The sequence below is a fragment of the Pituophis catenifer genome, unplaced genomic scaffold (assembly GCF_029215685.1).
Source record: "Pituophis catenifer annectens isolate HBS135680 unplaced genomic scaffold, rPitCat1.0.hap2 SCAF_15, whole genome shotgun sequence".
In the NCBI taxonomy this organism is placed as follows: Eukaryota; Metazoa; Chordata; class Lepidosauria; order Squamata; family Colubridae; genus Pituophis; species Pituophis catenifer.
In genome coordinates, this window is record NW_027256895.1 from 13,577,638 (window position 1) to 13,865,995 (window position 288,358).

General features: G+C 45.8%; 4 protein-coding genes and 1 non-coding gene across 7 annotated transcripts; 2 read left to right on the forward strand and 3 right to left on the reverse strand.

Annotated features, from left to right (window-relative positions):
- Positions 1 to 7,580: 7,580 nt before the first annotated feature.
- LOC139324390 (uncharacterized) lies at positions 7,581 to 51,085 on the reverse strand. The gene is made up of 17 exons (XM_070954101.1): positions 50,911 to 51,085; positions 48,737 to 48,864; positions 45,085 to 45,228; positions 43,442 to 43,516; positions 40,500 to 40,670; positions 37,922 to 38,018; positions 35,303 to 35,526; positions 32,700 to 32,853; positions 30,898 to 31,106; positions 29,015 to 29,132; positions 25,776 to 25,981; positions 22,319 to 22,436; positions 18,654 to 18,823; positions 16,497 to 16,594; positions 13,940 to 14,046; positions 11,781 to 11,843; positions 7,581 to 7,687 (listed from the first exon to the last, which is right to left on the reverse strand). The coding sequence occupies exons 1-17, from the start codon at positions 51,083 to 51,085 to the stop codon at positions 7,581 to 7,583; spliced, it is 2,364 nt and encodes a 787-aa protein (XP_070810202.1).
- Positions 51,086 to 59,537: 8,452 nt separating this feature from the next.
- Positions 59,538 to 74,117, forward strand: RANGRF (RAN guanine nucleotide release factor). Of its 3 annotated transcripts, none has more exons than XM_070954304.1 (6): positions 59,538 to 59,586; positions 63,760 to 63,851; positions 66,780 to 66,896; positions 69,430 to 69,577; positions 71,512 to 71,606; positions 72,890 to 74,117. In XM_070954304.1, the coding sequence occupies exons 2-6, from the start codon at positions 63,769 to 63,771 to the stop codon at positions 72,987 to 72,989; spliced, it is 543 nt and encodes a 180-aa protein (XP_070810405.1). In that variant the 5' UTR covers positions 59,538 to 59,586; positions 63,760 to 63,768; the 3' UTR covers positions 72,990 to 74,117. The 3 variants fall into 3 exon arrangements, with proteins under 3 accessions (XP_070810405.1, XP_070810404.1, XP_070810406.1); XM_070954303.1 differs by having other exon boundaries at positions 72,894 to 74,117; XM_070954305.1 differs by lacking the exon at positions 59,538 to 59,586 and adding an exon at positions 61,483 to 61,558 and having other exon boundaries at positions 72,894 to 74,117.
- Positions 68,588 to 68,659, forward strand: TRNAA-UGC (transfer RNA alanine (anticodon UGC)). Its single transcript has one exon. It is a non-coding gene; the product is annotated as a tRNA-Ala (tRNA).
- Positions 74,118 to 77,049: 2,932 nt separating the features above from the next.
- On the reverse strand, positions 77,050 to 99,698 carry SLC25A35 (solute carrier family 25 member 35). The gene is made up of 5 exons (XM_070954417.1): positions 99,321 to 99,698; positions 92,556 to 92,621; positions 84,973 to 85,125; positions 81,238 to 81,372; positions 77,050 to 77,226 (listed from the first exon to the last, which is right to left on the reverse strand). The coding sequence occupies exons 1-5, from the start codon at positions 99,693 to 99,695 to the stop codon at positions 77,050 to 77,052; spliced, it is 906 nt and encodes a 301-aa protein (XP_070810518.1). The 5' UTR covers positions 99,696 to 99,698.
- Positions 99,699 to 112,296: 12,598 nt separating this feature from the next.
- On the reverse strand, positions 112,297 to 224,367 carry LOC139324982 (vigilin-like). The gene is made up of 28 exons (XM_070954768.1): positions 224,175 to 224,367; positions 177,953 to 178,032; positions 176,626 to 176,738; positions 176,223 to 176,371; positions 170,676 to 170,891; positions 168,977 to 169,183; positions 165,452 to 165,667; positions 161,576 to 161,782; positions 158,754 to 158,861; positions 156,645 to 156,749; positions 155,264 to 155,342; positions 149,188 to 149,327; positions 148,385 to 148,489; positions 144,924 to 145,037; positions 142,992 to 143,078; positions 141,814 to 141,945; positions 137,169 to 137,387; positions 136,124 to 136,345; positions 134,264 to 134,482; positions 130,995 to 131,133; positions 130,082 to 130,209; positions 129,767 to 129,871; positions 125,527 to 125,661; positions 124,159 to 124,302; positions 123,722 to 123,901; positions 122,540 to 122,656; positions 117,194 to 117,325; positions 112,297 to 113,993 (listed from the first exon to the last, which is right to left on the reverse strand). Exons 3-28 carry the CDS (start codon positions 176,699 to 176,701, stop codon positions 113,901 to 113,903), a joined length of 3,774 nt encoding a protein of 1,257 aa, XP_070810869.1. The 5' UTR covers positions 176,702 to 176,738; positions 177,953 to 178,032; positions 224,175 to 224,367; the 3' UTR covers positions 112,297 to 113,900.
- Between the last annotated feature and the right edge of the window lie 63,991 nt (positions 224,368 to 288,358).

A 288,358-nucleotide genomic window follows, 5' to 3' on the forward strand; every position in this document is an offset into this window, starting at 1 on the left:
AAACAAAAGGTTGACAAGATTACCTTAGATACACACCTAGGATTTGCATTTCCCCTTGTAGAAAGTTAGCACCCACCCCTCCAAGAAGAATGAAATATTTTAGGAAATATTAAAAAGGCAGAATATTATATTTGCCCCCAAAAGAGAAATAGAAATCTTAAGGGAGACAGAAAGTCAGCTCCCTGCCCCCAGCAGATATTTGGTGCCCATTGAGATGGACTGGGCCAGTCTATCTACCTTCAGCTCCAGGGTGATGGGATTTAAGACAGGACCCTCCAGGACATAATCAAATTAATTTATCTAGCAGCAGGGCTCACTGCTTTGCAAAATCTTCTAAAGACATTACATCAGCCCAGTCTTCAACCAAACGTGTCTCAGACAAACACCTAGGATTTGCACATGGCCCCTATAGCAGCCAATAGCATACATTTCTTGCACAGGAACAGGAAGCTCAAGGGCAAGATCCAAGAGAAGGTATACACCAGTGGTGGGTTCCTCCCGGTTCGGCCTGGTTCGCAAGAGCCGGTAGTGGTGACGATATGACGTCACCGAACCGGTTCTCTGTCTTCAGGAGCTGGGCCCTCCCGCCCACCCGCCCCGGCGTTATGCCAACCTTATATGTCAGTTTTTTCGCCCAGCTGACAGGTGCGGCAGGGCGGATTGCCGCACCTCAGCTGGGCAGATTCGCAACGCGCTTGCACGAAGCACAAGTTTGGTGTCCTGCGAGCGAACCGAGCATGCGCACGGCGATCGCGCGTAAAGCGCGCACACGAAGAGAACCGGAAGTAAAGGTAAGTAGAACCCACCCCTAAACACCACCCTCACTCTTCACTCCATGTGGGCAATTGCACCAGGACCATGTGCCTTGATGGTTCTGCTTCATTAAACCATCTTTCCAATCAGCTTCCATGTTTCCAGTGTCTTTCTCCCCGCTTGGAACTGAACCAGATGGACATTTCTTCCAACACCCTTTTGCCTATAGAGCCAGCCATGACCCCTACATGACCCCATAGGAATCCAGAAGGTATAAAAACCCACCCACTCTCAACTCCCATTTTGTCAGCTGCCCCTGGTGGTTCTGTTCACCAATAAACAGAATCTTTCTTTCCAATCAGCCTCCAGCCTCCATTTTATCTCCAGCTTCTTTCTCCCAGCTTGGAACTGAACCAGATGGATTTTCCTTCCAACCGTCTGAAATGGTGTAAGATATCCCACTTGAGCAGGGGGGTGGACTCACGGGTGGGCTGCTGGGTGTTTGCAGGGGTTCGGGAGAACCTCTAGCTAAGATTCTGTGCAGTTCGGAGAGCCCCCAATTTTCACTCCTGGCTGGCCCCACCCCGCCCCAACCACCCTGCCCCAACCACCCTGCCCCACCCCTCCCAGGAGTCCCCACACTGCCCATTTTGGAGTGCATGGAGGGTCGGGGAGGGCAAAAAACAGGCCTACTGGAAGTTTGGGAATGCCAGAAACAGGGCCTCCAGAGCCTGGGGAGGCCGTTTTCGCCCTCCCGGAGGCTCGAGGAAAGCCTCCGGAGCCTGGGGAGGGCAAAAACACTCTCCCCCCACAGTGCAGGAGGCTGACTAGGCCACACTCACCATGGCCACCTAGCAACCGGGCAGAGGGCCCCTTGCTAAAATTTTTGAAGCCCACTCCTGGTTGGACTAGATCTCCCAGGTCCCTTCCAAGTCTGTTTTTCTGTTTAGAATGAGATAACCAGAGCAAGTCCGTGGGAGTCAGCTGCTGAAGTATCCCTTTCAAAACTCCAGAGTGCGAGAGAGAAAACCGTCATTTTTTTTTTAATATTTTTTTTTTACAGAACAGCTGAAACGTGGCTTAAAACCAAAGCCCTGCAGCTTCTTGGCAAACGGGGAGATATTTTGCTGAGCCACCTCAGCAGAAATTCCTCCAGGACACAATGTGAAATCGCTGCCCGCTTTGGTTACTGGCGTCACTGCCATGAATGCAAAATAAATAAATAAATGTTTGGGTCAAGGCCACATTACTCCATCCCCATGTCATTCGTCGGCTTCTCTCAAATCTGACGAGAAGGCAGGCCAGATTTTGACAGCGTGGGACAGTTGGCATTGGCTGGAAGACATGGTGTTCCGATTACTTTCGGAAGCTGACAAAATAGGCCAGGAGTACCCACAATCTGAGGATACTTCACACACATGTACACCTTGGAGCAAAGGGGGAAAAAAACCATTATTACTGTTTTTGGCATTTTTCTCCCTCTGGTTTTTACAGGGGATTGGGAATATTTATTTATGTATTTATGTATTTATGTATTTATGTATGTATGTATGTATGTATGTATGTATGTATGTATGATGTATTTATTTATTTATTTATTTATTTATTTATTTATTTATTTATTTATTTATTTATTTATTGGTTCTATTTATATGCCTCCCTTTCTCCGGAGACTCAGGGCGGCTTACAATGCAATGCATTGTGCAAACAATGGGAAATTTAGGGCAAAAGAGGAGAGTTTAAGATTTTAAAACACAAAAGAAAAAAAGCTCGATTTAACTAGGGAATTGTAATAATTGAGATACTATTAATTGTATATTGTGTTGAAAGCAGAAATTTATTTATTTATTTATTGGTTCGATTTAAATGCCGCCCTTCTCCGGAGACTCAGGGCGGCTTACTTAATGCGTTAAGCAATAGCCTTCATACTTTTGCATATACCTGCTTAGTAGGGCTTTCGCCCCCCCCCCCCAAAGCGGTGTTCTTTTTTATACAAAGTCAGCTTATTGCCCCCACAATCCGGGTCCTCATTTTACCTACCTCGAAAGGATGGAAGGCTGAGTCAACCTTGAGCCTGGTGAGATTTGAACTGGCAGTAATTGCAGGCAGCTGGTGCTACTTAACAGCACTTTAGCCTGCTGCGCCACCAAGGCTTTTTTCCAGTATTTGAGGGGCTGCCACAAAGAAGAAGTGGGGGGGTCAACCTATTCTCCAAAGCAGTGGTCACCAACTGGTGGTCTGTGGACCACTGGTGGTCCGCGAGAAAATTTTGGTGGTCCGCAGAAATATTATTCGCATTTTTTATATTGCAATAAATCAGGGGTCCTCAAACTAGAGCCTCTGGGCCGGATATGTACAACGAACGCTTGTGTTACTGCAGAGAATTTCCCCCTTCAGGGTCTTTTTGCGCAGGTCGGAAGGGGGCAGAAATTCCGACTTGGGGTCTGCTTCGGCCTCCTGGTGCGGAGCTTTGGGTGAAGGCTAGAGGGAAGCGCCGCTGGTGGCAAAGAGTCAGAGGACCATGTTCCAGTGGGACTGCATCATGGCCTGGAACTGACTGACCATCTCAGCCCGCTGAGCCTCCAGGCGCCAGTACCTGGCTTTGCACTCCCACAGGTCTTCCCTCTGCTTGGAAAGCTTATGCTCCTAGTCCTCAGTGAGGTGCTTCGGCTGAGCCTCCTTCTCGGCCAGATCCAATCTGAACTGAGCCAGCTGTTTTGCCAACTCTTTCTCGTGGTGGCTGCTTAGCTCCAACAACTGCTTTCTGTTGGGGACCCTAGAGGAGAGGGGCGAGTAGAGGCCGGCGAGGCGCCTCTTCGACGTGAGTGACATCAAATTGGCCAAACCCACCCAGTTACATGACCAACTAGCCACGCCCATCCAGCCCGTCATTAGACAGATCATATTAGTGGTCCACGGCAGTGGTGGCTTCCTCCCGGTTCGGTCCGATTCGGCCGAGCCAGTAGCGGTGACGATATGATGTCACCGAACCGGTTCTCCCCCCCCCCGCCCTCCCACCCACCCACGTTATTCTTACCTTTTATTTGGTCCCACCCCCAATCTATTGCTGCCTCCTGAGTCCCAGCTGATGACTAGAGGGAAAAAAAAACTGTTTAAACTCTTGCCGCGGGGCTTCAAAGGGCCGTCCTACAGCTGATCAGTGTTAAAAGCAAACAAATGAGTTGGGTCGTAAGTGCGAGGACTGGTTGCAAGTGCGAGGACCTTCCAGAAATGACTCTGACCAGCTAGCCACGCCCACAAAATAAGCCACGCCCACAGAACCGGTAGTAAAAAAATTTAGAACCCACCCCTGCCTCCAACCTCCCTTCCAGCTCTATTCTGACTGATTGAATTCAGTGCAAGCAGTCAGTCAGCCATTTCTGCAGTTAACCTGGAAGTAGAAGGCTGATGTAGGGAATCGCTCGGCTTCTGCTTCAGTTGGCGTTTGCGTGAAGGCCAACTTTTATAGAAACCTGGATCGGGAAGAAACTGGGGCCTCTAATTGAGTTGGGAAATACACATTTAGGTTTCAAAAAGAGTATTAGGGACAGGGTGGATTTGATTTAAATCACAATGCGCTCCCATGTGGCTCCCCTCCTGCGCGAGCTGCACTGGCTCCCTGTGGTCTTCCGGGTGCGCTTCAAGGTCTTAGTTACCACCTTTAGAGCGCTCCATGGCTTAGGACCGGGGTACTTATGAGACCGCCTTCTGCCACCAATAGCCTCTCACCGCCCAGTACGCTCCCATAGAGAGGGGCTTCTCAGGGTGCCGTCAGCCAAACAATGTCGACTGGCGGCCCCCAGGGGGAGAGCCTTTTCTGTGAGGGCACCCACCATCTGGAACGAGCTCCCCCCAGAGATACAGAAGATTCCGGATCTGCGCACTTTCCGCCGTGCCCTCAAAACATTCCTGTTTCAGCAGGCCGGCCTGGCCTAACTTTCCCTTTATATTGCTTTTTGATTTTATTTTAAACTGGGATGTCTTGAATTATCTAGGACCAGAATGTTTAGTATATTTTAATTGGTTTTTTATTATTAACGTTTGTATTACATGTATTTTTATCGTTCGCTGTTCACCGCCCTGAGTCCCTTAGGAATAGGGCAGTATATAAATTTAATAAATAAATAAATAAATAAATAAATAAATCATGATTTAAATCGCTAGTAAAAAGGCTTGATTTAAATCAACTCGATTTAAATCATAATTTTTAAAGAGCACCTGTCATCTCTGCTACTCCTTTGACCCACTGTTGACTCACCGATAGTCCCAGTGTTGCAGAATATACAGCCTCATGCTACGTAACTAAGCTCCATTTCATGCTGAATAAACTAAATTATTTCTGTATCTTATATAGAAAACTATCTTGCGATAGATTTTTACCCCAAAAGTTTTTTATTAAAATAAATTCGATAAAAATCAAAAAAATCCAATTTAAATCAAAAAAATCTGGGTTTTTTTTATTTTTTTAAAAAAAATCATTGATTTTTATCCACCCTGATTAGGGAATGCTCATCTACGATATATATTTTAGGGTTAGGGTTAGGAAGACAGGAGGAAGGAAAAGAAGAAAGAGAAGGGAGGGAGGAAGGGGAGGGAGGAAGGAAGGAAGGGATGGAGGACTGGATATGTCCTTTTCCTATCCCACACCTCTGTCCTTCTGTGCTGTATCTTTTTAAAAGTACAAACTTACTAGCCAGCCCTTTAAAATCAGGGGTGGGATCAGTGGTGAAATCCAATTTTTTTTACTAAGGGTTCTGTGGGCGTGGCTTGGTGGGCATGGTGTGGCTTGGTGGGCATGGCAGGGGAAGGATAATGCAAAATCTCCATTCCCACCCCATTCCAGGGGAAGGATACTGCAAAATCCCCATTCCCTCCCCATTCCTGGTGAAAGGATATTGCAAAATCTCCATTCCCACCCAACCCCAGAGAAAGGATACTGCAAAATCCCCATTCCCTCCCCACTCCTGGAGAAAGGATATTGCAAAATCTCCATTCCCACCCCACTCTGGGGCCAGCGAGAGGTGGAATAATTCTCTGAATTATTCAAAATTTCCTCTATGGGTTCTCCGAACTGCTCAAAATTTCCACTACCGGTTCTCCAGAACCTGTAGTGAACGCTTGTGTTACTGCAGGTTCTGTGGGCGTGGCCTGGTGGGCATGGTGTGGCTTGGTGGGCATGGCAGGAGAAGGATAATGCAAAATCCCCATTCCCTCTCCACTCCAGGGGAAGAATAATGCAAAATCTCCATTCCCACCCCCCTCCAGGGGAAGGATATTGCAAAATCTCCATTCCCACCCCACTCCTGGTGGAAGGATATTGCAAAATCTCCAATCTCACCACACTCCAGGGGAAGGATACTGCAAAATCCCCATTCCTTCTCCACTCCAGGGGAAGGATACTGCAAAATCTCCATTCCCTTCCCACTCCAGGGGAAGGATACTGCAAAATCCCCATTCCCTCTCCACTCCTGGGGAAAGGATATTGCAAAATCTCCATTCCCACCCCACTCTGGGGTCAGCCAGAGGTGGTATTTGCCGGTTCTCCGAATTACTCAAAATTTCACCCCTGGGTGGGATTCAGCCGGTTCGTACCGATTCGGGTGAACCGGTAGTTGTGACCTGCGGGTAGTCGTGCCCAGTCCGCCCACCCGCCCCGGCGCTATGCTGTCCTATTTAGCTGCGTTTTTTAAGCCACGTGCAAGCACATGCAAAAGCAAAGTGCATGCACAGAAGACCGTGCTCATGTGAGGAAGGTGCGCTCTCACATTTTCGGTGATGGGGCGAACCGGTTGTTAAATTATATGAAGCCCATCTCCATTTCAAATTATTATCTTTGGGAATCTTTCAGGCTGAAGGTAACAAGAGTTAAAAGGAAGGAAGAAGGAGATCGTTGAAATGGATCTTCCTCCCTATCCTCTATTCCCCAGTTTCTGCACACAAAGCTGATGAGGTTCTCGGGAGAATAAAAATTGTGCAACGGTAACATCCCAATCCAGCCTTTTCCAGTTGGTGCTTGCACAACCTTCTCAACCTGGCAACAGAGTTAACTTTCTGTGCTGCAATAGACTTTGCCAATAAAGCTATCAAAGCAGTGGTGAAATGCTCCGAGATCTGCCACTGATTTGTTGTGTGTGCATGCGCAGTACATGCCAAACGGATGCTGTGCATGCACACCAAACAAATGCTTTGCGTGCATGCGCACCGCAGACGATACCGCGCAGCGCTGAAAAAGGAGGCTTAAGAAGGTGAGTAGAACAGCGAGGGAGGGGGAACAGCTGTGCCGCGCGATTTAGATTCGCTAGAAAGCAGGATTTCCTAGGGAATATAAATCGCGCAGCACAGCCAGGGGTGAAATGCTGCCGGCTCTATCCGGCTCGCGGGATTTGATAACGACAGCAGTGAGTAGTTTGGAGAACCAATAGTGGCGGCAGCAAGTTGCTCCGCCTGCCCAAACCGGGACATTGTCACATCCCAGTTTGACCATCTGCGCGGCGGCGTGCACATCAGCGAACCGGTAGGAAAGATAAGTACATTTCACTCCTGGGCACAGCTGATTGTTGGAAATACCAATTCAGACCAACCAGTAGCATTTTTTTTTAGTACCGGTTCGCCAGAACTGGTAGCTTTTATTATTAGCGATTCGTCCGAACCGGTGCGAACCGGTAGCATTTCACCCCTGTATCAAAGAATAAAATTAACCAAGTTTAGGCCTCTGCGGATCGTTGCACCAACGCAGTCATCTTGCTGGAATCCTTCCTCTGACTTATTCAGTATCCAAATGAAAAAGGGAAGTGTAAGATATCCAAGGGTGTCTTTAATCATCATTTTCAATGGCCAAACAATTGAACAGGAAGAAGGGTGTCGATTGTAGTTGCTAGTCCACACAGAGCCACACTGAAAGCTAGAAACCAAAGCCAGGTCTTCCCCTTTGCATCTGTAAGAAATAAACATGTAAAATCAGCACTTGGTGGGTGAGAAGTCTCAATCCTCTCACTAGAAACAGAGCAACACTGTCTTGTACCGATAGAAGAGAACGTTTGTAGCTCAGCATTGAACTGTGGAGTCTTTGGTGCTCTCTGAACTTTGGTGTTTTCTTGCAGACGTTTCCTTACCAAACTTGCAGGGGTGAAATGCTCCTTGTTCGGATCGGATCGCCCGATCTGGTAGAGATGGAGCTGGGTGGCAAAAATCCCTGCCCCCCCCCACCCCATTGCCCAGCTGAGCCGCGCAATCATCAGAGGCTTTTTAAATTATTTTTAAAAGCATTTTTTCTACAACCTCTTTGGCCGAAAAAATGCTTTTAAAAGTTTTTTTTAAAAAGCCTCTGATGATCGCGTGGCTCAGCTGGGATCATCAGAGGCTTTTAAAAGCATTTTTTTCTACAGCCTCTTTGGCCGAAGAGGTTATAGAAAAAATGTTTTTAAAAGGAAAAAAAAGTCTCTGCCGATCAGGCAAGTCAGCTGGGATCGTCAGAAGCTTTTAAAAAAAAAAAAAGCCTCTGCCAATCAGGCAAGTCAGCTGAGATCGTCAGAGGCTTTAAAAGCATTTTGTTACAAGCTCTTCAGCCGAAGAGGTTGTAGAAAAAAATGGTTTTAAAAGTAAAAAAATAAAATAAAGTTGGCCACGCCCACTCAGTCATATTACCCTCCACCACCACCAAGCCACGCCCACAAAACCAGTAGTAACAAATTTTACATTTCACCACTGCAAACTAGGTAACATCATCAGTGTTAGAAGGGAGTGTGGTTTTGCTCTCTGTTAGTATACTAGTGGCTTGCCCTGTCAGGATTGGTGGGAGTTCTACTAGTACCGTGATGGTGAACCTACGGCGCACGTGCCCAAAGTAGCACGTGAAGCCATGTCGCCCGGCATGCGCAGCCTTGCCTGTTTGTCTTCTGGGTTCCTGGCATGCATGCGCGTGTGATGATCAGCTGTTCGCGCGTGGCAGTGCTGAAAACTGGTGTGCGCATGCGCGCCAGCCAGCTGATTGTCGGGTGCACATGCGGGCCAGAACTTGGAAGTTCGGCTTTTCCAGAGCGTGATCCCTTCACATGTGCGGCAGTGCCAAAAACCGGGCTGCACATGCACGCCGGCCAGCTGATTGTTGGGTGCACATGCACACTAGAACTCGGAAGTTCAGCTTTTCTGGAGTGCGACCCTGATGGGCACGCAAGGGCGTGCGCTAAGTTTCCACATGATTTTTTCAGCACTTGGTGCCCAAAAGTTTCGCCATCACTGTACTAGTATATAAAAATAACAACCAGGGGGACCTTTTGTCAGGTTCGCCTGATCCGCCAGTTGCGGCCCTTTCTTGATCGGGATTCCCTGTGCACAGTCACTCATGCCCTCGTCACCTCTCGCCTTGACTACTGCAACGCTCTCTACATGGGGCTCCCCTTGAGGAGCACCCGGAGGCTCCAACTGGTCCAGAACGCAGCAGCGCGGGTAGTGACGGGAGCAGCATGGCGCTCCCATGTAACACCGCTCCTGCGCGAGCTGCACTGGCTCCCAGTGGTCTTCCGGGTGCGCTTCAAGGTGTTGGTTATCACCTTTAAAGCGCTCCATGGCATAGGGCCTAGCTATCTTCGAGACCGCCTGCTGCCACCGACGATCTCCCATCGACCTGTGCGCTCCCACAGAGAGGGCCTCCTCGGGGTGCCATCAGCCAAACAGTGCAGGCTGGTGACCCCCAGGGGGAGGGCCTTCTCTGTGGGGGCACCTACCCTCTGGAATCAGTTGCCTCCAGAGATAAGGAGAATCCAAGACCTCGGTGCCTTCCACCGTGCCCTTAAAACCTTCCTTTTCCAGCAAGCCGGGCTGGCCTAATTTTTTAAGTGGTTTTAAGTGTTTTGTTTATTGTTTTTAATTAATGGGGCCAAATTTATATATATCTATTTTAACTGTATTTTAATATTTGTACTTGATGTTTTTACTTGGCTGTTCACCGCCCTGAGTCCTCAGGGAGAAGGGCGGTATACAAATTCAAAATAAAATAAATAAAAATAAATAAAAAACAAACTCCCCTCCGGTCTAACACTGATGATGTTACCTAGTTTGGTAATGCAAGGTCCCCACACAGTCCTGTTACAATAGTTTTGTCCTGTTTTTAACACACTCAGCCCTTTTCTTGTTACCCACTCTTTTTTCTAGCTGTACATGCCTTTCTAATTCTATTAAACTTTATATTATAAAATTTATTCAATTTATTATAAGATAAAATACAAATACAATTTGAAAAAGAGAGGAAGAAAAAATACAGAAAGAAGTACAAAAAAAAATTAGTGACTTCCAACTTTTTTTTCCAGGGTGGTAGAATACGAAAATAAGGGCCAGCCTCTTGTTTACATTTCTAAATGTAAGTCCCTTGGGAGTTGGGCGGCATAGAAATATGATTAATTAAATTAAATTAAATCTTTCAAGCTATTTCTATAATCACAAAATCCTTCTAATTCTCAAAGCTTAAAATCAGAGTTTCATTTTATTCAGTTTTGAGGACAACGTCCAGAATGGGTTTCCAAAAGGAAACAAAATTAAATGATGTCTTCTTTTGAATTAGCATTTTTCCATTCACCGCCCACTCTTTTTAAGTGGAGACGCCAAGCGTCCATACTTCCAAACAATCACTTTCTGGGGAGGTAGGGAAGGGGAGATTCCAGTGGTGAAATCCAATTTTTTTTTACTACCGGTTCTGTGGGTGTGGCTTGGTGGGCGTGGTGTGGCTTGGTGGGTGTGGCAGGGGAAGGATACTGCATAATCTCCATTTCCACCCCAGTCCAGGGGAAGGATACTGCATAATCTCCATTCCCACCCCACTCTGGGGCCAGCCAGAGGGGGCATTTGCCAGTTCTCCGAACTGCTCAAAATTTCCGCTACCGGTTCTCCAGAACCTGCCAGAACCTGCTGGATTTCACACCCCTGGGAGATTCCCACTTTATCAATCTGAAGTTTCTTTATCTTAATAGTACAGCCTATTTCTGATGATGGATGTGCTTCTTCTGTTGAGTGACAGAAGTGGTTTTCGGTGAGTGGGTTATTTTATACCTGAAAAGGCATGTTTTTAAACAGGAGGAAAAGAAGAAGGAAAGAATTTGTGGATAGCAAAAAAAAATAAAAATAAAAATGCAATGATTAAAGTTAGCACCCACTCCTTTCCTAGAAGAATGAAATATGTTGGGAAATATTAAAAAAAAGGCAGAATATTATATTTCCTTAAAGGAGAAACATGCTCTTGGAAAGCAGCCGTCCAGCTTTCTTAATAGCCCCAGCAGGACTGGGCCAGCCTATCTACAAGACAAAAAACCTTCAGCTCCAGGGTGATGGGATTAAGACATGATCCCTCAGGACATAATAGGATTAGCCCTCTACTATCTAGCAGCAGAGCTCACTACATGGCACAACAAACCCCTTCACTGCATCACCTAGCAAGCGTCAACCAAGCCTGGGACTCAGACAGCCTACAAAGTTAGCAGTGACCTCTACAACAACCAACAGAATACATTTCTTGCACAGGAACAGGAAGCTCAAGGGCAAGGGCCAAGAGAGAATACAAATAACCCTCACTCTCCACTCCATGTGTTCAGCTGCACCAGGACCTCAAACCCATGTGGTCCTGTTCATTAATAAACCATTTTTCCAATCAGCCTCCATGTTTCCAGTGTTTTTCTCCTCACTTGGAACTGAACCAGATGGCTATTTCGTCCAACAGAGATTGTGTTAGATTTGGAAGGAGTACGAGACTATTGATATAAAAAGTGGACATTTTGTGTCGTTTCAAATCAACTTAGCACTATTGAGCTCCGGGCACAAAGAAGTTACAGAAATCTCCTAGTGTTACCTTGCATTAAGATGGATGGTTAATAAATTTAATAATAAATCAATAAATCTCACCCATGCAGCTCCCGTTCTCCTCCATATTCACCTAGGAAATTCTGAAAATCTTATATTGCACAACTGCAAAGAAGAAAAACTGATGCCTCCAGAGTCATTGAATTTATTTATTTTTTTCATAATAAGCAACAAAACTTCACCTGTTGAAGCGCCGCCTGCTAAGTGGGAGACATGTCCATTTGCCGCTCTTTTCTTCTGGTAAGCTGCAAGAGGCAAGTCATAAATAAATTTCAGCAGGATTTTTTTTTTAAAAAAAAACACAGTTACTATATTTTGCCTGCAGTCATTGATATAGAAAAGGGTTTGGTTTGGACTGCTTAGAAATGGGGTTCGGCCAGTGGTGGGATTCAAATAATTTAACAACTGGTTCTCTGCCCTAACGACCAGCTGGGTAGGCGTGGCCCGGTGGTCATGTGACTGTGTGGGCGTGGCCAACTCAACATCACTCATGTCGATGGGCGCTTCGCCTTATCTGTTACAATGTAATAAGGGTTCACCAGAGAGGCAGTTTCTGTAAACAGGGCGATAAAGATTAGGCTAGAAACAACACGAGAATGTTTCAGTTCCTTACAGGATTAGCCCTGTAAAGCGGAAAAGAAACAAGATAAGATTTCTTCCAACAACCGGTTCTCTGAACTGCTTAGAAAGTTAACAACTGTTTTTTCCTGTCCCCAGCCTCCAGAGACTCCTAGAGAGGCTCCTAGAGACTCCTAGAAAGGCTCCAAAAACTCCTAGAGAGGTTCTGGAGGCTGGGGACAACAAAAGTCACTTCCTGTCCCACCGAGAGTTGGGAAATGGGCCCTTTCAGCCTCCGCAGGGCCTCCAAGGGAGTGGGAAAGGCTGTTTTCGCCCTTCCCAGATACACAGAGAGGATCTGGAACCAGGTAAGAAAGAAAAACGGGCCTACCAGGCCATCATGTGCCAGGAGCGGGAGGGGGGAGGGGGTTACGCACGCATGCGCGTGGGCATGTGCGCGCGCAACCCTCCCCTGCCCCCCCTCTCCTGGCACGCGATGGCAAAAAGGTTAGCCATCACTGCACTAGAAGGTTGACCAAATTAGCTCAGACAAGCACCTAGGATTTGCATTTCCCCTTTTGCCTGTAGAGCCAGATATGACCCCTACATAACCCCTCCATGACTCCATAGGAATCTGACAGCAACCAATAGAATACATCAGGGGTGAAATCTAAAATTTGTTACTACCGGCTCTGTGCACGTGACTTGGTGTGTGTGTGGGTAATGTGACTGTGTGTGCGTGGCCAACTTTTTTTTTTTTTACTTTTAAAAGCATTTTTTCCACAACCTTAAGAGATTGCAGAAAAAAATGCTTTTAGAAGCCTCTGACGATGAGTCAACTCAGCTGGGATTGCCAGAGGCTTTTAAAGGCATTTTTTCCTCCCTGCAACCTCTTTGGCCGAAGAGGTTGTAGAAAAAATGTTTTTAAAAGCCTCTGATGATCCCAGCTGAGTTGCCTCATCATTAGAGTTTTTTTTTTTTACTTTTAAAAGCATTTTTTCTACAACCTTAAGAGGTTGCAGAAAAAAATGCTTTTAGAAGCCTCTGACGATGAGGCAACTCAGCTGGGATTGCCAGAGGCTTTTAAAGGCATTTCCCCCCCCCCAACCTCCTTGGCCGAAGAGGTTGTAGAAAAAATGTTTTTAAAAGCCTCTGATGATCCCAGCTGAGTTGCCTCATCATCAGAGGCTTTTTTTTTTTTACTTTTAAAAGCATTTTTTTGGCTGAAGAGGTTGTAGAAAAAATGCTTTTAAAAGAAAAGGAAAAAAAAAAACCCAGCCTCTGATGATCGCGCAGCTCAACTGGGCATGGGGGCAGGGATTTTTGCTACCAGTTCTCTGAACCACCCGCTGCCATCGCTACTGGATCAGGCGATCCGGTCCAAACCGGGAGCATTTCACCCCTGGAATACATGTTCTTGCACAGGAACAGGAAGCTCAAGTGCACAGCCCAAAGAAGGTATAAAAAAACCTCAACTCTCAACTCCATTTTGTCAGCTGCCCAGAATCACATGTTGTTCTGCTTCATCGTTAAACCATCTTTCCAATTGGCTTCTATATTTCCAGTGTCTTTCTCCCAGCTTGGAACTGAACCAAATGGATATTTCTTCCAACAGCACTAAGCAGGGGCCCTTCTCTAAGCCTTTTCTTGCGACAAGGCTTAAAACATTTTAGGGACTCTAAGCACCCGTGTCTTGTCTCGACAGCACTGTTCTTCAAGCCACATCAGCCCACCCTTAGGATCGATCTAATTTAGGATCTCCGGCAGGGGAAGACATTCTTACCTTTGAGATGAAAGGGGTGGAGTCCGGCAGCCACCCCCTCTTTCAGTAATCGCTGTGCCCATACTCGGAGGGTCTCATCGAGCCGGTAACGGCAGCGCAGAGTCAATCTAGCCATCCAAGGGAAAAGAAGCAGTGCCATGACATCTCCCATCACAATCAGAGGTGTGATTCAGCCGGTTCGGATCAGTTCGGGTGAACCGAATGCTAATTTTACATCCGGTTCGCCGAACCGGTAGTTGCAAGGATTGGCTGGTCACGCCCATCCCAGCCCTCCCCTCCCAGGAGTCTCTACACGGCACCTTTTGGATGCCAGGTAAGTGCGGAGGCTTTGGGAGGGCAAAAAATGGCCCTCCTGGAAGTACCAAAAGTCTGGAAAGAGGCCCGTTTCTGGCTTCTGGAGCCCAGGGGATGCCATTTTCACCCTCCCGGAGGCTCGAAAAAAGCCTCCAGAGCCTGGGGAGGGCGAAAACGCCTCCCACCACCCATGGTGCAGGAGGTTGAGTAGGCCACACCCCCATGGCCACGCCCACCCAGCAACCGGGCCGAGAACCGGTTGCTAAAATTTTTCAGTCCCACCCCCTGATCACAATATTGTACAATTTGACATTTTACGTCCTGACGGTTGCAATGCGCTCTTCGTGGGGCTGCCCTTGAAGCTCCAATGGGTTCAAAATGCAGCAGCCCGCAAGGTTTTGTGAAGACCCGGGTGTGCACATGTGTTGCCTCTCCAGTTGCATTGCAATTTGCTTTCCAGGTGCAATTCAAGGTGCTGGTTGTCACCTTTAAAGGCCTACAATGTGGCTTGGAACCAGCTTATCTGAAGGATAGTCTCTTTCTGGTTACATCCAGCTGACCCACTGTTCTGCCCCAGCTACGGACCACAAAGAATGCAGCACACACGAAGTCTGTACAAACCTTAGTTTACTAAATTAAATCAGTCTTTTTTAAACAAAGGCTGTTAATTAACTTTCTTAACAGCCTACAAGAATCCAAATAATAAATAATCGTAATCATACTATGGTTGGCAGAAAGCCCAGAAGCAATTTGCAGAGAACTAAGATCAAGACGCGAAGGAGAGTGAACGAAGTTGTTCCCTGCAAATTGCCTCAGTCGTCGTCCTTCCTTAAATAGGCTAAGGGAGTGGCCAATTAGCCCCAAGCCTTCTTCTCAAGGAGACCTCCTCCTGAGAAGCCACTCCAGCCTTTTGGCAGCTCTGCCCGCCCATGCATCGAGAAGAGGCTCCTCCTCTTCTTCCTCTTCACTAATGGGAGCTTCTGAAGGTTCTGAAGGCCCTGGCTGAATCCCTGCCTCTGGCACCACATCTTCTCCAGCCTCCTCATTGTCCGATTCAAGTGCCAGCTGCACAGGCTGCTGGCGCAGCACCATACCAGCCTCCTCACTGTCTGAATCAGCTACTAGCTGCACAGGCCGCTGACGGGCCACAACACCCATTAGGGTGGGGAGAGGCAGGGAATGCTGTGGGCCCCCTCTCCTAAGGAGTCCCAAAAGTGCTTTTCCAAGAGGCAACTGGACTTCCTTTGTTTTTCCTTAAAGAGATTTCACTTCTTGTCTAAGAAGCTTCTTCGGTTCTATCAGAAGACATTCTGTCTTCTGATAGAACAAGGAAGGAAAAACAAAGAAAAGACCAATCGCCTCTTGAGAAAGCACCTTTGGGACAACTATGACCTGGATGACTGAGAATCTGCATGGACCCTCTCCTAAGGAGGTACATCTGGCGGGACCCAGAAGAAGGACCTTCTGTGTGGTGGCTCTCACCCTCTGGAAAATAATCCCTGCATTGATTAGACTGGCCAACATTTTGATACACTTTCGCAAGACCCCAAAGACCTGGTTTTGCCAACGGGCCTGTGGAACCCAGAATGGGATGGAGCCCCTCAAGTGGCTTGTTTGATTGTTGTTGTTGCTGGGTGTGTTGCTGGGTGTGGGCTTCTGGGGGTTTGCAGGGATTCAGGAGAACCTCTAGCTAAGATTCTGTGCAGTTCGGAGAACCCCCAAATCCCACTCCTGGCTGGCCCAGCCCACCCCGCCCCTCCCAGGAGTCCCCACGTGGCCCGTTTTGGATGCAGGTAGGTGCAGGGCACATATGGAGGCTCGGGGAGGGTGAAAAACGGGCCTCACCCACCCGTTTCCCGCCTCCAGAGGGCCTCCAGAGCCTGGGGAGGCCATTTTCACCCTCCTGGGGGCTCGAGGGAAGCCTCGGGAACCCAGGGAGGACATAAACGCCCCTCCCCTCGCCGTGGTGCAGGAGGCTGACTAGGCCACACCCACCATGGCCACACCCACCTAGCAATGGGGCAGAGAACCCCTTGCTAAAATTTTTGAAGCCCACCCCTGGATGTGTGCGTGGAGAGTTATTGTTTTTACTGTTTCCATATTCTGTTTTTATTTTTTGTAAGCTGCCCCGAGTCACTGCGACATTTATATGGGCGGCCATATAAATGGTCTAAATAACTAAATATCCAGTAATTGATTCAGGTGGAACATCATTCTCTAGGAGAGTCCTTTTTTTCCCTTTTATTTATTTTTTGCTTTTTACCTATACTGAGGGTCCCTGGTTATGACGGGTTTTTCTTCCGGAATCATCTCTCTCTCGAAGATCACTTCGTTTTCATACACCAAGTAGTTTTCTTCAAACTGAAAGAGGAGAGGCAAAAAAGACGATGCAAAATATTTAACTTTCACCGGAAGTGTTGGCCGAACACCTCTCAGAACTTAACCACCAAGGGCCAATCCTGCTGCACGAGACAAGTAGTCCTCGATTTACAACCGAAATCTTTTATTTTTAGGCCTGCTACTTCCCCTTATCCTTCCAGCACTTCCATCAGCCTAACACCAGATTGTACTGGCTCTTCGATAATAAAGACAAGATCGTCCGCAAATGCCTGTACTTTAAAATTTTCTTTCCTTATTTTTAAACCTTTGATCTGTTCGCCTTCTCGAATTATTCTAATTAAGATCTCTAATGATAAAATCAACAATAATGGTGATAGCGGACAACCTTGTCTTGTTCCTTTTTGGATTGGAAAGTTCTTTGTCGTTTCCCCATTGATTACCACTTTGGCCTCCTGCCTAGAATAGATTGCTTTATACATCCTTATAAATTTTTCCCCAAAATCCATATAAGTTATTTGTTCTAATATAAAGTCCCATTTAACATTGTCAAAAGCTTTTTGCGCATCGATAAATATCAATGCCCTCTGTTTTTCATTATGGACTTCATAATATTCTATGGTATCTAAAATAGTCCTGATGTTGTTCCTTATATGCGACAGAGGTGGGTTTCAGCAGGTTCTGACCAGTTCTGGAGAACCGGTAGTGGAAATTTTGAGTAGTTCGGAGAACTGGTAGTAAAAATTCTGACTGGCCCCGCCCCCATCTATTCTCTGCCTCCCGAGTCCCAGCTGATTGGGAGGAAATGGGGATTTTGCAGTAACCTTCCCCTGGATTGGGGAGGGAATGGAGGTTTTACAATATCCTTCCCCTGCCATGCCCACCAAGCCACGCCCACCAAGCAATGCCACGCCCATCAAGACACACCCACAGAACTGGTAGTAAAAATTTTTGAAACCTACCACTGCACTGCGACCGTCATAAATATGAACCAGTTGCCAAGCCAGTTTTGAATTTTGATGGTGGGACTCCATGAAGGGCATCACATTTTCTTCTGGAGAGACCCCAGCCCCTTTCTTCCCCCACACACCCAAAATACTAGGATCTCCCAACCTGGAATATGTTTTCACACCTCCATTTGGCACTGGGCATTTGGCACCTATTTTTTTTTTTTAATTGTCAAGTACTTGAATAAATATGAGGATGGGTGGGTGAAACCTATTAAGTTCATGCTGCATTTTCAGCATTTAAAGATCAGCTGTCCTGAAAAATCCATGTGATTATTTCTAAATTGTTTCACAAGGTTTGAAGTGGTGATGGAAATAGTGAAGCTGAAGAAATTCGTTCTTGACATGGAGATTCAGTCAAAAAAGCCAACAGTGAAAATCTACAGATCTTGAAATCCTCCTGTTTTGAAACCTCACAGAACAAATATTTATTCTTTGACTAGCTTTAGGCTTTGTGGGAAATATTTTATATGAAATATGGCAGAGAGGGGGGGAGGGAGGGAGAGAGATTAGATTAGATTAGATTAGATTAGATTAGAGATAGATAGATAGATAGATAGGGTTAGATTAGATAGATAAAATAGATTAGATAGATTAGATAGATAGATTAGATTAGATTAGATTAGATTAGATTAGATTAGATTAGATTAGATTAGATTAGATTAGATACGTTGATTCAGTGGCTAAGACGTTGAGTTTGTTGATCGAAAGGTCAGCAGTTCAGAGGTTCGAATCCCTAGTACCGTGTAACAGGGTGAGCTCCTGTTACTTGTCCCAGCTTCTGCCAACCTAGCAGTTCGAAAGCACGTAAAAAATGCAAGTAGAAAAACAGGGACCACCTTTGGTGGGAAGGTAACAGCGTTCCGTGCGCCTTTGGCATTTAGTCATGCCGGCCACATGACCACGGAGACGTCTTCAGACAGCGCTGACTCTTCGGCTTTGAAACGGAGATGAGCACCGCCCCCTAGAGTCGGGAACGACTAACACATATGTGCAAGAGGAACCTTTACCTTTACTCTAGACTCAAGTTCCTGGTTATCCTGGCTCCCATCCACATTCCGACAACTCTTACTTACCCTTCTGATGGTACCACAGGTGGTCACAGAGAAGGTGAAGAGGGCCTTGGTGTCATCAACACCTACTGGTCTACAGTTCTTATCCCGTAGATGAGTTCTCCGAGGATTTAACTCTGGTTTGGTATCTAAGCTCAGCATGGTGGCAATCATAGTTCCATTGGGAAAGCATACTGCAGAATAACGACAATGAAATCATTAAATTAACATGCCCCCAAAGTTCTTTTTTTTTTGTATATATTTTTTATTATTTTTCAAACATAAGCATAAAATTTAACTTTCAAGAGCAAAAACTCGATCCGGTCATAGATGGTTACCATGCTTACATTTCTTTAACAGACTCCATTCACAATTTCCCATTGCATCTTTAAAAGGTAAAAATTCAAAACATAAGAAGAATAAATTTTAACATAGATTCTAACATCCTTATCTATATATATCTATTGTATCAATACAATTTTAACTTCATATTTACTTTAGCTCATTTGTGTCTAAGTATCAATCTTGCTTATATCTGGTTCTTCTCCACATTATCTTTATCATCTCTTTTACCATCAGTTGCAAAATACTTTTTAACAATATTCTAATCTCTTATTCTAATTATTAACCACAATTTTATCACCTCAAATCTTAATTTCAAACTCAATACATCTCCATTTTTCTTACCATTTATACAACAAAATTGTAACTACATTTCTTAGACCCTTGACCCATTCCATCAAATCTTGATATCTTAAATTTTATCATTGCTTTTACACATTTCAAATTACACAGATTCATCCCAAAAATTTTATTTAAACTAATTACTAGCATGTTCTCCTCCATACCTCCTTCTATTGTTTGGCTAATTTCCAGCATGTTTGGCTGATTTCCAGCCTAATCTCCTCCAGAGCGCCCACTATTTTGGCTAATTTTCAACATATTCTCCTCTAACTCTCCTACCATTGTTTAGCTGATTTCCAGCATTTTAACTAGTTTCCAACATATTTCTTCCAAGTCTCAAACTCTTAACTAGTTGGTGCCCATCACCTCTTCTTTTAATTCCCTTGCAATATAATTATCTATTTCATGTGTTTCCCAACATACTTTTTCAAATTAGTTCTCAATATGTTTCATAATAATCATTTCCAGCATATTTTAGATTAGATCGCACTTTGTTACTAAGATCTGTGTATCTTCTTGTTTCATTCAATAAAACCATAATTAAACATATTTACCAATCTAACATTGCTTACAAGTTAAAGTCAAAACATATTACATCAAACATTTATTTTTCTTAAAGTTATCTCTTTTGTATATACTCTTCTTTAATATTTTTAGCCACCTTTATCTCAATCCTCTATTTTGATTACCATCTCTTATTTTCTATTTTTATTACTCTATTTTTATTACCCCTCTTTGGGGGCCAGTTTTTCTATGGCCCCCAAAGTTCTATGGCTGACATTTTGCTACCAACAGAAGAATTTCAGGCAGCTTTCAACAAAAGGCCGACTCAACAAACCATGGAAATCTACGTTCATCAACACATACACGCTTCACAGAAGAAGGCTCATGATGAAGAAATCCCGCATTGCAGGCTGTTGTAAAGCATGCTGAAAAGAAACATCCCAAATTGAGTGAAATATTTTTTTTTATCTTCCATTCTACCATCACCCAAGACAGGACGAAAGCCAATAAGCCACAATAGGAATTGCCCCAAACCCTTTCAGAACACAAGTCCCTTCATCTCAGTCCAAACTTCAGAGTCACAGAAACCTGGGAGCTCAGATAAACAATAAGACAGAGGCTGACCAGATTAGCTCAGAAAAACACTTAGGATTTGCATTTCCTCTTTTGCCTATAGAGCCAGCTGTGACCTCTACATGACCAAATAGGAATCTGACAACAGCCAATAGAATATGAAATGACATGTTCTTGCACAGGAACAGGAAGCTCAAATGCAAAGCCCCAAAAAGGCATAAAACCCACCCACTCTCAACTCCATTTTGTCAGCTGCCCAGTACCACATGTGATTCTGCTTCATCAATAAACCATCTTTCCAATCAGCCTCCATGTTGTTTCCAGTGTCTTTCTCCCAGCTTGGAACTGAACCAGATGGCTAGTTCTTCCAACAATATTAAAAAAGGCGGAAATCTTGCAAGGCTGTCCAATATCATGAGCTTTGGTACTGCCAAAACTTTCCAGAAAATCACCCAGGAGTCCAGATGGGATTTGGGAAGATCTATACTGTTGTAGTCTTCTAGCAGCCTGTGGAGCTGGCAACAGAGTTGGACAGTGAGGAGTCTGGGGAGGAACATGGGCCAGTCCTGGAGTCTGGGGAAGGCCCGGACGAGGGCTCTGCGTCACTAGGAACAGGCTCCTCCTGTTCCTCTGCCACTATGCTGTCCGAATCTGGAGGCTCCAGAGTCCGCGCATAACTCCCAGATGGCCCTGGCCCCATCTCTGCCTCCGACGCAGAGCTCTTGTCCGAGCCTTCCCCAGACTTCAGGACTGGCCCATGTTCCTCCCCAGCCTCCTCATTGTCTGACTCTGCTGCCAGCTCTGCAGGCTGCTGGCGGACCACAACAGAAATCGGAAGAGCTGGTCTTCCATTTTCTGGCGTGAGCATGCACGCCGGCCAGCTGATCGGCACATGCACATGGACGCCAGAAACCTGGAAGACTTGCTGGCCAGCGCCCATGCTCATGCTGGAAACCGGAAGTACTTTATCTGGTGCACACATGCGCCCCAGGCAGCTCCTCTTCCTGGTTGCTGCCCTAACAAGCAGGCGCACGCATGCAAAGCAAGCGTGTATGTGCGAAGCGCACAAGCGCACATGAAGTGCTCCCTTTTTGGCACTTGCTGCTGCGTGCATGCGCAGGTGCTCCCTTTTCAGCACTCGGTGCCGAAAAGGTTCACCATCACTGACCTAGCAGGATCACTCAATAGATGCTCCAGCTGTTGTGACCCAGGCCCAAGTAGGTAGTAATCGGTGCAAACAGTTCCAAAACAAACAGACTTTATTAGAACAGCTGAGAATTAACTCATTCTCAGCGTAGTCCAAACTAAATTAAAGCAAATTCTTCATAACACAAATTCTTCAGTCTAATCACCAACCTTGGTATAATTAGGCAAACTGCCAAAGGCTTCTCTTGGCAAATGTTCAAAAGCAGAAGACGCCGACAAGAGATAAATGCAGCAAAGCTATCAACGTTGTTTTCCGACAAAGAGCCCAAGAGCCATTGCTGGTCTTTTAAGCCTTATGGGAGGGGCCAATCATCTCTTGGCCCTACTCCCGAGTCGTCCTCTTTGTTTTAGCTGCTCTTGCCTTCTGGAAGCTCTTCTCATACGTGCACTAGGAACAGGCTCCTCCTGTTCCTCTGCCTCTCTACTGTCAGCCTCTGGAGGCTCCTAAGTCCGCACATCATTCCCTGATGGCCCTGGCCCCATCTCTGCCTCCGACGCAGAGCCCTCATCCAGGCCTTCCCCAGTCTCCAGGACTGGCCCATGTTCTTCCTCAGCCTCATCGCTGTCCAACTCAGCTGCCAGCTCCACAGGCTGCTGACAAACCACAACACTAGCCACTGTTAGACTAGATCATTTTATTTGGCCACATGTGATTAGGCAGACAAAGCATTTGTCTCCTTCCTTGCATAAGCTCTCAGTGTATGTTATACATCTTGACTCACCCAGTAATTTTCCAGTAGGGAAGACACAAGATCTGGAGAACTCCACCATGGTCAGCAGTGTCTTGTTATCCCGCAGGCCAAAATCTAGCCGGACAGTAACTCCGTTGAGGGAGATATCCTGGGCCATGGAGGAAAGACAGAGGTTGGAGAGGGTTCTGTAGAAAGTTAGCACCCACCCCTCTCCTAGAAGAATGAAATATTTTGAGAAATATTTAAAAAGGCAGAATATTACATTTCCCTGGATGAGAACTGGAGAAACGTGCTTTTGGAAAGCAGCCCCCACTTTCCCTAATAGCCCTCAGCAGATGTCAGCACTTAAAAGAGATAGCTAGTTCTAGTCATAAGCAAATACCCTCACCCAAGATCCAACAAAGGTAGGATTAGCCCTCAGCCACAATAGGAATTGCCCCTTCATTGCATCAGCCCAAACTTCAACCAAACTTAGCTCAGACAAACTCCTAGGATTTGTACATGGGCCCATGGGAGTCTGACGACAGCCAATAGAATACATGTTCTTGCACAGGAACAGGAAGCTCAAGTGCAAAGCCCAAGAGATGGTATAAATAGTCCCCACTCTCAAGTCCATGGGGTCAGCTGTCCAGAATAACATGTGCTTGGTGGTTCTGCTTCATCAATAAATGGACTCTCTTTCCAATCAGCCTCCAGCCTCCATTTTGTTTCATCAATAAATGGACCCTCTTTCCAATCAGCCTCCAGCCTCCATTTTGTTTCCAGTGCCTTTCTCCCGGCTTGGAACTGGACCTGGATATTTCTTCCAACAGTTCGATGCCAGCATCCCAACACAGCATGCTCACCTTGGAAGGTGCACCATCATCTCTTTGCCCCTTTGACCGGGACAAATGATGAGAAACAGTGAAGGAGGAAGATCTTCACACGCTTGTCATTTGTTTCTTTTTCCATCTATAATGAGTTAAATAGCTCTCTGGGTTTAAGACATAAAAGGGACTGTGACTTTCCTTTAAGTTTCCTTCTCATAGACTCTTAGGATTGGAAGAGATGTTCTCCAAAGTCTTTTAGTCCAACCTCCTGCCCAAAGCAGAGATCTTCAGATCATCCCACCATTTATGGGGCTGTCCAACCTTTGCTTGGAAACCTTTAGTGACAGAACTTCATCATTCCAGGAGGGAGGTTGATCCATTGCTTCAAGATCAGGAAATGTCTCCTTATTTCAGCTTTGGATCTCCCTGATGGTAAGCTTCTTCCCATTTGTCCTGCCCTACAGAAAGATGAATCCATACCCTCTTCCTTCTAATAGCCCTTCAAGTATAGAACGTAGTTCAGATAGAAATAGGACTTTGGGGGTTTTTTATAATGATTATAGACCAGCATAAAGAATGTAGGCTACAATTAGATTAGATACATACATACATACATACATAGATTAGATAGATTAGCTAGATAGCTGATAGATAGATGGTAGCTAGAAGATAGATAGATAGATAGATAGATAGATAGATAGATAGATAGATAGATAGAGATAGATAGATAGATAGATAGATAGTAGCTAGAAGATAGATAGATAGATAGATAGATAGATAGATAGATAGATAGATAGATAGATAGATAGATGGTAGATAGATAGATGGTAGCTAGATGATAGCTAGAAGATAGATGAGATAGATAGATAGATAGATAGATAGATAGATAGATAGATAGATAGATGATAGCTAGAAGATAGATAGATGAGATAGATAGCTAGATAGCTAGTTGATAGCTAGAAGATACATAGCGATGAGATAGATGAGATAGACAACTAGATAGCTAGGTGGTAGCTAGAAGATAGATAGATAGATAGATAGATAGATAGATAGATAGATAGATAGATAGATAGTAGCTAGTAGATAGATAGATAGCTAGATAGATAGATAGATAGATAGATAGATAGATAGATAGATAGATAGATAGTAGATAGCTAGATGGTAGCTAGATGATAGCTAGAAGATAGATAGATGAGATAGATAGATAGATAGATAGATAGATAGATAGATAGATAGATGGTAGCTAGAAGATAGATAGATAGATAGATAGATAGATAGATAGATAGATAGATAGGTGGTAGCTAGAAGATAGATAGATAGATAGATAGATAGATAGATAGGTGGTAGCTAGAAGATAGATAGATAGATAGATAGATAGATAGATAGATAGATAGATAGATGGTAGCTAGATGGTAGATAGCTAGATGGTAGCTAGATGATAGCTAGAAGATAGCTAGAGATGAGATAGATAGATAGATAGATGGTAGCTAGAAGATAGATGATAGATAGATGATAGATAGATAGATAGATAGATAGATAGATAGATAGGAGAGAGAGAGAGAGACTTAAAATCTACAAAAATCTATAGGGAAAGGTAAAACGTTAGATAAATGTAAGAAAACATAAACATTAATATGTGGATCACAAAATCTACTACAATATAAAATGTTTTCCTGTCCTCATGAAAGATTAAGAAATAGTGTACGTTTATCTTTTATTTCATATACAGTGAAGGATTGGTTAGCACTAATAGGTGGCTACGGTCATATTCCCCATCCAAGATAATTATATTAGAAGGATTTTTATACCTTTCTCATTGGATGTTGTGCACCATCAATCAACTAATCCAGGGCCTAGATGTGTGTTGGACAGTCTTCAACCTATAGTTACGTTTAATTGCTCTCTAATATGAGCTACGTAGGCTGATACTCCCAGTCTCTTTCCTTTGCAAACTGTCATCTACAGGACCCGAGGAGACAAACGTCTTTGCTGTAGCCTTCCTTCACAATCTACTTCCCTCACAATCTACTTCCTTCACAATCTATTTGATTAGGGCAGGGATGGGCAACTGTGGTCCTTTTACAACCTGTGGACTTCAACTCCCAGAATTCCTGAGCCATCTTGGCTGTATTAGGAATTCTGGGAGTTGAAGTCCACAGGTTGTAAAAGGGCCACAGTTGCCCACCCCTGGATTAAGGGACTGGAGGCTAAAACATATGAAGAACAGTTGCAGGAACTGGGTATGTCTAGTTTAATGAAAAGAAGGACTAGGGGAGACATGATAGGAGTCATCCAATATCTCAGGGGCTGCCACAAAGAAGAGGGAGTCAAGCTGTTCTCCAAAGCACCTGAGGGCAGGACAAGAAGCAACGGGTGGAAACTAATCAAGGAGAGAAGCAACTTAGAACTAAGGAGAAATTTCCCGGCAGTTAGAAAAATTAATCAGTGGAGCAACTTGCCTCTAGAAGTTGTGAAGGCTCCAACACTGGAAGTTTTTAAGAAGAAGTTGGATAACCATTTGTCTGAAGTGGTGTAGGGTTTCCTTTCTAAGCAGGGGGTTGGACTAGAAGACCTCCAAGATCCCTTCCAACTCTGTTATTCTATATTCTATACTTCTGCTCAAGGCAACTTCCTTTAACCAGAATTCCTGCCCCCAAAAGTGTCTATTTCCAACACACCTCGTACATCAAGCCAGTAGCCAAAAATGGCACCGACAGGTAGAAGTAGCTGCCATCATCTTGAACGGTGTAATTCTGCGATGCTGCGAGTTCGTTTGTCAGCTGAAGGCTACCCACATAAGGAACCCAGTAGTGATCCAGATTCCCACGCGTCATCCTCACACCTATCTGCCCTTCTTCGCAGAAGCCTTCGAACAGTGGAAGAACTGGACAACGGGAGCAATCAGACACAAGAAGGAAAATAGAAATGTTGAAGATTTTATTTGATTTCAGGATTGACTGACTGACTGACTGACTGACTGACTGATGACTGATTTTTGGCTTTGATGAACAGGGCAGGGTGGTCTGGTTCCCATAAGACAGGGATCCTCAAATTTGGCAACTTTAAGACTTGTGGACTTCAACTCCCAGAATTCCCCAGCCAGCATGGCCCTTCAGGACTTGCGGACTTCAACTCCCAGAATTCCTGGGCCAGCATGGCCCCTTCAGGACTTGCGGACTTCAACTCCCAGAATTCCTGGGCCACCATGGCCCCTTTATGACTTGTGGACTTCAACTCCCAGAATTTCTGAGCCACCATGGCCCCTTCAGGTCTTGCGGACTTCAACTCCCAGAATTCCTGGCCCCCATGGTCCCTTTATGACTTACGGACTTCAACTCCCAGAATTCCTGGGCCACCATGGCCCCTTTATGACTTGTGGACTTCAACTCCCAGAATTTCTGAGCCACCATGGCCCCTTCAGGTCTTGCGGACTTCAACTCCCAGAATTCCTGGCCCCCATCGTCCCTTTATGACTTACGGACTTCAACTCCCAGAATTCCTGGGCCACCGTGGCCCCTTCAGGACTTGTGGACTTCAACTCCCAGAATTCCTGGGCCACCATGGCCCCTTTATAACTTGCGGACTTCAACTCCCAGAATTCCTGGGCCAGCATGGCCCCTTCAGGACTTGTGGACTTCAACTCCCAGAATTCCTGGGCTACCATGGCCCCTTCATGATTTGCGGACTTCAATTCTGGGAGTTGAAGTCCACAAGTCTTAAAGTTGTTACGTTTGGAGACACCTGACATAAAAAATAGACCAGAATGAATAATGTTTGATGGCCAGAAAATATACAGTGTTTTGAGGCTGAAAGAGAACCACAGTAGGCAATTGGAGTAGCAAGTCAGCACCCACGCACCCTCCTAGAGAATGAAATATTTTGAGGAATATAAAAAGGCAGGATAGAATATTTCCCCCAAAGGAGGAATGGGAAGAAAAAAATCTTAAGGGAGCCAGAAACCAGCCCCAGTCTCCCCGCCCCAAGCAGAAACTAAGGAGGCCAGCTTTTAGAAATGCAGATTTGGTAATCCATTCAGAAAGACTGGGTCAGATGGAAACTCCAGATAAGCAAAAAGACAAAGATTGACAAGATTAGCTCAGAGAAACACATAGGATTTGCATTTCCCCTTGTAGAAAGTTAGCACCCACCCCTCCTAGAAGAATGAAATATTTTAGGAAATATTAAAAAGGCAGAATATTATATTTTCCCCAAAAAGAGAAATAGAAATCTTAAGGGAGACAGAAAGTCAGCTCCCTGCCCCCAGCAGATATTTGGTGCCCATTGAGATGGACTGGGTCAGCCTATCTACAAAACAAAAGACCTTCAGCTCCAGGGTGATAGGATTAAGACAGGACCCTCCAGGACATAATCAGATTAACCCATCTAGCAGCAGGGCTCACTGCATTGCAAAACCTCCTAAGGACATTAGATCAGCCCAGGCTTCAACCAAACTTGTCTCAGACAAACTCCTAGGATTTGCACATGACCCCTATAGCAGCCAATAGGATACATTTCTTGCACAGGAACAGGAAGCTCAAGGGCAAGGCCCAAGAGAAGGTATACACCACCCTCACTCTTCACTCCATGTGGGCAACTGCAGCAGAACCATGTGCCTTGATGGTTCTGCTTCATTAAACTATCTTTCCAATCAGCCTCCATGTTTCCAGTGTCTTTTTCCCCCGCTTGGAACTGAACCAGATGGACATTTCTTCCAACATCCTTTTGCCTATAGAGCCAGCCATGACCCCTACATGACTCCATAGAGATCCAAAAGATACAAAACCCACCCACTCTCAACTCCATTTTGTCAGCTGTCCCAGAACCACACGCTGCTGGTGGTTCTGCTTTATCAATAAACTAACTTTCTTTCCAATCAGCCTCCATTTTATTTCCAGCGTTTTTCTCCCAGCTTGGAACTGGACCTGGATTTTTCTTTCAACATTGGAAGATTGAAATGTATGACCTTCATGTCACACAGATGCAGCTAGGACATCAATTTTTCCCATTTGCAGGTGAAATGGAGTTAATAATATCACCAGTTTACATTGCGAATATTGAAATATCCTTGGTGTCAGAGAAGGAGTTTAAAAAGGTAATTCTCTCATTTTCACTGTTTGTTTCTCTCTCCCAACCTCACAGGTTCCATGACATGATAAAGCCAGGAAGATGAAGGAAGAAACGTTAGAACTGGGAAAACCAGAAGTGTTTCTTCTGAAGCTATAGGATGCCTCCCATTCTTGCCCAAAAAGACCACCAAATTCAAAGGAGAGGAACGATGGTCCTTTTTATGACTTGCAGACCAACTCCCAGAATTCCTGGCCCCCATGGTCCCTTTATGACTTGCGGACTTCAACTCCCAGAATTCCTGAGCCACCATGGCCCCTTCAGGACTTGCGGACTTCAACTCCCAGAATTCCTGAGCCACCATGGCCCCTTCAGGATTGTGGACTTCAACTCCCAGAATTCCTGAGCCACCATGGCCCCTTCATGACTTGCAGACTTCAACTCCCAGAATTCCTGGGCCAGCCATGCCCCTTCATGACTTGCAGACTTCAACTCCCAGAATTCCTGGGCCAGCATGGCCCCTTCAGGACTTGTGGACTTCAACTCCCAGAATTCCTGGGCCAGCATGGCCCCTTCATGACTTGCGGACTTCAACTCCCAGAATTCCTGAGCCACCATGCCCCTTCATGACTTGCAGACTTCAACTCCCAGAATTCCTGGGCCAGCATGGCCCCTTCAGGACTTGCAGACTTCAACTCCCAGAATTCCTGGGCCAGCCATGCTGGCCCAGGAATTCTGGGACTTGAAGTCCACAACTCATAAAAGGACCATTGTTCCCCAACCCTGATCTAATTGGATGTTGATGACTTTTAAGCACTTCCGAATCCGGATCAGTTTGGCCAAGCAGACTCACCTACATCAGCGACTTCACATTCAATGACTCCAGGATGAGTAAATGACTTGCCCTTCGGGAGCAGGAAAAATGTATATTCTAGGTGCAAAGTGTATTTCCTGAAGTTGCCATATAGATACTACAAGAGAAAAAAAGTTCTTTAGGCACACAAACTCACTGACATATAGGCAGGGGTGAAATCTACTTACCTTCCCTACCGATTCGGAAGTGCACGCACCGCATGTGCGCAAACCCTTCTGCGCATACGCAGAGGGTAAAAAACAGGTTACTTCCTGGTTAAAACCAGGAAGTAACGACAACTGGGTGGGTGGGCGGAGCCTCGCGCTGCCATCGCTACCGGTTCTCCGAACTACCCGCCGCCATCGCTACCAGTTCGGTCGAACCGGTCCGAACCGGTAGCATTTCAACCCTGCATATAGGGATTCCTCTGCTGAAAGCATTTAAATGATCAATTCCTGCTATTCTCAACTTGTGGCAATCCTCAAAGAAACCCGTCTACTTTGGCTGAAGGAGTATAGGAAGTCCTCAACTTACAGCCACAATCAAGCCCAACATTTCCATTGCTATGGGGGGGGGGACAGTTGTTAAGTGAGTTCTGCCCCATTTTACGACCTTTTTTGCCACCGTTGCTAAGCAAATCACTGCCGTAGTAACACAGTTGTTAAGTGAATCCGGGTTCCCCATTGACTCTGCTCATCAGAAGGTCGCAAAAGTTGATCACTTACCTTAAAAAAAAAAAAGAAGTCCAAGGAACATGCTCTTATCTTCCACAAAAGGTGAGCACAATTTAACTTAGTAAGCTTAATGTTATCAACTCATAACTAATGTTATCTGGATGGGGAGGAACAGGCTCAAGCTCAACTCTTCCAAGACTGAGTGGCTGTGGCTCCCGGCATCCCGATATAGTCAGTTGACTCCATCACTGACTATTGGGGGCGAGTCCTTGGCCCCCACAGAGAGGGCTCGCAATCTGGGAGTCCTCCTGGATATGCAGCTGTCCTTGGAGGAACATCTGACGGCTGTAACCAGGGGGACCTTTTGTCAGGTTCGCCTGATTCGCCAGTTGCGGCCCTTTCTTGATCGGGATTCCCTGTGCACAGTCACTCACGCCCTCGTCACCTCTCGCCTTGACTACTGCAACGCTCTCTACATGGGGCTCCCCTTGAAGAGCACCCGGAGGCTCCAACTGGTCCAGAACGCAGCAGCGCGGGTAGTGACGGGAGCAGCATGGCGCTCCCATGTAACACCGCTCCTGCGCGAGCTGCACTGGCTCCTGGTGGTCTTCCGGGTGCGCTTCAAGGTGTTGGTTATCACCTTTAAAGCGCTCCATGGCATAGGGCCTAGCTATCTTCCAGACCGCCTGCTGCTACCGACGACCTCCCATCGACCCGTGCGCTCCCACAGAGAGGGCCCCCTCAGGGTGCCATCAGCCAAACAATGTAGGCTAGTGACCCCCAGGGGGAGGGCCTTCTCTGTGGGGGCACCTACCCTCTGGAATCAGTTGCCCCCAGAGATAAGGAGAATCCAAGACCTCAGTGCCTTCCACCGTGCCCTTAAAACCCACTTTTTCCAGCAAGCCGGGCTGGCTTAAGAAGAAATTTTTAAATGTTTTAATTGGTTTGTGATTTTTAATTTTTGGGCCAAATTTATATATATATTTAATTGTTTTTAATATTTGTATTTCATGTTCTTAATTCTGGCTGTACACCGCCCTGAGTCCTCAGGGAGAAGGGCGGTATATAAATTGGAAATAAAATAAATAAAATAAATAAATCAATTTGAGCAACAGGGACTAGTACCTTGTCACAATCAAAGCTGCAAACATCCGGTACTTCGGCGAAAACTCTCCCCTAACCTTGCCATGCAATTTCCCCCCTTCTTACCTTCTGTTCCACCAGAGAGTTGGAGAAAGGGACCTTGAGAACGAAAACTCGGGTGTGATTGGCGTTGGGGACTTCCTCCAGGGTGCAGCCGTGTCCTTTGATTTCCGGTGGCGATAAGAGTTTGCCGCCTATCGTAATGGCAGTCAGCTCCACATCGGCAAGGAAGTTCCCTATGGTAACATCGAAATAGCCTCTCTCTGGAACCGTGTCTAAGGAGAAACAGAAGTTTCAGAACCGTGGTGGCACAGTGGTTAAAACGCAGTACTGCGGGCAATGTCTGTTGTGATTCGCCAGCAGCCTGCAGAGCTGGCAGCGAAGTCGGACAGCGATGAGGCTGAGGAAAAACATGGGCCAGTCCTGGAGGCTGGGAAAGGCCCAGATGAGGGCTCTGCATCGGAGGCAGAGATAGGGCCAAGGCCATCGGGGAGTGATATGCGGACTCCGGAGCCTCCAGAGGCTGACAGTAGAGAGGCAGAGGAACAGAGGAGCCTGTTCCTAGAGTACGTATGAGAAGAGCTGCCAGAAGGCAAGAGCAGCTAAAGCAAAGAGGACGACTCAGGAGTAGAGCCAAGAGATGATTGGCCCCTCCCATAAGGCTTAAAAGACCAGCAACGGTTGACCAGCCGACCAGCATCGGCTCTTTGTTGGAAAACAACGTTGATAATCTTGCTGCACTTATCTCTTGCTGGTGTCTTCTGCTTTTGAACTTTTGCCAAGAGAAGCCTTTGGCAGTTTGCCTAATTATACCAAGGTTGGTGATTAGACTGAAGAATTTGTCTAATTCTAATTTATGAAGAGTTCGTTTTAATTTAGTTTGGACTACGCTGAGAATGAGTTAATTCTCAGCTGTTCTAATAAAACCTGTTTGTTGTGGAACTGTTTGTGTCGATTACTACCGACTTGGGCCTGGGTCACAACAACGTCTGCCGGCTGCCAGGAGTTCGGCAGTTCGAATCTCACCAGGCTCAAGGTTGACTCAGCCTTCCGTCCTTCCGAGGTGGGTAAAATGAGGGTCCAGATTGTTGGGGGCAATATGCTGACTCTGTAAACCGCTTAGAGAGGGCTGTAAAAGCACTGTGAAGCGGTATATAAGTTTAAGTGCTGTTACTATTTCAACTGGAGGAATCTAAGCCTAGGACAATTTTCCTGATGTAGTTGGGGGTAACAGTATTCCTAAGAGATCTTCTGCGTCTGCAGAGAAATGTAAATACAGGTAATCCTCGATTTACGACCGCAATTGAGCCCAAGATTTCCATTGCTGAGTGTTGTGGCCTGTCGACCACCGGCCCCCCCAGCAGCCGAATCAGAGGAGGAAGAAGAGGAGTGGGAGTTAGGACCAGCATCAAGGCAACCTGAGAGCTCCGAGGGGGAAGAGGGAATGGAACTATTAGAGAGAGAGACAGAGGTGGAGCCTGGGCTGTCCGTCAGCCCTCAGATGGAGAGTCAACAGCCCCCTGGTCTGGAGGTGGCTGATGAGGAAGAGGAACAGCTGGGTCCAGTGCCTGACGCGCGGATGCACAGAAGGCAGAAGAGAGGAGAGCAGTGGAAATCTGTGGGCCGGACCTTGGGACAGAAGAGCCATCACTGCTAGCAAAGTCCCACCCTAGCTCTGGGGATAAAAGGCAGGGGGCAGAGATGAATAGGTGTGGCAGACAACAGACTTGTTATCCTGAGGTGAAAGAGAAACTACAGAGGGTTTGCTGTGTTTGGGGAGCTGGGTGAGAACACTCGTGCTCCACCAGGTGTCTTCCAAAGCCTGCTTGCCTCACCTAGGAAAAGCCGGGTGTGATACAAAAACTTACTATCGGTGAGCAGCGGTATCTGGGGGGCAAAGGGGGTGCGGATAGACTTGAAGATCCGGTGACGGGTCCAGTCACTTTCATCTCCTCGCCATCTGCGGTCCAGAAGGAGTTTGATGGTATATGTGGTGCCGTAACGATTGTCGATCACGTCACTCTGGAAAGAAACAGACCGACCTCATCCATTCTGTGCCTCTTGTCGGAAAGCCTGTGGAGATTCTCGGCCATCCAGATCATGGTTGTCCCCAAGGTGCTTTAATTAAAGGCAACTGGACTTGAAGGTCCAAGACGTTTGCTCCCTTCCTTCCTTCCTCCTCCCTTATCTCTCCCTCCTTTCCTTTCCTTCCCTTCCTTTCCCTTCCCTTTTCCCTTTCCTTTCTTCCTTTGTCTCTCCCTCCCTTCCTTCCCTCCCTCCCTTTCTTTCCCTTCCCTTCTTTCCTTTCCCTTCTTTCCCTTCTTCTTCCCTTCCTCCCTCCCTCCCTGTCTCCCTCCCTCCCTTCTTTCCCTCCCCTCCCCTTCATTTTTCCCTCTTCTTTCCCTTCCCTTTCTTCCTCCTTCCTTCTCTTTCCTTCCTTCCTCCTCCCTCCTTTCCTTCCCTTCCCTTCTTCCTCCTTCCTTCTCTTTCCTTCCTTCCTTCCTTTGTCCGTCTTCCTTCCTTCCCTTCCCTCCCTCCCTTTCTTTCCCTTCCCTTCTTTTTTCCCTTCTTCTTCCCTTCCTTCCTCCCTCCCTCCTTCCCTTCCCTCCCTCCCTTTCTTTCCCTTCCCTTCTTTCCCTTCTTCTTCCCTTCCTTCCTCCCTCCTTCCCTTCTTTCTCTCCCCTCCCCTTTCCTTCATTTTCCCTTTTTTCCCTTCCCTTCTTCCTCCTTCCTTCTCTTTCCTTCCTTCCTTCCTTTGTCCATCTTCCTTCCTTCCCTTCCCTCCCTCCCTTTCTTTCCCTTCCCTTTTTTCCCTTCTTCTTCCCTTCCTTCCTCCCTCCCTCCCTCTCCCTCCCTCCCTTCTTTCTCTCCCCTCCCCTTTCCTTCATTTTCCCTTCTTTCCCTTCCCTTCTTCCTTCCTCCCTTCCTCCCTCCGTTTCTTCCTCCTTCCTTCCCCTTCCTTCCTCCCTCCCTCCCTCCCTCCTCTCCCCTTTCCTTCATTTTCCCTTCTTTCCCTTCCCTTCTTCCTTCCTCCCTCCGTTTCTTCCTCCTTCCTTCCCCTTCCTTCCTCCTTCCCTCCCTCCTCTCCCCTTTCCTTCATTTTCCCTTCTTTCCCTTCACTTCTTCCTTCCTCCCTCCCTCCCTTCTTTCCCTCCCCTCCCCTTTCCTTCATTTTCCCTTTTTTCCCTTCCCTTCTTCCTCCTTCCTTCTCTTTCCTTCCTTCTTTCCTTTGTCCATCTTCCTTCCTTCCCTTCCCTCCCTCCCTTTCTTTCCCTTCCCTTCTTTTTTCCCTTCTTCTTCCCTTCCTTCCTCCCTCCCTCTCTCCCTCCCTCCCTTCTTTCTCTCCCCTCCCCTTTCCTTCATTTTCCCTTCTTTCCCTTCCCTTCTTCCTTCCTCCCTTCCTCCCTCCGTTTCTTCCTCCTTCCTTCCCCTTCCTTCCTCCCTCCCTCCCTCCTCTCCCCTTTCCTTCATTTTCCCTTCTTTCCCTTCCCTTCTTCCTTCCTCCCTCCCTCCCTCCTTCCCTTCCCTCCCTCCCTTCTTTCCCTCCCCTCCCCTTTCCTTCATTTTCCCTTTTTTCCCTTCCCTTCTTCCTCCTTCCTTCTCTTTCCTTCCTTCCTTCCTTTGTCCGTCTTCCTTCCTTCCCTTCCCTCCCTCCCTTTCTTTCCCTTCCCTTCTTTTTTCCCTTCTTCTTCCCTTCCTTCCTCCCTCCCTCTCTCCCTCCCTCCCTCCCTTCTTTCTCTCCCCTCCCCTTTCCTTCATTTTCCCTTCTTTCCCTTCCCTTCTTCCTTCCTCCCTTCCTCCCTCCGTTTCTTCCTCCTTCCTTCCCCTTCCTTCCTCCCTCCCTCCCTCCTTTCCCCTTTCCTTCATTTTCCCTTCTTTCCCTTCCCTTCTTCCTCCTTCCTTCTCTTTCCTTCCTTCCTTCCTTCCTTCCTTCCTTCCTTCCTTCCTTTGTCCCTGTCTTCCTTCCTTCCCTTCCCTCCCTCCCTCTTTCCCTTCCCTTCTTTTTTCCCTTCTTCTTCCCTTCCTTCCTCCCTCCCTCCCTGTCTCCCTCCCTCCCTCCCTTCTTTCCCTCCTCTCCTTTCCTTCATTTTCCCTTCTTTCCCTTCCCTTCTTCCTCCTTCCTTCTCTTTCCTTCCTTCCTTTGTCCCTGTCTTCTTTCCTTCCCTCCCCTCCCTCCCTTTCTTTCCCTTCCTTTCTCTTTTTTCCCTTCCCTTCCTTCCTCCCTCCCTCCCTCCCTGTCTCTCTCCCTCCCTCCCTTCTTTCCCTCCCCTCCCCTTTCCTTCATTTTCCCTTCTTTCCCTTCCCTTCTTCCTTCCTTCCTCCCTCCCTCCCTAAGCTTCTTGGATGAGAAGTGAAACGGCTTCCAGGGGAAACAAAGTCCAGTTGCCTTTTGAAAAAGCGCCTTTGGGACATGTTGTCCGAAAGGGTGACGTCCATCCCCAGGGAAAGGACCTCCGCGCCCAGCACTGACCTCTGTGATTCCTCCCAGAGCTCCAATGGGTACTGTGATGCTGATGAAGTGCATGTCGGTCAGGAAGCTGTAGCCATTCCGTACAATGGTGCTCCTATCAATTCTGCGCCCATCCACGCCCATCTCGATGGTCTCATCTTCAAACTGAAGGGGGAAGGCCACCAGCGCCGGCATGATCCGTGGCGAAGTCCAGCGCAAAGCGCTGGCGGTGAAAGTGGGAGGGTCTGCAGGAGAAGTAAGCTGAATGTGTGTGGGGTCGATAAGAAGACGATCGATCCTTTTGGGGGGGACGACACACCTGTAAAAGAGCCTTCGTGGCGCAGCAGACTAAAGTGCTGTTAAGTAGCACCAGCTGCCTGCAATTACTGCAAGTTCAAATCTCACCAGGCTCAAGGTTGACTCAGCCTTCCATCCTTTCGAGGTAGGTAAAATGAGGACCCGGATTGTTGGGGGCAATAAGCTGACTTTGTATAAAAAAGAACACCGCTTGGGGGGGCCAAAAGCGCTATTAAGCAGGTATATATAAAAGTATGAAGGCTATCGCTTAATGCATTGTAAGCCGTCCTGAGTCTCCGAAGAAGGGCGGCATATAAATCGAACCAATAAATAAATAAATAATTTGGGGTAGGTGTTACAGGTGGTCTCAATAAAACCCTGCCAGGAAGGCCTCGGATTAGAAAGCGGTGTGGACCCTTTGCGTGGTGTTTTGGTTTGTCAGTATTTTGGTTGCTTGTTTCTCTTTTTAGAGTATCTATATCACGGGTGTCAAAACTCAAGGCCCGTGGACCAGATCCGGCTAATGGGGTGCTTAAATCTGGCCTGCAGGGCCGGCTTGGGAATATCAAAGAACTGGCCCACGGTGCCTCGGCCGCTGAGAATGGGCCAAAAACAAACCAAAAATAGGCCGCATGGCCTGTTTTTGGCCTCCAGCAGCACTCTTCCAGCCGAAAACGGGCTGCGCGGTGTGGCCTCAGGAGGCCTGTTTTCGGCCCATTTTCAGCCAGCAGAATGCTGCAGGCAGCCATGGAGGGCGAAAATGAGGTGTGGCATGCAGCCCCTCCCACCGTACCCCATTTTGGTTGGTAAAGTGCTGCAGGAGGCATCGATCCTGTTCTGTACCACCACTCTCCTCCACCGCCAGTCCGCGGCAGAGAAATGCAATGTTGATCCGGTCCTCAAAGAAATCCAGTTTGACACCCCTGATATATCACTTTGTTTTTATATTCTGTTAGCTTGTAAGTCATGACAGATGGATGGATGGATGGATGGATGGATGGATGGATGGATGGATGGAAGGTAGGGAAGAAGGAAGGGAAGGAGGGAGGGTGTCAGGTTTTCAGGCTGTCTTCAAACAAATTGCATCGCAAATAAAGTCTTTTATAAAACAAACTTCCATTTTATTAAGCACAGCACTTTTTACACCGACTCGTTGCAGCCGGCACTGACGTGCCGACCCAAAACCCCTCCTCTTCCTTCCCCCACTCCTCTGCATTCATTGGCCATCTTCCCAATTATTCACCCCTAATCTACTGCTCCAATTCAAAAAATTTTCCCCCTCCCATCCATCTCCTAGGGGACATTATCTCCAGAGGAAATAAGTAGGTGAAAGGCAACCGTCCCGTTGCAGACGCCTGCGTTCTCCTTCTTATGTCAGCACTAGGATAAATACATCTTGACATGCTGACAGAGGGAGAAAAAAAAGGAAAAGTTGGAAGAAGGGTTGAAAAGAGAGAGGAAGGGAAGGGAAAGAAAGAAAGGGAGGGAGGGAAAAAGAGGGAGATGGGAAGAAATAGGAAAGAAGGAAAAGCAGGAGGAAGGTAGGAAAGAAAGACAGAAGGAAGGGTGGAAAGAGGGATGGAGTGAAGGAAGGAAAGAGAGGGAGGGAGATAGGAAGGAAAAGGAAGGAAGGAAAAGAGAGAGAAAGGGAGGAAAGAAGGAAAAGTGGGAAGGAAGGAGGGAGGGAAGGAGGGAGGGAAGGAGGAAGGGAGGGAGGGAGGGAGGGAAAGAGGTGATGGGTGATGGGAAGAAATAGGAAGGAAGGAGAAGAGCCTAATGCTGGGAAAGATTGAGAGCAAAGGAAGAAGAGGACGACAGAGAATGAGATGGCTGGATGAGGTCACCGAAGCAGCTGGTGTGAGCTTAAATGGACTCCAGAGGATGGTAGAGGACAGGAAGGCCTGAAGGAATGTTGTCCATGGGGTCGCAATGGGTCGGACATGACTTCGCGACTAACAACAACAACAAAAGGAAGGAAGGAAGGAAGGAAGGAGGAAGGGAGGGAGGGAGGGAGGAAAAGCAGGAGGAAAGGAGGAAAGAAAGAAGGAAGGTAGGATGGATGGATGGAAAGACAGAGGGATGGTGGGAGGGAAGGAGATAGAAGAAAAAGGAAGGAAGGAAGGAAGGAAGGAAGGAAGGAAGGAAGGAAGGAAGGAAGGAAGGAAGAAGAAGAGAAAGAGATAGGGAGGGATGAGAGAGGATGGAAGAAAGAGTAGAACGAGGAAGGAAAAGAGTAAGGGAAGGAAGGAAGGCTCAATCACAATGCACAATTTAAGGATGAAAGCACCATATTCTCATCTATTAACTACCGTATCAAGTAAACAAGGAAAGCAAGTGACTCACTGATAGGACAAGCCACAGCAGTATCTACTATTAGGATCATCCAGGCCTGTTTATAGAAGATCGTGGCTCGGGCCACTTCCACTTCCAAGCCCTGCACCTACAGTGGAAGGAACAGCCAAGAGGCAGAGTTTATCCCGGTGCTAACACCTCGCAACTCAGATCAGATGAACATTTTATACCTTGGTTGAGGCTTTTGCCCCGTTTTACGACCTTTTCTTTCCACGGTTGTTAAGAGAATCACTGCGGGCGGTTAAGTTAGTCACACCGTCGCTTGGTGACTCGGCTTCCCCATTGACTTTTGCTCATCCGAAGGTCACATGCAACCGTCATGGATACATGCCAGTTGCCAAGCCTCCAAATGTTCATCGCGTGATCACGGGGAATGCCATAAGTGTGAAAAATGGCCGTAAGTCCCTTTTTTCAGTGCCATTATACCTTCGACAGGGATGGACTGCTGGGGGTTCGTAGGGGTTTGGGAGAACCTCTAGCTAAGATTCTGTGCAGTTTGGAGAACCCCCAAATCCCACTCCTGGCTGGCCCCACCCACCCCGCTCCTCCCAGGAGTCCCCTTGCGGCCCGTATTGGATGCAGGTAAGTGCAGGGCACATGCGGGGACTCGGGGAGGCACAAAACGGGCCTACTGGAAGTTCGGATAGGCCTCCGGAGCCTGGGGAGGCCGCTTTCACCCTCCCGGAGGCTTGAGGAAAGCCTCCGGAGCCCGGGGAGGGCAAAAACGCCCCGCCCCCCAACATGATGCAGTAGGCCGACTAGGCTATGCCCACCATGGCCACGCCCACCAAGGCAGTGAACCCCTTGTTAAAATTTTTGAAGCCCACCCCTGACCTTCGAAGGCCACTAAACAAACGGATATAATGCAAGTACTATCTGGACACGACAATCTGTGTGTCACTTCATCGCTGGAAGCCTAACCTATGGTCAACTGAAACATGGTTTGATCACAAAATACCTCGAACCATAAACTAACCATGTCACAGTCATACAGCAAGATGGACCAGCCACCTGTTAACGTTATTTGTTGTGTGAACCAAACCAGGGGTGGGCTGCTGGGGGTTTGCGGGGGTTTGGGATAACCTCTAACTAAGATTCTGTGCAGTTTGGAGAACCCCCAAATCCCACCTCTGGCTGGCCCCACCCGCCCCGCTCCACCTCTCCCAGGACTCTCCAAGCAGACCGTTTTGGATGCAGGTAAGTGCAGGGCGCACACGGAGGCTCAGGGAAGGTGAAAAATGGGCCTACCGGAAGTTCGGGAAGGCCAGAAACTGGCCTGTTTCCGGCCTCCGGAGGGCCTCCGGAGTTTGGGGAGGCCATTTTCACCCTCCTGGAAGCTTGAGGAAAGCCTCCGGAGCCCGGAGAGGACAAATCCCCCCCTCTGCTATGGTGGAGGAGGCCAACTAGGCCACGTCCACCATGGCCACATCCACCCAGCAACCGGGGAGAGAACCCCTTGCTAATTTTTTTTAAAAAAATAATCTTTATTTACATTTCAGTTAAAAAGAAAAGACAACACAACATAAAGTGACACACAAAAAACAATACAACAATAAACATACGTACTTCCATATAGTACCTTAATGAACAAATATTCGGTACTATAATTCTAAATTATATTCCGGAGAAGACAGAACAGCTTATATACCTTAATACATCAATTAGGTCTATCCGACCTCACTTATCCTATATAATAAAAATTTCTCATTAAATACCATTCCTTATCTAATGTGGGTTATAGTTTCCTCTTTTCTAACCATTTATAGAATTTGTCCCAAGCTAAACCTACTTGTGTTTGCTCTCTATCCTTTAATTTTTTAGTTAGCATATCTGCTTCCGCACATTCTAAAATTTTTTTTTTATAATAGCCTCCTCTGTTGGGATATTTTGATTTTTCCAGAGTTGAGCATACGTCAGTCTCGCCGCTGTAATGATATGTAGTGCCAAATACCATAAGTCCCTTTTTATATTTTCCGGCTTAACACCAAGCAGGCATGTCTCTGGTCGCCAATCGATTTTTAACATTAAGATCTCATTGAGCCATTTTTTTATTTCCCCCCAAAATATCACTGCTTTCGGACACATCCACCACTGGTGGCAATAGGTGCCATGTTCCCATCCGCATTTCCAACAATCCGCCAACTGCCCAGAGAACATTTTAGCTAGTCTAGGAGGCAGGTGCCACCTGTATATCATTTTATAGATATTTTCTTTATAGGCCGTGGATACTACTAATTTCATATTATCCCACCAAATCTCTTGCCATTTATCTAAGTGTATTGGATACCCAAAATTTTTCCCCCAAGCGATCATGGAATCTTTGACTATTTCCTCACCTATCTCTATTTTCATGAGCAGTTTATAAGTTTTTGAAATCATGCCTTTTTCTTGGCGCATCAAGATTTTATCTAGCTCTTGTAGGTCGCTCTTGCTAAAATTTTTGAAGCCCACCCATGAACCAAACCAGAGTCAGTTTTGCAATCTCTCAATGCTCAGCTTCTATCTCAGCCACCTCTCTGCCACCAGACCTGAAGTTCTGAACCTTAGCAAAGCTTGGACCTTCTCTTACCGTAGCCACTTCGGTCTGCTGGGTGCCGTAAGGGGTGCGGAAGAGAACACGGGTGGCTGTAGTATTGAAGCCGTAGCCCATGTCGTAAGCTTGGGTAGCCATCATGTCCTGAACGGAACCATTTTGGAAATGGAAAACTACTTGCCAGACTTGGTTCATAGCCCCTTGGGCCTGCAAGGACAAACACAGGTGAGAGTGAGGGAAGAAAAAAAGGAGACATTCAGAGACCCAGGATCCTGCTTGAGGCTTAAAAAGTGCTTATGAAGAAAATGTGGCTCTAGATGTTTTGAAGGTGCAATATTTGCAGAATTGTGTTTCATGCTGCGTTCATCAAATGCAACGCTTGTTCTGTTGAAATAAGGGAGAATTAATGGCGTGCTACATATTATTCTAGGACCGTGATGGCGAACCTATGGCACGTGTGCCACAGGTGGCACGCGGAGCCATATCTGTGGGCACGCAAGCGTTGCCCTAACTCAGCTCCAGCGTGCATGTGTGGGCCGGCCAGCTGATTTTCAGGCCTTCCGGGCCCACCAGAAGTTGGGAAGTGGGCCGTTTCCGGCCTCCGGAGGGCATCCGGGGTGTGTGTGTGTAAGGCTGTTTTTGCCCTCCCCAGGCTCCAAGAAAGCCTCTGGAGCCTGCGGAGAGCAAAAAACGGGCCTACCGGGCTCACCTTTTTGCTGACACGTTGCACATGCATGTGCGGGGGGGCGGGGGTGGGGGCATTGAATTATGGGTGTGTGCACAACCCCCCCAAGCTCCCCCCACTTTTGGCACCCGACGGCGAAAAGGTTAGCCATCGCTGTTCTAGGACAAGGGTTGGCAAACTTAAAACACTCAAAGAGTCATTTAGACTCATTTCCCACAGAAAAGAAAACACCGGGAGTCACAAAACCCTTCCTGTGCCTGACTATTTCCTGAGCGGCCAGAGAATTAGCATATGTAGTTGAATTAAACGTTCTGTTTTCTTCTGAAACTTTTATTTTCTTGGATTTGTTGGCCTACCAGCGATCAAAAAGCGCAATAAATCATGTGCAGGAGGGTATCACACATTGGGGGCTGTGATGCATATTTTGAGCGACAGGGAGCCGCAGCAGAGGGATGAAAGAGCCACATGCAGCTCCAGAGCCGCGGGTTACTGACTTCTGTTCTAGGAGATACAAGTTTTTATGAAGTTTCCGAAGAGCCGCGGTGGCGCAGTGGTTAGAGTGCAGTCCTGCAGGCTACTTCTGCTGACTGCCGGCTGCCTGCAATTTGGCAGATCGACTCTCACCAGGCTCAAGCTTAACTCAGCCTTCCATCCTTCTGAGGTTGGTAAAATGAGGACCCAGATTGTTGGGGGCAAATATCCTGACTCTGTAAATGGCTTAGAGAGTCCTGTAAAGCACTGTGAAGCAGTATATAAGTCTAAGTGCTATTGCTATTCCTGCCAGGAAGTTCATGGATCAGTGAAGCCACCAATATACCAGTAGATGCTGTGGAGCCTGAGACATCTGGAGACAGATGTTGTGAAGCTAAGGCAGCTGCCAGAACCAAAGATGTCTCCTTCTCACTCGTCCACAGCTATTTCTAACTCCAAAGCCAGAATCCTGACACAAGATAACTGTAGTGGTATCTTTCCAGGCAAAGGAAAAATGAGACCTTCTCTAAATCAAGTATCCTAAAGAAGTATAAACGCCATCTTCCCAAATTTCCCACCCACCCCATTGCTGAAAATTCTGGAAGTTGAAGTCCCCACACCTGGAGGATCTTGGTGTCTACTTCAGTGTTCCTCAACTTTGAAAACCTGGAGGTGTGTGGACTTCAATTCCCAGAATTCCCCAGCCAGCATCAATTGCACTAAAGAAGAGTGTTGTGGTCCTCCAGCAGCCTGCAGAGCTGGGAGCAGAATCAGACAGTGAGGAGGCTGGGGAGGAACATGGGCCAGTCCTGAAGTCTGGGGAAGGCTCGGACGAGGGCTCTGCATTGGAGGCAGAGATGGGGCCAGGATCATCTGGGAGTTATGCGCGGACTCCGGAGCCTCCAGAGTCGGACAGCAGAGAGGCAGAGGAACAGGAGGAGCCGGTTCCTAGTGTGCACATGCACAGAGCTGCAGAAAGCAAGAACAGCTAAAACAAAAGGGACGACTCGGGAGTAAGGCCTGGAGATGATTGGCCCCTCCCATAAGGCTTAAAAGAGGAGCAAAGGCACGTGGGCCCTTTGCAGGAAAGCAACGTTGTTAATTCTGTTCCCAGTCGGCATCTCTGTTTGATTCTGGACTCCGTGTGGCTTTGCCAAGTAGGTCTTTGGCAGAGTGTCAAGGGAGAGAAAGGTTGATGATTATCCCGGAGGACTTCTTCCGAAGGACTTTTTGCAACTAATTGGGACTCAGCTGTAAATGAACGTAATTCACAGTTGTTGCAATAAAAGAGGTTTTTGGGATTACTTGTGTGTTTTAATGACTCAGGAAGCCTAGGTCACAACAAAAAGTACCAAATTTTCCCTTTCTATTACCCTGTCAGCTGCCGTCTTATACTTGCTTGTGCTTTGCTGCTATGCAGTAACAGACTGCCATGAACTGTGGGGAGGGGGAACGAAGTGGGGAGATGCTTGGGAAAATGAAAGTAAGTGCCTGTGCCTTCTCGAAATGCTGCCTCAAGGTCACCCAGCTGGAAGAAGGAGGGAGCTGCATACTAAACTGCACTTGCGCTGACCTTTATGAAAACATCATTGGTTACACTGGGCAGTAAGAGACATTTAAGGAAGGGAAAAAGTAGAACTTGGGGATTTTGGTTTGCGATTCTCAGTTCTGACCTCGCAATACTGCAATACACTTAGCTTCTAATAAAACTATAGCTTTCTCAACAAATGGAGCCAAGGGTTGTTTCTAATTAGAGGCTTAAATTGTCGCAGGTCTGATATACCCCAATTTTAATCCAACTCTACACCCCCAGCATCCTTACCACAGGCCACACTGCCATCCAATCGTCGTTCAAGGCATCATTCGCTATTCCTGGGACGGCTCGCCGGACAGAAACCTGGAATGAAAGCAACATTAGCAGCTGAATACCCATCTCTCCATCTCTCTCAGAATACAGAATAACACAGTTGGAAGGGACCTTGGAGGTCTTCTAGTCTGACCCCTCAACCAGGAGACCCTAGGCCATATTCCAGACAAATGGTTGTCCTATCGCTTCTTAAAAACCTCCAGTGATGGAGCACCCACAACTCCTGGAGGCACGCTGTTCCAGTGGTTAATTGTTCTCACTTTCAGGAAATTTCTCCTAGTTCTAGGTTGCTTCTCTGCTTGATTAGTTTCTGTCCTGCCTTCAGGTGCTTTAGAGAATAGCTTGACTCTCTCTTCTTTGTGGCAGCCCCTGAGATATTGTTGTGGCCCACCAGCAGCCTGCGCGGATTGTTGCTGATCCCAACGACGAGAAGGCTGGTGTGGTGCTGCGCCCGCAGCCTGTGCAGCTGGCACTTGAGTCAGACAGCGAAGAGGCTGAAGATGTGATGCCAGAGGCAGGGATTCAGTCAGGGCCTGAAGCCTCCAGAAGCTCCTTTAAGTGAAGAGGACGAAGAGGAGGAGCCTCTTCTCGATGCATGGGCGCGCAAAGCTGCCAAAAGGCAGAAGTGGCTCCTCAGGAGGAGGTCTCCTCGAGAGTAAGGCTTGGGGCTAATTGGCCACTTCCTTAGCCTATTTAAGGAGGAACCTCGACTGAAGCAATTTGTAGGGAACAACTTTAGTTCATTCTATTTCACATCTGGATTCTCTGCAAATTGCTTCTGGGCTTTCTGCCAACCTTAGTAAGATTGTGATTACTTTATCATTGGTTTCTTGTAGGTTGTTAAGAAAGTTTATTAACAACCTTTGTTTTGAAAAAGACTGAGTTATTTTAGTAAATTAAGTTTTGTACAAACTTTGTGTGTGCTATGTTCTTTGGGATCCGTAGCTGGGGCAGAACAATAATGTTAAAATATTCATATTTAGTAGCTGGAACAGGGGGTTATACATTATAGTTGATTGGTTGGAGAGTGATGGCTCCCACGTGAGACAATCTGTGCTGCGACTGGTTGCTGTGGAGGGGGCATTTCCCTCCCCCCCGTCTTTTTCTTCGGCGGTCTTTGTATGTTGTTCTGAGATTGACTTCATGGTGTAGTGATGTGCCTGACTATCTTGTTTGCTGTATATAGAGACTCAAAATATATTTATTCATGTCAAACAGGGGTGAAATCCAGCAGGTTCTGACAGGTTCTAGAGAACCGGTAGCGGAAATTTTGAGCAGTTCAGAAAACTGGCAAATACCACCTCTGGCTGGCCCCACTGGGGTGGGAATGGAGGTTTTGCAGTATCCTTCCCCCTGGAGTGGGGAGGGAATGGGGATTTTGCAGTATCCTTCCCCTGCCGCGCCCACCAAGCCACTCCACCAAGCCACACCACACCATGCCTACCAAGCCACGCCCACAGAACTGGTAGTAAAAGAAATCGGATTTCACCACTGATGTCAAATTACCAGTTCCGGTCAGCTTTTTTGACGCCATTCGGACACCTGCTGCGCAGTTCCCTGATAAATAAATTGATAAATTGCGTTTTGATTTTACTCACCTCCATGTAATTTTCCTCACAAACAATCTCACGAGGGCTCCACGGGGCATCGAGGGGACAATTCATGGACACTTCATAAGCAGCAGTTACGTTATCAAGGCTGGTAATTTCCACCTGGAGCCGGATGCTGAAATCCTTGTCAAACTGAGGAAGGGGATTTAAAAAGTATTTGCTGTCACTAAAAAGTCTCAGTTGTGTTGACGAATCCAGCTTTGGAAGCAACCTTAGGGCTGAACGTCTGGATCTATCACTCTTTCCGACTTAGCACACCCAGCTCCCATTAGCTTGAGAACATTGGGAAAAATGAACTCTGGGTTCCTTGGTGCTTTCTGAGCTTGGTGGTTGTTGCACTGATGATGTTACCTAGTTTGGTAATGAAACATCTGCAAGACGACAACCAAGCTCAAAAAGGATCTCATAGTTTAACACCCCTCTTCTAAAAGGAATTTTCCCATTAGGTCCAAGTTCTAATACTTGGATAAGGGACAAAAAAAATTCAAAAGCTTAAGGATGGATGGGGAATGAAAAAGGACGTCTCGCCAGCGACTTTGGCCAAGATGTATCCAAATTCAAATCCAAAATGTTGGAAATGTAAACAGGGACAAGGTACCTTCTTTCACACATGGTGCTCATGCCCCGAAGTGAAAAGATATTCGACGAAGATACAGGAATGGCTGCAGGATTTAACCAAGTGTCAAATAGAACTTAAACTGGAATTGTTTCTCCTGGGGATATTTAGGGCGAAATATAATAGAAAGATAAAATCAGGGGTGAAATGCTCCCGGATCGGACCGGATCGCCCGATCCAGTAGCAATCTTGGCTGGTGGTTTGGCGACCCAGTAGCAACGGCGGAGCATAGCTCCGCCCACCCGGCCAGGTGTCAAAAGGTCTGCGCACTTTACACTTCCAAACCAGTAAACCAGTACCAATAAACCAGTAAACCAGTAAACAAACTTCCAAAGTGGTGTGTACACTTCCAAACCAGTAAGGAAGGTAAGTAGATTTCACCCTTGGATAAAATATTTGATGTGACATATATTAACGGTGGCAAGGATTGCCTTTGCACAGAATTGGAAGAAAGATAGTATACCACCAGAGGGATTAGTAGTTCAAAAAATATTTGATTGCACGGAAATGGACAAACTCACATTAGAGTTAAAGGGAAAGGATGAGTCGGATTATTGTATGAAATATGAAGGCTATTGCTTAACGCACTGTAAGCCACCCTGAGTTTCCGGAGAAGGGCGGCATATAAATCAAATTAAAAAAAAAATTATTACGCGGTATGGGAGAAATGGTATGAATGGATAGATAATAGAAATAAGGAATAGAAATGCAGATAAAGGAATACAATCAGTGGTGGGTTCCTCCTAGTTCCGCCCAGTTCCGCCGAGCTGGTAGCGGTGACAATATGACATCACCGAACTGGTTCTGCCCCCCCGTCCCCTGCCCCCCCTACATTATTCTTACCTTTTATTTGGCCCCCACCCCCAATCTATTGCTGCCTCCTGAGTCCCAGCTGATCAGCTAGAGGGAAAAAAAAACGGTTTAAACTCTTGCTGCGGGGCTGATCGCTGTTAAAACAAATGAGTAGACCAGTGCCTGCAAAAATAAATGGGTAGACCAGTGCCTCCAAAAACAAATGAGTAGACTGGTACAGCTCTGCAAGCAGTTAAAAGCCTGGTAGACCAGTACCTCTGCTAAATCCTAAAGAATTGTCACATGACCATCAAGCTACGCCCACAAAATAAGCCACGCCCACAGAACCGGTAGTAAAAAATTTTAGAACCCACCCCTGAATAGAATGTTTAGAAATACAGTATAATGTATACATTATATTTCTAAACATTCTTTTACATTATTCTAAATACAATGTATTGAATATTGATTCTAGTTGTATGAATAATGTCACAAATCTGTTAAATAAGTAACAGAGATATATAAAGAATAGAATAGAATAGAATAGAATAGAATAGAATAGAATAGAATAGAATAGAATAGAACAAAACAGAACAAAACAGAACAGAACAACAGAGTTGGAGAAAAAGTGCAATAAAAAATAAATAAAGAAAAGAAAGAAAGAAAGAAAAAGGACATCTTAAGAGGAAGCAAAGAGCTCTCTAAAACTTCTCCAGAACTTCAGAAATGCAATCATCACGAGTCAAGCTTGATCTGAGGGCAACTTTTATTTTTATTGGTTTAGCAGGCTTGTAATGACTTACAGGTAGCCCTCAACGTCTTACAACCATGATGGAGCCCAAAATTCCTGTTGCTAAATGAGACGGTTGTTAAGGGAATATTACCCCATTTTATGACCTTCCTAGCCACTGTGGTTAAGTGAATCGCTGCAGTTAAGTTAGTAACATCGTTGTAAAGTGAACCTAGCTTCCCCTCTTGACTTTGTTTGTCAGAAATTCGCGGGACACCGCAACCGTCATAAATATGAGTCGGTTGCCAAACATCCAAATTTTGATAAACATGACCTATGGAAATTCTGCAACAGTCGTAAGTGGTCATAATAAATCCCTTTTTTCAGTGACGTAATCGTTGAACAGTCACTAAAAATGAACTGTTGTTAAGCCGAGCACTTATCTGTATTTATTTTATTATTTATTTATTTGCAATTTATTTGCTGTCTTGTCTCACTGTGGGGTTACTCTAAGCGCAGTGGTGGGTTGCTCCTGGTCCAGCCCGGTTCGGCCGAGCCGGTAGTGGTGACGCTATTACGTCACCGAACCGGTTCTCTTTCTTCGGGAGCTGGGCCCTCCCGCCCGCCCCCGCGTTATTCCGTCCTTATATTTCTTCTTTTTTCGACCAGCTGAGAGGTGCGGCAGAGCGGATTGCCGCACCTCAGCTGGGCAGATTCACAACACGCTTGCGCGAAGCGCACGACCGAAGAGGCGATCGCACGCGAAGCGCACGCGCTAAGAGAACCGGTAGTAAAGCCGGTTAGAACCCACCACTGTCTAAGCGCCCTGCAATAATGAAAAGGAAGAAAATGAAAGGCGTGTCAACACAACAGACATAAAATAATAGAATAAAATAAACAATGATGGAAGAACACAAGACTAGTGCATCATTAGAGGTAAAGGTTCCCCTCACACATATGTGCTAGTCGTTCCCGATTCTAGGGGGTAGTGCTCATCTCCAGAGTGGGGTGAGAATGGAGATTTTACAATATCCTTCCCCCAGGAGTGGGGAGGGAATGGGGATTTTGCAGTATCCTTCCCCTGCCACGCCCACCAAGCCACACCACGCCCACCAAGCCACGCCCACAGAACCGGTAGTAAAAAAAAATGGATTTCACCACTGGCATAAATGGTAAGGAAAAAGGTTGTTTAGAGTTCACGAAAGAGATAAACCAGAGCCACAATTTATATTAAGAAACTTCCTTTTTTTTTCTTATCTGGAGCTAGTCTCCAACCAGTTTTATCTTTTCAATTTAAGAATGTTAAAAGCTATTCTTCCATTCCAATCTGTAATGAGCCCGGACATCATTTTAAAAGAGAGAAAACAAGTTCAACTTCAAATACAAACAACAATATTAGTTCACAAGTTACAAAATCCATGTCGTGTGCCCCCTCATCCCTACAGAATCTGATTTATAACCTCTCCAGCCCAGCTTCAAGCAGGTCAGGGCATAAGTCTTACCACATTGTGGACGGAACAAGCTAGGAATGAGATACGGATTTCCGGGTTTCCATAGAGGTCGACGCCATGGGTGAATCCGCACTGGGTAGCGATGTAATCAGTCACAGAGATACGCTGGCCAAGTTCATCTAAGGAAAGGCAGAAACAAATTCATTTATCCAAGACAGTTCTGTAGCATCTTCCACTCTTGGGGTTCATCATACTATCACAATAGGTATGGTGCAGGGGTGAAATCTAAATTTTTTCCCTACCGGTTCTGTGGACGTGGCTTGGTGGGGGGAGGTGTCCTGTGACTGAGTGGGCGTGGCCAACTCGATGTCACTCACAGCCACGCCCACTCAGTCACAAGACCCCCTCCCATCAAGCCACGGCCACAGAACCGGTAGGGAAAATTTTTTAAATTTCTATTCTGCCAGCGTGTCCTTACCTTTCTCGCGCGGTTCCGCCCACCCGCCTCATTCCCCGCTGCCTGTTCGCCCTTCGCCATGCAGTGTATCTTACTGCTTACCTTTCTCCCGCAGCTGGCTGTCAGGGAAGGAAAGCGCCCCAAAAATACCGGAGTCGCTCACTCTCCTTCTTGAATGAGCCGCTCTGGTCCACACACATCAAACATGCAAGCGCACATCCAACCTGCCGCTGAATTAAATAAACGGTGTGCGCTTGCGCAGCCGGTGCATGGACCAGAGCAGCTCATTCAAGAAGGAGAGTGAGCGTCTCCAGTAACTTTTGGGCGCTTGCCTTCCCTGACAGCCAGCCGCGGGAGAAAGGTGAGACGTAGGATCCCCCGCGTGGCGAAGGGCGAGCAGGCAGCGGCTCCACAGCAAGGCCAGAGTCAGGGAATGGTGCATTTATTTATTTAATTATTTAATTATTTCAATGTATATACCGCCTTTCTCCAACAGGACTCAGGGCGGCGAACAGCCGGAATAAAAACAAGACATACAAAATTTAAAAGCAATTTAAAATAATTAAATATTTTTGGCCGCGATTTAAGAACAAACCCAATTTAAAATCAATTAAAATTTAACCCAAAAAACTGTGGGATCAAGCCAGCCCGGCTAGTTGAAATAAATAAGTTTTCAGGACCTGACGAAAAATCCGGAGGTCTGATATTGTACATATCTCTGGGGGGAGGTTGTTCCAGAGGGCGGGTGCCGCCACAGAGAAGGCTCTCCCCCTGGGGGTCGCCAGCCGACACTGTCTGGCGGACGGCACCCTGAGGAGGCCCACTCTGTGCGAGCGTATTGGCCGGTGGGAGGCTATTGGTGGCAGAAGGCGGTCTTGTAAATACCCCGGCCCTAAGCCATGGAGCACTTGAAAGGTGGTCACCAACACCTTGAAGCGCACCCGGAAGACCACCGGGAGCCAGTGCAGCTCGCGCAGGAGAGGTGTCACATGGGAGCGCCCCGTTGCTCCCATAATCCCCCGCGCGGCCGCATTCTGGACCAGCTGGAGCCTCCAGGTGCACCCCAGGGGGAGCCCCATGTAGAGAGCGTTGCAGTAGTCCAGGCGGTAGGTGACGAGTGCCTGAGTGACCGTGCGTAGGGAGTCCTGATCTAGAAAGGGATGCAACTGGCGTATCAGGCGAACCTGATAAAAAGCCCCCCTGGCCACGGCCATCACATGGTCTTCTAAAGACAGCCGTGCATCCAGGAGGACGCCCAAGTTGCGAGCCCTCTCCGTGGGGGCGAGTGATGGGGCGAGTGGGTGGAGCCCTCTCCGTGGGGGAAATGGGGCGTGTGGGTGGAGCCTCCAGCTGCCATTGCTACCGGTTCTCCAAACCACCGGCCATCATTGCTACCTACTTGCCCGAGCCAGTCCAAACCGGGAGCATTTCACCCCTGGTATGGTGTATGAAAAGAAGGACCAGGGGGGTGACATGATAGCAGTGTCCCAATATCTCAGGGGCTGCCACAAAGAAGGGGGAATCAAGCTATTCTCGAAAGCACCTGAAGGCAGGACAAGAAGCAACGGGTGGAGACTAATCAAGGAGAGAAGCAACCTAGAACTAAGGAGAAATCTCTTGACAGTGTCTATGGAGATTATCAGTCATCCAGGTCCTTGCTGGCGAACCTATGCTACGTGTGCCACAGGTGGCACTCAGCGCCCTCTCTGTGGGCATGGGAGCCGTCACCCCAGTTCAGCTCCACCACGCATGCGCGCGTGCCTCCCACCAGCCAGCTGGTTGGCGGCTCTCTGCCGTGCATATGCAGGGGGCAGGACGCGTGCAGGATGCATATGAGCATACGCGGGACTTGTGCGGGGGCAGACCACATGCGGGGGGCATTCATTGCATTTTGGAGATTTGGCCGCGCACTTTGGGCACTTGGTCCGGAAAAGGTTAGCCATCATTGATTTAGGTCATGGTTGTCCCATAGGTGATTTTTCAAGAGGCAACTGGACTTCCTGATTTTTCTTTGAAGACGTTTCGCTTCTCATCCCAGTAGCTGAAGAAGCTTCTTGGATGAGAAGCAAAACATATTCAAAGAAAGCCCAGAAAATCCAGTTGTCTCTTGAAAAAGCACTTTTGGGACATCTCTTGACAGTGAGAATAATGAATCAGTGGAACAGGTGGCCTCCAGAAGCTGGGAATGATCCGACATTGGAGAATTTCAAGAAGAGATTGGACAGCCATTTGCCTGAAATGCTCTAGGGCAGAGGTAGTATTCAGCAGGTTCTGACCAGTTCTGGAGAACCGGTAGCGGAAATTTTGAGTAGTTCGGAGAAACCGGCAAATACCACCCCTGGCTGGCCCCGCCCCCATCTATTCTCCGCCTCTCGAGACCAAGCTGATCGGGAGGAAATGGGGATTTTGCAGTAACCTTTCCCCGGAGCGGGGTGGGAATGGAGTTTTTACGGTATCCTTCCCCTGCCATGCCCACCAAGCCATGCCCATAGAACTGATAGTAAAAAAAGTTCGAATCCCACCACTAGATAGGGTCACCTGCTTGAACAGAGGACTGGACCAAAAGACCTCCAAGATCCCGTCCAACTCTGCTATTCTGTTTTTTTTTTTTTTTTATTTGATTTATATGCCGCCCTTCTCCGGAGACTCAGGGCAGCTTACAATGCATTAAGCAATAGCCTTCATACTTTTGTATATTTATACAAAGTCAGCTTATTGCCCCCACAAACTGGGTCCTCAATTTACCCACCTTAGAAAGGATGGAAGGCTGAGTTGACCTTGAGCCTGGGGAGAATTGAACTCGCAATAATTGCAGGCAGCTGGATGTTAAATGCTGCCTTAGGAGGCATTAGCCTCCTACGCCACTCAGGCTCTGTTATTGAGGCTACACTAAGGTTTTAGTACTATATTTATTTATTTATTTATTTATTATTTATTAGTCCAATTTATATACCGCTCTTCACCGTAGACTCAGGGCGGCTTACAATGCATTATAGCAATAGCCTGCATACTTTTATGTATATACGTGCTTGTTAGGGCTTTCGGCCCCTCATAAGCAGTGTTGTTCTATACAAAGCTGGCTTATTGCCCCCACAATCCGGGTCCTCAATTTATTGTGTTTATTTTAGTTGACTCCAACTCAGGAACAAGGAATGTACCTTTGAGCAGGCACTAAATATTTCTGCCGTTGAGAAATAGGTCAGCCTTACCTAAACTCTACCTAAATCCTTACCGGCCCATTTACTTACTGAAGACACTGTAACTCCAAGAATTTTGGCCCAATGCAGTCTTGTCCAGCCATATCCAGAAGTAGCGGTCCCGACATTCAGTCCGTACAGTCCCTTTCAGAAAAGGGAATATTTTTTCCAATAAGCAAGCAAACAAAAATCTAACAAGAGTGCCCCCCTCCACCTCACCAGTTCTTTGTGGCTTCCAGAAAACTCTTTCCTGGCCACCTATACTGATCGCTCCTGGCAATTCTTGAGACTGGCTTCACACATTGTGTTAAACCAGGGGTCGGCAACCTTAAACACTCAAAGAGCCACAAAGGTCCTAACCGGAAGCCCCCCATTCAATTCTGGAGCCAACCGGAAGTCCGGTTCCCCCACCATAGAGTCTCCTCCTAGCGTGGCATCCTTTTTCCTCTACCTGTCCTAACCGAAAGCCCTATCAATTGTGGAGCCGACCGGCGACAGGGAGCCGCAGCAGATTAAAGAGCCACATGCGGCTCCAGAGCCGCGAGTTGCTGAGCCCTGCGTAAAACCATAATAGGATGTGTTAGAAGTCAGGCTAGCTTGTGCCGTGAGCCAATGTCACAGGCAGCCCAGCAAAATTTGATTTCTTATTCTAATGCTCTTGTCTGGATTTTCTTTTTTTGCACTATTACTTAACATTGACAACTGTAAGATGTGTGGATTTAACTCCCAGAATTCCCCAGCTATCCATGCTGGCTGAGGAATTCTGGGACTTAAAGTCCAAATATGCTAAATTTGCCACAGTTGAGAAACACTGGTCTAGATTATTAAGAATAGAATAGAATAGAATAGAATAGAATAGAATAGAATAGAATAGAATAGAATAGAATAGAATAGAACAGAACATTAGTAGAGCAGAGCAGAGCAGAGCAGAGCAGAATAGAATAGAATAGAATAGAATAGAATAGAATAGAATAGAATAGAATAGAACAGAACATTAGTAGAGTAGAGTAGAGTAGAGTAGAATAGAATAGGAGTAGAGTAGAGTGGAGTAGAGTAGAATAGAATAGAATAAAAGAATAGAATAGAATGAAGAATAGAATAGAATAGAATAGAATAGAATAGAATAGAATAGAATAGAATAGAATAGAATAGAATAGAATATAGAACAGAACAGAATAGGCTTTATTGTCACTTTGAATATACACTAATTGGCATGCATTAAAAATGAAATTTCATTGCATACAGCTCTTAAAGGGTCACCACCTCCAATTTTACACTACATAAACAAGACAAGATAAATACAAAATTATGTATATACCCACATAAATTATATGACACAGAGAAGCAACAGAGTCTAGTTTGGATGTATACATATTTATGGCGAGAAAAACGCTGTTAGAAATATTTTATTAGCTTAAGTCTGCACAGAAATTCAATAGCTACTTCCTGCATGTTATTTATATTTTTTGCAAGTAATTTCTATTCCCGTCATTTCTTTGCACATCGATTTTCAGCTGAAGAAAGCAGTGCTAAACTTGAAAAACATGAGGCAATAACCATTACCGATTAGCAGAAGATTAATACAGAAGAGTGAATTGGGTCTATTTGTATTTAAAACATAAAATTAGTAAATGTTCTTCGCTACCCTTGCAGAACCAACACACTTACCTGTGGGGAAAGGTATGGACACCACTGCCTGGCTCCCCAAAATATAGACTAGGATACTATTGGAAAAACAAAGGCAAAAGACAAAAAAAAACAAAATTAGTTTTGCTTTGGATTGATGAGATGGAGAGAAGGATGAGGCTACAGAGAAAAATTGAGGTGGAATTATATCCTGCAACATCTCAAACCAGAGAATAAATTAAGAAACGTAGGCAACCATCATTTGATCTTCTCTGGCAAGGAAGAAACATAAAGCTCCCGCAGAAACAGTAAGAGGGTAAATTGAACGAGCAAATTACTTTAGGCGTCGATCTATGTTTCAGGCAGAACAGAAAGGGGAGCCATCTTTAAATATTCAAGATTCGTGAAGAGATAATAAAGCAGTTTTAAAATCAAAGAGATTCTGTTAGAGCATCTTGGACCATAGGGCTCGCTTGCCAGAGGTTTCAGGTATCTGGGAGTTGCCAAGTTGAAAAAAAAAAAATTCCAAATAAATAATAGTCCAATAATATTATTATTGGGTCTATCAACCCAAAGAGACAAACCAGTTTAGTGTAGCGGTCAAGGCATCAGAGTAGAAAATGGGAAACTGTGAGTTCTAGTCCTGCTTTCGGGCACAAAGCCAGCCTGATAACCTTGGGCCAGCCACAAACTCTCAGCCCTAGAAATGAGGCAATGGCAAACCTACTTCTGAAGAACCTGACTTGTCCAGGCAGTCACTGAGATTCATACAATACATGAGTAAACAGAAGGAAAAAAAACTCAGAGGGGCAAATAATAATAATAACAACAACAACAATCTGTATCAATCCGTATCAATCCATATCAACCATTAGCACCAGTCAATTGTATTTGTGACACAATTTTAAATGTTCAATTGACTTTCATGTTTAATGAATAAATAATAATAATAAAACTAATAATAATAAAACTAATAATAAAACTAATAATAATAATAATAATAATAATAATAATAATAATAATAATAATAATAATAATAGAAAGAACTGGAAAAAATCACGAAATATCGTGACCTGGCCATTGGGGAAGGAATGGAGATTTTACAATATCCTTCCCCTGGAGTGGGGTGGGAATGGAGCAGTGGTGGGTTTCAAATTTTTTTACTACTGGTTCTGTGGGTGTGGCTTGGTGGGCGTGGCATGGCTTGGTGGGCATGGCTTGGTGGGCGTGACAGGGGCAGGATACTGTAAAATCTCCATTCCCACCCCAATCCAGGGGAAGGTTACTGCAAAATCCCCATTTCCTCCCAATCAGCTGGGACTTGGGAGGCAGAGAATAGATGGGGGTGGGGCCAGTCTGAATTTTTACTACCGGTTCTCCAGAACTGGTCAGAACCTGCTGAAACCCACCTTTGGAATGGAGATTATACAGTATCCTTCTCTTGCCACGCCCACCAAGCCACACCCACACCCACAGAACCTGTAGTAAAAAAAATTTGAAACCCACCACTGCTTCGTACTGTCTCCACTTGGTTTACAAAACCTAACCATGAACTGACCCGGTGCCTCTTTTCACAAAGACCCTTTAAAACCCCAAAGTAACCAAAGACAATTTAACCTTGCAGGCTGTGAAAAACCCACCCTACGGTCAACTTGAGGATGTTGGCTTATGCTGCGAACCCAGAATGTTGGCTTAAAGGAACAGAGCTCAGCTGTGAAGCAGACGTCACAATTCTTATATACATGGTTCACCCATTTGGGCCACCTTAAAACAAATACTATAAAATCTACAAAGAGTACTTCTGTCTTTCCCTTTCTCCAAACAAAAACTTCACCAATGTATTTGGGAATTCTATCCAACAAACTAACCTCTTTTTCTCCAAATTACAAACATTGAGGTCTGGTTTTTAATCATACCCCAAGGCGTTTTTTCCTCCACCCTCAGCTTTCCTAATTTTCAAAGGACTTTACACCTTTAGAATCAACTCTTGAGTTTTACTAAACAAAAGTCAGGCACCTCTTTTTCCCCCCAGACAAACCCCCTTTTCTCTGGCTTTTAAAATGAGAAATAAAACAAGGCACATACATACCCTACAAACACGAGAGACTTCATGTTGGAGATGGTGGGGGGGAAAAAAAAAGGGCTGCTTGCCTGTAGCAGCCAGCTAATAATATCTTAAGTTTCAGAAACTTATCACAACCACTTCTCAGCTTCGCTCACAAACTCTGACTTATATAGGTTTCCGGTTCTGGAGTTAACAATGGTTCCAGGTGTTTCCAGTCCTTGGTTAATTTATTATTTAATTCCTCATGATTTCATATCACCTATTTTGGCTAAGGGTCGGATGCTAAATGAATCCTGACTTTCTCCTGGGTGGAGAAAGAGATTGAGGGGGATTCCCTTCAGATTCTGGGTGTGAAATACACATGCTGTAGTTTTATTGTAATTTTCTGCTCATTGTCTCATTTTATTTCTCTCATCACCTCCAGGGGTTGGGAAAAAAAAAAAAACATTTAGGGAAGCCCATTCAAAATAACAAGACTGCTGGCATCCTACGTTTCTTTTCTTGAAATATAAAAATCAATTTCATAAATAGAATAGATTAAGAATAATAACTTTACCGTGACTTTAACTGAACATTAACAACATTAAAATGAGATTTCGTTTGGTTGGTAACCATCTCCAATAACTCCAATTTATTTCTTTTTTTTTTTTTTGAAAAAACTTTATTGAGTTTTTTTAAAAAAAACATAAATATAGTAACATTTCCATTAATATCAGATGTGCAATGGTTTTAACTATATACAAAATATATTTCTGGTGACATTTTAAATTACTTTTTGCTTTTATTTAACACACCTTTTTCTCTTTCTTTCATTTTATCATGCATCCATTCATACCACCTTCCCCACACAGTATAATATTCTGATCTATTTCTTATTCATTCTATTTTTCTTGTGTTATGGATTGCACCAGTAGAGGCTAAACCAATTTCGTCGTATACACAGTGTACAATGACAATAAAGGCCACTGTAGAAAAATACTATTGATTAATTCAATGACTTGAATTATTTAAATTAATCAATTAATTAATTCAAATTAGGGGGCTATAAAATATAGTTGCTTTATCCAAGAAACTCTTAAGAAGTAAATTCAATCAGGGCAAAGAAATACCAAAGATTTCCCCCCCACCCTTCCTTCTAGTAAAATCTTGTGTATATTTCTCAGGTGGCAACTGAGAGGATACACAACAGCTTCACCTTTAAGCTGCCAGTCATTGCACCGTAGAAAGTCCTGATGTGAAACTCAGGCTGGTAGAAATCTGGTCTCCTGTGCCAAAAAGAAGAAGAGGAGGAATTCATAAGAAAAATTATAATTTCTAAGGAAAAAAGTTACCCAGAATCAGTCTCAACTTAGGCACCTACTTTTCAGATCAAAGGGAAAAGGGGAAGGGGAAAGGGATACAATATGTTTCCTTGACTAACAGGTTTCCTGCCTGAGCAGGGGGTTGGACTAGATGACCTCCAAGGTCCCTTCCAACTCTGTTAAGTTTTACTAATTTTGGCATAATTTCATGCCATTTGGGAGCCCAGAAGTTTAATTTATGCTTTTCGGATTGGGAATGATCTCTTGATTTCAGCAAGCACGTGGAGTTATAAAACAATTTGTATGTACGATGGGGGCAATTTTTTTTTCTTTAGATATCATTTTAGAACTTTTGTTTTTCTGGTACAAGAGCCAAACATTCAACAGGTGAAGCCTATTAGCTGTTTTTCCATGATAAAGGAAAGCAATACATGCACTTGGCTTTATATATATATATATATAGAGAGAGAGAGAGAGAGAGGGAATATATGGTAAGATCTATCTATCTATCTATCTATCTATCTATCTATCTATCTATCTATCTATCTATCTATCTTACCATATATTTCCTCCCCATAGAGGCTAAGTATTTGCTTTCTTCTATGAGGAGGGAACATATGGTAAGGGTGTGGTTAACTGATGAGGACCAATCAGTCCGAAATAGATCTATATTAGTCTCCCAACAGGCAGCAAAATGCTTGCTTGCTGTCTGAAGAAGCCTAGGATAGTGGATGTGATTTCACTGAGCTATGGCTGCAAACTTGGTCTATGTAGGAAAAACCTGGCTGAGAGAAAAATACACATAAAAATACACATACACATAATACACTACGAATATATATATATATGCAAAAAATTAAAATCTCTGTAAGGATTTTTAGAAGATTTTAAACTGGGATTTTAACCAGAATTTTAAACATTTTAACCAACTTATTTACAATGATGCGGGAAAACACCCGAGATTTTAACTTTTTGCATATGCACACCCGCGAAAACTTAAGAAGATACACACATACACACATATATATATACATACACACACTGCTCAAAAAAATAAAGGGAACACAAGCAGAAGACGTCCGAGATCTGAATGAATGAAATAGCCTTATTAAATACTTTGTTCGTTACATAGAGTAGTTTTGTGTTCCCTTTAGTTGTTTGAGCAGTGTATAAACTACTGTATGTAAAGAACAAAGTATTTAATAAGGCTATTTCATGCATTCAGATCTCGGATGTCTTCTGCTTGTGTTCCCTTTATTTTTTTGAGCAGTGTATATATATATATATATATGCCATGCGTCGTTTAAATAAAAATTAGGATCATATCTATTGCAAATATATATATATATATATATATATATATATATATATATATATATATATATATATATATATATATATATATATAAAACTTACATAGACAGATATATATCTATATAGATATATATCTATATAGATATATATCTATATAGATATATATATATGTCTTTTTCTTTTTCGTAGGCTTTTATGAAAAGAATATTAGAAAGAATATGCATATATATATATATATATATATATATATATATATATATATATATATATATATATATATATATATATATATATATATTGTTGCAATAGATATGATCCTAATTTTTATTTAAACGATGCACGGCATTCCCAAAACTCCTGTTTAATATAGGCAAAATTGGTTTATCCTGCAAAAGAGTTAGCAAGCAAAACACCTGTCGTTTAAAAAAAAAAATTCCTTTCCATTAAAAATGAGCCATCAGCTGGTGCCAAAAAAAATCAGGACTGCGGAATTTAAAATTAAAGGGGGAGGAAGGAAATAAAGGGGATGGCCAAATTTCCATTCTTTTTGAACCAAAGCGTTACTTTTCACGTTAAGAAACTTCTCATCCTCCGATCGCGCTTTCAGAAACGCGAACAGATTTTTTTTTACATTTAAAAAAAAAAAAAAAAAATTAAGACCTGGCCCTTTAAGGGCCGTCCAGCTCGAAACGCGTTTTGTTGTGTGTGTGTTTTTTTTTTCAAATCTGCCTCGGCGATTGGACGAGGCGCTCGTCCATCACTCTCCCTTCCCCCCCCGTCATCGTCACAATGGAATGCGAGGCGCGGAGGAGTGCCGAAGCGCAATCTCCCGGCTTCTGATTGGCCGCTTTGCTCGCTAAACCTTCCGGGAGGACATTCATTGGAGGACGACGTTTTAAAGGGGAAGTCGCCTCTGGCGTGCAATCGAGCGAGGCTGAAAGGTGAGTCTTTCGAAAAGGTGGCAGGAGCGTCCCGAGGTTTTTTTTTTTTTTTTCCCCTACAGCACTCAATTGGCCGGTTCAAAAACACCTTTAACTTCCCTCCAATGACATTATAGGTTCTTCCCATGTTTCTGGAATTCCCTGGGAGGGAATCCCCTGCCTTTGTGACGCAGTTACAAGGGAACCCCCTTTTCCCAAGGTTCTTTTTTTCAGTTTATTTTTGTGACTTGCAGGGATTTCCATGCCTATTTTCAATTATTTGGGGGGGCAATTATTTTGCCTCCTTTCTTTGCAGCAGAAATGACATAATGCACCCCCCCCCCAAAAAAAAGCTTGGGTGTTAGTGCCAAGCACTCTTCCCAGGGAGATCCCCGTTTCTTGCTTCTTTTCTGAATCATCATCATCATCATCGTCGTTTAACGACCCCCTAAATCCCTTGCGGGGCGGAGTCTGGGCAACTGAATGGAGCTAGCAGAGCAGGGGTGGGTTGTAAATTTTTTTACTACCGATTCTGTGGGCGTGGCTTATCTTGTGGGCGTGGCTTGATGGTCATGTGACAATTATTTAGGATTTAGCAGAGGTACTGGTCTACCAGGCTTTTAAACCACTTGCAGAGCTGTACCCATCTACCCATTTATTTTTGCAGGCACTGGTCTACTCATGTATTTTTGCAGGCACTGATCTACTCATGTATTTTTGCAGGCACTGGTCTACCCATTTATTTTTTGCAGGCACTGGTCTACCCATGTATTTTTGCAGGCACTGATCTACCCATTTATTTTTGCAGGCACTGTTCTACTCATGTATTTTTGCAGGCACTGGTCTACCCATTTATTTTTGCAGGCACAGGTCTACTCATGTATTTTTGCAGGCACTAGTCTACCCATTTATTTTTGCAGGCACTGGTCTACTCATGTATTTTTGCAGGCACTGGTCTACTCATGTATTTTTGCAGGCACTGATTTACTCATGTATTTTTGCAGGCACTAGTCTACCCATGTATTTTTGCAGGCACTGGTCTACTCATGTATTTTTGCAGGCACTGATTTACTCATGTATTTTTGCAGGCACTAGTCTACCCATGTATTTTTGCAGGCACTGGTCTACTCATGTATTTTTGCAGGCACTGATCTACTCATGTATTTTTGCAGGCACTGGTCTACTCGTATTTTTGCAGGCACTGGTCTACCCATGTATTTTTGCAGGCACTGGTCTACTCGTATTTTTGCAGGCACTGGTCTACCCATTTATGTTTGCAGGCACTGATCTACTCATGTATTTTTGCAGGCACTGGTCTACTCATTTGTTTTCTTTTAACACTGATCAGCTGTAGGGCGGCCCTTTGAAGCCCTGGGACAAGAGTTTAAACAGTTTTTTTCCCTGGGACTCAGGAGGCAGCAATAGATTGGGGGTGGGGCCAAATAAAAGGTAAGAATAACGTGGGGGTTGGGAAGGGCACGGGGGGTGGGGATGGCGGGGGGGGCAGAACCAGTTCGGTGACGTCATATCGTCACTGCTACCCGCTCGGGAGAACCAGGCCGAACCGGGAGGAACCCATCACTGTAGCAGAGTGTTTAAATGGTCAAGATGCCTTTCCTATTCACCAGTGCGGAGTTTTGTTCAGCAGATATATTCTCATTGTGCCCAGAGAGAGAGAGAAATATCTGCCTCTACCTAGGATCGAACTCACAGCCTCCTGATGGGGAGCTGATTGCTTCTTTTCTGAATCCCCTGAAGAGAAAAGATGCAAAAGAAATCAGCAATTGGGTCCTTCCGATATCTGGGGTGCAAAACTCTAGACTAGTGGAGAGGGAGACAAATTGTAGCAATAGCATTTAGACTTATATACCGCTTCACAGTGCTTTACAGCCCTCTCTAAGCAGTTTACAGAGTCAGCCTATTGCCGCCAACAATCTGGGTCCTCATTTTACCCACCTCGGAAGGATGGAAGACTGAGTCAACCTTGAACCTGGTGAGATTTGAACTGCCAAATTGCAGGCAGCCGGCAGGCAGCAGAAGTAGTCTGCAGTACTGCACTCTAACCACTGCGCCACCATGGCTCAAATTATCCTCTTCGCTGCCATCTAGTTGAAGTAGCCCTCGACTTCACGTCCCCCAATCGAGCCCAACATTTCTGTCGTTAAACGAGACATTTCTCAACTCTCGCTTAACCACGGTGAGATTAGGGAAGAGTTTGCCTCATTTTACAGCGTTCCTTGCCACCGTGGCTAAATCCATTGCCATGGTCCTCCTTGAGGGGAGTCTGTTCCCTTAACTTGGATGGGGAAGAAGGATAATTTGATTTCCACAAACCTCTAATACAAAATTTAGTTTTTTATTCATTAATGTACAGTATGGAGGTAGCAAAAGAATTGGTGGCCTGTGAACTCCAGAAAAGTTTCTTCACTTTGATCCATCTCACTGTCAAAAAGTGATTGCACCTTAAAAAAAAGGTATTGCTTTGTTATTGATATAACCAATTAATTTCTTGTTAGTTGCGAAGTCATGTCCAACCCATCGCGACCCCATGGACAACGTTCCTCCAGGCCTTCCTGTTCTCTACCATCCTCTGGAGTCCATTTAAACTCACGCTGACTGCTTTAGTGACGCCATCTGGCCACCTCGTTCTCTGCCGTCCCATTCTTCTTTTGCCTCCAATCGTTCCCAGCATTAGGCTCTTCTCCAGGGAGTCCTTCCTTCTCATTAGGTGGCCAAAGTATTTGAGTTCCATCTTCAGGATCTGGCCTTCTAAAGAGCAGTCAGGGTTGATTTCTTCTAGGACTGACCGGTTTGATCGCCTTGCAGTCCAAGGGACTCGCAGGAGTCTTCTCCAGCACCAGAGTTCAAAGGCCTCAATTCCTTGGCGCTCAGCCTTCCTTATGGTCCAACTTTCACCAGCCATACATTGCAACTGGGAAAACCATAGCCTTTTATAACTATTATAATTATTACTATACTATTACTATTACTAATACTAATAAATACTAATACTAATACTCATAAATAGTAATACTAATACAATACAATACGATCAATACAATACAATACAATACAATACAATACAATATAATACAATACAATACAATCAATACAATACAATACAATACAATACAATACAATACAATACAATACAATACAATACAATCATTGCTTATCTTGGAAATAAGCCAGTCTTGGAAACAGATTTGCTTTCTCGAATATTTGCAGGGAAGTCCATTAATTTCTGAATTCATGGCCTCTAATTAACATGACATACAGCTAGTCCTCGATTTACGACCATGGCTGAACCCAAACGTGGAGCCTTCTCCAGCACCAGAGTTCAAAGGCCTCAATTCTTTGGCGCTCAGCCTTCCTTATGGTCCAACTTTCACCAGCCATACATTGCAACTGGGAAAACCATAGCCTTTTATAACTATTATAATTATTACTATACTATTACTATTACTAATACTAATAAATACTAATACTAATACTCATAAATAGTAATACTAATACAATACAATACGATCAATACAATACAATACAATACAATACAATACAATACAATCAATACAATCAATACAATCAATACAATACAATACAATACAATACAATACAACAATACAATACAATACAATACAATACAATACAATAATACAATCATTGCTTATCTTGGAAATAAGCCAGTCTTGGAAACAGATTTGCTTTCTAGAATATTTGCAGGGAAGTCCATTAATTTCTGAATTCATGGCCTCTAATTAACATGACATACAGCTAGTCCTCGATTTACGACCATGGCTGAACCCAAACGTGGAGCCTTCTCCAGCACCAGAGTTCAAAGACCTCAATTCTTTGGCGCTCAGCCTTTCTTATGGTCCAACTTTCACAGCCGTACATTGCAACTGGGAAAACCATCGCCTTGACTATATGCACTAACCGATTAATACAGGAGTGCAAATGTACATATTTGTTATAATAATTGGGTTGCCACAGATTGCTTATGTATTTTATTTTATGCATTTAAGTGTAGGTTCCCGAAAAGACTCTATCCTGTTTTTCCACCTTGCTGCTAAGAAAGGAAGCTATGCAAAAACATTGCAGTTTGCAGCTCAACCTGGCTTGGGAGCCTCCATTTTGTGTGTGTGACTTTGACTGTAGATCTCCAACGCATCTGTCCTTTGGTTTGTCTTGCAGGCAAGGGCCATGACGGACGAGGAGCCCCATGAAAGCTACCTTTTTGGGGGTGCCTTTTCGGCTCGCCTTCCTCCTGGAAGTCTGGATATCAGGTGAGTTGGATTCGTTCCCTGACCAGCATCTCCCCAGATGTGGTCATTCCGGCTTTCCCACCAGCTTCTTGGCTTCCCAGCGCAACTCGTAGGTCAAACAAAAGGCTATGAGACATTCTGGTTTGGAAATAACAAGTCCAGTTCTTTGCATTGATTGATTGCAAGTATTCAGTATGTCTAATGCAGGGGTGAAATGCTCCTGGTTTGGACCGGATCGCCCAATCCGGTAGTGATGGAGGCGGGTGGTTCGGAGAACCGGTAGCAAAAATCCCTGCCCCCCCCCACATTCCCTAGCAATCATCAGAGGCTTTTTTTTAATTTTTAAAAGCATTTTTTCTACAACCTCTTTGGCCGAAAAAATGCTTTTAAAAATAAAAGAAAAAGCCTCTGATGATCGCGCGGCTCAGCTGGGCTCATCGGAGGCTTTTAAAAGCATTTTTTTCTACAACCTCTTCCACCGAAGAGGAAAAAAAGGAAAAAAAGCCTCTGCTCCAAGCCAGCTGGGATCGTCAGAGGCTTTTAAAAGCATTTTTTCTACAACCTCTTTGGCCGAAAAATGCTTTTAAAAATAATTTTAAAAAGCCTCTGATGATCGCGCGGCTCAGCTGGGATCATTGGAGGCTTTTAGAAGCATTTTTTCTACAACCTCTTCCACCGAAGAGGTTATAGATAAAATGTTTTTAAAAGGAAAAAAAGCCTCTGCTGATCAGGCAAGCCAGCTGGGATCGTCAGAGGCTTTTAAAAGCATTTTTTTACAACCTCTTCAGCCGAAGAGGTTGCAGAAAAAATGGTTTTAAAAGTAAAAAAAAAAAAAAAAAAGTTAGCCGCACCCACTCAGTCATATTACCCCCACCCCCACCAAGCCACGCCCACAGAACAGGTAGTAACAAATTGTACATTTCACCACTGGTCTAATGACAAGTCTAATGAAAAGAAAGATTAGGGGAGATGTGATAGCAATGATCCAATGTTTGAGGGGCTGCCACATGGAAGACGGGGTCACCCTATTCTGCAAAGTCTCAGTGGAACAACTTGCCTCCAGAAGTTGTGGGTGCTCCAACACAGGAGGTTTTATAAAGAAGAGATTGGATAACCATTTGTCTGAAATGACATAGGGCCGTGATGGCGAATCTATGCCATGCATGCTACAGGTACCATGTAGAGCCCTCTCTACAGGCACGCGAGCCGTTGCCTCAGCTCAGCTCCACCGTGCATCCGCGGGCGCCTCCTGCTGGCCAGCTGATTTTTGGGTCTCTGCCGTGCATGTTTGGGGGGACAGGGCGCATATGGGAGATGTGCACGCATGTGTAGGGGGCGGGGGGGGTTGCACACACATACACGGCAGTGGTGGGTTCCTCCCGGTTCGGCCTGGTTCTCCCGAACCGGTAGTGGTGACGATATGATGTCACCGAACTGGTTATGCTCCCCCCGCACCCCCCCATCCCCCGCGTTATTCTTACCTTTTATTTGGCTCCACCCCCAATCTATTGCTGCCTCCTGAGTCCCAGCTGATGGCTAGAGGGAAAAAACTGTTTAAACTCTTGCCGCTGGGCTTCAAAGGGCTGCCCTACAGCTGATCAGTGTTAAAAGAAAACAAATAGGTAGACCAGTGCCTGCAAAAATACATGAGTAGATCAGTGCCTGCAAAAAATAAATGGGTAGATCGTACAGCTCTGCAAGCAGTTAAAAGCCTGGTAGACCAGTACCTCTGCTAAATCCTAAAGAATTGTCACATGACCATCAAGCCATGCCCACAAAATAAGCCACGCCCACAGAACCCGTAGTAAAAAAATTTAGAACCCACCCGATGCACGGGGGTGGGTGGAGCATGGGGGGGGGTCACACGTGCATGTGCGGGGGGTGGAGGGAGCGTGTGGGAGTTGCACCAGAGATGGGTTTCAGCAGGTTCTGACCAGTTCTGGAGAACCGGTAGCGGAAATTTTGAGTAGTTCGGAGAACCGGTAAATGCCACTTCTGACTGGCCCCGCCCCCATCTATTCTCTGCCTCCCGAGTCCCAGCTGATCGGGAGGGAATCGGGATTTTGCAGTAACCTTCCCCTGGAGTGGGGTGGGAATGGAGATTTTACAGTATCCTTCCCCTGCCACGCCCACCAAGCCATGCCCGCCAAGCCAAGCCAAGCCACGCCCACCAAATCACACCCACAGAACCGGTAGTAAAAAAATTTGAAATCCACCACTGGGTCGCACGTACATGCGGGGGGTCGCACGCGCATTGCATTTCGGCACGTGATGACAAAAAAGTTGGCCATCACGGGTACAGGGTTTCCTGCCAAGCAGGGGGTTGGACTAGAAGACTTCCAAGGTCCCTTCCAACTCTCTTCTATTCCAGTGATGGTTAACCTTTTTGCCGTTGCGTGCCAAAAGTGGGGGTTGCGCGGGGGGGGCACGCGCATGCGTGCCCACACCCAAAATTCAATGCGCCCTGCCCCTCGCATGCGACCCTCCCGCACTCCCCCGCTTTTTGCACGTGATGGCCCGGTGGGCCCGGTAGGCCCGTTTTTCACCCTCCCCAGGCTCCAGAGGCTTTTTTGGAGCCTGGGGAGGGCAAAAACAACCTTCCCACCCCCCCCAGAGGCCCTCTGGAGGCCAGAAACAGTCCGTTTCCTGGCTTCCGGTGGACCCGGAAGGCCTGAAAATCAGGTGGCCGGCGCGCACAGGCGTGCTAGAGCTGAGCTAGTGCAATGCTCGCGTGCCCACAGATATGGCTCCACGTGCCACCTGTGGCACGTGTGCCATAGATTCGCCATCACGGATCTATTCTATTCTAACCATGACCTGGATGACTGAGTATCTCCATATAGAGAGGATGGCCTGCTTGTTGTGTCTTTAGAAAGTCCACGTGCTCACAAAAACGTAGTCACCGGCTGACCCTAACTTCTTCTCCCCGTCTCTGTCTTTCCCTCGCAGCGAAATGCGTCAGGTTCCTGACAACCAGGAAGCCTTCGTTCACCCCAGCACAGATCAGAGCGTCATCGTGGAGCTGCTGGAATACCAAGCAGGGGTGCCGGATGAAAACGCTGCCAGGTATGCGGTGCAAAATTGGACATTTCATTGCAGGGTAGATTGGTGCTGGAGTTTCAAGCCTGCAGGGAAAAAAACGAGTTCCGGGACAAAATTACACAATTGGGGAAGCCAGATTTACTTAAGATCCGGGTTACTAATTTAACCCCTGCATTGATTCACTTAACAACGGCGGCAGGAAAGCTCGTAGAATGGGGTAAACTCAATTAACAGCGGTCTCGCTTAGCAACAGAACTTTTGGGTTCAGCCGTGGTTGTAAGTCGAGGACCAGCTGTATGTCATGTTATTTTTTTTAAAAAATAAATTTTTATTTGAGTATAAATATTAAAAAAGACATAACATAACATATACACAACAAACATTTATACAACATATAAACAAAAAGATTATGTTTCCTTCTTAAGCATTCTTTCCAAGTGACATTCTACTTATAATATATTTCTTCACCTCTCCTTAATCTAATAAGATTTTTTTAAAATCAGTAATATTTCCCCCTATATTTTTTGTTTATTTCTCATTTTTAACCAATTATACCAATTGTTCCATATTTTGTAATAATCTGAACCAAAGAAATACAAGAAAGAGAAGAATCAGCTGTATGTCATGTTAATTAGAGGCCATGAATTCAGAAATTAATGGACTTCCCTGCAAATTATTCTAGAAAGCAAATCTGTTTCCAAGACTGGCTTATTTCCAAGATAAGCAATGAGCCTTGGTAGTACAGTGGTCTAAAGCACCCTGTTATTAAGACCAGCTGCCTGCAATTACTGCAGGTTCGAATCTCGCCAGGCTCAAGGTTGACTCAGCCTTCCATCTTTTCTAAGGTAGGTAAATTGAGGACCCAGTTTGTGGGGGCAATAAGCTGACTTTGTATAAATATACAAAAGGATGAAGGCTATTGCTTAGCGCATTGTAAGCCACCCTGAGTCTCGGGAGAAGGGCAGCATATAAATCAAATTTTTTTAAAAAAATTGTATTGTATTTATTGTATTGTACTGTACTGTATTAGTATTATTATTATTATTTTTTAATTTGATTTATATGCCGCCCTTCTCCGGAGACTAGTATTTATTAGTATTAGTATTAGTATAGTAATAATTATAATAGTTATAAAAGGCCATGATTTTTCCAGTTGCAATGTATGGCTGGTGAAAGTTGGACCATAAGGAAGGCTGAGGGCCAAAGAATGGAGGCCTTTGAACTCTGGTGCTGGAGAAGACTCCTGCGAGTCCCTTGGACTGCAAGGCGATCAAACCGGTCAGTCCTAGAAGAAATCAACCCTGACTGCTCTTTAGAAGGCCAGATCTTGAAGCTGAAACTCAAATACTTTGGCCACCTAATGAGAAGGAAGGACTCCCTGGAGAAGAGCCTAATGCTGGGAAGGATTGAGGGCAAAAGAAGAAGGGGACGGCAGAGAACGAGGTGGCCGGATGGAGTCACTAAAGCAGTCGGCGTGAGCTTAAATGAACTCCAGAGGATGGTAGAGGACAGGAAGGCCTGGAGGAACGTTGTCCATGGGGTCACGATGAGTCAGACACGACTTTGCAACTAAGAAGAATCTAACTTAATTACATAGCAAAAGCCTAAAATGTTGGCTTTACTGGTGAAACCTGAAAATACAAGCAAGAGGACGTAAGATTCAGAGGCTACCATTGTACTACAGGAGACCAGCTGCTGGAAGGATTGGCATGGAGGGGGATGTAGCTCAGTGGTAGAGCGCATGCTTTGCATGTATGAGGTCCTGGGTTCGATCCCCAGCATCTCCACTTTTACAACTCCCTCGTGCAGGGAGCGGGGGAAGAAATAACAAAATATGACAGCTAGGTGGCAGCACTTAGCTGGGTCTGGCTGATCTTTGGGAAGCCGTAGTCTTTGGGTTGGGCACGAATAGAATTAAATAAAAATAAAAATACTATCCTACCCAGGTATTCCTTGATTTACGACCACAAGTGAGCCCAACGTTTCTGTTGTTAGGTGAGCTTTGTCCCATTTTACAACCTTTTTGCTTCAGTTTGTTATTTATTTATTATTTTATTTTATTAGATTTATATCCCGCCCTTCTCCCTGAAGGGACTCAGGGTGGTGAACAGCCGAAAATTAAAATAACATGCAATATAAAAGTTAAGATAATTAAAAATAAATTAAATAAACGGCCTCCCAATTTAAAACCCCTAGCTATACAATTAAAAAACCCATAAAACCTATTCAGGCCAGGCCGGCTTGCTGAAATAAAAACGTCTTCAGGGCCTTACGGAAAGTGCGGAGATCCGGAATCAGCCGTATTCCGGGAGGTAGCTCGTTCCAGAGGGCGGGTGCTCCCACAGAGAAGGCTCTCTTGTTAAGTGAATCACTACAATTGATAAGTGAACAACTGTGGCAAGGAAGGTCGTACGCACTTAACAAAGGTTAACTTAATTTAACATTTGTTAAGTGAGTTTATCTCCATGTCACGACAGGAGATTCATTGGTGGAAGGATGAATGAGAGATGTCCACCCATCATCATCATCTTTTTTTTTAACCATCCCGTCCCTCCAGGTACCATTTTGAAGACATTGCGGGCAGCGCGGCCAATTCGGAGATTTTGAGCCAAGGACAGTTTGCGCCCGCTCTTCTGGCATTTGAAGGCTGCAGCAGCGCCTGGCAACTCACTGGCCGTCAAGAGGTCGCTAAATTCAACGAGGAGGTGGGTGGCGAGGTTACCTATTTCCGAAGTGTGCCCTGCCAGTTGGTCGGCCTTGGTCCGAACATTTTTCTGCAATGAGGGTGGTTCTGCAGGTTGAACCACCTGGGGAGGAAAAAGGGGCATATAATACACACACACACATAAACGCACAGTCCTCAATTTAGGATCATTGGTTTAGTGACTGTTTTAAGTTAACGACAGCACTGAAAACGACCGTTTTTCTTTTCTTTTTTTAAAATAATTTTTATTGAGTATTTTACATTTTAAAGCCAAACACACAATAGCAAAAGAAATCAACAACAACAAAAAAAAAAAACCACACACGTACACCAGACGTTAAAATACAATACTAACAACAGATATATACAATTTTACAACTTCCTGCATAGACTTTTGTCTTTACTCTTAGCTTTTATCCTCCCGCTCCTTTCTCTTTATTTTTAAATATTCATAATTAACTTTTGTTAGCAGGATCATTATTTACATTTATATCCAGTATGTTAATATCTAATTTCACTTTATATTCTTATTTCTTAATTTGATTTCTGTTTTCCAACCATGTATAAAACCTATTCCACACTTTATAAGAATCCGAGTCTTCTCTTTCTTTGATCTCCATCGTTAATTTATCCATTTCGGCTCATTCGAAGATTTTCTTTATTATTGTTTCTTCCGGTAGTGTATTGGTCGACTTCCACATTTGCGCTAGAGTAATTCTGGCTGCCATTAGAATATGCAATATAATATAATAGAGACTTTTTTCCATTTTTCTATCAATTATTCCCAGGAGGAACATCTCTGGTTTAAAATCCTATCTTTTGGAGTGTAATCTCTTCCAACCACCCTTTAATTTTATACCAAAATTTTCTCACCTTAGGGCACATCCACCACATGTGGTAGTATGTCCCTAGTTTGTGACCACATCTCCAACATTGGGGTGAAAACGACCGTTTTTCATACTTACGACCAGTTATGGCATCCTTATGGTCAAATGTCTATGGAGATGCTCAGTCCTTCAGGTCATGGTTGTCCCAAAGGTCCTTTTTTTCAAAGAGGCAACTGGACTTTTTGGTTTTTTTTCTTTGAAGACATTTCTCTTCTCATTCAAGAAACTTCTTCAGCTCTGACTGGACGGTGGGGAATGGAAGGATTGATACTCCTTGCAGACAGCTGGTTATTTGCGTTCTTTTAGACAGTCGTTGAGGCCACTTGGAGGTTTGTCTGTGTCCTCAGGGTCACCTGAGTAGTGCAAATGGGTGTGTAGCCTTCTTGAAAACTGCTGAAAGGACAGTGTTGTTGACTGTTGACAGAGGGTTGTTCCATTTTGACGTTGATCATCGGTTGAAAGAGGGGTCAAAGAGGCCATTGGTGTCAAAATGGAACAGCCCTCTCCCAACAGAGGGGGAGCGATACGACATCATCTATCTCCAATCTACAACACAGTCCTTTCAATGGTTCCAAGATGGCTTCTGTGGGAAACGGGTCCAAATGGCTCTTTGCGTGTCGAGTGCTGATGCCGGTACTCGCCACCTCCAGAAGAGGCAAATACAGGGCCGCTTCGCTCCTGCTCTGGAATATGGAGTGAGTCTCCATCTGCTGCCATCGCCTTTACCTTCTCAGGCGAGGAGTGACTGGGAGGGCGAGGTGCAAAGCTAGCTGGCTAGCAGGGAGCCACAGCAAGGGGCCCAAAGAGCCGCATGCGGCTCCAGAGCCGCAGGTTGCCAACATCCAGATTAGACAGAAGGGGCCTTGCTTGGCTTATATAAGAGAATCGAACAATGTGGTGAGGTCCCGTTTCAGTGAATATGCCCTTTTTTAAAGAAGAGGTGCTAGCCCTCATGATGTCAAAAGCCGGCTTTCACCCTCCATCAGTATAAAATGGGAAGCTTCACTTAGGCCTGATTGATTTCTTGTTCCTGTTTTCTGGTCCGCAGGCCAAAAACGATGTGTGTGTGCATTTAGTGCTACTCCGCCTCCCCCAGTACAGAACGGATCTGCTTGTCACCTTCAATGACCCCACCTGGATTAAGTGAGTGTGCCTTAATTCTCTCTTCTGCCTGTTGCAAGGTTATAACCACTAACTGTTCTGGGGAAAGGAGAGAAAAGGACGGGATAAATTGGAGGATTGAGAATTAAGAGTGTGTGTGTGTGTCCTTGTGGTGCTTGCCTCCCACTCAAAAAGTTGAAAGTTCAATCCTAGGTAGCGGCAGATATTTTTTCAGGGCACGACGAGAAAAAAATATCTGCTGGGAACCTCGCATGGCATCAGGAAGGGCATCCGGCCAGTAAACGCTCAGCTCCATCCAGTCACCCCAACTCTACCCTGAATTAAAGGATTACACAGCCGTTAAAAAAAAGGAGTGAAAATTAAGAATATTCTTGAGGCGGAGAAATTCTGACTTCTGCCTTTTGAGAGCCATCCCCGTTAAATGCATCCTTGGCTCAATTTGAGGAGAGTTGAGGGTGTTGAAAAGTAGCGCACTCGGTTTCTTAAGATAAACCTTTTGAAATGCCCCTCTCCTCTCCCTCCAAATTGTTCTCAACTTACAACCATTCATTTAGCGATGTCTCGAAGTTACAGCGGCATGGAAAAAAGTGATTTAGGACCGTTTTTCACTTAGAACCGTTGTAGCATCCCTATGGCCACGTTATCAAAATTCGGGTGCATGGCAACTGGTTCATATTTACGACGGTTGCAGTGTCCCCGGGTGGGTCACGTGACCCCCCCTTTACCAACTTGACAAGCAACAGGGATGGGGAAGCCAGTTTCACTTAACAACCGTGCCACTGACTTTAACTATGGCAGTGATTTGCTTAATGACGGTGGCAAGAAAGGTCGTAAAACGGGGCAAAATTCACCCACAGGACAAAAATTTGGGGTTCAATTGTGGTCATTAGTCCAGGATTTAAGTCCAGGGGTGAGATTCAGCCAGTCCGGGAGAACCGGATGCTAATTTTACATCTGGTTTGCCAAACCGGTAATTGCAAGGACTGGCTGGCCCCTCCCACCCCGCCCTGCCCCTCCCAGGAGTCTCCATGCGGCCTGTTTTGGATGCCAGGTTAAGTGCAGCGCCCGCGCGGAGGCTCTGGGAGGGCAAAAAACGGGCCTCCCTGAAGTTCCGGAAGTCTGAAAACAGGGCTGTTTTCGCCCTCACTGAGGCTCGAGAAAAGCCTACGGAGCCTGGGGAGGGCAAAAAACAGGCCCATTTCTGGCCTCCGGAGCCCAGGGGAGGTTTTGGAACACAATTTTGCGATTCTGCCCTGTGATGACCCAATTCTTTTTTTTTTCCTCTTTCTCTTTCTTTCTTTGAGGCAGTCCTCTAAGTACCAGCGCTGTGCAAAATACAGAGGTCCCCTTGGCACTCTCTCGACCGCCCTGGACGGTGGAACATTTCCACGCTTTTGTGTGTAGCTTGCAGCTCCTGGATCCTGGTCTGTTCGGTTAAAACAGTTCTCTTGTCTACATTTGCCAGAAATCCAGCTTCGTTCAGGCGTCGCTGTGATGCCGGAGCCGTTTGGTTTGGAGGCCTTCAAATGAGCACAGCGGCTGTGGTACATGGATCTTTTTCCTTCATCCCCAGATGGCGGAAAGAAGAGATGGGCACTGAATCCAAAGAATGTTCTCTTGGCAAAAAGCAAGCTTGGCAACCTACTTAGCTTTAGGGTTGCATTAGACTAATGTTTTTCAAATTTGGTGACTTTTAAGTTGTGTGGACCAGTGTTTTTCAAAGTTGGCGACTTTTAAGACGTGTGGACTTCAACTCCCAGAATTGAAGTCCACATGTCTTAAAAGTCACCAACTTTGAAAAAATACCGCATTAGACTGTAGGAAGTGTAATTTTACTCACCTCTCCAGCTATTTCCTGATGTCGTTCTACGTGTGATACAAGCAAACTGGGATTACCTACCATTCGCTAGTTTGCGATTTACAACTCAAAAAAATTTTTTTACACCTCTCAGTAATGGAAGAAGCACGAACCCCAGAAATAATTGCACCTCCAGCGAACCGCCAAAGAGATATTTTTTATTTGGAGTAGCCGTTTAAGTTCTAGACACGCACCGGTGACTTCCTCGCCCTTGAACGATTAAGAAAAAAAACGTAAAAAGCAGAAGGAAATTTGCCGCAAGCAAAACTTCTTCCTTCCTTCCTTATTTTTCCTTCCTTCAAATTCCGTCGCTCCCAAAAAGCTTTACGCATTTTGTCGTGAAATTTGGGGTAATTTCCAAGTTGAGTTTCCTCAACCGTGTTCTTGTGCATCAAGTGACACGGAGGCCAACGTGGAGCTGGTTTTTTAAAAAAAGACCAACCTGTGAAAATATAGTGGGGTGGTTTTTTTTCCAAAGGTGTAAAACACTTAAAAATCTCATACGTCATGCTTTGCGTGCATGTATCATCTCTTAGCACCACCAGTGCTACGTCCAATGGAAACAGTTTACTGTGTGGATTGGAGTCCTCAATTACAGTGAATGCCTTTCTCCCTTTTACGTGGATCCTTTGTGCTTCAGGTCTGCTGCTTGATTAAAATAAACGCAAGCTTCAACAAAAGTTTTACCTACCTATCTGACATTAAAATTCTCGTGTCCGTTTGCAATGTTTGGTGCGAAATGTTGGGTGTGTTCAGGGGTGGGATTCAGCCGGTTCCGGCAAACCAGATGCTAATTTTACATCTGGTTTGCTGAACCGGTAGTTGCAAGGATTGACTGGCCCTGCCCCTCCCAGGAGTCTCCATGCAGCCAGTTTTGGATGCCAGGTAAGTGCGGAGACTCTGGGAGGGCAAAAAACGGGCCTCCCAGAAGTTCCGGAAAAGGGCCCATTTCCAGGCTCCGGAGCCCAGGGGAGGCCATTTTTGCCCTCCCGGAGGCTCGAGGAAAGCCTATGGAGCGTGGGGAGGGTGAAAACACCCCCCCCCCAATCGTGGTGCAGGAGGCCGAATAGGTCACGCCCACCATGGCCACCTCCACCCAGCAACCAGGCAGAGAACCGGTTGTTACAATTTTTGAATCCCACCCCTGGGTGCGTCGTAAGGCAAAATTTTTTGAATCGGTGTACCTCAAACAGGGCCGATATACAGAATGTGTCCAAAAACTTGCCCCGTCCCTTATCATTTTCTAGGATGGCCAAATGATGTCCTCTTTGTTAGCAGGACATCATTTTGCAAGGAAATCACAGCCGGATGTTAGATTGAGAGAGGCAAAACCTCTCCGGAAGGAGAGAGTTGGTAGAGATGATTCATGTGACCATGGAGAGGCACTCCTCGTGACCAGACTGTGGAAACTGCCATTTTTTCTGAGTGCCCACTGAGTGGAGTGACTGGGAATTGCGGCGCAGAATTTAACAAATGCTAAACTGAATTGAGCCCCGTTTCTTAAATCGGTTTCTTCCTTTGCATATTGGAAGAGATTTAAGATCCTTCAGACCAGTAAGGTTTTACTGTATTTGTCGGCGAGTTTCTCCTCCTTTAAAGGATGACATCAATTTGAATTTTGTTTTTTTAAAAGAATTAACATTTTGAAAATATATAGGTAGCAAAACCTTAAGTATTTGGATTTGGGGGGAGTTAGCGGAGGATTAAGGAGGCGGAGGGATTTGGAATGATAGCCTTGAATGAATGGGTTTTTTTGTCATGGGAAGATGCGAATTTATTTCCTGTTTTCATGATAAGGAGGCCTTGAAGATTAAACAAGAACAGTTTATGAAGTGCAGACTTAAACTCCCAGAATTCCACAGCTAAAATGGGAGTTAGTCAATATGTTTTCCCTGACTTGCCTGGCAGTTTACCCTCCCTTCCCTTCCTTCTTTCCCTTCCCTTCCTTCCTTTCTTTCCTTTCCCTTCCCTTTCTTCTTGCCTTTTCTTTCCCTTCATTTCCTTTCCTTTCCCTCTTTCCTTTCCTTCTTTCCCTTCCCTTCCTTTCCCTTCCTTCTTTCCTTTCCTTTCCTTTCCCTTCCTTTCTTTCTTTCCCTTTCTTTTCTTTCCTTTCCCTTCCTTCCTTCCCCCTCTCCCTCCCCTCCTTCCTTCCTTCCTGCTGCATCAAGTTTATACTTCCTGGTCCCTTTTCTGTTGAATTAATAAAAATAAAAATATAAATGGACTCCGCACAAGGTGGAGCTAATCACAAGAATTGGGAAGGAGGCGTGAGAGAGGTGCCACATGGTTCAGAACAGCTCAGGAATGTCGTGCAGGGAATGTGCGAGAAGTGCTGTGGAGGTCCAGAAGGGTGCAGGGGTGTGCAAAAAGTCAGATGGGGTGCCCAGGGATGTTGTATGGGTTGGGAAGGCTGAGCAGGGGTGCAGGACACATGCCATGAGATTGATTTCGCATGCAGAATTGCAGCGCGGCTAAGAGTGTGCGGCGGTACATGAGTGGCCAGTGGGGTGGAGCCCAGAGGGACGATGGGTGTTGTGTGAGTTGGGGGAGACTTACCTGAACAACTTGTGACTTACCTTTCTGGCTTTACCGTTGCCGAAGGTGTCAGGGAGTGTTGGAAAGGACAATGACTCGATTGCAGTGGTGCGACTGAAAACGGCCACACAAATTTGTCAAATTTCAATTCCCAGTCCTACGGGGCCTAGGTTTTGGACACAATTCTGTATGTTACCCCATTTCAGGCACGTCGATTCAAAAAATGGTTGACTCCGTAACGCACCATTTTACCCAACTGAAAGTTTACAAACAGATCTGATAACGTTTAATAGCATGTGGATATTGATAAGGGGGGAAACGGGAGCGAGAAATCAAAAAGAGCAGGACGGCACTCTAGTGCCACCTAGAGGCTGGATTAACAAGAGCAGGCGAGCCCTACCTCTAGGCCAGTGGTGGGTTGCTATTGGTTCGGGCGAATTGGTAGTGATGGGATTTGAATCCCATTATTGCTGTAGGCCTATTTGGTTGCCATGGAAAAACAGTTTGAACTCAGGCTGCCCCTCGCCACCTTTACAGAGGCCTTGTAAGTTTGCAAACCGGGTAGAAGTGACCCAATGGAATCCCCCAGAAAGCTTTGTAGGGGGTCCTCCTAGGTAGGTGGGACCCAGAGGCCATTTACCAAGCTGACAGCAGTCCATCTTCTGCAGTGGAAAAAATGGCGCTTCACTATAGAATGGGCGAGGTGTGTTCTGGCACAAGCGTCAAGTTGGGAAGAGCTTCTGCATGATGCGTTGGCTCCTCGATCCAGAAGTTAGGATTACGGTATCATTGTTCCGGGAAGGAGAAAGAGTTGCACGTTAATTTTTCTCCCCCCATCTGTAAGCGAAGTAGGAAAGGGGGACCCAGAGGTGAGAACGGCCAAAAAACAAAGCAACGAGGAATGGGCCGCCAATATCTTTCTCTGCCCAGTAAGAAATCGATGCCGCCTGCTGGCATCGAATCTCTTGAGTCTAGCTTGACTGACAGCGAGGTCCGGGCTGCCCCTGCCCTGAGGTATGTCGTGACGTGCAAATTGGGGCTTGGGCATTCCCCCCCCCCTTACGAGCGGCTTCACTTCTGCAGCCAGCGGAAGTTAACTTGGCGGATCTGATCCCAGAAGAGAAGGCTGAGGATGGTGTGCGGCCCGATGCGGAAGTATGAAGCCCCCACTCCTTTGAAGGCTCCCCAAAAGCCCTCCATGCGGATGGTTTTAGCCAGGCAGTCTAAAAGTCCTTTGTACATCATGCCCTGCGGTATAAAGAAAAGGAAACCATGAAGAGATCAAGCTCACCGACGAATTAAAAGGTAAAGGCTCCCCTCGCACATATGTGCTAGTCGTTCCCAACTCTAAGGGGCGGGGTTCATCTCCGTTTCAAAGCCGAAGAAACCAGCGCTGTCCGAAGACGTCTCCGTGGTCATGTGGCCGGCATGACTACACGTCAAAGGCGCACGGAACACTGTTATCTTCCCACCAAAGGGAAGTTTTCTACTTGCATTTTTTTTTACGTGCTTTCGAACTGCTAGGTTGGCAGAAGCTGGGACAAATCACGGAAGCTCACCCCGTGATGCGGTACTAGGGATTCGAACTGCTGAACTGCCGACCTTTCGATCAACAAGCTCAGCGTCTTAATCACTGAGCCACCACATCCCAGTGAATTAAGAGCACCCCAATTTTCTCGAGTTACCCCTCATTTTCAATGTCCCATTCTCCCAGCCTTAGGTTTTGGAAATCTTGCTTCCTTGTTTTTTTTTTTTTTTTTTTAAATGAACAAATCCATCAGCAGGTTTTTGCAAAAAGATGAGGAGATGAATTCAAGACAGGCACTCCTCGAATTACAACGGTTCATTTAGCGACGTGTTTTGGCAGCGCAGGTAGAGTTTGGAAGATTTAAAACTTTTAAAAAAGGAGGGATCGAGAAAGGGTTGACAGCGAATCTGTGTCTGAAAAAAGGTTAAAATCATGTCAACTGGACCAGAGTTTATTTTTCTGAAGGGTCTGGTTACTCAGCCAAGTAACTTCATCAGTTGAATTTTTTTAAAAAAAATGGGGAGAAACCCCTGCAGTTGGTGTGAGTTGGTACATTCCATTCTGGCCCGGTGATGAAATGCTACCTGTTTGGACCAGTTCACCCGAACTGGTAGTAATAAAAGCTACCGGTTCGAGAGAAACGGTAATAAAAAATGCTAAAATAAATAAGTAAATAAATTTTTAAAAAATTTATTTTGACTGATGAAGTTATTTGGATGAGTAACGAAACGTCTCCAATTAACAAACTTTGGTCTAGTTTTGCCATGATTTCAACCTTTTTAAGGTACTTTTGGCCTGGATGATTGAATTTTCATTGACGTACAGCGAAGCTGTGGAGTTAAGCAACTTGTCTAAGGCAGGGGTCTCCAACGTTAAGACTTGTGGACTTCAACTCCCAGAATTCTTCAGCCAGCTGCCTGAGGAATTCTGGGAGTTGAAATCCACAAGTCTTTTTTTAAAAAATTTTTTTATTAATCATTTAAAATTAAAAACATCGGACATAGATATGACATCACTGGTTCTAAATATCTTTCAACACTTCAAACTAATACAAATTATGTTAAAGTTAATATTATAATATAATTCTTTAACCTTATACGTTATTTATACATAACATCATACTATCTATATCATATTTCTACACAATTATACATACTAGTCTATTAATCTAGACCTGTACCTATTTATGCAATTTACATACATATTTATCTGTCATAATGTATATATTTCTCATCCAATACTACACCCTTGTCTCGACTATCCTCCTTTTGTCTAGCCATTCGTAAAAAATTTTCCAGATTATATATAATACTGTGTTTCATATTTATTCTTGAGCTCCAAGATAAGTCTCTCCATTTCTGCACAGTCAAGAATTTTTAGTAATATTTCCTAAAAAGAGAAAGATACCCCAACTGAAGAGGAAATATTAACACCACAAGTCTTAATGTTGCCAACGTTGGAGACTCCTGGTCTAAGCAACCCCTGAAACTAAGGGGGTGAATGACTCAGGTGGAAGTCAGGAGTTGGGTGTCTGATTTAATGAACCCGAACTCCAGGCAATTTACAGGCAGTCCTCAATTTACGACCATAATCGAGCCCAAATTGTGGGTTGCTAAGCGAGACCGTTGTTAAGTGAGCTTTGCCCCATTTTACGACTTTTCTTACTGCACTTGTTAAGTGACTCACCGCAGTTGTTAAGTGGGCAGCCTGGTTCTTAAGTGAATCTGGCTTCTCCGTTAATTCTGCTTGTCGCAAACGTGACCTTAGGACAAGGGCAACCGTCGTCAATATGAGCCAGTGTCTGAATTTTGATCACGTGACTTTGGAGATATGCTGCAGCGGTCGTACGTATGAAAAAATGGGCCATAAGGCACTTTTTTCTCCCCAGTGCTGTTGTACTTCAAACGGTCACTAAATGAATGGTGGTCTCAAAGGTGCTTTGAGGTGGACTTTCTGGTTTTCCTTTGAAGACGTTTGGCTTCTCATCTAAGAAGCTTCTTCAGTTCTATAATCTTCAGAACTGAAGAAGCTTCTTATTGTGTTTCCCCGAAAATATGACCTACTCTGAAAGTCCTAGCTTGATTTTTACACGTGTGCCCAATATAACATAAATTATTTCAACTTCTACCCTCAAAATGACGCTATAAAGCACTGCACACCAGAACAATTAGACACAAGGAGTTTTTTTCCCGAATGCCATCACTCTACTAAACAAATAATTCCCTCAACACTGTCAAATAATTTACTAAGACTGTATTACTATTCTTCTTCTTTTCCTTACTAGTATCTATCTCTCCACTTATTACTATAACCATGTTTCTTGTATCTTTCAATTTGTATTGTTTTTATTTGTTTCCTAGTATGATTTGATAGCTTATTAGTAACCCTGACCATCCCTAAGTGTTGTATTTTTTGATTCTTGATGAATGTATCTAATTCTCCTTATAAAAAAAGAAATTTAAATTTTGTATGTGATGTTTTTATTCTTGGCTGTTCACCGCCCTGAGTCCAGTAGGAGAAGGGCGGTATAAAAATCTAATAAAAATAAAATAAATAAAATAAATAAATTATGTACACTGAGAGCATACACACCTAAGACAAATTCCTTGTGTGTCCAATCACAGTTGGCCAATAAAGAATTCTATTCTATTCTATTCTATTCTATTCTATTCTATTCTATTCTATTCTATTCTATTCTATTCTATTCTATTCTATTCTATTCTATTCTATACAAATAATTTCCTCAACACTGTCAAATTAGTTACTAAGTCTGCATTACTATTAATCTTCTCATCGTTCCTATCACCCATCTCCTCCCAATTATGACTGTATGACTGTAACTGTGCTGCTGGTATCCTTAAGATTTATATTGACTGTTTCCCTATGACTATCGTTAAGTGTTGTACCTTATGATTCTTGACGAATGTATCTTTTCTTTTATGTACTCCGAGAGCATATGCACCAAGACAAATTCTTGTGTGTCCAATCACACTTGGCCAATAAAGAATTCTGTTCCGTTCCGTTCCGTTCCGTTCCGTTCCATTCCATTCCATTCCATTCCATTCCATTCCATTCCATTCCATTCTATTCTATTCCCTATCCCCCCCCAAAATAAGTCCTAATTAAGACCCCACCCATTCCAGGGTGCACAGATAAAAATTAAGCTAGGGTGGGAATGGAGAGTTGGAGCTGCCCTACTACTTACCTTAGGACAGTTGCAGCCAGGCCTCACACACCCCGACACCTGCCATGTGGGCCCATTTCTTCTGCAGCCGGCAAGGCTTTGCTGATCTGGAGCTCTGTTATCGGCTACAGAGACCTTCAGGAAAACCTTGCCGGCTGCAGAAAAAGTTCCCGAAGGCCTCTGACAGTGAAAAGGAGGCCAGGGGCAACGTACAAGTGAGGTGAATCAGTGGACGACATCCCCCACTCCCTCCAAAAATAAGACCTGGTGCTTTTGGTGGGGGAAAAAAAATACAAGACAGGGTGTTATTTTCGGGGAAACACAGGTAGCTGAGAAGCGAAACGTCTTCAAGGAAAAACAAAGGAAGTCCAGTTGCCTCTTAAAAAAGCACCTTTGGGACAACCATGACGTGGAGGACTGAGAATCTCCACAGACATTTAAATGAATAAGTTGAGGACTGTTCTGTGTTGCCATCTTTTCCTTTCGTCCACCTAACCACAAGGGTTCCGGCTTCCTCCACATCCTCTCCTTTCTTCCTATTTCCTACCTGGCCATCGGGTCCAACCGGTTGGTTGTAAAGGCGGGTGCTGGCCACATCAAAAGGTGTCATGGCGATGGCCACAACGAAGCTGCTCGTCATCCCGGCCGACAAGGCAATCAGCCAGCTGTCTTTGGGGAAGATCTGGAGGAAGAGGAGAGAACAAAAGGCTAGAAGCCACCTGTCAGGGTTCTGAAGGATGTCCTAATTAAATGAGCTTCGAGCCAAGCTTCAAAAGTAATCCAGTTATTTATTAGGAGCTTCATGTCACCACGTTCCAAGTGAAGCCAACTCTGACCCCACATAATTTACGGCTGACACCTGACTCTGTTTCCCTCCCTCGCCCCAGGGTGTGTCATCAGTCACATTCGCCAAGGGTTGTAGAGATCACTCCCCTCTAGCTGCTGTGGGTAACCCTGGGAGACAGCCTTGAGAGAGATATGTCTAGAATGTGCTTCTGTTTTTGGCTGCTGTGGTGCTTCGCCGTTTTCCCATTCCCCTTGCATATGGCAACTCGAGAGCAGGCCAGGGATGCTTTGTGAGTTGACACCAACGAAGTTACGGCCAGCTTGGGTGGAGATCAACAACCTGGATCCAATCAGAGGATCAATCCGCATAAGAAATGCAGGTGGGGTTTTTATTTGTATGAAAATGTAATTCTCCACAGTTTGGGATGTGAAAAGAATGGGAGGGGCACTCTCCCCCTGAAGAAACAGAACGAGGTGGGACATAGAAGCATAAACAACCAATGGGACAAAAAGACACCATTGACCATCGAGTCTGCCCTGAGTTTTTTGTTTTTGTTTTCTTTTTAATGTATTCATTTCTTATTTTTTCATTATTACTTTTTTTCTGTTTCATTATTATTATTTTTGTATTTTTGTTGGATGATAGACATGTGTTTATACCAGGCGTGTTTAAACTCTGTTACTGATGACCAACTGCACTATCTTTGCTGGAAGTCGGTTCCATGATTTCACTACCCTTTTTGTGAAGTAAAAGGGCCCATGCAAAATCACCATTAAGTGAAGCAAAAAACATTCCAGCATTCTGTTCCCACTAGGGAATATGACATATTTACTCATGCTGTACCAAATAAACCATAACTCTTCCATAAACCTACCATGGCTAGCTTCATACCCCACAAGAAAAGAACATTATGCCTTAGGACTGAGGTTATTAAACCTATTTCTATTCCTATTCTGTTCTGTTCTATTCTGTTCTATTCCGTTCCATTTTCTATTCCACTCCACTCCATTCCATTCTATACCTATTCCATTTTCTATTCCATCCCATCCCACTCTACTCCACTGAATTCCATTCCATTCCATTTTCTATTCCATCCCATTCCATCCCATCCCATCCCATCCCATCCCACTCCACTCCACTGCATTCCATTCCTTCTATTCTATTCTATTCTATTCTATTCTATTCTATTCTATTCTATTCTATTCTATTCTATTCCATTTTCTATCCCATCCCATCCCATCCCATCCCATCCCATCCCATCCCATCCCATCCCATCCCACTCCACTGCATTCCATTCCATATTTTCTATTCTATTCTATTCTATTCTATTCTGTTCTGTTCTGTTCTGTTCTGTTCTGTTCTGTTCTATTCTATTCTATTCTAATTATATTCCATTCCGCTCCACTCCACTGCATTCCATTCCATTCTATCTATTCTACTCTACTCTACTCTATTCATCCAATCCCATCCCATTCTCTATTTTATGCTATTCTATATTCTCTGCTCCATTCTGCCTACAAATCCGCAGTTTGGACTAAAGCCCTGTTGCCATTTTGTCTCTTCTGCCATGACCAGCCTGAATTTAAACTTGTAGCTCTCCTTGGAATAAAGAGTAAGTTGATGCCATGCATGCATGCATGCGGGGAAAAAAAATTAACTACAAATCCATCTTCTTAAACTCCGGTGCTGTATTAATAGCCATTGGATTAGAAACACATTTAATACTCAAGAGTTGGAAAGAATAAGGAGGAAGTGACCATAAATTTGGCAAGAAAACAAGAGTATATTGGGATATTGCTCCCACAATTTTATGTATTTTATTTTAGTTTTATCCTGCCTTTATTATTTTTTTTATAAATAAACTTGAGGCAATGAACATACCTAATACTGCTTCCCGGTGGTGGGATTCAAATAATTTAACAACCGGTTTTCTGCTCTAATGACCGGCTGGGTGGGCATGGCCATGGTGGGCGTGGCCAGGCAGCACTCTGCTCCCTGCACCCCCCCACAAATAAAAACAAGTTGCCAGGGGGGGGAAGTTGCACCCCCCGCTCTGTTTTGGGCCTAGTAGGCCTCCCGAGAGCAAAAACGGGCCGCAGGGGTCACACTGCACCCCGCTGCACCTCGTTTTAGGCCTAGTAGGCCTTTCTGCATTTACCTGAGAGCCAAAATGGGGCACAAGGGGACTTCTGGAAGGGGTGGGAGGGGAGGGGAGGAGCCAGCCAGCAATTTAACAATTGGTTTGGCCCAAGTGCTACGAACCGGTTGAATCCCACCACTGCTCCTTCCTCCTCCTATTTTCCCTAATACAACAATTCAGTGAGATGAGCGGTGTTAAGAGAGAGAATGACTGGCTCAAAGTCATTCAGCTGTCTTTCGTCCCTAAAGTGGAACTAGGACTCAGTCTCCTGGTGATTGGCCCAAGGTCACCCAGTCGGCTTTCATTCCTAAGGCCGAACTAGAACTCACCGTATCCTGGTGATTGGCCCGAAGCCAGCTGACTTTCGTGCCTAAAGCGGAACTAGAACTCACGGTCTCCAGCTTTGTGCCTTGACGACTAGACCAAGATCAAATGCATATCCCAATTTTACTTCTCCCTTGGATCACAGATTTATGTCTAAGGTTTACAGAGTTGGAAGAGACCTTGTAGGTTATCTAATCCAACCCTACACCATTTCTGACAGATGGCAGCCCACTCTCTTCTTGAAAGCTTCCAGTGATGAAGCTCCCACAACTTCCGACAGCAAGCTGTTCCATGGGTTGATTGCGCTCACCGTCAGAAAATTTCTCCTCATTTCCAGATTGAATCTCTCCTTGTTTAGTTTCCATCCATTATTCCTTGTCTGGTCCTCAGGTGCTTTGGAAAATAACTTGACCCCTTCCTCTCTGTGGCAGCCCCTCAGATATTGGGAACACTGCTATCATGTCTCCCCTGGTCCTTTTCTTCACTAGACTAGCCATGCCCAGTTCCTGCAAGCATTCTTCATATGTTTTAGCCTCCAGTCCCCTAATCATCTTCGTTGCTCTTCTCTGCACTCTTTCTAGAAGTTTCAACATTTTTTTTTATAGTGTTGTGACCATAACTGGATGCAGTATTCCAAGTGTGGTCTTACTAAGGCTTTATAGAGTGGTATTTGTAATTCACTTTATCTTGATTGTATCCCTCTGTTAATGCAATTTAGGATCGTATTGGCTTTTTTGGCTGCCGCCGCACACTGCTAGCTCATATTTAACTGGTTGTCCACCAAGACTCTAAGATCCCTCTCTCAGTCACTGCTATTAAGCCTGGCTTCACCCAGTCTGTATGTGTACTTTTGGTTTTTCTTGCCTAAGTGTAAGACTTTACTGTTCTCTACATTGAATTTCATTTTGTTAGATATCATCACAACCTATCAGATAGGATCAGACAGATTCTAGACCCATCATCGCAAATGAAGTTTTTTTCTATTGTAACTCCTGTAGCTTTTTCAAAACAAGCAAAGGAAACCATCGTACCTCGAGGTTGTTGAAGAACTGTTTGGAAAAGGAGAAGGTACATAGCTGCGTGGATGAACCGACCATGACTCGGGGCACGGAAGAAATGGCTCCACGCCACAGCCCTAACACACCGTGTTCTTTGTGGATCCCACATAACGCGTGGAACATTCCCTAGGCAGACAACAGAAAAGGACTATTAACGTTTAGGAGCATCCATGTCTATAGTCATCATCTCGTTCAACCGATTGGAAGTCGTCCACTGAAATATTTGGACCGCTTGAAGTCAGGTGCGAACGGGATTTGAACTCTTCTTGACTTGACAAGACCACCCTGCAGATGTCATGGAAGAAATCACTTTGTCTCCAAGACAGAGAACACTAAACACAGAATAATGGAGTTGTAAGGGACCTTGGAGATCTTCTAGTCCAACCCTCTGCTCAACCAGAAGACCCTATCCCATTTCAAAGAAATGTCTATCCAAACTCTTCTTAAAAACCTACAGCAATGGTGCACCCACAACTTTCAGAGGCAAGCCATTTTGCTGATTGACAGTTCTCATTGTCAGGAAATTTCTCCTTAGTTCTAGATTGGATCTCTCTTTCATGATCTTCCAACCCATTGCTTCTTGTCTTGCCCTCAGGTGCTTCGGAGAATAAATAAAGAAAGAAAGAAAGAATAAAGAAACACAAACATCTTCTAAAATCTAATCCCAGTCCTATTTCTGCAAACAAGTCAGTTTCATTGCTATTCATTCCTGGCTAAACTCTACCTCAAAAATTCTACCTAGTTCACGAAAATTATATATATAGGCCCCTTTATGTGTATAAAAATCTTGGTACGTAAAAATCTTAGTTTACGTAGGAAGAACCTGGCTAAAGAGAAATACACATAAAGGCCTACGAAAAGAAAAGAAAACAAATACTGTACCTTTACAGGAGGGATACATGGGATGAGGGTGTGGCTAACTGATGAGGACTAATAAGTCCGAAATAGATCTATCTTAGTCTCCTTAGTCTACCAATGGGCAGTAGAGTGCTTGCTGGCTGCCAGAAAAAAAAGCCTAGAAACTAGTGGATTGTGTTTTCGCTGAACTAGGGCTGTATAAAAATCTTGGTTTACGTAGGAAGAACCTGGCTAAAAAGAAACATCCCATGTTTCTCTTTAGCATTTAGGCTTATATACTGCTTCACAGTGCTTTACAGTCCTCTCTAAGTGGTTTTACAGAGTCAGTCTATTGCCCCCAACAATTTGGGTCCTCATTTTACCCACCTCGGAAGAATGGAAGGCTGAATCAACCTTGAGCCGGTCAGGATCAAACTCCTGACAGTGGGCAGAATTAGCAATAGTGCTTAGACTTATATACCACTTCACAGTGCTTGACAGCCTTCTCAAAGCCGTTTAGTCAGGATATTTGCCCCCAACAATTTAGGTCCTCATTTTACCGACCTTGGAAGGATGGAAGGCTGAGGCAACCTTGAGCCTGGCAAGATTTGAACTGCCAAATTGCAGTCAGCTGGCAGTCAGCAGAAGTAGCCTGCAGTACTGCACTCTAACCACTGCACCACCGTGGCTCAATGGGGAAGCCAAATTCACTCGGTAAACGTGTTACTAAATTAACAACTGAAGAGATTCACTTAACCAATGTGCAAGGAAGGTCATAAAACGGGGCAAAAAAATTCACTTCGCAAATGTTTCGCTTAGCAACAGAAATTTCAGGCTCAATTGTGGTCATAATTTGAAGATTACCCGAATTTGCAAAGGTGCAAAATAGGGACTTGGCCGGGGTGGAAGGCCCAACTTCCGTCCCAGGAGAGAACATTATACACAAATCTTTTTCCCCGAGTAAATCTGCTGTATTTCTTACACCAACCCAGCAACCGGAGATTTCCAGTGTTGAGTTTTGAGAGCAGAGTATTAGTAAGAGATTAGAAGCTGTACATTTTTAAAGATCTGGGAAGCTATTTAGTCCATCTACCTCCCTATTCGTTAGGGCAGACTGGCAGTTTTCCAAGCTCCGGGGCAGGAATAATCAGGGATTGGCCAGAGATGCTGCAGAATCTTCAGACTTAACCTGGTTTGCCTCGGAAATGGTCCCAAATCAGGCTGACGCAGCATGCTTTCTGGCGGAGATTTTTTTTTAAATGGCCATCTCATTTCCTCACTCTACTTCCAATCGAGCAAGGCAATGCAAGAATATTTCGAATAGATTGAAGAATAGTATTACCTAGGACAGTGATGGTGAATCTTTTCGGCACCCAAGTGCCCAAATCGGAACACGCGTGCATATGCACGAATGTGCACATACCAGAGCGCTGGAAACCCGAATACCAGCTCGACGGCGCACGCATGCCTGCTTTTTGGGCGTTTTTTGGGCCGTTTTCAGGTTGTTTTTTGGGCCGTTTTTAGGCCAGTTTTTGGGCAGAGCCCTCTCTGTGGGCATGCGCGCCATCGACAGCTGCTCTTCTGGTTTCCAGAGCGAACATGCGTGCCGGCCAGCTGCTCTTCGTGGATGCCAGAACGCCAGAAAACAGCCAGTTTTTTGGCCGGTTTTTGGCACTCTGGCACCGATAAAGACCATCTGGCCAGCGCTCATGTGTGCCAGAAACTAGCTGGCAACAGCACGCGTGCCCACAGAGAGAGCTCTGCTTGCCACCTCTGGCACGCGTGCCACAGGTTCGCCATCACGGATCTAGGATGATTGCTTACTACTTCCTGAGCAGAGATTTAAGCAACGGATAACCCGGAGGAATATTAAGTTTGCCCAAGACTTTAATTGAGCTGGCACAGTTTTTGTTTTTATTTATTATTTATGTATCTCTCGCCTTTATTACAAATAACTCAAGGTGGCGAACATATCCAACGCACCTTCCCTCCTCCTACTTCCTGCTCAACAACAACCCTGTGAGGTGGGTCAGGCTGATTGGCCTAAAATAGAACAGCTGGCTTTCGTAGCTGAGGCAGAATTAGAACTCACTGTCTCCAGCTTTCTAGCCTATTTCCTGAGCCCAGAGGTGGGGAAACTATGGCCCCTTTATGACTTGTGGACTTCAACTCCCAGAATTCCTGAGGGAACTACGGCCCCTTTATGACTTGTGGACTTCAACTCCCAGAATTCCCGAGGGAACTATCATCCCTTTATGACTTGTGGACTTCAACTCCCAGAATTCCCGAGGGAACTACTGCCCCTTTATGACTTGTGGACTTTAACTCCCAGAATTCCCGAGGGAACTACGGCCCCTTTATGACTTGTGGACTTCAACTCCCAGAATTCCCGAGGGAACTACGGCCCCTTTATGACTTGTGGATTTCAACTCCCAGAATTCCTGAGGGAACTATCATCCCTTTATGACTTGTGGACTTCAACTCCCAGAATTCCCGAGGGAACTACTGCCCCTTTATGACTTGTGGACTTCAACTCCCAGAATTCCCGAGGGAACTACGGCCCCTTTATGACTTGTGGACTTCAACTCCCAGAATTCCCGAGGGAACTACGGCCCCTTTATGACTTGTGGACTTTAACTCCCAGAATTCCCGAGGGAACTACGGCCCCTTTATGACTTGTGGACTTTAACTCCCAGAATTCCCGAGGGAACTACGGCCCCTTTATGACTTGTGGACTTCAACTCCCAGAATTCCTGAGGGAACTACGGCCCCTTTATGACTTGTGGACTTCAACTCCCAGAATTCCTGAGGGAACTACGGCCCCTTTATGACTTGTGGACTTCAACTCCCAGAATTCCTGAGGGAACTACGGCCCCTTTATGACTTGTGGACTTCAACTCCCAGAATTCCTGAGGGAACTACGGCCCCTTTTATGACTTGTGGACTTCAACTCCCAGAATTCCTGAGGGAACTACAGCCCCTTTATGACTTGTGGACTTCAACTCCCAGAATTCCTGAGGGAACTATGACCCCATTGTGACTTGTGGACTTCAACTCCCAGAATTCTTGAGTCAGCATAGCTAGCTCAGGAATTCTGGGAGTTGAAGTCCACAAATCATACAAGGGGCCATAGTTCCCCACCTGGGCATAGACCAAACTGAACTGTTTAATCACTAGACCAAATTTAGATATTTTTTTAAAAGGGGAGGGTGTAGTTTGTAGACAATGCTTTTATTGCTCTTTCATAGACCCAAACAAAAGTGAACAACTGGCCAGGATATCTACAGTAGTTACAAATAGTCCTTGACTTACAACAGCTCATTTAGTGACTGTTCAAAGTTACAACGGCACTGAAAATAAGTGACTTACGGCCGTTTTTCACAGACACAAACTTTGTGGCATCCCCATGATCACGCAATCAAAATTCAGATGCTGGGCAACTGGTTCATACTTACCGTCGCAGCGTCCCAGGGTTGCAACCTTCTGACAAGCAAAGTCAGATTCGCTTAACAACCACATTACTAACTTATCAACGGCGGTGATTCACTTAACAACGATGGCAAGACATGTAAAATGGGGGGAAACTCACTTAACAAATTCTCACGTAGCAACATCAATTTTTGGGCTCAGTTGTGGTCGTAAGACGAGGACTACCTATGTTTTCTTTCTCTACAGATAGACCTCGACTTACAGCCATTTATTTAGTTAAAACCACCCTGAAAAAAGTCACTTATGACCGTTTTACACACCGCAGCATCCCTCCCGTCACGTGATCAAAATCCCGGATGCTTGGCAACCGGTTCATAGTTATGACGGTGGCAGTGTTCATAGGGTCATCTGATCACCTTTTGCGACCTGCTGACAAGCAAAGCCAATGGGGGGAAACCAGCTTCACTTCACAACTGTGTTACTCACTTAACAACCGCGGTGATTCGCTTAACAGTTTTGGCAAGAAAGGTCGTAAAAGGGGACAAAACTCACTTAACCACCATCTCGCTTAGCAACAGATATTTTTGGGCTGTGTGTCTGTGGGTTGTAAGTCAAGGAGTATCTGTATAATAAAATGATTAATCTTTAAGGAGCCATAGATTGCATGTTGTTGTTCTTTGGGTATGCAACTTGGGAGTGCAAACGATGAGATTTTAACAGATTAACAGAGTTGGAAGGGACCTTATAGGTCATCTAGTCTAACCCCCTTCTCAAGGAGGAGACCCTATACTTGTGATGGCGAACCTATGGCACACGTGCCACCTGTGGCATGCGGAACCATATCTGTGGGCACGCGAGCATTGCCCTAGCTCAGCTCCAGCGCCGGCCAGCTGATTTTGGGGCCTTCCCAAGGAAAATCCCCTGGACTTACCCTGGAAGTCGGGAAATGGGCCGTTTCCGGCTTCCAGAGGGCTTCCGGGGGAGGGATGGGGGAGGCCATTTTCGCCTTCCCCAGGCTCCAAGAAAGCCCCTGGAGCCTGGGGAGGGCGAAAAAAAACGGGCCTACTAGGCCCACCGGTAATCTTTTTGCCGTCGCGTGCCAAAAGTGTGTGTGGGGGGGCACTGAATTATGGGTGTGGACACACATGGTCGCGATGCCCCCCACTGCCCCCGCTTTTGGCACGCGACGGCAAAAAGGTTAGCCATCACTGCCCTATACCCTTTCTGACAGGGAAAATAAATAACATCCTTGCCTTGTATTTTCTGAAATCTAGCTATCCTACTGGATCTTGAGGTCATACCACCAATGAATATGCTAAGAATACTTCCTGGAAACCATGCCTACAGAACCGAGTTCTAGGTAACATGACAGCTATAGAAATAATAATGGTTGATGGTGATTTCCATCGCTTGGGAGGCTGCCTCTTCAGCACATGGAAACAGAGGTGGGCCAGATGTTCTTAAAGAGAGCTGGGCGTGCCGGAACAAGCTCCTCCACCAATAATCAAAATTGGGAAAAGATACTATAATTTAGTGGCAGAACAAATCAATAAGTTCAGCCTCTAGCATCTTTGGATAATACTGGGATGCAGGCCAGTGCAGAACTGTGTTCGGTTCTGGATCAGTGATGCAGGAAGGACTATTTCATGGTGAGGTACTTTTCCGTCGTTCCAATTTTGAAAAGGTCTATAGAGCTGTTCCATTGATTAACTGGTCTCACTGTCAAGAAATATCTCCTTAGTTCTAGGTTTGAGCCAGTGGTGAAATCTACATTTTTTTACTACCAGTTCTGTGGGCATGGCCTGGTGGGCGTGGTGTGGCTTGGTGGGATTGGCAGGAGAAGGATATTGCAAAATCTCCATTCCCACCCCACTCTGGGGCCAGCCAGAGGTGGTATTTGCCAGTTCTCCGAACTACTCAAAATTTCCGCTACCGGTTCTCCGAAGTACTCAAAATTTTTGCTACCGGTTCTCCGAACTACTCAAAATTTCTGCTACCGGTTCTCCGAACTATTCAAAATTTCCGCTACCGGTTCTCCGAACTATTCAAAATTTCCGCTACCGGATCTCCGAACTACTCAAAATTTCTGCTACCGGTTCTCCAGAATCTGTCATAACCTGCTGGATTTCACCCCTGGTTTGATCTCTCCTTAATGATCTTTCACCCATTACTTCTTCTTTTTTTTTGTAATAAGTTTTTATTTTATTTTATAGTATATAAAAACTCCAACTTCAATTGAACAGCGTGTTGTCTGGGCACAACTCATTTTAGGAAATTAATATTCAAAAGGTTTACAGCAATATTCATCGCATTTATATCAAGATATATTAATACCAATAATAGTCATACTATTTGTTTACCAAGTGAACATATCTTCCTTGTATCACTGATCCTTTCATATATTTCCCTGCTTCCAGCTCCTGTTTTTGTCAGCTAGCCATTGATAAAATAAATCCCAAGTCAAAAAATATTCGGTTTCTTTCTTTTCCTTAATTGTAAGTGTTAGCTTTCCATTTCTGCACATTCGAATATTTTTCTAATCCCGTCTTCTTCTGTTGGGATCTTTTCACTTTTCCACTGTTGTACAAATACTAGTCTCGCTGCCATCAATACGTGTAAAATCAGATATACCAGGGATGAAATCCAGCAAGTTCTGACAGGTTCTGGAGAACCGGTAGTGGAAATTTTGACTAGTTCGGAGAACCAGCAAATACCACCTCTAGCTGGTCGCACAGTAGGGTAGGAAAGGAGATTTTGCAATATCCTTCCCCCAGGAGTGGGGAGGGAATGGGGATTTTGCAGTATCCTTCTCCTGGAGTGGGGAGGGAATGGAGATTTTGCAATATCCTTCCCCTGCCACGCCCACCAAGCCACACCACACCCATCAAGCCATGCCCACAGAACCAGTAGTAAAATAAAATTGGATTTCACCACTGAGATATACATTCCCTTCTTTCACCCATTACTTCTTGTCCTGCCCTCGTGAGCTTTGAAGAACAGGTCAGCCCCCACTTCTCTATGACAGTATGGGAAGACTGCCATCAAATCACCCTTAGTCCTTCTCTTCGTTACACTTGATTTAGAATCATGAGGACCAGCATCTTCATTTCTCTTTTTTTATATATAATGTTTTTTTTAAAAATAATTCCAGAGATCCCGTAAGAAAGGCTAAGAAAGTTGAAAATCCTGCAAGCTTGCTGACCGGTAATTTACGGTGAGATCCCGAGGAATCAAAAGCTCAGCAAATTACAACTTTCTCACTATTAAGCTACAGGGCAAGATCAGCTTACCTGGTGCTGATACTGGTGTCCTACAGCAATCTCAGACGCTGACTGCGCTTGGAGATGAGTCTTCACCTGGAGAGAGGATTGGAGAAAAGTCATTTTTTCCTAAGGAACAACGTGTCAGGGAGATGCATTCAAAAATAATGTTGATTTGGGTTTCTCCCACCAATGTGTTACCCTCTTCTGAAGCAGCGTTTTTGTTCTATTAATCAGAGCGGTGAAAGGCTCGTGTTCAAAACTGCTTGAATAAAATAATAGAATAGAATAGAATAGAATAGAATAGAATAGAATAGAATAGAATAGAATAGAGTAGAGTAGAGTAGAGTAGAGTAGAGTAGAGTAGAGTAGAGTAGAGTAGAGTAGAATAGAATAGAATAGAATAGAATAAGAACAGAGTAGAATAGAGTAGAGTAGAATAAGAATAGAATAGAATAAGAATAGAGTAGAATAAATAGAGTAGAGTAGAATAAGAATAGAATAGAATAGAATAGGATAGAGTAGAGTAGAGTAGAGTAGAGTAGAGTAGAGTAGAATAGAATAGAATAGAATAGGAGTAGAGTAGAGTAGAGTAGAATAGGAGTAGAGTAGAGTAGAGTAGAGTAGAATAGAATAGGAGTAGAGTAGAGTAGAGTAGAGTAGAGTAGAGTAGAGTAGAGTAGAGTAGAGTAGAATAGAATAGAATAGAATAGAATAGAATAGAATAGAATAGAATAGAATAGAATAGGAGTAGAGTAGAGTAGAATAGGAGTAGAGTAGAGTAGAGTAGAATAAGAATAGAATAGAATAGAATTCTTTATTGGCCAAGTGTGATTGGACACACAAGGAATTTGCATTCTCACACAGCCGGTGAAAACCAGCCCAGTAGCAAATCTGGCCCTCGTAAAAAAAAAAAGTACAGGGACAGGTGGACAAAGGAGCAACCAGGCAGCCCCATTTACCCAGCGGTTAGAAGGCAGCCCTGCAAAGCTAGCTCACTGCTCACTCCAGCGGTTCGATTCTGAGCGGCTCAAGGTTGACTCACCCTTCCAGCTTTCCGAGGTCAGTGAAAATGAGGACATCCACCCTCTCCCCGATTGTTGGGGGCAATAGGCTGACTCTGTAAACCGCTTAGGGAGGGCTCTTAGAGCACCGAGAAGCGGTATATAAGGCCGAGGGCTGTTGCTATAGCTATCGGGAAATATTTTGGGTGACTGCTGCTTTTTTCTTTTTTTAAAAAAAGCCCACATTGGATTTATTTGCAGAATTCATTCTTTATCCCTGGATTCTGAAAGGCAGAATTCCACTTGGCATGGCATCTCATTCCAGGCAGAAATGAGTTGGGGGGGGGGGCAATTTCTCTATTATTCTACTCTATCCCAGTAATTCTCAGCATTCTCTATTATTATATTCTATCCCAGTAATATTCAGTATTCTCTATTATTCTATCCTATCCCAGTAATTCTCAGTATTTTCTATTATTCTACTCTATCCCAGTAATTCTGAGTATTCTCTATTATTCTACTCTATCCCAGTAATTCTCAACATTCTCTATTATTCTATCCTATCCCAGTAATTCTCAGTATTTTCTATTATTCTATCCTATCCCAGTAATTCTCAGCATTCTCTATTATTCTACTCTATCCCAGTAATTCTCAGTATTCTCTATTATTATACTCTATCCCAGTAATTCTCAGCATTCTTTATTATTCTATTCTATCCCAGTAATTCTCAGCATTCTCTATTATTCTATCCTATCCCAGTAATTCTCAGTATTCTCTATTATTCTATCCTATCCCAGTAATTCTCAGCATTCTCTATTATTCTACTCTATCCCAGTAATTCTCAGCATTCTTTATTATTCTATTCTATCCCAGTAATTCTCAGCATTCTCTATTATTCTATCCTATCCCAGTAATTCTCAGCATTTTCTATTATTTTACTCTATCCCAGTAATTCTCAGTATTCTCTATTATTCTACTCTATCCCAGTAATTCTCAGTATTCTCTATTATTCTACTCTATCCCAGTAATTCTCAGAATTCTCTATTATTCTACTCTATCCCAGTAATTCTCAGCATTCTCTATTATTCTATCCTATCCCAGTAATTCTCAGTATTTTCTATTATTCTATCCTATCCCAGTAATTCTCAGCATTCTCTATTATTCTACTCTATCCCAGTAATTCTCAGTATTCTCTATTATTCTACTCTATCCCAGTAATTCTCAGCATTCTCTATTATTCTATCCTATCCCAGTAATTCTCAGCATTCTCTATTATTCTACTCTATCCCAGTAATTCTCAGTATTCTCAGCATTCTCTATTATTCTATCCTATCCCAGTAATTCTCAGTATTCTCAGCATTCTCTATTATTCTATCCTATCCCAGTAATTCTCAGCATTCTCTATTATTCTATCCTATCCCAGTAATTCTCAGCATTCTCTATTATTATACTCTATCCCAGTAATTCTCAGCATTCTCTATTATTCTACTCTATCCCAGTAATTCTCAACATTCTCTATTATTCTATCCTATCCCAGTAATTCTCAGTATTTTCTATTATTCTATCCTATCCCAGTAATTCTCAGCATTCTCTATTATTCTACTCTATCCCAGTAATTCTCAGTATTCTCTATTATTATACTCTATCCCAGTAATTCTCAGCATTCTTTATTATTCTATTCTATCCCAGTAATTCTCAGCATTCTCTATTATTCTATCCTATCCCAGTAATTCTCAGTATTCTCTATTATTCTATCCTATCCCAGTAATTCTCAGCATTCTCTATTATTCTACTCTATCCCAGTAATTCTCAGCATTCTTTATTATTCTATTCTATCCCAGTAATTCTCAGCATTCTCTATTATTCTATCCTATCCCAGTAATTCTCAGCATTTTCTATTATTTTACTCTATCCCAGTAATTCTCAGTATTCTCTATTATTCTACTCTATCCCAGTAATTCTCAGTATTCTCTATTATTCTACTCTATCCCAGTAATTCTCAGAATTCTCTATTATTCTACTCTATCCCAGTAATTCTCAGCATTCTCTATTATTCTATCCTATCCCAGTAATTCTCAGTATTTTCTATTATTCTATCCTATCCCAGTAATTCTCAGCATTCTCTATTATTCTACTCTATCCCAGTAATTCTCAGTATTCTCTATTATTCTACTCTATCCCAGTAATTCTCAGCATTCTCTATTATTCTATCCTATCCCAGTAATTCTCAGCATTCTCTATTATTCTACTCTATCCCAGTAATTCTCAGTATTCTCAGCATTCTCTATTATTCTATCCTATCCCAGTAATTCTCAGTATTCTCAGCATTCTCTATTATTCTATCCTATCCCAGTAATTCTCAGCATTCTCTATTATTCTATCCTATCCCAGTAATTCTCAGCATTCTCTATTATTATACTCTATCCCAGTAATTCTCAGCATTCTCTATTATTCTACTCTATCCCAGTAATTCTCAGCATTCTCTATTATTCTATTCTATCCCAGTAATTCTCAGTATTTTCTATTATTCTACTCTATCCCAGTAATTCTCAGCATTCTCTATTATTCTATTCTATCCCAGTAATTCTCAGCATTCTCTATTATTCTACTCTATCCCAGTAATTCTCAGCATTCACTATTATTCTATTCTATCCCAGTAATTCTCAGCATTCTCTATTATTCTACTCTATCCCAGTAATTCTCAGCATTCTCTATTATTCTATTCTATCCCAGTAATTCTCAGTATTTTCTATTATTCTACTCTATCCCAGTAATTCTCAGCATTCTCTATTATTCTATTCTATCCCAGTAATTCTCAGCATTCTCTATTATTCTACTCTATCCCAGTAATTCTCAGCATTCACTATTATTCTATCCTATCCCAGTAATTCTCAGCATTCCCTATTATTCTATTCTATCCCAGTAATTCTCAGTATTTTCTATTATTCTACTCTATCCTAGTAATTCTCAGCATTCTCTATTATTCTATTCTATCCCAGTAATTCTCAGTATTTTCTATTATTCTACTCTATCCCAGTAATTCTCAGCATTCTCTATTATTCTATTCTATCCCAGTAATTCTCAGCATTCTCTATTATTCTACTCTATCCCAGTAATTCTCAGCATTCACTATTATTCTATTTTCCTGTGCGCTGCTCCCACTATCCATGCATGGGTTAATCCTTCAGTGCTTGGCAAACAACTGAGTGAAAACAAAAGGCTTTTGTTCCCCTTTCCGGCTCCCAAGCCACGCCTCTGGTCCCATGATCCCCCAGTCTTCACTCAGTTGCTGGCAAACACTGTAGTGATTTTTGGAGCTCCACAGATTGCTAAGGTATTGTGTGTCTGTGGGGGTTTCTTCTCCATTCCTTTTAATTCTTTAAAGTTCTTGGCTTTCTCCTTTCCTTGAGCGTTAGGCTTTTACGTTATTTTTGAGTAGCTCCCCTTCGTGTTAATTTTTTTTTTTTTTTCACCTTTTCTATTCTTTGACTACTGTGTGGGGCGAATTTGAGCGGAGGAGGGGGAGTGGAGCAGAGCGATCACACGCTCGCTCGCCAGCACCCTAGCCTCATACAGCTCTCTCCTCTGAAGAAGCTCTTTGCTCATCGCCCCACGCCAGAGGCTTCAGCTGGCCGGCGGAGCCCCTAGCGCCGGCCGCCCACGCGGCAACCTTGAATACCGCCGGCGCGCGCATCAGCTGGCCGGCGGAGCCCCAAGCGCCGGCCGCCCACGCGGCAGCTTCAGTAGCGGCGGCGCGCTCGTCAGCTGGCCGGCGGAGCCCCAAGCGCCGGCCGCCCACGAGGCATCTTTGAAGAGCGCCGGCGCGCGCATCAGCTGGCCGGCGGAGCCGGAAGCGAGCCGCCCACGCGGCGAAGTCACCGAGGCCGCGTTTCAAGCCGACGCCGCAGGGCTGCATCGGGCGAGGGCGCGAGAACAAGCGCCGGAAGAAGGAGGCAGCCCCCCCTGCACTACAGAATAGCCCCTCGTTAAGGGGATTGCGCGGCGTTTGGTCGGACCCTCGGGCCGCCATTATAAGTCCGCTGCCAGGTCTGCCCTCGTGGTGAAGCGCACCACGTGGCAGCGCCATATTGGTGGACCTTCGGGCCGCCATTTTGGGCGAGACTCTCAGGCTTGTGCCTCCCTAACCCACCAGGGAGCCAGCCGCAGACCTGCACTCCCCCCCCCCCACAGCTGGAAGGGGCATCAAACCACCTCTACCACCACCGTCTGAAGAGGTTCGGGGGGGGCCTCGAGGCGCTCACTCAACGCCCACCCGTGAGCGACAGAACAAGGCTCCTACCTCACACAACCGACTCAGCCATGTCTCACTCCCCCCCATCGTCAGACATGGAGCTGGAACTAAGCCCCCCACGCACATGCGATAAAAGGGGGAAGAGGAAATCAAAAAAGAGGCATGCGAGCTCGGCCAGCAGGGCGGCCTCAGAAGGTTCCCTACCCTTCCAGGATAGGGACGCCCTGAGGAGGCACAACGCCCTAGAGCGACAGTGGGAGAGGGCGCACAAGACGGTTTCAGGAACCCCGTCCAGGGATCCTACACCTGGGGAGCCTACTCCCATCTCTCCAAGAGAGGCGGAACGGGGACTTACATCTGTGGCCGACATCACAATCACCCCCAGTACCCCTGAGGGGATTGGGCCCTCGCGCGCAACACCGCGCACCGAGACAGCTTCAAGGCCCGGACGGGAGACTCCTACCTCCCCCGCACCAAACCAGCACCGCCGGGCCAGGGAGGCAAGTGCCACACCCTCACGGGTAGACCCACAGGGTCAGGGCGGACTGGGCTTGGCACCCCCAGTGGACTTCCAGGCCATGTTCTCGGCGGCTCTGTCATCCTTCTTCACGGCATCAATGCAGCAGGCGGCGCAGGTTCCTGTACAAACCGCACCCAGCCAGGCGCGGCCGGTCCACCCTCAGCCCCATCCCCTCCCACAGCGAGGTCAGGACTCTTCATCAGAGGAATCAGACCAAGCGGAGGAGGGCCCAGAGGAGATGGAGCTATCGGAGGACGAAGGACTAGCACCGGACACTCCGGCCTTTACAGGCCTTTTCCGCCCAGCCCTGTTCAAGTCGCTCCTCCACAAGGCACGACTCACGACCAACCTTGGAGTGCCAGGAGATATCGCAGCGCCCTCCACGCCAACGGCGGGTCCGCACGACGCCCTCTTCAAATCCTCAAAGCCGCAGAAGGACTACATCCCTTGTCCACAGCTATTTACAGAGGTGATTCAGAACCCCTGGGTGCAGCCTGCATCCATGGCGACACCCAGCAACCTAGATAAAAAACTCTACTGCTCAGCCCCAGAGTTAGAGGACCTCCTGGTGCTCCCCTCAGTAGACCATCCGGTGGCAACCCTGTTTTCCAGCTCCCTGATCTCTACCAACCCTCTAGACTCGCTCAAGGCAGAGGAAAAGAGGATGGAATGGGCCTTCCGCAAGGCGCACCAGGCCGTTGGCTGGGCAATCAGATCCGCGACAGCCTCGTCCTTCTTCAACAGAGCCTCGCTTATTTGGCTTCGGCACCTGCAAGACAGGCTCCCTCCTGAGGACACTAGACTGCATCAGGATCTGAATAAGATAATAGCTGCCACCGAATACACCGCTGACAGCTCCCTGAATTCAGCCAAGTTCGAGTAATTCTCAGCATTCACTATTATTCTATTCTATCCCAGTAATTCTCAGCATTCTCTATTATTCTACTCTATCCCAGTAATTCTCAGCATTCTCTATTATTCTATCCTATCCCAGTAATGTTTCTGGGCTTAAGACCCACCAGATACAGGGGACTGCTCACAATGGCACTTGCGGCACCAGCCAATGCTCCTGCCAGGGTGGCCCGCAACGGGCTGAGCCGTCCGTCCCGGTTATGGATGTAGCCTTCCGATTCCGCCAACCCGTAGGTGCCCAAGCGGATGCCGTTAAAGCCAAACTGATAGAACAAGGCAGGCGAAAGTCCTCGCTGGAGAGCCGCCAGCCCGTCCACCCGTCCGATGGTGTAGAAGGCGTGGAAGACGTTACGGTAATGGCGGGTGTAGGTGCCAGGCGCCCGGAGTTCCCCCTGGAGCTGCATCCGCGTCTTCACCACTTCCAGGGGGTTGGTAAAGAGGCAGGCCCCACAGGCAGCCACCCCGCTGAGAATGAAGTCCATTACGGGTGTGGTGGTGGGGTGTTTGGTCAAGGGAGCTGCAAGAGAAAAGAGAGAAACCAGAGAGGTAGAGTATAACCCAGGAGAGGAAGCCCCAGAAAGGTGAAGGCCAAGTTGAAGGCCAGGTTATCTTCGAGACCACCTTCTGCCGCATAGCTCCCATCAACCGGTAAGATCCCACAGAGTTGGTCTCCTCCAGGTCCCGTCAGCTAAACAATGCCGGCTGGCAGGCCCACGGGGGAGGGCCTTCTCTGTGGCTGCCCCAGCTCTCTGGAACCAGTTACTTCCTGAGATCCGGACCATCTCCACCCTACTGGCCTTCCGAAAAGTGGTGAAGACCTGGCAGGCTTGGGGCCATTGATCTCGCTCTTGTGATCTGGCGAGATCCGGCCATGAATGGCGTGAATGAGTTTTTAATGTTTTTAATTTTTAAATGTTTTTTTATAATGATTTTTTGGAATGTATTGTGAGTCTTCGGAGAAGGGCGGCATATAAATTGAATTAATTAAATTAAATAATTAAATTAAATAATTAAATTAAATAATTAAATTAAATAATTAAATTAAATTAAATAATTAAATTAAATTAAATTAAATTACATTAAATTAAATAATTAAATTATGATCTAAGGAGGCACGGAAGGAGGACCTACCTACCCCAGGTTCTCGGTTAAGGCCAGGAGAAGCACTTCTGCGAAGGATGGAAAGTCCAAGAAGAAGGCAGGCAGAAGGTCAAGGGGAAGGAAGAAGAAAGGGCAACTAGAACAGAGGAGATCGCTCCATCTCCATCATCATCATCATCATCATCATCATCCAGAAGACCAGAAGAAGGATGAAGGTGAGGAAGAAAGCGGTGCTGTTACCATCAAGGTTCCCTGGGGTGGATCCCTTTCCCTCCCACCACCACCACCACCACCACCACGGGAGAGGAGGATGAGGAGGCAAAACCCAGGGATCCAAAGAAACCCAGGTTATGGCAAAAGCTGGCCAGAAGAAACCAAGGTTGGTGGTGGTGGAGAAGAAGAAGACCTCCTTCCGCAGCAAAGGAACCGGGGACAGTTAAAACCCTCAACGAAGGTTATGGAAGAAGCGCTCCCGGGGCAACGCAGGCTGGGAAATCCGGAGATCGGGGGATCTTGGAAGGAAAGATCCGGTGATCGCGGGGGACGATCCAGACGATCCCGGCTCCTCCAGGCGCCTGGCTAAGGGCGCAAAAGGCGAGGAGGAGGAGGAGGAGGAGGAGGCTGCGCACCCCGCCCCACGCCCCGCACGCGCCGGGACCGACCGGCAACCGCTTGTCTTGTTGTGTGCGCGCCGCTTCCCCCGCCCACCCCCGCCGAGGCCACGCCCTCAACCGGCAGGGGGGAGGGGCTGGCCAACGGCTCCTCCCCCAACCCCCCTCCCCTCTCACGCCGCTTCCCACCGCGTCAGGCCCCCACGCGCGCGCCGTGGAGGGTTGTTGTTTGTTTTTTTTGGGGGTTTTTTTTCGCAACCGGCTGCGGGGTAACCGGCGTGGCTGGCTGGCTTCCCGGTTGGACAGGGGAGAGAGGGTGAGGGAAGACAGGCGGAGGTTCTGGTGATGATGGGCGGATGGAGCCCGAGGGCGGGCGGGGGGGGGAGGGAGACCGTTACGCACCGGCTGGCTCGGCAGAGCGGCTTGAAGCGGCTCAAAGGAAGAAAAGAAAAGAAAAGAAAAGAAAACTCCGGGTTGCGCCGGGGCCCGACGCGTTTAGCGATGACTCGCGTTAATCCGAGGTGGTTCAAAATACTCTTAGGGCTCGAAGCGGGTCGGGCGGTTTAGCCTCGGGGTCTCGCGTTCTCTCTCCCTCCCTCTTTCCTCCCCCTCCTTGCCCCCTGCCTCTCCCCCTCCCCCTTCCTCCCCTCTCCCTCCCTCCTCCTTACTTTCCTCTCCCTTTCCTCCCTCTTCCCCTCCCTCTCCCCTGCTCCTCCCCCTCCTCCTCTCTCCCTCTCCTTCCTCTCCCTCTTTCCTCCCCCTTCCTCTCGTTTCCCTCACCTATCCTCCCCTCCCTCTCTCCCTCCCTCTTGTTTCCTTCTCCCCGCCCTCTCTTTTCTCCCTCTCCCTCCCTCCTTGCCTCCTGCCCTCTCCCTCTCCCCTTCCTTCCCTCTCCCTTTCCTCCCTCTCCCTCTTTCCCTCCCCTCCCTCCTTCTCTCCCCCTTCCTTCCCTCTCCCTTATCTCCCTCTTCCCCTCCCTCTCCCCTGCTCCTCCCCCTCCTCCTCTCTCCCTCTCCTTCCTCCCCATCTCCTCCCCCTCCTCCTCTCCCCTTCCCCTTCCTCTCCCCTCTCCCTTTCCTCCCTCTCCCTCCCTCCTCCTTACTTTCCTCTCCCTTTCCTCCCCCTCCCTCTCCCCTGCTCCTCCCCCTCCTCCTCTCTCCCTCTCCTTCCTCCCCATCTCCTCCCCCTCCTCCTCCCTCTCCCCTGCTCCTCCCCCTCCTCCTCTCCATCTCCTTCCTCCCCATCTCCTCCCCCTCCTCCTCTCCCCTTCCCCTTCCTCTCCCCTCTCCCTTTCCTCCCTCTCCCTCCCTCCTCCTTACTTTCCTCTCCCTTTCCTCCCCCTCCCTCTCCCCTGCTCCTCCCCCTCCTCCTCTCTCCCTCTCCTTCCTCCCCATCTCCTCCCCCTCCTCCTCTCCCCTTCCCCTTCCTCTCCCCTCTCCCTTTCCTCCCTCTCCCTCCCTCCTCCTTACTTTCCTCTCCCTTTCCTCCCCCTCCCTCTCCCCTGCTCCTCCCCCTCCTCCTCTCTCCCTCTCCTTCCTCCCCATCTCCTCCCCCTCCTCCTCCCTCTCCCCTGCTCCTCCCCCTCCTCCTCTCCATCTCCTTCCTCCCCATCTCCTCCCCCTCCTCCTCTCCCCTTCCCCTTCCTCTCCCCTCTCCCTTTCCTCCCTCTCCCTCCCTCCTCCTTACTTTCCTCTCCCTTTCCTCCCCCTCCCTCTCCCCTGCTCCTCCCCCTCCTCCTCTCTCCCTCTCCTTCCTCCCCATCTCCTCCCCCTCCTCCTCTCCCCTTCCCCTTCCTCTCCCTCTTCCCTCTCCCTTTCCTTCCTCTCCCTCCCTCCTCCTTACTTTCCCTTTCCTCCCTCTCCCCCTCCCTCTCCCCTGCTCCTCCCCCTCCTCCTCTCCCCTTCCCCTTCCTCTCCCCTCTCCCTTTCCTCCCTCTCCCTCCCTCCTCCTTACTTTCCCTTTCCTCCCTCTCCCCCTCCCTCTCCCCTGCTCCTCCCCCTCCTCCTCTCCATCTCCTTCCTCCCCATCTCCTCCCCCTCCTCCTCTCCCCTTCCCCTTCCTCTCCCTCTTCCCTCTCCCTTTCCTTCCTCTCCCTCCCTCCTCCTTACTTTCCCTTTCCACCCTCTCCCCCTCCCTCTCCCCTGCTCCTCCCCCTCCTCCTCTCCATCTCCTTCCTCCCCATCTCCTCCCCTCCTTCTCTCCCCTTCCCCTTCCTCTCCCTCTTTCCTCCCCCTTCCTCCCTCCTGTTTCCCTCACCTATCCTCCCCTCCCTCTCTCCCTCCCCCTTGTTTCCTTCTTCCCGCCCTCTTTTCTCCCTCTCCCTCCCTCCTTGCCTCCTGCCCTCTCCCCCTCCCCCTTCCTTCCCTCTCCCTTTCCTCTGTCTCCCTCTTTCCCTCCCCTCCCTCCTTCCCTCCTTCTCTCCCCCTTCCTTCCCTCTCCCTTTCCTTCCTCGTACCCTCCCTCCTCCCCTCCCTCCCCTCTCCTCCTCCTTCTCTCCCCCTCCCCTTGCTCTCCCTCTTTCCTCCCTCTCTTACACCCCCTCCCCTCTCCCTCTCTCCCTCCCTCCCCCCTCCTTCCCTCCCTCTGTCCCTTTCCCTTCTTCCCTCCCTCTTTCCTCCCTCTCCCTCCCTCCTTGCCTCCTGCCCTCTCCCTCCCCCTTCCTTCCCTCTCCCTTTCCTCCCTCCCTCCCCTCCTTCCCTCCCTCTCTCCCTACCCCTATCTTCCCTCCCTCCTTCTCTTTTCTCCTTGCCTTCTGCCCTCTCCCTCTCTCCCTCTCCCTTTCCTCCCTCTCCCTCCACCTTTCCTCCCTCCTTCCCTCCCTCTGTCCCTTTCCCTTCTTCCCTCCCTCTTTCCTCCCTCTCCCTCCCTCCTTGCCTCCTGCCCTCTCCCTCCCCCTTCCTTCCCTCTCCCTTTCCTCCCTCCCTCTCTCCCCTCCTTCCCTCCCTCTCTCCTTACCCCTATCTTCCCTCCCTCCTTCTCTTTTCTCCTTGCCTTCTGCCCTCTCCCTCTCTCCCTTTCCTCCCTCTCCCTCCACCTTTCCTCCCTCCTTCCCCCTCCTTCCCTCCCTCTCTCCCTCCCCTTCTTTCCCTCCCTCCTTTTCTCCCTCTCCCTCCTTGCCTCCTGCCCTCTCCCCCTTCCTTCCCTCTCCCTTTCCTCCCTCTTCCCCTCCCCCACCTTCCCTCCCTCCCCCTCCCTCTCTCTATCTCTCTGGGTTTAAGAAGAGACTAGAAGAGTCACTTATCTGAAATGGTATAGGTTCTCCCTGCTTGAGGGGGAGGGCTGGACTAGAAGACCTTCAGTAATCACAGTAACAGAGTTGGAAGGGACCTTGGAGGTCATCTAGTCCAACCCCCTGCTCAGGCAGGAGACCTGTACTAGGGATTGGAACCACCGAACTGCCAACCTTTCTGATCAACAAGCACAGTGTCTTAGCCACTGAGCCACCGTCTGGTGGGAATGCACGCAGTGGGGTTTGGCTGAGCGGGCGCGTCACTCGGCTTTCCGGACAATGGGCATCTGACCAGAGTAGAGAAGGGGGGTAGAAGTAATCCTCGATTTACAACCACAATCGAGCCCAGAATTTACGTTGCTAAAAGGAGAAATGGGTGAAGTGAATTTTGTCCCGTTTTACGGCTTGTCTTGCCATGTTTCTTAAGCGAATCGCAAGTTAGTAACTCGGTTGTTAAGCGAATCGGGCTTCCCCATTGACTTTGTTTGTCAGAAGGTCGCTAAAGATGGGTCACGACGCTACAATCGTCGATACGAACCAGTTGTCTCAAGCATCTGACTGTAAATCACACGACCATGGGGAATGCTGCAACGGTCGTTAAGTGTGAACAATGGTCACAAGTCACTTTTTTCAGGGCCATTGTAACTTCAAACGGTCACTAAATGAACTGTGGATTACCTGTATTCTCCCCCAGGGTTATTAACCCACTAGCAAACCACCAAGGGGTTTTTGCAAACAAGCCATGGTTTAACTTTTATCAGAGCTAGTCTTTTTTAATCACTATCCTTTTGCTTGGTAAGCCATGGTTAGAATCAGCAGTTGGCCAACGCCTGCTTTGACGCTTATCACAAGAAGCTAAAGAGGCTGACCACAAACCCTCCACTTATAGAAAGCGTTGGCGCAATTGTGGATGCGTAACTGCAAAAAAAGAATTTTGCAAGTCCACCTAAACAGGTCCCAGCAAAAATCGGGAGGTAAAAAAGTTAAAGTCCTGAGGTAAAAAGTTTGTTAAAAACACAAACCTACGCAATTTCGCTTAGTAAATGCATCCCCCACGCTTATTATGAGATAAATTGTCTGTTTGATAGTGGGAACAAGCGATGAAATATCAGGACATTCTCACGTATATATGTAGTTTATGGTATACAGGTACTATAGTTCTCAACAACCGTTTGTTTAGTGACTGTTCAAAATTACAATGGCACTGGGGGGAAAAAAATGACTTGTGAGCATTTTTTACTTATGACCGTTGCAGCATCCTCATGGACACATGATCAAAATCCAGACGCTTGGCATCTGTCTCATATTTATGATGGTTGCAGTGTCCCCGGGGTCATGTGATCATCGCCTTTTGTGACCTTCTGACAAGCAAGTCACTGGAGAAGCCAGATTCATCTAAGAATCGTGTTACTAAGTTAACGTCTGCAACGATTCCTTTCTCAACGGTGGCAAGGAAGGTCGAAAAACGAGTCAAAATTCCCGTAACCATCTTGTTTAACCACAAGAAATTTGGGTCTCAGTATATCCGCAGGCCTGTTTTGATTTGGACTCGGCTCCGAAACGTATCTCAATTCTGAAATGTCTTTGAATGCCTCAATTCCGCACAGAAATCAGACTAACAAAAGAGTTGGAAGGGACCTTGTAGGTCATCTAGTCCAACCACCCGCCCAAGCAGACCCTATACCATTTCTAACAAATGGCAGTCTAACCTCTTCTTGAAAGCCTCCAGTGATGAAGCTCCCACAACTTCCGAAGGCAACTTCTGTTCCATGGGTTGATTGTTCTCACTGTCAGAAAATTTCTCCTTATTTCCCATTTGAATCTCTCCTTGATCAGTTTCCATCCTTTATTCCTTGTCTGGCCTTCAGGTGCCTTGGAAAATAGGTTGACCCCTTCCTCTCTGTAGCAGCCCCTCAAGTATTGGAAGACTGCTATCATGTCTCCCCTGGTCCTTCTCTTCAGTAGACTAGCCATGCCCAGTTCCTGTAACCGTTCATCTTATGTTTTAGTCTCCAGTCCCCTAATCATCCTGGTTGCTCTTCTCTGCACTTTTACTAAAGTCTCAACATCTTTTTTATAGTGTGGTGACCAAAACTGGATGCAGTACTCTAGGTGTGATCTTACTAGGGCTTTATAGAGTGGTATTAGTACCTCCCTCGATCTTGATTGTATCCCTCTATTAATGCAGTTTAGGATTGAGTTGGCTTTTTTGGCTGCCGCTGCACACTGCTAGCTCATATTTAGCTGGTTGTCCACGAAGACTCCAAGTTCCCTCTTACAGTTACTGCTATTAAACCTGGTTTCACCCAATCTATATGTATACTCTGGGTTTTTCTTGCCCAAGTGTAAGACTTTACTATTCTCTACATTGAATTTCATTTTGTTAGAGAGGGCCCAGTGTTCAAGTCTGTCAAGATCCATCTGGATCTTGAGCCTATCATCTAGGGCGTTGGCTATTCCTGCCAGCTTAGCATCATCTGCAAATTTGGTAAGTTCCCCTTCTATTCCCTCATCTAAGTCGTTCATGAAGATATTGAAATCAATTATTGAATCCTGATTTCTTCTCCCTGGGTGATTATTGGCTTGAATGGGGCACCTGGCAAAATGAATAAGGTGTTGTGGTCTGCCAGCAGCCTGTGGAGCTAGCAGCAGAGTCGGACAGTGAGGAGGCTGGGGAGGACCATGGGCCAGTCCTGGAGTCTGGGGAAGGCCCAGACGAGGGCTCTGCATCGGAGTCAGAGATGGGGCCAGGGCCATCTGAGAGTGATGCACAGACTCTGGAGCCCCCAGAGTCGGACAGCAGAGGCAGAGGAACAGGAGCCTGTTCCTAGTGCACACATGCGCAGAGCTGCCAGAAGGCAAGAGCAGCTAAAGCAAAAGGGACGACTTGGGAGTAAGGCCAGATGATTGGCCCCTCCCATAAGGCTTAAAAGAGAAACAAAGGCACTTGGGGCCTTTTGAAAGAAAGCAACGTTGCCAACTTTGTTTCCAGTTGGCATCTCTTGTTTGAATTTTGTGGGGCTTTGCCAAGTAAGGCCTTTGACAGGGTGTCAAAAAAGATAAAGGTTGGTGATTATCCCAAAGGACTTCTTCCAAAGGACTTGTTTCGCAACTAATTGGGACTCCGCTGGGAATGAAAGTAATTCTCAGCTGTTACTTTGGGACTAATTGTGTCTTGTAATGACTCAGTAAGCCTAGGTCACAACATACTGTGCTGGGCCAGGCCGAGGGTGCAATAGGACTCCTATTTCATTATGTTTGCATTATGTCCCTTTCAGCAATTCCTGTGGTAGATAAAGCCGTTTGCGTTCAAAATAAAAAACAAATTGGGAATGAAAAGAACATGCTTGGCGGAAATAGTTATTTGTGTACGAAACGGCAGGTGGATATCTGGGTTGACATAGTGCCAGAAAATTACTGTGGGTATCACAGCTTCCTTGTTCCTGCTTGGTGGGCTGCACAATGCAAATTTGTCAGACTCATCTTCACCTTGCGTGTTTGTATGTGCTACCTTTAACATCCTACACAAACTGCTGGCTTGGCTTGTATAGGGAGTCAGTTTCCATAACCATAGTTTGCTGGATAATGACGAACGAGGGGCCCCCATTCAACATGCTAAGGCAGTGATGGCTAACCTTTTTGTCATTGCGTGCCGAAAGCGGCATGTGCACGCACCCATAATGCAATCTGCCTGCAATCCCCCTGCACGTCCTTCCCCCATGCATGTGCATATTGCCCCCCACGCTCACACGTGCAACCCTCCTTGCCCCCCGCACATGTCCACATGATCCCGTGTCCCCCCAGCATGCGCGCACCCCTCTGCATGTGGCCTGACCCCCACACATGCACGAGAGACCTAAAAACCAGCTGGCCGGCGGGAGGCACACGTGCATGCACAGTGAAACTGAGCTGCGGCGACACCTTGCATGCATGCAGAGAGGGCTCTGCGTGTCACCTGTGGCATACATGCCATAGGTTCACCATCACAGTGCTAAGCCATAAATAGCAGGGGCCGAGTTCCCTAACACACTAAGCAAAAGATTATTATGGATTTTTTTGGGGTGTGTGAATGTGTCTATGAGTTAGTGTTGACTCCTTGTAGCTGCCTGGATTTGATCCGACAGCAAGGTTTTTCAGAAGAGGTTTGCCGTTGCTACCTTCCCAGGGCTGAGAGCAAGCGACTGGCCCAGGGTCGCCCAGCTGGCTTTGGGCTTAAGGCAGGACTAGAACTCACAGTCTCCTGGTTGCTAGCCTGACACCTTAACCCCTACACCCGTGAGGGTGAACCTATGGCATGCGTTGTCCTTGCATGTCGCCTGGCACGCACGGCCATGCCTGTCTTCCGGGTCTCTGATGCACATGCGTGTAACTATCAGCTGTCCGTGTGTGCGGCAGTTCTGAAAACCGGTGTGCGCATGTGCGTTGGCCAGCTGATCGTCGGCTGCACATGCATGCTGGAACCCAGAAGTTCAGCTTTTCCAGAGCGCGAACCCTTCACACGCGCGGCAGTCCTGAAAACTGCCCTGCACATGCGTGCTGGCCAGCTGATCATCGGGCGCGCATGTGTCCTAGAACCTGAAAATTTGGCCTTTCCTGATGAGGGTGTGCACATACGTGTGACATGTCTGCACGACCTCTTTTAGGGGGCACTTGGTGCCGAAAAGGTTCGCCATCACTGCCCTACACCAAACTGGCTTTCCTTCTTTCTCCTCTTTCTTTCTTTCCTTCTCTATCTCTTTTCTTTCTTTTTTCTTTCCTTCTCTTTCTCTTTCTTATTTATTTAATTTCTACGCCTAAGTAACTCAGCAATTTATATATTTGACCACGGCCTGACAATTTCTGGTCGCGGGGATTTACGCTGTGGCAAAGGGGCAGATTGTTCGAGCAGGTGCAACTTTTGCTAAAGGATCACCTGAATTGTGGGGTTTTTTTGCCCCTCACAAATTTTAAGCGTTTGGTGGACTTTTGGTGAGATGAAAGACACCCTAACTCCGCCCGTAACTGTGGTGCTGGTGGGTCCTCTCCAGTTTCGTAGTAATTATACTGGATGAAAAAAGGAAGGAATAAAGCAGAAAGCGAATAACGGCTTGAGTTACCCTAGCTGATCTCCTCCTGCAGAAGATCAGACCTGAGCAGAGGCCCACAAACTGATTTCCGTGTCCCAACCTCGACCGGCTGCTTTGACCCCGTAAGGATTAACGAGTCAAATCTGTCAACCGAAACGGCAGTTCTTAAGCAGATTGGATTGCATTTCCAAACGGACCGGAAAGACCTCATCGGGAAGGTTGAGAAGAACACAAGAAATACAGTCTGAGGGCTGGGTTACATGAGGTGATTTGCCTCAGCTTTGTTTCTTGTAGGCCCGAATGGCAACCACAGCTAGTCCTCGACTTAAAAAGCCATTCGCTTAGCGACCGCTTGAAGCTACAGCAGCACTGGCTGGGGGTGGGTGGGTCGGTGGGTGGGACTTAAGACCAGTTCAGACTTTGGGACTGTCGCAGAATCCTCGGGTCAGGTGATCAAAAGATCAGGCTCTTGGCAACTGGCGTGTGTTGACGACAGTTGCGCTGTGACGGGGACGTGGGATCACCATTCGTCACCTTCCCGGCGGATTTCTGAGAAGCGAAGTCAATGGGGGAAGTTGGATTTCAACTTCAACGGCAGCACGGTTCACTTAACGACAAGTGATTCGATTAACAATCGTGGGGGGGGGGAGAAAGATTATAATATCAAATGCGTAAAATCGGATGAAGCACGCATCATTAGGAAACGGGGCTAAAACATACGAAGAACGGTTGCTGGAATTGGCGTACGTCTGGTTTAATGAAAAGGACTGGGGGGGGTGACATGTTAGCAGCGTTCCAATGCTTGAGGGTCTGCCACAAAGAAGAGGGAGTCAAACTATTCTCCAAGGCACCTGAGGGCAGGACAAGAAGCAATGGAGGGAAAGTAATCAAGGACAGAAGCAACCTAGAACTAAGGAGAAATATCCTGACAGTGAGAACAATTAGTCAGGGGAACAACTTGCCTCCAGAATTTGTGGGTGCTCCAACACTGGAGGTTTTAAAGAGATTGGATAACCATTTGTCTGAAATGATACAGAGTTTCCTACCTGTGTACTGGGTTGGCCTAGAAGTTCTATTCTATTCTATTCTATTCTATTCTATTCTATTCTATTCTATTCTATTCTATTCTATTCTATTCTATTCTATTCTATTCTATTCTATTCTATTCTACTCTACTCCTCTAACCCTATTCCTACTCCTACTCCTCTTCTGTTCTGTATTCTATTTTATATTCCATTCCATTCCATTTACTAAAGATGTGGAGACTCTAGAAAGAGTGCAGAGAAGAGCAACAAAGATGATTAGGGGGACTGGAGGCTAAAACATATGAAGAACGGTTGCAGGAACTGGGTATGTCTCGTTTAATGAAGAGAAGGACTAGGGGCGTCATGATAGCAGCGTTCCAATATCTCAGGGGTTGCCACAGAGTCAAACTATTCTCCAAAGCACCTGAGGGTAGGACAAGAAGCAATGGGTGGGAACTAATCAAGGAGAGAAGCAATTTAGAACTAAGGAGAAAATTCCTGACAGAACAATTAATAAGTGGAACAACTTGCCTGCAGAAGTTGTGAATGCTCCAACACTGGAAATTTTTAAGAGATGTTGGATAACCATTTGTCTGAAGTGATGTAGGGTTTCTTGCCTGGGCAGGGGGTTGGACTAGAAGACCTCCAAGGTCCCTTCCAACTGTTATTCTATTCTATTCTATTCTGTTTTTTTTTAATTGAAGTTTTACAAAAAAGAAATACAAAAATTCCCCCCCCCCTTACTTCCCAGAGCAAAATACAAGGTATTTCATTTAATCAAACATAAACTAGATTAATCTACTTATCCTCAAAGTACTGCCTCCCCCACTGAAACCTTAACTCCACTACAGATAACCAAATACTTCTAATACTAACATTCATTCATAAGCTATTTGATATTTTCTTGTCTGATACTTATTTTGAATATAATCAATCCCATCTTCTCCATTCCGATACGTATCTTTCTTGCATGTGGTCCTTCAAATACGCCGAGATTTTCGCCATTTCTGCTAGGTTTGTTACTTTCAATATCCACTCTTCAATAGTAGGCAAAGAGTCCTTCTTCCAATATTGAGCTACCAGCAGCCTAGCTGCTCTTGTTGTTCTGTTCTGTTCTGTTCTGTTCTGCTCTGCTCTGCTCTGCTCTACTCTACTCCTACCTGGATTAGCAAAGGAAATTCTGGTCCCAATTAAAGTCCAGCTATGGAGATTTTGCAACGGTCGTGAGAAACGCTCCCAAGCCACTTTTTGTCAGTGTTGCTGTACTTTCGAACGGTCACTAAACGAATGTTTGTACGTCAAGGACCACCTGTATTCGCTTCTCCACTGGAATAGCAATAGAACCGTTATGGTGAACCTGTGGCACGCGTGCCAGAGGTGGCACGCAGGGCCCTCTCTGTGGGCATGCACGCCGTCGCCAATTGCTTTTTTGATTTCTGGTAAGTATATGCACGTCGGCCATCTGGTCTTCACGTATGCCGGAACCCCGGAAACCCAAAGACCAGCTGGCTGGGGCACATGCATGCGCCGGCCACCTAGTCTCCGGGTTTCTGGCGCTCCAGCACGCATGAAGACCAGTTGGCCGGCCCGCATGCCCTCACCAGGAACCAGAAAACAAGGTGGCTGGCGCACGCATGCGCACCGGCCAGCTGACCTTCGAGTTTCCGGGGTCCAGTGCACGCGTGCGCACACGCGTGCGCACACATTCCGGTTGGGGCACTCCGTGCCGAAAAGTTTCGCCATCACTGCAGTAGAAGAACAGTGGCTACAATATGTGGGATTTCCTTTTCAGTCTGAAGAAAGCAAAGAGACCCTCACACAGCTCAATGGACGCATCACAAATTCACCAAAAGAGTTTTTATTTTCCCCACGCTGTTTTGTTTTGTTTTGTTTTGAATTTGGAATTAGAAAAGAAAAAAAAAAAATCCAGTCACCGGGTGACCTACAGAGTTTGCATATTTCCTTTTGTCAAACTTTAAGTTCCTTTTTTTTCCTCCCTCTCACGCACCCCCTCCCCCGTTGGTTCCCCCCGCCCCCCCTGTTAAGGCCAATAGTGTCTTCTGATTTTTGCCGTATTTTTGTTTCTCCCCAAAACCCTGCCTTCTTACGGAAAAAAAAAAAAAGAAAAATGAAAAACTGAGTTATGTCGCTCCGCTAGGTGGTTGTTGTTTTTTTCCTTTTTCTTTTTTTCCCCATTTGTTACGTTGTGCCCCCCCTCCCCGCCCCCGTCACGCAGGTAGGGCAACCTGGATTGTGAGGGAGTGGGAGGAGAAGAGATGGAACTGAGGAGGGGGTCTTAACTCGCACCTTTGCCTTTCTCGCTTAACCCCCCCACCCCCGCACCCTACACACACACTCGTGTGGACACACACACCCAAACACACACACTCGCTTGAGAAATCACAGTTTCAAAACCCGGGAAGGGACGACGAGGACTAGTCACCGAAAAGGAAAGTCAAAAGAAAACATCTGCCTCTTGGGGTCAACGGTGGCATATTTTCCCTCAGCACGGTTCAAAGCGAGTGGAAGGAAAATAAAAGAGGAAGGAAGGAAGGAAGGAAGGAAGGAAGGAAGGAAGGAAGGAAGGAAGGAAGGAAGGAAGGAAGGAAGGAAGGAAAGAAAGAAAGAAAGAAAGAAAGAAAGAAAGAAAGAAAGAAAGAAAGAAAGAAAGAAAGAAAGAAAGAAAGAAAGAAAGAAAGAAAGAAAGAAAGAAAGAAAGAAAGAGGGAGCCGGGAGAAAGAAGATGGGAAAACCGGTGAAAATGGAGGAAGTGAGGACAAAAAAAAAACCATTCTCAGACTCTGACGTGAAAAGGGAGGAGGAGGAGGACGACGACGAAGGCTGCTAGTTGCCAAAAGTTTCTAAGTGCTACCTGCTTATAAAGTGGGCCTTTCACACACAGCAAGCCAGAATCTCGTTCCTAGATCTTCACGCGCGCACACACGCACACACACACCGTCTCCTCACAAGGATGCTTCTCCCTCTAGTTTTGGTCGTCCCCCAGCTCCAAATTCACTAGCAGAGCCAGAAAAGAAGCCAAGGTTAAGCCGCTTCCGGCATCCGAATGCAGAGAGAGCGATGGTTTGGGTGGGCGAGGAACTGTGCTTCGACTTCGGCAAGTCTGACAACCTCCCTCACAAAAAAATCTCCAGCTCTTCCAGGAGATCTGGATGCGTGAATGGGTCCACGCCGGGCCCACGTCACACACACCCTCCCCCGGAAAGAGAAGGAACCCGGCAGGAAAAGTTTGGGACTTACTCCTTTCACAGCTGAGAGGGGGAAGTGCGAGGGGGGGTCTAGCGAGGAGTTTAATGCCCTGAAATCTGGCAAATGGGGAAGGAAGGGAAGGGGGTAAAAGACCCGCTAGCTGCACGAGGCTCCTTGAACATACATGTGCTTACAACCTGGCCTACTTTTGACTCCACGAGAAGAAAGGAAGAGGAGGGAGGCTATGGCTTTTCTTTTTTTGATCGGTTAATGGTTTTGCACAGAGTCACGGAGAGAGGAGTGCAGGCGAGGAGGAAAGTGGAGAGAGTCTCAGGACAGCGAGAGGCGGCCCGGTGGCAGGGAGCTGAGGGTGCCACGGAGCACGCACACGCATCCCCGCCCACGAGGCCTTGCCCGGCGAGCCAGCCATGGTGGTGGTCCCTGAACCTCAAAACTTCTTAGGGCCCCAAACCGATGCCTGCTTAGGGACCACGCCGGTGCCAAAAATGGGGAACTCTTCGGCACTGCTCACGTCGGGGGCCTGAAACGAAAAGATGAGAATTGAGTTCAGGGAGGGCGCTTTCCTTAGGCAGCCCCGAAGCGGAGGGTGTACTGCAGGGGTGAAATGCTCTGAAGATTGCTATTGGTTTGATTCGTGCGCGGTGCATGCCAAATGCACACTTTGCACGCATGCGCACCACAGGCGCTACTGCACAGCGCTGAAAAAGGAGGATTAGGAAGCCTTTTCTGAGTCTTCAAAGGTAAGTAAACAGCGAGGGGAGGGAACAGCTGCACCAAGCGATTTAGATTCACTAGAAAGGAGGATTTCCTACTTTGTAGTGAATATAAATCACCCGGCACAGCTGATCGTCGGAAATACCAGTTTGTCCGAACAGGTAGTATTTTTTTACTGCCAGTTCGTCCAAACGGGTAGCATTTTTTCACTACCGGTTCGCCTGAACATGTACCATTTTTTCACTACCGGTTCGCCTGAACCGGTAGCAGTTTTTACTACTGGTTCGGACAAAGCGGTCTAAACCGGTAGCATTTAACCCCGATGTACAGGTAGTCGTCGACTTACAACCGTTCTTTAGCGCCGTTCAGTTACGACGGCAGTGTAACTGATGATGGTTTTTTTTTACAGTTAAGACCTTTCCAGCAACCCCATGATCATGCGGTCAAAATTCAATTGGCTCATATTTTTGAGACGTGCGGGGTCCCCGAGTCACGTGATCCCCTTTTGCGACCTACTGACGAGCAAAGTCAACGGGGAAGCCAGATTCTTTGAACAACTGGGTTACCAACTTCACAACTACAGTGATTCACTTAACCACGCAGGCAAGAATGGTTGTAAAACTGGGGGGGAGGGGGGGCACACTTCACAAAATGTCTCACTTAACAACCTAAATTTTGGGCTCAGGGTGGGGTCGTAAATCGAGGACTTCCTGTACTCTGGATGTCCTGCATGAAATCAGCTAGTGCAGCTTGATACAATGCTAGTCCCTGGGTTTTTTTTTTTTTTAACTGCTTCTATTCCGGCCAGTGATGGCAAGAACTTGACAATTAAAAACGAAAATTTCAGTCGCTGAGTTTATTTTTCCTTTTCCTTCCTTCTATGCTTAGTCTTTTAGATGGCAGCCCAAGAGCAGAGACGCTCATGTGACTAAGGAATAAATGACAGGGAGCTTTATTTAGTGATAAGATAAGAAATTAAACACACATCGAATGTTGCATACAATGAGGATAGTCCTTAATTTATGACCACAGTCGAGCCCAACATTTCTGTTGCTAAGGGAGACATTTGTCAAGTCAATTTTGCCCCATTTTACAGCCTTTCTTGTCACTGTTGTTAAGTGAATCGACGCTACGGTTGGGAGTTAGTAACACAGTCGTTAAGTGTTGTGGCCCGCCGGCGGCCAGCAGAGCTGGCAGAAGAGTCGGACAGTGAGGAGGTTGGGGAGGAACATGGGCCAGTCCTGGGGGCTGGGGAAAGCTCGGACGAGGGCCCTGCGTCGGAGGCAGAGAGAGAGCTAGGCAGCAGCGAGGCAGAGGAATAGCTGGAGCCCATTCCCAGTGTGCGCATGCACAGAGCTGCCAGAAGACAAGAACAATTAAGAAAGCAGGGTCAACTTGGGAGTAAGGCCACACCTTGGAGATGATTGGCCCCTCCCATAGGACATAAAAGAGGAGCGAATGGGACGTGGGCTTTGTCAGGAAGCAATTAGTTCATCTCATTTTAAGATTGGAACGTTCCGTTCGTGACCCTAATAGACTCTGTGCCAAGTTTGGCCTTGCCCTGCGTTTGGAAATTGGTTCTCTGGCAGCGTTCCAAGTGAGATAAGGTGGGGGTTAATAAACATTCCTCTGAAAGACTGTCAAAGCCTTGTTGACTGTGAATGAACGGAATTCACAGTCATGTAAATAAAAGAGGTTTTGCCAGGATTAAGGCTTTGCTTCAATGCTTTCTAAGGAAGCCTAGATCAGAACATTAAGGGAACCTGGCTTCCCCTTTGCCTGTCAAAGGGCTGCAAAAGGGAATCCTCATGACCCTGGGATATGTGGGGAATGCTGCACAGTCACTCACGCCCTCGTCACCTCTCGCCTTGACTACTGCAACGCTCTCTACATGGGGCTCCCCTTGAAGAGCACCCGGAGGCTCCAGCTGGTCCAGAATGCAGCAGCGCGGGTAGTGATGGGAGCAACATGGCGCTCCCATGTAACACCGCTCCTGCGCGAGCTGCACTGGCTCCCGGTGGTCTTCCGGGTGCGCTTCAAGGTGTTGGTTATCACCTTTAAAGCGCTCCATGGCATAGGGCCTAGCTATCTCCGAGACCGCCTGCTGCTACCGACGACCTCCCATCGACCCGTGCGCTCCCACAGAGAGGGCCTCCTCAGGGTGCCATCAGCCAAACAATGTAGGCTGGTGGCCCCCAGGGGGAGGGCCTTCTCTGTGGGGGCTCCCACCCTCTGGAATCAGTTGCCCCCGGAGATAAGAAGAATCCAGGACCTCAATGCCTTCCGTCGTTCCCTGAAAACCCATCTTTTTCAGTAAGCCGGGTTGGCTTAAGAAGAAATTTTTAAATTCTTTTAATTAGTCTGTGATTCTTAACTTTCGGGCCAAAATTTATATATATTTTTAAATGTTTTAATATTTGTATTCTATGTTTTTTATCTTGGCTGTACACCGCCCTGAGTCCTCAGGGAGAAGGGCGGTATATAAATTGGAAATTAAATTAAATTAAATTAAATGGTCGTAAGTGTGAAAAAGTCACTTCTAACTCTGAACAGTCACTAAATGAATTGCTGTAAGTCGTAGATTCCCTGTATTTCTTTTTTCAAATCCCAAGGTTTCCCCCTTCTCAAAATAATAACAAGAACAGTAATGTAGCCCATCTGCCCATCTTCGGTCTTTAGGAAGGATTCAATAGGTGGATAAAAATGCCAAATCCAATCTAAACATCTGGCTATTGGGTGACCAACCAGAGGTGGGCTGCTGCCGATTCGGACCGGTTCGAGCGAAACGGTAAATGCGACCTGCGGGTGGGCCCGCACGCTCACATTTTTAGCGCTGGGCGAACCGGTTGTTACAACCGACAGCAGCCCACCACTACGACCAGCCACTAAATAATTCAGAATTAGAGAGCTGGCTGTCTGAGTCCTCCAGCTCTTTATCAAGATCTGAAGCTGGTCAACTGCTTCAAACTAAGTGAAGGAAGGGCCGCCGGCGGTGTTGAGCCCAACCTTGTTGCCCGATGCATTCCAGGGGGCATCACGCACTACGAAGCCCTTGGCGGGGCCCCGAGGCTCCTCTTCCAAGCGGGAGGGGGGCTTCATGTAAGCAGCCATGGTTTCCGTTTCCACCACATCCATCATCTGCAAGGAGAACAGTTGTCCGTTAAGAACCTGTGGACAATAACTCCCAAACTTATGTTGGTTTTTCCACAAGATGGGCGGCTATACAAATGATAAGACTAGATAGATAGATAGATAGATAGATAGATAGATAGATAGATAGATAGATAGATAGATAGATAGACAGACAGACAGACAGACAGACAGACAGACAGACAGACAGATAGATAAATATGATAGATAGATTAGATAGATAGATAGATAGATAGATAGATAGATAGATAGATAGATAAATATGATAGATTAGATAGATAGATAGATAGATAGATAGATAGATAGATAGATAGATAGATAGATAGATAGATAGATAGGCAGGCAGGCAGGCAGGCAGGCAGGCAGGCAGGCAGGGAGACAAATAGACAGACAGACAGAGAGCAAGATAGATGGATAGACAGACAAATAGAGACAGATGATAGTGATATAGATAGACAGATAAATAGACAGACAGACAGGTAGGTAGACAGAGAGACAGACAGAGAGATTTATTTATTTATTTATTTATTTATTTATTATTTATTTATTGCGATTTATATGCCGCCTTTCTCCCTGGGGACTCAAGGCGGCTTACAAAATGTCAACTTCAATATAAATCACAATACAATACAAAATTAAAATCAGATAGACAAATAGAGACAGATAATAGAGAGCAAGATAGATAGATAGATAAGACAGACAGACAAATAGAGAGATGACAGAGAGAGAGAGAGAGAGAGAGACAGAGACAGAGACAGAGACACAGAGAGAGATCAGGGGTATGGAACTCCTGGCCCACAGGCTGATGCTTCATGCACTGGCCATGCCCACCCCCAGTTAACGAAGGGGGGGAAAAGTCCCGATACGTCACGTGATGACGACATGACAACGTGAGTTTGACACCCTTGATATAGATGATAAATGATATATATAAGATTGATAGATGGTAAACAGATGAAATAGATGATAGCTAGATGATAGATAATATATAGATGGTAGCTGTAGATAGCTGATAGCTGGACAGACAGACAGAAGGAAGATAGATGATAGATAGATAGATAGATAGATAGATAGATAGATAGATAGATAGATAGAATGAGAGAGAGAGATGGGGGGGAGGGAGGGAGACGGACAGAATGGAATGGCAAAATCATGCCTGTTCTTGCCCTCTTAAGTGAAAATCACCTCAGAATTTTTGTTCAAAGAAGAACCAGACAGATGCCTTTGGAGTCCACTACTAGAGTCGGGCATTCCTCACAATTCCTCACAATTGTGAGGCTGAGCACTTTGTAAACAAACCTTCAGACTGATTCATGCCAGCGTTTCACCACCTTGCCCTGCAAACAATTGGCACGCTCTCTTTCCTGCTGCTGCTTGAAAGGGGTATTTGATGTTATCCCAAGGTGCAAATGACAAGTTTAATGTTCTAAAAGCTATCTCGTTTCCTTTGGGCACGGCCTCCTGGGGACAAGCATGCCCAGAATATGCAATTACTGCTACACAATTCATCGGATTATTGAAGCCACCCATTGTTAGCGTTCTCACCATGCACTCAAGCTTTAAACTCATGAAACAGGGTTGGATCTGTGCAACTGGCCAAGCTGTTCCTAAAACCCAGCCAAAATTAAGATTAACCAAGCTTATTCTTTTGTTCAAATGCACCTGCTGGTTTTTATTTTATTCATTTATTTATTTGATTTCTATACCGCCCTTCTCCCGAAGGACTCAGGGCGGTGTACAGTCTGATTAAAAGCACAAAGACAGACAAAATTTAAAAATAATTAAATAAATAATAAAGATTTAGATTCGCTAGAAAGGAGGATTTCCTACTTTCTAGCGAATATAAATCACCCGGCATAGCTGATCGTCGGAAATACCAGTTCGTCCGAACAGGTAGTATTTTTTTACTGCCAGTTCATCCAAACAGGTAGCATTTTTTCACTACCGGTTCGCCTGAACAGGTAGCATTTTTTACTACCGGTTCGCCAGAACATGTATTTTTTCACTACCGGTTCGCCTGAACAGATAGCATTTTTTTACTACCGGTTTTGGCTCCACGCTGCCCCCTTTTTGTGCGTGGGAAATTAGGAGGGGGGGATTTAGTAGCGGGGATGTAGGTAGACAAAACAGCATTCTTCTTTTTGGTCAAGGTCAAGGCAGCCCTGCATCTGGAGGAGGAGTAGTTAAAGTAGTGTCTCAAGATGGGACGGATGCCGATTGGATCATGTGATGGAGTGATGGGTGCAAGGGCTGGAGTTGGGGTTTTGATTTACTGAGGGAAAACCCGGAATTCTCAGATTCGGGTTTTCCCAGCTGTGCTAGTATACCTACTCTAATAAATGGGAACTTTTAGAAAATGCCTGTCTCCGAGTTTTTAATTGGAGTTGTGGTTTTCTGGAACACTGACAATAGAATTCTGGGAGTTGAAGTCCACAAGTCATAAAGTTGCCACGGCTGGTTAATAGTATGAAGGGATTCCTTGCTGGAAGAGGTTTATAGGTTAAAGAGTTGCCTTCATCTGAAAATGCTGTCAGCAACAGTCCAGCAGCTCCAGAAGAATCAGGGTGGGGAGGTTCAGGAATATTGTCCTTCTCTGCTTCCTTTAGCGTAGGGGTGTCAAACTCAAGGCTGACAGGATAGTGGGGAATGGAAGGAAGAATCCTGTCAGAGCTGAAGAAGCTTCTTGGATGTGAAGCAAAACGTCTTCAAAAGAAAAAAAACAAGAAAGTCCAGTTGCCTCCTGAAAAAGCACCTTTGGGACAACCATGACCTGGATGACTGAGAATCTCTACAGGCTTTCAAATAATAACCAATGTAGTTTTAACTTTCTTGTGGAATTGGTTTCTTAGTTTGGCCTATGCCAGAGGTCAGCAACCTGCGGCTCTGGAGCCGCATGTGGCTCTTTCACCCCTCTGCTGCGGCTCCCTGTCACTCAAAATATGCCTCACAACCAATGTGCGACACCCGCCAGCACGCAATTTATTGAGCTTTTCAACCCCCGGTAGGCCAACCATGGATAAATCCAAGAAAAGAAAAGTTTCAGAAGAAAACAGAACATTTAATTCAACTACATATGCTAGTTTTGTGGTCGCTGAAGAAATAGTCAGGCATGGGAAGGATTTTGTGGCTCCCGCTGTTTTCTTTTCTGTGGGAAACAGGCAGGGTTGGGTTCTAAATTTTTTTACTACCGGTTCTGTGGGCGTAGCTTATTTTGTGGGCGTGGCTTGGAGGTCATGTGACTGGGTGGGCATGGCTAGCTGGTCATGTGACCGAGTGGCCATGGCTATGTGTATAGGGACTACTCAGAGGGCTGAAAAAAGTGATTTCTGACAGGTCCTCGCACTTTTGACCGGTCTTCGCACTTATGACTGGTCATCATTTATGCCCATTGTAGCGTTCTTAACAATCGTGTCACTCATTTCACAACTGCTTCTCTTCACCCTGGTGACAAGATAGGGTGAAAAACGTAAAATGTGAGGATAGTCGTAAGTTCGAGGACTGGTCAAAATTGCAAGGACCAGTCAAAAATAACTTTTTCAGCTCTCTGAGTAGTCCATATGCACAAAAGAATTCAATTATTTCTTCAAAGTGCTGATGATTGCACCCTGGCTGGAAGAACTCCAACAGGGGAGTATTTCCTCCCAACAGCGGTGTAAAAAGCTTAAAACAACCCTTCCCCTTTAAGAAAGTCAAGCAAAAAAATAGCCTCCGGAACAGGAAGTGACAGTAAGTCTAGGCATATTGCCGGAGAGGCAGTTTCTGTAATAAAGATTAGGCTAGGAAACAACACCAAATGTTGTAATTAATCCTTACAGGATTAACCCTGTAAAGTGGAAAAAAAACAAAAGATTTCTTTTAACAACCGGTTCTCCGAACTGCTTAATTACTTAACTACTGGTTCTACCTAAGTAGAATCCCACCACTGAGTCTACCCATTTATTTTTGCAGGCATTGATCTACTCATGTATTTTTGCAGGCACTGGTCTACCCATTTATTTTTGCAGGCACCGGTCTACTCATTTGTTTTCTTTTAACACTGATCAGCTGCAGGGCGGCCCTTTGAAGCTCCGCAGCAAGAGTTTAAACAGTTTTTCTTCCCTCTAGCCATCAGCTGGGACTCAGGAGGCAGCAAGAGATTGGGGGTGGGGCCAAATAAAAGGCAAGAATAATGGGGGGGGCGCACAGGGGGGCAGAACCGATTCAGTGACGTCATATCGTCACCGCTACCGGCTCAGCCGAACCGGGCCAAACCGGGAGGAACCCACCAGTGGAAACGGCTCCAAATGGCTCTTTGAGTGTTTAAGATTGCAGACCCCTGGCCTATGCGGTGAGGCCGACACAAGAGCAGAGACCTTGGGAAAGGTTTTCCATTGGGAATGTGGTCTCACAAGTGTCCCTAGGACAGGGGTGTCAAACACAAGGTGTGCAGGCTGGATGTGGTCGGATCCGGCTCGCGGGGCCATCCTGGAAAATGTAAGGGGCCCGCCTGCGTCACTAAGAGCCCCGTTTACCCAACGGAAACAATGGGCCAGGGTGGCTCCAGCCCGGTCTACCTGGTGCAAAGAGAAAACATGCCAGCAGTTTGAGGAGTGATGCCCACCAAGTCGGCCACGCCCAGCGAGTGGTGTCAAGCTGGCCATGCCCACCCAGTCGTCAATCACAGTCCTGATGTGGCCCTCAATAAAATTGAGTTTGACATCCCTTGCCCTAGCACAGGGGTCTGCAACCTTAAACACTCAAGAAGTCATTTGGACCAGTTTCCCACAGAAAAGAAAACACCGGGAGCCACAAAACCCTTCCTTTGCCTGACTATTTTTTGAGCAGCCACAAAATTAGCATACGTAGTTGAATTAAATGTTCTGTTTTCTTCTGAAACTTTTCTTTTCTTGGATTTATCCGTGGTTGGCTGACCGCGGGTTGAAAAGCTCAATAAATCGCGTGCCGACGGGTGCCGCACATTGGTAGTGGTGACGCATATTTTGAGTGACAGGGAGCCGCAGCAGAGGGGTGAAAGAGCCACATGCGGCTCCAGAGCCGCAGGTTGCTGACCCCTGCCCTAGCAGATGAACAGCTGATGGGGAAATTCTGAAGCAGCAGAGCAAAAGGATGCCTCCCCTTCTACTCCCTCTGTTCGTTCAACTGTTTTTCACCAGCTTCCCCTTCACACACACACCCCCAAAACCCATGCAAATTCCCTCTCACATATTCCTCTTCCAGGTTAAGCATGTGGTCGATGGCATCATCCACGTTTTCAGGCAACCCCGTCACGGTGACTCTATCCGGGTCGTTGGCACCCGGCTGCGGGAAGCGGATATCCACCTGTTAAGAGAGGAAAAAGCTGGTTTTAAATAAGGGTAGACCCCTACCTGAACTTTGCAGATCTCAAAAAGCTGACCGAGAAAATCCCAGACCAAACGGGGGAACTTAAAATGAGAGCCAACCACACTTGTCCTGTGGCCCAAACAAACGCACAAAGTCAAACTCGACTTGAAGAAAATGTTACTTTTGAGAAAAAGCGAATTGTTTTTTCTTTCCACCGATAAAAAAACAACAGCAGCAGCTGGCTACCATTTCACTTAGACATCCTTGTGGGACAGATAGTCCTCGACTTACGACCACAACGGAGCCCCAAATGTCTGTTGCTAAGCGAGACAAGAGTTGTTACGTGAGTTGCGCCCCATTTCATGACCTTTCCTGCCACCGTTGTTCAGCGAATCACTGCAGTTGTTAAATTAGAAACGCGGGTCATGAAGTGAATCTGGCTTCCCTCCCTTGACTTTTCTTGTCAGGTCGCAAAAAGGGGATCGCATGACTCCAGGGATGCACTGAGATTGTCATAAGTCTGAGTCAGTTGCCAAACATTTGAATTTCGATCGCATGACCATGAGGAAGCTGCAATGGTTGTTAAGGGTGAAAAACGGTCATAAGTCACTTTTTGTTCAGCGCCATTGTAACTTTGAATGGTCACTAAATCAGCATCGTCTTTTAATGACCCCATAATCCCTTGCGGGATGGAGTCTGGGCAGCCGAATGGAGCTAGCAGAGTGCTTTAATGGCCGGATGCCTTTCCTGTTGCCAGTGCTGAGTTTTGTTCAGCAGATATATTCTCATTGTGCCCAGAGAGAGAAATATCTGCCTCTACCTAGGACTGAAATCACAGCCCCGATTCTGCAGCGAGAGCTCCACCTGTAGGCTACTGCACCACTCCTTTGAATGGTTACTAAATGAACTGTTGTTAAGACGAGGACTACCTGTAGTAGGATGGACAGAGGAGAAACCCAGATGGGGCACCATGACTTTACGGCTTCTATCCCAGAATTCCCTGAGAGGGAAAAGTCCCTGCCGTGTCTGTCTCCCACCTCGCTCTAAAGCCTGACCCCCTACCCGGAATTCTTCCATGAGTTTGCGGATGGCTTTGCCTCTCCCACCGATGATGCGGGCGTGGACTCTGTGATCCAGGCGGACATCTTCGCTGACCATCTCCTCAAGATCGGCTACAATTTTCAAGATGGCGTCTCGGGCAGCCTCGGTGTTTTTCTCGTAGCCAGTGATTGTGATGACATCCTTAAGAGGAGGCAGGGTGGGGAAGAAAGCAGCAGGAAAAAGAAATAATTTAGATAATTGATCTCAGCCCTTGGCCGTTCCCTGTGTTTTACCGTTACACATTTTACATCGATCTTTAGCTGTTTCGGCAAGGGGGGGCTCAGCAATCTTGGCTTTCCATGGGGAAACAAGGCCCGTCTCCTCACTGAAATCCCAGCTAGGTATTTTTTGGCCACCCCCCTTTGAGGTCACATACTCAAAGAGGGAGAGACCCCTACCTGATGCTCGTCCCCTTTGTCGGGGAACTGGACAGTGACATCGTGATCCTTACGGATCTGGGAAATGACCGCCCCTTTTTTGCCAATGATCTTGGGATGGTACTTGGGCTCCACGCTCACCGTCAGCTTGAACCCTCGCAGGGCCTAGGGAGAAGAGGAGACATCAGCAGGGGTTTTTTTTTGGGTGTGTGTGTGTGTGTGTGTGTAGCTGGAGAGGCCCTGCTACTGTTTTGGGGGAGACACACAGGGCAAGTTCTGACTTGACGTACCTGATCTTTTTCTGGTAACCGTAGAGATATTTTTGTACACATATTTCATGTTTGGTACAGAGGGAAATCAGCAGCTTCTACTTCTTTTTACTCTTTCTTGTTGTGCTTTCTTTCCTTCTTTCCTTCCTTCCTTCCATCATTGCCTCCTTCTTTCACTTCTTTCCTTCCTCCTTCCTTCCTTCCCTCCCTTTTTCCTCTGCCTTCCTCCCTTCTTTCTCATTGCCATCTCCTTCCTTCCTTTCCTTCCCCTCCCCCCTTCCTTCCCCCATTCCGTCCTCTTCCTTCCATCCTCTCTTCTTCATTCCTTCCTCCTGTTTTCCTCTGCCTCCTTCCCTTCCTTTTTCCTTTCTTTCTTCCTTCCTCCCTCCCTTCTTTCTCATTACTACCTCCTTTCTTCCTGCCTGCCTTCCTTTCCTCCTTCCTCCCTCTCTGTACTTGGTACTTCCTCCCTCCCCTCACCTTTTCCTCTGCCTTTCTTTCTTCTTTCCTTTTTCCTTTCTTCCTTCCTTTCTCCTTTCTCATTGCCATCTCCCTCCTTCCTTTCCTTCTCGTCCCCCTTCTTTCCCCCATTCCCCCTTCCTCCCTCCCTCTCTTCCTCATTCCTTCCTCCCTCCCTCCCTCATTCCTCCCTCCTTTTTTCCTCTGCCTCCTTCCCTTCCTCTTTTTCCTTTCTTCCTCGCTCGCTCGCTCCCTTCTTTCTCATTGCCATCTACTTCCTTCCTTCCTTCCTTCTTCCTCCCTCCCTGAACTTCAGTGGTGGGTTTCAATTTTTTTTACTACCAGTTCTGTGGGTGTGGCTTGGTGGGCGTGGCTTGGTGGGTGTGGCAGGGGAAGGATACTGTAAAATCTCCATTTCCTCCCCACTCCAGGGGAAGGTTACTGCAAGATCAGCTGGGACTCGGGAGGCAGAGAATAGTTGGGGGCGTGGCCAGTCAGAATTTTTACTACTGGTTCTCCGTACTACTCAAAATTTCCACTACCGGTTCTCCAGAACTAGTCAGAACCTGCTGAAACCCACCTCTGCTGTACTTCGTATTAGCTTGTGCTTGTTTTTTTGTGTTCCTTAATTTTTATTTTTTTTTAAAAAAAGGGGAAGTACCCGATCTTCTTGCTCAGCCTGCAGCTCTCTGACTCTGTCCAGGAGGCCGGCCTTGGCTCGTTCGACGTTGGGCACCAGGCCGGTGACCTTGATGATATCGGACTGCTGTTCCGGTTGCGGCACTGAGATGGTCACCTGCAGAATGAAAAACCATCAGGTTAAAAAAAATGAAAAGAGAACGTGGTGCGATCCATTTCATATCAAATGAGCCTGCTAGAGTCATATCTGCTGCGGAACGAAGTAGGGAGTGCAATCTTGGTTATTTATTCATCAAGATCGTCAAAGTCCTAATTTCAAAATTCAGAATTTTAGAATTTTTTTCTCTCTCTCCAAATTTCTGTTTCTTCAAACAGAAATTCGTAGAGCAAAGATTGTGCCAAGCTAGAACCTAACTCTGACTGGAGTCCTGGGTCAGTATTTGACTCGTGTTTTTACTTTAGAATATAGAATAGAGTTGGAAGGGACCTTGGAGGTCTTCTAGTCCAACCCCCTGCTTAGGCAGGAAACCCTACACCACTTCAGACAAATGGTTATCCAACGTCTTCTTAAAAACTTCCAGTGTTGGAGGATTCACAACTTCTGCAGGCAAGTTGTTCCACTGGTTAATTGTTCTAATTGTCAGGAAATTTCTCCTCAGTTCTAGGTTGCTTCTCTCCTTGATTAGTTTCCATCCATTGCTTCTTGTCCTGCCCTCAGGTGCTTTGGAGAATAGCTTGACTCCCTCTTCTTTGTGGTCCAACCCACCCCACTCAATTTCCTTTGCATTGAGAAAAACCTCCTGATGAGGACAATAAAGATAACAAAGACTCTATTTTAGTAAGCCAGTTATTTATTGAGATATACCGTATTTTTCAGATTATAAGGCACACTTTCACCCCCACCCCCCCAAAGAGGGTGAAAATTTGGGTGCATCTTATACACCAAATGTAGCCAAAAACACAAGGCACGGAGCTTGTGATGGTCTGTGGCAATCCCTGCAGCCTGGAACAGCTGATTGAGGGTATTCCAGGAGGCCGATCCACCCGCCAATCAGCTGCTCATGCTGAATTAGGCTGCAATAATGTGTTGAAGCTGACCTGGCTGTTTGCTTTTTGCTGCAAGGACTCAGAGTTTGCAGCAGCAATCACATGGCTTAGGGCCTGGTTATTTACGGGACCGCCTACTACCACCAATAGCCTCCCACCGGCCAGTACGCTCTCATAGAGAGGGACTCCTCCGGGTGCCGTCAGCCAAACAGTGTCGACTGGCGGCCCCTAGGGGGAGAGCCTTCTCTGTGGGGGCACCCACCATCTGGAATGAGCTCCCCCCGGAGATACGGAGGATCCCGGATCTGCGCTCCTTCCGCCGTGCTGTGAAGACCTTTTTATTCCATCAAGCGGGCTTGGCCTGATCTCTTCCCTTTTTAAATATGTAAATTTTAATCTGTTTTTAAATTATTGGGGTATTTTAATTTGTCTGGGCCAAAAAGTTTAATTTGATTTTATCGGGTTTTTAAATTTTGTGTATTTATGTATTTTATTGTTGGCTGTTCACCGCCCTGAGTCCTTCGGGAGTAGGGCGGTATACAAATCAAATAAATAAATAAATAAATAAATAAATAAATAAATAAATAAATAAATAAATAAATAAATAAATACATACATACATACATACATACATACATACATACATACATACATACATCCAGAAAGCACACACAAGTAACTGATTCAGCAGGATTCAATAACTTCTCTTTAGATATAATATAACACATGAAATACATATGCAATATCAATGGAAGGTTTTCCAACGTGGTAGTAAATACAAGCAAAACACAAGCAGAGGAGAGGAGTTTGCAGCAGATCAGTTTGCAGCTTTAGCACAGACTCAGAGCTGCAGAGCTAAGCCACGCCCAGGCTCCTTGCTGTCTCCTTCCTTGTTGTTCACACAGCAAATACAGTTTCAGTTTCCAAACAGCCCTCAACTCTCTCACAAACTGACAGGACGCTAGCCAGATGAATACCGATGGATGCTGATAGGCAGAGGCAAGGTTTTTTTTTTCTTATTTTCCTCCCCAAAAACTAAGGTGTGTCTTATACTTCATAAAATACGGTAAATCTGAGATATTTATTAAGGCTTTTCATGATAACGGACCAGATGCAAACACATCAGGACTCTGTCATTCACGTTAATGTTTACTGGGTTTTTAAAAATAGCTTATCCCTCTTTCTCTTCCAAGTTACTGAACGGAGAGGAATAAACTGTTTTTTTAAAAAAACAAATCTAGGGTTAGGGTTAAGACTTCTGCGAGATTATAAATTTAACAAACAAATAACATTTAAATATATCAAGGGATCATCTTTTTAGCAACGATTTTACCTTTCAGCATTCCATTTATTTTCCTTTCGATCTCTTACAAAAGGCCTGACATTTTTTGACGTTGTGTAAACCCGCTTACGTCACTGTGGACGTATTCACACATCAGTTGTCGTCATCAGGGAACCAAACTACGCTGTGCTAATATCGCAAGCACTGTGTGTGAATCAGCTCTGTTACAGAAGACTGCGGCAAAACTAACATTTTGCTGATATCAGAATGTGAAATGCATTCAGCGTTAAAAGTCTGTCAAAATCCACGCCTAGATTAAAAGTGCAGGTTTGCAATTTGGATCGTCTCCCCCTACCTCATATTTGTACTATCATATGTGGTGGACATGTCTAAAGGCAAAAAAAAAATAAAAAATACTACTGGACAAAAGTACATACATGGTTAGAAAAAAATGGCAAAGCAACATATAGATTTAAAACCAGAAATATTTTTTGGTTTTACTCAGATATTTTCTGGGTATTTTACCAGAAAAGTATAATAAAGAGAATACATACTGTATTTAATGTTACATGCGTTAACAGCAGCGAGAATTGTTTTTGCACAACATGGAAAAATGAAGAGATCTTTACCGATTAAAGTGTAAAATATTAGAATGTGGAGAGATGGATAGATTAACACTCAAAATAAAGGAGAAGGAAGAAACAGAATATTTTTTAATGTGGGATTTGTTTTGCCAACGGTTAGTGAATAGAAACAGAAGTTAGAAACTCAAAAGTTTAAGGGAACGATCAATTATGCAATGAAGGTTTCTTAGTATGGATAAGCAAATATTATCATTATGTGATTGTCATTAATGTTATGAATATTAGTGTTATTACTTACTATTATTTTTCAAAATTAATTGTACCCAGACAACAACACACTGTTCATGTAGATATTGAGTTTTCATGTCCCGTATTTTTCGGTCTATAAGACGCACTTCCCCCCACCCCCAGAAGTGGGTGGAAATGTCTGTGTGTCTTACAGAGCGAATGTTGCCGAAACCCCACCCACCAGCCCCCACCCTTCGGCCATTTTCAGCCTCCGCGCGCCCCGCTTTTGGCCTCCGCGCAACCCCGCTTTCGGCCTCCACTCATCCTGTTTTCAGTCCATTCCAGGTGGCGGGGATTGCCGCTGCTGTTCGCCACCGGCGATAGGTGGCAGCAGCAATCCCTGCTGCCTGGAACGGGCCAAAAATGCGAAGCACGGGGGCTGAAAATAGGACGCGCAGAGGTGGTGATAGAAGGTGACGATCCCTGCAGCCTGAAACAGCTGATCGGCAGTATTCTGGGAGGCTGATCCAACTGCCAATCAGCTGCTCGTGCTAAATCAGGCTTCAATAACGTGGAGAAGCTGACCAGGCTGTTTGCCGTTTATTTATTTATTTATTTATTTATTTTATTAAATTTCTATACCGCCCTTCTCCCGAAGGACTCAGGGCGGTGAACAGCCAAGAAATAAAACACAGAGATATAAAATTTAAAATAGATTAAAACAGATTAAACAATTTGGCTAAATTTTAAAATATCCCATAATTAAACAAATTAAAATTAGTGTTTAAAATTTAAATTTAAAATTTTTAAAAGGGAGAAGATTTAGGCCAGGCCAGCTTGATGGAATAAAAACGTTTTAAGCGCACGACGGAAGGTGCGCAGATCCGGGATCCTCCGTATCTCCGGGGGGAGCTCGTTCCAGATCGTAGGTGCCCCCACAGAGAAGGCTCTCCCCCTGGGGGCCGCCGGTCGACATTGTTTGGCCGACGGCACCCGGAGGAGCCCCTCTCTATGGGAGCGTACTGGTTTGCTGCAAGGACGCTAGCCAGATGAATACCAATGGATGCTGGGAGGCAGAAGCAGATTTTTTTTTTCTTGCAAGTTGGCTCGTCTCCCCCTACCTCATATTCTTCCATCATCTTCCGAATGCCTGCTCCCTTTTGCCGAATGATGTAGCGATGCAGATCAAAGGGAACGTCAACATCCATGGTGATGGGTACCAGAGCCTGGGGAAAGAGGAACGGAGCAGAACAAAAAGCTAATGGCAGAGCAGCTTGGTCTAAGATACCCAGCAGAGCACAGAACCTAATATTTCTCAAAATACTAGCTTTAGTTAAAAACAGATTGGAAAGCCAACGAGGTCACCTGTACAGGTGGATAGAACTAAACAGCTAAAGAAGTTTTTCCCTAACCAAGCAGGAAGGAAAGATCCTAACCAGCAGAGCTGCCCGGGCAGCCTCGCACTTCTCCTTGCGTCCGGAAATGAGGATGATGTCACATTTGCGAGGACTTGTGTCCAGTTCGGGCATCACGTCGCCATTTTCCTGAGACTGTGCTTCTGAACCTGCTTGCGAGAGAAAAAAATAAATTAAAATAAAAGAGGAGCTAAAAAAAAAAGGTACTCGCTGCTCTGAGTTTCTTCCTGGATTTTGGAGGGTGGGGGTTTGAAAATTACATCACCCACCACCAGTGGTAGAATTCAATTTTTTTTTACTACCGGTTCTGTGGGCGTGGCTTGGTGGGCACGGTGTGGCATGGCGGGCGTGGCAGGGGAAGGATACTGCAAAATCCCCATTCCCTCCCCTCTCCAGGGGAAGGATACTGCAAAATTGGATACCCAAGGATACCCAAAATTGATTGGGGTTTTAATCTGTCTCGGCCAAACTATTTAATTTGATTTTATTTCTGCTTTTTAAATTTTGTATATATGTATTTTCTTGTTGGCTGTTCACTGCCCTGAGTCCTTCGGGAGTAGGGCAGTATACAAATCAAATAAAAATAAAGTAGAGTAAAGTAAAATCCCCATTTCCTCCCCACTCCAGGGAAAGGATACTGCAAAATCCCCATTCCCTCCCCACTCCAGGGGATGGATACTTCAAAAGCCCCATTCCAGGGGAAGGATACTGCAAAATCTCCATTCTTTGGGGAAGGATACTGCAAAATCCCCATTCCCTCCCCACACCAGGGGAAGGATACTGCAAAATCTCCACTTCTACCCACTCTGGGGCCGCCAGAGGTAGTATTTGCCGGTTCTCAGAACTACTCAAAATTTCCGCTACCGGTTCTCCAGAACCTGTCAGAACCTGGTGAATTTCACCCCTGCCCATCACCCCACCTCACTACACCCACCTGAATTGTCATCTCGCTCCGGGAACTTGACGAGGACATCGTGATCCCGAGTGATTTGTTGCACCTTGTAACCTTTTGCTCCCATGACAACCCGATGGTAGCGCTGAGGGATAATGCATTCCAGGACCACCTGGGCCTCCTGCGGAAGGTGAGAAATCCAAGCCCATGTGCTGGTTTATTTATTTATTAGATTTTCATCTCACCTTTATTATTTTGTAGGAAACGCAAGGCGGTGAATGTTACATATAGGTAGTCCTCGTCTTACAACGGTTCATTCAGGGATCGTTCGGGAGTTACAACGGCACTGAAAAAGAATGACTTATTACTTTTTCTCACTTACGACCTTCGTGGCCTCCTCACATGATCAAAATTCAGATGCTTGAGCAAAATCCACGGGGAAGCCAGATTCACTCAACAACCGTGTCACTAACTTATCAACTGCGATGATTCACTTAACATGAGCCACAGTGGCGCAGTGGTTAGAGTGCAGTACTGCAGGCTACTTATGCCGCCTGCCGGTTGCCTGCAATTTCACAATTCTAATCTCACCAAACTCAAGGTTGCCTCAGCCTTCCATCCTTCCGAGGCCGATAAAATGAGGAGCCAATTTTTTGGGGGGGGCAATATGCCGACTCTGTAAAATGCTTAGAGAGGGCTGTAAAGCACTGTAGAGTGATATATAAATCTATGTGCTATTGTTAACAGCTTGTGGCAAGAAAGGTTGTAAAATGGGGCAAAACTCACTTAACAAATGTCTCAGTTTAACAACAGAAATGTTGGGCTCAATCGTGGTCATAAGTCGAGAACTATCTGTAATACGTCTTACTCCTCCTATTTCCCCCCCACAACAACCACCTTGTGAGATGAGTTGGGCTGCGAGAGAGTGAATGGTCCAGTCACCCAGCTGGCTTTCATGCCTAAGGCAGAACTAGAACTCCCTATCTCCTAGTGATTGGCCCAATGCCATTTACCTGGCTTTCATGTCTGAGGTGGGACTAGAATGCAGTCTCCTGGTGATTGACCCAAAGTCACCCAGCTAGCTTTCATGCCTAAGGCAGGACTAGAACTCATTGTCTCCTGGTTTCTAAGCCAGAATCTCAACCACTACACCAAGCTAGCTCTTTAGTTGTGTGCTCCGTCGCATGAGAAAAGTTCATCTTCCTTCTCCTGTCCTTACCACTTTCTATAGAGGGAGGATCGAGAGCATCCTGTCATATTGCATTACTGTCTGGTTTGGAAGCAGTACTGCTTCAGACAGGAAAGTGATGCAGAGAGTGGTGAGGACAGCAGAAAAGATTATTGGTAGTTCACTCCCTTCTACCTTGGACCTAGCATGTAAGTGATGCTTAAGCAGGGTCCACAGGATTGTCTGGGATGCTACACAGCCTCTCCATGACCTGTTTTCCTTGTTACCTTCTGGGAAGAGGCTTCATGGTATCCGAAGCAGAACTTCTAGATTCCATCGCAGCTTTGTTCCATGTAGTGTCAACCTTGTAAACTCTCAAGTTTCCTCTTTCTGCTATGTATTAAAAATGGACGGTGTGTGTATGAAATTCTGTTGCCCGCTCTCAAAAGTGTATATATAGCCATGCATATACATAACACAAATATACACATGCTATACACATGCGCGCGCGCACACCCATACCCACATATATACTCTTTGTATGTACACACAAAGATGACACACACATACATACACTGTGTATATGTGTGTGTGTACATACATACAAACATATACTGTTGTGACTCCAACTCCCGAGCCTGTCCTCATGGAGGAAGAGGACTCAGAAGGTGAGGGGGAGGAACTGGCAAGGCCTCCCTCTCCAGGACCTTCCTCTCTGGCAATGCCTCAGGTTCCATCCGAAGGCCAGGAGGAACAGCCTGGGATGTGCCAGGAGGAAGGCATATCGGAGCACCAATTGATAGGGAGCGAGGATGATGAATCCTGGCTTGATCCCAGACAGCGTCGGAGGGAGAAGCGTGCGCAGCAAAGGAAGAGGCGTGGGAGGACCATGGATTGAGCTGAGTCACTGAGCCACGCCCCACAAGGGATAAAAGGGGGCGTGATTGCTCGGCAGGCTTTGTGACGGACAAACGTTTAAACTCTAAAGAGTCACATTGTGAATCCTGCAGTTCGGCTCAGATATATTTTGGACCAAACTCTTGTGGATAATTTGTCGCTTTGGAAACGGAGGCAGATAAGGCCTCTCCTGCTTTTTGGGAGTGCTAATTGGATTTGGCAAGCATTTTACAAGTAGCTGCCAGAACTCTCGTCTGCCAGGAATTCTGGTCTGTTTATACAATACATTATTGGCAGGTGTGTTGGATATTGCATTTGTCTTGAGTGATGACGGGGGACAGAACATATACAATGTATGTATATATGTATGTATGTATGTGTCGTGTATGTGTATATATATATGTATGTGAATGTATGTATGTGTATGTGCATATATATATACACACACACGACACACATACATACACAGTATGTGTGTGTGTGTGTGTGTATATATATATATATATACACACACACATACACTGTAGATATATATGTATGTATGTATGTGTGTCGTGTATGTGTGTGTGTGTATATATATATGCACACCCACATACATACATAGAGAGAGAGTACAGTATGTGTGCGTGCACACCAGTGGTGGGTTTCAAAAATTTTTACTACCGATTCTGTGGGCGTGGCTTGGCGGGCGTGGCAGGGGACAGAAACTGTAAAATCTCCATTCCCTCCCCAATCCAGGGGAAGGTTACTGCAAAATCCCCATTTCCTCCCAATCAGCTGGGACTTGGGAGGCAGAGAATAGATGTGGACGGGGCCAGTCAGAATTTTTACTATCAGTTCTCTGAACTACTCAAAATTTCCGCTACCGGTTCTCCAGAACCGGTCAGAACCTGCTGAAACTCACCTCTGGTGCACGCGCATGTATATAGCATATGTATATTTGTGTTATGTATGTCCATGGGTATATATACACTTTCCTTTGAGAGCGGGCAACAGAATTTCATTCTTAATGTATGCCAGTGTGCTCATGGTAAAAAATGACAATACGGATTGTCTTCTCTATCTTAAGATGCTGTGAGCTCTAGGGATTTGTTCATTAATTGGGACAGCATGAGAGACATTCTCTGCCAGCAGATTCACAGTAGAAGGATGGAAAAGGTGCTTTTTGTAAGACGACTCACACTCTGGTCCACCCGGGAGTCACTTTTAATGCCCACCGCAATCCAGAGATAAGAGCATGACCTACCAGGTCACCGATGATCTCCAGGATGCGCTTCTTGGCTACCTCCACGCAATCCTTGGCTCCCTTGAGCGTCACACGATCACTCTGGACACCTGTCCGGGGGAAACTCACAGTGACCCCACCGTACTCTTCTGCAATCTCCCGCAGCACGTGTCCCCGACGGGCCACAAAATGGCGGTGGTACTTGGGATCCACCACCATCGAGTCTTCAATGACATTATCCTAGAGGGGAAGTAGCGGGTGGGAAACAGAAGGAGTCACTAAGCTTTCGTGCTTCTTAGAAGTTGTTTCTCCCCCACCTTTCACAGTTCGATCCCGTCTGGGAAGAGAATATTTGGCCCAGTAAAACCATGAGTGGCAATATTGTTATATGAGGAATAACGGGAGGTTTCAACCCCTACGAAAACAACTGCAACTCCTGAAATAAGGTTGTGTGGAAAGAATCAGGAGTGAGTTTCAAAAATTTTAGCAAGGGGTTCTCTGCCCGGTTACTGGGTGGGTGTGGCCATGGTGGGCATGGCCTAGTCGGCCTCCTGCACCACGGTGGGGCCTCTGGGAGGGCGAAAACAGCCTCCCCAGGTTCTGGAGGCCTTCTGGAGGCCCATTTTTCGCCCTCCCCGAGCCTCTGCGCGCGCCCTGCACTTACGTGCATCCAAAACGGGCCATGTGGGAACTCTTGGGAGGGGCGGGGCAGGGGGGCCCAGCCAGGAGTGGGATTTGGGGGTTCTCCGAACTGCACACAATCTTAGCTAGAGATTCTCTCAAACCCCTGCAAACCCCCAGCAGCTCACCCTTGGAAAGAATGCAGGGCTCCCACTCTTGATCCAGCATCTCACCCCAACCCCATCCAATAGCTCAGAAGTCTCCAAACCTGATCACTCGAAGACTTGTGGACTTCAAATCCAAGAATTTCTAGGAGGAGCCCTTAACCCATCAATTCCTACCAGTTTCTTTTAAGCAGGAATTGCAAAAAAATATAAAACCTTCCTAAGGCAGGACCGTTATAATTATCCTTCCCCCCCTCTGAAGTAGAGATGATCAAACTCTACAGATCTTTTTTGCTGGTCCTCCATCTCTACCAACCCACCTTCTAGAAGAGAAACGTGCTAAGAGAAGATCGACCTGCATGAACCAAGTCAAAGTGATGGTGCTATGAGCTCTAGGGATTTCTAGGAATCTAGGAATTCACTCAATGAATCCCTCAGAGGAAATCTGGGAGCTGAAGTCCACGAGTCTTAAAAGTTGCCGAAGTGTTGTGGCTCCGTTACCTGAGCCTGTGTCATCGGCAGGAGAGGACTCCGAGAGTGAAGGAGAGGAGTTGGCAAGGCCTCCCTCTCCAGGACCCTCCTCTCTGACAATGCCTTCGGTGTCCGCCGAAGGGCAAAAGATAGGGCCGGGGCCAAGCACGTCCACGAAGCCACAGGTGGACAGTGATGAGGGTAATGAGTCTTGGCTGGATCCTCGGCAGCGTCGCAGAGATAAGCACGCGCAACAGAAGAAAAGGCGTGCTAGAGATTAGGCTGAGTCACTGGACCACACCCCACAGGGTATAAAAGGGGGTGAGGTGGCCATTCAGACTCTATGACAGACAAAACTAACTACTATCGAGTCACATTGCACCTTTGGAAACAACATTATCGGCCTTGGATTTATTTTACGAACTGGACAATTCTTGACTGTGGGTATTTTGTTTACTGAGTAAAAGTTCTTGGCAAGCAGCTACTGGGTTGTTGCCAAGCATCTTATCGGAAGAATTGGTTGTCTGCCAGTTTATTTAACCCCCGGCTGTCTGTTTGTGTGCGTGTGTGAGACGGGGACAGAACACAAAGATGGAGACCCCTGCCAAACCTGTACGACCCATACCAAGTTACGGATGAGACTCTCCAGTTCTTGCTGGGCCTGCCGTACTGCGTCTTCCTTCCCCACAATGGTGATAATATCCTGGTCCTTATCCTCGGGGGTGGGGAAGATGATACGGGCACCAGTGTGGTCCCTCACTTTGCGGATATTAGCACCTCCACGCCCAATCAGGAACTTGTGGTAGTCTGGCTTAGCATGCAGTTCTGCCGAGTGGTTATTGATTTGCTAGATGGAGGAAGAAAACATGGGCATGCATCAGCTCTCCAAAAGGCCTCAAGTAGGACAGGCGATCCTCGCCTTCCACCATCTTGAAGTTAGAACGGTACTGAAAAAAGTGACTTATATCTGGTCTTCACTCTTACACCGTGGCACCATCCCCATGGTCACACAATCAAAATTTGGGTGCTTAGAATGTATTTAGCCAAGCGCCAGGGAAAACAGGAGATTCAGGCAGTTCAAATGAGTGTCAAGATTTATTGCAAGCTTAAGCACTCTACAAGAATCTGAGCTACTAACGGTCAAGGCAAATTAGCGGGAGATAAGAAATGCATGCAAGATGGGCTGGACATAGATCCCTTGCAGGAGTACAAGCACTTGTGATTTATGACAAGCATTAGAAAAAATGCTTTGAAAAGTTAAAAAAAAAATGGCCATGCCCACCCAGTCACATTACCCCCCCCCACCAAGCCACGCCCACAGAACCGGTAGTAACAAATTTTACATCTCCCCCCTGGGCCCAGGAGGCTGCAAGGAGACCTGCTAGACCCAAAATGGGGGGCAGGGGGATGCAGCACCCCCCCACAGTCCATTTTTGGGCCCAGGTGGCTACAGAGAAGCCTGCTAGGCCAAAAACAAGGGGTGGGGAGGAGGCCGCGTGCGCTTGCAAGGGGGGGACGGGGTTAACCACATGCGCGAGGGGAACATGACGAGGGCATAAAATTAGCCATCACTGGACTAGATGACCTACAAGGCCCTTTCCAACTCTGTTAATCTGTTCATTTGCTCTGCAAACCACCAGATTGGGGATGGACGTCTATCAACCGCCTACCTTTTCCTCAGCGAGATGCAGCAACTGGCGCTTCGCTCTTTCCACCTCTTCACCGGGCCCTCGGATGGTGACTTTCTCGCTGCCCGAGCCTTCGGAAGGGAAATGAATGTGCACCCCGCCGCATTCCTCCATGATCGAACGCACCAGTCGTCCCTTGGCTCCGATCAGTGAATTGTGCAGTTTGGCTGGGATGGAGATATCCACTTCCCTGATGTTAGCCTGAGGGCAAGAAGAGAAAAAGCTACAAAAATCCAAGTTCAAAATAAATAAATAATCTGGCCTCCGCCGGCCAAAATGTTTCCAAATGTATCCCCTGAACGTTGGAGATGCGGTCACGAGTCAGGAACGTTTTACCGTATGTGGTGCAGGGGTGAAATGCTCGCGGTTTAGACTGGATCGCCCGATCTGGTAGCGATGGTGATGGGTGGTTTGGAGAACCGGTAGCAAAAATCCCTGCCCCCCCCCCCCGATGCCCAGCTGAGCCGCGCGATCATCAGAGGCTTTTTTTTTAATTTTTAAAAGCATTTTTTTCTACAATCTCTTCAGCTGAAAAAATGCTTTTAAAAGTAAAAAAAAAAGCCTCTGATGATCGCGCGGCTCAGCTGGGATCGTCAGAGGCTTTTTAAAGCATTTTTTTTACAACCTCTTCGGCCAAAGAGGTTGTAAAAAAATGCTTTTAAAAGGCTCTGACGATCCCAGCTGAGTTGTCCGATCACCAGAGGCTTTTAAAAGCATTTTTTTCTATTTTAAAATGCTTTTAAAAGTAAAAAAAAAAAGTTGGCCACGCCCACCCAGTCACATTACCCCCCACCAAGCCATGCCCACAGAACTGGTACTAACAAATTTTATATTTTACCACTTATGTGGTATTGTGTATTGTGTCCCAATACAAGGAAATACTGGTGCAAAATCAAGAAATGGCTGGATGAAATTATGGAACAAAAGATAGAACTGAAACAGGAATTGTTTTTACTAGGAATATTAGATCCGAAAATGGATAAAAGTTTTCAATATAGAACACTGCACGTACTAACTGCTGCTAGGACTGCCTTCGTGCAAAATTGGAAACAGACTAATACACCCTCAGATGAAATAGTAATCGGAAAGATACTCGAGTGTGCAGAAATGGACAAAATGACCATGGAGTTAAAAGAAAGAGAAGAATTGGATTATTATAAAGTTTGGAATAGAATGTATTAGTGGCTAGAGAACAGAAGCCAAAACAAGAAATAGGAGTTTTAAATTAGTATTGATTAAATATTAACCAAAGTTACCATTATTAAATTTAAATTACTGATTATAATGTAAGTATAGGGTAGATATGAGTAACTAGTATTGTTATAATTGTTATTATATCATTATAGTTGTTATAACCGATAGGAAGGCAATGTAGAAGAGCGAATTATAAAAACAGAACATATATGCTGATACGGAAAGCTGTAAAACTACTCTACATTGTTATGTTTGTCTTTTTGTTTTTGTTTTTGTTGTTGTTTTTTGTTTTTCAAGGTGAAAAATGTTTAATAAAAACTATTTTTTTAAAAAAAAATAATAATCTGGGCTACGCACTCTTCACTGTGTCCGATTTCTCTTCTGGCAGGAGAGAATATTTGTAGCTCCGGGTTGAACGGTGAAATCTTTGCTGCTTCTCTGAGCTTGGAGGATTTCTTAAGAGACATTTCGTTACCAAGCTAGGTAACGTTATCAGTGTTGTGACAAAGTTACCTGGTTTGATAATGAAACACCTGCGAGAAAACCACCAAGCTCGGAGAGCATCAAGGACCCCCACAGATTTCTGTTCCTTATTCCAACAGGTGATAGATACCTTTTGGTGAGAGACTAAAAGGTGAAGGTGAAAAGGTGAAGGTGACAAAAGGTGAAGGTAAAAGTGAAAAAAGTAAGGTTCTACATTTAGGCAAGAAAAACCAAATACACAGGTACAGTATAGGTCAGGGGTCGGCAACAAACACTCAAACAGCCACAAAGGTCCTAACCGGAAGCCCCCCCCATTCAATTCTGGAGCCAACCGGAAGTTTGGTTCTCCCACCATAGAGTCTCCTCCTAGCGCGGCATCCTTTTTCCTGTACCTGGCCTAACTGAAAGCCTTATCAATTGTGGAGCTGACTGGAAAACCCACCCCTTGCCATAGAGTCTCTTCTTGGTGCGCCGTGCTTTTCCTGCCCATAACCGGAAGCTCCTCTCAAAATTGTGGCGGCGACAGGGAGCCGCAGCAGAGGGATGAAAGAGCCACATGCGGCTCCAGAGCCGCAGGTTGCTGACTCCTGGTATAAGTGGCACCTTGCTCAATAGTAGTAACTTGTGAGAGGGATCTTGGAGTCCTAGTGGACAATCATTTAAATATGAGCCAGCAGTGTGCAGCAGCTGCCAAAAAAGCCAACGCAGTTCTAGGCTGCATAAATAGAGGGATAGGATCAAAATCACATGAAGTGTTAATACCACTTTATAAGGCCTTGGTAAGGCCACACTTGGAATACTGCATCCAGTTTTGGTCGCCACGATATAAAAAAGATGGTGGAGATTCTAGAAAGAGCGCAGAGATGATTAGAGGACTGGAGGCTAAAACATATAGAGAACTGAGTATGTCTAGTCTAATGAAAAGGAGGACTAAGGGAGGACTAATTGTTAGGAAATGGTCATCGCCTAACTAGTTGGCCAGGAAAGATATAAGCCAACATTATATGTTTATAGTATGAATATGTATAATATAGCTTTATGTATTGCTGAGTCATTCTGCATCCTGATTGGATGAGCTCTGTAGCAAATGTATTTAAGGAGAGCTTGATTGTGGTCAGTGTGGACATTACACCATATTTTTACCTGCTGCTATGTTGTAAATATCTTTGATCTCTTTACATGGTCAATTTGATCATGGTTTATTTATTACTGCTTTTATGAACTGTTTTAATATTGTTCCTGAATGATTCATGTATTGTTCTACGAACCGGTAAGAAGTTTTGTATCTCTGGATTGATTATGCATGGCTAAGACTTGGATTGGTAAAAGACTGATTTGTTTTGCTCTATAAGTAAAATACTTTAAAAACCAGTTTATATGCAGTTTATTCACTATTACTCTTAGCACCATTTCCGTGTGCAAAACTCTACACTCTGCTTCATAACCAGTCCTGGTTATCTCACAACTATATCCTTAACAGACATGATAGCAGTGTTCCAATATCTCAAGGGCTGCCACAAAGAAGAGGGAGTCAAGCTATTCTCCAAAACGCCTGAAGGCAGGACAAGAAGCCATGGATGGAAACTAATCAAGGAGAGAAGCAACCTAGAACTAAGGAGACATTTCCTGATAACTAGAACAATTAATCAGTGGAACAACTTGCCTCCAGAAATTGTGAATGCTCCAACACTGGAGTTTTTAAGAGTAGATTGGACAACCATCTGTCTGAAATGGGATAGGGTTCCCTGCTTGAGCAGGAGGTTGGACTAGAAGACCTCCAAAGTCCCTTTCAAGTCAAGTCAAGTCAAGTCAAGTCAAGTCAAGTCAAGTCAAGTCAAGTCAAGTCAAGTCTAGTCTAGTCTAGTCTAGTCTAGTCTACTTCAGTCTAGTCTAGTCTAGTCTAGTCTAGTCTAGTCTACTCTACTTCAGTCTAGTCTAGTCTAGTCTACTCTACTTCAGTCTAGTCAAGTCTAGTCTACTCTACTCTACTTCAGTCTAGTCTAGTCTAGTCTACTCTACTCTACTTCAGTCTAGTCTAGTCTAGTCTACTCTACTCTACTTCAGTCTAGTCTAGTCTAGTCTAGTCCAGTCCAGTCCAGTCCAGTCCAGTCCAGTCTACTCTACTTCAGTCTAGTCTAGTCTAGTCTAGTCTAGTCTAGTCTAGTCTAGTCTAGTCTAGTCTAGTCTACTCTACTTCAGTCTAGTCAAGTCTAGTCTACTCTACTCTACTTCAGTCTAGTCTAGTCTAGTCTACTCTACTCTACTTCAGTCTAGTCAAGTCTAGTCTACTCTACTCTACTTCAGTCTAGTCTAGTCTAGTCTAGTCCAGTCCAGTCCAGTCCAGTCCAGTCCAGTCTACTCTACTTCAGTCTAGTCTAGTCTAGTCTAGTCTAGTCTAGTCTAGTCTAGTCTAGTCTAGTCTAGTCTACTCTACTTCAGTCTAGTCAAGTCTAGTCTACTCTACTCTACTTCAGTCTAGTCTAGTCTAGTCTAGTCTAGTCTAGTCTAGTCTAGTCTAGTCTAGTCTAGTCTAGTCTAGTCTAGTCTAGTCTAGTCTAGTCTAGTCTAGTCTAGTCTAGTCTAGTCTAGTCCAGTCCAGTCCAGTCCAGTCCAGTCCAGTCCAGTCCAGTCCAGTCCAGTCTACTCTACTTCAGTCTAGTCTAGTCTACTTTAGCCTAGTCTAGTCTAGTCTAAATCTAACAAGAATGTGTTACTAAAAAAATAAAACAAAACGCTTGGGTCTAAAAATTCCCAAACAGGAAAAAAGGTGGAAGGATTCAAATCCTTCCAATTTTTTTGGGCGAACCCACAAATTTGGGCGAACCGGTTGCTACAGTATGTGAAGCCCACCTCTGACCCTGACGTGTGGGTGAGTGGGGGGTAGCACATTCAGAGTGTTGAGGAGGACGAGGAAGAGGAGGAGGAGGAGGAAAATGGTTCACACACCCACCAGCTCTCTCTGGATGGCCAAGATACGGTCCCGAGCATCTTCACAATTGGCCTTCTTCCCAGTTATCAGGATCACTTCGGAATTGCTGTTTTCTGTAGGGAGGTCAATCTTGGTATTGGTTTCCTCTCGAATCTATTGTGAAGAGACAACATCAAACCCCAGAGCCTTGAGGCTAGACTACCCTCATGAGCTCTACAAGGAACTGCCCTCAGAGATGATGGGTGGATGATGGGTTCCTCCAAGGTGATAGGACTGTGTCAGGAACCTACTTGGATCACATATTCTCAATGGGTGTTGACCTCCCCTATTCAGAGCCCCAAATATGGGGAGAATCTCAAAATCTCTAATTCCAAGGGCCGAGGGTCCGTCTACGTGGGAATCACAGCAGTTTTGGAATCCAATGTGACATATGAGTACTCTAATGGGTATAAAACTACTGCAATTACTGCAGGTTCGAATCTCACCAAGGCTCAAGGTTGACTCAGCCTTCCATCCTTTCTAAGGTAGGTAAATTGAGGACCCAGTTGTAGGGGCAATAAGCTGACTTTGTATAAATATACAAAAGAATGAAGGCTATTGCTTAGCGCATTGTAAGCCGCCCTGAGTCTCCGGAGAAGGGCGGCATATAAATCAAATTAAAAAAAAAACCTGCAGTATAACGTTCTAGATTTACATAAAGGTAAAAGTTCCCCTCGAACATATGTGCTAGTCGTTCCCGACTCTAGGGGGCGGTGCTCATCTCCATTTCAAAGCCGAAGAGCCAGGGCTGTCCGAAGACATCTCTGTGGTCAAGTCATGTGGCCGGCATGACTCAATGCCAAAGGCGCACGGAACGCTGTTACCTTCCCACCAAAGGTGGTCCCTATTTTTTTTACTTGCATTTTTTACCTGCTTTCGAACTGCTGGGTTGGCAGAAGCTCAGACAAGTAACGGGAGCTCACCCTGTTACGCGGCACAAGGGATTCGAACTGCTGACCTTTCGATTGACAAGATCAGCATCTTAGCCACTGAGCCACCGTGTCCCTATATAAACCTTTACCTAGATTTACATACTTAGGCTTAAATACTTGACCCACTGATCGTTTCCATAAAGAGAGATATGTACCAACATGTGCACATGCATGCCCATGGAAGACAAGAGTGTAATGTGTGAGGTGGAGAGAGCCTCCCCCTTTTACCTTTTTGATATTGGCTCCTCCTTTCCCAATGATGTTCTTGTGGAACTGCTTGAAAATGGGAACTGGGATGGAAAAACTGTTTTCGATCTAAGGCACAGAAAAGGAAGGGAGTTAAGCCAGAGAAGATCTCACTTCCTGCTCTACTCACCTCTATTAATATAGCTGGCCTTGTAGCCCAGCCTCTGACTTGCTCAAGACTCTATGGCTGTGATGGCACACCTATGGCACGCGTGTCAAGAGGTGGCACACGCAACGCCCTCTCTGTGGGCACGCGAGCCATCACTCCAGTTCAGCTCCGCCATGCATGCGCGCGTACCTTCCGCCGGCCAGCTGGTCTTCGGGTCTCTACTGTGCATACGTGGGGGGCAGGGTACGTGTGGGGAGCTGCGCTCACATGCGGGAAGGCAAGTTGCGTACGGGGAAAGCATGCGGGGGACGCTTGTGGGGGCGCATGTGCAGGGGACACATGCATTACATTTTGGGGGTTCGGGCGTGCGCTTTAGGCACTCAGTCGGGAAAAGGTTAGTGAACCTTTTAGACACAGACTGCCCAAATGGCTCACGTACGCATGCCCAAACTGAAAGGTGCGCGCGTGAGAACATATGCATGCATGAATGTGTGCGGACATGTGCAAACATACGCAGACATGTATGTGCATGCATGCACATACTCACATGCGCAGCAGAGACCTCAAAACCAGCCTGGCCGGTGGGAGGTGGGGCATCCCAACACCGGCAGCGCGGCAAGAAGTCAAATCATTTTCTTTCGTGAGCTTCTGTTTCGTTGTTTGCAGGGAAACAGAAGGCCACGGAAGAAACGCCACGAAGATCTGACCTGGGACGACGGCACGTGCGCCAGCAGAGAGGGCGCCACGTGCCACCTCTGGCACGCCTGCCATAGGTTCGCCATCACGGGTATGGAGGCATGGTAGCCTAACATCACAGGAAGAGAGCTTCAGCACCAGTAGTGGATTGCCCCTGGTTCGGACTGGTTCGTAAGAACCGGTAGTAAAACCGCCAGGAGGCTCCGCCCACTGAGCCAGATGTCATCATAGGAGATCTGTGCATGCGGAGAAGGGAGCGCGCGCACGGGCACGATGCGAACCGGTAGTAAAGTAGAAGCCACCCCTGTTCAGCACTACATGTCTCCTGGTATTGTAGGAGAAGGAGTGGCAGACTCTGGGGGCGGAGTCAAAAGAGGAATCAGCCTAGAATCCCTACATAGCCACAAGCGGATTAAGTTTAACCCCCTTTGAATGCTGTTGATCCATATCCAACTCCAAGCAGGTGCTGTCCATTAGTTGAGAAGATTGCTGGGCATGGGCTTTTACGCAAAAAATCAGTTGAATTGGACCTTCAAGTGTGGACTTGCTTTTTCACACCTGAATACCAGGGGTGAAATTCACTTACCTTCCCTATCGGTTCGCAAATGTGCACGTGCCGTCCATGCACAAAGGCTTCTGTGCATGCGCAAAGGCTTCTGTGCATGTGCAGAGGCTGAAAATTGTCGCAAAAAAGGGACGTCATGATGTCCGTGTGGGCGGGTGGAGCCTCTTGCAGCCGCTGCTACCGGTTTGCCCAAGCCGGCTAGAACCGCCTGAATTTCACCCTTGCCTGATACATATTGCCATTCCTCACTACTATCCTAACCATCGCAGGGAATGTGTGCTTTGGTAGCTCAACCACACAGAGCAGAATTGCAGAGCAGCAGCTCTCCAAAAAGAGATCAAAGGGGATCTCCTCTCTACACCTCAGTAACTGAAAAGGAGAGGAAGCCTCTCTCTCTCTCTCTCTCTCTCTCTCTCTCTCTCTCTCTCTCTCTCTCTCTCTCTCTCTCTCTCTCTCTCTCTCTCTCTTTCTTTTTTTATTTTTACCCCCAATGGCATAAAGGACTCTGAAAGGATTTTCTGAAAGCTCAGCCAAATAGACTCACCAACTCTGCAATGACTTTTTGCAGGTACTTCGCGCATTTCTCCACCTCGTTTTTGGGCCCACGCAACTGTACAATGTCGCTCTTCTGTGAAGGGTCGGGGAAATTGATGATGACCTGTAGGGTGGAGGGGTAGAACATGTGAAGTTTGAAAAGAAAGAGAGGTGAGCCCTATCTACAGTACATCCATCCATCCATCCATCTTTATATCTATCTTACAGTGTATCAATCATATATCCATCCATCTTTATATCTATCTTACAGTGTATCAATCATATATCCATCCATCTATCTGTATATATATATATATATATATATATTTATTTATTTATTATTGCGATTTATATGCCGCCTTTCTCCCTGGGGACTCAAGGTGGCTTACAAAATGACAAATTCCAATACAAATCACAATGAAATAAAATTAAAATCAGCAACCCTATTAAAAACAGTTTAAAATTATGACAGTGTGCCCCCAAACGGATCAGTTGAGTTGACGAAAGAGCCACGTCTTCAGCTCGCGACGGAAGGAAAGAAGGTCGGGGGCTGTCCTGAGCTCGGTGGGCAATCCATTCCAGAGGGTCGGGGCTCCCACAGAGAACGCTCTCCTCCTGGGGGCCGTCAGCCGACATTGTTTGGCCGACGGCACCCTGAGGAGGCCGACTCTGTGAGAGCGCACAGGACGGTGGGAGAGCGGCTGGAGATGGTCCTGCAAGTACCCCGGGCCTAAGCCATGATATCTGTGTATATCTGTGTCTGTCTGTCTGTCTGTCTGTCTGTCTGTCTGTCTGTCTGTCTGTCTGTCTGTCTTATCTATCTATCTATCTATCTATCTATCTATCTATCTATCTATCTATCTATCTATCTCTATCATACAGTGTATCTATCATATATCCATCCATCTGTATAAATCTGTGTATATCTGTATATCTATCTATCTATCTATCTATCTATCTATCTATCTATCTATCTATCTATCTATCTATCTCTGTCATACAGTGTATCTATCATATATCCATCCATCTGTATATATCTATATATCTATGTTTTTCTTCTATATATCTATGTTTTTCTTCTATATATCTATCTGTGTATATCTCTGTATCTGTCTGTCTGTCTATCTATCTATCTATCAATCAATCAATCATACAGTGTTTCTATCATATATCCATCCATCTGTAAATGTCTGTCTGTCTGTCTGTCTGTCTGTCTGTCTGTCTGTCTGTCTATCTATCTATCTATCTATCTATCTATCTATCTATCTATCTATCTATCTACACACACACACATACATGCACAGAGACACATATAAACAAAGTATTATATAAATACTTTGTTTATGCAAAGCAGAGACCTGGCAAGGATGTGAGTGATACAAAAACCTAGCCAAATTTACATTCACCTGAACCATTTTTTTTGGCTTGAAATCTTTTTCCTGTAAGTAGCAGTGAAGCTATTCATAGTGTCTATTACTCATCCTGTCATTTATAATATTTCACTCAAGTAGGCCAACACACTTTCAAAAAGGTCTTATTAATTTAATTTATACCTTCCCCCGCATCCCACTTGTCCCCTTGGCAAGTTTTCAAATTGGCTGATTACATTTAAAAGAAACAAAAACAGCCAGTAAAAGTTGACAAGTTACGTTCAAATGAGTGCTAGGTGCTTTGACAGAAAAACACTTTATATAGGAAACCCAAAGATTAGTTGGCCGGCAAACACATGTGGTTTTTGGCCTGTTTCCAGGCCATTTTTCGGGCTGTTTTCAGGCAGTTCTTTGGGCTGTTTTCCGGCTGTTTTTGGCCTGAAAAACGCCCCAAAAATATCCTGAAAGCGGCCGAAAGTGGCCTGAAAAACTGCCTGAAAATGACCCTGAAAATGGCCAGAAAAAAGCCCGGAAAAAGGCCCAAAAAACAGCCCAAAAAACGACCTGAAAAACAGCCCGAAAAAGGCCCGAAAAACGGCCTGGGTTTTTTGCTGTTTTTCAGGCTATTTTCAGGCCATTTTCTGGTGCTCCGGTGCCCGCGAGTGCCCACAGAAAGGGCTCTGCATACCACCTCTGGCACACATGCCATAGGTTCACCATCACGGCTCTATAATAATCTCAGAGGACTATTGCTATGGGAATAAAATGAGAGGAGAGACTTGCATGCATGCCTTCTTGTTGGGAAGCCAGGCTTGAAGGAGGGGTCAAGCAGGGAACTAGCCTTGATTCCTTGTGTCGTTGCAAAAAGCATAAGCCTGACTGCCCCTCTTCCCAAGATCCAGGAAACCTTATTGGGGTGTTCCCAGAGAAGGCAAGCAGCCTCGAGAGATTCTTGTAATAGAGGTAAAAGTCAATAAATAGGATGACTTAAAACTTTTCATGAGTGATTTTGATTGTTTCCACCTGACACTTCTCCAGTGTCCCTGAAGAAAGATGAACTACAAAAGCAACAAATTGAAATATAATTTGGCTTGGGACCGGGTTATCTGAGGGACCGTCTCTTGCCAGTCACATCTAGGTGTCCCGCTAGAGCGGGGAGGCAGGGAATGTTGCGGGTCCCATCCCTGAGGGAGATACAACCTGGTGGGACCAAGAAGAAGGGCCTTCTCCGCGGTGGCTCCCTCTCTCTGGAACATCATTCCCCCAGAGATTAGAATGGCCCCCACTCTAATACTCTTCCAGAAGGCACTGAAGACCTGGTTCTACTAGCGGGCCTGGGGAACCCAGAGTGGGAGGGAGCCATTGGTGGTGTTCAAATTTTTTTACTACCAGTGGGCATGGCTTGGAAGGCATGGTGTGGCTTGGTGGGCGTGGCAGGGGAAGGATACTGCAAAATCCCCATTCCCTCCCTGCTCCTGGGGGAAGGATACTGCAAAATCTCCATTCCCACCCCACTCTGGGGCCAGCCAGAGGTGGTATTTGCCCGTTCTCCGAACTACTCAAAATTTCCACTACCGGTTCTCCAGATCCTGTCAGAACCTGCTGAATAGCATCCCTGGATGGCGCCCATTAAATGGCTCCTGTGATCTGTCACTGGGGTGGGGGGTGATTTTGTTATATTGTACTGTATTAATTTATTTGATTTGTTAGTTTTTATTGTTTTAAATGTGGTTTTATATTCTGTAAGCTGCCTTGAGTCGCCATGGGCGAATAGGCGGCAATATAAATTCAATAAAATAAAATTCAATAAAATAAAATAAAATAAAATAATAAAATAAAAAAATATAATATAATATAATATAATATAATATAATAATATAATAAATATAATAATATAATAAATATAATATAATATAATAAATATAATATAATAATATTATAATCTAATCTAATCTAATCTAATCTAATCTAATCTAATCTAATCTAATCACTAAGCCTACTTGGGAACCCCAAACCGAAGTGTTCCATTTTGCCAGAAATCTGGAAATACTTTTTTTTTTTTTGCAAAAGGACAAGAACGTGCTTCTAGGGAATTCCTTACGTCTGGAAACTTGTCCCGAACCTCCTTGATTTTCTCGCCCTTCTGCCCAATGATTGTCCGGTGAAAGCGCTGTTCGATGATCAGGTCCTTGGTGCGTTCATTTTCCTAGGAGAAAGCCATCATTCAGGGAAGGCGTTAAACCCCGATCCCAAACCGGCCATTTGTTTATATCTCTTCCCTGAGGACTTCCAGGCGATAGGCAGAGAGAGAGAGGCTTAGGCCCGCCAGCGGCCAGCAGAGCTGGCAGCAGATTCGGACAGTGGGGAGGTTGGGGCCAGTCCTGGAGTCTGGGGAAGACTCTGATGAGGGCTCTGCGTCGGAGGCAGAGAGGGGGCCAGAGCCGGATGCGTTATCAGCTGCCTTCGGAGTCAAATATCAGTGAGGCAGACGAACAGCTGGAGCCTGTTCCCAGGGTGTGCATGCGCAGAGTTGCCAGACAAAGGGAACAGCTAAAGAACAAGGGTCGACTTGGGAGTAAGGCCACAGGTGGACGATGAATGGCCCCTCCCAGAGGCAATAAAAGAGGAGCGAAAGGGGAGTGGAGTTTGCAGGAGACAATTAGTTCACTTAATTGGCTCGTGACTCTCAGAGATTTCTTGCAAGTTTTGAAGATACCGGCCTGGCAGCTCTCCAAGCCAGATAAAGTCTGGAACTGTAAATTCTCCCTTGAAAGATTTTGCTGGATGTGAATGAGAGGAATTCACAATAACTTAATAAAAAGGAGTTTTTGTCGAGACAAGGAGTCTGCTTCATGCTCTTGGGAAACCTAGGTCAGAACAGGCCAAGATGCCACCTCTACTTACCATCCGGGCTGCCATTTCCAGGAGCTCCTTACGAGCCAGCTGAACCCCTTGAGGGTCTCCCTCGATCCGGATCAGGTTGCTCTTCTCGCTGTCGGGAGGAATGCGGACTGAGACTTTGTACTGTTCCTTAATGCGGTTGACTGGAGGGGGGGGGAAGCACAGAAAAGAGAGCCGTTAGAGCAGGGGTGTCATACTCAAAGCTCGCGGGTTAGATCTGGCCTGTGAGGATGCTTAGTTCTGGCCCGTGGGGTTACCCTGGAAACAGTGAGGGACCGGCCCGCAATGGCTCTGTCAGTGAAAAGGGGCTCCCAAGCTCCATTTCTGGCTGCGATGGTTTCCAGCAACCCTTTGCTAGCGAAAACAGAACTGGCAGAGGGTTGTAGGAGGCCATTGGAGCCGGAAACGGAGCTCGGGAGCCCATTTTTTTGCTGGCAGAGTGCTCGAGCCGCCACAGGCACCCCTGACAGTGGCATCGAGCAGACCACTTCCACTCTGGCCACACCCACCTTGCCCCCTAAGGTCAAACACAACCCTGATGAGGCCCTCAATGAAATCAAGTTCGACACCCCTGCATTAGAGGAAAGTTCTCTTCTCTCTGGAGAGGGCAGGGCAGCTATCTTTTCTTCCCCTCCAGCAAAGTGTGATGGTGAAAATCCAAAAACCAGACCGGAGGAACGCAAGTTTCAGATTCAATGGCCACCCTCCGACTAACAGACCCAATCAAAGCAGGTCTCGGCTCTTCTGATCTGCCTATGTCGAGCTGATGTTGGGCTCGACAGCAGGCATCTTCACAGAACTTTAAAATCCCAAAAGCAAAACTTTATTGAGTACATCACTTTGGCACAGAAGAAAGTAAAACCAACTCTGAAAATTTTCCCGCGCAGCCCTGCATAGTTAAAATAAGTTTCATCCAGAGGAGTTGGGAAAAAAATATTGGCTACAGACTAAATTTCAACGACTGGGAGGAGGCTTGGAATAGAAACTATAATCTTACTAAATCAGCAACCTACAGGGAGAACCACTATAAAATATTTCACAGATGGTACCTAGCCCCAGCTAGATTAGCAAAAATATTTCCTAGTGCCTCAGCAATTTGTTGGAAGTGTGGAAAGGAGGTCGTCACCTTCTTTCATATGTGGTGGTCCTGCTCGGAGACAAAAAAGTTTTGGACAAAAATACAAATTTGGCTACGAGAAATAGTGGAAGAAGATATAAAACTATCCCCCGAAATTTTTCTATTAGGAATGATGGGAGATGGATTCTCTAAGGACAAGATACAATTAATTATACATGTTATAACAGCGGCCAGATTAACCTTTGCAAAATACTGGAAAGATAAACAAATCCCTCCAGAGATGACAATAATAAATAAAATTCTAGAATGCGCAGAAATGGCAAAATTAACTAGTGTTCTTAAAGATGATGAGAATTTAAAATTTAAGGCAGTATGGGAAAGGTGGTACAAATGGTGGAATAACAGAACAAGACTATAAGGATATGTCTATTTCCAATAATGATAGATTTGAAGATACTTGATGTGTACATAATGTATATATGTAATCGCACGATACCTCAGATGTTACCTGAGATTTGATGTTCTCTTTTTAAAAAAAATTTTTAAAAATCAATAAAGTATTCAAAAAAAATAAAAAAATAAAAATAAAATAAGTTTCATCCAGTGGTGGGCTGCTGCCGGTTCGGACCGGTTCAGTAGTTGTGATTTGCAGGCCAATCCACCCCAGCTCTGTGCCGTCCTATTTAACCGCATTTTTAAGCTGCACACATGCATGTAGGCATGTGCGCGAGCAAAGCGCATGCACAAAAGGCACACAAGCGAGCATGCGCGCATGTTCACATTTTCGATGCCCTGGACGAACCGGTTGTTAATTCATGTGCCGCCCACCTCTGGTTCCATCCCTGCCTCTCATGGAACGGGTCACATGTTCCAATTAGGCACCAGCCTTTTGTTTTGGTAACAAAACACTCCCTTCGGGGATCGTTAATTAGGAATTCTCTAACTTGGCTGTGATCCCCTAAAACTAAAAAAATGAATTGGTGTCCCGTCCCCGTCCCGGTCCCCCCACCCTCCTGTGAATAAAACCAACAAATACTTTACAATTAGAGTTGAGGAAGAAATAAGTACAGGTACACCTCAACTCACGACCAAAACTGAGCCCAGTTTTCTGTTGCTAAGCAAGGCAGCTAGATTTTAGAAAATACACAAGGCAAGGATATCATTCGTTTTCCGTGCCTCCATAACGAAAACCAACATGCGGTCCATGGCTCCTTAAAGGCTAATCATTTTATTATACAGTTAGTCCTCGACTTACGACCACAACTGAGCCCAAAACTTTCTGTTGCTAAGCAAGATACCATGTTTCCCCGAAAATAAGACCCTGTCTGTTGTGGCTCCGTCCTCCGAGCCTATCTTATCGGAGGAAGAAGGCTCCGAACATGAAGGAGAGGAGACGGCCAGGCCTCCCTCTCCAGGACCCTCCTCTCTGGCAATGCCTCAGGTGTCTCCCGAAGGAGAAGAGATTGGCCAGGAGCCAGGTGTTTCCGAGCCATCGGATAGTGACGAAGAAACATTGTGGTTGGACCCACGCCAGCGTCGGAGAGACAAGCGTGCGCAGCAGAAAAGGAGGCGTGCCAGAGATTAAGCTGAGTCACTGGACCACACCCCACAGGCTATAAAAGGGAGTGTGGTGGCCATTCGGACTCTGTGACGGACAAAGCTAATCTCTGGCGAGGCACTTTGCACCTTCGGACACAACGCCTAATTGCTGCGGATTTAATTATAAACTGGACTATTCAAACTGTGTGTATTTTTGTCTGTGTTATCGGAGTAAAAGTTCTTGGCAGGCAGCCACGGAGTTGCTGCCAAGTTCCTTATCACTGACGTTGAGTGTTTGAAGAATTTATTTAACCCTCGGCTGGCTGGTTGGGTATGTGCGTGGTACGGGGACAGAACACTATCTTATATCTTTTTGAACCCTGAAAAAAGCACTTGACCTTATTGCCATGTGCTCAAAAGCCCGATTGGGCTTATTATCAGGGGATGTCTTATTTTGGGGGGAAACAGGGTAGCTATAAAGTCAGTTTTGCCCCATTTTATGACCTTTCTTGCCACAGTTGTCAGGTGAATCACTGCAGTTGTTACGTTAGTAACATGGTTGTTAAGCGAATCTGGCTTCTCCATTAGCTTTGCTTATCAGAAAGTCACAAAAGGTGATCACAGAACCCTGGGACACTGCAACCATCATAAATACATGCCAGTTGCCAAGCATTTGAATTCTGATCACATGACCAAGGGGATGCTGCAACAGTCTTAAGTGCGAAAAACAGTCGTAAGTCGCTTTTTTCAGTGCCATTGTACTTCCAATGGTCCCTGAATGAACTGTTGTAAGTAGAAGACTACTGTTGTGGCCTATCGGCAGGGGTGAAATGCTCCCAGTTTGGAACGGATCACCCGATCTGGTAGCGATGGTGGCGGGTGGTTCGGAGAACCGGTAGCAAAAATCCCTGCACGCACCCCACCCATGCCCAGCTGAGCCGCACGATCATCAGAGGCTGTTTTTTTTACTTTAAAAAGCATTTTTTCTACAACCTCTTCGGCCGAAAAAATGCTTTTTAAAGTAAAAAAAAAGGCCTCTGATGATCGCACAGCTCAGCTGGGATCGCCAGAGGCTTCTAAAAGCATTTTTTTCTGCAACCTCTTCAGCCGAAGAGGCTGTAGGAAAAAAAATGCCTGTAAAAGCCTCTGGCAACCCCAGCTGACTTGCCTGATCGCCAGAGGCTTCTAAAAAAAAATTATTATATGTATATGAAATCTTATTCTGTTCACCGCCCTGAGTCCTTCGGGAGAAGGGCGGTATAGAAATTCAATAAATAATAATAATAATAATAATAATAATAATAATAATAATAATAATAATAATAATAGCATTTTTTTCTGCAACCACTTAAGGTTGTAGAAAAAATGCTTTTAAAAGTAAAAAAAAAAAAGTTGACCACACCCACCCAGTCATATTACCCCCACCACCACCAAGCCACGCCCACAGAACTGGTAGTAACAAATTTTAGATTTCACCCCTTCCTATCGGCCACTGTCCCCTCCAGCAGCCAAATCAGAGGAGGAGGAGGTATGGGAGTCAGGGCCAGCATCAAGGCAACCTGAGAGCTCCGAGGGGGAAGAGGGAATGGACCTGGCAGAGAGAGAGACAGAGGCGGAGCCTGGGCCCTCCATCAGCCCTCAGCTGGAGAGTCAACTGCCCCCAGATCTGGAGGTGGCTGATGAGGAAGAGGAGGAACAGCTGGGTCCCGTGCCTGATGTGTGGGTGCGCAGAAGGCAGAGAAGAGGAGAGCAGCGGAAATCCGTGGGCTGATCCTTGGGATAGAAGAGCTACTGCTGCTAGAGAAGCCCCACCCTAGCTCTGTGGATAAAAGGCAGGGGGCGGAGATGAATAGATGTGGCAGACAACTATTCATCTCTCCTGCCGGATAGACTTGTTAGCCTGCTGTATGTGAGAGAGAGACTTTTTGCCAAGGCTGCTGGAGCTCCTAATAAAGGAATAATTGATTTAACTACAGAGGGTTTGTTGTGTTTGGTAGCTGGGTCAGAACAACTACCTGTACCCCTTTTGAGTAGTTAAAATGTTAAGGTAATGCATCAGAGGGAGCTTTAAAACTGTCGGAAAGGGAACAAAAGCCAAGAGATCATTTTCTGTGAGAATTGATCAGATCTTTTTAAAAAAAAATGTGGGCCACCTCCGTCTAAGTTTCCTGGGAGCCCCTGAAGACCCTCGAGCTAATCTGTCAAGATAACCTACGGTGCAGAGTTGGAGCAAGATCAACTAATTTGGCAGGTTGATGAGAAAAATAAAAAGGGAGAAGCAAAAATCCTACCTATAGCCCTGAGCCAAGTCACACAGATGAGAATCTGGGTCACCACTGAAAAAGATTAACACTCAATATGGAAGACGAAAAGGGCTGTTTGGTTAATCTGAGCCTGGTTAGCTCAGCAGACTAATGCATTGTAATTTAACTCCAGCTGTCTGCAAGTAGTAAGTTTGAATCTTGCCAGGCTCAAGGTTGACTCAGCCTTCCATCCTTTCTAAGGTAGGTAAATTGAGGACCCAGTTTGTGGGGGCAATAAGCTGACTTTGTAAAAATATACAAAAGTATGAAGGCTATTGCTTAACACATTGTAAGCCACCTGAGTCTCCGGAGAAGGGTGGCATATAAATCAAATTAAAAAAAAAATCTCTTTAGGAGGCAGAAAAAGAGAGAACTCGGCTTCTGTCGCCTACTGGTCACTCTGGGAAATCCCAAAGGTGTCAGGGTTCCGACGGATGCCCTAATTAAATTAAATTATGAGCCTTGAGCCAAGCTTCAAAAGAAAGCCAGTTATTTTTGAGGAGCTTCATGTCGGCATGTTCCAAGTGGAGCAAACTCTGACCCCACATAATTTACGGCCCAGACTTGACCCTGTTTCCTCCCTCCCCCAAGGGTGTGTCATCAGTCACATTCACCAACGGAGCAACTTCGCGGGTTGTAGAGATCACTCCCCTCTGGCTGCTGTGAGTAACTCTGGGAGACAGCCTTGAGAGAGATATGTCTGGAATGTGCTTTTGTTTTTGGCTGCCATGCTGCTTCGCTGTTTTCCCATCCCTCTTGCCAATGGCAGGAGAGCAGGCCAGGGATGCTTTGTGAGTTGACATAAGGTGCTTTTCCAAAAGTCCAACTGGACTTTATTTTTCCTTGAAGAAGTTTCGCTTCTCATCCAAGAAGCTTCTTCAGTTCTGAACTGAACCGAAGAAGCTTCCTGGATGAGAAGCGAAACATCTTCAAGGTAAAACAAAGTCCAGCTGTCTTTTGAAAAAGAACCTTTGGGGCAACCATGACCTCAATGACTGAGATTCTCCATGGACACCCTGGGAAAATGTTAACAGAAAAGATTTCGTTGTTATTTAGTGGTTGTGTGTGTGCTTCAACCTTACGGTGATCGGCGGGAAAATTAACCCTGCCCCAGCCACCTCAAATCCTTCAGGGTTCTTTTATTGCTCTCTAGACTTACTGTTGGCTCCGTTTTTCCCAATCAGATGACGATGAAACCTCTGGTCAATAAGCACTTCGGTGTAGTCCATCCGTCTGAGCTGCAGAAGAGGACAGGGTGGTGAGACACAAGACTTGCAAGGCAAACATGGCGCCTCAGACAAATAGGATTCATTCTCGGACGTCAGGAATCACCCTAAAGACTTGTAGACTTCAACTCCCAGAATTCCCCAGCCAGCCACGGGAGTTGAAGTCCACAAGTCTTAAAAGGTTGCCAGGTTTGGAGAGCCCTGTGTTAATGTAAAACCGAATAGGTCTGGCACACACTCTTGCTTGCCTCACCTCCGAAGTCCCTTCCAGCCCTTTGATTCTATGATTCGCTTATCCTAGCAACAACAAAGTTCTTCTGAGATTCTTTAAAAAAAAACAAACACACAACTGCTTCTCGGTGGATTTTCAGTGTTCACGGGTTCAGAATGGTTGCCTGAACTGGAATCTATTTGCTCCACCATTAATACAGTTTTGCTAAGGTTTTCCAAGAGATCCTGGGTTTTTGGAAAATCCAGTGCCCTTTTTGGCAACAGAGCAAAAAAAGGTAGAGGTAAAATTTTCCTTTGTCCAGTTGTGTCTGACTCTTAAGGGGTGGTGCTCATCTGTTTCTTAAGGGAGGCAGCTAGTGTTGTCCGAAGACACTTTTGTGGTCATGTGGCCAGCACGGCTATATGCCAAAGGCACACAGAATGCTGTTACCTTCCCACCGAAGTGGTACCTATTTATCTACTCGCATTTGCATGTTTTTGAACTGCGAGGTGGGCAGGAGCTGGAGAAAGGAATGGGAGCTCACCCTATTGCATGGCGCTGGGTCTCGAACCTGGGCTTTTCACCTTTCCAGTAGACAAGCCCAGCTTCTTTAACCACTGAGCCATCACCCCACTCTCAACATGGCAAAAGCTGGTATCCAACTGTGGGAGGGAGAGATAACCCACAGGACTGCAGCTTTCTCATTGGACCGTTTGAATAGGCAGGGCTCCAATTTCTGGATTAGTTTTTTTAAGAAAATTTTAAGAGACACCTCAGAAAGAACAATTATTTAACAGATTAACAGAGTTGGAAGGGACCTTGCAGGTCATTGAGTCCAACCCCCTGCCCAAGCAGGAGACCCTACATCTGCCTCTACCTAGGAACTCACAACTTATGGGTGTTTTAAGCACCCTCTTCTGCAAATAGTTCTGTGTCATCTATTCAATGGGCGGCATTCGTAATATCTACACTTCACACTGCTACCAAGGAGGAAACAGATAAATTGCCGACTTGGATCTAAAAGATTTGTTCTTTCTGCTATAGTGATGAGTCTGACGAAGAAAGAGAGGAAAAGTACATGTAAGTTTCAGAAGAGAACTCACCAAGTCCCGAATGATTTCCTGAATCTGGCTTTGAGCCAATTCCACCTCCTCGGTGGGTCCTTCCAGAGTGATCTTCTCATCGCCATCCGTGAATTCAATGTGAACCTAAAAGAAGGCAAACCGTGTCCATCCATCACCAAGAAGGGTTGCACATCGTTCTCCTTCTGTCCCGGCCACTTTTTACAGAGGCACAATTGAGAGAACTGCATCACTGTTTGGTTTGGTGGCAGCAGTGCCTCAAGATAGAAAGTCCGTACAGAGAGTGGTAAGGACAATCGAGAAGATTATAGAAAGCTCTCTTCCTGTTATTCAGGATACTGCTTATGAGCACTATGTGCTTAGAGCTCAAAGCATTATTAGAGACCCATACCCACCCACTTCACAGTCTGTTTTTGTTGCTCCTCTCTGGGAGGAGGTTTCAAAGTATTTCTAGCAGGACTACCTGATGAGCCATGGTGGTGCAGTGGTTAAAATGCAGTACTCCAGGCTACTTCAACTGACTGTCGGCTGCCTGAAATTTGGCAGTTCAAATCTCACCAGACTCAAGGTTGACTTAGCCTTCCATCCTTCGAGGTGGGTAAAATGAGGGCCCAGATTGTTGGGGGCAATATGCTGACTCCGTAAACCGCTTAGAGAGGACTGTAAAGCACTGTGAAGCGGTATATGTAAGTCTAAGTGCTATTGCTATTCTGTAACAGATTTGTTCCCTATGCTATCTGTCTGGTAAACTCGCAAGATTCGTTTTTCTCGCTATGTACATGTATACATCTGAACTAGACTATGTTTTTTCTCTGTGTCATATAATATACCATATTTTTCAGAGTAGAAGACACACTTTTTCCCCCCTAAAAGAGGGTGAAAATTTTGGTTCATCTTATACACCGAATGTAGCCAAAAACGCAAGGCACGGATGGTCTGTGGCAATCCCTGCAGCCTGAAACAGCTGATTGGGGGTATTCCGGGAGGCTGATCCACCCGCCAATCAGCTGCTTGTGCTGAATCAGGCTGCAATAATGTGCAGAAGATGACCTGGCTGTTCGCTATTTGCTGCAAGGACTCAAGAGTTTGCGGCAGCAATCACATCCAGAAAGCACACACAAGTAACTGTTTCAGCAGGATTCAATAACTTCTCTTTAGATATAACATAACACATGAAGTAAATCTGCAATACCAAAAGCAGGTTTTCCAACGTGGTAGTAAATACAAGCAAAACACAAGCAGAGGAGAGGAGTTTCAGTTTCAGTTTTGAGCTGCAGACTAGCAGACTAGCTCAGCAGAGACTCAGAGCTGCAGAGATAAGCCACGCCCAGGCTCCTTGCTGTCTCCTTCCTTGTTGCTCACGCAGCAAATACTGTTTCAGTTTCCAAACAGCCCTCAACTCTCTCACACACTGACAGGACGCTACCCAGATGAATACCGATGGATTCTGGTAGGCAGAGGCAGATTTTTTTTTCTCTCATTTTCCTCCCCAAAAACTAAGGTACATCTTATGTTCCCGAGCGTCTTATACTCCGAAAAATACAGTATGTGGGTATATGCATAATTTTGTATTTATTTATTTATTTATTTAATTTGTTTATTTATTTTGTCATGTTTATGAGGTATATATTGGTGGTGACCCTTTGAGAGCTGTATGTTATCGAAATTTCATTTTAGTGTATGCCGATTAGTGTATATTCAAAGTGACAATAAAGTTATTCTAAGTCTAAGTGTATCCCAACAGGTCTCAGGCCCATTTTTGGCCTCCCTAGCCTCCTGCAGCTATCTGCTGGCCAAAAACAGGCCACCCAGGGCCTCGGCGCAGCCCATTTTCGGTCAGCAGAGTGGTATAGTAGGCCGAAAATGGGCTGCAGAGACACCGCAGGTCCTTTAATATTTCCAGGCCAGCCCCGTGAGCCAGATTTAAGCACCTTAAGTTTGACACCCCTCTTCTAGGTTCTATTAAGAGAGGGGCAAAGAGTCCAATGGACTATTCAAATTTAATTCCTGCTTTTCCAGTATCCACAAGGGAGAGGCCGGCTTTTATTTTTAAACAATATTTCATGCATTAAACCAGAGATTTTACTCTTGCTATTTTATTTATAGCCTTGTTATTTTAGGAATACTTGCCTTAGGGAGTTGCTGGGTAATTCTGCCAATATTCTGTCCTTTCTTCCCAATTATAAAACGATGTAACCAGGCTGGGGCCATTACTTCAGCTACCATCACACTCTTCGCCTAGGGAAAAGGTACAGGATGGCGAGAAGAGTTTATCGGCTTCATTCACAAGAGTGACTTTGACAACCTGGCTACAGACAGGTCTCCGAGTTAAGATACCAAAACATCTTTATGCCAGCAAGTGTTTTTAGTGCTGCAATACCTGCATTCGGCCTTCAGGTGGCGTTATGGCATCATTGCAGCATTCTCATTCATGTTTGTTTATTTTTTCTTAATTAGATGTGCAAGTTGGCTAATTACACTAAACCGGAGTTGGTTAATCTTCAGCTTCTGAGATTCACATACCTGTGTTTCCCCGAAAATAAGACCGGGTCTTATTTTCTTTTGGGCCCCAAAATAAGCACTAGGGCTTATTTTTGGAGGGGTGTCGTGTTTGATTTTTTTTTTTTCCCATGTACGAGAGGCCCACTTCTTTTGCTTGCTCGCAGTGGGGCAGGAGGCGGTGGGGGTGTGGGGTCACTTTATCTAATGAAACACTGGGGCCTTGGATAATTTCTAGCCTCTATTTTTCACAATGACATTCTTGGACTTAAAATATTTTTTTTTTCTCCTTTGTTTCCTAACTAAAAATGGGAGGAAAGCTGGTTGTTACCAAAATTGGATGGGTTTGAGAGGCACAAAATGGGAATTTAATGGATACCCCCGTTTTCCTTAAAATAAGACATGTTTTTTTACGTGTACCTAATATAAGCCCTACCACCAAAATAGGCCCTACTTAAGAGCCTACGCAGCTTGTCGACCAACCATTCCGTCTTGTTGCTCGCTGTGCAGTGGCCATGAGGCAAGGCGGGGTGTGTGTGCCCCATGCGCTCCACACCAGCTTACCTCAGGGCTCTTGCAGCCAGGCCACCCATGCCCCGACACCTGCCTTACCTTCAGCAGGACCCCGCGTAGCCGTCGGCCAACTTCCTTCTGCTTGCTCGCGGCCACAACAGAGCAGGAGGCTGAGCAACACACTGGTGCCACAGCCATGAGGCAAGGTAGGGGAAGTGGAGCTGCTCCATGCGCCCCGCAGCGATCCATTCACACCCCGACACCTGCCTCGCCTCGCGGCCATGGCACTAGTGCACCGCTCGGCCTCCTGCTCCGTTGCGGCTGCAAGCAAGCAGAAGTGGGCCGGCAGCCATGTGGCTCTTGCTGCATATAGCTGCCGCCATGAGGCAGGTGTTGGGGTGTGAATGTCCTGGCTACAGGAGCCCTGACGAAAGCCGGTGTGGGGCACATGGGACAGCTCTGTCCCCCGCCTTGCCTCGTGGCCACGGCACAGCGAGCAACAAGACAGAATGCATGGGCGACCAGCTGCGTAGGCTCTTAAGTAGGGCTTATTTTGGTGGTAGAGCTTATATTATTAGGTGCACATAAAAAAACATGCTAGGTCTTATTTTCAGGAAAACGGGGGTATCCATTAAATTCCCATTTTGTGTCCCTCAAACCCATCCAATTTTGGTGACAACCAGCTTTCCTCCCATTTTTAGTTAGGAAACAAAGGGAAAAAAATATTTTAACTCTAAGAATGCCATTGTTAAAAATAGAGGCTAAAAATTCTCCATAGCTCCAATGTTTCGTTAGATAAAGTGACCCCACATCCTCCCCCCTCCCATTTAAGTGCCCCTTTCGACCATCCCAAGATTGTCCCTCTCTCCTCTTTCACAGTTTATTGAGCGCGGTTTCCTGGAAAAAAAACACAATTTACCAAGTTCACAAGGACGCCACATCCTGTTTGTGATTTGCAATGGCCGAATGCACGTAAAACGGTAATCTAAACCAAACGGAGCCTGCTTGACGTAACACCAGTTTATTTTGAACAAAACAGCAAAGGGAAAATTATTATTATTATATTATTATAATTTTATTTCTATACCGCCCTTCTCCTGCGGGACTCAGGGCGGTGTACAGCCAAGATAAAACATTGCATATAAAATTTAAAAACAATTTAAAAAACAATTAAATAATTTCGGCCCAAAATATTAAAAACAACCCAATTAAAACCAAATTCAATTAAAACTGAGAGGATGGGATCAAGCCAGCCCAGCTAGATGGAATAGGTGTGTTTTCAGGGCCCGACGAAAAGTCCGGAGGTCTGATATCGTGTGTATCTCAGGGGGTAGGTCATTCCAGAGGGTGGGTGCTGCCACAGAGAAGGCTCTCCCCCTGGGGGTCGCCAGCCAACACTGTCTGGTCGACGGCACCCTGAGGAGGCCCTCTCTGTGCGAGCGAACCAGTCGGTGGGAGGCTATTGGCGGCAGAAGGCGGTCTCGCAGATAACCCAGCCCTAAGCCATGGAGCGCTTTAAAGGTGGTCACCAACACCTTGAAGCGCACCCGGAAGACCACAGGAAGCCAGTGCAACTCGCGCAGGAGAGGTGTCATATGTGAGCGCCCCGTCGCTCCCATAATCCCCCGCGTGGCCGCATTCTGGACTAACTGTAGCCTCCGGGTGAACCCCAAGGGGAGCCCCCCATTCCTCTCATTCCAATGAGAGGAAACACACATACGCACAGAGGAAAAAATACACCTTCTGCACAGAGCCAACCTTTTTACCTAACTGGTCTATAAAGTCTATGCGCATCTCGTTTTCAGTAAACTTACACAAATTCCAGGGGGAAAGCCAGATTTCTTTTGTTGATTTGGCACACCAAACACGGCTGCTGTGCTGATCCCATGTCAAATGTCCCATGGTTACTAGGCCTTTGGACGACCATGGCAGACGGTTACCTTGGCATAGACCTGAGTTAGGGCTGGCCCCAGTTTGTCCGGCTCTCCACGCAGAATGATGGTCTCCGAGCTGCTTTCAAGGGGCGGCATCTCCACCGAGACTCCCGTGGTATCTAGGATTTCCTGCAAGGTGTTTCCTTTCGGGCCGATGATGTACTTGTGCTGGGACTTCTTCACCTCCACAGAGATGGTGGTGGTCTTGCGCTTCTGAAAGACAGCCAGAGGCAGCTTCAAACCCAGAAAAAGTTGTAAAGCCAACCTTCATTTTAGCCTCCCAGTAATCTTGTTGGAAGGAGAGATAATCCTTCACCTTTTCACCGGGGCTGATGCACTTATATGCCCTGGAACAACATCAGTACTAAGAGTTGGAATTCATTGTTGGAATGTATTTCTACAGTAGTATTCAGCCAGTAAATGGCAATGCGTACAAGTTTGACTCTATGGTATATACGCTATGCTGTTTTGTTCTAAGTAGATTTTCCTGTTTCCTGGTAAGCAGTTGAGCAGTAAAACACATGGTGACTGTACACTTGCTTTGCTCTGTGATGTTATATATATAAACAGAATTTCTAACATTCAGACTACAGAGTTTAAACGACCCCATTAAGGAGATGTAGTCCTGCATACAGGTACAGGTAGTCCTCAATTTATGACCACACTTGAGGCCAACATTTCTATTGCTAAGCGAGATATTTGTTTTGTTCCATGTTACAACATGTTTCTTGCCACATTCGTTAACTGAATCACTGCAGCTCTTAAGTGCAGTTGTTAAGTGAATCTGGCTTCCCCACTGTCTTCAGAAGGTTGCAAACGATGACCACATGACCCCAAGACACTACAACCATCATAAATGTGACTCAGTTGTCACCATGCGAATGTTGCAATGGTCATAAGTGTGAAAAATAACCATGAGCCACAATGATGCAGTGGTTAGAGTGCAGTACTGCAGGCTAATTCTGCTGACTGCCAGCTGACTACAATTTGGCAGTCCAAATCTCACCAAACTCAAGGTTGACTCGGCCTTCGATCCTTCCGAGGTGGGTAAAATGAGGACCCAAATTGTTGGGGGCAGTAGGCTGACTCTGTCAACCGCTTAGACTATCTCAGGTAGTCCTCGACTTACAACCATTCATTTAATGACAGTTCAAAATTACAAAGGCAGTGAAAAAAGTGACTTATGACCGTTTTTCACACTTACAACCTTTGCAACATCCCCATGGTCAATTGATCAAAATTTGCACACTTGGCAACTGGCATGTATTTATGACCTTTGCGGTGTCCAGGGTCATATGATCATTTTTTTTTTTTTTGCAACCTTCTGACAAAGTCAATGGGGAAGGCAGATTCATTTAACAGCCGTGTTAGTAGCTTAACAACTGCAGTGATTTGCTTAACAACCGTGACAGGAAAGGTCGTAAAAAAGCTACCCTGTATTATTGGGTCGGCCAATAAATTTAATGAAGAAATAATAATTAAAATACAGCAAAGCTCATTGAACTGTCTGGCTTAGGGATGGAAATTTTGGGCTCAGCTGTGGTCATAAGTTGAGGACTACCTGTAAAGGTACCCTTGATCAAACTGAGGAAGGGAATTTTTTTTTTTTGTTGAGTGCAAAGCAGGCAGGTCACAGTAGGTGGCGGCCCTGAGTCAGTTGTACTGGTATGTGGGAATGGCCTTGAGAGACAGGGAAGAACTACAGCCAGGGGAATGATCAGATAAGAGGCAGCTTAGCCTATAGTAACAATTGAGATCAGTGGTGGGTCTCCAATATTCTTACCATCGGTTCATCCTCGCCCACGCGCCTTCCGCACATGTGCCCGGCCTTGAAAACGTGCCTAAATAGGATGTCTTAGAGCCGGGGTGGGTGGGCAAGCCGACCGTGATCTCCACTACCGGTTTACCCGAACCGATACGAACTGGCTGAATACCACCTCTGATGGGGATGTGGCAAATGTCTATCAAGTGACCCTCCTTAGTTTCTTGGGCTTTGGGCACATGATGGGGAAGAAATGTACTTTCAGATTTGCAAGGTTCTGTTAAGCCGCAGGGGTATGCAATCTTAAACACTCCAAGAGCCATTTGGACCCGTTTCCCAGAGAAAAGAAAACACCAGGAGCCACAAAACCTGGATGGGCTTGACCAACTCGATGTTACTCACTTCTACATGACCCCTCCTAGCCACGCCTATCCAGCTGGTCATTAGGGCAGAGAACCGGTTGTTAAAAAACACCGGGAATCACAAAACCCTTTTGACATCTCTCTCTCCCTCTCTCTCCCACCCCCCCACCCCCCACTTGTATCTCTCTGTCTGCCCTGGCCACTTCTCCATCCCATACTGTCGCCCTTACCTTCTCGGGCCAGGTGAGGAGTGACTGCGAGGGGAGGGCGAGGCCAGCCAGTGATGGGATCACCTGACAGGGAGCCACAGCAGAAGGCCCAAAGAGCCACATGTGGCTCCAGAGCCGCAGGTTGCTGACACCTGTGTTAAGGTAACCTTACAATACAGTAGAATTAGTTGTTTCCTGTCTGGACTCCCTTGCAAGGCTGACAGTAGCTGATGTCGAAGTACCAGATATGTGACTTGAACAACATTGGAAAGTTTACACACACACACACACACACACACACACACGACAGCTGCAAAACCAGGTGTTATATTCAGGTTGAAAGAAAGTTCTGACCTGTGTGAGAAATATTCCCTGTTTCTTCCCATACAAGAGGGAAGGTTTAGTATGAAATCCTTATCTGCATCCAAGTCCCTCTATTTTCCCCCCTCCGTTTATAACTGTTTCTTTCTTGTTTTCGCTACCAAGAATCACTCAGGTGACAGACATAAAAAGACAGATAGGGTCATTGCTCTGAAACTGCCCGCCTTAGCAAAACTGCCAAGTTTTCTGTTCAACTAGCAGCAAGCAGCAAAAATGTGAGGATTGATGATCCTAAGAACGGAAAGACTGTCATTTCCACAGAAACAAATTGTTGTTTCGTTGGCTTTCCCATCGATGGGGAAGCCATCACCTCTAATTAGGCGTCTCCTGAGCGGCGCTCAAATTTCCCCGTTAACAGATACAGATAGTCCAGTGGTGAAATCTAAAATTTGTTACTACCAGTTCTGTGGGCGTGGCTTGGTGGGGAGGTAATGTGACTGGGTGGGCGTGGCCATTTTTTAAAAAAACTTTTAAAACCATTTTTTCTACAACCTCTTCGTGAAGAGGTTGTAAAAAAATCCTTTCAAAAGGCTCTGACGATCCCAGCTGAGTTGCCGATCAGGCAACAAAACTCTGCTCAGCAAAAAGACAAGATGCTGTTATGCAACGTATAGCAAGGTTGTAGGGTATTAAAGCATCTGGAAATATTTACCTGAAAAAGACAACTTAAAGAGGATATGACAAGAACTACTTAAAGGAAAGTCGCATGGAAAAAGTCAATGGGTTTGTTCTGAACCAATTAAGCAAACTAATTGTCTCCTGCAAACTCCGCTCCTCTTTTATTCCCTCTGGGAGGGGCCATTCATCGTCCACCTGTGGCTTTACTCCTGAGTCGACCCTTGTTCTTTAGCTGTTTCCTTTGTCTGGCAACTCTGCGCATCCGCACACTGGGAACAGGTTCCAGCTGTTCATCTGCCTCACTGATGTCTGACTCCGAAGGCAGCTGATAGTTGGCATACGGCCCTGACCCCCTCTCTGCCTCCGACACAGAGCCTGCATCGGAGCCTTCCCCAGACTTCAGGACTGGCCCATGTTCCTCCCCAACCTCCTCACTGTCCAAATCTGGCGGACCACAACAGTGCCAGAGTGGAATAAGAAGTATGGCGACAGATACCCAAATAGTGTAGACCCGCCCCACCCCATCCCAGAGAGATCTCTCAAGCACTACCTTGTCCTCGTAGATCTTGCGGATACGCAGGAGAGCCTGGGAGACAGGTTCCTTCTCCCCAGTAATGATGATCTCATCCTTGCTGACGCTGGGCGGGGGGATGTTGATGCGTGCCCCTGTCTCCTGCATGATCTCCTGGACTGTTTTGTTGAAGGCCCCCGCGATGAAAGGGTGGAAGACCTTCTCCAGGTTCAAGCGCTCGACTGCTCGTTTGTCCTAAAAAGGAAAACCACGGAAGAAGCTTCAGCCTGACTAGAGATGAAGAGATAGAAAGTCAGAGCTGGAGAAGCTTCTTAGATGAGAAGCGAAACGTCTTCAAAAAAAAACCCAAGGAAGTCCAGTTGCCTCTTTGAAAACATGCTTCCTTCTGTTCTATGTGACACAACTGAAGCTCTTTATTTATTTATTTGTGTCCTGCCTTGATTATTTTTATAAATACAGGTGGTCCTCGACTTAACGACCACACTTGAGCCCAGGGTTTATGTGGCTAAGTGAGACATTTTGTTAAGGGAGTTTTGTCCCATGTTACGACTTGTCTTGCCACGTTTCGTAAGTGAATCCCTGCAGCTGCTAAATTAGCAACCCGGTTATTAAGTGAATCTGACTTCCCCATCGACTCTGCTCGTCGGAAGGTCACAAAAGATGATCACGTGTCTCCAACCGTCATAAATATGAACCCAGCTGCAACCGTCATAAATATGAACCCAGTTGTCAAACAGCTGAATGTAAATGACGTGATCGTGGGGATACCGGTCATAAGTGTGAAAAAATGGTCATCAGCCACTTTTTTCAGTGCCACTGTAACTTCAAACAACTGTTGTAAGTTGAGGACTACCTGTAACTCAAGGTGGAGAACGCATCTAAGATACATTATTCTCACAACAACTGTGTGAGATCTGTTGGGTTGAGAGAGAACGATTGGCTGAAGGTCACCAAGCTACTTTTCATGGCTAAAGCAGGACTTGAACTCATGATCTCCCGTTTTAGGCCTGGTGCCTGAACTACTAGACCAGTAATGGTTAACCTTTTTGATGCCGAGGTCCCAAAGCGCGTGGGTGCGCGAATGCACGCATGGGTGCCCCAACCCCCAAAATGCAATGTGAGTGCCCTGCGTGCATGCGCCCTGTTCCCACGCATGCGCCCCATTCCCGTGCATGCGGCGTGTCCCCCACGCATGTACCCTGTCCCCCCCTCACATGCGGCCCGCCCCCCCCCCCGGCTCTCCATTTTGGCTTCCAGATTGGTGCAGGAGGCTTTCTAGGACCAAAACGGGGTGCCGCGGGGGGTGTGTGCCCGTGCCCCGTTTTGGGCATGGAAAGCTTCCTGCACCAACCTGAAAGCTAAAACAGGGTGCGGGGATGCCTCGTGAGCCCCCACCGTGCCCCATTTTGGGCCTGGAAAGCCTCCTGCATCAACCTGCACCTCCTGCGCATGCACCCCCATGCATGCACGTCCCCCCCCATGTCCCCTGCCCCCCCCGCATGTGCAGCAGAGACCAGAAGACCAGCTGGCCAGCAGGAAGCATGCACGCATGCATGGTGGAACTGGGCCGGGGCAACGGCTGGCATGCCCGCAGAGAGGGCTCTGCCTGCCAAGAAAAGTCGTAAAACGGGGTAAGACACCCTTAACCACCGTCTTGGGGGTGGTTAAGTGAGTCTGACTTAACCAAGAAAATTTTGGGCTCAGCTGCGGTCATTAACCAAGGACTGCCTGTAATCATTGATTTTAAGAGTTGCAGTGGTGCAGCGGTTAGAGTGCAGTCCTGCAGGCTACTTCTGCTGCCTGCAATTTGGCAGTTCGAATCTCACCAGGCTCAAGGTGTTCTGACCTAGGTTGACCAAATCACGAAACAGACTCCTTGTCCCGAAAAAAAACCCCTTTTTATTTGGCTAATGTGAATTCCTAGCATTCACATCCAGCAAAGTCCCCGCAAACAGTCTTTCAAGGGTGAATTGCAACAACAGACCTTATCAGTCCTTGGATCGTTGCCAGCCTGATATCTTCCAGGCGCAGCACTGTACAATGAAATACTTGGCAAGGAGTCTCTGTGGGGCACGAACTCAAAGAAGCAAATCTTCACGCTAATAAACGAACTAATTGTCTCCTGCAAAGACCACTCCCCTTTTGTTCCTATTTATTCCCTGTGGGAGGGGCCATTCAGCGTCCCCTTGTGCCTTTACTCCCAAGTCGACCCCTGTTCCTTAATTGTTCCCTTCTCCTGAGCACATCGGGAACAGGCTCCAGCTGTTCTTCTGCCCCACTGATATCCAACTCCGAAGGCAGTTTATAACTGTCGAAAGGCCTTGGCCCAATCTCTACCTCCAACGCAGAACACTTATTAGAGCCTTCCCCAGACTCCAGGACTGGCCCATGTTCCTCCCCAACATCTTCACTATCCGAGTCTGTAGCCAGCTCTGCTAGCCGCTGGCGGCCACAACACAAGATTGACTCGGCCTTCCATCCTTCCAATGAAAATGAGTAAAATGAGGGCCCAGATTGTTGGGGGGCAAAATGCTGACTCTGTAAACTGCTTAGAGAAGGCTATAAAAGCACTGTGAAGCAGTATATAAGTCTAAGTGCTATTGCTATTTTCATTGCAAGTGTTGTGGTCCGCCAGCAGCCTACGGAGCTGGCAGAAGAGTCGGACAGTGAGGAGGTTGGGGAGGAACATAGGCCAGTCCTGGAGTCTGGGGAAGGCCCAGACGAGGGCTCTGCATTGGAGGCAGAGATGGGGCCAGGGCCATCTGGGAGTGATGTGCGGACTCTGGAGCCTCCAGAGTTGGACAGCAGAGAGGCAGAGGAACAGGAGGAGCCTGTTCCTAGTGCGCACATGCGGAGAGCTGCCAGAAGGCACGAACAGTTAAAACAAAAGGGACGACTCGGAAGTAAGGCCTGGAGATGATTGGTCCCTCCCATAAAGCTTAAAAGAAGAGCAAAGGCACGTGGGCACTTTGCAGGAAAGCAACGTTGTTAATTCTGTTCCCAGTCGGCATCTCTGTTTGATTCTGGACTCCGTATGGCTTTGCCAAGTAGGTCTTTGGCAGAGTGTCAAGGGAGATAAAGATTGGTGATTATCCCAAAGGACTTCTCCCAAAGGACTTTTTGCATCTAATTGGGACTCAGCTGTGAATGAACGTAATTCACAGTTGTTGCAATAAAAGAGGTTTTTGGGACTACTCATGTGTTTCAATGACTCAGGAAGCCTAGGTCACAACAGCAAGCCTGCTGTGAAAAAAAGACAGTAGCGCTCCTGAAATTAAGAAGTAACATGTAAGAACCCTTCCTCACCTTTTGGGGGGAAGGGGAAATACAGACACAAGTACTCATTAAAGTTCCATTTGGTTAACTCTATGGCAAAATTAAGAACACAATCCATGCCACTTGTCTCCTGGAGTGCCTGTTTATTGTTCTAGACTCAAGACGTTGCTGCATCAACTGCAGAAGACGTTCAAAATAATCTCTTGCGAACTTCCGCGTCTCCACCCTGTCGCCTTCGGAGAGAAGGAGAGGCACCCAGCCGCTCACCTGCTCCGCTGAGATGAGCAAGATCTCATGACGTGCTTTCTCGATGCCTTCTTTGGTGCCCGTGATCTTGATCTGGCTGCTGGGATCCTCGGGCCGTGGGATGTTGATCTTGGTGGCGGTCTTTAGCTCGAGCTCCTGCAGTTTCTCGCCATTCTTGCCGATCACAAAGCGATGGTGTTCTTTGGGGATTGTGACAGTAGCTGAAGCCTGTGGAAAGGAGGGAATTGTGGAGAGGGATTGAAGCATCTGAGGGGGCAGATTTGCTAGAAAAACAGAGGAAGAGCAGGAATTTACACAAGGTCAAGCTGTCAACTCTGAGGAGAACCTGGTCGAAGCCATCTTCTGCTACTTCATAGTTGCCACAAACTAGTAGAGGGGAGGGGGAGACCTGACAACCTAGCTAGCAATCAAAACAAAAAGCTTTCTTGTGGGAACCAAGGTCAGATATACAAGTGGCTGTTGAAGGAGGAAAAAGTTAACCAAGGAGCCCGTCAAACATCCCGGGTGGAGAATGTGACCTGTGATAATAGGGGAGGAGATCAATTGCTATTTTATTATGTTATTACTGGGAGAAAACTTTTCAGAGTTGGCTTTTAAAGGGCTGTGCTGATTTGATGCATCTAATGAACATGTTCTTTGAGGAATCTGCCTGCTTCAGAGTTCTGCTTTCAATAGGTGTGTTACTTGAAACACTGACACAAGTCTCGCCTATAGTAACCATCTTGGAGGAAGTATTTGGACCAACAGACGAGGACAGGGGATGTTTGCAAATACTCCTAAGATCAATTCTGGATAAACTTGGAGAAGACCTGTCTGTAATTATGGAGAGTCTCTGCCAGATTGCCAGTCTAGACTAAGGATAGCCCTTGTTCTAACCCGGCTCCCAAACACGACAAACTCTCTGTGGTTAACAAAATGTTCCTCTTATTAGGAGCCCAGACAAAAAGTCTCTCTCTCACAGACAGGCTAACAAGTCTGTCCGGCAGGGAGACAAATAGTTGTCTGCCACATCTATTCATCTCTGCCCCCTGTCTTTTATCCACAGAGCTAGGGTGAGGCTTCACTCTTCTGTTCCAAAGACCGGCCCATAGATTTCCACTGCTCTCCTCTCCTCTGCCTTTTGCGCATCCACAGGTCAGGCACTGGACCCAGCTGTTCCTCCTCTTCCTCATCAGCCACCTCCAAACCTGGGGGCTGTTGACTTTCCATCTAAGGGCTGATGGACGGCCCAGGCTCCGCCTCTGTCTCTCTCTCTCTCTGCCAGCTCCATTCCCTCTTCCCCCTCAGAGCTCTCAGATTGCCTTGATGTTGGCCCTGACTCCCACACTGCCTCCTCATCTGATTTGGCTGCTGGACGGATTGGCGGCCAACAGGCCACAACAGCCCTTCCAGATGTCATAAGACTACAGAATGCTGCCTAGCCTGAGGAGAAACAGAGCTCAACATCTGTAGGCCCCAGTTCTGTCCAGCAGAACTGAGCCGATAGGCCAATGGCAAGATTCTGTTGAAGGCAGCCTTCTACAAAAGATCCCGATTTGCTGCCAGTTTTCGAAGGATGACTACAAAGTCAGCGTGTCACCCTGGAAACCTTTAAATAATGTTAATTGTAATGTTTAAAGTGCTGAATTGGGAGCAGGAGATGGCGAACCATCACCGCAATGGCTCTGTGGAGCAAGAGAGGCTAGCTTTGACCTGTCACCTGGGTCTGAAGCCGAGCGACAATTTCCTTCCGTGCTTTCATCACAGAGTCCAGTTTGCCAGTCACCATGATGGACAGGCCCTGGTCCTTGGCCAAGGAAAGCTCAATATGAGCCCCCGTCTTCTGCATGATGTCCACGCAGACTTTGGCCTCGTCGCCTTCTCCGAACTGGCTGTTGTCCTTGTAGCGTCGCTCTTCCAGAGGGACGTGAAACACCTGTCAAGAAGAACCAGGCACTGTTATCGAAATGCTACAACAGGGGTGTGAAACTCTATTTCACTGAGGGCCACATCAGGGTTTTGGTTGACCTCGGAGGGCTGGGGGTCGTGGCCAGGTATGGGGGTGGACATGGTGGACATGATACAGGACTCATGTCGGGGGCACCTGTGGTGGCCAAGTGCTAAGGCAGGACTTCCCCGAGACCCTCCTTCACTCTCATAATCTCCTTCCTTCCTTCCTTCCTTCCTTCCCTTCCTTCCTTCCTCCCTCCCCTTCCCTCCTCTCTCTTATTTTTCCTTCCCTCTTCATTTTCCTTTCATCTTCTTTCTTTCCTTCTTTGTCTTTGTCTTTCCTCTTCCCCTTTCTCCTTTCCTGTCCCTTCTTGCATGCTCAAATGCAAAAGCGGAAACATTTCTCCTTTTGTTTTGTTTTTAGTTTGCTTTGATATTTATTTATTTATTTATTTATTTATTTATTTATTTATTTATTTATTTATTTATTTATTTATTTACTTACTTACTTACTTACTTACTTACTTACTTACTTACTTACTTACTTACTTACTTATTTATTATTGGTTTGATTTATATGCCGCCCTTTTCCGGAGACTCAGGGCGGCTTACAATGCGTTAAGCAATAGCCTTCATACTTTTGTATATACCTGCTTAGTAGGGCTTTCGGCTCCCCACCCCCCAGCAGTGTTCTTTTTTATACAAAGTCAGCTTATTGCCCCCACAAACCAGGTCCTCATTTTACTACCTCAGTTTGACATCCCTGTGCTATAACATTTCCAGACGCCCTTGCTGGATCCTAAGGGAAATCCTAAGGGGCTGCCACAAACCTATTCTCCACAGAATCTGAAAGCAGAACTAGAAGCAATGGAAACGCATCAAGGAGAGAAACCACCTAGAACTAAGGAGAAACTTCCTAACAGCGAGAACAAATAACCGGAAGTTGGTGGAGTGCTCCATCACTGGAGGCTTTTAAGAAGAGATTGGACAGCCATTTGTCTGAAATGGTACAGGGTGTCCTGCCTGAGCAGGGGGTTGGACTAGAAGACCTCCGAGATCCCTTCCTACTCTGTTATTTTGCAGAAAAAACAATGGCTACCAACCTGCCTTCCATTGAGGACCTGTATACTGCACGAGTCAAAAAGTGGGCTGTGAAAATATTTACAGACCCCTCGCATCCTGGACATATATTGTTTCAACTCCCACCCTCAAAACGACACTATAGAGCACTGCACACCAGAACAACTAGACACAAGGACAGTTTTTTCCCCCAAACGCCATCACTCTGCTAAACAAAGAATTCCCTCAAGACTGTCAACTTATTCACTAAGCCTGCATTACTATTACTATTAATCTTCTCATCGTTCCTATCACCCATCTCCTCCCACTTAGGACTGCATGACTGTAACTTGTTGCTATATCCTTACGATGTACCGTATTTTTGGGGGTGTAAGACACACTTTTTTCCGCCCTAAAAGGGGATGAAAATTTAGGTGCGTCTTATACACCGAATGTAGCCCCGCCCAACCACTGGCCCCCCACCCTTTGGCCTCTGCCTCGCAGCAGTTACCTCCTTGCAAGCAAACAGCAAGAAAAAAACAGCTCCTTTCAGCTTCAGCACAGCCTAATTAGCCCAAGTTGATTGGATTGGCCTCCCAACTCTCAGCTGATTTGCTCTCAGCTGTTTTGCGCAGGGCTCTGCTGCTTGCTGCAAAGAGGTAAATTGCTGGAACAGATTATTTTTTTCCTTGTGCTAATCAAACAATGCTGAAAACGAAAATGAAAGTAAAGCAGGCCATTTGCTGTAACGAGGCAAAATTGCGCAGAGGCAGAGGGAGATTTCTTTTTCTTCTTTTCCTCACCAACAAGAGCCTTGGTGGCGCAGCGGACTAAAGTGCTGTTAATTAGCACTTAGCTGCCAGCTGCCTGCAATTACTGCGAGTTCAAATCTCACCAGGCTCAAGGTTGACTCAGCCTTCCATCCTTCTGAGGTAGGTAAAATGAGGACCCGGATTGTGAGGGCAATAAGCTGACTTTGTATAAAAAGAACACCGCTTAGGGGGAGCCAAAAGCCCTACTAAGCAGGTATATACAAAAGTATGAAGGCTATTGCTTAACGCATTGTAAGCCGCCCTGAGTCTCCGGAGAAGACCGGCATGTAAATCGAACCAATAAATAAATAAATAAAATAAATAAATAAAAAAGGTAGGTGCGTCTTATACTCCGAAAAATACGGTATATTGATTGTTTCCTTGTATGATTCGATTGCTTATTTGTACCATATGACTCTCATTAAATGTTGTACTTTATGCTTCTTGATGAATGTATCTTGTCTTTTTATGTACACTGAGAGCATATGCCCCAAAGACAAATTCTTCACTTCACTTCACTTCACTTCATTCCCCTCCCCTCCCCTCCCCTATTCTATTCTATTCTATTCTATTTTTTTTTAAATTGATTTTTATTGTGAAAATATAGAAATACAATTCTACGTTTTCGGTTCCATGGTGTTAAATTATTTACATATTATTTACATAGTATTGTATCTTTGCTTGTATATAATTATTACAAGTAATTATATACAGTTATATACATGTTATTTACTTGTTATTTACATAGATTGCAACCTTAGTTCAGTAACGTACATGGTGATAGTTAAATCTTTATGATCATTATTAGTTAACCTTAATACTTCTCAAATTTCACTTTTTGTTTCTTTTCTCTATCCACTCGTACCACAGCTCCCACACATTATAATACTCCGTGTTCTCTCTTTCGTTAAGTTCTAATGTTAGCTTATTCATTTCGGCGCACTCTAATATTTCTATTCTATTCTATTCTATTCTATTCTATTCTATTCTATTCTATTCTATTCTATTCTATTCTATTCTATTCTATTCTATTCTATTTCTATGGATCATGCCAAAATAATTGATCCAGAACACTGTCTTTTTTGCCCAGGGTGGGGTAGGGGTGGTCACCAGAGTTGGAGTCAACCCATTTTAAAGTTGCAGAGGTTGAGAAAAGTTTCTCCAGATTAAATTCCCTGGTTATCACAGCCAGGATACAAAAAGCCCATGCCCCAAATTCCTGTCTCTCTTTCTAAGCAGAATTCAATCTAGAGATTTTAAACAAAGTGTGCGTGTGTGGGGGGGGGGGGGAGATATTGCAATTCTGTCTTTTCATTTCCCCGTCTTATGATTAATTTTCCAGACCAGTGGCTCTCAAATGGTTTGACCCAATTTATCTTTCTTCCCGGTCTCCCAACAATACCATTAACCCAAGACATCCCGACAATAAAACAGACTCTGGGGAATTCCTTGGTGCTCTTTGAACTTGGTGGTTGTTTTCTTACAGATGTTTCATGGCCCAAACTAGGTAACAGCTTCAGTGCGAGAAGAGCCTTGGTGGCGCAGCGGATAAAAACTGCTGTTAAAGTAGCACTTAGCTGCCAGCTGCCTGCAATTACTGCGAGTGCAATTCTCACCAGGCTCAAGGTTGACTCAGCCTTCCATCCTTTCGAGGTAGATAAAATGAGGACCCGGTTTGTGGGGGCAATAAGCTGACTTTGTATAAAATAGAACACCGCTTTGGGGGGGGGCAAAAAGCCCTACTAAGCAGGTATATAGAAAAGTATGAAGGCTATTGCTTAATGCATAGTAAGCTGCCCTGAGTCTCCGGAGAAGGGCGGCATATAAATTGAACTAATAAATAAATAAATAAATAATAAATTTAATAATAATAATAATAATAATAAATAAATAAATAAATAAATAACCCTGTGGAGAGGAGGGGGAGGAAGGGGGGAGGAGAAGGAGGAGAAAGAGAAGGAGGAGGGGAGGGGAGGAGGAGGAAAGGAGGGCTATGGGATCCTTGATGCTCTCTGAGCTTATTGTTTTCTTGCAGATGTTTCATGACCCAAACTAGGTAACTCTTCTGCCCCAGCTCCGGATTCCCGAGGATATAGACACACACCAACGGTCCTTATCAAATATATTAAGTAGCAAGAATAAACCAATGTTCGGCAGAGGTTGGCAACCAGCCCAGAAAGCAAGAGAAGGCTTTTCCAAAAATGCTCTGATGATAATTACAAGTTGTTTCCAGCAAGAAACTTACTAACGGTGCGTGTGACTTAAATAGGCTAAGGGAGTGGCCAATTATCCTCAAGCCTTACTCTCGAGGAGACCTCCTCCTCCTCCTCCTGAGTAGCCACTCCTGCCTTTTGGCAGCCCTGCATGCTCAAGCATTGAGGAGAGGCTCCTCCACTTCTCTCTCTCCACTTGAAGGAGCCTCTGGAGGTTCTGAAGGCCCTGGCTGAGTCTCTGCCTCTGGCACCACATCCTCTTCAGCCTCCTTGCTGTCCGACGCGAGCGCCGGCTGTGCAGGCTGCTGGCGCGACATCACACCAGCCTCCTCGTCATCAGGATCAGCCACGATCCGCACAGGCCGCTGGCGGGCCACCACAGTAACATTTTCAGTGTGAGAAGGGAGTTGGGTTTGTGGAGAGGAGGAGGAGGAGGAGAGGAAGAGGAGGAGGGGAGGAGAAGGAGGAGGAGAGGAGGACTAAGGTGCTCTCTGAGCTTATTGTTTTCTTGCAGATGTTTCATGACCCAAACTAGTGGTAACATCATCCGTGCTAGTCACTAACCTGCGCTGCATTAGCACTGATGATGTTACCTAGGTTGGGGCATGAAACGCCTACAAGAAAACAACCAAGCTCAGAGAGCACCAAGGATTCCTCACTTCAAATATGAGCTACAAATATTCTTCTTTATTGGTAAAAACAGAATCCGCTGTATTTACGCCAGCATCCCAGCAGCGTTCGGACCCAAACGGGATTCTCAATCCTCCACAAAAGCCAGCGCAAATGGCTTCGTTACCCTCAGGATATGCCCCACCGACTCCCCATTTTCCTGGACCAACCTTACCTAAGCTTGGGAATCCCAGAATTCTCAGCCATAGTTATGCTGCCTGAGGAATTCTGAGTATGGAAGTCCAGGCGCTTGGGAGGAAACCAGATTGGCAAAGGTTGCTTCCAAACCCACACACATTCCTTTTCTGTGAGAGATCTCACGCCAGTGGTGGTATTCAGCTGGTTCTATCCGGTTCGGGAAAACCGGTAGCGGCAGCTGCGGGAGGCTCCGCCCACCCACCCGGACGTCATCACGTCCCGTTTTTGACACTGTGTGCATGCGCGGAGGTGGCGCATGTGAGTAAAGCGAGTGCTCACATTTGTGTACTGGTAGTGAAGGTAAGTGAGTACCACCCTTGGATCACGCCACACTGTGTGCCGCACGCACCTCCTCCGTGCGCTCACCTGGGTGATGACCGAAGATTTGATAGGCCGAATTTTGTTCCATACTCCTGTGAACTCACTGGATCTTTCCCCCGGAGCCCCCTTTTCCGGGAGCGGTGGGAAAGCTTCCAAGTAAGTGGGGATGTAGGCCTCATCTTCTGGGACACCACCTGCTTGGAGCAGAGACCATGAAGAAACCAGTATCAAAAGAACAGAAAGAGAGAAATGTATGAAGGCAACGGCTCCTTTGAGTGAAGTTCAATTACATACTATAGGTAGTCCTCAATGTATAACCAGTCATTTAGTGACCGTTCGAAGTTACGACGGCACTGAAAAAAAGGTGACTCATGACCGGTTTTGCCTCTCATTGGCCGTGAGGATGTCCTTCCTGCGTCAGCATCCTCCACCGGCGAGACCCTCTCACCTCGTGATTCTTCGTCCCTCAGGCCGCTGCGGTGCTCAGCAAAGCTCTCAGGTGTTAACACGGCGACCGAACTCATTGTTTCAAACCCAGATTTGCGCGTTTCCGATATTCCACTGGGAGCAGGGAGAGAGAGAGAGAGAGAGAGAGAGAGAGAGAGAGAGAGAGAGAGAGAGAGAGAGAGAGAAGAGAGAGAGAGAAGGAAGGGAGGTGGGAGGAGGAAGAGAAGAAGAAAAGGAGGGAGGAAGGAAGGAGAAAGAGAGAGAAAGAGAGAGAGAGAAAGAAAAAGAGCGAGGAAGGAAGGATGGATGGAAGAAAGAAAGGAGAGAGAAAGAGAATGAAAGAAAGAAACAAAAAGAAAGAAAGAGAAGAGGGGAGGGGAGGGGAGGGGACGGGAGGGGACGGTAGGGGGAGGGCGAAGAGGAGGGGAAGGAAGGAAGAAAAGGAAGAAAAGGAAGAAAGAAGGAAAGAAGGAAAGAAAGAGAGAGAGGAAGGAAGGAGAAAGAGAGAGAAAGAGAGAAAGAAAGAAGAGAGAGGAAGGATGGAAAAAAGAAAGGAGAAAGAGAGAAAGAAAGAAAGGGAAGAGAGAAGGGGAGGGGGAGGGGGAGGAGGAAGAGGAGGGGAAGGAAGGAAGGAACAAAAGGAAGAAGGAAGGAAGGAAGGAAGAAGGAAAGAAAGAAAGAGAGAGAGAGAGAGAGAAAGAAAGAAGGAAAGAAAGAAGAGAGAGGAGGGAAGGAAGGAGAAAGAGAGAGAGAGAAAGAAAGAGAAAGAAAGAAGAGAGAGGAAGGATGGAAAAAAGAAAGGAGAGAGAACGAGAGAAAGAAAGAGAGAAAGAAAGAAAGGGAAGAGGGAAGGGGAGGGGGAGGGGGAGGAGGAAGAGGAGGGGAAGGAAGGAAGGAACAAAAGGAAGAAGGAAGGAAGGAAGGAAGGAAGGAAGGAAGGAAGGAAGGAAGAAAGGAAGAAAGAAAGAAAGAAAGAAAGAAAGAAAGAAAGAAAGAAAGAAAGAAAGAAAGAAAGAAAGAAAGAAAGAAAGAAAGAAAGAAAGAAAGGTCAGAGTTGGCCTTGGCATTATTTAACCCTGAGCAGGGCTGGCATTTCCTCACAAGATGCCAACTCAGCTCTGCTAAATGATCAAGCATGGATCTATCCCAACTTCAAACCTGTTCTTCAGCCTTGCCCAAGGCCTCGTTTTTACAACAAGCAATCCCGGTCCAGAGATCCCACTCACTCCTCCGTCAAATTTACATCCTGGCACAATACTCAGTGCTGTGCAGGCCGCCCACTCTTACTAACTCCGTTGGCAAAAGCACGACGTTCCTCTTAGGCTTACCTGCAAAATGGTCAAATGCCGGAAAGGTCCGTCCGAAGCAAGGCTACCTGTGGCGCTTCAGCGTGACAGCAGCTTTGGTCCTGCCGGGAGAATTGAATACCATCGTTTTAGGATGAAACATGCCCCCCAATCCAGTGCAAGAAGCCCCCAGCCCCAAACGAAGATATTCACAGGAAACCAGAATAGCAATGGAAGACGTATTTAAAGATTAGGGGAGTGTGTCATCTATCCAGAGGTGGGATTCAAAATTTTTAGCAACCAGTTCTCTGCCTGGTTGCTGAATGGGTGGGGCCTACTTGGCCTCCTGCACCACAGCGGGGGGATGGGGTGCGTTTTCGCCCTCCCCAAGCTCCAGAGGCTTCTCTCGAGCCTCCAGGAGGGCGAAAACTGCCTCCCCCAGGCTCCGGAGGCCGGAAACGGGCCCATTTTTGGACTTCCGGGAGGCCTCTTTTTAGCCCTCCCCAGGCTCCGGAGGCTTCTCTCGAGCCTCCAGGAGGGCGAAAACAACCTCCCCTAAGACCCGGAGGCCCTGCGGAGGCTGGAAACGAGTCCGTTTCCAGACTTCCAGAACTTCCGGGAGGCCTGTTTTTCGCCCTCTCAGAACTTCCATGTAGGCCCTGTGCTTACCTGGCATCCAAAATGGGCCACGTGAAGACTCCTGGGAGGGGTGGGTGGGGCCAGCCAGTCCTTGCAACTACCGGTTTGGTGAATCAGATATAAAATAAGCAACCAATTCGCCTCAACCGGTCCAAACCGGCTGAATCCCGCCCCTGCATCTATCCCTCCCCAAGAACTAATTTTTGTTCTATGACATCTCCCTGCTGCCGTGAGGCTTCCTGCACCCTCCAGGAATTCAGTGGGGAGCCTGGAGGTAACTATTAGGTAGTTGGGATCCTAGTCCTCAGGACCAGAAGAAAACAAATCTACAATGCAATCTAAAAAAAATAGACATTTCTTAGAAAACAAGCAGTCTCTCTTGAGATAGAGTCAGTTTGGTCTACTGGTTAAGGCACCAGGCTAGAAACTGGGAGACCATGAGTTCTAGTCCGGCCTTAGGCATGAAAATTGGCTGGGTGACTTTGGGCTAATCAGCAGGAGAGTGTGAGTTCTAGTCCCATCTGAGGCAATGAAAGTCAGCTGAGTAACTTGGGCCAATCACCAGGAGAGTGTGAGTTCTAGTCCTGCCTTAGAGATGAAAGATTTTCAGGAAATATTAACATGTTTATTATATACTGGACCTTCTATTCTCAGTATTCCCCAATGGCCGTGATGGCGAACCTATGGCACATGTGCCCGAGGTGGCATGCAGAGCCATCTTTCCGGGCACGCGAGCTGTCACCCAACTCACCAGCAGCTTCACATGTGCGCGCGCCCCAGCTGGTGTTTGGGCCTCCGGCGCGCATGCATGCAATTCAGGGGACCCAGCTGGTCTTTGGAGCTCTCCGGTACATGCATTTGTGCATGCGTGTGAAAGTACTTGCAAACAGCGCATTCATGCATTGACGCCATTTGTGTGCGTGCATTGCACACGTGAAAACCGCATGCATGTGTAGATAGTATGGTTGTGCGTGCAGCGCACAGGGGGTGCGCACGAAAGCCATGCGCATGTGCAGATGATGCAGTTGCACACACAGTGCACGGCGGAGCAGCCACACGTATCTGTTCAGCACTCGGTGAGTAAAAGGTTCTCCACCACTGCCCAACGGCATAGACCAGTGACGGCTAACCTTTTTGCCATCGCGTGCCAGGAGCTGGGGGGGGAGGGTTCGCATGCGCGCATGCCCACACCCATAATTCTATGCACCCTGCCCCCACGCATGCGTGCATGACCCCCCCCCCGCTTCACACACACACACCCCGCTCCTGGCACGCGATGGCACGGTGGACCTGGTAGGTCCCACCAGAAGTTGGCAAACAGGCCATTTCCGGCCTCTGGAGGGTTTCGGGGGGGGCAGGAAGGCCGTTTTCGCCCTCCCCAAGCTCCTAGAAAGGCTCTGGAGGCCCCACCACCCCCTGAGGCCCTTCGGAGGCAGGAAATAGACTGCTTCCCTATTTCCAGTGGGCCCAGAAGGCCCGAAAATCAGCTGGCCGGCGTGCCAGAGCTGAGCTTGCGTGCCCACCGATATGGCTATGTGTGCCACCTGTGGCACACGTTTCATAGGTTTGCCATCACGGGTATAGACAAAAACCTACATCATCTATATACTCAGAGGGTGCCAAGTAGGAGAACGCTAGTAATATTTGCACCATTAGAATAAGCTGGGTCTCCTCTCTAATCAGACGTCAAACCCTTTCCTTGTCCACCATGCCATCTTTTTTGTTTTCCGGCTCTTATTAAAGCAAAAGCACTGCTAAGCTTCCTAGGCGCCAAACTACATTGAGGATTTGAGAGAAAGCCTCTTATGGCACCAGGAATTAATCACACTTGGCTCTCACCTTCCCATCAGCCCTGAGTCGAGTGGCAGGGTTGCGGGTGAGGTGGGGGACTGCAGGACGAACAAAACACACACCCACACACAGAAGTACACACAAGTACACATGAGCATACACACTCGGTTCACGAAGACATTTCCAATCGTGGAATATGCTTAAGTAAAAGAGTATCAACTTGCAAAGCTTTCAAATTGCCATGAGCAGGAGGGAGGGAGAACTGATAAGAGCTGATTGATTTCCCTAACTGAAGTGCATTCCATACATTCTTCCTGACCGCAATCAGAAGGAGGGTATTGGATTTCACAGCCAGAGAATTGGAGAATGTGATTTATGACATGGCCAGAGAGGAGGGGAGAGACAGGGTCATAGGGGAACGTAAATCTAAAGGGATTAGTTCTAACTGCATCCGAATATTGCTGAAATGGTGCTCCTAATGACTGTATTTCTTTCGAAGTTCGGCTCATGGCTCATGAATTAATTAGGGCATCTTTCGGAAACTTCACAGAGAGACCCCGCTGTAGATCCTTTGGGTGGCTCTTTCTAATCCACATTAAGGACGTAGATAAAAAAAAAAAAAAAGGAAGAGGCAGAGAAAGAGATTTTTTTGAGGGGGGGGAAACACCCTGGTGGATTGAGGGGGAGGGGAAGAGATGTCGCACAAGGGACAACAGCCTGAAATCAACAGTTTTTAAAGCAAAATGGGTAAACTAGAAGTATAGGTAGCCCTCGACTTGCGACCACAATAGAGCCCAAAATTTCTGTTGCTAAGTGAGATATTAGTTAAGTGGATTCTGCCCGGTTTTACGATCTTTCTTGTCACAATTGTTCAGTCAATTTTTGCATTGGTTAAGTTTCTTTTTTAATTTTAAAAAACAAACTTTATTGAATTTAAAAATATTAACGAGAAAAAAAAAGAGAAAATACGCAAATTTTCTCACTCATAAAATTTACATTTTACATCCATAGTTACACTAACATACTAAATACATGTGATTATATAAACACATATATACAAATATACAAACAGTGACTTATTTACCTATTTATCTGACGGTGCTTTTTTTTTTTTTTAATTACTTGCCTTTCCCCTAATTTTTATCTTTACCCTTTTTTTCCTTTGGTTTATCCACTTATACCGTCTATTCCATACTATAAAATATTTTGAGTCTTCCTTAAGTCTTTTAATTCAAGAGTTAATTTATCCATTTCTGCGCATGTGTAGATTTTTTGAATTACTTCCTGATCTGTTGGCATACGATCTGTTTTCCACAGTTGTGCTATAGCCAGTCTGGCCACCGTAATTATGTGTAGTGTCAAATATTTTATGTCTTTTCTAATATTCCTTTTTATCATGCCTAATAGGAAAACTTCTGGTTCTAATTCAATTTCTTGGTCTATTATTTCTACTATCCATGTTTTTATTTTTTTCCAATATTTCTTTATTTCTGGGCAAAGCCACCAAACATGGTGAATTTTGCATTGGTTAAGTTAGACCACGGGTGTCAAACTCAAGGCCCACAGGGTTGGATCTGGTCTGTGGGGTGTTTCCAGGGCCGCCCTGGAAACAGCAAAGGACCAGCCTATGGTGCTTCTGTCGGTGAAAATGGAGCAAGGAAGGGCCACACGAGCTCCGTTTTCGCTGGCAGAGGGCTGCAGGATGCTGCCTAGGCTGAAAACGCACCCCCTCAACCTGTTTTCACTGGCAGAGGGCTGCAGGAGGCCGTCCAGGCCGAAAACGGGGCCTGGGGGGGGCACGCACGACCCTCCTGACTGCCATTTTCTCTGGCAGAGGGCTAGCAAAACGAACTAAAAACAAAACAAAAGGAGAAATGTTTCCCCTTTTGCATTTGAGCATCCAAGAAGGGACAGGAAAGGAGAAAGGGAAAGCGGAAAGACAAAGAAAAAGAAAAAGTTGGCAAGATGGCAAGAGATCAAGGAAGGAAAAATATGGAAAAAGGGGAAGGAAGAAGAAAAGAGAATGAAGAGGGAAGGGAAAAAAAGAGGGAGGGAGGGAGGAGGAAGGAAGGAAGGAAGGAAGGAAGGAAGGAAGGAAGGAAGGAAGGAAGGAAGGAAGGAGTGAAATCCAGCAGGTTCTGACAGGTTCTGGAGAACTGGTAGCAGAAATTTTGAGCAGTTCTGAGAACCGGTAGCGGAAATTTTGAGTAGTATGGAGAACCGACAAATACGACCTCTGGCTGGCCCCAGAATGGGGTGGGAATGGAGATATTGCAGTATCCTTCCCCTGGAGTGGGGTGGGAATGGAGATTTTACAGTATTCTTCCCCTGCCATGCCCACCAAGTCACGCCCACAAAACCAGTAGTAAAAAAAATTGGGATTTCACCACTGGAAGGATTATAGTGAGGGAGGGTTTAAGGGAAGTCTTGCCTTAGCCACTCGGCCACACATGTGCCCCCGACACAAGTGATGTCGGCCAGACCCCCCCAGGTCAAACACAACCCTGATGCGGCCCGCAATGAAATTGAGTTTGACACCCCTAAGTTAGACATACGGTGGTGAAGTGGTACCTGGCTTGCCCAGTTGCTGTGGTGAAATCCTACCAGTTCACACCGGTTCGGGCGAACCGGTAGATAAAAACTACCGGTTCGGGCGAACCGGTAGTGATAAAAACTACCGGTTCAGCAAACCGGTAGTAAAAAAAAGCTACCGGTTGGTCTGAACTGGTATTTCCGATGATCAGCTGTGCCGCACAATTTATATTCTGGCTTGTACTGGGCATGCACACGCAGCTTTCATCTGGTGCGCACCGTGCATGTGTGGTCAAGCGAACCGGTAGCGACCAGAGGAGGATTTTACCCCTGCCCAGTTGACTTTTGGTTGTCAGAAGGTTGCAAAAGGGGATCACGTGATCACAAGGACACTGCAACCGTCGTAAATATGAACTGGTTGCCAAGCATCTGAATTTTGATCGCATGACCATGGGGGGTGCTGCAACGGTCGTTAAGTGTGAAAAACGATCACTTTTTTTCAGGGCCTCTGTAACTTTAAACCATCACTCAACAAAGTGGGACTACCTGTATATTCTGAAAATATGGGAGGAGTGGGGAGGCCCGAAAACATCCAAGAAAGTTACACCTCACAAAGATTGACAGCCTCCAAAAGGCTTCATTTCCCCTCAGAGATTGGAAGCAGAGGCCGAACGTGTCACAAAATGCAACAGGGCTCACTAATTTTTGCCCAGGGATGTCATCCGTTGGGAATGTGCCTTTCTACAAAATGCATTCAATCCAGAATCTACCCTTCACTGTTGTTTTCCAAATGCCATTCTTTGCTGGGGGGGGAGGGGGGAGAGAGAGAAGGCTGACTATGCAGGCCTGAAAAAAAACTCTTTGAGAAATTTTTCGTAATGAGGCCTTTACAATCACAGATCGAGGCAGAAATAAGACCTGAAGGTAACTGGGTTTGCTCGGGGACAGATACAGGTAGTCGACTTACAATGGTTCAAAGGCACAAGGGCACTGAAAAAAGTGACTTATGACCAGGGGTGGTATTCACTTACCTTCGCTACCAGTTCGCAAATGTGAGCCACCTCCGCGGATGCACAGAGCGTCAAAAACGTGGATAAAAGGGATGTGATTACATCCAGGTGAGTGGGCGGAGCCACCTGCAGCCGCCACTACCAGTTCGCCCGAACTGGATAGAACCGGCTGAATATTGCCACTGCTTATGAATGTTTTTCACATTTACGACCATTGCAGCATCCCCGGGATCATGTGATTTACATTTGGATGCCTGACGACTGGCTCATATTTATGACGGTTGCAGCGTCCCTGGGGACACATGAACCCCATTTTGTGACCCTCTGACAGGCAAAGCCAACCGGGAAGCCAGATTCACTTAACAACCGCGTTACTAATTGAACTACTGCCATGATTCGATTGACCAAAGTTGTAAAATGGGGCAAAAACTCACTTGGCAAATGTTTCGCTTATCAACATAAATTCTGGGCTCAGTTGTGGGCGTAAATCGAGGACTATCTGCATTTAATCTAGCGGTCTTCAACCTTTGTGGGTTTGTGGCCCGGCTGGAGGGTGGAGAGAGAGAGGGGGGAACCAGCACATCACTCATGCGGCCCTGTTCCAAACAGGCCATGGTCCGATAGTGGGCCACTGCCTGGGAGCTGGGGACCCCTGCTCTAATCTTTGGGACCGCTTGGATTTAGGTAGCTAAGGGCAGGGTGGCTGACACAAATGAACTCATCATTTATAATATACTACAGGTAGTGTTGTGTCCCGCCAGCAGCCAGCAGAGCTGGTGGTAGACTCAAGACAGTGAGGAGATTGGGGAGGAACATGGGCCAGTCCTGGAGTCTGGGGAAGGTTCTGGTGAGTGCTCTGCGTCAGAGGCAGAGATGGAGCCAGGACCGTCCGACAGTTGTCAGCTGCCTTCGGAGTCAGACATCAGTGGGGCAGAAGAACAGCTGTGCACATGCGCAGAGTTGCCAGGAGAAGGGAACAGCTAAGGAACAAGGGTCGACTCAGGAGTAAAGCCACAGGTGGACGGTGAATGGCCCCTACCATGGGGAATAAAGAAGAGAATAAGGGGAGTGGAGTTTGCAGGAGACAATTAGTTCACTTAATTGGTTCATGACTCTCTGAGAATCCTTGCAAAGTTTTGAAGATATCAGCCGGCAGTCCTCCAAGCCAGATAAGGTCTGTGACTGTACATTCTCCCTTGACTTTGCTGGATGTGAATGAGAGGAATTCACAGTAACTTCATAAAATGGGGTTTTGGTCAGGACAAGAGCTTCATGCTCTTGGGAAGCCTAGGTCAGAACAGATTTATGACCACAGCAGAGTCCAAAATTTCTGTGGTTGAGTGAGACATTTCTTAAGTGAGTTTCGCCCCATTGTATGACCTTTCTGGCCACAAGTGAATCACTGCCGTTGATAAAGTTAGTCCCTCTGGTCGTTAACTTCCCCATTGACTTTGCTTCTCAGAAGGTCGCAAAAGGGGACCCGCATGACACCCGGGACACTGCAACAGTTATAAATATGAACCAGTTGCCAAGCGTCTGAATTTCAATCGCAGGGATGCTACCAAGATCGTAATCTCCACCCCAGGCCACCCCAACGATGCCCTTGAAGACATGTCCCGGTGCCTGGAGGCCGTGCGGGCCTGGATGGGGAGAAACAGGGTCCGACTCAACCCTTCCAAGACCGAGTGGCTGTGGCTTCTGGCATCCCGATATAGCCAGCTGGTGCCATCGCTGATTACTGGGGGCGAATCACTGGCCCCCACGGAGAGGGCTTGCAATTTGGGCATCCTCCTGGATGCACGGCTGTCTTTAGAAGAGCATATGACGGCCGTGGCCAGGGGGGCTTTTTATCAAGTCCGCCTGATACGCCAGTTGCGTCCCTTTCTGGACCTCCCTACGCACGGTCACTCAGGCACTCGTCACTTCCCGCCTGGACTACTGCAATGCTCTCTACAATGGGCTCCCCTTGGGGTGCACCCGGAGGCTCCAGCTGGTCCAGAATACAGCCGCGCAGGGGATTATGGGAGCGACGGGGCGCTCCCATGTGACACATCTCCTGCGCGAGCTGTACTGGCTCCCAGTGGTCTTCAGGGTGCGCTTCAAGGTGTTAGTGACCACCTTTAAAGCGCTCCATGGCTTAGGGACGGGGTATCTACGAGACCGCCTTCTGCTGCAAATAGCCTCCCACCGGCCAGTACGCTCGCACAGAGGGCCTCCTCAGGGTGCCGTCGGCCAGACAATGTCGGCCGGCGACCCCCAGGGGGAGAGCCTTCTCTGTGGCGGCACCCATCCTCTGGAACGACCTCCGCCTAGAGATACGCATGATACCAGACCTCCGGTCTTTTCGTCGGGCCCTGAAAACTCATTTATTTCACCTAGCCGGGCTGGCTTGATCCCATCCGTTTCGGTTTTAATTTGAAATTGATTTTAATTGGGTTGTTTTAATTTCTGGGCCAAAATTATTTAATTACCTTTTAAACTGTTTTTTAAATTTTGTATGCTCTGTTTTATCTTGGCTGTTCACCACCCTGAGTCCTGTTGAAGAAGGGCGGTATACAAATCAAATCAAATCAAATCAAATCAATAAATTGTGAAAAGCAGCTGTAAGTCACATTTTTCAGGACCTTTGTAATTTGAACAGTCACTAAATGAATCGTGGACCACCTGTATTCCACCAGGAAAAAAAAAACCCTGACTTCTCAATGACCTCCCCTCCCACCTCCCCTTCCCTTCCCACCTGGCATGCCGAGGAAGCTGCCATCTCTTCTCCTTGATGCAGCCTGACAGCACTGGCAGCCTGTGGCCATCAATAAATAAAGATGAGAGAAGGGAGTGGGGAAGACACAGAAGTAGGGAAGAAACAGGCCTGCATTCACACATTTGCATTGGACATTTGCAAGATCTGAAAAAGGACTTGTGGTTTGCAATGATCGTGTTTCCCCCAAAACGCCAGTTCCCCAATGCCAGTTACGCCCGTTTCTAGATCGGGACTCCCTACGCACAGTCACTCAGGCACTCGTCACTTCCCGCCTGGACTACTGCAACGCTCTCTACATGGGGCTCCCCCTGGGGTGCACCCGGAGGCTCCAGCTGGTCCAGAACGCGGCCGCGCAGGGGATTATGGGGGCGACGAGGTGCTCCCATGTAACACCTCTCCTGCACGAGCTGCACTGGCTCCCGGTGGTCTTCCGGGTGTGCTTCAAGGTGTTGGTGACCACCTTTAAAGCGCTCCATGGCTTAGGGCCGGGGTACTTACGAGACCGCCTTCTGCCATCAATAGCCTCCCACCGGCCAGTACGCTCGCACAGAGTGGGCCTCCTCAGGGTGCCGTCCGCCAGACAATGTCGGCTGACGACTCCCAGGGGGAGAGCCTTCTCTGTGGCGGCGCCCACCCTCTGGAACAACCTCCCCCCAGAGATACGTACAATAACAGACCTCCGGATTTTTCGTCGGGCCCTGAAAACCCATCTATTTCAACTAGCTGGGCTGGCTTGAGTTAATTTTAATTTGATTTTAAATTGGGTTGTTTTAATTTACGGCCAAAATATTTAATTATTTTAAATTGCTTTTAAATTTTGTATGTATTGTTTTTTACTTTGGCTGTTCACAGCCCTGAGTCCTATTTTGGAGAAGGGCGGTATAGAAATTTAAATAATAAATAAATAAATAAATAAATAAATAATAAAATAAGACCCAACCAGAAAATAAGCCCTAATAATAGAATAAGAGAGTTGGAAGGGACCTCGGAGGTCTTCTAGTCCAACCCCCTGCTTAGGCAGGAAACCCTACACCACTTCAGACAAATGGGTATCCAACCTCTTCTTAAAAACTTCCAGTGTTGGAGCATTCACAACCTCTGGAAGCAAGTCATTCCATTGATTAATTGTTCTAACTGTCAGGAAATTTCTCCTTAGTTCTAGGTTGCTTCTCTCCTTGATTAGTTTCCACCCATTGCTTCTTGTCCTGTCCTCAGGTGCTTTGGAGAATAGCTTGACTCCCTTCTTCTTTGTGGCAGTCCCTGAGATATTGGAACACTGCTATCATGTCTCCCCTTGTCCTTCACTTCACTAGACTAAGGGTAAAAGGTAAAGGTTCCCCAAGCAAATATGTGCTAGTCGTTCCCCACTCTAGGGGGCGGTGCTCATCTCTGTTTCAAAGCTGAAGAGCCAGCGCTGTCCGAAGACGTCTCCGTGATCATGTGGCCGGCATGACTAAACGCCAAAGGAGCACGGAACGCTGTTACCTTCCCACCAAAGGTGGTCCCTATTTTTTCTACTTGCATTTTTTAGGTGCTTTCCAACTGCTAGGTTGGCAGAAGCTGGGACAAGTAACGGGAGCTCACCCCGTTACGCGGCACTAGGGATTCGAACCGCTGAATTGCCGACCTTTAGATCAACACCACCGCTTCCCTATTCACTACACTAGCCATGCCCAATACCAGCAACCGTTCTTTATGTTTTAGCCTCCAGTCCCCTAATCATCTTTATTGCTCTTCTCTGCACTCTTTCTAGAGTCTCACATCTTTTTTTACATCATGGCCACCAAATCTGGATGCAGTTCCAAGTGTGGCCTTACCAAGGCATTATAAAGTGGTATTAACACTTCATGTGATCTTGATTCTATCCTTCTGCTTATGCAGCCTAATGTGTCTTTTAGTCAAAAAAATATATATATAAGACCCGGTCTTATTTTTGGGGAAACACAGTAGCATAAGCTTCCAGTCCTCAAAGAATTAGAGAGAGGAGTTTGAAAGAAAAGATTTCCTGCTTTACAAAAATCAGAACGTTATAGAAGGTAAGTCGTCGGCTTACAACCATTCGTTTCGTGATCGTTCGAAGTCATAACGGCGCTGGAAAAAAAGTGACTTACGACCGTTTTTCACACTTACGACCGTTGCGGCATCCCCATGGTCAAAATTCAAACGCTTGGCAACTGGCACGTATTTACGACGGATGCAGTGTCCCGGGGTTATGCAATCCCCTTTTGCAACCTTCTGAGAAGCAAAGTCAATGGGGAAGCCGGATTCACTTAATAACCATGTCATCGGTTTATCAACTGCAGGGACTCACTTAGCAACTGTGGCAAGGAAGGCCGTAACAAAGGACAAAGCTCACTTAGCAATTGTCTTGCTGAGCAATGGAAATCTGGGGCTAAGGAATTGTGGTCGTAAGTTGAGGACTGCCTGCAATTATTATTATTTTTTTTTGCAAAAAGTTTTTTTATTTTTATTTTTCTCAACACACAAATTACATCTTTTTGGAACAGAGCCCTGATCCAGTCATCAATTTATATGATTTTTATCATCATCTTTAACAAGATTTTATATATTCTATTTTGCCATAACACTTATTTCTTAATCTTAAATCACCTATCTCAACTAATACCATCTTAAAAAAATTTACTCAAATTTACTTAATCAAAACAGTTACCCTTCTATTAACCCCCCATTAAATCTTAATTCAATTAATACCTCACAGTACATTTCATAATTCTTACCCTAAATCCTCACTATTAACAATACTTAATCTTAAATCACCTATCTCCCCTATTATCATCTTATAAAAAGTTTACTCTTATTTATTTAATCAAAACAATTAACCTTCTATTAACCCACTTTAAATCTCAATTCAATTAATAACTCATAATACATTTCACAATTCTTAGCCTAAATCCTCGCAATTAACAATACAGGTCCACACGTTTATACTTCAAAATCTTATTTCCCTTTCTAAAACTTCCCCACATTTATTATTACTTCATATAATGCTCATTAAATCTTTATTTCCTTATTACTTCACCAAATTTAGATCCCAAAAATATAGCAATTTAACACTGAAACATAGTTCTTAATTCAAATAAAACTACAATACAATTTGCAATTATTTCCCACAATTCTCTCTCTTTAACCATATCATTTTATTTATTTTTTTAATTTGATTTATATGCTGCCCTTCTCCGGAGACTCAGGGCGGCTTACAATGTGCTCAGCAATAGCCTTCATCCTTTTGTATATTTATACAAAGTCAGCTTATTGCCCCCACAACTGGGTCCTCAATTTACCTACCTTAGAAAGGATGGAAGGCTGAGTCAACCTTGAGCCTTGGCGAGATTCGAACCTGCAGTAATTGCAGGCAGCTGCTCTTAATAACCAGCTTAATAACAGGGTGCCTTAGACCACTGTACTACCAAGGCTCTTATTTATATAAAAACCAGTTTAAGTAATTCTTATTTGTAATTCATAGTCCTATACTATTTCAATTACAAAGAAGATTGAAATAATAGAGGACCGCCTGCAATTATTGATTTATTTTCACTGCTATGAAAATAAGTAGGACACCACTGTGGGGAAGGATAGGCCCAGCAGGAACTGGAGAGTCTCATTCATAACTTGGTATAGCTTGTACCGCTATTGCAAAGGTCTTGTGGACTTCAACGCCCAGCATGCCCCAGCCAGCCATGTTGGCTGGGGAATTCTGGGGGTTGAGGTCCACTCGTCGTAACATTGTCAAAGTTGACAAACACTGCTGTAGAAAAACATCTCAATTCTAATTTGCCTTCTATGAAGTGATGTGCGTGCAACCTATAATTTTAATTGAATCAATTATCCAATAGGGGTCATTCTAAATATGTTTCCAAAACAAATTCAACTCGTATTTTAAAATAAATCCTGTTTAAAAATTATTTTTTTTTTAAAAAAACTAATGACCGCCGCCTATTGATTGCATATCGCTTTCATGGACCGAATCTAGTCCCATTTACATATATGCTAAAAACATAGCCGCCAATTCCATTTTACGGGACCGCCTACTACCACAAACAGCCTCCCACCGGCTGGTACGCTCTCATAGAGAGGGGCTCCTCCGGGTGCCGTCAGCCAAGCAGTGTCGATTGGCGGCCCCAAGGGGGAGGGCCTTCTCTGTGGGGGCACCCACTATCTGGAACGAGCTCCCCCCGGAGATACGGAGGATCCCGGATCTGTGCACTTTCCGCCGTGCTCTTAAGACCCTCCTATTCCAGCAAGCCGGCCTGGCCTAATTTTCTCCCCTTTCTTTTAAATTTTTTAAACTGAAATTTTAAATTTGTTTGAAATTATTGGGATTTTTAATTGTCTTGGGCTAAATTATTTAATTTGGTTTTAAATTGTTTCTAACTTTTGTATTTATGTATTTTATTCTGTGCCTGTTCATCGCCCTGAGTCCTTCGGGAGTAGGGCGGTATATAAATTTAATAAAACAAACAAACAATAAAACAATTCCTTAAACTCCCAATCAAGCACAGCCACACTTAAGAATTCTGGGATTTGAAATCTGGAGAAGGCAGATCTGGCCAATCAGTTTGCCTCCATACCCTATTTAGATGAGCCTAGAAAAGGGGTATCAAACTTGATTTCATTGAGGGCCGCATCAGGATTCTGTTTGACCTCAGGGGGCTGGGGTGGGCATGGCTGAGTGGGCGTGGCCAGCTTGACGTCACTCATGTCGGGGGGCGCCTGTGATGGTCTGAGCGCTCTGCCAGGAAAAATGGGCTACCGAGCTCCGTTTTTGGCTGCAATGGCCTCCTGCAATCCTCTGCCAGGGAAAATGGAGCTCCAGAGGGCCGCCTGCGGCCCTCCCCAGCTCTGTTTTTGATCGCAGAGGTTCTGCAGGCCGGTCCACTTTTTCCAGGGCGGTCCCGCGGGCCAGAACTAAGCACCCCATGGGCCAAATCTGACCCATGAGCCTTGAGTTTGACACTCCTGGCCTAAGAGAAATAGGGTTAAGCCCATCTCACTGGGCTACTAACTCCAAGCCCAAACAAAGGATTATTGTGGAAATCATACGAAGGGATTTTGCCGCGAGATCCCCGAAGGAAGAGAGGTTATACTGGGTGCCGGCAACCTGTGGCTCTGGAGCCGCATGCGGCTCTTTGAGCCCCTTGCTGTGTCTCCCTGCCGAACCGTATCCCACCACTAGCTGGCCCCGCCCCTTGCCCTCCCCTCCCAGTCACTCTTCGCCAGAGAAGGTAAGGGAGACAGCGGCGGATGGAGACTCGCTCCATATTCCAGAGCGGGAGCGAAGCGGCCCTGTATTTGCCTCTTCTTCTGGCCCTTATTGGTGCTCCGTGCACCTCAGTCGCTCGGGGAGACATGCGACTTTCTCTCCGCCCCGAGACACTAGCCTGGCCCGGCTGTGGCTGACGCCGGTGCTCTTGCTGCCTCCATGGCCTGCTCGCTGCTCTTGCAGCGCCTTGCGCAGCATGCTTAAATTTAGCGCGCTTCACAATGGCGGGGAGACAGCGTCCCCTACTCCTCCTGGAGCTCATTACGAGGCAGAGCATCGGCTGCAGCCAAGCTAGTGTCTCAAGAAAGTCACGCATCTCCCCAAACGACCAATGCTGAGAGGTGTATGTGTCATGTGACTGGGTGGAAGTGAGTGACATCCAGTTGACCACGCCCACCCAGGTTTTGTGGCTCCTGGTGTTTTCTTTTCTGTGGGAAACGGGTCCAAATGGCTCTCTGAGTGTTTAAGGTTGCAGACCCCTGGGTTATACGTAAATGGACACAGATCTCTGATTTCCCGATGCCTAACTCTGATTACACTTCCTAAAGTATGCTAATAGGGTAAGATAAAAGGCCCTTAACCTAATTTCAAAGCAATCACTTTAGGCCTCTAGCAAGGTAATCTTGATTAGCTCCAGCGCCATCAATTACCAGCGTGTAGTCACTGAAGGAGATTATACTCAAGGAAATGTATCCAAGCAGGGGGAAAAAAATACATCTCAATCTCTATTTGGAACTAATTTTGTCCTGAATGCAAGAATTCAATAAGGCAAGGCATCGATTGTAATCCCACTCCCTCAGAAAACGGTATTTTAAGATTTAAGGACGTATGGGAATTCAAAACTAGAGGTTTGAAAGGAGGAGTATAATTTTTAATGAACATTAGGAATACAGATAGTCCTCAACTAACAACCACAATTGAGCCCGGAATTTATGTTGTTAAGCGAGACATTTGTTAAGTGAGCTTTGCCCCGATTTTATGACTTTTCTTGCCGCATTTCTTAAGCAAATCACTGCAGTTGTTAAATTAGTCACATGGTTGTTTAAGTGAATCTGGATTCCCCACAGAGATGGTATTCAGCCGGTTTGGGAGAATCGGTAGTGGAAATTGCCGCCCGCCCACCCTGGCTCTATGCCCATTTAGCAGTGGTGAAATCCAAATTTTTTTACTACCAGTTCTGTGAGTGTGGCTTGGTGGGTGTGGTGTGGCTTGGTGGGCGTGGCAGGGGAAGGATACTGCAAAATCTTCACTCCCACCCCACTCCAGGGGAAGGATACTGCAAAATCCCCATTCCCTCCCCACTCCTGGGGGAAGGATATTAAGAAATCTCCATTCCCACCCCACTCTGGGGCCAGCCAGAGATGGTATTTGCCGGTTCTCTGAATTACTCAAAATTTCCGCTACCAGTTTTCCGAACTACTCAAAATTTCTGCTACCGGTTCGCCAGAACCGATCAGAACCTGCTAGATTTCACCCCTGCTATTTAGGCATGCTTTTGAGGCCGGACGCATGCGCGAAAGGCACACACGTGAGCAAAGCGCATGCACGGAGGCCCAGGCACATGTACAGAGGGCACATACGTGTGAAGCGAGCTTGCGTGCGTGAGGTGAACTGATAACAAAATGTGAAATGCATTGCTGATTCCCCACTGTCAGAAGGTTGCAAAAGGTGATCATATGACCATAGGACTCAACAACCGTCATATGACATACCCGAATGTAAGTCACATGACCATGGGGATGCTGTAACGGTCATGAGTGCGAAAAATTGTCATAAGTTTTTTATGTGTTTTTAAGTGTTTTGTTTATCGTTTTTAATTAATGGGGCCAAATTTATATATGTATATTTTAACTGTATTTTAATATTTGTACTTGATGTTTTTACTTGGCTGTTCACCGCCCTGAGTCCTCAGGGAGAAGGGCGGTATACAAATTCAAAATAAAATAAAAAATAAAATAAAATAAGTCATTTTTTTTTCAGTGCCGTTGTAACTTCGGTCACTAAATGAACTGTTGTAAGTCAAGGATTCCCTCTACTGCATTCAGTTTTGGTTGCCATTATACAAAGTTGTAGAGACTCTAGAAAGAGTGCAGCAAAGAGCAACAAAGATGATTAAGGGACTGGACTGGAAGCTAAAATATATGAAGAACGGTCACAGGAATTGGGTGTGTCTAGTCTAATAAAGACAAAGGAGTAAGGGCAATAACATAAGTGTCTTTCAATATCTCAGGAGGTGCCAGAAAGAGGGAGTCAAGCTATTCTCCAAAGCACCTGAGGGCAGGACAAGACACAATGGGTGGAAACTTATCGAGAGAAGCAATCTAGAACCAAGAAATTTCCTGACAGAACAATTAATCAGTGGATCAACTTGCCTCCAGAAGTTGTGAATGCTTCAACACTGGAGGTTTTTAAGAAGATGTTGGATAACCATTTGTCTGAAGTGGTGTAAGATTTCCTGCCTAAGCAGGAGATTGGACTAGAAGACCTCCGAGGTCCCTTCCAAATGTTATTCTGAGACCGTAGGGCAGGGGTGTCAAACTCGATTTCATTGAGGGCCCCATCAGGGTTGTGTTTGACTGGTGGGGGGGTATGGCCAGCTCAATGTCACTTATGTCAGGGGGCCGTGTGGCGGCCCAAGCACTTTGCCAGCGAAAATGGTCTCCTGAGCTCATTTCGGCTTTGATGGTCTCCTGCCCCCTTCTGCCAGTGAAAACAGAGCTCGCGAGGGCCGCCTCCCAAGCTCCATTTTCCCTGGCAGAGGCACTGTGGGCCAATCCTTTGCTGTTTCCAGGGCAGCCCCATGGTCCAGATCTAAGCACCCCGCGGACTGGCTCCGGGTCCCGGCCTTGAGTTTGACACCCCTGCCGTAGAGGGTGAGTAAGGTTGAATTAGCCTTGGTGGACCCAGGATATACATAGTTTGGAAACCAGATCACCTCAAACATGTTTCAGGCTCTTTCAAACAAATCAGAAACTTTGTGAAGGACTACATCTACCACCATATTCCCCACCTGGGCACCCTGCAGACGACAGGATCAACTTCCGTAATTCTTAGCAGGTGGGAGCAAATGGGTGGTGTGGTGGCTCAGCGGTTAAGATGCTGGGCTTGTTGGCTGGAAAGCGAGCAGCCCAGGTTCAAGACCTGAGCGTCATGGCACAGGGTGAGCTTCAGTCCTCACCCTGGTTCCTGCCAACCTAGCAGTTCGAAGACATGCAAATGCGAGTAGATAAATAGGTACCACTTCGGTGGGAAGGGAACAGCACTTAGGGAGTCATGCTGGCCACACGACCACGGAAATGTCTTCGGACATTGCTGGCTCAATGGCCTTGAAACGGAGATGAAAATTGCTCCTTATAGTTGGCAACGACTAGCAGAGTAAAACCTGCAAGGACCCCTTTATCTTGTTTTACTGGTTGGGAGCAGAAGCCCACCCAATCGGAAGCTTGTCAGGCTGAGGATGAATTGCCTATGAGCAATGCCAAGAGGATAACTGGAAATTGCTTCCCTGGCTTATTCAGAGCTACCAAGGCACAAAGAATAAAGCATTCTGAATCTTGAAGGCAATGCCACTAGAAGCAAATATTTTGTGGACAAATATACCTTATCGGCTACTTTAAATACCTTCTGAGTAGCTTGTTTCTTGTCTGCCTGCGGTTTTTTTCCCCGTTTGTTTACTTTTTTGTGCTTGTTTTTTTTTTTTATTTGATTTATATTCTCCGGAGACTCAGGGCGGCTTACAATGCATTAAGCAATAGCCTTCATACTTTTGTATATTTATACAAAGTCAGCTTATTGCCCCCACAATTCGGGTCCTCATTTTACCTACCTTAGAAAGGATGGAAGGCTGAGTCAACCTTGAGCCTTGGAGAGATTCGAACCAGCAGTTAGTTAGTTAGTTAGTTAGTTAGTTAGTTAGTTAGTTAGTTATTGCGATTTATATGCCGCCTTTCTCCCTAGGGACTCAAGGCGGCTTACAAAATGACAACTTCAATACAAATCACAATACTATACAAAATTAAAATCAGTAACCCAATTAAAAAAAAAGTTTAAAATTATACCAGTGTACCCCCAATTGCAGGCAGCTGTGATAATAACAGGGTGCTTAGACCACTGTACTATCAGGGCTTGTTCTAGAGGAAGGGTGTCAAACTCAAGCCCGCAGGCCGGATTCAGCCCGTGTGGTGCTTAGATCTGGCCCATGGGGCCTCCCTGGAAACAGCAAAGGACCGCAGCGCGCGGCTCTCCTGAGCTCCGTTTTCGCTGGCAGAGGGTTACAGGAGGCCGTCGCAGCCGAAAAGGGAGCTCGGGAGCCCATTTTCGCTGGCAGAGTGCTCAGGCCACCACAGGCACCCCCGACACAAGTGACATCGAGCTGGCCATGCCCACCCCAGCCCGCTGAGGTCAAACACAACCCTGACGTGGCCCTCGATGAAATCGAGTTTGACATCCCTGTTCTAGAGCTTTGTATACCCCTGGCCATGTGCTTTTTATATTACCCATCCAATCACTTAAGTGGGATGTCTTGAGAGATCTCAGGCATAGGGAGCTCAGGCCACATATTTAATCCCAGAGGTCACTTTGAAAGGTGTAAATCCAGTGCTGCTGTGTACATTATTACAAACGGCAATAAATCAGCCCAATCGTTTTGTTAAAAATTTACATAACATCTTATATATTGTCCTATCGTTGCATTAGCTCATTCGGCTACGCCACTGGTACTCGGATGAAAACCAAAACTGAGTCCTTATGATGATCCTATTGACCTAATAAACTAACTCTCCTACTTTGTATCCTACCTGGGTTACCCTCCCAAGAGTGCTGAACATTGTGAGAACTGCTATGGATCGTTTCTTGTCTGCCTGTTGTTGTTTACTTTTTTGTGCCTGTTCTAGAGCTTCATTCTACAAATGAAGGCATCTAACCTGGCATGAGAGAGAAGATGGCGTAGGCGCAGGAGCGATCACAGAGTTTGCTTAGAAAACCTTCTGTTGTGCTTTTTTTTTGCCAGTCCGTCTGAGCAACCCCAAATTTCACACGGCATGCGGCTCGCACCTATTCCAGGAACGCCTCGTCAATGTAACTCTGCCAAGTTATTACACAATTGCACTAAAGTAGTGTGTATGGCAGACAGTAAGGTGACAGCTGATGCCACACTGTCTTCTGGCTTAGTCCCACCACTATGAGTTGCTGGTCCTGCAAGGACACGTAGCACTCAGCATGCTGAGCTACTCTATCTCCTAGCCATAATCTAGAGGTATTTATTTACATACACACTTCTAAAACACCCATTTCCCAGAGGCTTCAAGATGGTTTACAGCATGGCCGCAATGAAAATAAACATGCAACAATTAAACCTGCATTGACAATTTGCTAGCTAGTTAAGGCACCCTAGCAACAGCAGAAGCCGAAAGCTCTGAGGAGTAACGATGTTTTAAAGACAGTGTTTCTCAACCTGGGCTATTTTTTAAAAAAATACATGGACTTCAACTCCTAGAATTCTGACTGGGGAATTCTGGGTGTTGAAGTCCACGTACCTTAAAAGTCCCCTAGATTGAGAGAAACACTGTTCTGGTTAAGGTGTATCTACAAATCAGGAGTTTTGGACCTATCTTGGTGTCAGGTATTCAACTGAGAAGGTGCTCCTAAAATGTCGTCTCCATGGGAAGGAACCTTCACCATTCCTTCCCCTATTAAGTCAAGGTGGGCCAGAAGAGATGGTCCTGAAGACTTTTGGATTAGGTTCATCTATCACGTCACACCCTGAGTTAATTATAATTTATTGAACGGATTCAACTGACCAGGTTGACCCAACATTCTATGCCGTAATCTGGAGGTGAGCCACCTGCAACTCAACTCTATATGGTCCTTGAGGTCCCTCCTGGACATAACAGCTGAAAAGTTGATAGCAGCTTTCTGACCTTCGGAAGTCCATGTCGTGGAAACTTAACCTGTACGAGGGCTAAACCCCAAAACTTGCTTCTAAAATCACTTCTGTCCAGATGTTATAAAGCAGCCTACGAGAGCGTATGCACCAAGACAAATTCCTTGTGTGTCCAATCACACTTGGCCAATGAAGAATTCTATTCTGTTCTGTTCTGTTTTTCATGACTATCAAAGTATCAAGCTCCCCAGCCATTTTCTGGAACCCATTTTCAGGGAACTTCTCTCCAGCAGAATGTGTGCTGTTGTTTTTGTGTAGTAAATAAAAGCTCCAGCACGAGTACAAAAGCTCAGAAGACAAAACCTCTGGTCCTGGTAACCGGCCCAGATTGGATCCTGCAACGTTATCCCGGGATACATATATTCGCCTTCATTCGTACAATTTTACACAATGCAGGTAGTCCTCGACTTACAACCGTTCATTTAGTGACCGTTCGAAGTTACAACATCACTAAACAAGGTGACATATGACCGTTTTTCACCCTTACGACCTGTTGCAGCATCCCCATGGTCATGTGATCAAAATTTCGGTGCTCGGCAATTGGTTCATATTTATGATGGTTGCAGTGTCCCAGGATGTCCCGGGATCATGTGATCTCACCTTTTGTGACCTTCTGACAAGCAAAATCAATGGGGGAGCCAGATTTGCTTAACAACCGTGTTACTATAAGCTGCGGTGGCGCAGTGGTTAGAATGCAGTACTGCAGGCTACTTCTGCTGCCTGCCAGCTACCTGCAGTTCGATTCTCATCGGCTCAAAGTTGGCTCAGCCTTCCATCCCTCCGAGGTTGGTAAAATGAGGACCCAGATTGTTGGGGGCAATAGGCTGACTCTATAAACCACTTAGAGAGGACTGTAAAAGCCCTGTGAAGTGGTATAGAAGTCTAAGTGCTATTGCTTAACTAACTTAACAACTGTGGTGATTCACTTAACAACAGTGGGAAGAAAGGTCTTAGGATGGGGCAAAATTCACTTAACAACCGTCTCATGCAATAGACCTTTGCAGCTCAATTGTGGTAGTAAGTCAAGTTTAAGTTTGTCTGTATGTCAGTTTAAGTTTGGTTTAATTCCATAAGACTACTCCTGTTCTTGGCAGCCCCAAAGAAACACCATATTAGCTGGAAAGCCAAATTCATAATATGGGCTGGCTATTCCTCTCCTTAGGGACGCAGTGGCTCAGTGGCTAAGACACTGAGCTTGTCGATCGAAAAGTCGGCAGTTCAGCGGTTTGAATCCCTAGTGCCGCGTAACGGGGTGAGTTCCCATTACTTGCCCCAGCTTCTGCCAAACTAGCAGTTGGAAAGCACGTCAAAAATGCAAGTAGAAAAATAGGGACCAACTTTGGTGGGAAGGTAACAGCGTTCCGTGCACCTTTGGCGTTTAGTCATGCCGGCCACATGACTACGGAGACGTCTTTGGACAGCGCTGGCTCTTCAGCTTTGAAATGGAGATGAGCACCGCCCCCTAGAGTCAGGAACGACTAGCACATATGTGCGAGAGGAACCTTTACCTTTACCTTTATTCCTCTCCTTGACCTCAAGGAGCATAAAGGAAGCTTCACTATCATTGCCACTCCTCACGTCTTCTGTTGACACATTTCTGTATCCCCTGTGCAGGACCAAATTAGGGGAATTTAAAGCAGACTACCACTAGACGAGCAAGAATGCTGATTTGGAGAGAAAATGGTAAACACGGACAATGGCCCAGAATTTTTCCTGGCCAACGGTGAGCGATTAAACCCCAAGGCCCTTGATTTTTGACAGACGAGAAGCAGAAAATCCTTTCCCCAAATCTAAAATATAATGCACCAGGCAGGTCCTTTTCACAACCATCCGAAATTGGCTATTTAAGGCAGCTTCCTCATTATATGTAATAGTAGAGTCAACCCCAATAAGCCCAGGAAACCTCTCGGCTTCTAAAATCTGTCACTGTTGTCCTATTTCTGTTGATTATGTTAAATGGGAACCGTGGAGCCCAAAAAACAACCCGCCCCTCCGACTATCCGCCAATTTATTTTGCATCTTTTTAACTTGTAGGTCACACCACCCAGCTGATCTTGTAAATATAAAAAGGAAGCAGGATGGATCTACTAATATACAGCAGTGGCCAAAATTGTGGAAACCGTTTGGGAAAAGTGTATTTTCTAAAACTAGCTAATAACACCACTTTTTTGGGGAGTAGTACCATAAAATTATATATCAATGGAAAGATAATTTAATCAAGAATGTAATGCAATAACTTGCATTATGTTATGATGTTATTCCTTAACTATGAAGGATTTGCTATTAGAATAGCAGTTACAATATAAAGAAAAAAAGTGAAACACGTAGAAAAAACGAGATATACAAAAATGATCACCATAGAAAAAACGAGATATACAAAAATGATCATCATGTCAGTTAAGACTTAGTTGGGTCACCTTGAATTGCGGCCTTACAACGTCTTCCCATGGAGTGAACCAAGTCTTTTAGTTCTGCAGCTGTTATCATGTGAAACCAAGATTGAATGATTGCTTCTATTAACTGGGTTTTATTGCTGGGTCGCTTCTGACTAACAAATTTCTTTAGTCGGCTCCATAGATTTTCAATTTGGATTAAGGTCTAGGCTATTCCCAGGCCATTCCAGCAGTGGAATAGGATTATCTTGAAACTCCAAAAAAAAAAAAGTGGTGTTATTAGCCATCAAACCTCAAAAATACACTTTTCCCAAAAGGTTTCCACAATTTTGGCCACTACTGTATTTGGGCGGGGGATGCCTCAAGGAAATCCAACTGTATAATTAGGCCTGAAAATTGAGGGGGGGGGAAGATGGCACCATCAGCTATTTCTATACTATACGAAAATACATTTATCTTTTTTTCCCGTGGTTCCAAATGAGAACTCTAGGAACATGCTAACGGCGGCTCTGAAAAAAGTGCCTTATGACCGTGTTTCACACTTATGACCCTTGAAGCATCCCCATGGTCGTGTGATCAAAATTTCAGATACTTGGCAGTGACTCATATTTACGGCGATTGCAGTGACCCTGATAAGCAGAGTCAATGGGAAAGCCAGATTCACTTAACAACCATGTTGCTAATTTAACCCCTGCAGTAGATTTGCTTAACAACTGTGACAGGAAAAGCCGTAAACTGAGGTAAAACTCACTTCACAATCAGACAACAAAAGAGCCGTGGTGGCGCAATACTGCAGGTTAACTCTGCCGACTGCTACCAGTTCGATCCTGACCGGCTCAAGGTTGATTCAGCCTTCCACCTTTCCGAGGTTGGTAAAATGAGGACCCAGATTGTTGGGAACAATAGGCTGACTCTGAAAACTGCTTAGAGAGGGTTGCAACACATTACGAAGCAATGTATAAAGTCTAAGGGCTAACAAATGTTTTATTTAGCGACAGAAATTTTGGTCTCAATTGCGGTCGTACATCGAGGACTACCTGTATCCAAGTAAAACTCGGATCCATCAGCAAACCTCTCTCATCATTTGCCTTTCAAACACATCCGATCGTCCGCATGACTTCCCAAAACAATCAACAGCCTTGGCTAAGAGTCCTGTTAATCCCGAGTTCTTTCCAAGAAACCTACGGCTGGAAGGGACCGTAGAGATCTTCTAGTCCAACCCAAGGGTGGGTTCTATTTACCTTTACTACTGGTTCGCAACGGGACCGCACGCGCAGAAGCTTCCGGATGACGTCCGGGTCAGTGGGCGGAGCCTCCCGCCGGTTTTACTACCGGTTCTTGCAAACCGGTCCGAACCGGGGGCAACCCACCAACCCTCGAAGGCAGGAGTCCTCGAACCATCTCGAACAAATGGTTGTCCAATCTTTTCTTGAAAACCTCCAGTGTTGGAAGCAGGATGGATAAAAATCAATGATTTTTTTTAAAAAAATAAAAAAAAATCAGATTTTTTTTATTTAAATTGGATTTTTTTGATTTTTTTTTGAATTTATTTTAATAAAAAACTTTTGAGGTAAAAATCTATCGTAAGATAGTTTTCTATTTAATTTACATAAATAATTTAGTTTATTCAGCATGAAATGGAGCTTAGTTATGTAGCATGAGGCTGTATATTCTGCAACACTGGGACTATCGGTGAGTCAACAGTGGGTCAAAGGAGTAGCAGAGATGACAGTTGCTCTTTAAAAATTATGATTTAAATCGAGTTGATTTAAATCAAGCCTTTTTACTAGCGATTTAAATCATGATTTAAATTGTGATTTAAATCAACTCGATTTAAATCAAATCCACCCTGGTTGGAAGTATCCTATAACTCCAAAAGGTGAGAATTTGACCTTCCTGTTGGCTTCTAATTAGGGAAAGGAATTGTGGCCCAGCTGGCGTTAAGTAATTGACAACTAATTTGGCAAAAAAAAAGGGGAGGGGCAATAAATTAATTCTCACGCTGCCAGAGACGAACGTCTTTGGCTAATGCTGATGGCTGAGTAACTTTCCTGAACCCATCTGTGCATCAAAGAAGAAGAAGGAAAAAAAAAAGACACTAACTTCCAATTGGAATTAATGAGATCCCAGGGCATTTGACGTCGGATTAGTAATACTGCTATTCCGTACTGTTTTTCCTGGAGACTACAAAGCTCACAACCCGCTTCGTAATCTGATGGATGCTAATTGCTGTCTGTACCCTTCTGCCGGAATGAGGCAATTAATAACAACAACCAAAAAAGGGTTGTTCTGAATTTCCACCCCCGCCAAACTACAGCGTGTTGCGTGACAAAGAGGAGAGTTTTAAAAACCACAGCTACATCTACACCATCAACACAACCGAGAGAGAGCTCAGAGGGTCTATTTTCAGGTGCGTAACACCACCACCACAAGGCAGATTATGTTTGAGGGCACCGACTATGTGCGGTTTGTCATCCATCTATACCAGGGGTTTGCAACCTTAAACACTCAAAGAGCCATTTGGACACGTTTCCCACAGAAAAGAAAACACCGGGAGCCACAAAACCCTTCCCTTGCCTGACTATTTCTTGAGCGGCCACAAAAACTAGCATATGTAGTTGAATTAAATGTTCTGTTTTCTTCTGAAACTTTTTTCTTGGATTTATCCATGGTTGGCTTACCAGGCGTTGAAAAGCTCAATACATCATGCACCGGCGGGTGTCGCAGATTGGCGGTTGTGATGCATACTTTGAGTGACAGGGAGCCACAGCAGAGGGGTGAAAGAGTCACATGTGGCTTCAGAGTCGCAGGTTGCTGATCCCTGATCTATACCAGGGGTGTCAAACTCAAGGATCCGGCCCACGGGGTGCTTAGATCTGGCCCGCGGGGCCACCTTGGAAACAACAAAGGACCGGCCCGCGGTGCCTCTGCCAACGAAAACGGAGCTCGGGAGGACTGTGTGAGGCCTTCCTGAGCTCCGTTTTTGCTGGCAGAGGATTGCAGGAGGGCATCGCAGCTGAAAATGGAGCTCAGGAGCCCATTTTCGCTGGCAGAGCACTCAGGCCACCACAGGTGCCCCCAACACGAGTGACGTCGAGCTGGCCATGCCCCTGACGTCGAGCTGGCCATGCCCCCCCCGGCCCCCCAAGGTCAAACACAACCCTGATGCGGCCCCCAGTGAAATCAAGTTTGACACCCCTGATCTACACAGATCACTCATTATTGAACGATGCCCTGACTGAGGTGAGTTATAGCACCATTCCATTATAGGAAAGACATGGGGGACCAAGTTCAACTTACTATTTCAGACTTCATAACTTCACCCCTAGAGCCAGTCTGGTCTAAGTAGTTCCAAGCTAGAAAGCGGGAGGTTGTGAGCTCAAGTCCTGCCTTGGTCATGAAAGCCAGCTTAGATGACTTTGGGCCAGTTTGTGTATTGTATTGTATTGTATTGTATTGTTGTATTGTATTGTATTGTATTGTATTGTATTGTATTGTATTGATTGTATTGTATTGTATTGTATTGTATTGTATTGTATTGTATTGTATTGTATTGTATTGTTATATTTCTATGCCGCCCACTCTCCGAGAACTCTGGGCGGCTTACAACAATCGACAGTATACTAAATAATATATTGCCCCCAACAATCTGGGTCCTCATTTTACCCACCTTGGAAGGATGGAAGGCTGAGTCAACCTTGAGCCGGTGAGATTTGATCCGCTGATTTGCTGAACTAGCAGTCAGCTGAAGTAGCTGCAGTATAGCACTCTAACCACTGCGCCACCTCGGCTCCCCCCGCCTCTCTCTCTCTCAACCCAACCTACCTCACAGGGTTGTTGTGTGGGGAAAATAGGAGGAGGAAGGTATGCTAGATACGTTCATCGCCTTATTTGTAAAAATAATACAATTGGGGGATACAAATGAATAAATAACCACAGGTCCTCTCCAGGGCAGCAAGAGTTTTTCAAACTCCAAGGTTTTCTAAGGGTTCACCAGAGCAGGGGTCTCCAACTTTGGCAACTTTAAGACAAGTGGACTTCAATTCCCAGAATTCCTCAATCAGCTGTCTGAGGAATTCTGGGAGCTGAAGTCCACAAGTCTTAAAGTTGACAAGGTTCGAGACCCTGCATTAGAGAATTCAACCACTGTTTTATTCCCAGAAATGGCTACAGGAGACAAGCCACCATTCGCCTCCACTTATTCTTCTCCGTTCTTGCACAGGGGGGAAAAAAATTACAACCAAATGCATTTTCTGAACTGACCCTGAACATGCCGAGCTAATTCAAACGAAAGTGGAGGAAATGCACCTCGTAACGACAGTCTTTACAAGCGCTGAACAGACACCCCCGCAGGAAATATCGCCATGGCATAGAAACTCTCTGAACAACGTGACAGCAAAGCAAACAGAATCCGGCGACACTTCAGGTATCCAAAGGCAGGAAGATGAAGAAGAAGAAAAAAAAGTGAAAAATTGGAATAATAGCTTTGGTATCACGCTGTCGCACAACATTTGAAGAAGCCTCTCCCTCCTCCCCCCCCAAAAAAAGAGGGGGGAGGAAGGAACTCAACATTGAGCATTATCAAAATCTGGAAGGAGACCTGAAAATAGTGGGCATACTCGAGGGACAGGGGTCTCCAAACTGGGACACTTTTTAAGATTTGTGGACTTAAACTCCCAGAATTCCCCAGCCAGCATGACTGAGGAATTCTTGAAGTCCACAAGTCTTAAAAAAGCTTCCCAGTCTGGAGACCCTTTTGCTGTAAGACACGGGTGTCAAACTCGCCGGGTCACGTTGCCGTCGCGTGACGTTCTGTGACGTTTTTCCCCTTCGTGGAGCTGGGGTGGGCGTGGACTGCGCGTGATGCATCCAGCCCGTGGGCCGCCAGATTGACAACCCTGCGGGCCTAGGACAACAACCAGGGTTGGGTTGCTGGGGGTTCGCAGGGAATCCCACTCCTGGCTGACCCCGCCCACCCCTCCCCTCCCAGGAGTCCCCACACAGGTAAGTGAAGGGCACGCACGGAGGCTCGGGGAGGGTGAAAAACAGGCCTACTGGAAGTTTGGGAAGAGCCTGGGGAAGCCGTTTTTGCCCTCCAGGAGGCTTGAGGAAAGCCTCTGCAGCCCAGTGAGGCCAACCCCCCCCCCGCCATGGTGCAGGAGGCCAACTAGGTCCCGCCCACCATGGTCCCGCCCACCCAGCAACCAGGAAGACAACCCCTTGCTAAAATTTTTGAAGCCCAACCCGAACACAACCCCAGGCAGAAGGACACCTAAATAAAGCTCTGGTTCAGATCGACCCATAAACTGACCACCATTCACCATGTCAAGTCAAGCCGGAAAAGCGAAGAGGTGGTCTATGCACGACGATGGGCTACGTTTTCCTTGTCCTGTGATCGTCTCGTATGAACCGACTCCTCCTCTTCGTGTTTGCCGCTTCACTGTAGGGCAAACCCTGCTTGGTCAATGGAACAAGCCGGATAGACAGGTCTGGTCCGTACGGGAGCATCTCCCACGCCTCCTATGAAGGCAACCGCAGGATGTGTGGGTACCGTGATGGTGTTTGCACGGCAAAGCTGCAGCCTCTGGCTGACCACGGTAGCAGCCTTCCCTAGGTTGCTAGGTGACGGCACACATGCCACATTTTTCTCCTACTCCTGCTAGCCAGAAATGGACAAGGGAAACGCCAGCACATCACCGTGACAGATCTTCTTGATCCGGCCAAAAAGTCCTGGCCAAGTAATCTGCGTCTGGCCTCAGGGGTTGAGTCCTTTCACTTTTAGGAGCCATTTAAACTCGAGGGAGTAGCCACAGGTCGAAAAATATTCTGTTTTCTTGAACAGGGAATTCCATCGGAATAATTATTCCGGGATTTTTTATTTTTTGGTCTTTTAAAACAGGGCTCCCCAATCCCCGGTCCTTGGATCTGGCCCGGTCCTTGGCTTGTTAGGAATTGGGCCGCACAAGCAGTGGGCAAGCAATTAAAGCGTCATCTGTGTGTGATTACGCACGAAACAATTCCCCCCCCCACTCCGGTCTGTGAAAGAAGGTTTTATTTTTTTGAAACTGGTCCCTTGTGTCCGAAAGGTTGGGGACCGCTATTTTAAAGGATGTTGGCTTTTACAAATAGGGGCCCAGCGCTGGAGGAACACAGGTTGGGTCAATGTTTTTTGAAGCCCGGTATAGGAAGAAAGATGCCAAAATGTAATACGTATGCCCATTATGGCATGGACCCAGGGTACTTGCAGAATGACCTCCTACCAGCCTCCCACCGCCCAGTGCGCTCACATAGGGCTGCCCTCCTCCGGGTGCCGTCGGCCAGACAACGTCAGCCGGCGGCCCCCAGAATGAGGGTGTTCTCTGTGGCCACACCGACCCTCTGGAATGGGTTACCCACCGGGCTCCGGACGGCCCCCGACCTCCGCACTTTCTGCGCCAACCTGAAGACATGGCTTTTTCAGCAAATTCCCTGATCTGTGGCGAGGGTTTTAATTGTTTGGGGATTTTAAATTGGCTTGTTTTAGCATTTTTATTGTTATGTTGTTTTTATTCTGTGAGCCGCCCCGAGTCCTACAGGAGAAGGGCGGCATATAAATATGATAATAAATAAATAAATAAATAAATAAATAAATAAATAAATAAATAATGGAAATACTTTTCTTTGAATATCCAAAAGGGAAGGAAACTCCGAATTTATAACGCCTCTTTTTTTAAAAAAAGGTTGGGCGGGGGCCGGGGCGGCAAACCCCTTAATCTGCCACTTTCATCATATTCATTTCATTTCATTTTCATTTCATTTATTGGATTTATATACCGCCCTACTCCCGAAGGACTCAGGGCAGTGAACAGCCACAGAATAAAATACATAAATACAAAATTTAAAAACAGAATAAAACCAAATTAAACAATTTGGCCGAGACAAATTTAAAACACCCAATAGTTTTAAAAACAAATTAAAATTTACATTTTAAAGGGGGAAGATTTAGGCCAGGCCGGCTTGATGGAATAAAAAAGTCTTGAGAGCGCGACGGAAGGTGTCCAGATCATTTTTCCCAGCTCGTTTTAACAGAACATTATTTGGGGAAAAAAATAATTTGGTGTTCTTTATGGGTAAACAGCAGGGGTGGGCTTCAAAAATTTTAGTAAGGGGTTCTCTGTCCGCTTGCTGGGTGGGCGTGGCCATGGTGGGCGTGACCTAGTCGGCATCCCGCACTATGGCGGCGGGGGGGGCTTTTTGCCTTCTCTGGGCTCTAGAGGCTTTCCTTGAGCCTCTGGGAGGGCGAAACCGGATTCCCCAGGCTCCGGAGGCCCTCTGGAGGCCAGAAACGGGCACGTTTCTGACCTTCACGAACTTCCAGTAGGCCTGTTTTTCGCCCTCCCCGAGTCTCTGTGCGCACCCTGCACTTACCTGCACCCAAAAGGGGTTGCATGGGGACTCCTGGGAGGGGAGGGGTGGGCAGGCCAGCCAGGAGTGGGATTTGGGGGTTCACCGAACTGCACAGAATTTTAGCTATAGAGATTCTCCCGAACCCCTGCAAACCCCCAGCAGCCCATCCTTGGTAAACAGTATATAAGAAATCAAAGACACTAAATAAAAATTGCCAGCGTACTCAGAACAAGAAAAAAGAAAAAGAAAAACTTTTCACACTGTATAATTTATAGAATGTGCCGCTACACTACAAAACCCTGGCCAGCGCGCCACAGGTAACACTCAACCAAGTCTGTGTTTTTACAGAACATCATAAACTATGATTAGCAAGCCACAATGGCTGTGTTCTCACAAAGCACTGAGCCACAAACGAGGCAGCAAAAACCCGTAATGGCTGGATTTACACACCATTTGCGAAGTCAAAACAAACCGCAAAATGGTCCGATTCATACAACACGCGACGGATTTGGTTCTAACTTAGCCATGCCGTTTGCACACCACGATGCGTTGGTGCAAACACAACTTTATGAAGGAGGCAACGGGAGACCACTTCTAAAATCCTTGCCAAGAGAACAGCAAGGGACTTGTCCAGGCAGTTGTCAGGAGTCGACACTGATTCGAAGGAGCCCACACAAATCTGCTTGGGGGGAGGGGGCGGGGATCGTAGCAAGGGGCTGTAGCAAGGGGATTGTAGCAATCCTTGTGAGCTTGCAAAAAGAAACCGGATTTGGACCATATTTTTTTTTTAATGGCTGGAATAAAGAAAGGCCTGAAGCTCAGATATTGTTTTTCCAGGATTTCACTACTTACGATTTGTTCCCTCTGGCTTCTCGAGAGCTTTGCCACATCAGGAGCATTTAATTGGCCTCTGTGGGTCTCAGAGACTCAGCTACTAAAAGCAGCTTCTATTTTCATAAGTCATCGGTGGCTAGCCTTTCCCACTTGAGTTGAAATTCACAGAGCATTCAGGAGCAACGGAGGGAGAAGGCAGGGAATAAATATTTATGACGCCTCAAAACATTGCCAACGTTTATACCATCACACACCCTCGCGCTCGGCCTACAGTTAACACACCGGTTGTGCGCAGCGGACCAAATCCACCCCTATGTTGAACCATAAATCAGAATCAAAATAGAGCTGGAAGGGACCTCGGAGATCTTCTAGTCCAACCCCTGCTCAAGCAGGAGATGCTATATCATTTCAGACAACTGCCTGTCCAGTCTCTTCTTATATACCTCCAGTGACCCACAACTTCTGAAGGCAAACTGTTCCACTGGTTAATTGTCCTCACGGTTAGGAAGTTTCTCCTTAATTCCAGGTTGCTTCTCTCCTTGATTAGTTTCCACCCATTGCTTCTTGTCCTGCCCTCAGATGCTTTGGAGAATAGCTTGACTCCCTCTTCTTTGTGGCAGCCCCTGAGATATTGGAACACTGCTATCATGTCTCCCCCTTGTCCTTCTCTTCACTAGACTAGCCATGCCCAGTTCCAGCAACTGTTCTTTATATGTTGTGGCCCGTCAGCGGCCTGTGCAGCTAGTAGCTGATTCCGACAGCGAGGAGGCTGGTGTGGTGCTGCGCCAGCAGCCTGTGCAGCTGGTACTTGAGTCAGACAATGAGGAGGCTGGAGAAAATGTGGTACCAGAGGTGGGGATTCAGCCAGGGCCTTCAGAACCTCCAGAAGCTCCCATAAGTGAAGAGGAAGAAGAGGAGGAGCCTCTTCTCGATGCATGGGCGCGCAGAGCTGCCAAAAGGCAGGAGTGGCTCCTCAGGAGGAGGTCTCCTCGAGAGCAAGGCTTGGGGCTAATTGGCCACTCCCTTAGCCTATTTAAGGAAGGACAACTGAGGCAATTTGCAGGGAACAACTTCGTTCACTCTCCTTCACATCGGGATCTTAGTTCTCTTATCAGTTTCCTGCAAATTGCTTCTGGGCTTTCTGCCAACCATAGTAAGATTACGATTATTTATTCTTTGGATTCTTATAGGCTGTTAAGAAAGTTAATTAAGAGCCTTTATTTGAAAAAGACTGATTTAATTTAGTAAACTAAGGTTTGTACAGACTTTGTGTGTGCTGCGTTCTTTGGGGTCCGTAGCTGGGGCAGAACATTATATGTTTTAGCCTCCATCCCCCTAATCATCTTTGTTGCTCTTCTCTGCATTCTTTCTAGAGCCTCAACATCTTTTTTTTTTTACATCGTGGCGACCAAAACTGGATGCAACTTCTCTAGCAGAAATTTGCAGTGTCGCAAACTGTTCATTCATGCCCTTGGGCAATCTGGCTTCCAAACAAGATATTCATATTCATGCAACTGTTGAAAATCTCACACAGGTTGGATCTCTCTGAGTATGTGGCTTCGATTCCCTAGAATTCTCAGCAATTGGCACAGTAATTCTGGGAGTTGGAAGTCACATTTGGGGGGTGGGGGTGGAGGTTTATCCAAACCCTTTCTGCACTTTCTAGTTGTTTTTCTTTTTTTCCCAAGTTCTTTCTTTTTTTTCTTTTTTTACAAATGTATCAAGGCGTGAACAGTGTGACACTTGGATATCATGCATTCTAATATGAATAAAACTAGTAAAATTAATCATAGTTATTATATTCAATCAACTTATATATTTCTAATAATACACATTTATATTAAGTTACAGTCTATCATTATTCAATTATTCCATATTTTTTTGATATTGCTTTTATTATATAAAAGTATATACACTAATATTCCCCCTCTCTTATTTCTGTCTCTTATTCTAACTTTTAAACATATCACCCTTTATTAAAAAAACGTTTTCCTTCTATCCTACCTAACTTCTAGTCATGTCACCTGCCTAAAAAAAGGAAAGAAAAAGAAAAGCAAATCAGAACAACAACAACAAAAAGAAATCATCTATCCATCGTCTCTTGCCCGCTTCAATACTTTAATTGCTATGCTTTTTTTTTTTACTTGCCTTCCATATTCCTCTCTTGGATCTTTATCTTGTCTGCACTTACTTCTTGACTGTTCAATCTAGATATTTCTCCCACCTCCACCCTCTTCCACTGTCTAGTTGTTTCTGTTCATTTTTTTTTTTTAGTCTGTATCCGTCCTTATCTTTTTAATTGTAATGCTTAATGAAATTGCCAAGAACGTTAAACGAAGTATTTAATCTGGTTAATGTGAAATTAATTATTAACTATTTCTAAAGTGGCTTAAAGACAATGGATGATGAACACTAAAAATAGAATGGGCTGTACATTCTATAGGGCACAACCAGATTTCCTGTAAGCTGCTCTTTGGGAGAATAAGGTGTGTGGCGAACCGGTGGTAAAATTATGTGAAACCCAACTCTGCGTCACTCATGTCAGGGGTGCATCTGTGGTGGCCAAGTGCTAAGACAGGACTTCCCTTAGACCCTCCCTCCTCCTCCTCCTCATCTCCTTCCTTCCTTCCTTCCTTCCTTCCTACCTTCCTTCTTTCATTTTCTTTTTCCTTCCTTCTTCCTTCTTTCTTCTTCCTTCCCCTCGTTCCTTATTTTTCCTTCCTTGCTCTATCCTTCTTTTTGTCTTTCCTCTTTCCCTTTCTCCTTTCCTGTCCCTTCTTGCATTTGCATGCTCAAATGCAAAAGGGGAAACATTTCTCCTTTTGTTTCGTTTTTAGTTTGTTTCGATAGCCCTCTGCCAGCGAAAACGGAGCTTGGTGTGCGCGTGTGTGGTCCTTTGCTGTTTCCAGGGCGGCCCCACTGGCCAGATCTAAGCACCCCATGGGCCAGATACGCCCCACGGGCCTTGATTTGATACCCCTGCCTTATACCATCCCAGTCAAATGATTGTTCAGTGTATTTTTGAAAACCAGTGGTGGGTTCCTCCCGGTTCGGTCCGGTTCAGCCGAGCCAGTAGCGGTGACGATATGACGTCACCGAACCGGTTCTCCCCCCACTCCGCCCTCCCACCCACCCACCCACCCATGTTATTCTTACCTTTTATTTGGTCCCACCCCCAATCTATTGCCGCCTCCTGAGTCCCAGCTGATGACTAGAGGGAAAAAAACTGTTTAAACTCTTGCCGCGGGGCTTCAAAGGGCCGTCCTACAGCTGATCAGTGTTAAAAGCAAACAAATGAGTCGGGTCGTAAGTGCGAGGACTTGGTCGTAAGTGCGAGGACCTTCCATAAATGACTCTGACCAGCTAGTCACGCCCACCTAGTCACATGACCTCCAACCCACACCCACAAAATAAGCCACGCCCACAGAACCCATAGTAAAAAAAATTAGAACCCACCCCTGTTGAAAACCACTAGCGATGACGGCTCAGTCAAGATCAGTTAAGCAGAAACAGGCAACCCGTCTTGGAAAGCAGATCAACAGAAAGTCCATTCAGACTTCCTCTGGGTCTCAGAATGTCAAGTTTAGATATCAAACTGGATCAACTGTTCTCAAATGATCCCCTCTCTGCCACGGCTTAGTGTCAGTGACCAAGCGTAAATTGAGGACAAGGAAAACTGCGGTCTTCACCTGGAGAACACTGGCCACCGCAGGGTATAATTGTTGAGACTGTAATTGTTGGAGGATTGAGGATTTTTGATTGCTCCCCAACTTGCAAATAGTAGCTTAGAAGGTAGGAAAAGATTCTGGTCCAGCTGTTATTTTTCCTACTTAGAGAGGGAGCTATTCACATACCATCTAATTCCAACCACAGCCCACTTTTCTCCAGCTTAAAGAGTTGCTAAAGTGCACTCTTACCACCTCAGGATCTATTTATGAAAGCAATTTTTATACCCCGTTCTTCAGCAACTCTCGGGGTGACTTGCTGGAACTTAAAATTACCATATAGATGCAAAAACGCACGAACGCCCCGCCTTCTTGAAAAGAGTGGCAATAAAAGCAGGAAGGTAAAATGGAACAAAACGGGAATCCCGTTTGCAGAAATGAAGCAGGGTCAGATAATCATTAAGCCTCTAAAAACAACGCCAACGTTATCTAGACTTGCAGCCAGAATGATTTTAGGACTATGAGAACCCAAAGCAGTTTTTCCCCCAACTACAGCTAGCCCTCGATTTACGACGGTTAATTTCTAAGTGAGTTTTACCTCATTTTACTACTTTCCTTGCCGCAGTTACCCTGTTTCCCCGAAAATAAGACCTTCCTGGATAGTAAGCCCAAACAGGCTTTTGAGCACATGTGCTAAAATAAGCCCTTCCCCAAAAATATTTAAACACATGCGCAGACGGTCCTCATTTCCTCTGGGTGCTTGCCGCTCAAACAACACGAGGTGAGGTGGTGAGGCCGGAGGGGGGGAAGGGAGGGGGGAACATGCCCCACGCACCCCACACGCCCTTACCTAACGGCCGCTCCCGCAACCCTAGCCACCGCGCTCCTTTTGTCACGCTAATGGCCGCCGCAAACGCCATTAGCGAAGAACAGGGAGGCGGTGGAACATCTGGTCGCAGTGGCGTGGCCGGGGCCGACAGCATGGTGCAGAGTCCTGGGAAGCATGTCTGGAAGCGCATGCAAGGCCTCAGAGGCGAACAGCTGACGAGCGGCTGTCTCAGCAGCAGCCATGAGGTAACCACGCTCGTCGCCTCCGGCACCTCAAAAATAATAACACCTCCCCGAAAATAAGGCCAAGCGCTTATTTTGGGTGTCAAAAGAAAATAAGACCCTGTCTCATTTTTGGGGAAACACGGTATTAAGTGAGTCACTGCAGTTGTTAAATTAGCAACACGGCTGTTAAGTGAATCTGGCTTCCCCACTGGACTTTGCTTGTCAGACAGGATGACATGACCCCGGAAAAACCGCAACCGTCATAAATACGTGCCAGTTGCCAAGTGTCTGAATTTTGATCAGGTGACCATGGGGATGCTGCAACGGCCGTTAAATTTGAACAAGGGTCGTAAGTCACTTTTTTTTTGAAACTGCCATTGTAACTTTGAACAATGAATTGTCGTTGCAAGTCAAGTCAGCTGTACAATATTCTATGATCGGTTTGCGCACCCAGCTGCTTTGGTGTGAATCTAAGTCCTGCCATTTCCTCCTTGCGTTGGCCTCATGCTGTGGGACAGCGCACGGCAGAACAATAGCCCTCGCACACATCCTTCCGTTGAGGGAAGGAGACTCCAGACTTACATCAAGAGGAAAACCTCACCCCAACCCTGCGGTTTCCATCCCCATCAAGGCAAAATCTTCAGGGCACAAGCTTACAGTAGAGCCGACCAGGGGTGAAATCCAGCAGGTTCTGACAGGTTCTGGAGAACTGGTAGCGGAAATTTTGAGCAGTTCGGAGAACCAGTAGCGGAAATTTTGAGTAGTTCAGAGAACCGGCAAATACCATCTCTGGCTGGCCCCAGAGTGGGGAGGGAATGGAGATTCTGCAGTATCCTTCCCCTGCCATGCCCACCAAGCCACGCCCACCAAGCCACACCACACCATGCCCAAAGAACCGGCAGTAAAAAAAATTGGGATTTCACCACTGGTCAAGACCTTTGCATTTAGGATGGAATTTCTCCCAAAATCAACGTTCTCAAAACCAAACTGCCAACTACGAGCCAAGTGCTACAGCAGGGGTACCCCAACCTGTGGGCCATGGCCCACTAGCCAGCTGTGAGGCGTTTGCAACCAGACTGCGGACATGGCTGGTGAGCGCGCACGCACATTTGCATTTGCAGTGGGCGAGTGTGCGCTCCATCAAAGGGAACGGCAGGCGTGCATGCATGCCGCTCGTGCAAATGGAGGTGTATGCACCAGTGGTGAAATCTAAAATTTGTTACTACTGGTTCTGTGGGCGTGGCTTGGTGGGGGGGGGAAATGTGACTGGGTGGGCGTGGACGGTTTTTTTTTTTTTTACTTTTAAAACCATTTTCGGCGAAGAAGTTGCAAAAGAATGCTTTTAAAAGGCTGCGACAATCCCAGCTGAGTTGCCTGATTGGCAGAGGCTTTTTTTTCTTTTAAAAAGCCTCTGACGATCCCAGCTGAGCCGCGCGATCATCAGAGGCTTTTTTTTTTTTTACTTTTAAAAGCATTTTTTCTGCCGAAGAGGTTGTAGAAAAAATGCTAAAAAAATTTTTTTAAAAGCCTCTTATGATCGCGCGGCTAAGCTGGGCATGAGGGGGGGGCAGGGATTTTTGCTACCGGTTCTCCAAACCACCCACCTCCATCGCTACCGGATCGGGTGATCCGTATCCAAACCGGGAGCATTTCATCCCTGCCGATAGGCCACAACAGTAGTCTTCTACTTACAACAGTTCATTCAGTGACCGTTGCTACCGGTTCTCCGAACCACCCACCTCCATCGCTACCGGATCAGGCGATCCGGTCCGAACCAAGAGCATTTCACCCCGGTATGCACACTCTTGCCAGCCGCTCACGCAGAACCATCCCCTCTAACCCCTCCCTCCATCAGTCCACAAATCCGGAAACACTGGGAAACACTGGGGTACTCTGTGCTATAGTATGTGGAACAGATGTGGTTCCAAATACATTTAGGGCAAATTTATTTATTGCTTTATTTGGAAAATTTACATAGCTGCCAATTTGCAGATGGCACCTCAAGGCAGCTGACACGAATATAAAATATATATGTATAAAACATAAAAATAGAAGAAAATAATCAAATAATTAATAAAATGGTATAATAGCCCCCACCTCCCGTCCCTGACAACACCTCACACAAGCCATTTAATGGGCTCCATCCCGCTCTATGATCCCCAGGTCCTTTGACAGAACCAGGTCTTCAGTGCTTTCCTAAAGAGGGTTAGAGTCGGGGCCAGTCTAATCTCTGCGGGAATGATGTTCCAGAGAGAGGAAGCCACCACGGAGAAGGCCCTTCTTCTGGGTCTCACTAGGTGTATTTTCCTAGGGGATGGGTCCCGCAACAATCCCTGCCTCCCCGGTCTACTGGGTCGGGTAGATCAGGGATGGGATCGTACTGGTTGAACAATCAGTTTGCTTCACGCACGCACGCAGTTTCTGTAAAATTGAGCTTTCGTGTTGCAAATAAGGAGCAGGGAAAACAGCTGAGGAGGACCAATTCAATCTGCCGCCCCTGATCAGCTAGGTTTCAGAAGCAGAAATAAAGGTCAGTATAACCCGGGGGCGGGCAGGCAGGCCCACTTTCACAACAACAGAGAACCGGTTCGCTCTCGGCAGGAAGTGGGAACCAAACCGGTAGAATCCCATCACTGGGGTAGATGTGACCGACAAGAGACGGTCCCTCAAATATATATTCCAGGCCTGTGTTACTAATCACGTTACACCATACAGCGGTGGTAAACACCTTTCTTTCAAGGCCACCTTTGGCATGGAAGTGGACTGTACACCAATGTGGGAACGAGAGCCGTTAGGCAGTGGGACGAGGAGAAAACTAAATTTACATGATTTAAATTCAATTAAAATCAACGCAAATAAGATTACTCTGAAATTTTGAACATTTTTTTTTTTTGCTTCCCGTTGTGTTAAAAGTTATCATTTGGCAACCACTTAGACAGGATCATGAACAGGATTTGGGCTTTTTTGCCCTAATCTTTATACAGAGTGGTTATTTCTCAACTTTGGCAATTTTAAAGAACTTCAACTCCCAGAATTCCCCACACTAGCTGGGGAAGTCTAGGAATTGGGAGACCATACTTTTTAAAGTTGCTAACAGCAATAGAGATGTCTAGCAGAGAAACTGTAGTCAAAAGGGTTCTCCTTGTCTTCACCTAAGTCAGGGATGTCAAACTCAAGGCCCACGGGCTGGATCCGGCCCATGGGGTGCTTAGATCTGGCCTGTGGGGCTGCCCTGGAAACAGCAAAGGACCGGCCCATGGTGCCTCTGCCAGCGAAAACAGAGCTCTGGAGAGCCGTGCATGGTCCCTCCGGCTCCGTTTTTGCTGGCAGAGCACTGCAGGAGGCCATCACAGTTGAAAACGGAGCCGGTGGGACTCACGTGGCTCCCCGAGCTCTGTTTTTGCTGGTAGACTGCTAGCAAAACTAACTACCGTGTTTCCCCGAAAATAAGACCTCCCTGAAAATAAGACCTCCCCAAAAATATTTAAACACATGCACAGCCGGTCTCCGCCATTTCCTCAGGTTAGGGAAACAGAGCTGGAAATCAGGTAAGACGGCAAGAAGGTACCCGTCTCGCTCCACACACCCTAAAATAATAAGACCTTCCCGAAAATAAGGTCAAGCGCTTATTTCGGGGTTCAAAAAACTGTAAGACAGGGTCTTATTTTCAGGGAAACACGGTACTAGCAAAAGTAGACCCCCCCCTGCCTCACCTGTGACACCACAGGTGCCCCCGACACGAGAGGCATAGAGCTGGCCACACCCTCCCAGCCCCCCTCCGAGGTCAAACACAACCCTGATGCAGCCATCAAATCAGGGAAGATGGAGTTACTCTGATCAACCATAGACATTCCCAGTTGTGTCTTCCTTGATCCAGCTCTACCAACTCAATCGGGGATTTTCCTGAAATTTCCTACTAAACCCATTGTTGATTCTTACTCTACAAGGGAAGCTTCTCATTGTCTTCAAGACTCTTATCTTGTGATCTTTGTAAGATACGGAAATAAAAAAAAAAAAGTAATCAGGAAACTGTGTTGTTGTTTTTGGAGAGAAGATCACTTGAAGCAGATCAAGCCCTAAGGCACAGCCAATGCTTTAATTCAGAGATGTCCAACCTTGGCCGCTTTTAAGACCCGTGGACTTCAACTCCCAGAATTCCTCTGCCCGGCATGGTTGGCTGGAGAATTCTGGCAGTTGAAGTCCAACAAGTCTTGATCAAGGTTGGATACCCTGGCTTAGATACCAAGGTCTAAGACGGGGTCAGCAACCTGCGGCTCTGGAGCCACATGTGGCTCTTTCATCCCTCTGCTGCGGCTCCCTGTCGCTGGTCGGCTCCACAATTGATATGGCTTTCGGTAAGGACAGGTCGAGGAAAAAGGATGCCATGCTAGGAGGAGACTCCTTAAGATGCAAGACGGTTACTGTCTTCTTGACCTCCTATCTCCAAACTTCAGGAGACACACACACCAAGGCTAGAGAAGGCTACTTCAAATGACCACGGACTCTCAACCCTATACGTTCAACCCCGAAACACAAGATCATCTTTGTGATTCTCTCCTTTCTCCCTTCTCCTGGCTGAGGGACGTTCTTTCGCTTGTTTTTCCATCACCATACCTCAAGGGAGAAGTCCTCCGCCTCCAGTCACCCACTAGACCAAGCTGGCGCGTTTCCAGTCTGAGCATCTCCCTCACCTCTGCCTCTCCTCTTTGTCCCCCAGGCACAAAAGGAACAGGGAGGAGACGGAGAAGAATGCAGCTGAATAGAAAGCTCGCCGCGTAAATTCCTAACCAGCAGAAATAGACAGAACATTTGGGGGGCATTTTCGAAGTCTCTTGGTACAGGTAGTCCTCGACTTAACAACAGTTCATTTAGGGACTGTGCAAAGTTACCAACGGGACTGAAATAAAAGTGACTTATGACCGTTTTTTCACACGTACAACCACTGCAGCATACCCGGGCTTGTGGGATGAAAATTCAGACACATGGCTACTGGCACATACTTATGACGGTTGCTCTGCCCTGGGGTCACACGATCCCCCTTTTGCGACCTTCCGACAAGCAAAGTCAAGGGGGGAAGCCAGATTCACGGAATCACCGTGTTACTAATTTAACTGCAGTGATTCAGTTAACAACTGCGGCGGAAAAGGTTATAAAATGGGGCAAAATTCACTTGTCTTGCTTAGCCAGTATTCAGCCGGTTCGGACGAATCTGTAGTGGCAGCCTGCGGGTGGGCTTGCCCGCCAACTGGCCCCGGCGCTATGCCGTCCACGTTTTCTAAGCGGCATGCATGTGTACAAGCCCCGCGCGCAAGCAAAGCGCATGCACGGAAGGCCACACTGCACTCATGTTTTCGGTGTGCGGTGAACCGGTGGTAAAATTATGCTAAACCCACCTCTGTGGTTAGCAATGGAAATTTGGGGTTCAATTGTGGCTGTAACTCAAGGACTACCTGCATTGGCAATAAATAAAGCAAATCGATATGTACAGTGGAAAGAAAGCGTAGTCCAATTATTTACTTTCAGGAATTGAGGATTAAACTAGTTGTCCCTTAGAAAACTGCAAGGCAACCCGAGACCAATTTCGACACCTGATGGAGCGTAATCTGAATGTCTACAGATTTCTCCCACATTCCAACCAGTGGGTAACTAAATCAGCGGTGGGTTCTACTTACCTTTACTACCAGTTTGCAACGGGGCCACCTGTGCACACTTGCTTCGCTCACACACACTTCTGCGCATGCACAGAAGCTTCCTGTTGACGTCCGGGTCGGTGTGCGGAGCCTCCCGTCGGTTTTAATACCAGTTCTTGCGAACCGGTCCAAACCGGGGACAACCCACCACTGAACTAAATGCAAACTCCTTGACAGCTTCAACATCGTTTTTTCCCTCTTTCTTTCTTCCCTCTTGGTGGGTTTTTTTTTTTGTTCACTATTTTTCTCTGTGTAGAATTAAAAAGCAAGCAGCTCCACTGCCCCAGGAGCTTAACTTGGCTAACAGAGATGGGCTCCTAATCTTTGTTTTGAAAGAACTTTGAGAGGGCCTCCTCAGGGTGCCGTCGGCCAGACAATGTCGGCTGGCGACCCCCAGGGGGAGAGCCTTCTCTGTGGCGGCACCTGCCCTCTGGAACGACCTACCCCCAGAGATACGCACGATACCAGACCTCCGGATTTTTCGTTGGGCCCTGAAAACACATCTATTCCATCTAGCCGGGCTGGCTTGACCCCATCCTTGCGGTTTTAATTTTAAAATTGGTTTTAACTGGGTTGTTATAAATTGATGGCCAAAATCATTTAATGTCCTTTAAACTGCTTTTAAATTTTATATGTTGTGTTTGACCGTGGCTGTTCACTGCCCTGAGTCCTGTTGGAGAAGGGCGGTATACAAATTAAATAAATAAATAAATAAATAATTCATGTTATAGGGCAGCTAATGTGCAAACATGAAGAATGCAATGCTGGATCTAGAGTAGAATAGAATAGAGCTGGAAGGGACCTTGGAGGTCTTCTAGTCCAGCCTCTGCTCAATCAGGAGAACCTATACTATTTCAGATAAGCGGCTGTCTAGTTTCTTCTTAGGATACTAAAAAGCAAGAGACATCACCCTGTCAACAAAAGTGCATATAGTCAAGGTTATGGTTTTCCCACTTGCAATGTATGGCTGTGAAAGTTGGACCATAAGGAAGGCTGAGGGCCAAAGAATTGAGGCCTTTGAACTCTGGTGTTGGAGAAGACTCCTGCGAGTCCCATGGACTGCAAGGCCATCCAACCGGTCAGTCCTAGAGGAGATCAACCCTGACTGCTCTTTAGAAGGCCAGATCCTGAAGATGAAACTCAAATACTTTAGCCACCTAATGAGAAGGAAGGACTCACTGGAGAAGAGCCTAATGCTGGGAACAATTGAGGGCAAAAGAAGAAGGGGACAGCAGAGAACGAGGTGGCTGGATGGAGTCACTGAAGCAGTCGGAGTGAGCTTAAATGAACTCCAGAGGATGGTAGAGGACAGGAAGGCCTGGAGGAACGTTGTCCATGTGGTCGTGATGGGTCGAACACGACTTTGCAACTAATAACCAAATTTCTTCTTAAAAATCTCCAGTGATGGAGTGTCCAAGATTTCTGAAGGCAAGCTATTCCACTGGTTAATTGTCCTCTCTGTTAGGAAGTTTCTCCTTATTTCCAGGTTGCTTCTCTCCTTGTCCTGCCCTCTGGTGATTTATTTATTTATTTATTTATTTATTGGTTCAATTTATATGCCGCCCTTCTCCGGAGACTCAGGGCAGCTTACAATGCGTTAAGCAATAGCCTTCATACTTTTGTATATACCTGCTTAGTAGGGCTTTCGCCCCCCCCCCCCCAAAGCAGTGTTCTTTTTTATACAAGGTCAGCTTATTGCCCCCACAATCCGGGTCCTCATTTTACCTACCTCGAAAGGATGGAAGGCTGAGTCAACCTTGAGCCCGGTGAGATTTGAACTTGCCGTAATTGCAGGCAGCTGGTGCTACTTAACAGCACTTTAGTCTGCTGCGCCACCAAGGCTCTTTAGAAAGTAATTTGACCCCCTTCCTGCAACCTCTCAAATACTGGAATACTGCTATCATGTCACCCCTTCTTCTTCTTCTTTTCTTTAGACTAGCCCAGGGGTCAGCAATGTTAAACACTCAAAGAGCCACAAAGGTCCTAACCGGAAGCCCCCGTTCAATTCTGGAGCCGACTGGAAGTCCGTTCCCCTACCATAGTGTCTCCTCCTAGCGCGTCATCCTTTTTCCTCTACCTGTCCTAACCGAAAGCCCTATCAATTGTCGAGCTGACCAGCAACAGGGAGCTGCAGCAGAGGGATGAAAGAGCCACATGTGGCTCCAGAGCCACGGATTGCCGACTCCTGGACTAGCCAAACCCAAATCCTGCATCCGTTCTTCGTGTGTTTTAGTCTCCAGGCCTTTGATCATCTTAAGTGCTCTTCTCTGAACTTTGTATCATAAATATCTAATAAATATGACTGATATTAAACATAAAGACTTTTGAGTGGTAAAAAGAAGAAGTAAAGAAGGAAGACTTAACGCTGATGCTATGTGATCAAGGGTGGCCTGTGAGATAATTTTTGCACTGATTTCTTCTTGCATGAGTAACGCTTAACCTGAAAATATCTTTGAGAACATTTGATTTCCTGAGGACACCGTCATTTCCAGCTGTTTTATTGGTTCCTTGACATTCAAGTGCAATTGTAGTCACAGCCTGGATTTTATATCCACGTACATTGGATTTCAATCCTTAAAGGATCCAAGAACTCCAGTGGTTTTATTAATATTTATGTTTTTAATCTTTTTTTTAAAATGGTTTTAAGGCTTTGTTTCTAGTTGTTTTGTTTTTACTCTAGGCTACCCAGTCACATCCGTGAGATCAGCAGCTAGAGATATTTGATAAATAAACAAGCATCTACGCATGCAAAACATTTGGATAGAATGCAATTTAAAAGTGGAATTCCAATTTCTTGCCTCAGAAAAGGAAAGGAATAAAATGGGAAGTCATTGCTTGACCTCCTTCAGATCTTCCTGAGGGACATCTTGACCTGAATATAAATAGTTACCTACAGATTTACCCAACAAGAACTTTCCAACAATCTTACTCTCTAGAGTTTATATATCAAGGCATAAGATTAAAGCTAGATATATTGGAGGGAAAAAAAATGTGATTTTTTTTCAGGCTACAACAACAACAACAACAACAACCTTTCATTATTCCACGTCAACAACGGAATGAAATGAAAACATGTTTGGAAAGTTTGTTGAAACCTATCTGGTTAGGGAATTCTGGGAATTGAGGATTCTGGGAATTGAAGTCCACATATCTTAAAAAGTGGCTAACTTTGAGAAAGACCACCTTACAGAAGAAAATAAAAAAAAAGGTTGCAACATCAATGTTCTGAAATATGAGGCTTCCAAGTTGGCAAAACCCACCTACGCATTCTCATTTAAACCTTGGTCTCCCCATCATGCTCATCACCCCTAGCCCAGAATTTTTAGCCAGTCAAGACTAGGGGATTCTGGGAGCTGCAGTTCCAGCCCACCCAAAGGATCCCAGATTTATTTTTTATTCTGGTTTCCTTTTATTCAATATTCGTTTTGAACCAAAACATCCACTATAATTTCCATCTCCGGCAGCCTCTCTCCTCCCAATTTTAATCCACTTTTTTTTCTTCCAAAGCCAATCCTTTGGTGAAAGCTTCAACTCCCTTCAACCCTGATCAACCACTCCCCTTCTCATCTTTTCCTTCCCCATCTTCCCCTCCTCCTACCACCGAAGGATCGTGGTCCTAACTGGGGTACAACACCCACCCTGCGATCTTGGACAGGCCATCACCAGCACCCATCCACTTAGCACCCCATGTTGTCTCCCCATTCTTAGCCTTCCCTGCTTTGGGCAGCCAAGCCACATGGACCCCGTAAATCCTCCATTTCTCTTTTGCCCCACTGGAGGACCAGAGAAGGGAAACCCAAATTCTCATTTAAGCATCTCCTAGAGAGAAAATAATAATAATAATAATAATAATAATAATAATAATAATAATAATAATAATAATAATTTTATAAGATACATCAACAAATTGCAGCTTCCTGAAACAACACCAGCGGAACTGCAAAAAACCCGCGCTATTTGGAACATCGTACATCTTAAGAAGGTACTTGGTTGATACCTAGGATGCTGACAGCAACCCATATCAACCATTAGGCACCAGTCAATGGTATTTGTGATGCATTTTTGAATGTTCAGTTGACGGAGTTTCATGTTTAATGAATAAAGTAAATAATAATAATAATGATAGATACATCAACAAATTGCAGCTTCCTGCAACACCACCAGCGGAACTGCAAAAAAAATGCGCTACTTGGAACATCATACATCTTAAGAAGGTACTTGGTTGATACCTAGGACGTTGGCAGCAACCCGTATCAACCATTAGGCACCAGTCATTGGTATTTGTGATGCATTTTTGAATGTTCAGTTGGCTGAGTTTCATGTTTAATGAATAAAGTAAATAATAATAATAATAAATAAATACTACTACCTAGGAAGCTTGCAGCAACCCCTATCAGCTACTAGCACCAATCACTCATATTTGTGACACATTTTTAAATATTCAGTTGACTTTCATGTTTAACGAATAAAAGAGATAATAATAATTTATAATAATATAAATTGGTGGATACCTAGGATGCTGGCAGCAACCCGTTATCAACCATTAGGCACCAGTCAATGGTATTTCTGATGCATTTTTGAATGTTCAGTTGATGGAGTTTCATGTTTAATGAATAAAGTAAATAATAATAATAATAATAATAATAATAATAATAATAATAATAATAATAATAATAAAAGATTTTGACTCTACAAAAAACCACTTTACTCAGAACAGCTTACATCCTCCGACGATATCTTAACAGTTCCTAGGTTCTTGGTTAGGACTCGAGCTGCTGAGCTATTAACCAGCCTCAAAGGCTGTGAATCTCACTAAAGATTAACCAATAAATAATAATAATAAAGCAATATTGCTCTTTATCCAGACCTTAGCAGAGACACCCCACCCCCAATCCCCAATATCACCCCCATTCATTGGTGGTCTTCATCCTAAAGAGACATCCTTCCTTTTGGACCCAGCCCTTCAAACTGTGCCCCATCGGGCTGCTGCACCTGCTACAGCTGCTCCCAACCCCCACCCCCACCCACCCAGAGGGACTACAGCTCCCATCCTCCTTCGCCAGCATCGATGATGCAGCCGTCTACCTGCCCAAGGTAGATCGCTCATCCTCCCTGCAGAGAAACGGAGCTAATTTACCTTCCATTATTCACAGAGGAGGCCGAATCACCAAGGTGGGGTAAAAAAACGGCTGCTTAAAGGGCCGGGGCCTGGTAATTCGGGCCGAGCAGGGGCGTCGAAACAAGCAGCCGGGCCGAGCCTGCAAAGAGCCCTTCCCCGTGTGGAGCCTCACCTGCGCTGCGGCGGAGGGGCCCCCCGAGAGGAGCTCAGCGTGGCGGTGGTAGTGGCGGCGGCAGCGGCCGCCGCTCGGGCCCGAGGGGGAGGGGGGAAAGGAAGCCCGCGAGGGGGCGGCGGCGGCAGCAGCGGCAGCTCTTCCACCGCCGGCGCTGTCGCCCGCTTTCGCTGCTGCCAATGCACTTGCCGCAGCCTCCGCCCCCTGCCGCTGCCCAGCGCCGACTGACAAGCCCGCGCGCGGACTCGCCTCTTTTCTCTCCTTGCCCCGCCCCTGCCGCTCGCGCGTGGCACGCCCACCACCACCACTTTTTCCCCTGACCACGCCTCCCTCTTTCCCCGCCGTTCGGGCCAATCATCGTTGCGCGCGAAGCCAACTCCGCCCATTTTTCCCTCCCCGAGTCGGGGAGATGTGGGGGGCGGGGGGCAGCTCAGCCGCCAGCGCGCAGATGCCGGTTTAAAGAGCGGCGTGTTGGGGGGGTGGGGAGGAGGATAAACATGCAGGAGCCGCGCGCTCCGTTTTTCTCCTCCTCGTCCTTAGGGAGCGGGGAGGAAGAGAGAGAAGCCTTCAACTTCCGGTATCTTTTTTTTTTTTTTTGGGAATGCCGCCATGTGCGGGGCAATAGCGTCGCTTAGAGAAAGGTGAGGTAACGCGTCGCTCAGGATGGAAGCTTGTGAGCTTCAGAAGTTAATATAATAATAATAGTATAATATAATGTAATGTAATAAGTATAATATATAATATAATAAATATCTAATCTAATCTAATCTAATAAAATAAATATAATGTAATGTAATGAATCTAATCTAATCTAATCTAATAAAAATATAATATAATATAAGAATAGAATAGAATAATATAATATAATATATAATATAATAATATAATATAATATAATATAATATAATATAATATAATATAATATAATATAATATAATATAATAATATAATATAATATAATATAATATAATATAATATAATATAATATAATATATAAAATAAAATAATAAATAAAATAAAAAAAATAAAATAAAATAAATATAATATAATAATATAATATAATATAATATAATATAATATAATATAATATATTACATTACATATATTATATTATATTACATTATATTACATTACATTACATTACATTACAATATATTATATTATATTTATTATATTATATTATTACATTACATTACATTATATATATTATATTATATTATATTATATTATATTATATTATATTATATTATATTATATTATATTATATTATATTATATTATATTTATTATATTATAAGAAATGAGAAGACAATAGTAGGGGAAATAAGGGAAATGCAATTATTTTAAAAGAGATATACGCATAGTATCATGGTTTTTTTTTCATCCTATATTTGGTAGTGTGTGCGATGGGGAACCGGAAGTAAACATGTTCAACTATTTTATTCAAGGGTTTGGATTGCTATGCACTTTCACTAGCTAACATGAGATCCTTCTGCAGAAAAAGGGGCCACAGATTTGAAGAATCTTCCTTGGAAGAGAGAGGACATTTTCAAGCAATTTTATTTTACAGGCGTGGTATCTGGAAATGTACCTGTGATGAGATTTGGTGGCGTGCAAAGTTTTGCGTATGGATGGGATCGTGCGAAGCTTAGAGTGCAGTGGGAATTCATTTATAGTGGTTTAATGCAAAGCCTGCTGATTTTATAGTGGTTTATGCACAGCCTGCTGACTGTGGTTTGTAAGAACATGATTTGTCACTCAGCCAACTTCTGTCTTCAAATATGACGAAAGTTAGCACCAGTGGTGAAATCCAAATTTTTTTACTACCGGTTCTGTGGGTTTTGGCTTAGTGGGCATGGTGTGGCTTGGTAGGCGTGGCTTGGTGGGCATGGCAGGGGAAGGATATTGCAATATCCCCATTCCCTCCCCACTCCTGGGAGAAGGATATTGTAAAATCTCCATTCCCACCCCACTGGCCAGCCAGAGGTGGTATTTGCTGGTTCTCTGAACTACTCAAAATTTCCACTACCAGTTCTCCAGAACCTGTCAGAACCTGCTGGATTTCACCCCTGGTTAGCACCCACCCCTCTCCTAGAAGAATGAAATATTCTAGGAAATATTAAAAAGGCAGGATATTTCCCCTAAAAGAGAAATAAAAATCTTAAAGGAAAGAGAATCTAGGTGGCTCAGTGGCTAAGACACTAAGCTTATCGATCAGAATCAAATCGGTGGTTTGAATCCATAAATAAACCAGGCTTTTTTTTTTTTTAATTTGATTTATATGCTGCCCTTCTCCGAAGACTCAGGGCGGCTTACAATATGCTCAGCAATAGCCTTCATCCTTTTGTATATTTATACAAAGTCAGCTTATTGCCCCCACAAACTGGGTCCTCATTTCACCTACCTTAGAAAGGATGGAAGGCTGAGTCAACCTTGAGCCTTGGCGAGATTCGAACCCTGCAGTAATTGCAGGCAGCTGGTCTTAATAAGCTTAATAACAGGGTGCCTTAAACCCCTGTACTACCAAGGCTCTTTGAACTACACTGCCAGCAATGGACAATCCTGAATAGGATTCGTACCTGACATGGCGTCTGCCGGGACTCTCTGTAGAAATGGGGCCCAGAGCTAAGAAGAAATTTCCTGACAGAAAATTGATCGGTGGAACGACTTGCTTCCAGAAGTTGTGGATGCTCCAACCGTGGAAGTTTTTAAGAAGAGATTGGACAGCCTTTGGTCTGAAATGGTATAGGGCCGGGGTCCTCAAACCTGGCAGCTTTAAGACTTGTGGACTTCAACTCCCAGAATTCTTCAGCCGGCTGGCTGGAGAATTCTGGGAGTTGAAGTCCACAAGTCTTAAAGCTGCCAAATTTGAAGACCTCTGGTATAGGGTTTCCTGCCTGGGCATGGGATTGGACTAGAGGACCTCCAAGGTCCCTTCCAACTCTGTTATTCTATTCTATCAGTATCCTCCCCTCAGTGTGACCGCGGGGTCCCACTTCAAAAACTGGATCACATCATGACTAGCTGTAAGATGAGGACATATCCGCCTTCTGCTACCGATAACCTCCCACCGGCCAATACGCTCTCACAGAGAGGGCCTCCTCAGGGTGCCGATGGTCAAGCAATGTCGGCTGGCGGCCCCCAGGGGGAGAGCCTTCTCTGTGGGAGCACCCGCCCTCTGGAACAAGCTACCTCCCGGAATACGGCTGATCCCGGATCTCTGCAGTTTCCGTAAGGCCCTGAAGACGTTTTTATTTCAGCAAGCCGGCCTGGCCTGAATAGGTTTTATGGGTTAGTTTTTTTAATTGTATAGCTTGGGGTTTTAAAGTGGGAGGCTGATTAATTTTAATTTATTTTTAGTTATCTTAACTTTTATATTGTATGTTATTTTAATTTTCGGCTGTTCACCGCCCTGAGTCCCTTTGGGGAGAAGGGCGGTATATAAATTCAATAAATAATAATAATAATAATAATAATAATAATAATAATAATAATAATAATAATAATAATATGCCGGTCGTCCAATATCCGATTTATTCCATATAAATAATGCTGCGCTTCAATGGTTAAATGGCCTAGACCCGTGATGGCGAACCTATGGCAAGCGTGCCACAGGTGGCTCGCAGCGCCCTCTCTGTGGGCACACGAGCCGTCGCCCCACTTCAGTTCTGCTGCGCATGCGCATGCGCCTCCCGCCACCAAGCTGGTCGTCGGGTCTCTGTGTTCTGCCCCAGCTACGGACCCCAAAGTACGCAGCACACACAAAGTCTGTACAAACCTTAGTTTACTAAATTAAATCAGTCTTTTTCAAACAAAAATTAATTAACTTTCTTAACAGCCTACAAGAATCCAAAGAATAAATAATCGTAATCTTACTATGGTTGGCAGAAAGCCCAGAAGCAATTTGCAGGAAACTGATAAGAGAACTAAGATCCAGACGTGAAGGAGAGTGAACAAAGTTGTTCCCTGCAAATTGCCCCAGTCCTCGTCCTTCCTTAAATAGGCTAAGGGAGTGGCCAATTAGCCCCAAGCCTTACTCTCGAGACCTCCTCCTGAGGAGCCACTCCTGCCTTTTGGCAGCTCTGCGCGCCCGTGCATTGATAAGAGGCTCCTCCTCTTCTTCCTCACTTATGGGAGCTGCTGGAGGTTCTGAAGACCCTGGCTGAATCCCCGCCTCTGGCGCCACATCTTCTCCAGCCTCCTCATTGTCTGACTCGAGTGCCAGCTGTAGAGGCTGCTGGCGCAGCACCACACCAGCCTCCTTGCTGTCGGAATCAGCTACTAGCTGCACAGGCCGCTGACGGGCCACAACACCCCTGCAGCGTATGTGCGGGAGGTGGGGCACATGTGGGAGCACGCATGCAGGGCGGGCGCACACAGGAGCGCACACGAATTGCATTTTGGGGGTACAGGCGCACGCACGTGCATTCACACATGTGCGCATTTTGGACATTTCGTCCAGAAAAGGTTTGCCATCACGGGCCTAGACATTGGTATTTGAACATATTATGCTTAACTAATCCTGGAGAAATGTTAATGTACAGGTAGTCCTCAACATATGACCACAACTGAGCCGGCCAAAATTTCTGTTGCTAAGCGAGACAATGGTTAAGTGAATTTTTCCTCATTTTACAACCTTTCCTGCCACGCTTGTTAAATGAATCACAGCAGTTGTTAAGTTAGGAACGTGATTTGTTAAGTGAATCTGACTTCCCCATTGATTTTGCTTGTCGGAAGGTCGCAAAAGGTGATTCCGTGACCCGGGAATACTGTTCCTGCCATAAATACGAACCAGTTGCCCAAGCATCCAAATTTTGATCATGTGACCATGGGGATGCTGCAATGGTCATAAGGGTGAAAAACGGCTCTAAGTCACTTCTTTCCGTGACATTATAACTTTGAATGGTCACTAAATGAATAGTAAGTCAAGGACTACCTCTATAGTCCATGTATGATGTGTCATATGCTAAATAAATAAGGGACGGCAGTGCCATCTAGAGGACAGGTATCCACACTGCAACCAGACTGTAACCAGGAAAAGCTGGGACGAGAAGGCCATATTTCACGAAAAAAAAAATTAAGAGGGCTTCTTAGATGCGTTTTACATGGGGAGGGAGCCGCTGTGTGGTCGAACATAGAATCGCTTAACTGGATGAAGCAATGAATGAGAAGGTAGGATTTTTCAATGAGAAAAATCAACCCCCTGTAAAAATATTCAACCTCTTATAATAAGCTAGTAGACCCCATATTAGGAAGCTCTATAAGAAGAATCTTTTTCCCCTAAATGTTTTTTTCCCTGTATATTAAAAGAGGGAAATAGCTCCTTTTCACTCACTATGCCACCGTGTACTGCCTGTATGATATTTCTTCATTTTTAAAAAAATTATTCAAAAGATGCAAAATATAAAACAAAAAATACATTAATAAAGACAAAGCAAAAGTGGACAAGAATTTGATAAAGAAAAATGGGAGTTAAAAAGGAGAAGAAGGATAGGACAGGATAGGATAGGACAGGACAGGACAGGACAGGACAGGACAGGACAGGATAGGATAGGACCGAACTGAACAGAACAGAACAGAATAGAATTTTATTGGCCAAGTGTGATTGGACACACAAGGAATTTGTCTTGGTGCATACACTCTCAGTGTACATAAAAGATACAGTCATCAAGAATCATAAGGTACAACACTTAATGATAGTCATAGAGAAACAGTCAATATAAATCTTAAGGATACCAGCAACAAGGTCACAGTCATACAGTCATAAGTGGGAGGAGATGGGTGATAGGAACAATGAGAAGATTAATAGTAATGCATACTTAGTAATTAGTTGGATAGTGTTGAGGGAATTATTTGTTTAGCAGAGTGATGGCGTTCGGGAAAAAACTGTTCTTGTGTCTAGTTGTTCTGGTGTACAGTGCTCTATAGCATCGTTTTGAGGGTAGGAGTTGAAACACTTTATGTCCAGGAAGCGAGGGGTCTGTAAATATTTTCACAGCCCTCTTTTTGACTCGTGCAGTATACAGGTCCTCCATGGAAGGCAGATTGGTAGCCCTTGTTTTTTCTGCAGTTCTAATTATCTGTTGAAGTCCGTGTCTGTCTTGTTGGGTTGCAGAGCCAAACCAGACAGTTATGGAGGTGCAGATGACAGACTGAATAATTCCTCTGTAGAACTGTTACCAGCAGCTCCTTGGGCAGTTTGAGCTTTGTGAGTTGGCGCAGAAAGAACATTCTTTGTTGTGCTTTTTTGATGACATTTTTGATGTTGGGTGTCCATTTTAGGTCGTGAGATATGGTAGAACCTAGAAATTTGAAGGTCTCTACTGTTGATACTGTGTTGTCTAGTATTGTAAGAGGTGGTAGTATGGGAGGGTTTCTCCTAAAGTCCACCACCATTTCTACGGTTTTGAGTGTATTCAGTTCCAGATTGTTCTGGTTGCACCACCATGATGACGGATCACATGTAACGCCAAGCCACAGATGATGTTTGGGTTCCTATCAGTGGGATTTACACTGTGGTACAAAGACTGTTCCTTCTCTCTATCCTGCATCTGCACAGAACAGCTGAGTGAATCCAGATGTTGTGGTTGGTTATTGGTTTGGCAGGTTGTTCAAACACAGCCACTTCTGGAGAATTGATGATGATTAAACAAGCAACGGTTTTAGCGTGATTATAGAATATCAGTTTTGACGCGCAGGCGGTTAAGCTTTGCCTCCAGATTCCATCTTTTCATTTGAACTTGTCTTCCCAAGCTGGGCCTCTCTTCTTGCATGCTAAAAACTACGTTTATATGAAAAATTGTCTGATGAATTAATCCATTTCCTAGTTTGGTATCTGTTCTGCCCCAGCTACGGACCCCAAAGAACGCAGCACACACAAAGTCCGTTCAAACCTTAGTTTACTAAATAAACCAGTTTTTTACAACAATGGCTATAAAATTAATTAACTGTATTAACAGCTGCCAAGAATTCAAAGAATAATACTGAAAGCTTACTGTGGTTGGCAGAATGCCCAGAAGCAATTTGCAGGAAGCTGATAAGATAAGCAAGACAAGACATGAAGGTACGTGAACAAAGTTGTTCCCTGCAAATTGCTTCAGTCGGCGTTCCTCCTTAAATAGGCTAAGGGAGTGGCCAATTAGCCCCAAGCCTTACTCTCGAGGAGACTTCCTCCTGAGGAGCCACTCCTGCCTTTTGGCAGCTCTGTACACCCATGCATGAAGAAAGAGGCTCCTCCTTTTCGTCCTCTTCACTTAAGGGAGCTTCTGGAGATTCTGAAGGCCCTGGCTGAATCCCTGCCTCTGGCACTACATCTTCTCCAGCCTCCTCATTGTCTGACTCGAGTGCCAGCTGCACAGGCTGCTGGCACAGCACCACACCAGCCTCCTCGCTGTTGGAATTAGCTACTAGCTGCACAGGCTGCTGACGGGCCACAACAGTATCACACCCAACCTCTCCAACTTCAGATGTATGTTTGTGTGATGTATAGGCACAACCACACAGAAATAAACTTTAAAGCATCCGTTCACAAGGGCGTTTTGAAATACAGAAATACAAAATTCAAATACTTTTTTTTTTATCATTACCAATTCACCCCACTTGAAAATGTATATGGGTAGTCCTGGACTTACGGTCACAACTGAGCCCAAAATTTCCAAGTGTTAAGCAAGAAAGGTGTTAAGTGAGTTGCACCCCATTTTGTGACCTTTTTTTTTTTTTTGCCACAGTTGTTAAACGAATCACAGCAGTTGTTAGGGTCATCATAGGGTTGTTAAGCAATTATGGCTTCCCGTATTGATTTTGCTTGTTGGAAGCCAGCTGGAAATGGTGATCACATGACCCCAGGATGGTGCAACAGTCATAAGTACATGCCAGTTGCCAAGTGCCCAAATTTTGATCATTGACCATGGGCACGCTGCAATAGTGGTGTGCAAACTGGTCATAAGTTACGATTTTTAGTGCTGTTGTAACTTCGAACGGTCACTAAGCAAATGAGTGAGTTGAGGACCACCTATATTCTCATGCGGGGAAGGGGAGAGAAAGGGGGTCCTGAAACGGAGGTCTTACCGCACAGTTTTCTGAATCTTTCACTCTGTCACCCTCTTTTTAATCAGAGAGACAGCTTGACTCGGCCTTCAGGCCAAACAAAGGAAGTTGAGATTTGACAAGCTCAAAATGGAATCCATTCAGGCCACATTCGGTCTCGTGGGGAATTTGGTCACCCCACAAAGCTTGTAATTAAACTCCGGGGCTTAAGAGAGCAGCTGCCTGATTGCAGTCGATGATCATTCATCAGAACTGGGGGAAACTCTTCCAGGGATGAGATAATAAGGCTGGGTTTGCCACGAGTTTCAACCCAATTGTGTGGATCCCTAGTCCTTTAGTGGTTTCTCTGAAGCAGTTCACTCTTGACTCCCAAATACATAGAGAATGTAATGCTATGTGGGAAACATTTTGGAAAACAGAGTCAAGAGGGTCCCTGACTAGGGAATAGTCCGATAAAGGACAGCATAGCCCACAATTACATAATGTTGTGGTCTGCCAGCAGCCTGCGGAGCTGGCAGTGGAGTCGGACAGTGAGGAGGCTGGGGAGGAACATGGGCCAGTACTGGAGTCTGGGGAAGGCTCGGATGAGGGCTCTGCCTCAAAGGCAGAGATGGGGCCAGGGCCATTTGGGAGTGATGCGCGAACTCTGGAGTCTCCAGAGTCGGACATCAGAGAGGCAAAGGAACAGGAGGAGCCTGTTCCTAGTGCGCGCATGCACAGAGCTGCCAGAAGGCAAGAACAGCTAAAACAAAAGGGATGACTCGAGAGTAAGGCCTGGAGATGATTGGCCTCTCCCATAAGGCTTAAAAGGAGAGCAAAGGCACGTGGGCCCTTTGCAGGAAAGCAACGTTGTTAATTCTGTTCCCAGTTGGCATCTCTGTTTGATTTTGGAGTCCGTGTGGCTTTGCCAAGAAGGTCTTTGGCAGAGTGTCAAGGGAGATAAAGGTTGGTGATTATCCCAAAGGACTTCTCCTGAAGGACTTTTGCAACTAATTGGGACTCAGCTGTGAATGAACATAATTCACAGCTGGTTTTTTTTTTTTTAATTTTGATTTATATGCCGCCCTTCTCCGAAGACTCAGGGCGGCTTACAATGTGCTCAGCAATAAAAGAGATTTTTGGGACTAGAAAAGCAGAAAAAAATGCTTTTAAAAGCCTCTGACGATCCCAGCTGAGCCGTGTGATCATCAGAGGCTTTATTTTTTTAACTTTTAAAAGCATTTTTTTGGCCAAAGAGGTTGTAGAAAAAATGCTTTTAAAAGCCTCTGACGATCCCAGCTGAGCCACGCGATCATCAGAGGCTTTTTTTTTTTTACTTTTAAAAGCATTTTTTCGGCCAAAGAGGTTGTAGAAAAAATGCTTTTAAAAGCCTCTGACGATCCCAGCTGAGCCACGCGATCATCAGAGGCTTTTTTTTTTTTACTTTTAAAAGCATTTTTTCGGCCAAAGATGTTGTAGAAAAAATGTTTTTAAAAGTAAAAAAAAAAGCCTCTGATGAGGTGGGCGGGGTAAGCGAGCGGCGACCGGGCCGGGGACCAGTTCTGGGACGTGGCCAGCCAATGTTATTACCAGTTTTCTAAACTACAAATTTTTACTACCGGTTCTTGCGAACTGGTGCGAACCGGGAGCAACCCACCACTGCTTTGAACTCTGGTATTGGAGAAGACTCCAGCGAGTCCCTTGGATTGCAAGATGATCAAACAGGCCAGTCCTAGAGGAGATCAACCCTGACTGCTCTTTAGAAGGCCAGATCCTGAAGATGAAACTCAAAATATTTTGGCCACCTAATGAGAAGGAAGGATTCAACTGGAGAAGAGCCTAATGCTGGGAAAGATTGGTGGCAAAAGAAGAAGGGGACGACAGAGAATGAGGTAGCTGGATGGAGTTACTGAAGAGAGTAGGCATGAGCTTAAATGGACTCCAGAGGATGGTAGAGGACAGGAAGTCCTGGAGGAACGTTGTCCATGGGGTCGCGATGGGTCGGACACGACTTCGCAACTAACAACAACAAATTCATTTTCCAACTCCCAGGACTCATCAGGTGTACATGTTGGAGATCAATCAAGCTCAACTAGACGCTGCTTCCAGACAGGTCATTCTGTGTGTGTGTGTGTGTGTGTGTGTGTGTGTGTGTGTGTGTGTGTATGCATGTGGGTGCACACATGTGCGTGTGTGAGTGCATGTGCGCATTGGGACAAAATTTGTCATGCAGTTTTTGCTTGGGATTTATTCTTTCCATAAAAAAAGGTTGTTGATTTCTTTAGGCAGAACTGATCTCTAATCAGGTGCCCATAACATTCAATGAGCATTCACATTGTTTGCTTCCCAATGTAAGAAGAATTGAAAAGACAGGGGAGAGGGGAAGAGATCGAGGGCATAGATGGGGAACGATGGCCCCCTTGATGACTTGTGGACTTCAACTCCCAGAATTCCTGAGCCAACATGGCTTGGCTCAGGAATTCTGGGAGTTGAAGTCCACAAGACATCAAAGGGCCATCGTTCCACACCCCTGGTATAGATAAACCCCCAAATGGCCTCAACAGCTCCCAAAGAGAGTACTAACGACCAGATGACTGCAAAGAAATACAATTCCTCCAGCCCTCCCACCGTTCAGTCAGAACTGATGAAGCTTTTTGGATGAGAAGCGAAATGTCTTCTTCCTCACGGAAGAAACAGTCCAGTTGCCTTTGGAAGAAAAAAAAAAAAAACATCTTTTGAGAGAGCGAGAATCCTGTTTTTGCAAGAGAAGAAGATGAAATGTTTATCCTTAAAGTTAACTTTCAGCTTGTGGGTTTGCATCGCTGAGCAGATGAAGGATGGCATACATACAGGGAGTCCTCGAATTACAGCAGTTCGTTTAGTGACCATTCAAAGTGACAACGGCTCTGAAAAAAAATGACTTATGAATGCTTTTCATTCACTTAACAACCATTTCAGCATCCCCAGGGTCACGTGATCAAAATTCAGGCGCTTGGCAATTGACTCATATTTATGACGCTTGCGGGGTCACGCAATCACCTTCTGCAAACTTCTGGCAAGCAAAGTCAATAAGGAAGCCACATTCACTTAACAACCATGTTGCTAACTTAACAACTTAGCTGTTGTGGTCTGCCAGCAGCCTGCGGAGCTGGAGCAGAGTCGGAGAGTGAGGAGGCTGGGGAGGAACATGGGCCAGTCCTGGAGTCTGGGGAAGGCTCGGACGAGGACTCTGTGTTGGAGGCAGAGATGGGGCCATCTGGGAGTGATGCGCGGACTCTGGAGCCTCCAGAGTCAGACATCAGAGAGGCAGAGGAACAGGAGAAGCCTGTTCCTAGTGCGCGCATGCGCGGAGCTGCCAGAAGGCAAGAACAGTTAAAACAAAAGGGACGACTCTGGAGTAAGGCCTGGAGATGATTGGCCCCTCCCATAAGGCTTAAAAGAGGAGCAAAGGCACGTGGGCCCTTTGCAGGAAAGCAACGTTGTTAATTCTGTTCCCAGTCGGCATCTCTGTTTGATTCCGGACTCCGTATGGCTTTGCCAAGTAGGTCTTTGGCAGAGTGTCAAGGGAGATAAAGGTTGGTGATTATCCTGAAGGACTTCTCCTGAAGGACTATTTGCAACTAATTGGGACTCAGCTGTGAATGAACATAATTCACAGCTGGTTTTTTTTTTTTTTAATTTTGATTTATATGCCGCCCTTCTCCGAAGACTCAGGGCGGCTTACAATGTGCTCAGCAATAAAAGAGATTTTTGGGACTAGAAAAGCAGAAAAAAATGCTTTTAAAAGCCTCTGACGATCCCAGCTGAGCCGTGTGATCATCAGAGGCTTTATTTTTTTAACTTTTAAAAGCATTTTTTTGGCCAAAGAGGTTGTAGAAAAAATGCTTTTAAAAGCCTCTGATGATCAGGCAACTCAGCTGGGATTGCCAGAGGCTTTTAAAGGCATTTTTTTTCTACCACCTCTTGGTTGCAGAAAAAAATGCTTTTAAAAGCCTCTGACGATCCCAGCTGAGCCACGCGATCATCAGAGGCTTTTTTTTTTTACTTTTAAAAGCATTTTTTCGGCCAAAGAGGTTGTAGAAAAAATGCTTTTAAAAGTAAAAAAAAAAAGCCTCTGATGAGGTGGGCGGGGTAAACGAGCGGCGACCAGGCTGGGACTGGTTCGGGGGCGTGGCCAGCCAATGTTATTACCAGTTCTCTGAACTACTACAAATGTTTACTACCGGTTCTTGCGAACCGGGAGCAACCCATCACTGCTTTGAACTCTGGTGTTGGAGAAGACTCCAGTGAGTCCCTTGGATTGCAAGATGATCAAACAGGCCAGTCCTAGAGGAGATCAACCCTGACTGCTCTTTAGAAGGCCAGATCCTGAAGATGAAACTCAAATACTTTGGCCACTTAATGAGAAAGAAGGACTCACTGGAGAAGAGCCTAATGCTGGGAACGATTGAGGGCAAAAGAAGAGAATGAGGTAGCTGGATGGAGTCACTGAAGTAGTAGGCGTGAGCTTAAATTGACTCCCCGGCGATGGTAAAGGATAGGAAGGCCTGGAGGAAAGTTGTCCATGGGGTCACAATGGGTCGGACACGACTTCGCAACTAACAACAACAAATTCATTTTCCAACTCCCAGGACTCATCAGGTGTACATATTGGAGATCAATCAAGCTCAACTAGACGCTGCTTCCAGACAGGTCATTCTGTGTGTGTGTGTGTGTGTGTGTGTGTGTGTGTGTGTGTGTGTGTGTGTATGCATGTGGGTGCACGCATGTGCGTGTGTGAGTGCATGTGCGCGTTGGGACAAAATTTGTCATGCAGTTTTTGCTTGGGATTTATTCTTTCCATAAAAGAAGGTTGTTGATTTCTTTAGGCAGAACTGATCTCTAATCAGGTGCCCATAACATTCAATGAGCATTCGCATTGTTTGCTTCCCAATGTAAGAAGAATTGAAAAGACAAGGGAGAGGGGAAGAGATCGAGGACATAGATGGGGAACGATGGCCCCCTTGATGACTTGTGGACTTCAACTCCCAGAATTCCTGAGCCAACATGGCTTGGCTCAGGAATTCTGGGAGTTGAAGTCCACAAGACATCAAAGGGCCATCGTTCCACACCCCTGGTATAGATAAACCCCCAAATGGCCTCAATAGCTCCCAAAGAGAGTACTAACGACCAGATGACTGCAAAGAAATACAATTCCTCCAGCCCTCCCACCGTTCAGTCAGAACTGATGAAGCTTTTTGGATGAGAAGCGAAATGTCTTCTTCCTCACGGAAGAAACAGTCCAGTTGCCTTTGGAAGAAAAAAAAAAAAACATCTTTTGAGAGAGCGAGAATCCTGTTTTTGCAAGAGAAGAAGATGAAATGTTTATCCTTAAAGTTAACTTTCAGCTTGTGGGTTTGCATCACTGAGCAGATGAAGGATGGCATACATACAGGGAGTCCTCGAATTACAGCAGTTCGTTTAGTGACCATTCAAAGTGACAACGGCTCTGAAAAAAAATGACTTATGAATGCTTTTCATTCACTTAACAACCATTTCAGCATCCCCAGGGTCACGTGATCAAAATTCAGGCGCTTGGCAATTGACTCATATTTATGACGCTTGCGGGGTCACGCAATCACCTTCTGCAAACTTCTGGCAAGCAAAGTCAATAAGGAAGCCACATTCACTTAACAACCATGTTGCTAACTTAACAACTTAGCTGTTGTGGTCTGCCAGCAGCCTGCGGAGCTGGAGCAGAGTCGGAGAGTGAGGAGGCTGGGGAGGAACATGGGCCAGTCCTGGAGTCTGGGGAAGGCTCGGACGAGGACTCTGTGTTGGAGGCAGAGATGGGGCCATCTGGGAGTGATGCGCAGACTCTGGAGCCTCCAGAGTCAGACATCAGAGAGGCAGAGGAACAGGAGAAGCCTGTTCCTAGTGCGCGCATGCGCGGAGCTGCCAGAAGGCAAGAACAGTTAAAACAAAAGGGACGACTCTGGAGTAAGGCCTGGAGATGATTGGCCCCTCCCATAAGGCTTAAAAGAGGAGCAAAGGCACGTGGGCCCTTTGCAGGAAAGCAACATTGTTAATTCTGTTCCCAGTCGGCATCTCTGTTTGATTCCGGACTCCGTATGGCTTTGCCAAGTAGGTCTTTGGCAGAGTGTCAAGGGAGATAAAGGTTGGTGATTCAGGACTTCTCCTGAAGGACTATTTGCAACTAATTGGGACTCAGCTGTGAATGAACATAATTCACAGCTGTTGCAATAAAAGAGATTTTTGGGACTACTCTTGTGTTTTAATGATTCAGGAAGCCTAGGTCACAACGTTAGCAGCGATTCGCTTAACAAATGGGACAGCAAACAGGAGCAGAAGAAAGATTGATAAAGAAATTGTATAGCTACTTATTGGGCATAAAACTGGAAGATGAACAAGTGAAGGAGACAATGATAGCATGGGTTAAAACTTTTGGTGATACAATAGAATTGGATAAATAGCAGAAACTGTCGGATAGGAATTACAAATTAACGATGTCAACTGCATATAAAGAAAATCTGTATAAGATTTTCTCCATCCTTTCTAAGGTAGGTAAAATGAGGACCCGGTTTGTGGGGGCAGTAAGCTGACTTTGTATAAAATATACAAAAGTATGAAGGCTATTGCTTAACGTATTGTAAGCCGCCCTGAGTCTCCGGAGAAGGGCGGCATATAAATCAATTTTTTTTAAAAAAGATGTTTTATAGATGGCACTTTGCACCGGCGAAGTTGGCAAAGATGTTTAAAGATAAGTCAGCTAAATGTTGGAAGTGCCATCAGATACCTGGGTCTTATTATCCTATGTGGTGGACATGTGTAGAAGCAAAAAAATACTGGAGAAAAATTCACACATGGCTGGAAAAGATGATAAAACAGCACATTGATTTGAAGCCAGAAATATTTTTGTTGGGGATTATACCTGAAATTTATAGTAAAGAGAACGCATACTTTATTATTCATGTATTAACTGCAGCTAGAATCGTATTTGCACAAAATTGGAAAAGTGAAGGGATCCCTACTCATGAGAATGATTAGGAAAATATTAGAATGTGCAGAAATGCACAGATTAACGTTGGAAATTAAGGAGAAAGAACAAACTGAATATTGTATGATATGGGAATTATTTTATCAATGCTTAGAAAATAAAAATGAAAGTTGGAAATAAAAGAAGGAGATTAGAGAAGAGTAGAAAGTATGTTAAGATAGAGATGTAAACAATATGATAATTGTTAGTATTATGATTATTACGTATAATATATGCTTAGTAGAAGATACGCTAAGAGGGAAAAATGAACAAGTTTACTTATGCTCAATTGTATAATATACTATAATTGTAAGATTAGAGAATTAATATCAATGTAGTGAATGAGGTTGTAAATTCTGATGGTTATTGCACAGAGATATTTATACCCAGATGACACACTGTTTTAAGAGAAGATGGAATGTTTATATTTTATTAAAAAAATAAAAACTTAGAAAAACCCAAATGGGACAGCAAAGTTTATAAAATGGAGCAAAAACAACTGTCTCGTTTAGCAACGGAAAAATGTGGGCTCAATCACGGTCGTACGTCGAGGACTGCCTGTATTTATTTACTCCAAGATATCATCAAGCGCCTTAGTATCATCCATCCCGAAAGTGCAATCTTTAAAATTTTGCTGGTGCTATTATGACATGATCATCTGTGAGAATTTTGCCATTGTTCCAGCTGGCAGTCAGAGGTTGAGAACAAAGGAATGACGACCAAGGCATGTCTCAGCACCTGAGAGGTAACTTTACGTCAACACTCCCAGCCTAGTTGATGAGTTCCTTCTCCTCAATACGATGGATGCTTCAGCTTCATCAGTTCCTGCCCTGGAGCCAGGGAACTGAGATGACATCTTGGGAACAGGCTCTAGCTTGCCCCGTGGGTGGTGATTCATCCCTCTACACTCAGAAGGAAGTACAAATAGAAGGTCTGTACCAAGTCGGAAGGCGTTGTGTTTGCATCTTCCTTACTATAGCAGTTCCCTGGGGATACGAGGACACAAAACAACAAGGATTTACCAGAAGGATAGCATCACCCTAGCATCATCCAGCAGCCCATCAAAAGCGGCCTTCTTCGTGCCAGCTGAAGATCTTCAGATGAACACCAGCATAGAAGAAGAAGCATGGCCAGTTTGCAAAGGACAATTTGTCTACTTAAAAGCAGATGATTTGGCCCAATGGCCTACCAACCGACCCATGGACCCCTTGACAGTGGCTCAACCAAAGTTTTTGGAAGTTTTCAACTCCTTCCAGCTAAGCCCAAAGGAAGAAGGTGATCCTGAGATGGTCTTGGATTACTTAGAAGGCCATTGCAGGCCCCACCACAACGAAGCTTACGAGCGCTTCCTCTTCCGCACCCGTTTCCAGGAGCTTTGCGAGCCGTTTGAAGATTTTGTGGCCGACCTGCACTACAAGAGCCATTTCTGTAACTTTGGAGAGCAACGGGAGCCTATGGTGAGGGACCAGGTGATAGTGGGCTGCCGAGACAGTCTAGTCAGGCAACAGTTGCTTGATCATGATGATCTTGATCTTGAGAAAGCGCTGCAGATTTGCCGTTGGGCAGTGGGGAAGCAACCTCAGCATCCTGAGGATTCCTGTAGACATCCCAATACAAGTTCAGATGAGGAGAAGACTTTATTCCAGAAGGGGGATGTCAAAGACAAGAAGCACCGGATCACACGAAGGAAAGCACGGCGCATCCGGAAGATGGCCAAGAAGCTAAACCAGTGGCCTCAAGAAGGTGGCGACCGTCCTAGGAAGGAGTCCTTCAAAACATATGTTTGAGCCAGACCACTTAATCTGAATGAATGGAATATTGAGTGAACGAATGAAGTATTGAGTGAAACCCTGAAGCCCTGTTAGATGGACAGTTCATTCTTCTGCCATGTAGAGCTTGGACCGCTGAATCTTCTCTGAGCATCTGTGTTGTACGGATGAAGGTTGTGAAAGCAGGAAGGAAGATGGTCTTCCTTAGGTCACTGAAGGAAGCGGCTGTTGTGTAGTTTGTAAAAGCGAGGCTAAAGTCTTGTGCAAAGTAACATGAAAAAAAAGTAAGAGTAAAAAGGAATATTAGTACAGGGACGGTAGGCACGCTGGTGCGCTTATGCACACCCCTTACTGACCTCTTACGAATGGGATGAGGTCAATAGCAGATAGTCAGTCTAAGATTAAAGTTTTGGGGGTTTGGGGAAGAAACTACAGAGTCATGTAGTGCATTCCCGGCATTGACCACTCTGTTACTGAAGACATATTTTCTGCAATCGAGTTTGGAGCGGTTTACCTTGAGTTTGTATCTATTATTTGCTCGTGTATTGTTGTGGTTGAAGCTGAAGTAGTCATTGACAAGTAGGACATTGTGGCAGATAATTTTATGTACTACACTTAGGTCAGACCGAAGTCGGCATAGTTCTAAGTTGTCGAAGCCCAAAATTTGAAGTCTGGTGGCATAAGGTATTTTATTGCGGGTAGAGGAATGGAGGACTCTTCTCGTAAAATATCTCTGGACTCTCTCGATTGTATTTATGTCCGATATGCAGTGCGGGTTCCAGACAAATGAGCGCTATTCGAGAATTGGTCTAGCAAATGTTGTGTATGCTGTAGTTAGTAATTCAATATTATCAGAGACGAAGCTACACAAGATTAGGTTAACAACCCTTAATGCCTTTTTGGCAACATTGTTACAGTGGGCTTTGGCACTTAGATCTTTAGATAAGTAATATGGGTAAGTCACTCAACCTTGATTCTCCATCTAACCACCCCAGATACAATCTCTACCAAGTAAATTGACTTCAACTGTTACGTGCTGGAATTCCAGCAGAAAACTAAGCCGGGAGAAGATTATAGGGATACACCCTCTAAAGTTGCTTATTTATGTGTTACGGTTGACTTACCGGTAAACTGGGGCTGTTCCAGTTTTTGAATTTTCATGGCATCTCTCTAAAAAAAAAACAAAAAAAAGCTGCAATTTTCAAATTGGGAAATTTAGCTTCTGAATGACTAAGCCTTATATTCATTTCATTGGGAAAGGAGGAAGAGAGAGTGAATTTTAAAAGGAAATTAAATTACTTGAAACCAGGGGTGAAATGTAAAATTTGTTACTACCGGTTCTGTGGGCGTGGCTGCGTGGTGGTGGGGTAATGTGACTGGGTGGGTGTGGCCAACTTTTTTTTTTTTTAACTTTTCAAAGCATTTTTTCTAATGCTTTGAAAAGCCTCTGCCGATCAGGCAACTCAGCTGGGATTGTCAGAGAGGCTTTTTTAAAAAATGCTTTGAAAAGCCTCTCTGACAATCAGGCAACTCAGTGGGGACCTTCAGAGACTTTTCAAAGCATTTTTTATTCTTTGGCCAAGAGGTTGCAGAAAAAAATGCTTTGCAAAGCCTCTGACAATCCCAGCTGAGGTGCGCGATCATCAGAGGCTTTTTTTTTTACTTTTAAAAGCATTTTTTCATCGGAAGAGGTTGTAGAAAAAATGCTTTTAAAAGTAAAAAAAAAAGCCTCTGATGATCACGCACCTCAGCTGGGCATGTGGTGGGGGCACAGGGATTTTTGCTACCGGTTCTCCGAACCACCTGCCGCCATCGCTACCGGATCAGGCGATCCGGTCCAAACTGGGAGCATTTTACCCCTGCTTGAAACATAGCCTATTTTGTTGGGATAAAGTTCTGAGAAATTAAGCCATACAGGTTTCCTTTTCCCAATTCTTAGAGCAAGTAAAAGCTGTAGAGAACTATGTGTCAACTTTCTGTTTTATATTTTTAATAAGATTTTAAAGGTTTCTGTGAGGGGGATTTTTAACAATCTTTTAAGGGGAACCGGAGGATGACCAAAGGGGATGGGGGGGTAATCCACTAAGGTCGGAGCCGAGCCCGGCATGGGGTGGCGGTTTGGAAGGTGCAGGATGAGGGATTGGGGAGGGGATGGAGGCTACTCCAATGAGGGATGTACCATCAGCATGGTGGATGGGAGGGGCAGATATGGCGGAAGCAGGGGACCACATCATGTGTCGGGGGTGCGCACCCGCTGTTTGAGAGCAATTGCGTGCCCCGGTCCCCAAGGCTCTTCTCGGATACTAGGTGGCACAGATACTCAGGATCTGGGCCTTCGGCTGATGCTGTGCAACGCCAGGTCCATGATAAATAAGGCCCCCCTCATCCACAATCTTATACAGGAGGGGGGAGCGGACCTGGCGGGTATTACGGAGACCTGGTTGGGCCCAGAGGGAGGGGTTCCCCTGGTCGAGATATGCCCACCAGGCTTCAGAGCATTCCATCAGCTGAGGGCCCAGGGGAGGGGAGGGGTGGTGTCGGTTATTATTAAAGATGTTGGTCCGAGGGAGACTACTGTGCCACAGGCTGCAAGATGTGAATCCCTCTTTGTGAGATGGGGTCATGGGGTTCAGATCGGCTTGTTGCTTACGTACCTGGTTCCCTGCCACATGGCAATGGCCCTGCCCGAGCTACTCGACGTGATAGCCACGGTGGCAGTTGATACACCCAGGCTTATGGTCATGGGTGATTTCAACTTGCCATCCATTGGTGAAACATCTGAGATGGCTCGGGAGTTCATGGCTTCCATGACGGCCATGGACCTGACCCAGTTAGTTCATGGCCCCACCCACAGGGAGGGTCAAACTCTGGACTTGATTTTTGTCTCTGGCCGTGGTTGAGTGGTCTTGTTATAGGGGATATAGACATGGAACCCTTGTCATGGTCAGATCACTCGCTCCTTCGCCTGGACCTTCGAACCGCTACACCCCGCCGCAGGGAGGCGGAGCCAACAAGATGGGTCTGCCCCAGGCGCCTGATGGAGCCTGATAGGTTCCAGATGGAGCTTGGGCCACTTCCTGAGGATCTGGCACATGACTCGGCCAAGGACCTGGTGGCTGCCTGGGATCGGGCGGCTGGTGGGGCCTTGGATCGAGTCATGCCTTTGCGGCCTCTGACCTGATGCCGATCCCTCATGGCTCCTTGGTTTACCGAGGAACTGAGGGAGATGAAGCGCCGAAAAAGATGCCTGGAGAGCAGTTGGAGGGCCAGTCTCACTGAATCTGACCGAACCCTGGTAAGGTTGCATATTAAGACCTACCTAGTGGCGATAAAAGCAGCAAAGTGTAACTACTTTTCCGCTCTTATTGCATCATCAGAGAATCGTCCATCCGCCCTGTTTAGGATGACCCGCTCCCTGCTCCATCCAGGAGTGCGGGAGGACCCCCTGGAAGGCAGGGCTGAGGATTTCGTACAATACCTGTATGACAAAATCAGATCCAGGGGGATTTGGACTCTGACAGGGTAGATTCGGGCAGGGTGACGAGGAATAGTCTTGAGAATGTTATTTGGGAAGAGTTTGACTCTGTGACTCCTGATGATGTGGACAGGATTTTGGGGAGACTTAGTGCGGCCACATGTTTACTGGACCCGAGTCCCTCCTGGTTAGTACTGGCTTCCCGGGAGGTTACACGAGGCTGGCTCCAGGGAATCATCAACACTTCGTTGAGTGAGGGTCACTTCCCCGCTGCCTTGAAAGAGACGGTGGTGAGGCCTCTCCTCAAGAAGCTTTCCCTGGACCCGGCAGTATTAGCCAACTATCGTCCTGTCTCCAACCTTCGCTTTGTGGCAAAGGTTGTTGAGAGTGTGGTCGCGTGACAGTTTCCACAATTCCTGGAGGAAACATCTTATTTAGATCCATTCCAGTCAGGTTTCAGGTCTGGGCACAGCACGGAAATGGCATTGGTCGCGTTGGTAGATGATCTCTGGAGGGCTCGAGACGGGTTGCTCCTCTGTTCTGACCTCTCAGTGGCTTTTGATACCATCAACCATGGTATCATGCTGCACCGGTTGGGAGAGTTGGGGATGGGGGGCGTATTGCGGTGGTTCTCCTCCTTTCTCTCCGACCGGTCGCAGTTCGTGTTGGCAGGGGGGCTGAGGTCGACCTCGAGGCCTCTCATTTGTGGAGTGCCTCAGGGGTCGGTCCTCTTGCCCCTTCTGTTCAACATTTATGTGAAGCCGCTGGGTGAGATCATCCGTGGCTTTGGGGTGAAGTACCATCAGTATGCTGATGACACCCAGCTGTACAACTCCACCCCAGGCAACCCCAACGATGCCCTTGAAGTGATGTCCTAGTGCCTGGAGGCCGTGCGGATCTGGATGGGGAGGAACAGGCTCAAGCTCAACCCTTCCAAGACTGAGTGGCTGTGGTTCCCGGCATCCCAATATAGTCAGTTGACTCCATCACTGACTATCAGGGACGAGTCTTTGGCCCCCGTGGAGAGGGCACGCAATCTGGGAGTCCTCCTGGATATGCAGCTGTCCTTGGAGGAACATTTGACAGCTGTAGCCAGGGGGACCTTCTGTCAGGTTCGCCTGATCCATCAGTTGCGGCCCTTTCTTGATCGGGATTCCCTGTGCACAGTCACCCACGCCCTCGTCACCTCGCGCCTGGACTACTGCAACGCTCTCTACATGGGGCTCCCCTTGAGGAGCACCCGGAGGCTCCAACTGGTCCAGAATGTGGCCGTGTGGGTAATCACGGGGTGCTCCCACATAACACCACTCCTGCGTGAGCTGCACTGGCTCCCAGTGGTCTTCTGGGTGCGCTTCAAGGTGTTGGTTACCACCTTTAAAGCGCTCCATGGCATAGGACCTAGTTATCTTCGAGACCGCCTGCTGCTACCGATGATCTCCCACCGACCTGTGTGCTCCCACAGAGAGGGCCTCCTCAGGGTGCCATCAGCCAAACAATGTAGGCTGGTGACCCCCAGGGAGAGGGCCTTCTCTGTGGAGACACCTACCCTCTGGAATCAGCTGCCCCCACAGATAAGGAGAATCCAAGACCTCGGTGCCTTCCGCCGTGCCCTTAAAACTTTCTTTTTTTCAGCAAGCCGGGCTGGCTTAACATATTTTTTAACATATTTTTAAATATTTTTAATTGGTTTGTTATCTTAAATTGGGGCCAAACTAAAATATATATCCTTTTAATTGTTTTTAATGTTTGTATTGTATGTTTTTATCTGGCTGTACACTGCCCTGAGTCCCTCGGGAGAAGGTGCGGTATATAAATTCGAAATAAAATAAAATAAATAAAATAAATATTGTTAAATTATTCAATAAATTATTGTTCGCCCTCGTGGCTGCAAACCTACTGGTGTCTACTTAGTTATTTATTATCCAGTTATTTATTATCCAAAATAAAATGTTGGCTTTATTACTAGCATGGTTTGGTCCTTGGGCGTTATAATTATTTTAAGTTGCAATCCTCTACACATACAAACACTCAGAGGAAATGAGTATTGAGTGTGCTTGGTCATAACTTTTGATCAAGTAAATTAGGGTAGGATGCTTTTCTATTTCTGCCTGCATTTTTTCCTGAACCCACCCCTCACAAAAATCTCTTTAGAAGGTTAGAGACCCCACCTGAACAGCACAAGATGGGGTAAGTATAATTTCTTAGAAAGGGGTCATTTCTCAAATAAGCAGGAGAAAATGTTCAAAAAGCTTTCCAACATTGGAAAAAGATGCACCTACTGACAATATCGGAACTTAAGCTTGGAGAATATTCAACAATAGCAAAAGAAACAGAATATGTTCACCACAGAAGGCGAAGAGAGAACGGTTTCCATATATAGTTTAGATTACACAACCAGGGATTATATTTAGAGTGTGGTTTTGAAGGGGAAAAGTAAATTAACTAAAGTGAAACTCAGAAACACACACACAAAAAATGTAAATGTTTAGGAATATTGTATATCAATTAAGTACAACATAGGAGAAATTAAATTTCCAGCCTTCCATCCTTTCTAAGGTAGGTGAAATGAGGACCCAGTTTGTGGGGGCAATAAGCTGACTTTGTATAAATATACAAAAGTATGAAGGCTATTGCTTAACACATTGTAAGCCGCCCTGAGTCTCCGGAGAAGGGCGGCATATAAATCAAATTTAAAAAAAAAAAAAAAATTATGGTGACCTGCTTTACAAATGTCATGAGTAATGACTGAAATTGGAGGCTAAATTATGGTCATAAGTCGAGGGCTACCTGTATGTTTAGCAATTTTAGCACATTAACTCATTCTTCAGAGAATGAATGAAGTAGAGCTGGTCCTTGACTTACAAACACTCGTTTAGTGACCGTTTGACGTTACAATGGCAGTGAAAAAAATGTCTTATGGCTAATTTTCACACTTATGACCATCACAATATGGTCACATGATCAAATTTGGGCGCTTGGCAACCAGCTTGTATTTATGACAGATGCAGTGTCCTGGGGTTATGTGATCATTGTATGTGACCTTTGACAAGTAAAGTCAATCTGGAAAGCCGGATTCGCTTAGTGACTGCATCGTTCATTTAATAACTACAGTGACTCTCCTGACAACCGTGGCAAACAAAAAGGTCGTAAAATGAGGCACACTTAAAAATCAGGAAGCTGAGATAACATTGTTTTGATTGTCGCAGTGTGAATCCTTTCTCTTCAGCCAAAATTTCCGTTGCTAAACGAGGCAGGGGCAATCCTGAAGCCTCCAAGGTGGCCTCAGCCAGGTTCACTTCCGGGTTGCCCCTGCCTCGTTTAGCAACAGAAATTTTGGGTGAAGAGAAAGGGTTCACACTGTGACAATCAAAGCAATGTTTTTATGGTTTTAAATGTGAGGTTTATATTCTGTAAGCCGCCTTGGGTCGCCATGGACGAATAGGCGGCAGTATAAATTCAAGAAATAAATAAAATAAATAAATAATAAAATGTTGGCTTCCTGGATCTCCCTGTCGAAACTTCTTGGATCAGACTGTTCACATCCTATCCAGACGTTTTTCCTTTTCTCCGCAGGTGGCTGTCGATTCTGGGCATCTCCCTTTCCCATTTCACCTTTGGGGAAATGCCCAGGCAGGTTGCTAAACTGAGCTGGAGAAGGTAGAAGAACAGCCTCCATCCAAACTCTTGAGAAACATTGCCTGCAGGACATCTACTCATGGGAACCTGGAAACGCGCCTTCGCCACTGCCTGAGCATGAAAAGACTTTGCCTGGAGCAAAAAGGGAAAAATGAGAAGTGACTTATGTTAATACTTCCATGTTGAGTCTACAGGATGTGTTCATGTGTTCACGTGCCTTCAAAATGGTATCTGGTCCGGAGAAGCTGGACGGGCACCAAAATTGGCTTGACACAAAGGAGACCAACCCTATCATTAGCCACTTCCGACTCCTTGTGGTTCGTGTCTGGCAATTAATTCCCAGAGGATGAATGTTTCAGATTCAACTCCCAAGGAAAAAGCCAGATATAATAAAATATTATATAATCAATATTATATAATTAATATTAATTATATTAAGAATATATTCTGAGGTGGACCATTTGAGACTGATCACTATTTATACATATGTAGTGTGTGTATACGTACATATATGTACACACACGCACATATATATATTTCAAGGAATTACATAGCAGCTGTCCAGATGAAGTGAGAGACACTAGCAAAAACTTGTAGGCTTATAAATATATTATTATATATTAAAGATAAAGGTTCCCCTTGCACATATGTGCTAGTCATTCCCGACTCTAGGGGGCAGTGCTCATCTCATCATCCGAAGAGCCAGCTCTGTCCAAAGACATCTCCGTGTTCATGTGGCCAGCATGTCTAAATGCCAAAGGCACAGGGAACGCTGTTACCTTCCCACCAAAGGTGGTCCCTATTTTTCTACTTGCATTTTTTTAAGTGCTTTCGAACTGCTAGGTTGGCAGAAGCTGGGACCAGTAACGGGAGCTCCACCCCGTTACGTGGCACTAGGGATTCGAACCGCTGAACTGCCGACCTTTCGATCGACAAGCTCAGCGTCTTAGCCACTGAGCCACCGCGTCCTGTGACTCTCTTGCGTTCTTCCTTTCTATATGATGGCAAAGACTGTTGTAAATTTGAATGTTACATAAATCTATATCATGAGGTAAATTAATGAGAAGACAGAACAACACCGAAAGGCGGGAGAAAAGGGAAACACCCTCTTTATAGGGCGGTATATAAATTTAATAAATAAATAAATAATAATAATAATAATAATAATAATAATAATAATAATAATAATAATAATTATACTTAGGGCAACCAATCATAGCACAGATTACCTCATACATGACTCAGCACTCTTTAACTAATCAACTGCAACTGTGTGTTCTGACCTATTGCACTTTAGTGTTCCAGCTATTAAATTCAATACACACACACACACACACACACACACACACAAATATACACATATACACACATATACATATCTATATCAATACATACATTGAACATACACACACACATATATGTACTGTATGTGTGTGTGCATATGTGTGTGTATATGCTGGCAGTGAAAACTGGCCAGATCTATCCGGCCCGTGCGATCCGGTAGGGCCGGCAGCGGGAGGCTCCGCCCACTCACCGGGACGTCATCATGTCCCGTTTTTGACCCTCTGCGCATGCACAGAAGGCTCTGTGCATGTGCAGAAGAGGCACGCACAAGCATAGTGAGTGCACGCGCGCTCACATTTCCGATCCAGTAGCGAAAGTAAGTGCATTTATTAAGCATTTATTTATTTATTTATTTATATTTATTGAGCATTTATTAAGGTATATGCATATACATACAGGGCTGAAATCCAGCAGGTTCTGACAGGTTCTGGAGAACTGGTAGTGGAAATTTTGAGTAGTTCGGAGAACCGGTAGTGGAAATTTTGAGTAGTTCAGAGAACCGGCAAATACTACCTCTGGCTGGCCCCCGAGTGGTGTGGGAATGGAGATTTTGCAATATCTTTCCCCCAGGAGTGGGGAGGAAATGGAGATTTTGCAGTATCCTTCCCCTGGAGTGGGGTGGAAATGGAGATTTTGCAGTATCCTTCCTCTGCCATGCCCACCAAGCCACGCCCACCAAGCCAAACCATGCCACACCCACAGAACTGAGTACATATACATATCGGGTGGGTTCCACTCACTTCACTGGTGCACGCACATGCTCTTCTGCGCATGCGCAGAAACATTTTGATGACGTCAGGGTCGGTGAGTGGAGCCTCCCACCGGTTTTACTACTGATTCTATAGAACCGGTGCGAACCGGGGGCAACCCACCACTGATACATATACACACACATATATAAAGTGAATATATACATATATAAACACACACACACACACACACATTGCTGAACTCTGGGTACGACACCCCCCTTTTTAATGTTTTTTAAGGGGGTCAAATTATTCTCCAAAGCACCAGAAGACTGCACAAGAAACAATGGTTGGAAACTAATCAAAGAGAGAAGCAACCTGAAATTAAGGAGAAACTTCCTAACAAGGAGGAAAATCAACCAGTGAAACAGCCTGTCTCCAGAAATTGTGAACGCTCCATCACTGGAAGTTTTTAAGAGTAGTCTAGGCAATCACTTATCTAAAATGGGACAGGTTCTCCTGCTTGAGCTGGGGGCTGGACTAGAAGACCTCCAAGGTCCCTTCCAGTTCATTCATTCTATTCTATTCTAATGTGACAGAAGGGAGCGAGAATTCAACTCCGGATTTGAGAGCGTTGCTATCAACTACCCTGTTTCCCCCAAAATAAGACATCCCCTGATAATAAGCCCAATCGGGCTTTTGAGTGCATGGCAATAAGGCCAAGCATTTATTTCAGGGTTCAAAAAAAATATAAGATAGGATCTTATTTTCCAGGAAACACGGTACTTTTAATTTTTCTGCAATATCAAGAAAACAAAAGGAAATGTTTTTATCTTAAGTTTGCCAGGAAGCATGGGCAGTGGTGAGTTCCTCCCGGTTCGGCCCGGTTCCACCGAGCCGGTAGCGTCACTGAACCGGTTCTGCCCCCCGCCTCCCGCAGCCTCCCACCCCCCCCGCATTATTTTTACCTTTTATTTGGCCCCACCCCCAATCTATTGCTGCCTCCTGAGTCCCAGCTGATTGGCTAGAAATAAAAAAAACTGTTTAAACTCTTATTTATTTATTTATTTGTTTATTTATTTGTTTATTTATTTGTTTGTTTATTTATTTATTTATTTATTTATTTATTATTTATTTATTTATTTATTTATTTATTTATTTATTTATTTATTTATTTATTTATTTATCAAATTTCTATACCGCCCTACTCCCGAAGGACTCAGGGCGGTGAACAGCCAAGATAAAATACAGATAATACAAACATTAAAAGTCCATTAAAATTATTAAATTTTTTGGCCGAAACAAATTTAAAACACCCAATTTATAAAACAAACGATTTAAAAATCTTGCCACGGGGCTTCAAAGGGCTGCCCTACAGCTGATCAGTGTTAAAAGGCAGTGTAGTAGACCGATGCCTCCAAAAACAAATAAGTAGACCGGTGCCTCCAAAAACAAATGAGTAGACCAGTACAACTCTGCAAGCAGTTAAAAGCCTAGTAGACCAGTACCTCTGCTAAATCCTAAAGAATTGTCACATGACCATCAAGCCACACCCACAAAATAAGCCACGCCCACAGAACCGGTAGTAAAAAAATTTAGAACCCACCCCTCAGCATGGGGCTCAGCCCTGCAAATCAAAACCTAAATATAGGTAGCCCTCCATTTACGGCTGATCACATAGTGAACATTTGAAGTTACGACAGACCCCAAAAATGGGCCTTACGATCCGGATTCAAAGTTCCAACATCTGCTCCCCTACCCCATGGTCATGCGACCACATTTTGAGTGCTCAAGCGACTAGTTTGCACTTATGGCCATTTGCAACATCCCGACAATACGATGACCATTTACATTGTTTTTTTACCAAAAAAAAAATCTGTGTTTACTTTGGGATTCCGGCAAAAACTACCCCATGGGGAACAATGGATTCATGAAAATTGGATGTGGTCACATGGTGATCTGCTTTACGACTGTCACAACCTATGACCAAAACTGTGGCGTCAATTATGGTTGTAAGTCGAGGACGACCTGTCTCACTCTTAAAAACTTGTTTATTTTGAAAGTGAATACCACTCGTTAATAAAGTTAAGAGTTAAGGTAAAAAGTGTAACGATTCATCATCAGCGTCACTGCCAGACTTAGCCGACCCTGCCAGTTTTAGTGGAAAATGTGATTATCTGAGAAAAACACCTTAGAAAAAACTCCTTCCTCAAAAATCTTCACATCCAGAGGTTTTCAAAGAAGAACTTAACTGACTGGCTCTCCATCAGCATTCCCGATTTAATATTCTCCCACTGAGTCCAGTGGGAGAAGGGCGGTATAAAAATCTAATAAAATAAAATAAATAAGTAATAAAAATAAATATTTATGACAATATTTCATCAGGGGTGAAATCTAAAATGTGTTACTACCGGTTCTGTGGGCGTGGCTTGGGGGGGGTAATGTGACTGGGTGGGTGTGGCCAACTTTTTTTTTTTTTTTAACTTTTCAAAGCATTTTTTCTAATGCTTTGAAAAGCCTCTGCCGATCAGGCAACTCAGCTGGGATCGTCAGAGAAGCATTTTAAAAAATGCTTTGAAAAGTCTCTGACGATCCCAGCTGAGTTGCCTGATCGTCAGAGGCTTTTCAAAGCATTTTTTTTACCACCTCTTCGGCCAAGAGGTTGCAGAAAAAAAATGCTTTGCAAAGCCTCTGAGGATCCCAGCTGAGCCGCGCGATCATCAGAGGCTTCAGTTCATCAGGATTGCCTGTCAAGTTTGTGCTTGTCTGAATTCTTGAACTGTTTGTGCTATCAGAAATGGTATCTAGTCGGTATATCGGCCTCATTTTGATTGTTGTCTCCAATAATGTCCAGCTTTTCACCCAAATATTCAAGCTTTAGCTTTTCTTAGTGCTTTTTGGGTGAGTTACATGGTTTGACTTCATCTTGTATTGAAGGATATATACCGTATTTTTCGGAGTATAAGACGCACCGGACTATAAGACACACCTACCTTTTTTGGTGAGGAAAAGAAGAAAAAGAAATCTCCCTCTGCCTCTGAGCAATTTTGCCTCATTGCAGCAAACAGCAAACGGCCTGCTTTACTTTCATTTTCGTTTTCAGCATAGCTTGATTAGCACAAGGGAAAAAATAATCTGCTCCAGCAATTTACCTCTTTGCAGCAAGCAGCAGAGCCCTGCAGAGCAAATCAGCTGAAAGTCGGGAGGCCGATCCAATCAACTTGTGCTAATCGTTAAATACGGTCACTCATGCTCTCGTTACTTCCCGCTTGGACTACTGCAATGCTCTCTACATGGGGCTCCCCTTGAGGAGCACCCGGAGGCTCCAGCTGGTCCAGAATGCGGCCGCACGGGTGGTTATGGGAGCGACGTGGCGCTCCCATGTGACCCCCCTCCTGCGCGAGCTGCACTGGCTCCTGGTGGTCTTCCGGGTGCGCTTCAAGGTTTTGGTTACCACCTTTAGAGCACTCCATGGCATCGGACCGGGGTATCTACGAGACCGCCTTCTGCTACCAATAGCCTCTCACCGACCAGTACGCTCCCATAGAAAGGGGCTCCTCAGGGTGCCGTCGGCCAAACAGTGTCGACTGGTGGCCCCCAGGGGGAGAGCCTTCTCTGTGGGGGCACCTACCATCTGGAACGAGCTCCCCCCAGAGATACGGAAGATCCCGGACCTGCGCACGTTTCGCCGTGCTCTCAAAACTTTTCTATTTCAGCAAGCTGGCCTGGCCTAACTCCCATCTTTTAAATTTTTAAATTTTTTAATTCGTGATTTTACAAATTGGGTGTTTTAATCTGTGTTTCGGCCGAAATATTTAATAATTTTAAGGGATTTTTTAATATTTGTATTATCTGTATTTTATCTTGGCTGTTCACCGCCCTGAGTCCTTCGGGAGTAGGGCGGTATAGAAATTTGATTAATAAATAAATAAATAATAAATAATTAGCTTGTGCTGAAGCTGAAAGGAGCTGTTTTTTTCTTGCTGTTTGCTTGCAAGGAGGTAACTGCTGCAAGGCAGAGGCCAAAGGGTGGGGGCCAGTGGGTGGGCGGGGCCACATTCGGCATATAAGACGCACCTTAATTTTCACCTCCTTTTAGGGGGGGGAAAGGTGCGTCTTATACTCCAAAAAATACAGTAGTCTTCTTGCAATCCAAGGTATTTTCAATTTTGTCTCTCCCCACCCTGATTCTCATGCAACATTTTCTTTGAAAGCTCCTGGGTGGTCTCTGAGCTTGGAGGTATTTTTGCAGACATTTCATTACACAACTTGGTAATATCATCAATGCTAAAAGGGAGTGGGGTTTGCTCTCTATATACAGTAGTGGCCAAAATTGTGGGAACCTTTTGGGAAAAGTGTATTTTCTAAAACTAGCTAATAACACTACTTTTTCTTTTGGAGTGGTACCTTAAAATTACATATTAATGGAAAGATAATTTAATGAAGAATGTAATGCAATAACTTTTATGAGGGATTTGCTATTAGAATAGCAGTTACAGTATAAAGAAGAAAAGTGAAACACATAGCAAAAATTATCACCATAGAAAAAACGAGATATACAAAAATGATCACCCTGTCAGTTAATACTTAGTTGGGAAGCCTTTAGCATGAATTACGGCTTTACAACGTCTTCCCTGTCACAGCGTTCTTTTATTTACCAGCTGAGCTCATTATTTCTGGACTGTCAGACTTTCCGTAGCTTGCCAACTTCTTATCAGTAAGCTACGTGTATCCGTGTCCACCCACATTCCTTCACACTCTTTCCTTTGTTCTCTTGCCAGAGGTGTCGGCTGCTGAGAAAAGCAGCTGGCACGAACTATTTCAAAATGTAACAATTACTTTTCTTAGTTAGTGAGATGTTTTATTTTTCTTTATAACAAATAAATGAGTTTTATTAGAAGATATATCTTCGGGTTTTATTTCAGAATATTGCAACTTGGAAAGGCCACGGTCCATCCTCTAATTAATCAGGTGAGATTTTTCCCAGAGCCAGAATGGGATTAATCAATACCCTGACATTCCCCATGGAGTGAACCAAGTCTTTTAGTTTAGCAACTGTTATAATGTGAAACCAAGATTGAATGATGGCTTCTATTAACTGGGTTTTATTGTTAGGTCGCTTCTGACTAACCAGTTTCTTGAATCGGCTCCATAGATTTTCAATCGGGTTAAAGTCTGGGCTATTCCCAGGCCATTCCAGCAGTGGAATATGGTTTTCATGAAACTCCCAAAAAAAAAAAAAAAAAAAAAAGTGGTGTTATTAGCCATCAAACCTGAAAAATGCACTTTTCCCAAAAGGTTTCCACAATTTTGGCCACTACTGTATGTACAAGCGGTTTGCCTTGCCAATGTTGGTGGCATGTGCTTTTCTCTTTGGTAGTTCCACCGATTAATTGTTCTGTCAGGAAATTTCTCTTTATTTCTAAGTTGCTTCTCTCCTTGATTAGTTTCCATCCATTGCTTCTTGTCCTACATGAGGTGCTTTGGAGAATAGCTTGACTCCCTCTTTTTTATGGCAGCCCCTGAGATATTGGAACACTGTACCATGTCTCCCCTAGTCCTTCTTTTCATTATTTATTTATTTATTTATTTATTTATTTATTTATTTATTTATTTATTGGTTCAATTTATATGCCGCCCTTCTCCGGAGACTCAGGGCAGCTTACAATGTGTTAAGCAATAGCCTTCATACTTTTGTATATACCTGCTTAGTAGGGCTTTCGCCCCCCCCCCCCAGCGGTATTCTTTTTTATACAAAGTCAGCTTATTGCCCCCACAAACCGGGTCCTCATTTTACCTACCTCGAAAGGATGGAAGGCTGAGTCAACCTTGAGCCTGATGAGATTTGAACTCGCAGTAATTGCAGGCAGCTGGTGCTATTTAACAGCACTTTAGTCTGCTGCGCCACCAAGGCTCTTAAACTAATTAATCTAATTAATTAAACTAGACATACCCCGTTCCTGCAACTGTTCTTCATATGTTTTAGCCTCCAGTCCCCTAATCATCTTTGTTGCTCTTCTCTGCATTCTTTCTAGAGTCTCAACATCTTTTTTACATCATGGCGACCAAAACTGGATGCAGTATTCCAAGTGTGGCCTTACCAAGGCATTATCAAGTGGTATTAACACTTCTCTTGATTCTATCCCTCTGTTTATGCAGCCTAGAACTGTGCTGGCTTTTTTGGCAGCTGCTGCACACAGCTGGCTCATATTTAAATGGTTGTCCACTAGGATTCCAAGATCCCTCTCATTAATTAATCAATGAGATTAATTAATCAATGACCTCCGGGTATTTTGCTGTGCACTCAAGACCCTGTTGTTCCGCCACGCCGGGCTATCAACATAATAATTTTAAATTGGGTGTTTTAAATTTTGGGGGTTTTAAATTGAGCCGAATTATTTAATAATTTTAAATAATTTTAATTGATGTTTGTCTTGTGCTTTTAATAGGCTGTACACCGCCCCGAGTCCTTCGGGAGAAGGGCGGTATAGAAATAAAATTATTATTATTATTATTATTATTATTATTATTATTATTATTATTATTATTTAATCTTTAGTGAGATTCACAGCCTTTGAGGCTGGTTAATAGCTCAGCAGCTTGAGTCCTAACCAAGGACCTAGGAACTGTTAAGGTATCGTCGGAGGATGTAAGCTGTTCCGAGTAAGGTGGTTTTTTGTAGAGTCAAAATGTTCAAGTCTGGCAAATTTAGAATTTCTAAATAGCGGGGTAGCCCTTTGGGTATTGTTCCAAGGGCTCCAATTACAATCGGGACAACACACGATTTCTTTTTCCACAGTCGCTCAACTTGAATTTGCAAGTCCCGGTACTTTGTGATTTTTTCTTGCTGCTTATCTTCAATCCGTGCATCACCAGGTATTGCAATGTCAATGAACCATACTTTTTTCTTTTCAACTATTGTTATGTCAGGTGTGTTGTGGACCAAGTGCCTGTCATTCTGAATCCTAAAGTCCCACAAGATCTTGAGTTTCTCATTCTCTAAAACTTTCTCAACCTGATGTTCCCAGTGGTTTTTGCTGTACTCAAATCCAAACTTCTGGCACAATTTCCAGTGAATGATTTTAGCAACACGGTCATGGCGTTGTAGGTAGTCAGTTTGTTTATTATTATTATTATAATTTATTGGTTAATCTTTAGTGAGATTCACAGCCTTTGAGGCTGGTTAATAGCTCAGCAGCTCGAGTCCTAACCAAGGACCTAGGAACTGTTAAGGTATCGTCGGAGGATGTAAGCTGTTCCAAGTAAGGTGGTTTTTTGTAGAGTCAAAATGTTCAAGTCCGGCAAATTTAGAATTTCTAAATTACAATCGGGACAACATAATTACAAGCAGGACAACACACGATTTCTTTTTCCACAGTCGCTCAACTTCAATTTGTAAGTCCCGGTACTTTGTGATTTTTTCTTGCTGCTTATCTTAATATATAATTAATGCATTATTATTATATTATATAATTATATAATATATTATATAATATAATATAATATAATATATATATATATATATAATATATAATATATTATATATTATATATATATAATATAATATATAATATAATATATATATATATAATATATATAATATAATATATAATATTATTATATTATATAATTATATAATATAATATAATTATATTAATATATAAAGACCAACACACAGGTGTGTGCGTGATGAACATTTCATGCCTTGGTACCCACCCAAAAGCACACGTTTAAGGAAGAAAGGATGGCCAGCTTCCAGGGTAGTGAAAGACGCTTTTGCGGTGCCAATCCCAGCAATGGTGCCAAGTGTTAAGTTGGCACCGGGTACCAGAATTTGTGGGCAGGATGCCCATGCTAGTAAAACAGGACATATGGCAGACGACCGGGCAAAGATCAAAGGCTAGAAGAATCACGGAACAAGCACACAGAAGACAAATCTAACAGCCAAGTGGAAATGGGTTATTATGGGATGTGGATTCCCGATGCCGTGAAAAGGGCTTTGGTGTTAGCAGGAAGCATCCTGATTAAAGCTCACACATCTGGGTCGCAAGGATAAAAATGACCAGCAGATGGCAGCAGAGATACAGAACATTCCTAAATCTTGGTTGCCCATTAAAGGCCATTAAATCGAGCAAAATTCACTTAACAAACATCTCGTGATTCACTTAACCACCATGCCACAAAAGGTCACAAAATCAGGCCAAATTCACTTAACGAACATCTCGCTCAGCCACAGAAATGTTGAGCTCTACTGCGGTCGTAAGTTGAGGACTACCTATATTCAACATACGTCCTGCATGTTCCATCTAGGATTTAAGGCAGCGAGGTTTCTTGCAATCAATACTGGTTTCTCTCGGCCGGACATCACAATGCATGGCTCCTTTAACCAAGTTTGCAAGAAAAAAAAAATATGCAGCCATTAGTCCCGGTTAATGTCACCCCCGCAGCTAATGGGAAGCTTCCAACCTTGGGATTTTGCTACCAATCAGGGTCCGTAATCCTGGGCTGTTGCTGTTTGTCTTCCAGCTCGGTCCTGGGCTTTGTCACAGAGGCCCCAGCTCTGGGTTATTACTGCTACAAAAAGAGAGAGAGAGAGAGAGAGACTACAATATCCATGTGGTTCCTAAGAGCGGACACCGGCTGGATGGCAATCCATGCATCAATCTATGAATCCATCATTAAGTCCTGCTTTTCGTCACAGAGGCACCAGCTCTGGATTATTACTGCTGCAGAGAGAGACACAGAGAGAGAGAGAGAGAAAGAAAGAGAGAGGGAAGGAGGGAGAGAAGGTGTGAGAGAGAGAGAGACAGGGAGGGAGGGAGAAAGAGAGAGGGAGGGAGAGAGAGAGAAAGAGAGATGGAGGGAGGGAGAGAGGGAGAGAGAGAGAGAAGGAGAGAGGGAGGGAGAGAGAAGGAGAGAGGGAGGGAGGGAGGGAGAGTAAGAGAGAGAGAGAGAGAGAGAGAGAAGGAGGGAGGGAGAGAGAGAGGGAGGGAGGGAGGGAGGGAGGGAGAGAGACTACAATATCCATGAGGTTCCTAAGAGTGGACACCAATCTCTGAATCCATCATTCGGTCCTGCCTTTTGTCACAGAGGCCCCAGCTGGGTTATTACTGCTGCAGAGAGAGAGAGAGAGAGAGAAAGAGAAGGAGGGAGAGAAGGTGAGAGAGAGAGAGACAGGGAGGGAGGGAGAAAGAGAGAGGGAGGGAGAGAGAGAGAAAGAGAGATGGAGGGAGGGAGGGAAAGAGAGAGAGAGAGAGAGAGGAGGGAGGGAGGGACACAGGAAGGGAGACAGAGAGGGAGGGAGAGAGAGTGAGAGAGAGAAAGAGGGAGGAAGGAAGGGAGAGAGAGAGAGAGAGAGAGGGAGGGAGGGAAAGAGAGTGAGAGAGAGAAAGGGGGAGGGAGAGTGAGAGAGAGAGAAAAAAGGAGGGAGGGAGAGAGGGAGGGAGACAAGGAGGGAGGGAGAGAGAGAGAGAAAGAGGGAGGGAGGGAGAGTGTGAGAGAGAGAGAAGGAGGGAGGGAGGGAAAGAGAGTGAGAGAGAGAAAGAGGGAGGGAGAGTGAGTGAGAGAGAGAGAAGGAGGGAGGGAGATAGGAAGGGAAGGCGGGAGGGAAAGAGAGTGAGAGAGAGAGAGAAAGAGGGAGGGAGGGAGGGAGAGTGAGAGAGAGAGAGGGAAGGAGGGAGGGAAAGAGAGTGAGAGAGAGTGAGAGAGAGAGAGAAGGAGGGAAGGAGGGAGGGAAAGAGAGTGAGAGAGAGTGAGAGAGACAGGGAAGGCGGGAGGGAAAGAGAGTGAGAGAGAGAGAGAAGGAGGGAGGGAGACAAGGAGGGAGTGAGAGAGAGAAAGAGGGAGGGAGGGAGAGTGTGTGAGAGAGAGAGAAGGAGGGAGGGAGGGAGGGAGGGAAAGAGAGTGAGAGAGAGAAAGAGGGAGGGAGAGTGAGTGAGAGAGAGAGAGAGAGAAGGAGGAAGGGAGAGAGAGAGAGAAGGAGGGAGGGAGGGAAAGAGAGTGAGAGAAAGAAAGAGGGAGGGAGGGAGAGTGTGTGTGTGTGTGTGTGAGAGAGAGAGAGAGAGAGAGAAGGAGGGAGGGAGATAGGAAGGGAGACAGGGAGGGAGGGAGGGAGAGAGAGGGAGAGAAAGAGGGAGGGAGGAAGGGAGAGGGAGAGAGAGAGAGAGAAAAGGAGGGAGGCAGACAAGGAGGGAGTGAGAGAGAGAAAGAGGGAGGGAAGGCGAGAGAAAGCCTACAATATCCACGCGGTTCCTAAGAGTGGACCCCGGCTGGATGGCAATCCATTGAATCCCCTCCTCCATGAAACCGTCCAAGAATCCACCCATCCATCCATCCATCCATCCATCATCTGGAAAGGCTCGCTCCCCCTTCGCTAGTCAAATACCACCGGGTTGCTGCCGCCCACGGGAGAAGCTTCTGCCAGGCTTCGCTCGCCGGCCCCTTTCCTCCTCTTCCTCCCTCTCCTCCTCCGCAGGGACCAGCAGCCCCGGGCCAGAGTAGGGCGGGGGCGCGCCTGCACGGGGGCGGACCCGTGAGTCAACTGCGCTTGGAGAGGAGGAGGCGGCGGCGGCGGCGGCGGAGGGGATCGGCAGCCGGCTGGCAAGCATGAGCCGGGCGGGACAAAGAACGGCTGGGCTCTGCGGGTGAAAAATATATATATATATAAAAAAAAAAAATTAAAAAAAAATTCCCCCAAACCCAACCTCGATCTCCTTTCCCGGAGATCCCCGTCCCGGATCTACTCCCGGTTCTGTTCGATCCGGCCGCCGCCTTGGATCGCGGGAAGTGCGAGGCTCCGGATCAACGTCCCAGGTGGGTTCGCTGGGATCGTGGCTTCGCCCCGGGAAGGACGGAGGAAGGACGCGCGTCCCGATCGGTGTGTGGGGGGTTGAGATTAACAATAGGGAGGTTAAGATTGGGACGCTCGAGCATGTGCAGAGTGCCTTGGAGGAAGTGCGGGGGGGGGGGTAAATCGGGGGCTTTGGATCCAGAAGCCTCTTTCCACCCGTAAGGGGAAACCAAGGATCTCAAAAAGAACAGCTCGGGCGGATCGCTCAGGCCTCGACTCGGGCCGGATTCAGACGACTCGCTAAACCCAACGCAAAACACGCGTTCCCCCGCGTGGACCCGGGTTGTGTGAACGCGATCGTCGCGCCGGATCGTGGTTTGTTTGGCATGGGTGGGTGAGGAGAGAGAGAGAGAGAGAGAAAGAAAAGAAAGAAAGAAAAGGAATCGCGTGGCACAGAGAAGCCAGAAGCCAGAGAAAAATATCTCTCTTTTTGGGGGGGGGGGACGGCGGCTATAAAAGCGGATTTTAATCCAGCCTGAGGCATTTTCGATCCAGTCCTTTTGGCCAGTCGCTGGGGGTGGGTGGGTGGGGGGATTCCCTAAGGATCGGCCGCACCATCTGTTGAATTTCAATGGATCCTTTTTTTCCTCACCCTCGGGTTTGGCTCAGGAAAAGGGAAAGTGGTGAGCAAGGATTTAGGGAAGCCAAGAATTGGGTTTTTGAGCTTGGTGGAAACAAGGCTTCCTCCCCCCACCCTCTCGGTCGCCTTTTTTCATAACTCCTTTTATTATTATTATTATTATTATTATTATTATTATTATTATTATTATTATTATTATTATTATTATTATTATTTATAATTAATAATTAATAATAAATAAATAATAAAAAACCACCTTACTCAGAACAGCTTACATCCTCCGAGGATACCTTAACAGTTCCTAGGTCCTTGGTTAGGACTCGAGCTGCTGAGCTATTAACCAGCCTCAAAGGCTGTGAATCTCACTAAAGATTAACTAATAATAATAATAATAATAATAATAATAATAATAATAATAATAATAATAATAATAATAATAATAATTAATAGTAATAGTAATAGTAATAGTAATAGTAATAATAAGTAGTAGTGGTAGTGGTAGTGGTAGTATTTTTTTTAAATTAAATTAAATATTTTAAAATTAAATTAAATTAAATTAAAAAGTATAATAATAATAAAAAATTATTATATAATAATACTGAGTGGTGTACGACACTAATGCCTCCTAAGGCAGCATTTAACATCCAGCTGCCTGCAATTACTGCGAGTTCAATTCTCACCAGGCTCAAGGTCGACTCAGCCTTCCATCCTTTCTAAGGTAGGTAAATTGAGAACCCAGTTTGTGGGGGCAATAAGCTGACTTTGTATAAATATACAAAAGTATGAAGGCTATTGCTTAACGCCTTGTAAGCCGCCCTGAGTCTCCGGAGAAGGGTGGCATATAAATCAAATTAAAAAATAAATAAATAAAAATAAAATAAAAAATATATAATATAAAAAATAAAAAAAATAAAAAAAAAGGAATCGTGTGTTGTCCCGATTGTAATTGGAGCCCTCGGAGCAATACCCAAAGGGCTACCCCGCTTTTTAGAAATTCTAAATTTGCCGGACTTGAACATTTTGACTCTACAAAAAACCACCTTACTCGGAACAGCTTACATCCTCCGATGATACCTTAACAGTTCCTAGGTCCTTGGTTAGGACTCGAGCTGCTGGGCTATTAACCAGCCTCAAAGGCTGTGAATCTCACTAAAGAATAACCAATAATAATAATAATATTTATTGATTGATTGATTCAATTTGTATGCCGCCCCTCTCTGAAGACTCAGGGTGGCTCACAATGCATTTAAAATCATTCTAAAAAACATTTAAAAATTAAAAACATTAAAACTCATTCACACCATTCATGGCCGGATCTCTCCGGTTCGCAAGAGCGAGATCAACGGTCCCAGGCCTGCCGGAAAAATCAGGTCTTCACCACTTTTCGGAAGGCCAACAGAATGGGGATGGTCTGGACCTCAGGAGGTAGGACCTCCTACCTAATATGATTATGACCTAATCATCATCATAATCATCATCATCGGGCCCTGAAAACACATCTATTTCATCTAGCTGGGCTGGCTTGACCCCATCCTTGCGGTTTTAAATTTGTAATTGGTTTTAACTGGATTATTTTAAATTGATGGCCAAAATTATTTAATGTTTTTTTAAACTGCTTTTAAATTTTATATGTTGTGTTTTACCGTGGCTGTTCACCGCCCTGAGTCCTGTTGGAGAAGGGCGGTATACAAATTAAATAAATAAATAAATAAATAAATAAATAAATAAATAAATAAATAAATAAAAACAACCACTAGTGATTTGGGATACGAAATCCAGCATGGTCATCTTGTTTGCTGTGTATACTGTCATCATCATCATCATCATCAAATAAAATGAATGCAGTTGCATCCTGTTGGTGGGATTCCTGCTGGACTAGATTGCGGTCCCCAAGCTTGGATCCGTGGACCAGCTGGTGGTCCACGAGAACATTTTTGATGGTCCGCAGAAAAATGATTTGCCATTTTAAATTATATATATATTTTTAGATTGCACTAAATACTATTTATCTTTTTTTTTTAAAAAAAATCATGTTAGTGGTCCGTGGGATTTAAAATTATGAATTTAGTGGTCCCCTGAGGTCCGAAAGGTTGAGAACCCCTGGATTAAAAGACCTCCAAGGTGCCCTTTAAAATAATAATAATAATAATAATAATAATAATAATAATAATAATAATAATAATAATAATAAAATAAAATCAATGCAGTTGCATCCTGTTGGTGGGATTCCTGCTGGACTAGATTGCGGTCACCAAGCGGGGATCCGTGGACTGGCAGTGGTCCATGAGAAAATTTTTGGTGGTCCGCAGAAAAATGATTTGCCATTTTAAATTATATATATATTTTAGATTGCACTAAATACTATTTATCTTTTTTTTTCAAAAAAAAAATCATGTTAGTGGTCCGTGGGATTTAAAATTATGAATTTAGTGGTCCCCTGAGGTCCGAAAGGTTGAGAACCCCTGGATTAGAAGACCTCCAAGGTCTGTCCCCGTTCCCCTCCGCCCGACTCTTTTGTTCTTACAGTATTCTGTCGGTGGTGGAAAAGACAGGATGGATTGGATGGATGGATGGATTGAATATTTCTAGCAGAGATCCAGTTTTGGGTGCTTCTCCTTTTAGGGTTGCCTTGGGACAAGTCCCTGGGATTGGACTCGGGAACATGGTTTATCTGGGATGGAGTGTTTGTGTGATGTTGTGTCAGTGCAGCGGGAGGCCCTGGGCCAAAAGGAAATAAACAGTATTGTGAAGGAGAAACCGCACGGACAGACTCATTCTGGAGGTGACGGGAAGATCTTGGTGGTCTGATTGCTAGGTTGGATAATTTTGGTTTATCTGAACGATGGTTTGTTGAGTGGATCGTGAAGGGCTGAGTCTGCATGCGGTACTAAGCCAGGATCCAACAATGGACTTGGTTTTAGTGTATTATATCTTGGAAACAAATCCTCTGTATAGTACAAATTTTTCTCCCCTTTCTTTTAAATTTTAAATTTTAATTTGTTTTAAATTTATTGGGATTTTAATTGTCGTGGGCCAATATTATTTAATTTGGTTTTAAATTGTTCTTAACTTTTGTATTTCTGTATTTTATCTTGTGCCTGTTCACCGCCCTGAGTCCTTCGGGAGTAGGGCGGTATATAAATTTAATAAAACATAAACATAAACAAACAAAACAAATAGCTGTTCAGTTAAGTCGGGAAGGTATAAAAATTCAGGGCTGCAAAAATCCAAATGATCAATAGAGGTCAGCAAAGAGTATTTTTATATATATATATAAACCTGAGAAAACAAATATATATATATTTGTTTTCTCAGGTTTTCGCGGGTGTTTGTATGTAGGTCTTTAGTTATTCGGGTTTTCTCCCACGTAAAATTGGAGGTGTCTTGGCAACGTTTCGACGAAGTCTCATTCGTCATCTTCAGGCTGGTGTTTTCGGCTTCGTGCTTCTAGGACCAAGACACCTCCAATTTTACGTGGGAGAAAACCCGAATAACCAAAGACCTACATACAAACACCTGCGAAAACCTCAGAAAAGATATATATATATATATATATATCTGTCATCTGGTGGATGTTTCTGTTTTTATAACCCAGATCTTCTATAGTTTTGACATTCAGTTGGGTCACAGCCTCACACCTGAGAACCCTTTGTTAAATAAACTGCGACTTCGCGAGGTGTGTTAATAGTTAAAAAGGACTGCAGAGGCCATCTAGACGGACTCCTTGGAAATCTATTACTGTATCGTTGCAAGTCTCTGCTTGGAAACGGAGGAAGGCATATCCAATTTCCAAAATCTCTTTTGAGTAGGTGGGATTAAAAGAAACTAAAATGAAGTGGTGTAGGGTTTACGGACTAAACAGGGTTGGACTAGATGACCTCCAAGGTCCCTTCCCACTCTGTTATTCTATTCTATTCTATTCTATTCTATTCTATTCTATTCTATTCTATTCTATTCTATTCTATTCTATTCTATTCTAAATTCTCAACAATATATCTTCGAATCCATGATGGCGTATTCCAGTATTTATCAACCTTGGCTACTTTAAAACTATAAGGACCAACTCCCAGAATTCCCCGTTGGCAGGGGGATTCTGGGAGTTGAAGTTCAAACAGTTAAAAGTTGCCACGGTTGAGAAACACCGACTGATCGTCTATTCTAGCCTAGCCTAGCAAGTTTCAGCTCCTTAAATTATGATTGAAATCCTTTTATTTTATTTTTTTCCTCCTTTTAATTTCCTTCGTTCTCGTTCAGCCCTTCGTGTAACATGGTTTCACATGAAAGGGAATAATGGATGTGTTGGGCATGCCTGCATGTAATTATTACTGTTGTTTTGTTTTTTAATTCGACTCTCAATTAGTTGTCTTAAAGAAACTCCAAAACTTTTTCCTTCCACATCACCACTGGAGATACTTCGAGAAAATAAAATTAGAGGGGGTCAGTAAACAGCAAATATTCTTCCCCAGAGGGGAGGTAGACCCCCACTCTTCTGGTCTTCAGAAAACGGGTTAGACCCGTGATGGAGAACCTATGGCACGCGTGCCACAGGTGGCACGTGGAGCCATATCTATGGGCACGTGAGTATTGCCCTAGCTCAGCTTCAGCGCGCATGCGTGCACCGGCCACCTAATTTTCGGGCCTTCCGGGCCCACCGGAAGTCAGGAAACGGGCTGTTTCTGGCCTCCGGAGGGTCTCTGGATGGGTGGGGAAGGCTGTTTTCGCCCTCCCCAGGCTCCAAAAAAGCCTCTGGAGCCTGGGGAGGAAGAAAAACGGGCCTACCTGGCCCACCGTGCCATCACGTGCCAAAAGCGGGGGAGCGCAGGGGGGTGTCGCATGCGAGGGGCAGGGCGCATTGAATTTTGGGTGTGGGCATGCATGTGCATGACCCCCTCGCGCAACCCCCACTTTTGGCACGCAACGGCAAAAAGGTTAACCATCACTGGGTTAGACCATGGCTCTGTGGCCTTGTGTGGGAACCCAAAGGAGCACGTAATTATGCCGTCGTTTAGTGCCATAAGAACCTTCCTTTTGCCTTGTCAACCAATTTTTAACTTGGTTAATTATTCTGGCCTCCATATATACCGCGTTTCCCCGAATATAAGACCCTGTTATATATATTTTTTGAACCCCGAAATAAGCGCGTGGCCTTGTTTTCGGGGAGGTCTTATTATTTTGGGGCGCGTGGAGCAAGACGGGGCTCTTACCGTCTTACCTGATTTCCAGCTCTGTCTCCCTAACCCTAGCCAGAGGAAATGGCGGGGACTGGCTGCACATGCACGTATGTACGTATAGAGGGACGCGGTGGCTCAGTGGCTAAGATGCTGAGCTTGTCGATCGAAAGGCCGGCACTTCAGCGGTTCGAATCCCTAGTGCCGCATAACCAGGTGAGCTCCCATTACGTGTCCCAGCTTCTGCCAACCTAGCAGTTCGAAAGCACGTACAAAATGCAAGTAAAAAAAAATAGGGACCACCTTTGGTGGGAAGGTAACAGCGTTCTGTGCACCTTTGGCGTTTAGTCATGCCGGCCACATGACCACGGAGACATCTTCAGACAGCACTGGGTCTTCGGCTTTGAAACGGAGATGAGCACCGCCCCTTAGAGTCAGGAACGACTAGCACATATGTGGGAGGGGAACCTTTACCTTGTATGTATGTATGTATCTATGTATGTATGTATGTATGTGTGTCCAGAGGGTTTCCCTTCAATTATGCCTACATGGGATCAGAACCTTAAGCAATTTTCCCAGACAGGTTGTCCTCAAATTACAACCTTTCATTTTAGTGGCCATTTGAAGTTACTGGAAAAAGTGACATATGACTGTCACTTTTCACACGACTGTTCCAGCATCCCCGTGGTCATGGAATCAAACTTCAGATGCTTGGCCACTGACTCACATTTACGACGGTTGAAGTGTCCTGGGGTCATGCAATTCTCTTTCGCGATTCACTTGTGATTAAACACCACACATTTTTAACTCAAAACTTTTAACTCTAAAATTTTAATTTCTTTTCTACTGTTTCGTTTTATGATGTTTTCCTGTACCCTGTCCAGAGTCCCTCTTTGAGAAAGATGAGTGGTTTAGAAATGTGAAATACGAAGGGAAGGAAGGAAGGAAGGAAGGAAGGGAAGAAAGAAACCAGGCAGTTGATTCAAAGAAGAAATTAAAAATTACCTTTAGAATGATATTTGAAAATAAATAATTCATCAAAAGCGGACGCCAGTTTCTCTTGTGAATATTTCTTTTGCTGATGGACAAACGTGTCGGGAACTAGACTATAATCCTGTTTCTACTGTTGGAAAGTAAGCCTCTTTAGTGTCTACGTGATTGAATTGGCAAGCATACCCTAGATCAGGAGTCCCCAACCCCCAGTCCATGGACTGGCATCAGTCCGCGGGATGCCAGAAACCGGGCCACGCAAACAAGCGAAGCCCCATCCGCAGGATGCAGGCAGCACATGAAACCACGCCCCCTCCGGTCCATGAAAATAATCCTTTCTCCATGGAACCGGTCTCTGGTACCCAAAAGTTTGGGGGCTGCTGCCTTCGATATTATTACAGGTAGGTAAGTCATAAAAGGGATTCAGTGGCTAAGAGCTGAGCTTGTCGATCGAAAGGTCGGCAGTTCAGCGGTTCGAATCCCTGGTGCCGCGTAACGGGATGAGCTCCCGTGACTTGCCCCAGCTTCTGTCGACCTAGCAGTTTGAAAGCGTGTAAAAAAAATGCAAGTATAAAAATAGGGACCACCTTTGGTGGGAAAGTAACAGCGTTCCGTGCGTCTTTAGCATTGAGTCATGCCGGCCTCATGACCACGGAGATGTCTTCAGACAGCGCTGGCTCTTCGGCTTTGAAACGGAGATGAGCACCGCCCCCTAGAGTCAGGAATGACTAAGCACATATGTGCGAGGGGAACCTTTACCTTTACCTTAAGTCATGAAACAAGTTGGGGTCCTTGTGAAATTCATTTGTTCCTTGTTTAGTTGACAGCCAACACTTGGCATTCAGATTTGCATCTGAAGAAGATCCTTTCACAACTTTACAGCTGGCTTCTTCTTCTCATACATGGTCCTTCTGCAAGGAACTCCAGTGAACATAACTCCAGGTGACGTGTTTGGGACAGGTTCTGGACAAGCTGTTGCAAGTTTCTTCCTCTGGCATAGAACGTGTATGCCTGGAGGACGAGTTTGAAGTAGCCTGACAAGCAGTCTTATTGTTCTGAGGTGGAGAAGAAGGAAAAGTCTCTATGGCTCAGAGGGTGAGAGGTCAGCCTGATTTGCCAGGAGATCAAAGATTGGGTCAACTTCAGAGCTGGAAGACCTTGTATAAGCATAAATGCACAATTACAATGATAAAAGTGACCAATTGGGTAAAAATGAAAAGAAATTGAAAAGGAAGTATATATTATTCGAATAGTGGAGTTGCTCGGATACCAAAGAGGGAATATATTCCACAACAAAAAAGAAAGAAAGGAGAGAGGAATAGAGGGTATGTAGAGGAGAGGGAGAGAGAGAGGAAGGGAAGAAAGGGGAAAGGAGGGAAAGAAAGGACAGGGGTGAGAAGTAGGAGAGAAGGTGAGAAGGGGGGAAAGAGGAGAGTGGGGGAAAGGAAGGGGAAGTAGGAAAGAGGAAGGAGAGGTGGAGGAAGAAAGTAGAGGAGAGGAGCGAAGGAAAGAAGGAAGAAAGAAGAAGGAGAAGAAGTTTTGTTGTGAAATGAGAGAAAAGAAAGGGTAGAAGAGCAACCCCGAATGCAACAAAAATGTCTTATTTGTATGCTCTCTTTAAGAAAATATGTATATGTATGATTAATTACCGTGTTTCCCTGAAAATAAGGCCCTGTCTTATATTTTTTAGAACCCCGAAATAAGGACTTGGCCTTATTTTCAGGGAGGTCTTATTATTTTGGGGCGTGTGGAGCAAGATGGGGCTCCTCTTGCCATCTTACCCGATTTCCAGCTCTGCGTTTAAATATTTTCGGGGAGGGCTTATTTTCGGGGTGTGTGTGTGTCTTCTTTTAGCACATGCACTCAAAAGTCCAATTGGGCTTATTATGAGGGGATGTCTTATTTTCAGAGAAACAGGGTATGTATGTATCAGAGAATATACATTTACATTATTTGTATAAGAAATAACAATTAAAAATTTAGGAAGAAAAAAAAAGAAAGAACTGGAGGACCTGTTGAAGCCCGAAGCAAACCCAGAAGAGAGAGAACGCAGTCATTTCGGGCAGGGAAGATAGCGAAATAAAGTACAACTGGAGAACAGTGAAATCCGTCTTTGGATTGCATTCCATTTGCTTAAGAGGAAGTGTATCGAAGTCTACTTTGTAGGTGTGGTGGGACATTTTTATCTCAAGCGATACATAAGTGGAGGCGGCTGGAAGTAGATATTTGTGTGGGATGTGTGCTAGACTGGTCGATTTGCACAAACGGCAGGCAAAAGACGCAGCTTCTTGAATTTCCTCTTTAAGGGGGACCCATAAAAAGGAAATTTATATTTATTTATTTTAGTTTGTCAAACATGTACGAGATAACAGGTATAAGTATAAACATGGACATGAGTACAAATAAATGGGGAAAGTAGGACAGGGACGGTAGTATTGTGGCCCGCCAGCGGCCTGTGCAGCTGGTAGCTGATTCCGACAGCAAGGAGGCTGGTGTGGGGATTCGCCAGCAGCCTGTGCAGCTGGCACCCGAGTCAGACAATGAGGAGGCTGGAGAAGAGGCGGGGATTCAGCCAGGGCCTTCAGAACCTCCAGAAGCTCCCATAAGTAAAGAGGAAGAAGAGGAGGAGCCTCTTCTCAATGCACAGGCGTGCAGAGCTGCCAAAAGGCAGGAATGGCTCCTCAGGAGGAGGTCTCCTCGAGAGTAAGGCTTGGGTTAATTGGCCACTCCCTTAGCCTATTTAAGGAATGACGACGATTGAGGCAATTTGTAGAAAACAACTTCGTTCATATTCCTTTGCGTATTGACTCCAGAAACGTCTGATCGGCTCTTGTTTCTCTCTTGTCATTTTTCCTGCAAATTGCTTCTGGGCATTCTGCCAACCACAGTAAGCTTACGGTTAACTGAAAGACTGTACCTCAGAATTGAGTTATTATTCCTTGGACTCTTGTTGGCTGTTAATGAAGTTAAATTAACAGCCCTTGTTCAGAAAAGACTGATTTAAACTGTACTTGTGTTTGAACAAGTACTAAGAAACCTCATTAGTAGTCCTTAATTAGTAAACTAAGGTTTGCACGGACTTTGTGTGTGCTGCGTTCTTTGTGGTCCGTAGCTGGGGCAGAACAGGTAGGCACACTGGTGCGCTTATGCACGGCCCCCTTTATGGACCTCTTAGGAATGGGGTGAGGTCAGTGGTGGGATTCAGCCAGTTCGCATCACTTTGGGAGAACCGGTAGCATTTATTTCAACCGGTTCGGGCGAACCGGCCCTAAACAGTAGCATTTCATCCCTGGGTGGAATACAACAAAGACAGATCTTTAAGTAAGTTGTCTTCAGCTGCTGGAAGGAAAACAGGATGCAATCCGTTATCGTAGAGCCCAAAGGGATTTTTGGTTTGCTGTGAAAAAAAGGCCTTGCTTTTTAACTTGTTATTCCGCTCGCCTGTCTGTCAGTTCTGTCAATACAATTGAAAACAATGAAATGTTCATTGTTAAACCTCTTGGATTTTTGACAAAAAAATGGACAGAAGCAACCGATCACATTACGGTGCTGTTGAATTTGGGTCCTTATTGGCTTCCTCTCTTGGTGCAATCTTTTAAAAAAAAAACAAAAAAACCCCAACAACTTCACTTAGTTTTTCTTACTGGCTGCGTTTCTGGATTCAACAGCCTTTCGGTTTTGTTTATTTAAGTTGAAATTATAATGCTGCCTGAGCAACATTAAAAGGAAGAAGAAGTATTTCTGCTTAGTACCTCGTTTAAACTCATGGGTGAAACATCCCTTTAAATTACTTTCTCGTCCTGTCGAAAATTCATAGACCTTGATATGCTAGAAGGAACTCCGTTGAAATCTCTTTTTTAAAAAAAATTTTTACAAACATATCAGTTAGTGAACAGTTGGGCACCTGGGTGTTATACATTCTAATACAAATAAAACTACTGTATTTTTCAGGGTATAAGATGCACCTTTCCCCCCCCCCCAAAAAAGTGGGTGAAAATCTGGGTGCGTTTTATACTCCGAATGTAGCCCCGCCCAACTTCTCAAACGGAGGTTTCAGAGGCTGAAAAAAGCATCTGAAACGAAGCTTCAGAAAAGAAGCTTCAGAGGCTTTTTTTCTGAAGCTGTTTTGGAGGCTTTCAGAGGCAGAACAAAAAGAAAAAAAAAAAAACATGGCACAGAACTCACAACCAAGGAACCTGTTGCTAAATTTCACCTCTGGGAACAGCTGATTGGGGGTATTCTGGAGACCGATCCACCCACCAATCAGCTTTTTTCTTATTTTCCTCCCCAAAAACTAACTAATATAAGCCCGTGCATCTTATACTCTGAAAAATACGATAGTAGAATTAAACATAGTTATTACATTCAATCAATTTATATATTTCTAATAATGCACATTTACATTGAGTTGCAGTCTATCACTATTCAATTATTCCATATTTTCTCTTGTTATTGCTTTTATTTTAATATATAAAAGTATATACACTAATATTCCCCCTTCTCTTATTTCTATCTCTTATTCTAACTTTTAACCATGTCACCCTTTATTAAAATATGTTTTCTTTCTATCCTACCTAACTTCTAGTCATGTCACCTACCTAAATAAAGAAGAGAAAGAGAGAGAAAAAAGAAAGCAAATCAGAACATCAAAAAAGAAAAATCCATCTATCCATCGTCTCTTGCCCGCTTCAATACTTTAATTGCTATGCTTTTTTTGGCTTGCCTCCCATATTCGTCTCTTGGATCTTTATCTCTATCTGCATCTGCTTCTTCGTTGAAATCTCTTTTTATAAACCTTCAACGATGGAACGTCCACAACTTCTGGAGCCAAGTTGTTCCACTGAACAATTACTCAACGGAAGGGTTTGTCTCCAGAAGTTGGTGGGTGTTCCATCTCTTTAAGAAGAGATTGGACAACCATTTGGCCGAAATAATATAGGGCAGTGATGGCAAACCTTTTTGGCGCTCGTTGCGGGGAAATGTCGCTTGCGTGTGCACTCTTCAGAGCCCTGCTCCGGAAAAGCCGAACCTCTGGGTTCTAGCGCACATGTGTGCCTGACGATCAGCTGGCTGGTGCACATGCGCAGGCTGGTTTTCTGCATTGCGCGTGCAAAGGGATTGCGCTCCAGAAAAGTTGAACTTACGGATTCTGGCTCGCATCTGTATCCAACAATCAACTGGCTGGCGCGCATGCGTGCACCAGTTTTGGCACAACTGCACTCATGAAGGACAGCTGATCATTGTGCACGCATGCGCGCCAGAAACCCGGAAGATAAACAGGCAAGGCCGCGAGTGCCAGGCGACACGACTTCGCGTGCACTTTGGGCACGTGTGCCATAGGTTCGTCATAACTGGTACAGGGTTTCTGCTTCAGCAGGAAGTTGGACTAAAGACCTCCAAGGTCCCTTCCGACTGCTATTCTGTATTCTAAAATCTCAGAGGATGCTAATTGTTGTTCAGAAACAATTAACAATTCATCTTGAACAAGCCAAAGCATTGGTCCAATTCTGAAATAATGTAGGATGTTCCAAGAAGATTTGGGCTCATGAGATAGAAGAGAACAACGAGGACAAGCCATAAATCACCACAAATTACATAATCGTGTTAGATGTCGGAACTGAAGGGTGGGATTGGTGTTGTGGTATCTCAAAGACCTTGTTTGATCCTCTCCGTTTATCCTTCAGCTGTCTCCTGTCTTCAAGATGGAATGGCTTTCTTACGATATGGATCTAAGGTTTTGAGGCTGAGATCAAGTTTGGTTAGGCCTAGCTTAGGTTCGAATCTCCTTAAGAAAATTTTTTAAAAAGTAGGCCATCAGGAGAATAAGAAAGGATCAGAAGATCGGCTGATGGTTACATTGAATGTTGTTATTAGTTGCAAAGTTGTGTCCGGCCCATCGCGATCCCATGGACAACGTTCCTCCAGGCCTTCCTGTCTTCTACCATCCTCTGGAGTCCATTTAAGCTCACGCCGACTGCTTCAGTGACTCCATCCAGCCACCTCGTTCTCTGCCATCCCCTTCTTCTTTTGCCCTCCATCGTTCCCAGCATTAGGCTCTTCTTCAGTGAGTCCTTCCTTCTCATTAGGTGGCCAAAGTATTTGAGTTTCATCTTCAGGATCTGGCCTTCTAAAGAGCAGTCAGGGTTGATCTCCTCTAGGACTGACCGGTTTGTTCGCCTTGCAGTCCAAGGGACTCGCAGGAGTCTTCTCCAGCACCAGAGTTCAAAGGCCTCCATTCTTTGGCGCTCAGCCTTTCTTATGGTCCAACTTTCTCAGCCACACATTGCAACTGGGAAAACCATAGCCTTGACTATACGCACTTTTGTTGGCAGAGTGATGTCTCTGCTTTTTAGTATGCTGTCTAGATTTGCCATAGCTTTCCTCCCCAGGAGCAAGCGTCTTTTAATTTCTTGGCTGCAGTCCCCATCTGCGGTGATCTTGGAACCCAGGAAAATAAAATCTGTCACTACCTCCATTTCTTCCCCATCTATTTGCCAGGAATTGAGAGGGCCAGATGCCATGATCTTAGTTTACATTGAATACTTTATTTAAAGAGGAAAATACGTTCTTATTTGGATATCACTTCTGGAATTTGTGTTTGTGAAAGGAAAAAAAATGAAGTTTTGGTTTTGTCGATTAGAAAGATTTGGAATTATAGAAATGGCTAGTTATATATTAATATGTAAAAGCAAAACTTTGAGGTTGGAGTGTTATTATGTTGTACTGTGCAAGGAAGAGTTGGAAGTCAATGCCCCCTTTTCTTTCTTTTTCTCTTCCCCCTTGTATTTCACATCCCCTTTTCCCGTTCCCTTTCTTTCCCTTAATTTCCTGTTTTCTTTTTTCTTTTTTTGTATTTTATACAATAAAAAAAATAAAAAATGGTAATAAAAAAAGAAGATCGGCTGTACCCTTTTTATGAAGTGTACCACAACTGTGTTGTAACACTCCACTTGGCCACTGGATGGCAGGAAAGAGATGTGCAAAACTTCTGACCTTTGCTGACATCTAGTGGTCATATGGAGGACTGCAAGGAAGATCTAATGGTCCTACATTTTTGGCTGTACCTGTATTTTTGGGGCAATAATCCAAATGTTTGGGAAAGCATTTAGACCGGAGTCCCAATTTTCTATATAAAGGGGAATTACTGTAGTACTGTAATATCTCCCTCATTCTTTCCCAGGTGGTCTGCATGCAGTAGACAGATTCTCATGAGCTTTGCATCTGGTTATCCCATTCTTAATAACACTACAGTACCAAAATGGCATGTAATGGTTGACTTCCCAATCTACAGCTCTGGGATCTCCTGGTGGTTTCCCAACCAAGTATTAATTAAATTTAACATGATTTAGCCTTTCTCAGGATCAGGAAAATTTGAAAAAGGTCACTGGAAGTCGGGTGGCATATGAATTTATTAGTATGATAGGTAGGTTAAAATTCACCATCTCAGATTAAAGTTAACAGCAATGTTGGTTTTGATGCTGGTTCTGTCAAGAGTATTTTGTTGATTATTGTATGTTACCGCAGTGCAGAGGGCACCGGCCTCTACATTTTGCTTAAAATTAGCCATTACAAGGTAATTATGGACAGTAATGGAAGGGACTTGTGATATGAATCTTTCCTTTGTCCTCATTGGAAAATTCTACCTTCCCTTCCTCTTCCTCTTCTTCCTTCCTTCCTTCCTTCCTTCCTTCCTTCCTTCCTTCCTTCCTTCCTTCCTTCCTTCCTTCCCTTTCTTTCTTTCTTTCTTTCTTTCTTTCTTTCTTTCTTTCTTTCTTCATTTTTCTTCTTTCTCTTTCCTTCTTTCTTTTCTTTCTTTCGCGCTCTCTTTTCTCCACTTCCCTTCCCTTTCCTCCTGTTCCCCTCCCTTCCCCCTCCCTCCCTCCCTCCCTCCCCCTTCCTTCCTTCCTTCCTTCCTTCCTTCCTTCCTTCCTTCTTTTTCTCCCTTCCCTCTCATCTCCTTCCCCTTCCTTCCTTCCTTCCTTCTTTCTTTCTCTCTCTTTCTCCCTTCCCTTTCCTCCCATTCTCCTCCCTCCATCCCTCCCTTTCTCTCTCTTCCTTTTTTCTCCCTTCCCTCTCATCTCCTTCCCCTCCCTCCCTCCCTCCCTCCCTCCCTCCCTTCCTTTCTCTTTTTTCTCCCTTCCCTCTCGCCTCCTTCCCCTCCCTTTCTCCCTCCCTCCCTTCCTTTCTCTTTCCTTCCTTCCTTCTTTCTCTCTCTCTCTCTCTTTCTCCCTTCCCTTTCCTCCTGTTCCCCTCCCTCCCTCTCCCCTCCTTCCTTTCTTTCTCCCTGTCTTTCTGTTTTCTCCCTTCCCTCATCTCCTTCCCCTTTCCTTCCTTCCTTCCTTCCTCCCTCCTTCCCTCCCTCCCTCCCTCTCTCCCTTCCCTTACATAATTAAGAAAACGGAGGGAGCAGTCTCTCTGGGGTCTCAACCTCCAATTTCCACTCAGCCAGAGGGATGAAAAAGACGCCTTCTGTGGGATCACATTTCTCAATTTGCATTCAACTCCAGAGCCACTTAAAACAGAGCATAAAATCCAAGATGATGCTCGAAGAGAAACAGTGGACAATGATGAATGGGGAACAGGGTTGAACAATAAACAATGTGCTTGTGATATGGCTGGTGGACTTCTTCAGAATTTCTATACGGGGGGGGGATTGGGCAGGCTCTCCTTATCATGCTTCAGTTTGAAAATACCAAACACGCATGCACGCATATACACGCACACACACAATATTAGGGATTCTCTGTCCAAGGGTCCTAAGCTTATTGTGTGTTGGTTTTGTAGAACGTTAGCACCCACCCCTCTCCTAGAAGAATGAAATTTTTTAGGAAATATTAAAAAGGCAGAATATTATATTTCCCTGGAAGAGAAATGGAAAAACGTGTTTTTTTTTATTACAGGCAGGAAGCAGATGCTCTCTTAATAGCACCCCCCCCCGCCTTTCTTAATAGCCCTTAGCAGATGTCAGCACTTAAGAGATAAAGAGATAGCTAGCTCTATTCATAAGCAAATTCCCTGCAGCAAGGTCTGAACAAAGGTAGGGTAAGCCCTCCATTGTATCAGCCCAAACTTCAATCAAACGTAGCTCAGACAAACACCTAGGATTTGTACTTTGCCTATAGAGCCAGCTATGACCCCTACACGGCCCCATGGGAGGCTGACGACAGCCGATAGAATACATGTTCTTGCCCAGGAACAGGAAGCTCAAGTGCAAAGCCCAAGAGAAGGTATTAAAAACCCCTCACTCTCAACTCCATGTGGTCAGCTGCACCGCAACCTACTTGGACCTGTTCATCAATAAATGGGACCCTCTTTCCAATCAGCCTCCAGCCTCCATTTTGTGTCCGGTGCCTTTCTCCTGGCTTGGAACTGAACCAGATGGATATTTCTTCCAACGGTATCCTGTATCCAGAGGTGGAATTCACTTACCTTCCCTACCGGTTCGCAAATGTGAGCGTGCGCCTTCCACACATGCTCGGCCTTCGGCGCCTGCACTTTGCTCACACGCATGCCTTGCGCGTGTGCACACAGCCTCCAAAACATGGCTAAATAGGATGGCATTACGTCCGGACGGGTGGACGGGGCCTACTGCAGTCTCCGCTACCAGTTCACCCGGCTTGAATCCCACCTCTGCCGCTACTGAACCGGCTGAATCCCACCACTGCCTGTACCACACTGAACAGCACTCAGCCAACAGCACTAGAACTATCTGAATTTAATTGCTTTTTTTAATTTCCCATAATGCCCTGTGGTGTTTTTTTTTTTAATTGAATTTATATACCGCCCTACTCCCGAAGGACTCAGGGCAGTGAACAGCCATAGAGTAAAATTAAATACTAAATTTAAAATAAGATAAAACGAATTAAATAATTTGGCTGAACAAATTTAAAACCCCAATAATTTAAAACCAAATTTAAAATTTCCATTTAAAAAGGGGAAAGACTTAGGTCAGGCCAGCTTGATGAAATAAGAAGGTCTTGAGCGGGCGACGGAAGGTACGCAGATCCGGGATCCTCTATCTCCGGGGGGGAGCTCATTCCAGATAGTAGGTGCCCCCACAGAGAAGGCTCTCCCCCTGGGGGCCGCCAGTTGACATTGTTTGGCCGACGGCACCCGGAGGAGCCCCTCTCTATGGGAGCGTACTGGTCGGTGGGAGGCTATTGGTGGTAGCAGGCGGTCCCGTAAATAACCAGGTCCTAAGCCATGGAGCGCTCTAAAGGTGATAACCAAAACCTTGAAGCGCACTCGGAAGACCACCGGGAGCCAGTGCAGCTCGCGCAGGAGAGGTGTTACATGGGAGCGCCACGTCGCTCCCGTCACCACCCGCGCGGCCGCACTCTGCGCCAGTTGGAGCCTCCGAGTGCTCCTCAAGGGGAGCCCCATGTAGAGAGCGTTACAATAGTCCAGACAGGAGGTGACGAGGGCATGAGTGACCGTGCGTAAGGAGTCCCGATCTAGAAAGGGAGTGTTGCTGTGCCAACGGCATTGTGGGAAAGGGGTTGCACAGCTAGATTCCCCACCCCTCACTGCTCAATGCAATGGGACTATTATATATATATCATACATACATACATACATCATACATGCATACATACATACATATATTATATATATATCATACATACATACATCATACATACATACATACATACATACATACATATATATATATATATATATATATATATATATATATACATATATATATATTGTATTGTCTGAGGACTTCGCCCTTCTCCATCACCTGCTAATTCCGGCTCCAAGTTAAATAGATTTTATAATGAGCACACGCTGTGAAAAAATGAGGGAGAAGGAAAGGGTTAGGCGTGAACTCTGTGCCTTTCATCCATTTATGGCCCTCGCGTATGTTTGAAGGAGGAAAACTGGGCAGTCATAAATCAGCCTCTCTCCAATCTTCGGGCAAAGAGCTAACAAAGGGGAAATATAGCCTTGTAGAGTATAGGAAGCTCCTCAAAGCAAACATTTTGCTAAGAAAAAAATAACAATAAAAACCCAGCCCTGTTTCTCAAAGTTGGAAACGGTTGCTTGGACACGCTTCCAAAATAAAGAGACAAATACGGATTTTTTAAAAATTTAATTATTAATTTTCCCCATTTGGAATGAGGAAGAAGGAAAACTTCTCATTTGCACATCCAGCGTGCCACATTTTTCACTACCCTCCTGGACTTAACCACAGTTGGTTCGAAGTAACGCCGGCACGGAAAAAAGTATGACTGCTTTTCATACTTTAGGACACTGGCGGCATTCCCCGTGATCCAAATTAAACTGTCTCATATTTATGACGGTCCCAGGGGTCACGCGATCCCCTTTTTGCGAATGTCTTGAGAAGGAAAGTCCAGGGGAAAAGCATATTGGTTTAACAAACCGTGCTGCTAACTTAGTAACGGCCGTGATTCAAATGACTCACTTAACAACCGTGGCAGGAAAGGTCGTAAAATGGGGCAAAATTGACTTCAGCAAACGTCTCAGCAACAGAAATTATGGGCTCAATTGTGGGCGTACGTTCAGGGCTATTTGTAATATTAAGCGTCTCTGGCAGAGTTTTTGAACTATGAATGGAATTCAGGGAGAACCTGTATTCATTTAATGACGATGTTTTCTGAAATTCAACCTAGGAATAAGGAGAAATTTTTCTGACACTGAGAACAATCAACCAATGGAATAGAAGTTGCCTTCTGAAGTTGTGGGAGCTTCGTCATTGGAGGCTTTTAAGAGGAAACTGGACTGCCATCTGTCATGGTGGAGGGTCGCCTGCTTGGGCAGGGGGTTGGACTAGATGACCTACAAGGTCCCTTACAACTCTGTTAATCTGTTAAACTCCTGTGTGGGCTTCTGGTCAGCCTTAGGGATACATCACTGATAAGGCTCTACACAATTCGTATGTGTAACCTTTGGCACTGTAGATATACGCAGGTATAATGTAACCAGTGGTGGGTTCCTCCTGGTTCGGCCCGGTTCAGCCGAGCCGGTAGCGGTGACAATATTACGTCACCGAACCGGTTCTTTGTTTTCGGGAGCTGGGCCCTCCCGCCTGCCCCCGCGGTATTCCTACCTTTTATTTCTTCATTTGTAGCCCAGCTGAGAGGTGCGGCAGAGCAGATAGGTGTACCTCAGCTGGGCAGATTTGTAATGCGCTTACGTGGAGCGAAGCGCGTGACTGAAGAGGTGATTGCGCGCGGAGCGCGTACACAAAGAGAACCGGTAGTAAAGCCGGTTAGAACCCACCACTGAATGTAACCTATAACCACAGAATATACCCAGTCCTTGCCTTATGACCGCAATTTGGATCAGATTTCTGTTTGTGTTACGGCCGTAAGCCGAAGCACCCAGGTGACACGACCTGTTTTTATGACATTTTTTGTGCCAGTCATTAAGTGATTCCCCACAGTTGTTAAGCGAGTCTGCTGTTGTTAACGAAACCCCGCAGTCGTAAGTGTAAACCCGTTCTTCTGAATTGGCAGGGGTTTTGGGTTTTTTTTGCCAGAAACTGACGTAAACGTCACAAATCGTGGTTCATGTGACTTCAGGACGCTGCAACAGGTGGTAAGGGCGAGCTGGTTGCCGAGTACCTGAAATTGGACTGTGGGGCCATGTGTGTAGTAGCATGACAGTGTATGGATGAATGGCTGCAAAAACGGAGGGAGTTAGCAGAGATGGCTAAATAGGCTGTTTTGATCAAAGGGGGGGAAAAAAAACATACTTTTATTTCTACTTGGAAACCACTTCTGAACTTTGTGCTTGAGGTGGGGAAAAAAATGAAACTTTGATTTTGGGTTTTACCACTTAGATAGATTTATTGTTATAGAAACGGCTAGTTTACTACTGCTGCTGCTGCTGCTACTACTACTTTACTACTACTTTACTACTACTTTACTACTACTATGTAAAAGTGAAAAGTTGATGTTAATGCCTTATTCTACTGCATCAAAGGGAGTCGGAAGTCAATGCCTTTTTTTTTCTTTCCCCCCCTTGCTTTTCTTCACTCTTCTCTTCCTTATCCCCTTTTCTAATTTCCCTGCCATTTACTTTTGTATTTTCTTTGTATGCTATATTATAAACTAATAAAATTGTTGAAACCGACATTATGTGCTGCGAGCCATAAAGCACTTATCCTGGGCCCGCTGTAATTTTGAAGGGTGATTAAGCAATCAGTCATGAGTCACGAACTACCTGTACGATAGGTAAAATAATCACATACTTTCTCCTTGCTTCTCCTTGCCTCCGTTCCCTCACTCTTCCCAGTTTCACTTCCGCAGAGTTTTAGATTGTAAATTCTATGGGCAGAGGCTTCTCTTCCAGTAGTCTTATACTGGAGCAGTTAAAAAAAAAACACACCAAACAACAACAAATTGTAAAATCATCCTGTGTCTCCATTTATGACTGCAGGGACACATCTATCCAGTTTCTTTCGTGGTTTCCTCTTCCTCTTTCCAAATTGAGTTTAGGATTTCTTCATTTAATCTAAGCCTTGGAACGTCCTAATCACCTAGTGGTTTCCTTTCCCTAACCGATTCCGCTTATGTATTTTTAACTCAGCCGAGGTTGGCTTGGTGCTACAAACGAACCAATAACACAAGTAAGCCACACAAAGCCCACTCCTCTGTAATATGTGCTGCCTCCCCACTCCTGGATTTGTGCACAGGAATTCTATGAAGCAACAGGAAACAGAAAAAAAATTAAACATGTCTGAGTAAAGGGCAAAGTAATTATATTAGATGAATGCAATTAAATTTAGCCACGTCACTGCTTCATTAGAATTTTTAAAAGTCTGCTTCAAAGTCTCCACACATAAGCCATAAGGAAGTGGTTTTATCACTGTCACCTTCTGATATTAAAATAAAATGAAATTTATTACTTTGTATTTGTTGCTTTTTCCACCTTCTTGATCTAACCTGCAGCTTTGGGATTTTCTAAGGGGGCTGGACTGGAAGACCTCCAAGGTCCCTTCCAGCTGTATTCTATCTTAATGGGGCCCTATCCAATACAGGTAGTCCTCGATTTATGATCACAATTGAGTCCAAAATTTCTGTTGCTAATTGAGACATTGGTTAAATAAGTTTTGCCCCATATCGCAACCTTGCTTGCCACAGTTCTTAGGTGAATCACTACAGTTGTTAAGTGAGTAACAGGGTTGTTAAGTGAATCTGGCTTCCCTTTTGTCTTTGCTTATCAGAAGGTAGCACAAGCGGATCCCGGGATTCCGGGATGCTGCAGCATATGAGTCAGAATAGAGTAGAGTAGAGTAGAGTAGAGTAGAATAGAATAGAATAGAATAGAATAGAATAGAATAGAATAGAATAGAATAGAATAGAATAGAATAGAATAGAATAGAATTTTTTATTGGCCAAGTGTGATTGGACACAAAAGGAATTTATCTTGGTGCATATGCTCTCAGTGTACATAAAAGAAAATATGACTTAGTTGCCAGGTATCTATAAATTTTGATCACGTGACCCGGGAGATACTGCAACGGTCATAAGTGTGAAAAACGCTCATCATAAGTCGCTGTTTTTTTCCAGAACGCTGCTACTACACTCCAGCATAGGGTTAAATCCTCATTTCTGCCAGCAACTGAGAGAACCTTTATTTAAATAACTTCCTACTCTGTGCTCTCACCACGCCCCTTTTGCACACAGTTCCCCAGTCTTTCTCTCAGTTGCTGCCAGACTGAGAGGGTTTTTCTCTGTGCTCCGAGGTAAGCGTTAGGCCTTTGTTTATTTTTGATTAGCCCCTTCTTTATTTTCGGTTTGGTAGGGTTTCCCCTTTTGTAAATTGGTTTATTTTGCTTCCCTGCCTGCCTGCTGTTAGCTGGGTTCGTGCCTGGGGATCCAGGTCGTCCCAGCCAGCGCCTGCGTGCGCTCACAGCTGCCGGTTTCTGTCCCCTCGGGGCGGATCCGGCTGATTAAGAACTGCCGGTGGAGTCGGCTGAGGGCTGCGCTCCCCCCCCCCACACCGATTGCTTGGGGAGAGAGCCGAGCGGCGGGGCATCGCAAACGGCGGTTAGCGGGCGCGCTACCGCCACGGAGCCTTTCAGACGACCGTCCCGTCAGGTGCCTGCGGGCGGCGTCTCGGCCAGCCGTTGGATTGCCGCGTGGGCTCCGTTCCGGCATTTATAAGGCTTCCGGAGGGCGCGGCGTGGCGGAACATCGCTCGCCACCCTCCTGTGACTGGGCAAGCGGCCGGAGACCCCTTCCACGTGGCGACCTAGGGAGAGGCGCCAGGGGTGCAGCGGAGGCCGTTGGAGAGCGCGTGGGACCGCAGCATCCCCGCGCTGTAGCCGCGCGGCCGCCATTTTGATTGTTGGGCGGCAGCCATTTTGTCTGACCGCGTGGAGCGGCCCGACTCCCATAAGTTTGTTCGCCTTCAGAGGGCCCATTCTGGGGCGTCCACAGGCGTGTCACCGCTCGCACCTTCTCCCAAGTCAAGGAGATTTAATTGGCCCCACCAGCTGTTTCCCCCTGTTGGCTGGGGGGGGGGGCGACTTTAAGGCTATCTGCCCTACAAAGCCAGCCCTCCTGCCTGGCCTGGGCTAGGGCCCTGAAGTGTCTGAGCGCGCTGCGACCCAAGTTGTTAGTGGTCTATCCAGTCACTTTCTCTCTCCTTGAGCCAGAGAGTTTTGATTGACTGTGCAATTAATTAACCAAATAAATTAATAAATTAATAAATTAATTAAAAAAAAAAAAAAAAAAAAAAAAAAAAGCCACGCCCCCTGGTCACATAAGGTGGGCCCCTGGCTTCTATGATGGCGGATTCATCATTTTCCTCTGACGTGGAGCAGGAGGCCAGCCCGGTCAGAGCAAGCAAATCTCGCAAAAAGCAGCCGGCCAAGCGGTCCAAGGCAGATGGCCACAAGTCCCGGTCTTCTAAGTCTTCTTCAGCGGACAAAGATGAGCTCCGTCGTCATAAGGCCTTGGAGAAACAATACGAGAAGGCCAGACTGGCTTCCGCTTCCTCGTCAAGCCGGGACGCGGGGCTCGCGCTTCAGTCTTCTTGCGCTCCCCAGGATCCGGAGCGAAGGGCGGTCCAACTCAGGCCTTTGGCGTTGCAGAGAGGCGTGTCCCAGTCGATGCCGGACGTCTCGTTAGTGGGTCTGGATTCTCTACCGCCTCCACGACGCCAACCTTCTGCCACTTTCACACCTACGGCTGCGGGGCTTCGCCCTGTGGATCAGCCACCGCCCCCTCCTCAGTATGATTTCCAGTCGATGCTTTCCACCGCTCTGGCATCTATTATGGCGGCTGGCGCTCAAACAGCAGCACTGACTTCCCCTGCGGGGACTTCCTCTGGGGGGTTGGGGACTGCGGGTTCTCGCAGGGCCCGCTCCCCGTCCCGTCTGGACTCTGATTCGTCTGAAACTTCGGATCAGGAGGAGGAGGCGCCAGAGGACCTCGAGTTTTCGGAGGATGAAGACCTACCTCCTGACTCCCCGGCTTTCACGGGTTTGTTCCGGCCCGCATTATTCAAATCCCTGCTCCACAAGGCCCGGCAGACAACCAATTTGGGGTCGGTGGGGGCTCAACCCCCGGCGTCCCAACCCGAGCCTGGCCCGCACGACGCCTTGTTCAAACAAGTAAAGCAGGAAAAGGACTTCATTCCGTGCCCCCAACTCTTCACGGATGTGTTGCAGGCACCTTGGGGCCAACCTGGGTCGTCTACCGCGCCCAGTAACCTGGACAAGAAATTGTTTTGTTCGGCACCTGAGTTGGATGCACTGTTGGACTTGCCCGCTGTGGATGCCCCTGTCGCTAGTCTCACTTCTCAGTCAATGGTATCGTCTGATCCTCTTGAAGGTCTAAAATCTGAGGACAGGCGTACCGAACTGGCTTTCCGCAGGTCTCATCAAGCAGTTGCTTGGACGGTCAGGACGGCCACGGCTACGTCGTTCTTCAATCGTGCATCTCTGATTTGGCTGCGACAGCTCCGAGAACGGCTGCCGCCAGAGGAGCGGCGTATGCTGCATGATATCAATAAAATCATCGCCGCCACGGAATACTCAGCAGATGCCTCGTTGAACTCGGTCAAATTTGCATCCCGGGCGATGGCAGCTTCCATTACTTCACGTCGTCTGTTCTGGCTTCGCCCGTGGAAGGCGGACATCAAAGCCAAGTGGAAGCTGGCGGCGGCTCCGTATAGGGCCTCCCACCTGTTCGGCGCTGCTTTGGATCCGGTCCTGGTGGAGGACAAAGACAAACGTAAAATTATGCCTTCCTCTTCTCGCAAGCAAGACAGGCGCTATACCCCGTACTCGCAGCGTCAGCCCTTTCGGTCTTACTCGGGGCAGGGAGGCCCCTCCACTTACAGACCTCCGTTCCAGCAGTCAGAACGTTTCACAGACAGGCAACGATTCAGAGACCGTGGCAGACCTCAACCTGCCTCTAAGCGTCCCTACCGCGGAGCCAACTCCAAGCCCTATCGCAGGGGCAAATGACTCACCGACTCCAGGTCCCGTCGGAGGGCGACTTCAATCCTTTCATCGCCAGTGGGACCAGTCCACGTCGGACGAGTGGGTTCGTCGCACGATTTCAGACGGACTCGCGATAGAATTCTTGGATCGACCTCCTCGACGCTTCCTGAGATGCCCCGTGCCCCTGTCCATGGACTGTCGCACCCTGATGGAGGAGCAGATCTCACACCTTTTGGAGATCAGGGCGATAGAACCGGTGCCGGTGGATCAACGAGGAACCGGGTTCTATTCGGTCCTGTTCTTGGTGCCAAAATCTTCAGGGGGCGTTCGAGGGATTCTCAACCTCAGAGATTTGAATCGTACGGTGCGTTACCGTCGATTCAAAATGCACTCCCTTCACTCGATACTGGCTTCGATTCGTCCAGGGGACCTGATGCAGTCGGTGGATTTACGGGAGGCCTACCTGCATGTTCCAGTGCTGCCTTCGCATCGTCAATTTCTTCGCTTCGAATATGCGGGCGGTCATTACCAATATTGTGCAATGCCGTTCGGTCTTTCTTCGGCTCCCCGTACTTTCACCAAGTTGGTGGCGGTGGTGGCGGCAACACTCAGTGCCATTCCAGTCAGGGCGCTCTGTTACCTGGACGATGTGCTGGTCCTTTCCTCGTCCAGACAACGGGCAGTGCGAGACATGGAGCAGGTGATCTCGGCCTTCAGGAAGCACGGCTTCACTATCAATCTGGACAAGAGCCACCTAGTTCCTTCAACCTCGATTTTGCATCTAGGGACGGTGATAGACTCTGGGAGGGGGCAGGTCTTCCTGTCAGAAGACAGAGTGAGAAGCATTCTGGCACTCCTGGACCAGATCTTAGCCCAGAGGTCGGTACCACTGCTGACATTGTCCCGGTTGTTGGGGAAGATGGTGTCATGCTTCCGCATTGTGCCATGGGCGCGCAGACACTCTCGCCCATTGCAATGGCTCCTGCTCCCCTTTCAGAGAGACCGCAGCTCCAATTCGTCAAGAAGGGTGCTGGTCCCTCCACGAGTTCGCCTATCGCTACGTTGGTGGAAGTCGACGGCCATTCGGAGGGGATGCAACTTTCTGGAGCCAGACCGGATCGTGATCACCACGGATGCCAGTCTCCATGGTTGGGGAGCCCATATGGAGGCACAAGTGGCGCAGGGACAATGGACTCCGGCGGAGCGCACTCACAGTATCAACTTGCTGGAACTACGAGCGATCCGCCTCGCTCTGATACACTTCAAGTCCCTGATTCGCGGCCGTCACGTTCTAATACTCACGGACAACACGTCCGCCAAGGCGCACGTAAACCGCGAAGGAGGGACGAGGTCGCGGAGACTGATGCACGAGTCGGAGCGTCTGTTCAGCTGGGCGGAGATTCATCTGGCATCGATCCGAGCGGATCACATCTCCGGGATAGCCAATACTCGGGCGGACTGGCTCAGCAGAGAAGTGATCGATCAGGCCGAGTGGCAGCTGCTTCCCAGTCTGTTTCAGGAAGCATCACTTCGCTTCGGGCAGCCGGTGGTGGACCTCTTCGCCAGCCCGGCCAACGCGCAACTCCCAAGGTTCATCTCGCGATTTCCGACGCCGCTCGCAGAGGGCACAGATGCATTTAGATGCAGTTGGCCGGCCGGCCTTCTGTACGCCTTCCCGCCAGTGCCATTGATTCAGCGAGTGATCCGGAAGTTGCTGGTGGAGAGGGCGGAGGTGCTGCTGGTGGCGCCGTACTGGCCGCGCAGACAGTGGTTCGCGGACCTCGTGGAACTTTCGACGTCGGCGCCGTGGCGAATCCCTCCTCATCGGATTGTCTTGCGTCAAGGGGCCATTCGACACCCCGAGCCCCAGCGGTTCCAGTTGGCCGTTTGGCATTTGAACGCGTTATCCTGAGGAAGGGCCGTTTGCCAGACGAGGTGATTGGGACGATTCAGGCCTTCTACAACAAGGATTTATGAAGCCTCGTGGAGGGCCTTTTGCTGCTGGTGCGCGGGGGCCCATGTGGATCCGACGTCCGCGACTATCCAGGATGTTTTGGGTTTCCTGCAAGCGGGGTTGCGCAAAGGCCTGGCTCCGGCTACCCTTCGACGTCAGGTGGCGGCCCTGGCCACGGTGCTTTCCTTTCCTCCATACACATCCCTGTCCCATCACCCGTGGGTGAGGGGGTTTCTTCATGGAGCTACAAACCTGCGGCCGCCCACCGTTCACCGTTATCCCTCTTGGGATTTGGCGCTGGTTTTACAGGCCCTTACTGTTTCACCGTTTGAGCCGCTGGGTTCTATTTCTTTGAAATTTCTATCGTTCAAAGTGGCTTTCTTGATAGCTATTACGTCGGCACGGCGCATATCGGAGCTGTCGGCCTTATCCGTACGGAAGGATTTGTGCATTTTCCAGGCTAACACTGTTGTGCTTCGACTGGATCCTGCTTTTACCCCCAAGGTTAACTCTTGGTTTCACCGCTCGCAGGAACTGATTCTTCCGGACTTCTGTCCATCGCCCAGGCATCACCGTGAGGTTCTTTGGCACACGCTGGATGTGCGCAGGGCTCTAAGGCGCTACATTCGCAGAACGGAGTCTTTTCGTAAGACGGAGGCATTGTTTGTTTCGTTTCATCCAGCTTCGATGGGGAAGAAGGTGTCGTCGGCCACTATTGGTCGTTGGATTAAGGCCTGCATCTCCTCGGCTTACGAGAGGCAGGCGCGCCCTGTGCCTGCGAGAATTCAGTCTCATTCGACCCGGAGTGCTGCCACCTCGGCGGCCTGGGCTACCCAGGCATCGGTGTTAGACATTTGCAGAGCAGCCACATGGACTTCCTTGTCGCCGTTCATTCGGCACTATCGCATTGATGCTTACGCTTCGGCGGAGGCGTCTTTTGGTCGGAGAGTGCTGCAAACTGTGGTTTCTGGCTCCTCTGAGGGGAGTGGTGGTTTGCCCGGCCCTGGGAATTAGGCTTGGGTATGTCCCTATGCTGGAGTGTAGTAGCAGCGTTCTGGAAAATGGACGTTGTCTTACCTGAACGTCCTTTTTCGGAACGCTGCGTATACACTCCATTTCCCACCCATTTGGTTTCTTTTGTTGGTTTGTGTGTTTTGTTTCTGGTTGGTTTAATAAACTTGTTGTGTTTAACACGCTGTGTCTTCGTTCAAGACTGGGGAACTGTGTGCAAAAGGGGCGTGGTGA

Bases quoted from the DNA above. Each gene is read 5' to 3' on its own strand.
- LOC139324390 (XM_070954101.1), bottom strand. From the start codon at position 51,085: ATGGCTAACCTTTTCCGGACCAAGTGCCCAAAGTGCGCGGCCAAATCT. The intron at 16,595-18,653 runs GTAAGTAAGAGT...CTCCTCTTTCAG, and splicing joins CCTGTGGTACCATCAGAAGG to TTTGAAGAAAACTACTTGGT. The intron at 14,047-16,496 runs GTAAAAAGCAAA...TTGGATGGCTAG, and splicing joins ACCAGGGACCCTCAGTATAG to ATTGACTCTGCGCTGCCGTT.
- RANGRF (XM_070954303.1), top strand. From the start codon at position 63,769: ATGACGGACGAGGAGCCCCATGAAAGCTACCTTTTTGGGGGTGCCTTT. The intron at 66,897-69,429 runs GTATGCGGTGCA...CCGTCCCTCCAG, and splicing joins CCGGATGAAAACGCTGCCAG to GTACCATTTTGAAGACATTG. The intron at 69,578-71,511 runs GTGGGTGGCGAG...TCTGGTCCGCAG, and splicing joins TCGCTAAATTCAACGAGGAG to GCCAAAAACGATGTGTGTGT.
- SLC25A35 (XM_070954417.1), bottom strand. From the start codon at position 99,695: ATGGACTTCATTCTCAGCGGGGTGGCTGCCTGTGGGGCCTGCCTCTTT. The intron at 85,126-92,555 runs GTAAGCTGATCT...TTGTCTGCCTAG, and splicing joins GACACCAGTATCAGCACCAG to GGAATGTTCCACGCGTTATG. The intron at 81,373-84,972 runs GTACGATGGTTT...CTCTTCCTCCAG, and splicing joins AGTTCTTCAACAACCTCGAG to ATCTTCCCCAAAGACAGCTG.
- LOC139324982 (XM_070954768.1), bottom strand. From the start codon at position 176,701: ATGAGTTCGGTCGCCGTGTTAACACCTGAGAGCTTTGCTGAGCACCGC. The intron at 169,184-170,675 runs GTGACAGGTCAA...TCCTTTCCACAG, and splicing joins TCGCTCGGCTTCAGACCCAG to GCTTCAGCTACTGTCACAAT. The intron at 145,038-148,384 runs GTAAGGAATTCC...TCCACCCTACAG, and splicing joins TTCGGGACAAGTTTCCAGAC to GTCATCATCAATTTCCCCGA.